A 288,358-nucleotide genomic window follows, 5' to 3' on the forward strand; every position below is an offset into this window, starting at 1 on the left:
CATGTTTGGTGACACGAAGTCCACGAATGGCTCCAAAAATCTGAACATAGCCATTTCCAGTCAATGATCGTATGTTGGACAAGAGGACCTAGTAGTACATTGCGTGTAAACGCAGCCCACGCCATTATGGAGCCACCACCAACTTGCACAGTGTCTTGTTGACAACTTGTGTCTGCTCCACATTCGAACCCTACCATCAGCTCTTAACAACTGAACTCGGGACTCATCTGACCAGGCCACAGTTTTCCAGACGGCCAACCGATATACTCACGAGCCCAGGATAGGCGCTGCGGGCGATGTCGTGCTGTTAGTAAGCGCACTGGCGCAACACCGACTCAAAGGAAGACGTCGGCCTTTGTTCGTGACGTCACGTCAGCTAGGCACGGCGAACGCCAGGACTGCTGCAGGCATACTCATAATGGTGGTGTCTCCCTCCCTGACACAGGAAAATGTGAAACTATTGGCGGTAGTTGACCAACACACATTGTTCTGAGAGATTTCTGCAATCAATTAATTGTGCAATTCATTACACTTCTTAACAAATAGTGTACTCCTAAACTTAAATTTCCACAATTAAGGATTGACATACAAAAACAACTTCATGGTCCAGCAGCAACAGAATTCGTGCTTCTTTTCCTTATTTGTAAATATGAGGAAGTTACGTTTGTACTGGGTTGCTTTTACAAGAAACTGTGAACATATTGGTGCTCTTCTTTAGGTATCTTGGTTAACTACGGGGCGAGGAGCACTGAATGTTAATCAAATGTCTTGCGATTTTACACGTTGGGGGAGGGGGTGGGGGACAGAAGAAGAGGCAAAAGAGAGATACTTGTTTTATCAAATAAAATTTTTTTTATCTTATAAAGTTTCTCCTTTCAGTTGCAAGAGGGGAATTTCTAATGTGCATGTTTAAAAAAGTTTAAGCTCAGCAGTATTTCCGATGTATGAAGCTATTTTGTTTCCTGTTTAGAATTAGTTTCGTCGAAAACGACTGTAATCTAATGACTGGCAACAGTTGTACATTTACACATGTAAATTAGTTCACATTTCCATTGACGATGTCAAACGAAAATAAATAAATAAATAAAAGAAACGAGTTCATTGTAAGGGGGTTGGGATAAGTTTCGATAACAAAATGGATCAACTAAATATAGTTTCTTGAATGTAAAATTTCCGAAGCTTGCAATGGGGCAAAGCATCTTCTCATATTGATCTACGTTTGTTTCGACAGGATTCAGTAATACAGAACTATGATCTTCATTTGTAGCTTTACGATAGTAAGAAAATCTTTCATCTAAATGAAACTGCAGAATCCAAAACAATACCAAACAGTTGGTCCAAAAATAAGAGATTTATAGTGATAAGCCGGGCGGGGTGACCGAGCGGTTCTAGACGCTACAGTCTGGAACCGCGCGACCGCTACGGTCGCAGGTTCGAATCCTGCCTCAGGCATGGATGTGTGTGATGTCCTTAGGTTAGTTAGGTCCTAATTTCTAGGGGACTGATGACCTCAGAAGTTAAGTCCCATAGTGCTCAGAGCCATTTGAACCATTTATAGTGATAAGCACGCCCAGGCGTTTCTGCCTGCAACAGACCTGGCGTTCGCCGTGCCTAGCTGACGTGACGTCACCACCAAGCGCCGAGGCCTTCCTTTGAGTCGGTGTTGACTAGCGTCGGTCGTCTGCTGGCGTAGTCCATCAACGACCAATTTGGAGTACTGTCCTAACGGATACGATCATCGCACGTTCTACATTGATTCCTGCAGTGTTGCTTGTCTGTCAGCACTGACAACTCTACGCAAATGCCGCTGCTCTCGGTCGTTAAGCGAAGGCCGTCAGCCACTGTGTCGTCCGTGGTGAGAGCTAAGGCCTGAAATCTGGTGTTATCGGCACACTCTTGGCACTGTAGATCTCGGAATATTGAACTCCCTAACGACTTCCGAAATGGAATGTCCCATGCATCCGGGTCCAACTACCATTCCACATTCGAAGTCCGTTAATTCGCGTCATGCGGCTATAATCAGCTCGGCAGCCTTTCACACATGAATCAGCAGAGTAGCCGGCCGCGTTGGCGGAGCGGTTCTAGGCGCTTCAGTCGGGGACCGCACGACTGCTACTGTCGCAGGTTCGAATCCTGCCTCGGGCATGGCTGTGTGTGATGTCCTTAGGTTAGTTAGTTCTAAGTTCTAGGGGACTGATGACCTCAGATGTTAAGTCCCATAATGCTCAGAGCCATTTGAACCATTTTCACCTGAGTATAAATGACACTTTCGCGAGTGCCCCGCTCTTTTATACCTTAAATACGCGATGCTATTGTCACACGTATATGTGTAGATTGCTATCCCGTGACTTTCGTGACGTCAGTGTATTTTACCACCATAGAGGGTACCAATGTGCCCGGCAGGGCCACTGTTGATACGAACAAGTAGATCTGGAAATTGCTCTTGTGTGGGGCAGGCGCTGTCGCACGGCGCGGTGTGCAGCTGACATGTAGCGGCGGGTCGGTGGCGGCGTCTCGCCGCAGCCGCCGCCAGCAGCACGAAAACAGGCGTACCGCCGGCCCGGGCCGCTATAAACATCTCCACGCGCCTGCGCGACACATGTCAACCTGCTTCATACATTATTTATTGTGTCTCCCCCCCCCCCCTGCCCCCTCCCCCACCCCTCGCCTTCCCTAAGAAGCGCGTCCGCTCATAACTGCGACCTGCCAGTGGCCTTAATTTAAAATATTGCGGCGAGTCATAACGACCAGCTGACCCCCGCCTTTCTTGTCCGCGTCCCACGGCAGACAACAGAGCATTCCGCTCGTTTGTTATGCCAATAAGAGATGAAGTGTGCGTGTTTCACGTTTGTTAGCATTCTTCCGGCCTCATATCCCGCGCGCGGCCCCTCGCCTCCTTCCTCCTTTCTTCGTCTCCTCCTCTTCCTTTTTCTTCCCGCTGCCGCGCCTCCCCCTCCCGGCCGGAGCTTCCTCCTTTTTTGCCGACCGCTCTCCCGATGGCGAGTTTGTTAGGGCGACACAGCGCGGTCCGCTTTAAATTGCATTCGACAGCCATATGTCAGCGGCGGTGGGGCCATTTATCAGGTGGCCGGCAAGTGGCTGCGAGGAGAGGAGTGCGCGGACTGGTAGCCGCGGCCAGCCGGGAGGGCCTTGTCTTGCGCCAGCGGCCTGCCCGCCTTTTTGCATTCTTGTCCCTCCTCCTCCTCCTGCTGCTCCTCCGCCTTCGCCTCCTCTTCCACCACCGGAGACAGCGCGGAGCCTCTCCCGGGGGTCACCGCCACCCGTGGACACACGCGGTCCCGCTCCCTGTGTGACCTTATTATCTACCATTCTCTGTCCACTCCTTCTGACTTTAACATTCGAATTCCCCTCTCCACCCACCCGCATTTAAATTTTCCGCAGCTTCCCTAAATCACTACAGGCGAATCTCAAAGTAGTTTCCCAGCATTCCAGCCAGTAATTACAAACTGCCCGTGGTTTCTAAAATTTAAGACGACCTCAGTACCCTGGTCATAATGTGTAGTAACCATGGCTCAACTCCTTTCCACTTACGTCTCCCAGAGTCACCACCGTCCGTACACCCACGCACTCCCAATCTGTCTGTGACCTCATCATTTACTATTTTCTGTCGATTCTGTAACATTGCGCTCAGATTTCCTTCTCTGCTAGTCCCTAAATCACTTAAGGGGGGTAGGACGTCAAACGGGCCGACTTGGAGCAGGAGAGGCACCACAGGACATTTTAATTTCCACTGTCTATACTTTTACAAATAAAGTCATAAAACTTTAACAGCATGACCAGAAAGGATTCAGGATTCATATTCATAGCAGTGGAAGCTCAAAAACGTAACAAAACACTTTTTTTTTACATGTGAAATTTCATAATTTTTTCACTTACTACTGGCTGCATTTGTTGCTATAGGTACACTTTTCTTCCTAAGTAACAGAGATTCTTCTATGAATTTTTCAAAGCATACAAACAGTAGTTACAGGTGTATGAAACTCTAGAATTTCCAAAATCTATTAAAAAACTGTGGAAAAAATTGAGATAATTAACTATAAAACTTGAGTTTTTTTCTAAACATGAAGTTTAAAATGTAACAGTTCATTCATTTTTTTGTAAATTAAATAACTTCTAGAGTTTAATACACCTGTAACTATGGTTTGTGTGCTGTGCGAAAGTCATCGAAGAACCTCTCTTACTTAGGAAGAAAAGTGTACCTATAGCAACAAATGCAGCCAGTAGTAAGTGAAAAAATGAAATTTCACATGTAAAAAAATGTGTTTCGCTACGTTTTTGAACTTCCACTGCGATGAGTGTGAGTCCGCAATCCTTCCTGGTCATGGTGACTAAGTTTTATGAATTTATTTGTGAAAGTATAGACAGTAGAAATTAAAATGTCCTGTGGTGACTCTCCTGCTCCGAGTCGGCCCGTTTGACGTCCTACCCCTCTTAAGGCGAATCTCAGAATAGTTATTCTGCAGTTCAGTTAACACGCTGCCAGAAAAAAAACAGTACACTTGGTAAGGCCAGCCGCCTTGGCCTAGCTGTTCTAGGCGCTTCAGTCCGGACCCGCGCTGCTGCTACGGTCGCAGGTTCGAATCCTGCCTCGGCCATGGATGTATGCTGTCCTGATGTCCTTAGGTTAGTTAGGTTAAAGTAGTTCTAAGTCTAGGGGACTGATGACCTCAGACGTTAAGATCTATAGTGCTTAGAGCCATTTGAACCATTTGAACACTTGGTACGACTGCGTCGATTTTCACCTGGAGAATAGTGGCTGTAATGGTAATGCTTTCAACGTCGTCCGCTAGCCGATAGAGTAGTGTCATAATTACCAGGCCGCCATCTGTGTCTACCCTTTAATAGGGAATGCTCACAACCGGAAGGATTGGTGAGCCGCAAACGAGACAAGTAGGCAAAATTTTCAAGTGTGTATTGATTCCTAAGAGACCAAAGTGCTGAGGTCATCGGTCCCTATACTTAACACTACTTAAACTAACTTATGCTACGAACAACAGACGCACCCATGCCCGAGTAACGACTCGAACCTCCGGCGAGAGGGGCCGCGCAATCCATGACATGACGCCTCAAACCGCGCGGCCACTTCGCACGGCTATACGTAGGCAGACGTGCTTCCTACAGCCAACTGAGCGACTTTGAAAGGGGTCAACTGTGACTTTCCGAGTGGCGGTATGATCCTTTCGGAGAAATGCTACACAAGTCGGACGTGCTGAGTCAGTTGTGCAACGATGTTTGTATCAGTGGTCACGTGAACATCCTCACACCCTTAGACGAGCTTAGAATTATATTGATACCTTCAGCTGCTAACGGGCGTTGATTTATATCAACGGAGACAGGTGAAAATGTGTGCCCCGACCGGGACTCGAACCAGGTATCTCCTGCTTAAGATGGCAGACGCTCTATCCATCTGAGCCACCGAGGGTACAGAGGATAGGGCGATTGCAGGGACTATCTCGCGCACGCCTCCCGCGAGACCCACATTCTCACTTTGTACGTCCACACACTACATTCGTAGTGTCCCACCCCAACACACTCATTACTCGTGGAAGACATTCTTACCGAGTCCCGTAAGAGTTCGGAGAATATGTGTGCATCCGCACAGAAGAAGAAGGTCACGGCCGGTGTTGCCAGAACTACATACTTATATGGATATGGTGTCTGTTCATTCGGAAGTCTCAGGCAAGTAGGAAGCTGATGACAACAAGGAAGTTGATAACTTGTTGTCCGAAAGAACAGACACCATATCCATATAAGTACTTAGACGAGCTTGTGGCCGTCCATGCAGCACAGACGCCCGCCAGGATCGTCGTATAGTAAGGGCAGCAGAGGCAGACCGTACAGCTAGCACAGCACAGATAAGAGGGCTTGTGAGCCTAACGTGCACGGTTCGACTGGTGCTGTCAGGGGGTCACTTGGGAGACGGAATACGGCGTCGTGGTCTTCAGTGATGAAAGCAGATCCTGCCTGCAAGAAACTGATGGTCGTTTGCGCGTATGACATAGACCTGGTGAGCGCTGTCTCGTAGAGTACGTTCATCCACAGCGCTCGGTACGTGCAGAATGTTGTTACACCTGTTCTTGCGTCGTTCTTGCAACGGGATGACGATGTGTTGTTCCAACAGGATACTGCTCGCCCATACATTGCTGCGACACTCAACCTGCTCTGCAAGACGTGCAGCAACTTTCCTGGCCAACACGATACTGAAATGACATACAATCCCAATCTCTGTGTGACCTTACTGTGTAGTCTCCACTGTCGACTACTTGTGACTTTATCGCTCAGATTCCCTTACCCACCCAATCGTATTTAAATTTCCCGCGGTTTCTGTACATCACGTTAGTCGAATCCCGGGAATGGCTACACTGCAATAGAACCAATAACTAGAAATTCCTTCTGCTTTCGAAAAGCAAGAAGTTGATATCTGACTTGGTGCGACTGCTTACCAACCACACTTCAACTCTATCCCACTTACATCTCCCGAAGATCACTAAGGTTCGTGCACACACTGGGTCCAGATCTCTGTCACCTTATCATGCATCCTCCTCTGTCAACTCCCCCTGACTTAATGGTTAGTCCAGTTGGACCAGTGGGTGAGACGAACCAATGGCGTCTGGGTTGTCCATCTCTTATAGGCAATGGGGAGAGATGCACCAGTGTTATTTAAAAGAGATGGACCACTTGTTTTAATGGGAGAGGCATGGAGCGTAATTAAATTAATCTTGATTGATTGAAGCCGGAAACAGTTAGTTGCAGTTTTGCCCACCAGGTGCAAATCTGGGGCTGTACAGCATCTTGTCGACGTCTCCGGAATGCATATTGAACAAATTTTTGTAGCATGTTGGCAGCTGTAAAAATATATTGTACTTTTTGTTGCCTAATAACTTGATGATTACCGTTCTGAATGATATTTAAGTTTCTTTCTCACTTGTTTCTGATGCAAAGTCTGGATCGAACATACTTTTTCGAATGTCAGGACCAACAAACACGCTTATTTTCAGTTTCGCTGCTTATTGATGACGACACTTTTCTAAGATACTTGAAACATTCTCCATCTCTTTCACGAAGGTTTTCGTTAGGGCCAACTTAATGTCTAGACGTGGTAACAGACATTTTGATTCACAAGGTTCTTCTTTCCGGGCTTCAAAGATTTTCTTGCTAGCTGCTTTCTTGTGTATCAACGTTGATCATTTTTCTTGCTATCCCATTCACATCACAAACCGATGATCGAAACAGTAGATAGAATCTATATCTTCAAAACAGCCAAAAATTCTGTTTCTCAAAATACTGTGTGTTAACTGGGAAAAAAGTCGTGGGTGGTGTTGCTTTGTTAATGTATTAGGATTCAGCTCACTAAAACCCAAAAGATGAGACCTATATAATAAAAAACGTTTTTCCTTGTTGGCCTGTGTTATTACTGCTACTGCAAGGTCCGCCGGCGGATGTGGCCGAGAGGTTCTAGGCGCTTCAGTCCGGAACCACGCTGCTGCTACGGTCGCAGTTTCGACTCCTGCCTCGAGCATGGATGTGTGTGCCGTCCTTGGGTTAGTTAGGTTGAAGTAGTTCTAAGTCTAGGGGACTGATGGCCGCAGATGTTGAGTGCCATAGCGCTGAGAGCCAGTTAGTAGGAGCTACGTTGTTGTTATGTCTTGTACACTGCGCGTGTCAAGAACACAATAAATATGCGTTTTCGACCATTCGTCCCCTAGCTCAGTATGAACATTTGTGGACCCACCATCACCTGTTTCAATTTGACTCAAAAGGTTTGAGACAGCCAGTATAAAAGCAACAAACAGCTTTGACAACGCCACAGTTTATACGATATAAAATCGAAGAGTGCACTCACCATTATGTATATTTTACTTAACACTCAGTTGCGAACACAGGTCTGCGGACTATGGTTGTGCAAGAAATGCGGGGAATGATGTTCATTTCAATCATTTCTCCTTACAGGAGAGTCTAACCCTTTCTCTCTCGCCTTAATACCCCCACACGCAGGTGGGTTGGTTGGACGATTCACTCGTCAGGCTACTCAGCCGCGAACCATTCGCCTGTATGTGGGCGACGGTCTCGCAGTCAGGTCTGTGGTTCGGGTGCGTCGATTCCACTGGAGCGTCTCTACCTGCTTGCTTCTACCGCTATCTGCCAGCCTCCACTCCGCACGTACAGACAAGTAGGGTCCGCCAAGCGCCTGCTAGTATCCACACCCAGTCGTACGAGTCATGGCTGTGGTTAGTGTACAAGTCGATTGACCTGTTGGGGTTGTGGCCACCTTTACTCAACTTGCTGTGGTCTGCTGGTCCTACCAGTGGACTCACGATCCATTGTAATGTGTTGATTATTCCTTGCTACTGTAGTGTTATCTTGAAGCTGTGAGAAAGGAGGGCGGGCAGGCGCTCCAAGGCGCGGAATCAGAGACGATGCTGAGTGCAGACGAAACTAGTAGAGATATTGTTACATGAAGTAAACCGTAAGGGGAGACCTTGTCCCAGGGCGTCTGTTACTCTTCAAGGAATTAAAACGTAATTTCATATGTTGTCTAGATGCTGTGGTACGTTGCCTCCGTAAAACTTTGTAACCAACAGGCACGTATTAGCGATAAATCCAGCTTGATACCAGCCCTGAGAACAGCAACGTCAGTAGGCTCACAAGGGTTTGAAAGAGAGGGAAAACGCCAAAAACTGTTGACCGAGCAGTCCCTACTCCGGGGAGCCCGAGGGGCGGGGCTAAGTGACGTATGACAACAATGTTGCAAGCCTTATTTGGCAGATTATTTACGTTTAGCTTTCAGCTGAACAATGTTGATACCAAATACGGACTTAGTTAGTGCCACTGCCCTAACATCCCTGCCTTATGAGCAGTAAAGGGGACTTAAGTAAACCATGATTGGTAGGCGCCTGCAAGAGACCTGCGGGATTGGCTGGGTGGCTTTAAGTAGGAGAAACAGTGCCCCCATGCGACTCTTTAAAACCCCTAGATTCCGCATGTTTGCGGAGTTCTCAGTCAGATGATAAGGGCGCCGAATCCGCGTCCGTCGACTCCAGCCTCGGTCAAGTTCCGCGTAAGTCTTTCCTCTCACTTGGAGTGACTCAGTGAACAGTGTCACATTCAGTATGTTTTGTCTTGCAACTAAGTTGTTGCCTTAAGATGCTGCTAGTGTTTGCTACTGTCGTTAGCATCCACTCCTGGGACCTCTGCACTGGCTTCTGTTGTAACAGTGTTATTCATGCTTTTTCTAACCCTAGAACTAGCCTCCAGTGTATTAGTTAGTCCTGTCTGGAATAAAAAACTACTTCAAAGCCCTGGTTGTCCAAGAGTCTCGACAACGAGTTCCCTACCGAGTCTCATCGCCTGCATTTCTAGTAAATGCCTGTACCAGTGTTGGCTCAGATAGAAGAGAACAATCAAATGCCTTCACTGTGAATTGTCCTTCTGCCTTCTGCTCTGTACCGCTCGGGAGCGCAGACTGACCAGTAACCCCTTTTCTCCCTCTCCCACCTATGTCAGGACACGTCATCATGTATGATATGTTGTTAACAGCAAGTACAGTCAGTGTAGTATCCTTGTACTACTAATGGAAGATACTTTAAACGAATGACTTTATTAACAAAACTAAAATTCAGTTATAATGTCGTTGGATGAATATCCATACAACCACATACAACACAACTATCTCTCCTTTGACAATGTCTGTGATGTGCCTACACAACAAACCTCAGAGTCCTGAAACGCAGTGGCGAGGAGACCTTGAACGTTACTGGGCTGTTGCTGGCAGTGTTTGATGGCTGACGTGCTGCTGGTGAAAACCACGACGAACTGGGCCTCTTCTACCTGCGTGGAGCTCTGAGACGAAACTTGGTATTTCTATCTTCTAACACTGGAACTGAACTGCTGAAGCGGCCGGACGGAACTGCTGGTACTTGAGGCATAGGGCATATCTCACTTTGCACAGCCCGGTGGCCTAAATACTCGGGAGCGGATGGATATCCACGTGGCGCTGCGACGGCATGTGACCTGGTGTACCAAAATATGTCCTGCCGACAGCGATCTCTACTACGACAGGCACTCTGCCTGTCAGCGAGTTGTGCGTCTCCAGAGACTGTGCAAGTGATGGGTGACTCCGTGGTGAACAGCCCAGGCCACACAAGGAAAACTTTTCTGTTTTGATGAAAGCCGTTTACAGACGTTCAAATGGTTCAAATGGCTCTGAGCACTATGAGATCAACATCTGAGGTCATCGGTCCCCTAGAACTTAGAACTACTTAAACCTAACTTGAGAGGCACCCACATGCCTTGCTCATACTGTGGCATCAAGCAGTCAGGCCTGAAAGATGAGTGGTCTGCCAAGCGAGTGGATTGATTTTTTATTTATCAAGTAACATGAGCTCTAGTACTCACAATTAAGTTACAAATTATTCTCCTGTTTGAATATTAACCAACGGAAACGGATAACGCACATCTGACTATAAAAAATTTACACAACTCTGATTGTTCACTACGCACTGGCAATACCACATTTTCTTTCTTATTCAACTGCTTTGATCAACACGTGGCCATCGCACTGAATATGAACGGCGCACACATTATAAATTCTGGGTATCATGACAACATACTATTCGAAGGAAAAGGCCACCAATCTTTTTATTTTCACTATCTTATTTATTCCGATAAATTCTATAACCTAAACACACAAATTCTATAACCTACAACAATAACACATGAGAAATTCCGCCCAGTGGGCATGGCTTTACATTGGTGATTCTCTATCTTATGATCTCGTAATTATTTAACGCTACAGTGCACTTTCTGGATAGGATGGTGGATCTTTTGCTATATCTCACACTTCGACTCTCACACCCATCATTACAAAACTTTCCTCCAAACCGAGTGGTACAAAAAGGAACATGCATAACCCACTGCCTCTGAAAGTATCTTGTTACTCTCCCATGCCAACCACACATACTTAAATTTCATGAAATACATCACACTGGCAACATACAATACAAAACAAGGAATAGTCACAGCATTATAATCACATCACTTTCAGCTTTCCCACTTCAATTAAAATTCATCCCAGTTTCACACGACACTGCCCCACTTCGTAACTCTTCTTTCCTACTACGAACTCTGGAGGATATATGCACGTCTTCCTGTGCAGTGCAAGCCAAGTGGCGTTGCTGGATACGCGGCTGACTCACCTTGCTTCACTCTCAGAGTATTATAGTTTAAATCAAGCGTCACACGGAAACATAACACGCAAAGTAATATTAAGAACATATTCATCACACACGCGAGCCTCAACTGATACCATGGACGAGTACTTCTCTTTATCCTTTGTCTCATACACAGATTGAGACTCACACAGTACTCACCACTGGAAGTACTCGTCTCTAATTTCAAATCCTGCACACGCCATTTCTTAAATATTTCAACTTATAGTACACACGCTAGTAATTCAGCTTAACTTAAGCACTTGGAAGTATTTCAACTTATTGCTACACGTAGTTTCATTGTGACCGTTGGTCACTTCCCAAGATTACTACGATCCCCCTAATATTACCTGCCTGACATTTAATTCTCCCCACAAAAGTTCCTGAAATAGAGAAATTATTATTCCAAACTACTCTTAAGTATTTCACATGCATACCATGTCTCCACTCTTTTGTTTTCACGGAGCACACCTAAGACAGGTCTTACCAACACAAGATCCAGCGCCAGAGTGCTGAAACATGGCCATTCTTCAGGTCATCTCGCACCTCTGTCGAGGTGGGGGAAGACCATGCTACCCATTGGTCAGCCACATTTCAGGCGCTCAAAGCTCCGGTAAATTTCATCTCTTTGGTTCTACCAAAGGTGACCAAAAGATCGTCTCAAAGATGATCATATATTCACATTCACTATCTGCGGTTAGCAGACGACCATACATTCATTCATTTCACAGATCTCACCAAACTGGATGTAGGGATTTATTTTGTGGGAGTGCACATGTGATCAATTAAATAAATTGTCATTCTTTCCCACACTGGTATCCGGCTTCGCTGTATTAATTGAAATTGAGTTATTATTACAAAAAATATGTTGTACTGACAAGAATAACGAAGAATGTTGTACCTATTTTCAATGTCGGACGGTACTGTACCCTTTCAAACTAACCTAAGGACATCACACACATCCATGCCCGAGGCAGGATTCGAACCTGCGACCGTAGGAGTCGCGCGGTTCCGGACTGAAGCGCCTAGAACCTCTCGGCCACCGCGGCCGGCTTTACAGACGTTCTCCTGGCGGGGCGGCTCCCTGCAGGGCTTGCCCGGTGAGTGGAGGAAACGATTACTGGGCGAATACAACAGTCAGTCTGCGAGTGGGTGCTTTCCATTGCTGGAATGCTCCGTCCAGACTGTCAAGCCATAAGCCCATCCACAAGCGCTAGCCTCAGGTACACAACTGAAAACAGTATCCTATGTTGAATGAGTATTAGAATTTTGTTAAACTTTCTGAGACTCTTATCGTGTTACATCATTCTCTGGCTGTTAGCTGAGAAATCTGTAATCTGATGTATGCAAATATGCTGTATAAAAGATTATATTAAAGTGCTGTTCGAGATGGAAGGAAAAGTCTATGGTCCCCATGACTTCACTCCCCCCCTCCCAACTCCCACCCCTCCTTTGAGACACCCCTGCCTTTCAGGCCTTCTTCTTTCTTTCGTTCCTGCGACCTTGCACCAGGCCTGCGATTTGTGTTCTCGTGTCTGGCGCGCGAAAGCAGTACAGCGGAGACCAGGAAACAATGAAGTGTCCACTGGTGTGCTTCCTTCATCCCTCGACCTGCATGCTTGGGCTGATCTCCCTGTTCTTAAGCTTCTACGTGTAGTAGTCCGAGACACGATCCGCGACAACACATACCGAAGCCTCTCACAGCTCACTCACACTGTCAGTACAGACATTCATCATTTTAATACTACTGATATTAAAATTGTTTTTTCTTAGGTAAGTATGATGTAAAAAAAGGTTCTGTATCGGTGAGACCCTCGTCCAATGCAACAGACGGCCTGATGGTCCTAATCACATCGGGGTAAATAAATAAATTTATTGATGGACAGTGACCGTCGACCGTGGAGGGTGGTTGTAAAAAAAAGTCGAATGAAATCAACAGAAAGAATCACTCTTGAGTTAGAAATGCTGCCAGCGGTCCAGCTGGCACGATGACTGTGAGAATGTAGTTGAAAAGAATGGTCGAACAGCTCCTCATGGGCCACATATTTCTCTAGTCAGTGTCGAGCGACGCTTGAAATGATGTAAGGAACAACACCATTGGACAGTGAATGAATGGAGAGGAGTGTTTTGGAGTGGCGAATTGCGGTTGTAGGGATGCGGTGGAATGGATTGAACCTGGCGAATGAGTGGAGAACGTTACCTGCTATCATGTGTAGCGCCAACAGTGAAGTACGGAGGAGGTGATGTTATGGTATGGAGGTGCTTCTCGCAGTTAGAGGATGGTCCCCTTGTTAAATGCAGAAAAACATGAACACATTTTTCAGCTTTGTGTACTGCGTATAGTAGAGGAACAGTTCGGAGACGTTCACTGCATCAGTATGGTAATACACCCAGAATCTGTGAGGCAATGGATTTTGGACATAACGTTCCTGAAATGGACTGGCCTGTCCAGGAACTAGGCAACCCAATGTAATACCTTTGGAGTGAGTTAGAACGTGGAATTTGCTCCAGACTCCATAGTCAAACGTCGCTACCTGTTCCTGGTTTTGGCTCTTGAGGAATGGCAGGCTGCCATTGCTGCACAGACATTCAGACACCTCACTAAAAGTGTCCCCAGTTGAAGCTGTCATAATAGCGAAGGGCGGACACACACCATGTTTATGTCCACTAATACGTGTACGGTTACATTTGATCAGATTTTGTAAAGTCTGCAGTAATCTCATTATGACTACCTGCTGCTTGGATACAGGGTAACTACCGTTAACACCACACAGAACTTCTTTTCGGACTAAAAGAGTCTCAGCTAAGACGCTAAGAAAGGATATCCGAAACTGTGTTGTCGATAACGTTGCTAGCATAGGATGAACGCCGCATAGCAGTCGGTGGATTACATAGTGAACACTTATTACTGTCAACTACTGCAGATTTTACTGTTCGTGGAGCAAAGTGTATCATCTTGTGAGAAGATGCCACCCTATCTGGGAAGCACAGTCAACATGTAGGAATGCGCATAACATGCGAGAATGGTTTCGTGACCACATGACTCCAGAAGCCTCCCACGTACATCGGTGGTCACAGAAAATGCCACGGGAAACATTATCCAGGCCATTTTCGTAGCTTAACCTATTTGCTGTCTTCCATAAATGGCTGCAAACTACAATGCTATTCATTTTCAGAAATGTATGGACATAACCTCATAGAGCATACGACTGAGTGAAATATCTTAATTATAAGAAGTAACACAGACGACGGGCTGCATGGAGAGAAAATACGTATGATCTGTAATCCATTGACGTACTTTATGTACGTGAAGGTAGGGATGTAGTTACTCAAAATTCTTCGAGGGTGATGATTTAAAATATATCATTATATTTCATACGATTTCTTTTTGAGAGCCTCATACGCTTTTACTAAAAGCAGAGAAGCTTCACATCGAAAGCATCCTGAGCAAACGGTCTGAAATAACTATTATCAAACAAAATAGCGTAAGGCAAAATAAACAGTGAGGACAGAGTACTCATGTACTTTTGTGACGACAACGGGCAATAAAAGCTTAATGATTTTCATCCAATATTATTTCAGATGAGGTACTCAGAATTTCGACAGGTGCCAGTGTTAGTAACGAAATACTACCTGCCCAAATTAATACACTTTCCTTCTGTGCACACCGCCGGCTTACTTTTTGGAACTTCCAAATACTACTGTACTCAAAAGAAGACTCAAAAGTAATCCAGGCAGTCAGTTGTTCCTTCCAGAAGTCTGTGACGGAACGCCTGTCCAAAATTATGAAAAACTACGAGGGCAGTTCAATAAGTAATGCAACACATTTTTTTTCTCGGCCAATTTTGATTGAAAAAACCGGAAATTTCTTGTGGAATATTTTCAAACATTCCCGCTTCGTCTCGTATAGTTTCATTGACTTCCGACAGGTGGCAGCGCTGTACGTAGTTGTTAAAATGGCGTCTGTAACGGATGTGCGTTGCAAACAACGGGCAGTGATCGAGTTTCTTTTGGCGGAAAACCCGGGGCATCTCAGATATTCATAGGCGCTTGCAGAATGTCTACGGTGATCTGGCAGTGGACAAAAGCACGGTGAGTCGTTGGGCAAAGCGTGTGTCATCATCGCCGCAAGGTCAAGCAAGACTGACTGATCTCCCGCGTGCGGGCCGGCCGTGCACAGCTGTGACTCCTGCAATGGCGGAGCGTGCGAACACACTCGTTCGAGATGATTGACAGATCACCATCAAACAACTCAGTGCTCAACTTGACATCTCTGTTGGTAGTGCTGTCACAAATGTTCACCACTTGGGATATTCAAAGGTTTGTTCCCGCTGGGTCCCTCGTTGTCAAACCGAACACCATAAAGAGCAAAGGAGAACCATCTGTGCGGAATTGCTTGCTCGTCATGTGGCTGAGGGTGACAATTTCTTGTCAAAGATTGTTACAGGCGATGAAACATGGGTTCATCACTTCGAACCTGAAACAAAACGGCAATCAATGGAGTGGCGCCACACCCACTCTCCTACCAAGAAAAAGTTTAAAGCCATACCCTCAGCCGGTAAAGTCATGGGACGCTGAAGGGGTTATTCTGTTCGATGTCCTTCCCCATGGTCAAACGATCAACTGTGAAGTGTATTGTGCTACTCTTCAGAAATTGAAGAAACGACTTCAGCGTGTTCGTAGGCACAAAAATCTGAACGAACTTCTCCTTCTTCATGACAACGCAAGACCTCACACAAGTCTTCGCACCCGAGAGGAGCTCACAAAACTTCAGTGGACTGTTCTTGCTCATGCACCCTACAGCCCCGATCTCGCACCGTCGGATTTACATATGTTTGGCCCAATGAAGGACGCAATCCGTGGGAGGCACTACGCGGATGATGAAGTTATTGATGCAGTACGACGTTGGCTCCGACATCGACCAGTGGAATGGTACCGTGCAGGCATACAGGCCCTCATTTCAAGGTGGCGTAAGGCCGTAGCATTGAATGGAGATTACGTTGAAAAATAGTGTTGTGTAGCTAAAAGATTGGGGAATAACCTGGTGTATTTCAATGCTGAATAAAACAACCCCTGTTTCAGAAAAAAAATGTGTTGCATTACTTATTGAACTGCCCTCGTAGACTACTGGCCATTAAAATTGCTACACCACGAAGATGACGTGCTACAGACGCGAAATTTAACCGACAGGAAGAAGATGCTATGATATGCAAATGATTAGCTTTTCAGAGCATTCACACAAGGTTGGCGCCGATGGCGGCACCTACAACGTGTTGACATGAGGAAAGTTTCCAACCGATTTGTCATACACAAACAGCAGTTGACCGGCCTTGCCTGGTGAAACGTTGTTGTGATGCCTCGTGCAAGGAGGAGAAATGCGTAACATTACGTTTCCGACTTTGATAAAGATCGGATTTTAGCCTATAGTGATTGCAGTTTATCGTATCGCAACATTGCTGCTCTCGTTGGTCGAGATCCAATGACTGTTAGCAGAATATGGACTCGGTGGGTTCAGGGGGGTAATACGGAACACCGTGCTTCATCCCAACGGCCTCGTATCACTAGCAGTCGACATGACAAGCATCTTATCCGCATGGCTGTAACGGATCGTGCAGCCACGTCTCGATCCAGATCGGGACGTTTGCAAGACAACAAACATCTGCACGAACGGTTGGACGACGTTTGCAGCAGCATGGACTATCAGCTCGGAGACCATGGCTGTGGTTACCCTTTACTCTGCATCACAGACAGTAGCGCCTGCGATGTCTACATCTACATTGATACTCCGCAAGCCACCCAACGGTGCGTGGCGGAGGGCACTTTACGTGCCACTGTCATTACCTCCCTTTCCTGTTCCAGTCGCGTATGGTTCGCGGGAAGAACGACTGTCTGAAAGCCTCCGTGTGCGCTCTAATCTCTCTAATTTTACATTCGTGATCTCCTCGGGAGGTATAAGTAGGGGGAAGCAATATATTCGATACCTCATCCAGAAACGCACCCTCTCGAAACCTGGCGAGCAAGCTACACCGCGATGCAGAGCGCCTCTCTTGCAGAGTCTGCCACTTGAGTTTATTAAACATCTCCGTAACGCTATCACGGTTACCAAATAACCCTGTGACGAAACGCGCCGCTCTTCTTTGGATCTTCTCTATCTCCTCCGTCAGACCGATCTGGTACAGATCCCACACTGATGAGCAATACTCAAGTATAGGTCGAACGAGTGTTTTGTAAGCCACCTCCTCAACGACGAACCTGGGTGCACGAATGGCAAAACGTCATTTTTTCGGATGAATACAGGTTCTGTTTACAGTATCATGAAGGTCGCACCCGTGTTTGGTGACATCGCGGTGAACGCACATTGGAAGCGTGTATTCGTCATCGCCATACTGGCGTATCACCCGGCGTGATGGTATGGGGTGCCATTGGTTACACGTCTCGGTTACCTCTTGTTCGCATTGACGGCACTTTGAACAGTGGACATTTCAGATGTGTTACGACCCGTGGCTCTACCCTTCATTCTATTCCCTTCAAAACCCTACATTTCAGCAGGATAACGCACGGCCGCATGTTGCTGGTCCTTTACGGGCCTTTCTGGATACAGAAAATGATCGACTGCTGCCCTGGGCAGCACATTCTCCAGATCTGACAGTGGTATCGTGTTGAAGCTGTACCTGTACACGCCATCCAAGCTCTGTTTGACTCAATGCCCAGGCGTATCAAAGCCGTTATCACGGCCAGTGTGGTTGTTCTGGGTACTGATTTCTCAGGATCTATGCACCCAAACTGCGTGAAAATGTAATCACATGTCAGTTCTAGTATAATATATTTGTCCAATGAATACCCGTTTATCATCTGCATTTCTTCTCGGTGTAGCAATTTTAATGGCCATTAGTGTAGGATAAAAGATAGAGTTTGAGAAACTAGAGTATTTTATTCAGGTGGAAATAGAATCAGTAAATCCAAGAAGGCAGCTGTATGGCAGATCGAAACCTGCCGCCGTCTTTGGAGGGCGCAGGAAATTCTCCTCCGTCCAGGCTACCAGCACTTGTTAATTAATGGCACATAAGTCGTCGTTTAACGAACGCTTGCCGAGTTTTATATGATCTGGCTGGCGAGCTCCAGAATTTATGCATCTGCTCGAGGTATCTTCTCGGCACTCCTCGCCTCGCTATTCAATTACGCCAGTGGGAAACGAACCGGTGGCAATTAATTAGCGCAACTGCCAATTTTATTGCCGCTTTAATATGTTCTTGTATTTACTTTGCTAATTTAATTTTAGATCGCTTGCTTTTATTTTGCTCCTTTTAGGCGGATCGTCGCGAGCGATTACAAGTAACGTATAGCACTACGTGCTGTTTAAGCAGACGGCGGGGTTGCGGAACACGGCGCGCGTGATAAAGCCACAGACCATTAATACGACCTCGATCCGTGAGAAAGAAATGGAGCGCCAGATAACGTTGCTCCTTTTTAGCAAATCTTTTGTTTGTCACGATCCACAGCAATTTGGCGCAGAGTCAGCTCCCAGCGTATACGGCGCGGTCGTTTTCCCGAGAACGGTAGCAGGCTTTTTAAACGAGTGTGCTATCGTTAGGCGAAATAAAAAAAAGTCGCTAAAAGGACGAACAAGAAGGGCGGCAATTACTGGAAGGATGCCGATTTAAATGGAACTCGTACTGAAAAGTCGCGAAAGAAACTGTGGCTTGCGAGACTGGAATTTCCGGTACACGTACCGAGTGAGGTGGCGCGGTAGTGAGACACTGGCCTCTTACCTGAGAGGACGGAGGTTCAAATCCCAGTCCAGTGATTCAGATTTAGTTTTTTCGTGATTTCCTCAAGTCACTCAAGACGAGAGCCGGGATGGTTGGTTTGAAGGGGCATGGCAAATATATCGTTCCTAACCCTTCCCCTAATACGAGCTGTTCCGTCTCTGAGTACCGCGTTTTCGGTGGGACGTTAAATTCTAATCTTCCTTCCTTCCTTCCTTCTGGAACTTATCTTTTGAAGAAATTTCTCCGTCGAAATATAACATCTCCAGTGTAACAGTGTACATCAGCCACAAAAGACCTTTTCAAAAGACCCTATCGTCGTTCTAATGGTGAGTGGAAAATAGCTTCTAGATTTTTCCATTTTAACTTGAGGTGCAGTCGTTTTTTAAGAAATTAGTAGAATATCAGATTTTGGCTAAATTACTTACAATTGGTGATATTTCATGTGACATATCACGTGTTTCGAGACACAAGCTCCATCCACAGATTATATATACAATTATTTTCACGATATTAAAAGTTAACAAACGTTGGACAGTAAAACTGAACTGAGCATATACTGTTAAAAAAAACTGGACTTTAACACTGAACTGAACTTACATTGAAACAGTTCGTGCAAGCTTGTGGCTGAGTCGTTTCATGAAAATCAATATCTACTTCTACCTCTTACTTGATTTCCGCGTCCTCTAATAGGTTGGGGGAGAATATGGCATTGCTGTGTAGAAAAAAAACAACTGCTAAACGCCAGTAAGAACGCCCTTACCCCAGCTTCCTACTGTAACGTAGATGCATCTTTTGGTACAGGTAGAGTATGAGCAGTATTTACTACCCAGGATAAAATGTAGCGTTTGTGTTGTTGGTTGGGCGAACAGTTGCAGCTATGGCTTTGGTTCCTATCATCTCTCCACTTGAGAGCCTGAGCTAAGTGTACCAACTGCCACTCTCCCCTAGCATATCTCTCACTTGCAGACCTTCGTGTTTCTTGTGTACACACACAAGAAACACGAACACCCAAAGCCAATCATCCAAAACACATAAATACGAATCACCGTCAGCATTGCAGAGAGGCTACAAGAGAGAAATTTCCTGGAGAAGACAACTGAATCTTCTGCCGGAGAATTACGACGATAATGAACTCATCCCGCCTTTAACACACTCACCGACGTTACAGGATAACTGTATTAATACGATAGAATATATAGATGACATGACAATCGGTAACTCCATCCACTACAAATGGCAAACACAATACACCACTGGATAAACTTCCAAATAACATTAACGCAGAGGATAGATTAGTTGGAAGGCGAGCTTACATATATTGTGCACAAGAAAATGTACAAACAAAACCGACATACTCATTAACAATTTCTCCCAACCGAAGTACATCACATCATACATACACAAGATTAACAGAAATCAGAATCATCATCACATGGAAAACCCTACGACACACGTAAATGTGGACAGCACATCAAATCAGTCAAATTTGTCTCGCGAGGTACTCTTCACCCCGGGCAAAAGAAATAAGGAACAGCCAGATACGTATACCCTGAATCAATACACACCGAAACAATCAGGCCACAAACCAATACAAAACTCAGGGCTACTGGACCCAGACTTATAAAAGTAGACAAATTAGATGAGGACAAATCTGAGGGAGAGACATGTGACATTTGCGACGATGTCAACGTGCGTCTATAAACAACCTGCACTCCAAACATTAACAAAGACAAGATAACACATACAGTCAGCCCCACACAAATCACGACCATCGCCGACACCACACCACAGCAAGCACCATCAACATCAGTGAAAAACGTGTGAGGGCAAAAAGCATGGAAGAAGGGTGTGACAAAACGAAATGTGACTGTGTGACATCCCAAAGAGATCTTAAAATGTCTCCCAATCAGCGACCAACACCAAGCCACAATCCGTCTAGTACCACCTCAGACACCGCAACAGAAACCAGCACCAACAGCAAGCCAGCTGCACCTAATTATGATAATTCAGAATTTAACTTACTATTAACTAGCCCAGAGAAAAAAAAGAGATACTGCAGACAACGCAGCGGATGCTACTTAGATTTGGCCATCCAAAGGGAGATTCTCTCTGTTTTCCAGAAACTGAGCAGACAGACAGAATCACCCTAAGGACAGAAAATATTCCTACATCAGCAGAGCCGCTGCTCGACCTCATGCCCCAGGTCTGCCTACGCAGGTCAGAATCATTCGACTTGGACAAAATATATATATAGATCATGTAAGTGCACACGGACGAACATATTTCGACCACTCACAGACAGGCAGTAAATGTTTTGTACACGTTAAACACCCAGAACACATAGACAAAAAATTAATATCTTACAACATAATACAAAAAACAGTACGACAACGCGGAAATCCCTAAAATAGCACAAGACTTGCTGGCAGACATCTTGTGCTTACAAGACTAATATGTCTACCAAAACATGCTACCATAATAACAGGCAGATAGGACTGTAAGGCTGCAATAGTAATTTTAAATAGAAGTTATAACATAATTAAGGTAACACAATTACGCAATCAACACTTAGTTACTATAGAGATAACTAATGGGAATTTCACATGGGTTATTGCATCCATGTACGCCCAATACAGGCATCAAATACAGCCGTACAGACTACATCAGAGACCTGGTAGTGTATGCCAGAGGCAAAAAATTTGTGATAAGTGCTGACATTAATTTCATATCAACCCTCTGGAACTCAGACAGAACAGATGACAGAGGACGCATAATCACCGACCTAATACAAGAAACACAGTTACATCTAATGAATACGGAAGGACCTATAGCAAAATATGCAGGGTTCGATGGTACGAGCAGTAATATCGACCTTTCGCTAGCAAATAATGCAGCAATGGCATACGCAACAAACTGGACTGTACACGACAACATATCCAGTAGTGATCACAATGTCATAACATACACACTAACTCACACTGAAACACGTATGTAACATAGCAGCGATGGCGAGGCATTGTAGCATCTGTGACCAGAGAGTATGCGCTTGACCGCGCGAGTGTTGCGAGCGGTTCTCAGTTTGTCAGTAGTCGTTGCGAGTCAGTAGTCGTTGCGAGTCTGTAGCTCTGTCTAGTTGAGAGCAGTACTCTGTCAGTAGTCGTCGCGTGCAGTACGCTAATAGTCGTCATGCAGAGCGGTCGGTCAGTAGTAGCAGCCCAGTGCGGTTGTGTGATGTAGGCGGTCGGCAACACTGGTCAAGATAGTGAATAAGGTATACTGTTAATTAATATAATCATTAGATAATGAAAAATTTTATTTATTGTAATTATTCTCCAACAAGTCCCCCAATAATAATTTTTATTTCAAAAGCATTTTTTCAAAAATTTAATTTTTTTATTGAACTAAAGATTTCGTTGCACTTCCCATTTCATTCCATTTCTTTTGAAGAAAAATTTCACTAGAATAAAAAAAAAGAGAATATTATTATTTGCAATGCAGTTCCTCCAAGCGGTGCGCAACAACAAGAGCAGAAATGTGACATCCATTTATTCTGAGGTAAGACTTTAATTCTGATTGTTTTGCACAGGGCCAAAGACCGATATTTCGGTTTAATTGAATTTTCTTGTCACTGAACGGACTTTAAATTTTGTGAAGAATTTATATTTGAGTCAGATTGCGTATTTCACATTTTTGTTGCCATTGTCAGTACATTTCATTGTGGGCAGGTTACGCTTAGAGCAATGTCCATTAGCATTCATAATTAAATATTGTCTTATTTCTTTTCTTTTAAATTACGGTGGGGAGGTTACAACACTCAGAGCACAAGGACCAAATCACACACCCGACACTTATTGTTGCGCAAAGCAGACTGGAAGAAATTAATGGAAATTGTCCAACAACACGAGTTAGAAAATATCAATGGATGTATCGATTATAGAGCACACAAGTTAACACAGGTAATACAACATGCACAAAACACATCAGTACCGACAGCAAAGAACACAAAACTCTCACCAAGACCGCTCCGAAAATCATATCAAAGGGCGATAGCAGATAGGGACAGACAAATAAGACTTGAAGCATATAGGCATGCATAAGACTTATACAGACAGACCCTATACAACACGCGTAGACAACAATGGGAGCTATTTGTAACAAATCAAACAGAGCAAAATATATAAGGGAAAAACCATACAAAATACTGACAGAGAAGATAAAAACTCCACTAGATCTGGGAACGCTAAGACAGGATGGCGGCACGATGACGAGGGGATAGAGGAATACAGTGGAGTTCCTGCTGTATACACTGCTCCCTGACGTCCTTATCGATACAAAAACACAGTATCATGCAACACTAAGAGAAAAGCAACACACACCATACGACACTGCAACTGTCACCTGTCATTTTGTGCAAGAAGAGGTTGCGCCAGCAAACTCAGTGCTCAAAAACAAGAAAGCGCCTGGACCAAATGGTATCCACTCGGAAACACTGAAAAAACTAGCACAGCAGATCACTCCGTTCCTAACAACGTTACTGAACGATGCCTTACGGCTCGGCAGGGTACATACAGTATGGAAAACCTCCAAAGCAGTCATTATTAAGAAATCAGCGGACAGGGATCCTTCAGATTCAAAACTTACAGGCCAATATGTCTAGTAAACACTCTATCAGTCATTCAGGAGAAGCTGCTCTGTAAGCGCCTGCAAACACACAGAACTCTCAGGGGTATGAGCCAACACCAATTCGGCAATAATGATTGATATTGCCGGAGCATTCGATAATCTCTGGTGGCCCGCACTGTTTCAACGGTTAAAACATCTGGAGGTACCGCAGTCACCGCACAACAGTTTTCTAGACTACTGTAAAGACCGAGTAGTCGAATGACAGATGGACAGCCGGAAAGTAATAAAAATACTCACCAAAGGCTGTCCTCAAGGGTCGATCTGCGGCCCCATCTTCTGGGACGTAACAATCGAATCCTGGATGGGGATGACGGGTCAGACGGAATTGTCGCCTACACAGATGACCTATTAGTTGTAGTCACTGCGAACAATAGAGCCCAGTTAGAAGAGAAAGCCAGTGGGATACTACAAACAATTACATAGTGGTGTCACAACAATAAAGTCAGAATAGTCGAAAACAAAACAACATACACATCACTAAAAGGATCACTCCAAAGGAATCCTTCGGTTAAAATCAAACGAGCACACGTTTGGCGCCATCTTGGGGTACACATAGATAACAAATTTAATTTCTACGAACACATAAGAAAAAATACTACACAAACTGGTGAGGCTAAACTCAGGATAGTACAGATTACCTCTACCAGTCATATGGACATACCACTGTGCGCTCTTCGAATCAGTACTCCGCTACGCAGCTATCACGTGGGCACATAGGCTGAACGTGGTCACCAACAAAGCATCGGTGAGACGAGGGTAGCGAGTGTCCTACTTAAGCTATCAGGAGCCTTCGGCACCACCTCAGCGGATACACTGTGTGTGGTGCTCGGAATATGCCCCATATATGCCAAAATCAAATACAGAGCTGCAAGGTACTGGTTAAAGATGGGGAGACTAGATACACACAATAACTGGTGTGCCGATAGGGACGATACGTCACCTTCAAAGTTGGCGTTTGGATACAGGGCAAGGTGAGTGTGATGTAAGTGATAAGGGACGTAGACTGCACGACTTCCTCCCTGACATAAGGGAGTCGTTGAGATTGAAACATATCGATCCCAGCCGCGGTATGGTACATTTATTAACCGCACACGGACCTTATCCCACGCATTTAAACCTCGTTAATATGAGGCAGACACCTACATGCACATGCGGTGAAGAAGGTTCCACAGGACACGTTGTCTTTTTCTGCGGGCAATACGCGAACAACAGACATACACTACACTTAAACTACACAGATACAGACATACGAAGAGTACATGCGGACACGACATTACTGACATGCCTATGTGCAACGAAACAACAATCTCCAGAGGGTGGACAGCGAGATAAGCACAGAGACAGCGAAAACAGTGACAGTGAGGAGGAACAGGAGGAGGAAGCCGAGGTGTGACAGTAAATAAGCGTAAGGTGCTGGCGATCTAGCCAAGATATCACCAAATGCTGTACACGGATGGGCATCTAAAGCTAATACATAGGATTAGTTCAAATGTTCAAATGTGTATGAAATCTTATGGGATTTAACTACTAAGATCCTCAGTCCCTAAGCTTACACACTACTTAACCTAAATTATCCTAAGGACAAGCACACACACCCATGCCCGAGGGAGGACTCGAACCTCCGCCGGGACCAGCCGCACAGTCCATGACTGCAGCGCCTCAGACCGCTCGGCTAATCCCGCCCGGCGTAGGATTGTAATAAATAGGATAAGCAATACTATTTCTCTACTAATAACCTTTTGTGTGTGTGTGTGTGTGTGTGTGTGTGTGTGTGTGTGTGTGTGTGGCAGTCAACGGCTCGAAGAAACTATTGTTCAAATGTTCAAATGCGTGTGAAATCTTATGGGACTTAACTGCTAAGGTCATCAGTCTCTAACCTTACACACTATTTAACCTAAATTACCCTAAGGACAAACACACACACTCATGCCCGAGGGAGGACTCGAAACTCCGCCGGGACCAGCCGCACAGGAAGAAACTATTCCGAGGTATTCACCGCCAGTCACCTTCGGTGAAGGTACCAACAAACCTCTCCTATATCCTATCATCTTTTTATATTCTTCTTAAAAAACAACAAAATTTTATCTATATTTCAACCTTAAATTATTGTTATTGTGAAAAGTATTACTCTTTGTAAATTTTGTAGATAAAACAAAAGAAATGAAAACTGTAAAAAGATGAAGAACAAAAATTGTAAGTTGTACGACCTGTTTTAAAACATCAGATAACAGGACTATAATTTGGCAATAAATAAATAATAAAAAATAAAAATAAATCTTCTGTGCCAGGCGTCGGACTTCGTTTCTTAGAGCAGGTGTTCCGTCGCCTGGTAAAGGACTGAGCCGGGAAGCTCCGGATCAATGAAAGTCAGCATCGTCTGGCTATGCATCTTTTCAGAAATGTCACAAATTTCCTAACAGCCGCTCTACGTGCAATGGACTTGCTGTAGAACAAGTCAAAAGAGCAAACGTCCGCCCGAACCATAATGCCTTCACTATAAAGATCAGTCTCTAAAGAGAGCGCAAAATGAATTAATATGAATCAGGTTAACAAAGAAGCTAGCGATGGGTCAAGAATGCGGTGACGATAACAGGTGTTGGACCACAGAGCTGGTATCGCATGGTACAAATATAACAACATCAGAGACGCAACTATCGTAGTTGCAGCTTGCTTCGTAATTGTTTACACATCAAGAGCAATTGGTGGATGGTGAACAAAAGGCTGCTCCCAAGGTAATGAAAGACAACACTTGCCACAAAATGGTTGTAAATGCTGCACGACGGACCTCGGCATGTCGACACCTTTAGTAACTGCAACTGAATGTGGTGGAGAGTCGCTCTCCGGAGTATTTAAAGACTCCTTCGACGAACTACAGTGTACCTCCGCGGTATGCAAAAAGTCATTGTAGCCAACCTAACAGAAGTTGGGATGTGTAACCGTTCCTGCTCTTCTGAGCGACTGGAGCGCCCGAGCTCTTGTCCTCAAGTTGGGTGGCCCGAAATAGTGCAGATTCCCAGAACGTGGAGGCTTTGTACGTCCCTGCCATCGTGTGGCCTTAACGACGATTCCAAATAACGGCCAAGGAACCAAGTTAGATTTCGCACCCAGAGATACCGGCGCTGCAGATCGCCATGTAGCGTTTCTGTATTAAATAAACGGGGAATGCCGAAATTATCCTGCCCATCCAACCGATGACCCTCTTTGTAGACAATACCTCGGTAGTGTCTGCGGACCTGGGAAAAATCGTTTAGTAATATTAACTGACTAATTTAGACTGACAATTAGTTAATTAATTCATAGTATGAAGGCTTTCACGACCGGATGACATATCTTCTGGTAAACCTTCCGGGATGTAAGGTCGTGGTCCATGAAACTCTTCAGCTCCTAACGTTTCGTCCAGCGCAGCTCTGGACGAAACGTTAGGAGCTGAAGAGTTTCATGGACCACGACCTTACATCCCGGAAGGTGTACCAGAAGATAGTTAATTAATTGATCGATCGGTCTCTGTTTGGTATAAATTTACGCGGAATTTTATTGGGAGTGATCAGAGAATTGAAGGATTTATTTTCTTACTCTCTCTTCCTTTGTCAAGGGGACTGGTCTGGGCAGTCGTGGCCTCACCATGTGTGTTGCGTGCTTGACAAAGACTTTGCGTTACAAGAAACCGAATTCTTAACTAGTAATATAATTTTAGCCAGCCCGGTTGGCCGTGCGGTCTAACCCACCGCTTTCCGGGCGGGAAGGAGCGCCTGGTCGCCGGCACGAAACCGCCCGGCAGATTTGTGTCCAGGTCCGGTGAGCCGGCCAGTCTGTGGATGGTTTTTAGGCGGTTTTCCATCTGCCTCGGCAAATGCGGGCTGGTTCCCCTTATTCCGCCTCAGCAACACTATGTCGGCGATTGCTGTGCAAACAAGTTACCATTACTCTACCACGCAAACATAGGGATTACACTCGTCTGGTGTGAGACGTTCCCTGGGGGGTCCACCGGGGGCCGAACCGCACAATAACCCTGGGTTCAGTGTGGGGCGGCGGAGGGGTGAAGTGGACTGCGGTAGCCGGCCGCGGTGGTCTAGCGGTTCTAGGCGCTCAGTCCGGAGCCGCGCGACTGCTACGGTCGCAGGTTCGAATCCTGCCTTGGGCATGGATGTGTGTGATGTCCTTAGGTTAGTTAGGTTTAAGTAGTTCTAAGTTCTAGGGGACTGATGACCACAGATGTTAAGTCCCATAGTGCTCAGAGCCATTTGAACCATTTTTGGACTGCGGTAGTCGTCGTGAAGTTGCGGACCACTGCGGCTGCGGCGGGGACGGAGCCTCTCCGTCGTTTCTAGGCCCCCGGTTAACATAACATAATATAATATAATTTTAGTTCTTGACCTCAGCAACGACCGGCGAACTCCTGGTCTAAGGAAGGTGCATCCGTGACGGAAGACACGTGTCCCCCACTCAAACACCACTGTGTAAACCGTTCTGACTGCAGCACTTGTGAGATGTCCTATCCGCGAGCTGGAAAGCATCTAGACCTAATATTAGTATTAATTTCACGGTCGCCACCAGCCAAGCGTTTCCTAAAGTTTAAGAAAATTGAATGGAAACTTTTGAATACTAAATATTTTTAAGAAAAAACGCACTACCCCAATTTATCAAGGATAATTCTTTACTAAGGATTTAGTAACTTCAGTGTTCTTAAGGAGAAACTCAGATTCAATTAACTTTTTAATTAATCAGGGAGTCAAATATTAATTTTTTTTTAAATATAAAAAGCAAGGCACTAAATGAGCGCGTGATAAATAATGTAAAGGAGGCACAAGGTTTCATTCGTGAAACAAGTTTTATTCACCGAATAACATCATATTAAATGAGGAAATAATTTAACCACAAGTACCTGATGTCTGGTCAACAAATAAAATTACCGTGTGTTACATCAGTGAGATCTCGTAAGCCGACCTAATACGGAATGAACAAAAACAAGATCCCCCCCACAAACACACACATCATTCAGACTCTATTCATACAACAGAAAAATAAAGATCGGGGAGCAGAAAACACTACCATTCCTGACATTCACTACTGTGCAGAAAGTTTTATGCCGTCTGTGGAATTCTAAGCAGTAAATACCCGCAATGGCCAACCGCGGACCCAACGTGGTCATACACTGAGTGACCACTTGGGGAAATCGATCTCACACGAATCAAATGGTTCAAATGGCTCTGAGCACTATGGGACTTAACATCTGTGGTCATCAGTCCCCTAGAACTTAGAACTACTTAAACCTAACTAACCTAAGGACATCACACACATCCATGCCCGAGGCAGGATTCGAAACTGCGAACGTAGCGGTCGCGCGGTTCCAGACTGAAGCGCCTAGAACTGCTCGGCCACCCCGGCCGGCAAGGAGGGAGGGAATGAAGGTGTGTGTCTAACGTAGAAAACCTCAAGCAGGAAATGACAAGAATGAGAACTGGGAGTGAGGGAGACTTTTGTAGTGGCGACTACAGGGTTATATACACGGGTTCCATAGAGTAGCGACCGGGAAAAGAAGGGGTAGGAGCGGTCCTTTAAAATGGTTCAGATGGCTCTCAGCACAATGGGATTTAACTGCTGTGGTCATCAGTCCCCTAGACCTTAGAACTATTTAAACCTAACTAACCTAAGGATATCACATGCACGAGGCGGTCGCGCTGTTCCAGACTGTAGCGCCTAGAGCCGCTCGGCCACTCCGGCCGGCTGAGCGGTCCTTTACAAGGAGCTTGAACATAGAGTAGGTGTTTACCAACAAATAGGTGGAAGAATACTACTTCCACAATTGGACACAAAACCGAATAAGATAGTATACATACCGACATCAATCTATGATGAAGAAATGGAAAGAATGTAGAGTGAGATAAAAGGTGTTGTAAACATGGTCAAAGGAAAAGACAACCTTAACATTGTGGGAGGTTGGAACGCATTAGTGGTAGAAGGGCACTGTAGTGAGTCCTTTGGGGTTTGGAGAAAGAAATGAATTGGGAGATAATTAGTAGTGTTCCGTATAAAACATCAACTACTGCTGTGTAATACGTGGCTTCAACACCAACACAGAGAGAGATTTGCATAAAGTATAAGGACAGAAGAGTAATGCAGAGACTGTATAGAGAAGAGGTGACTGTGATAATGTGTGGAACGCCAAGAAGAAAGCACTAGTAGACAGCGTGCACGACAGGGCTGCTCACTGTATGCTGTCTTGTTCAGTGGATACATTCAGAGCGCAATAGGAGAAGTCTCGAAGAATTGGGAAACATAGGAGGAATTGGTTCAAAATGGTTCAAATGGCTCTGAGCACTATGGGACTTAACTTCTGAGATCATCAGTCCCCTATAACTTAGAACTACTTAAACCTAACTAACCTAAGGACACCACACACATCCATGCCCGAGGCAAGATTCGAACCTGTGACCGTAGCGGTCGCGCGGTTCCAGACTGTAGCACCTAGAACCGCTCGGTCACAAAGGCCGGCTGCCGTTAACACCGAGACATCAGTGACTCCTCTTCAGTGATGCCAAGCCAGAACGACATCGACTGCCACATACTGGTGTTTAGTTATGATTCTCGATTCGTTTTGTGAACACGTGATAATCAGACATAAGTGTGGTTGAAGCCTGTGAACTGTAGAGTTCCGCCCATGCGATAATGCGCCACTCCGTCAGCACAGCCGGTTTACGGTCAGGGAGGGCGGGGGGGATAATGGGGGCGGAATAGCCTACGATAGCTGATGTCCTATAATTGTGGTACGTGAAACCTTAATGGGCCGGCGTTATGCTGATGACATTCTTCATATTCATGTGAGACATTCTCCACATGGTCTACCAGGGGCACTTTTCCAACAAGATAATGCTCGTCTGAATACACCTCGAGTTACTCAAGACTTGCTACGACATGTTCCGATGCTTCCATAGCCAGCCTGCCCGCAGGACTTATTCCCTACAGAGCATGTTTGGGACCATCTTAATCTTCAGATGCCACCGTGTCAATGTGTACATTATTTGGAAGTGGCTGTTCGAGCTTTGTGGGCCAGTCAACCTCAAAACAACACCAAACTTCTAATCAATTACCTGTCGGACCGTGTGTTGACAGCTATTGCAACAAAAGGTAGACCAATGCGTTACTGATGTTGTCTACTTATACGTAATGTATCTTTTTACGTTCCTTGGTTTTGGGATCAGGTGAATTTCTCATCTGCAGCATTGTTGTTGTTGTTGTTGTTGCGGTCTTCAGTCCTGGGACAGGTTTGATGCAGCTCTCCATGCTGCTCTGTCCTGTGCAAGCTTCTTCATCTCCCAGTACTTACTGCAACCTACATCCTTCTGAATCTGCTTAGTGTAATCATCGCTTGGTCTCCCTCTACGAGTTTTACCCTCCACGCTGCCCTCCAATACTAAATTGGTGATCTCTTGATGCCTCAGAACATGTCCTGCCAACCGGTCCCTTCTTCTTGTCAAGTTGTGCCACAAACTCCTCTTATGTCCAATTCTGTTCAATACCTCCTCATTAGTTATGTGATCTACCCATCTAATCTTCAACATTCTTCTGTAGTACCACATTTCTAAAACTTCTATTCTCTTCTTGTCCAAACTATTTATCGTCCACGTTTCACTTCCATACATGGCTACACTCCACACAAATAGTTTCAGAAACGGCTTCCTGACACTTAAATCTACACCCGATGTTAACAAATTTCTCTTCTTCAGAAACGCTTTCCTTGCCATTGCCATTGCAGGATTATGTCTATTACGTTTCATTTCGATCCGCTGCTCCCATCTCGATGCACTATTTTCAATCTTCCTGAGTGTAGGCCTATATGAGTATGGGCGAAAAACAATTTGTTATGCCTCGCTCTGTTATACCTCGCGTGGTAATATCTTCTACTGATTCGTGATAAGTGTAGGTTTTTGTCGAGGGAAGGCAGATTCTTCAGTGGCTGCAACAAGTGACAATTAAGCGAACTGGTTGGTATGGATGATACATTGATCGTCGACCAGTTTCGATAAGAAGTTGGTAGTTGAGGTAACCATATTACATGAGAAGCCTTACGCCCGCATTGTCTCCGCACGCCGGGTAGAAAGGACGCTAGCGAACTTTGCGGCCGCTGCGTTTCTATCGCAACGGCTGTCGTATAAACGAAGAGGTCGCAGCGGTGTCCCAGCCCTCGGCAGTGAACGGCTTTCATTTTTCAAACCGGCAGGGTCGAGGACGGCTCGTTAATTTCGGGCCTTTTATTTTGTTTCATATCTCCCTATTAGAGGGACGCTCCTCCAACAAGCCATATTATCACTCGAAATTTGTATACACGTCGGACGGGCTGTCAGCGGTGATAAGATTGGAGACGGTTGGCAGGGCGGCCGGAAAACAACCCGGCCAGAGAGGAAGGAGGAGAGAGAGAGAGAGGAAGAGAGAGAGAGAGAGAGAGAGAGAGAGAGAGGGAGAGAGGGAGAGAGTGGCGAAGAGGAATAAAAAGAAGACGGCGGCCGGGCGGGAACTGGTCGGCGAACGGTAGCCGGGCCTCGTAAATTCCGCTATCTCTCGAACCCGTTCGGTTTTAAGGGGCTCGACCAATTGGTACCATGAGACCATTATGCTACCGTAAGGATACTGCCGAACCTTGTTAAAAAGATACGGCATACAAATAAACAATGAGGCCCGGCGACGGTGCAGTTCATTATTGCCACTCCGCTTTTTCGTGCTGCTTCTTATTCCCCTCGTGTACTTCTTCTCCGGTCCACGATCGCCCACCAGCCCCCTCGTTTTTTGCCACCCTCCGGCATTATTCGGCGTGCCGCGGTGGTTTTTGTCCTTCGGCTGAGGCGGAAAAAAGCGAGCGCGAACAGGAGCGGAAGGGCGGGCCCAGTGAGAACAAAACTGTTCCGAAAGAACTGACGTAATAGGGACGTTCGGGACAGTGACGTGACGTCAGTACGCGTGAAGTACGTGGTACGTCTGAAGCGTCTACTCCAGCTGAGGTGAGAAAAGTCATGGGATAGCAACGTACACGTACACACATGGTGGTAGTATCACGTACACCAGATATAGAAGGGCAGGGCATTGATGGAGCTTGTAACATCATAGATTAAGGTTCGACCTGCGACAGCAATCGTACAACTTGGGTACGGGCCGCTGGACGCCGCCACGAGCGCAACGGTATACAGGGTGTTACAAAAAGGTATGGCCAAACTTCCAGGAAACATTCCTCACACACAAATAAAGAAAAGATGTTATGTGGACATGTGTCCGGAAACGCTTAATTTCCATGTTAGAGCTCATTTTAGTTTCGTCATTATGTACTGTACTTCCTCGATTCACCGCCAGTTGGCCCAATTGAAGGAAGGTAATGTTGACTTCGGTGCTTGTGTTGACATGCGACTCATTGCTATACAGTACTAGCATCAAGCACATCAGTACGTAGCATCAACAGGTTAGTGTTCATCACGAATGTGGTTTTGCAGTCAGTGCAATGTTTTCAAATGCGGAGTTGGCAGATGCCCATTTGATGTATGGATTAGCTCGGGGCAACAGCCGTGGCGCGGTATGTTTGTATCGAGACAGATTTCCAGAACGAAGGTGTCCCGACAGGAAGACGTTCGAAGCAATTGATCGGCGTCTTAGGGAGCACGGAACATTCCAGCCTATGACTCGCGACTGGGGAAGACCTAGAACGACGAGGACACCTGCAATGGACGAGGCAATTCTACGTGCAGTTGACGATAACCCTAATGTCAGCGTCAGAGAAGTTGCTGCTGTACAAGGTAACGTTGACCAAGTCACTGTATGGAGAGTGCTACGGGAGAACCAGTTGTTTCCGTACCACGTACTGCGTGTGCAGGCACTATCAGCAGCTGATTGGCCTCCACGGGTACACTTCTGCGAATGTTTCATCCAACAATGTGTCAATCCTCATTTCAGTGCAAATGTTCTCTTTACGGATGAGGCTTCATTCCAACGTGATCAAATTGTAAATTTTCACAGTCAACCTGTGTGGGCTGACGAGAATCCGCACGCAATTGTGCAATCACGTCATCAACACAGATTTTCTGTGAACGTTAGGGCAGGCATTGTTGTTGATGTCTTGATTGGGCCCCATGTTCTTCCACCTACGCTCAATGGAGCACGTTATCATGATTTCATACGGGATACTCTACCTGTGCTGCTAGAACATGTGCTTTTACAAGTACGATACAACATGTGGTTCATGATCGATGGGGCTTCTGCACATTTCAGTCGAAGTGTTTGTACGCTTCTCAACAACAGATTCGGTGACCGATGGATTGGTAGAGGCGGACCAATTCCATGGCCTCCACGCTCTCCTGACCTCAACCCTCTTCACTTTCATTTATGGGGGCATTTGAAAGCTCTTGTCTACGCAACCCCGGTACCAAATGTAGAGACTCTTCGTGCTCGTATTGTGGACGGCTGTGGTACAATACGCCATTCTCCAGGGCTGCATCAGCGCATCAGGGCTTCCATGCGACGGAGGGTGGATGCATGTATCCTCGCTAACGGAGGACATTTTGAACATTTCCTGTAACAAAGTGTTTGAAGTCACGCTGGTACGTTCTGTTGCTGTGTGTTTCCATTCCATGATTAATGTGATTTGAAGAGAAGTAATAAAATGAGCTCTAATATGGAAAGTAAACGTTTCCAGACACATGTCCACATAACATATTTTCTTTCTGTGTGTGTGAGGAATGTTTCCTGAAAGTTTGGCAGTACCTTTTTGTAACACCCTGTATAAGTGTCGACGGACTTCGGCCAGCTCTGATTTTGTTGGCATCTCATTTTTGCCTATTCTCTTATTTGCTTAGTTGCTTAGCTCTTATTCGTTTATGGCTCGTGTTATTGTGCTCTCTTTCAGCCATTCTGATTGTTTTGATTTACTCCCAATTGAGAAGTGCTCATTTTGGCATTTCACTTTTGCATATTTCTCATTTTGCTCATAATATTCTCCTTAGCTTTTTACAGTTGAATTGATTAACATAGTTCATTTCAGTCTGTTCATATTTTGATGTTCTTTAAATACTGTGCGCCGGCCGCGGTGGTCTCGCGGTTCTAGGCGCTCAGTCCGGATCCGCGCGACTGCTACGGTCGCAGGTTCGAATCCTGCCTCGGGCATGGATGTGTATGATGTCCTTAGGTTAGTTAGATTTAAGTAGTTCTAAGTTCTAGGGGACTGATGACCTCAGATGTTAAGTCCCATAGTGCTCAGAGCCATTTGAACCATTTTTTAAATACTGTAATAATTATCGGAAGCGTTTCTTCCCTTAAAATTGTGTAAAGTATTCTCGATCTAGGATTTGTTCTGTGACACAGGTGTAAGGTTTTGAATATAAATTATATACGGAACTGTGCTTTAGAAGGAATTTATTTTTTCAGTTTGTACTACATCAGACGACAATTTGGTGATATGAGGGAGAAATTTGAGGGGCGAACCCATGGAAATAGTCTTAAGTGGTCCCCTTTTAAAAATAAAAATTTGTGTGACACTGTAAGACGTGACACTGTAGGCACCGAAAATTTATATACATATAATTATACGTCACAAGCTGTCATTTATACTCAGGTGATTCATGTGAAAAGGTGCCCCACGAGACTACGGCCGCACGACGGGTATTAACAGAAACTGAACGCGGGACGGTAATCGGAGCAAGACGAATGGGACATTCCATTTCGCAAATCGTTAGAGATTTCAATATTCCGAAATGCACAGCGTCAAGAGGCTGCCGAGAATACCGAATTTCAGGCATTACTTCTCACCGCGGACAATGCAGTGGCCGACGCCTTCACCTAACAACCGAGACCAGCGCCGTTTGCGTAGAGTTGTCAGTGCTAACAGACAAGCAACACTGTGCGAAATAACTGCAGGAATCAATGAGGGTGTATGACGAACGTGTCCGATAGGACTGTGCGGCGGAATTCGACCGTTTGGGCTGCGGCAGCAGAGTGCCTTTGCTAACAGCATAAAATCGGCTGTAACGCCTCTCCTGGGTTCCTAACCATATCTGTTGGACCCTAGAAGACTGGAAAACCGTTGCCTGGTCAGGTAAGTCCCGATTTCAGTTGCTAAGTGCTGATGGTAGGGCTTGAGCGTGGCGCAGATCCCACGTAGCCGTGGAACCAAGTTGTCGACAATGGATGGTGCAAGCTGGTGTTGGCTCCATAATGGCGTGGGCTATGTGTACATTTAATGTACTGTGTCCTCTGGTCCAAATGAACCGATCATTGACTGCAAATGGTTATCTTCGGCTTCTTGGAGACCATTTGCAGCCACTCATAGATATTTTCCCAAACAACGATCCGCCATGTCACTTAGCCAACATGGTTAGCGATCTGTTTGAACACCATTCTGGACCATTCGAACGAATGATTTGGCCACCCAGATCACCCGAAATGAGTCCCAGCGAAAACCTGTGGGACATAATAGACAGGTAAAAAAAAATGGTTGTTGAACCCATGTCACATCAAGTAGCTACACTACGCCTGGAAAGAGGAGGTCCGACACGATATTGGGAGATATCCCATGTCTTTTGTCACGTCAGTGCACACAGAGATGTGTCGCAGTGGTTAATGTACACTACTCGCAGTCTAGCAGAGCGAGTATCGAATCTCCTTTCCGACAGACTCTGGTTTTCCTGTTCCAAGAAATACGAATCTTGGGATAGTTCCTTTGAAAGAGAGACGGCCAATTTCTCTCCTGCCCCAAATTACCTTAGTCTCTTCTACAAAAATGGTTAAAATGGCTCTGAGCACTATGGGACTTAACTTCTGAGGTCATAAGTCCCCTAGAACTTAGAACCGCTTAAACCTAACTAACCTAAGGACATCACATACATCCATGCCCGATGTAGGCTTCGCACCTGCAACCGTAGCGGTCGCGCGGTTCCAGACTGTAGCGCCTAGAACCGCTCGGTCACTCCGGCCGGCTCTCTTCTACATCTCTAATGACCTACTACACAGACGTTAATCTCTAATCTTCTTTCTTTCCTGAAGAAAACAGTGTTTTCCCTTTTGACACCGCGTGAGATGGAGTTACAGCGAACGAAAGTGACGAAATTTGTAAATAATTAAGTGTTTCCACAGCACTGTCTGTTTACCTACTTATCCTTGTCTGTCTGTGGACAGTCGACTGTACGTTGTCATAAATGTCTAGATAGAAACAAATTCGTAGAATGCTGAAAGAGAAAAGGCTGCTGCCCTCTCGGTTCAAAAGAGAACGCGCAAATGACAGGTAATGGGCAGTAGAGCTTCGTCTCTGAAAAGATCTATATGAGCGAAGTATACAACTACCACCGTCATGCTTTAGTAAAAGATCTGGCCAAGACTCCTAGAAAACTCAGGTCCCATGTAAAATCGCTAAGACCGACCGAGGTGACGCAATGGTTAGCACACTGGACGCGCTGACCACGCATTCGGGAGGACGACGGTTCAAACCCACGTCCAACCATCCACATTTAGGTTTTCCGTGATTTCCTTGAATTGCTCCAGGCAAATGACGGGATGCTTGACACAATCCTAGCTTATGCTCCGTCTCTAATGACCTCGATGTCGATAGGACTTTAAACGCAATCTTCCTTCCTTCCTTAAAATCGCTGAGTGGTTCTATAAGGCATTCAGTCAGGAGAGGCAGCTGAAGATAACAAAACAAAAGCCGAAGTTTTAAATTCTGCGTCCGCCGCGGTGGCCGAGCGGTTCTAGGCGCTTTAGTCCGGAACCACGCGGCTGCTACAGTCACAGGTTCGAATCCTGCCCCGGACATAGATTTGTGTGATGTTCTTAGGTTAGTTAGGTTTAAGTAGTTCTAAGTCTAGGGGACTGATGGCCTCTGATGTTAAGTCCCATAGTGCTTAGAGCCATTTGACCCTTTTTTTTAATTCTGCGTTTAAGAAATTGTTCACGCATGAGAATCGTTCAAACATACTGTCACTCGGCCATGGACGACATAATATAAGCATCCCCGAAGTAGATAAACAACTGAAAGATTTGAAAACAAGTAAGTCACCAGGTCCGGATGGAATCCTAATTCTCTTTGACAAAGAGTACTCTGAGCACCCTACAGCACTGGCCCCTGCATTTATCTCGAATTTCTGGCCAAACGCATAGTCCCAGGCGACTTGAAAAACGCGCAGATGTCTCCTGTATGTAAGAAGGAGAAAAGAACGGACCCGCAAAATTACACACCAATATCCTTAACATCGGTTTGATGCAGAATTCTAGAACGTATTCTAAGTTAGAATATAGTATATTTCCTATAGGCCGAAAAAATTACGCCCACATATCAGCACAGTTTTAAAAAGCATCTCTCGTGCGAAACTCAGCTTGCCGTTTTCTCACATGATATACTGCGAACTATGGATGAAGGGCCACAGGCATATTCCATATTTCTAGATTGCCGAAAACATTTGACAGGGTACCCCACTGCAGATTATTGAAGTAGGTACAAGCATACGGAATAGGTTCCTAGATAATGTGAGTGACTCGAAGACTTCTTAAGTAATAGGACCCAGTATGTTGTCTCGATAGCGAGTGTCCATCTAAGACAAGAGTATCGTCAGGCATACCGCAGGTAAATGTGATAGGTCCGCTATCATTTTCTATATACATAAATCATGTGGTGGACAGGGTTGGCAGCAATCTGTCATTGTTCGCTGATGATGCTGTGTTGTACGGGAAGGTGTCGAGGAAGAGTGATCGTAGGAAGATACAAGATGACTTAGACACAATTTCTAGTTGGTGTGATGAATGGCAGCTGGCTCTACATGTAGAAAGATGTAAGTTGATGCGGATGAGTATGAAAAATAAACCCGTAACGTTCGGATGCTATTAGTGTCCTGTTTGACGCAGTCACGTCGTTTAAGTATATGGGCGAAATGTTGTAAAGCGATATGAAATGGAACGAGCGAGTGAATATTGTGGTTGGGAAGGTGAGTGGTCGTCTTAGGTTTATAAAAGTCTGCTTCACATGTAAAGGAGACCGCATTCAGAACGCTAGTGCGACGTATTCTTGAATACCGTTCAAGTGCTTGGGATCCGCACGAGTTAGGAGACATCGAAGCAATTCGGATTGCTAAATTTGCTACCGGTAGTTTCCAACAATACGAAAGTGTCACGGAGATTCCCGGGAAACTGGAATGGGGACTCTTGGAGGAAACACGAGGTTCTTTTCGAGGAACACTACTAAGAAACTTTAGAGAACCGACATTTGAAGCTGACTGGAGAACAATTCACCTGCCTTCAACACACAATGGACGTAAGGAGCACGAAGATAAGATACGAGAAATCAGGACTCATACAGAGGCAGGTAGACATTCGTTTTTCCCTCGCTTTATTTGCGAGTGGAACGGGAAAGGAAACGACAAGTAGTACAAGTAGTAATGAGTATACTCCGCCTCACACCATGTAGTGGCTTGCGGAGTATCTACGTAGAAGTAGATGTAGAACTGTAGATTCGCCACAAATAACTGCTGGTTCTTCCGTTGTTTTTGTAATCAAGTAATATCCCACCCAGCTCTCGCTGCAAATGTATTAAAGTTGTCTTTTTCATTTTATACTTACATATGCATTAAGTATACATGAAATTCGTGTAGACAGTAGCGAGTTAAGCTGCAATAAAGACTTCTGTCAATATTGCCGCCAAGCTGGTCTTCTTTTTGTGACTGCAATTCCGAAAAATCATTGTTCCTTATAAAATAACTGACCTTCTCTGTAAGCGAAGCGTTATTTTAAATCAGTTTTTATTCTCTGAGATGAACCATAATTCATTTGTTTACTATGCAGCATGATACTAACGAAATTATTTTTGTTTCATATTTTCAAAAACTCGCAGGTTGTAGACGTTTAGAATGCGAATAACTGGGGTCGCAAAAGACATCTTCCTATACACTAACAGATTAAATGTATCCAGTCCTATTATCGGACATTAATATGGGATGTGTCCTCCTCTCGCCTTTATGGCGTCTTGTAATCTGCTGCGAACATTTACAATGAGGTGTTTAAACGTCTGTGGAGGAACGGCGGCCCGTTCTCCCTCGGGAGCTGAAACCAGAGAACGTAGTAGTGTTAGACGCTTTGGACTGGAGTGAAACTGACGTTCTGGCTCATCCCAAATGTGTTCCATTGGGTTCAGGTCTCTATTCTAGACAAGCCAGTCCATTTCTGGAATGTTATTTTCCACGATCTATTGCCTCACAGACGCCTCTTTATCACTGGGTACATTGTCATGCTGACAAACACTCATAATCTCCGAACGATTCCTCTACTGTAGGCAGTATACAATGCTGAAAAATGTGATAATATCCTTCTGCGTTCCCGTTTTCTTAAGCGCAATAAGGGACCTCACCCTAACCACGGAAACACGACCATTCCGTAACAAAACTTCGTCAGTACTTCACTGTTGGCACGACATTTGATGACCCCAACACCGTAACGTCATCTCGCCAATACTTCACTGCTGGCACTACAGGTGATGGCAGGTAACGTCCTTCAAGCATTCACCGAAACCAAACCCTTCCATCAGATTGCCATAGTGTGTAGTGTGATTCACCTCTCCATATCACTGTTTCTAATTACCCAGTGTCAAGTAGTGACAGCCCTTTCACCACACCAAGTGTCGGATAACACTGAGTTCATAAATGTATGGCTTATGAGAAGTTACTCGAACACTGTACCCCATTCTTTTTAACACTTTACTCACAGTCAATATACAGGGTGGAGCAAATAAAAGTGGCCTGGACGAGTGAATACGATTGCACGTGAATTTTCGGCAGCATTAAGGCAGGAGGAAAGACCTACAGTTACTTCCAACCGGATGGAGCAATTGCCCATACAGCTATCAGAACCTTGGAGCAGATTTACACAATTTTCACGCCTTACAGAGTTGTTAGGAGGAAGGGAGGAAGATTAAATTGAACTTCCTGTCCATGTCGAAGTCATTAGAGAAGGATCACAAGCTCGGATTATGTCGCGGTTCAAATGGTTCAAATGGCTCTGAGCACTATGCGACTTAACTTCTGAGGTCATCAGTCGCCTAGAACTTAGAACTAATGAAACCTAACTAACCTAAGGACATCACACATATCCATGCCCGAGGCAGGATTCGAACCTGCGACCGTAGCGGTCGCTAGGTTCCAGATTGTAGCGCCTAGAACAGTACGGCCACTCCGGCCGGCTTGTGTCAAGGATGGGGAACCATTCCGTCATATTACTGGAGCGATTTAGGGAAATCACGGAAAACCTAAATTTCGATCGCCGGACGCTGGTTTGAACCGACGTTCTCCCGAATGCGAGTCCATTGTGCTAACCATTGCGCCACCTCGCTCGGTGACATGTTTGTTGCCGCGTGGGCAGCCATGCGGTCTAGGGCGCCTTTCCACGGTTAGATTAAGTAGCGTGTAAGCCTAGGGACCGATGACCTAAGCAGTTTGGTCCCTTAGAATTTACCACAAATTTCCAAATTACAGATTTATTAGCAGAGATCAGTCCCGTCGCGGCCCAAGTTGGCCACCCAGCTCATCTGTCAGTGTGCGATTACATTATGTGGGAAGCCCTCAAGTCTAAGGTGTATCGTAACAACCCTCATAGTCTTCAAGAACTGCAACAGAACATTTCGGAAGAGACTGCAGCAATTCAAGCACTCCAGCACCGATGCGCCTTCAGCAATTTGCTTACCAGGGCCCAAAAGTGCCAAGAGATGAACGGTGATCACTTTCAACATCTGCTATAATCAGGTATTTACTGTATATCCTTTCCTCAGTTGTGTTTCATTCTACACTGGAACTCGTTGTTCGGGCCACTTGTATTTGCCACACAGTGTACTAGGTGCTAGCACCAGTGAACTCACAAGTGATTGTTTCCGTTGATTTAATGATATTTTTAGAACCAGTTCTATAGTGCTCGACGGCCATTGTCTGTCATCAGGGTTGCGAAGTCTATTTTTTAGTACCGTATTTACTCGAATCTAAGCCGCACATTTTTCCGGTTTTTGTAATCCAAAAAACCGCCTGCGGCTTAGAATCGAGTGCAAAGCAAGCGGAAGTTCTTAAAAATGTCGGTGGGTGCCGCCACAACTTAGTTCTGCCGTCGAATATACGTAGCGCTACACAAGCATGCTTTGTGGGCACAAAGATAAATACTGACGCCAAAATAAATTAAAAAAAAAAGGTGGAAGACAAGCTTTTTTTCTCCGCGCCGAGTTTCGACCACTGCGTTTTCATACATTATCCAACGAAGTAAATACTAATTCCGTATTGTTCATCTTCGAATGTAGCAGCATTTCAATGTACTACGAAAACCCGACTGGCAAGAATGTTTAGGATGTTTGTCAATATGGCCAACTCTACGTTCTGAATTTTTTCCTATCTGTGAGAAGAGATGGTAGCTAATACGAACTTTTATAAATTGTGAATCACATGCAGTATTCTCGTCACCATAAGAATAATACGAATATAAACATTTTGCCATGTATTGTTTCGTGTTTGCTACTATCTCATTTAAATCCTGTCTGCGTAATAAACCACAAAACTAGAGTGAGACAACAGCAAACGCGGAAGAATGTACATATCATGTCATGTTTATATTCGTATTATTCTTATGCTAAACAGTGATACAGTCAGAAATGAAGCGAGGCAATTGGCCAGATTTTTAAATCTAAGATGACTCTAATTTCTGTGCAGAATGCAATGTACTAAAGAGGCGCCTGCAAAGATTTTCAAACGGAGAAAAATTTTCGCTAAACTCTCGTTCAGAACATCTTCTATCATACGCAGTCTATTATTTGGTTCTTGTTAATCATTATCAAAGAAAGCAGCAGTGTGAGTAACAACAAGTAGCAGTCTCTTGCCATTGTTTCGCTAATGAGACGATTCCTCTCTCTCTCTCTCTCTTTTTCTTTTTTTTATTTGTAAGCGGCGGTAGCGCGCTCAAAAGCAAGCCATGCCGCGATCGGCGACAGGCCGTTAATACGCAGTATCAGAGTACGACAAACAATGCATGACACAGTACAGTAATGCATTTTCAGCGTAGAGTGACGTAAACACCTATAACAAAGAAAACTGCGCTTATCAGATCAAAGAAAAATAAGCAATCAATTCAAACCAGACGAAGCACGTGAAAAAGGAAGGGTACCCGTATAAATACGGACGGAGCGCCTGACGCATAGCAATGGCTACCTGGTAAAGCTTAACTGCTAATCTTACGACTCGAACCAAACTACTGTAGCTGTATCGTCATTCATTCGACCTAAATTGTCTCATATTACAGTGGACCAACTTTGTTTCGATTTGAAGATGCTGCCTAAAGCTTTTCTCTCTCCTTGAATTTCGAGTCTCAAATTTCAGGTGCGGCTTAGATTCGGGATTTTTTTTTTCCTTGATTTCGAGTCTCATTTTTCAGGTGCGGCTTAGATTCGAGTGCGGCTTAGACTCGAGTAAATACGGTAGTTTATACGCCCAATGCTCACAGGGCTACCTGGTCTTGGGTTAGCTGCGGTCGTTCCTTCGCATTTCCACTTAAGCCACATTACCAAACGATAACTCGGGCAGTCTTAGAAGGATTGAAATGTCCCTGTTGGATTTTACATTCAGGTGGCATCCAATGATTAGCCCAGTTCGAAGTTCCTGAGCTCTCCTAACCAACCCATTCTCCCGTTACTACTTCTCTACTGACAACACAGTACTATCCACCTCCTTTCATTGTGACGGAGTCACCACTTCTCGTAGCACCTACTAGTCGACTGGTGTCCGGATAATTTTGAGCAGATAGTGTAAGTAGGTAGCCAAATGTAGGCAGACAAAGTCTGAAGGCAATGGGACCACATACACAATATATTCCTTCCGATGATATCTGCGTTGCCATCCGTCAGGAGGTGGGTGTCCTTTTGGCATCGCCAATGGTCCTCCCGTCGCGGGAATAAGGTTCGGCTTATTAAGCCTCTCCCAGCGGCTTGGGCAACCTCCTCTCGGGCCTCCCGCCGGGAGGAGATTATTTTAACTCGGCTGCTTATTGGGCACTGCCTTTTTAGCCATCGTCATTGACGCATCGTCGTTTTAACTCCACTCTGTGTTCGTGTTCTCTAGTTTTGACTTGGGCCCGTATGACCCCAGCTGTTTTTTGCGCTCTTAAGCAAAACAAAACAAAATAAACATACACAAAGAAGCATCCCAGTGCTGGAGCACGGCTTAGAGCAGGAAACGTAAGCACAACTCGGGAGGGAATGAAGAAAACACCAGTGTCAGTTGTAAGAATTCGCAGAGGACTTAGAATATGAAATGGGGTAGATCCACGGCCGAATTTATACTTCCAGAGATTCATCACCACTGAAAGTTCTTTCACGTCACAGTGCTGACAAGTTCTTATAAACAATGCTTGAGGTTAAGGATTTTACTAAGAGTTCAGCTGATTCTTTCCCGCATTAGGATGCACGGTCGAGACACCGACTGCCTTCACTTTTTATAGTGGTGTAGTCACGAAACACATACGGTGTGTTTAAAAAAAAGTGTCAACTATTCGTGCTGGAAGTAATATGGGCCAAAACTACAAGAATAGTTCCTATAATGTCATGTTGAGATACGGGCCATTGAAAATCAGTGGTTGCCAGCCTGTATTTTGTTTGCAGACGACGCAAGATTCACAGCTCATGGCATAGCAAATTACCACAATAATCAAATGTGGGCAAAGGCAAATCCTCGAGTCATTACGGAGATGGACATCAGAATCGCTTTGTAATATAGTTTAAACAGAAATTGTCGGCGACAAATACTTTACCAAACAGATTAGCAGAAGCTGCGTATCACCTATTTCTGTTCGACGAATTATTAGTGCTACTGCAGAACGTAACCCCTTCAAAAAGAAAGCGACTGTGGTGTATGCGTCAGTATCGCATCACAACTTTTAACTAGCATGGCTTCCCCGTTCACCAGACTTGAATCTGTTGGATTTCCGGCTACATGGATATTTAGAGGCGTTGGCGTATGACCAACCAATCGACAACGCGCAGACATTTTAGAAGTGTATGAGCAAATGAATGCAATCCGCATGGAGCCAGTTACATTTGAAAGTGTGTGTGATTCACTGCGAAAAAGGCCTGAAGGATGCGTCATGATGCTTGGTAACTACATGCAGCACTGCCTACAGTGTCCTCGCTGCATTTCAATACACCACGCTGTGTCTTCAGTCATGAACGGAACACTGCGTCTTTCCGAACGAGGTCGCGCAGAAGTTAGCTCACTGGACTCGAATTCGGGAGGACAAAGGCTCAAATCCGCGTCCGGTCATATGATGTAGGCTGTCCGTGATTTCCCTAAATCACTCCAAGCAAATGCGGGGATGGTTCCTCTGGAAAGGGCACGACCGATTTCCTTCCCCATTCATTCGTAACGGATTTTGTGCTCCGTCTCTAATGACCGCCCTGTCGACGAGACGTTAAACTCTAATCTTCCTCCCATCCTTTCTGACAGTGCGTCTTGCCTACACTGTTCAGCCGGTCAACCGACCTCGAATGGCTTAGGCAGTGAGCACATTGCCACTACGACAGAAAAGCTGTCAAAATGAGAATTTTTTCCGCCGAGGTGCCGTAAGCCACAGCAAAACACTGTCGTGACTCATGGCCAACCAGCTGACGACTATCGTCTGTAAATTAGAATCGGAGACCTACCGAGCAGGATGTGAGAGAACTGCTCTCTGCCATTTTGGACACAAATGGGAGGCCCACGTCGACCCAGACGGTACGATACTGCCTTCACACCATCAGTTTGCCCGTTGGATATCCATTACGAATAACAGCACGCAATCGCCGGCACTCAAGCGCACGCAGAAGGAGGTAAGAGAACTCCTAGAATGGAATCTGGATCAATAGCTTTAGATTCTCTTCCTTGCGACACTTGGTGAATGTTGTAAAACGGAGTAAAACCTGCCAGGTAGCGATCTGATCCATTGTGTCATTCATGTAGTCCCGTGGGTTTAGTGGGGTTAATTAGGTCAGTTATCTTTTGAACCAGTATCATTTACGGATGTCGAACGCTGCTCACAGGCATTAAAAGTAATTTGACAGCAGTGCAGTATCGGATCGGAATTCTTAAAAATATTCGTAGATATTTTATAATGAATAATTCCCGTAAGCTGCAGTAGTTTAACAACTAATGTTTCTTCTTTACCACAAGCTTGTTTCGGCTATAGCTCCATTTTCAAGTAAACCTTTAGATGCTACACTTGGTGAGTGTACTAACGTTTATACAAGCTGTACGCAGGCCATCTGAGTTTGCATATGTACTCACATCTAGTTGAAATGGATGCTCATACTGCATCAGCGAGAGAAACGTCGACTGTCTATTTGTTGCGAGGTTGTTACAATCGCGTAAGCTTTATTTGCAGACAATATTTTCGTGAAATACTTTTGATAGCTGGATTGAAGTATATTCTCGCTAATGCTTTATATTAACAGAGTAATCTGTGCTAGTCAGTGATATTAGCTACGTTTCAGTGATATTATAGTTTTGTACCTGTGGTTATTTTTGTTTTTTGTTGACTGTTTTTTACCCGTTCTCATTTTCCAAACTGTCTATAAAATTTTCTAGGTGATTTTCATGGTTAAAATCGGTTTCTTCATTAATGATACAATTTGGATAATTTTTGTGTGTGTGTGCATATTTCTAATTGTCCCAAGAAATTCATAATAAGTCCTTTTGGTATCCTGTGTAGAACTTCTAACGCATTTTCGATATGTTCTGCTTTGCGGTTTGTGCATATGTTTGTATGAATTATGGCAAGGAAGCAAACTATCTCAGAACATCGTCTTGAGGAATGCTTGAAACACAGGCTGCATGAGTTCATCAACAGAGTTGGTGGAGACTGGTATGAAAGGATATGCGTTTTCGTAAGAAATCAGAAATCAAGAGAACACCCTCCCGTGGTAGAGCATACACTTTTCCTTCAATAATTATTAATTCAGTTATGGTGACATATTCAGTACCTCACCACACCGTGATTCCATAGGTTGGAGAGGATCTCGAGAACCACTGCCTTCTGTGACCTTTCACCAGGTCGTCTACGGACACGTAGGTGGTGATCGGACCACCACAAACAGAAGTGATAATTTTCGCTGAACGCCACAGAATGCCCCTATATGTGTCAGCTGGCTCCGGCCCTACACCATACAACTCTTTCTTGTTTGCAGCACGGTGTCAGTGGTAAACAACTCATGATAACTCCAGGTCTCAACCCAACTTCCAGTTTTCTGTTCTTGATACTTCTTGGTGACATTTCATATGTTACCCAGTTACAGACTCTTGGGAAGGAGCATCTCGCATACTGCTATAATGAACGCTTATGGAAACTGGTTGACGAGCGGTTACAGAACGTGGAGGTCAAAAGCCAACCCGCTCAGTAAAGCAGAATAGGCGGCGAGTATTGGCAGAATGCGGTGTGTTTTGGAGCATACCGTTCAGCGTAAATTGTGGCAGTTGAGGCTCCACAACAGACGACCCCTAGGTCTTTCTATGTTGACTCAACTATATTGTCAATTATGATTGCTGTGGGCACGACATTGTACCGTGAATCAATGGAAACGTTTCACCTAGTAGGATGAATCACGTATTTAGCTACACCATGTGGGCTGTAGTGCTATGATATCTGAACTGTGCGATGGACGCAAGACGGTAGGGATTATTCTGTGAGGGAATTCACATGGACCCCCATGAGACCAGTGGTAATAATCGAAGCCATCTAGACAGCTATGCACTTTGTGAACATTACTGTACGCCAGAGTTCATAGATTAGACGGCAGACCAAGTGCATCCCTTCAAGTTGACGTCTTCTCCGACGGCGATGACATCTTCCAGCATGATAACTGCTTGTGGCGCAAGTCTGATGGTGCTATGAAGTTTTCAGGTGCATGATAGTCAACATTCGTTGATGTCTTGGTTATCAAATTCACCTGATGTGAACCTATTGATGTACTTCTAGCATGCAATCGAGCGCCATCTCCACGCTCACAAACCACTATCCCACAATTTACGGGAAATCCGCGACTTGTGCATAGACTTCTGGTGCGCATACAAAATGTTCAAATGTGTGTGAAATCTTATGGGACTTAACTGCTAAATTATCCTAAGGACAAACACACACACACACACACACACACACACACACACACACCCACACACCCATGCCCAAGGGAGGACTTGTACCTCCGCCGGGATCAGCCGTACAGTCCATGACTGCAGCGCCCTAGACCGCTCGTCTGGAGCACATACCTCCAGAAGCCTAGCAAAGGGTTATCGAATTCCTGCCATGCGTTCCAAAGCTAGCCCAACACCATCACTGTAAGCTTCCTTAAGGATGGAATTTTCTTCAGTGTATTGTAAGACAGTGATTAGTCACAAGTCACTATGCGACGTCTAGTAATTCGTTTATGTATCGTACTGACCGAAAATTTCTGGGAGGAGGACAGGGCAGATGTAAGGGAAATCTTCTGTTCGCTAAAATTCCACACTTGTGAGAGGAGAGACTCGTCACTACCCAATCCGTGAGGCTTCCTGTACTTGAATAGCGGCGTCTCAAGACATTCCCAGAATATTTCTCATGGGCAGACTAAGCGACGTGAGACAGCCGATCCAAAGGGCTGTTCTCTAGCCGGCAGTACTGGTACATGTTGAGCTGTGCTCTGGCTGGCGGTACTGGTACATGTTGGGTTGTTCTCTGGCCGGTGGTACTGGTACATGTTGGGCTGTTCTCTGGCTGGCGGTACTGGTACATTTTGAACTGCTCTCTGGCCGGTGGTACTGGTACATGTTGGGCTGTTCTCTGGCCTGCGGTAATGGTACATGTTGGGCTATTCTCTGGCCAGCAGTACTGGTACATGTTGGGCTGTTCTCTGGCCGGTGGTACTGGTACATGTTGGGCTGTTCTCTGGCCGGCAGTATGGGTACATGTTGGGCTGTTCTCTGGCCGGCAGTACTGGTACATGTTGGGCTGTTTTCTGGCTGGCGGTATTGGTACATGTTGGGCTGTTCTCAGGCCTGCGGTACTGGTACATGTTGGGCTATTCTCTGGCCGGCAGTACTGGTACATGTTGGGCTGTTCTCTGGCTGGCAGTACTGATACATTTTGGTCTGTTCTCTGGCCATCGGCGCTGGTACATGTTGGGCTGTTCTCTGACTGGCGGCACTGGTACATGTTGGGCTGTTCCCTGGCCGGCGATACTGGTACATGTTGGGCTGTTCTCTGGCCGGCGATACTGGTACATGTTGGGCTGTTCTCTGGCCGGTGGTACTGGTACATGTTGGGCTGTTCTCTGGTCGGCAGTACTGGTACATGTTGGGCTGTTCTCTGGCCGGCAGTACTGGTACATGTTGAACTGTGCTCTGGCTGGCAGTACTAGTACATGTTGGGCTGTTCTCTGGCCGGTGGTACTGGTACACCTTGGGCAGTTCTCTGTCTGGCGGTCGGCACTACTGGTACATATTGGGCTGTTCTCTGACCAACAGTACTGGTACATGTTGGACTATTCTCTGGCCAGCGGTACTGGTACATGTTGGGCTATTCTCTGGCCGGCAGTACTGGTACATGTTGGGCTGTTCTCTGGCCGGCGGTACTGGTACATGTTGGGCTGTTCTCTGGCCGGCGGTATGGGTACATGTTGGGCTGTTCTCTGGCCGGCAGTACTGCTACATGTTGGGCTGTTCTCTGGCTGGCGGTATTGGTACATGTTGGGCTGTTCTCTGGCTGGCAGTACTGATACATGTTGGGCTGTTCTCTGGCCATCGGCGCTGGTACATGTTGGGCTGTTCTCTGGCTGGTGGTACTGGTACATGTTGGGCTGTTCTCTGGCCGGCAATACTGGTACATGTTGGGCTGTTCTCTGGCCGGCAATACTGGTACATGTTGGGCTGTTCTCTGGCCGTTGGTACTGGTACATGTTGGGCTGTTCTCTGGTCGGCAGTACTGGTACATGTTGGGTTGTTCTCTGACCAACAATACTGGTACATGTTGGGCTGTTCTCTGGCCAGCGGTACTGGTACATGTTGGGCTGTCCTCTGGCCGGTGGTACTGGTACATGTTGGGCTGTTCTCTGGCCGGCGGGTCTGGTACATGTTGGGCTGTTCTCTGGCCGGCGGGACTGCTACATGTTGGGCTGTTCTCTGGCTGGTGGTACTGGTACATGTTGGGCTGTTCTCTGGTCGGCGGTACTGGTTCATGTTGGGCTGTTCTCTGGCCAGCAGTACTGGTACATGGTGGCCTGTTCTTCTGGTGGCTCATGAAGACATTGAGACACATGATTAGACGTGTGTTGGAGGAATAGCAGAGGGGAAGCCACCGCCATATCTTCGCACACAGCGTGGAAAATGAGCTACTTTTCACACGATAAATGTGCATCTGATAAGAAAAGAAAGGACCGCCTACTGCCATCTGCTGGTTAGTCAATGGCAATCCAACAGGCACGAAATGGAAAATTTACTCAGGCCTTCCCTACAAAGTGTCGTGGAAAAAGATATTCACGCTTGTCATGTTGGTAAACCCAGGGATTGGCTCTCTCCGTGTGTGAACGCAGAGTAAAATGAGTTGGAGAGGAGTTGGGGAGCAGGTAGGTACCTGGGCCGTCATATCTGGCGCCGAAGAGAGACGTCTTACCCACAGATGTTACGAGTGGTGTCCGGTCCAGCCTGGCGGTTCTAGTTACCGTTACTAACATCACGAAGAACGTTTGTGCTAATTGTAGTCTGTGCAGCTCTCAAACTGCAAGAGCTTCCCGCAACTTGTGTTGTTGCTGTTTCTTTCAGTTTGTATTACGAAAATCGTGCTCCGCGCTTCGCCAGTATTGCTGCATTCGTGAGCTGCCCAGGCTTTGGTAAGTACACACATTAAAAATGTTTTGATTCAGCCCGGTTCCCAGAACTCTTGAAGATAGACGTTGACTGTGGATATTGTATCACAGCCACAGTCCGTTTTACTGTTCAGAGATCTCACTAAACCCGCCCAAAGATGTAAACAACCATGTATGAGCTGCGCCTATTACACGGAGGGGTCCGACAGCCGATCAGTTCCAGTCATTCCACCAGGAAGGAGGTACACACCTCGTGTTGTCTATAGTTCAACCATGCCTAGACGGTCAATACCGCGGTTCGATCGCGTCGGCATTGTTACTGTGTGCGTGGAAGAGCTCTCAACAAGGGAAGTGTCTCGGAGTGAACCAAAGCGATGTTGTTCGGACATGGAGGAGATACAGAGAGACAGGAATTGTCGATGACATGCCTCGCTCAGGCCGCCCAAGGTCTACTACTGCAGTGGATGACCACTACCTACGGATTATGGCTCGGGGGAACCCTCACAGCAACGCCACCAAGTTTATAATGCTTTTCGTGCAGCCACAGAACGTTGTGTTACGACTCAAACTGTGCGCAATAGGCTGCATGATGGGCAACTTCACTCCCGACGTCCATGGCGATGTCCATCTTTGCAACCACGACACCATGCAGAGCGGTACAGATGGGTCCGACAACATGCCGAATGGACCGCTCAGGATTGGCATCACGTTCTCTTCACCAATGAGCGTCGCATATGTCTTCAACCAGACAATCGTCGGAAACGTGTTTGGAGGCAACCCGGTCGGGCTGAACGCCTTAGACACAATCCAGCGAGTACAGCAAGGTGGAGGTTCCCTCCTGTTTTGGAGTGGTATTATGTAGGGCCGACGTACGCCGCTGGTGGTCATGGAAGGTGCCGTAACGGCTGTACGATACCTGAATGCCATCCTCCCACCGATAGTGCAACCTTATCGGCAGCATATTGGCGAGGCATTCGTCTTCGTGACCGAGAATTCGCGGTCCCATCGTGCGCATCTTGTGAATGACTTCCTTCAGGATAGCGATATCGCTCGACTAGAGTGGCCAGCATGTTGTCCAGACATGAACCGTATCGAATATGCCTGGGATGGACTGAAAAGGGCTGTTTATGGACGACGTGACTCACCAACCACTCTGAGTGGTCTACACCGAATCTGCGATGAGGAGTGGGACAATCTGGACCAGAGCCTTGCTGAACTTGTAGATAGTATGCCACGACGAATACAGGCATGCATCAAAGCAAGAGGACATGCTACTGGGTATTAGAGGTACCGGTGTGTAGAGCAGTCTCGACCACCACCTCTGAAGATCGCGCTGTATGTTGGTACAACATTCAATGTGTGGATTTCAAGAGCAATAAAGAGGGCGGAAGAAATGTTTATGTTGGTCTCTATTCCAATTTTTTGTAGATTCCGGAACTCTCAGAACCGAGGTGATGCAAAACTTTTTTTGATGTGTGTAATTTGGCCAAGAAGTGAAATCTTCCAAACAGTTTTCACGTGCCTTCTGCTTTCAAATAATAATCCTGAAGTCAGTTTTTACTAATTTCTCCGAATAACTGGGATTCATTATTGTACTTCCTGCTCAGTTATTTTAATTGGTTGAGAAAAGGTATTACATTTATATGTGAATCAGAGTCAACATATGCACGTTAATTTTAATGAATATTTTCATTCGAGCAGTTCTACAACTACTTTGATGATGTGACCCTCCCTTAATTTAAAACAAATATCAACAGGTGGTTTTATAACTCTGAACTGTGTACTTCCTGTACGGCGTTCTAGGGTTATATACGTGCTGTTACCTGTAACATCACACAATAACCATGGGGAGGTAACTGCTTCATTTCCGGTTTATGTAAACATTTTTATTACTTCTTTTATAGACAAATTGAAATTCCCCTGCTTCTGTGCGTAGCAGAGAAATCGTTCTGATTTTTCAGTATTAGTCTGTGGTGTGATAATTTCATAAGGTACAACCCTTGTTGGTAGAATTAATCGTGTTCCGAGTTCGCAAAGTGTGGCAGGTAGATTACACTAATTGCTGCTGAACCCCGAGCGTCTGACACAATTCACTTCTTAGCTTCTTAGATGTGAATTTGCAGATAAGTTTAATCAAATTTAAATCTTGAGCAGATAACGTCGACTTCCTTCTCAACATCGCACAGCCTCGAATGCAGCTTCCCAATCCAGAACTGAAACCAGATTTGACTGATAGTTGTAATGGCTAACTATCTGTGAACAAGAAAGCTACATAACATGCAATCAGAGAAGAACTGCCATGGGTTGAGAGCAAACCGCCCGCCCAAACACTTAACACTGACACATTGACTGAACAAAGAGGCTTTGAGAAGGCTTGTATCGGTATACAGAAACTGGAGACAGCGGGGTCTCACAGATTATAGCAAAATAAGTATCGTAAAATATATTGTGAGGGAATGAAAGTGCTGAGAAACAGCAACCTTTTACCCACTCTTCGAAATGAATACTACAATAACAGCAATGTATGTAGATTTACATCTAACATTTATCTTTTCTGTTTGCTTGATATGTTCAGTTGGTACTATATTGCCTCCATGAAATTAATGATACTGCTTTTATTTTAGATTATACAATACTAATTGAACACCTCCATAGCCGAATGTTTAACGCCATAGAGGCTACAATGAAGCCTATATTCGATCTTGCATTAACAGAATACACAAACACCTACAAACCAGAGACAGTATTAAATCAGTGATCACCACACTTAAAGGTATAGTTCACAACAAAGGATATAAACCTACAATTATTCACAAAATTCTTTTAAAAAAAAACTAAATAAATAAAAGTAACGTAAAAGTCGAAATTATGTTTAAACAAGGTGAAATAAAAAAAGCCAAGTACATTGCTTTACCATAGTGGGAAAAATTTGAGACAAAATTCATTATTCCCTACAAAAAAACAAATCTAAAAAATAGCTTTAAATCAGAGAAAACAGTAACAATACGAACATACCATTCACTACAAGAACCAACAAAATTTTCCATATCTGGAGTTCACAAATTAAAATGTAACGACTGTGAAAAATATACATTGGTTAAACAGGGCCAAATTTTAAAACGAGATTTCAAGGATGCATGTGCATCAGTGAAAACAATCCATTAACAGTCATTACACATTTGAGAGAACAAAATTACTAAACGCTAAACATAGCACAATCAGTATCAGTTCTACACATGACTGGCAAAGGCAATCATCTAAACATTCTTGAGGAACTGAAATTTTTTACTCACATGAAGGAAGAATCAAGTGGTAGTCTAATGGAATAAACAACCTTAAAAGCAAAAATTTTATTGGAAATTTCACAAGTATCCTTGTCCAACGGGAAATCAACCTTTTAAATCAAAGATAACAGACTTCATGGAATAAAAACGGCTGTAGTGGTTGAAATGGATGAAGTGGCCACTTCGTTTTATTTTCTTGGAAATTTTTGCAACCTAGGTGGCGAACATTTAAAACTATGTAACGAGGCTTCCTTTGTTTTGTCACTGAGTTTCGTGGCGACAGTTGAGAGCACTCCACTGCAGTGAAACATTTTGTTTTCCCTAAGTCTGATGTAAGGGAAGTGACGAAGTCGTCTCCATGTTTTAAAATATATATATTGTGACTATTAATTTCTCTAATTCTGGTAAAACTTTTTTTAAACTTTCTCAACCACGTGTCTTTGAATTGTCTAGGATATGTAATTTCATATGCAGACAACATTTAGCGTAATGGCATCCAGTCGCCTGACAAGGCAAAGTGGCCATTTTGCCTAAATATATATTTTGTAGCGTATTTACGTTGTTTCGAGACAATGTAATAGATAATATACAAGACTATTGCATAAGATAAAAATACTAAGCCATTAGTGCATTAACAACATGGTGAAAAGCTATGTTCTCTTGTTACAAGTGCATGTTGAGATGTCATAAAATTATGTAACAAAATTATAAGTTATACAACAGTAACTGGCCGCTGTAAAGAAAGAAAATATGCCGTTTGCTATAGCAGTGAAACTACTGATGTCTCAAGAAACGCACTTAAAAGACGAAGTCCTTGGAAAAAAAAGTGTGGTGCTTCTGAATACAAGAAGATTCTTGCGAACTTCAGATGTGTTTTCAACTAAGAGCAAGAGGAAAATATTGTTAACCATATTTTGACATGGAAAGAAAATATTATAACATTTCAGCTTGTATCACACTCACACAACAAAGAAAAAATGACAGACGAAGACTGGGTGACACACTTTAAATAAAAGTGCCATTGATTTCTGTTCGTCTCATTGCGTATTTCCTTCAGTTACCTTATGTACCATACTGCAACAGTTATTTCTATGTATTGTTCAACTTCCATCGAGTTATGTTACTTGGTAGTGACGCATCATTCGGATGTCACTTTCGTTCTTAAGTTTTGCACACCAGTCTGCTTTTCTAATACTCTTTTACCTTCTCCTCACGTTGTCTTTTCCTTTTTCGATGTATGTTGTTTCCGGTTTTTTTATTTCTTCTTGCTTGAAAGCCTTCTGAATTAAGTATTTTATTCTTAAAGAGGTTTCTTTCTGTTTTTCCAATTCTTTGAAGTTGTTTCTTTCCAGTTCCTTTCTTATATATCTTTCTCCAGAAATACAGAAAAATTCGTTTCGTGTGCTTGTTCTTACTGATTCCGTAGAGGTGTCCAAGTAAGGTTAATGTTCACTTTGCCGTTACGTCTCATGCTCTTTTTATAAGTGTATACATTTTCATAGATTTCCTCGTTACTTCTAATTTCATGACATTCATGTCTTTACTACATTACAGGCACCCACAATCGACAGATGAACTAGACACACAAAGTCTCAAGGACCATTTGTGCGCAAAGGGAAACAGCCTTTTTTCCGATAAGGCGGCTGAATCTACTGCTCGTGGTCTCTCAGCTACCAGTGTCATACGAATCTTTGTCTCTTTTTATGTGCATTACATGTGTTTGTTGTTGTAGTCTTCAGTCCAGAGACTGGTTTGATGCAGCTCTCCATGCTACTCTATCCTGTGCAAGCTTCTTCACCTCCCAGTAGCTACTGCAACCTACCTCCTTCTGAATCTGTTTAGTTTACTCATCTCTTGGTCTCCCTCTACGATTTTTACTCTCCACGCTGCCCTCCAATACTAAATTGGTGATCTCTTGATGCCTCAGAACATGTCCTGCCAACCGGTCCCTTCTTCTTGTCAAGTTGTGCCACAAACTCCCGTTATGTCCAATTCTGTTCAATACCTCCTCATTAGTTATGTGATCTACCAATCTAATCTTCAACATTCTTCTGTAGTACCACATTTCTAAAGCTTCTATTCTCTTCTTGTCCAAACTATTTATCGTCCACGTTTCACTTCCATACATGGCTACACTCCATACAAATACTTCCAGAAACGACTTCCTGACACTTAAATCTATACTCGATGTTAACAAATTTCTCTTCTTCAGAAACGCTTTCCTTGCCATTGCCAGTCTACATTTTATATTCTCTCTACTTCGACCATCATCAGTTATTTTGCTCCCCAAATAGCAAAACTCATTTACTACTTTAAGTTTCTCATTTCCTACTCTAATTCCCGCAACGTCACCCGATTTAATTCGACTACATTCCGTTATCCTCATTTTGCTTTTGTTGATGTTCATCTTATATCCCCCTTTCAAGACACTGTCCTTTCCGTTCAGTTGCTCATCCAGGTCCTTTGCTGTGTCTGACAGAATTACAACGTCATCGGCGAACCTCAAACTTTTTATTTCTTCTCCATGGATTTTAATTCCTACTCCGAATTTTTCTCTTGTTGTTTTTACTGCTTCCTCAATATACAGATTGAATAACATCGGGGAGAGGCTACAACCCTGTCTCACTCCCTTCCCAACCACTGCTTCCCTTTCATGCCCCTCGATTCTTGTAATTGCCATCTGGTTACTGTACAAATTGTAAATAGCCTTTCGCTCCCTGTATTTTCCCCCTCCCACCTTCAGAATTTGAAAGAGAGTATTCCAATCAACGTTGTGAAAAGCTTTCTGTAGGTCTACAAATGCTAGAAACGTAGATTTGCCTTTCCTTAATCTATTTTCTAAGATAAGTCGTAGGGTCAGTATTGCCTCACGTGTTCCAACATTTCTACGGAATCCAAACTGATCTTCCCTGAGGTCGGCTTCTACCAGTTTTTCCATTCGTCTGTAAAGAATTCGTGTTAGTATTTTGCAGCCGTGGCTTATTATACTGATAGTTCTGTAATTTTCACATCTGTCAACACCTGCTTTCTTTGGGATTGGAATTATTGTATTCTTCTTGAAGTCTGAGGGTATTTCGCCTGTCTCATACATCTTGCTCACTAGATGGTAGAGTTTTGTTAGGCCTGGCTCCCCCAGGGCTGTCTACTCCCGGGGCCTTGTTTCGACTTAGGTCTTTCAGTGCATTACTTAAACATCATAAAACAACTACCTTTGCGTCAGTCACCATCTGCGAGCGGTGTGACTGTATGGCAACATTTATCGTACGGCAGCAGTTATGTACATAATAGTCGCTGACACAAACTGCGGTCTATGGCAGCCAATGCACTTTCGCAACAAAACATTTTTCAATTGATCCTACAAATGGTTCAAATGGCTCTGAGCACTATGGGACTTAACATCTGAGGTCATCAGTCCCCTTGACTTAGAAATACTTAAACCTAACTAACCTAAGGACGTCACACACATCCATGCCCAAGGCAGGATTCGATCTTTCGACCGTAGCAGCAACGCGGTTGCGGACTGAAGCGCCTAGAACGGCTCGGCCACAGCGGCCGGCAATTGATCCTACAGCATTTCTAACAGCGGTGGAAGCGAATACACGTTGCTATCTCCTTTTTTGCTGGATATCTGCACTGCTGGCCATTAAAACTGCAGCACAAGGAAGAACAGGAACTGACGAAAGTTTGCTTGTTGTAATCATACAACACATTAGGAAGAATATATGATTAAATCTGTAGATGATTTGGGAGCATAGAGACCGAAGTTGTCATCTCAGGCAGAAATGACGACTCTCAGTTAGCAGGGCATCGAGCCGAATTGAGTTTTGATGACAGATACATGCTTCAGCAGTACCGTGCATCTGTCAAACGCCTGATTAACCACCTTTTGCAGCGCGGACTGATACGAGACGTGCAAGAAGAGAGTCATTGAGGTACTAGAAGGTACCGACAGGGATGCGGAGCCGTGACAACTCCAGTCCTGTGGCCAGCTTCGCTAGGTTTCTCTATTGATGATCGATGTCGCGAACGGCCTGATGGACGCATTTCCACAGAGTCTCGACTGGGCATAAATCTGGGAAGTTTGGTGGCCAGGGGCGTACAGTAAATTTCTCCTGGTGCTCCTCGAACCTTGCACTTGGACCGCGAGATGTGTGACATGCTGCACTGTCCTGCTGATAGATGGCGATTTGCCGAGGAAAAAACTAGTTGTATGCATCTATCCCCAAGGATACATGCATACTTGAATTGATCGATTGTGCCTTCCATGCTTTCCAGAATGACGAGATCACCCAGGGAATGCCGCGAAAACATTCCTCGGACCACAACGCTCCTTTCTCCAGCCTGGAACTTTCTGACGATCCAACGGCCATCAGTCCGATGGATCATAAAACGTGATTCACCTGAAAAGACAACCTGTCACCAATCAGTGGACCTTCAGTTGCGGTACTGGCGTGCGGATTCCTACCCTCGCCGCCGATGAAGAGGAGTCAGCATGGGTACATGAACGACACACCTGCTGTGGAGACCCACATGGAGCAATGTTCGTTGAACGGTCATTGAGGGTGCACTTGGTTCATTTCGGCTGTCAGTTGCTCAACTGTTGTACGTCTATTCGCAGGTGCAGATCTCTGTAGCAGTCGTTCACGTTTGTCATCTAAGCTCGTAGTGCACCACATTTGCCTCAGCGCCGGTGTCGGATAGCGCCATTTTACCATGCATGCTATACTTTAACCACGGTGGCACACGAACAGTTTACAGACGTAACCATTTCAGCAATGCTTCAACCCTTGCCCCGAAAGCCAATGGTCGCGTCGTTTTGGATGTAAGACAAATCGCTGCTTTTCCGCATAAATACAACGACTGCACTTTTTCCGCGTCCCCCCCCCCTCCCCCGACACGATTTTTATACTGAAGCCCCAAATAAAGTGGTCTAGGCATGCGTATTCAAATACAGTGATATGTAAACAGGCAGAACACGGCGCTGCGTTCGGCAACGCCGAGTGTACCGTGTATATCAGGAATCTGGTAAAACATCAGATCTTCATCGTTGACGTCGGAAAAAGATCCTACAAGAATGGGACCAACCACAACTGAAGAGAATCGTTCAACGTGATAGAAGTGCACCTCCGCAAATTGCTGCAGATTTCAATGCTGGGCCATCAGCAAGTGTCAGCGTGAGAACCATTCAACAAGACATCACCGATATGGGATTTCGGGGACGAATCCCCACTCTTGTACCCTTGATAACTGCAAGGCACAAAGCTTTACGCCTCACCTGGGCCCGTCAACACCGACTCTGGACTGTTGATGAATGGAAACATGTTTCATGGTTGGACGAGTCTCGTTTCAAACTGTATCGAGCAGAAGGACGTGTGCAGGTATGGAGACAACCTCATGGAGCCTGCAGGTCAGCAGGGGATTATTCAAGCTGGTGGAAGCTTTGTAATGGTGAAGGGCGTGTGCAGTCGGAGTGATATGGAACCCCTGATACATCAAGATATGACTCTGACAAGTGACACTACGTAAGTGTGCTGTTTGATCACCTGCATCCATTAATGTCCATTGTGCAATCTGACGGACTTGGGCAATTCCAGCAGGACACACCCCAGACGTCTAGAATTGCTATAGAGTGGCTGCAGGAACATTCATCTGAGTTTAAACTCTTCCACCGGCCACTAAACTCCCCAGACCTGAACATTATTGAGCATATCTGGGATGCCTTGCAAAGTGCTGGTCAGAAGAGATCTCGGCCCCGTCGTACTCTTAAGGATTTATGGTCAGGCCTGCAGCATTAATGGTGTCAGTTCCCTCCAGCACTACTTCAGACATTAGTCGAGTCCATGCCACGTCTTGTAGCGGCTCTTCTGGATGCTCGCTATGGCCCTACACGATATTAGGCAGGTGTACCAGTTTCTTTGGCTCTTCATTGTATTTAAAGGCAAGCTGGCTCAGAACTGCTGTAACTGATCTTTTATGTCCTATCTACTGACACTGGGACGTACTTTACATCCGAGGTGGCCCCGCATATGTTCTATTGGGGGTAGATCTCAGATCCTTGCTGGCCACAGGAATACCTCAAAAACATGAAGACAGTTTCTGGAGGTACTTGTCGTGTATCGACGAGCATCTGAAGGCTGGTATGGCAGGTAACAGATGTGGACGCAGATTATTACCTACAACACACTGTTGTGCAGTCAACCATCAATCATCTGAACTGTTGCTAGATGGCTCCCCATAACGTGAAGCCAGGAGTAACACTGCTGTGCCTGTCCAAAACATTAGAACAAGTGGATCTCTCCAAAATACGCCGCCACACTTGTCATCTGGTGTAGTGCATAATGGCGAATGATCGCTGAACACACTGCTGCTCCGGTCATCAGCAGTCTATGCTTCCAGGTCACGACACCACCCCAGACGCAGTCATTTGCGTTGTGGTGTTAACGGCAACCTAAGTGGCCGTAATTCCCTATAATGGCTGCTGTTAATTTCTGACTAATGGTGCGAAATGATGCAGAACGTTGCAGGAAGTCCATTACTTGCCGGCTGGCAGGAGCAGATGTGAAGCGTTTTCGATGTGCTTTGTGATCACTCTTTTGGTGGTCAGAGGTGGCCGACCCGAACCTTGATGACGAATATGCCTGCCGTCAAGTTCTCAAGCAGTCCAATATCTTCTGAATGCCCCACAGAACTAGATATTGCACGATTCGAACAGACTGTCAAATGGAGACCCACAACAAGGCCCCTTTCTGACTCTGTCAGCTGAAGATAATGCTGTCTCGCTCAACATACGACGCTGTTCACACCCTTTACATACCCTAAAACGTCTGATAAGAACACTAAACACAAACAATAGTAATGCTCTCTGGTGGACGTTCTACTTGTCACAAAGAACTGCAACTCTAATTATCTATTAGTACATACCTGCCGATGGTGTGTACATGTACGAAGTTACATAGGAATCTGATCATATCATCTTTGTGCTTCACTTTTTCGCCAGACAGTGTAGATCGTATATGCTATACGTCTGTGAGACATGTACATTTTATTGTGTGCTTTATTCATGTTTCCACTGTTTATGCCATTTCTGATGCATGAAGGATTCAGAAAAATAATCTTCAGTTGCATGAACCGGTTGAAGAAAAGACCTGTCCTACAGTCATTGAAACAGAATGACGTTTGTTGAGCAAAGCCGCATAGGCACACGCGATCGAGGGATGGGCCACTTCCCTGTTTTAGAAAAAATTGGTCAAATGGCTCTAAGCGCTATGGGACTTAACATCTGAGGTCATCAGCCCCCTAGACATAGATCTACTTAAACCTTGAGAGGTGGCATGAGCCCCCTCTCATATTTCTATCTTACGATTTTCGTCTCTAATTGCATGTGGTGAAAAGTTGCTATTCCTTCCCACGCAGCGTCTCTCGTCATCCAGGTGGTCCGGTGACAGGCGGGCTCCGCTGATCTGGAAAGGGTTAAGCCGCCGGGTGTGAGGAAGTCGAGTGAATGCTTTGCAGACGCCGACATTGTCAAAAGACATGCCCGGAGGGGTCTGAAGTAGCGGCTGGGCTAGAGGTTCCGTTACTTCGCAGAATCTTAGCGAAAACACTTTCTGGCGGGCTACCAGCGAGGCGTGGGAATGACTTGTGTACCCAGGCAGTTGTGGCGGGAAAATTCCCGCCCTTTCTGCAAAATAGTAACTGTGATTTGCTTGCTCAGGGCATAGCTCCGTGACGTAGCAAAATCAGCGCAGAAATTGGCGCCAAGAATCTCCATTGGTGGAATGGTAGTGCTCCGGCAATGGAGTGGAATTTTCCGCCGGTTTTCGAGTTGCTGATTGGAACGTTTAACCACAGCCACTGTGGTGCGGGTGGGAATGTTGTGTGTTCGGCCTGTACGGGTGCTCTAGTAGTGGGCTTTTCGTTTTTTGGTCGAGGACGTCAAAGCAACCAGCCATCGCCTCCGGTACACCAGATCGTGTTCTTGCAGTTAAGAAGACAGTTTGGTAATGTATGTCCGCAGCACCGGCAGATAGGGATTTCCCTAGGTGATAATCAGAGCTCAGCAGAGCGCACCTGTTCGTCTTTTTCTAATTTTGTTCTGTCTTGGGTAGCAGCAATTAATGTGGGGTTAGCTGCGTGTCTCTCTTAAGATTTGAGTGGCAAGGAATTGGCTCCACATACCACTTCGTCATAAACCTCACAATCTAGTTTAGGGACAACTTCACCTTCACAGCGTTTGTTTGAGTATCCAATTTGAGCCAATTTGATGTATTATAAATGTTTCATGTGTTTTTGTTTATTATTTTGTGTTTAGTCTTAATAAATCATATTGTTATTTTGGACAGAACTTTCATTCTGTTAATCGGTAGAGCAACCCATCATTTCTCACTACGTTAATGAAACCTTCCTTTATTTAACTTATTTATCAAATTAAATTATTGCAGGTGCCAAACTCTTTCCTACTCCACTTGCAGGGTTGATTACAGTCAGTTCGCGTATATTTTTTAATCCATGTGCAACAGCAAAAGTCGGAGTTAGAATAGGGGGGTTAGAGCATCATTTACATATGTAGATTCTAGAATTTAGTGTTAAATACACTGCTTTCCCCGGCACCTCGCAAACTAACAAATCTAAGGACATCACACACATCCAGGATTCGAACCTACGACCGTAGCAGCAACGCGGTTCCAGACTGAAGCGCCTAGAACCGCTCGGCCACAGCGGCCGGCCCTATTTTACAGGTCACTATGCTGCATGTTACGCTACACAAGCGTTTGCTCCTCCAAGCTACTGTATTCTCTGTTAATATGTGGTCATTGTGTCGGAGAAAATACTGGTGATATCGTTGAGCGCTGTGAGAAAATATGCTCTGTCACTTAAAAAGGAAGAAATTTTAAAAAAATCAAATGTTGTTGAGCATTTCTTAAAGACTAGACCGAAAACAGATGCCAAAGTGCCGATAGTCTTCGTTATTGCTCTTTATACTGTCGTTCTTTTGTGTAAGAGGCTGTGAAGTACAATTACCTATACCTCGAAACAATTTTGGATCATCAAGTGTACCTCTTGAATGAAGCATCATGCAGACGCAAGACATAGTGGAAGAGAAGCCCGAAGTTGAACGTTAAAGGGAGATATGATTGTGACGTAGGGGACACCAGCCCCAATGTCTTCTGATGTCTGTATTTAACCTAAAAAAGAAAAGGTCACTATAAAACCCTGGCAGACTGTTATGTGCCCAACACACTCTGTGGCCGCCTTTGGTGGTTGTGAAAACAAGTTCTCCAACTCAGTACTCATCAGTGGACCTCCAACTTTCCCAGGTACGCGTCCACGACTTTTACGAGCAATAGAGATTTTTCGCACAGCTGATCTTCTCGTTGTTTGACACAACGCAAAGGTGCACAAATTCACCGCTGCACACACTGGCGCCTTAAATTAAGACGTGATTCTTTCTTAGGTTAGAAATCGACAGAAACTAGTAAAGAGCAAAAGGGGAAAGACGGAACATACAGCCAAAAAGTAAACGTGGAAGGAATAACTCACACGGTCACCTACAGCACTCCGTGCAAGAGAACTATTGCGTAAAAATTCACGTTAACTGTCACTAATGTCCTGGGCACGTAAAATAAATGAGTAAATAAATAATGACGAAGACGATGGCATATCCAGAATGAGATTTTCACTCTGCAGCGGAATGTGCGCTGATACGATACTTCCTGGCAGATTAAAACTGTGTGCCGGACCGAGACTCGAACTCGGGACCTTTGCCTTTCGCGGGAACGAGCTCAACCAACTGAGCTACCCAAGCACGACTCACGGCCCCTCGTCACAGCTTTACTTCCGGCAGTACCTCGTCTCCTATCTTCCAAACTTTACAGAAGCTCTCCTGCAAACCATGCAGGACTACCACTCCTGAAAGAAAGGATATTACGGAGACATGGCTTAGCCACAGCCTAGGGTAGAGCACTTGCCCGCGAAAGGCAAAGGTCCCGAGTTCGAGTCTCGGTCCGGCACACAGTTTTAATCTGCCAGGAAGTTTCATATCAGCGCACACTCCGCTGCAGAGTGAAAATCTCAGTCTGGAAACATCCCCTAGGCTGTGGCTAAGCCATGTCTCCTCAATATCCTTTCTTTCAGGAACGCTAGTCCTGCATGGTTTGCAGGAGAGCTTCTGTAAAGTTTGGAAGGTAGGAGACGAGGTACTGCCGGAAGTAAAGCTGTGAGGACGGGGCGTGAGTTGAGCTTGGGTAGCTCAGTTGGTAGAGCACTTTCCCGCGAAAGGCAAAGGTCCCGAGTTCGAGTCTCGGTCCGGCAGACTGTTTTAATCTGCCAGGAAGTTCCACGATAGCATATGTTGAAATATCTTTTTTAATTGTTACTACCAGACGACACAACTATCTTAACAATTCTGAAGTCTGTGTCATCTTTGTTTTAATTATCACAAGCGTTGTATTTCCCTGAAATTCAATTTCTTGGGAGTTCCTTTAAAGGGAAGTTTAAGCACTGTTGTTAACAAATTGTTTTTATGGTTATAGCAAAAACATTTCCATACCACATTTTATTCGAAGCAAACAACTGATTAATATTATTACATAGAAAATATTTACATTTTACTGATATTATTATTAGAATCACAGGCATTTATAGCACGTTAGAAGATCTATTGGCAGGGAAGGAACGTTTGCCATTCCAGCAATACAGTACCCATGCCTTTAGTCCCCATCGCGATCTCGAATGCTTGCTAGCGCTATGTCGAAACCGGCCCACATCGATCATGGGTGGGACCTGATGGGACGGCACATGGTCCGATCAGTGTTACTCGCAGTACCATCTGACCAGCTGCGACAGCACGAGGAAATTGCTTAGAAGATATTCCAAGGTGACACCTACCAGCCCTATGGTCTTCTCTAGCCCTTTTTATTGCCATAATATTACTCTGCAGAAACCTAGAAATCAGGTATAGTTTCGAGAAATGAACGTACTCTCTCTGTCTTTGTCGTCGACGCATACAAGCGACATTTGCTCTGTGTGATCCGGCAATGTTTAGTACTCATAGTTTTAAAAAATTGTCAGGAACAAGCTTCCAAATTAGTCTTTGAGTGGCTGTCCGTATAAGTGGTACCACGTTATTAGTGACCGTACTTTTTTACTCTGTACGTCTTATGCATTTATTTAGTATGCATTTATATATTTATTGCATTTATTTAATAGCTCTAAAGGTGAGTTGTAACGGTTAATATCCTGCGGTTGTACGGTCTGGAGTAAGCAAGTTCCTTGTAAACGACATCGCCAATCCGTGGTCACTTTTTATTAGTTCTGCTCACAAATGCCAAATGGTTTGATTACATGGGAAGATGACTTTGGGGAAGGGGGGGGGGGGGGGGGAGAAAGGTTCGTGGACCATAACTGAATGCAATGGAAACAACTGAGAAGAAGAAGGAAGCAGCACCTCCTTTACCTGGCAAGAACATTAGACATGACACTGTATATCATTGACCTGAATCCACTCGGATGTTCTACAGTCAGATGTGGAAAATCCAATGTGTTTTTATGTTTTTTTTCTCGTAAGTGAATGGGTTTTAAACCTTTCCTTAAGAAATTGTGAAATACTTGTGTTTTATGATCAGAGGGAAGACTGGAATACTAGTATGTATTCGCACTGCTGTGAGGGTTAGGACATGTATTGGCAGTGTTACTTACAACCAATGTCCTGTATTTTCGAAAGCTATAAATGAACATAACTAGCTAGATACTTTTGGGTTTGCCAAATAAGGGGCTAGACGACTTCAGTAGCTAGAGATCGCTGTTAAAAATGCTGAATGTTGTCTGACACAGACAATCCAAAGGAATTTGACTCTTCATTATTATTATTATATGCACTCCAGACTGAGGTGAGAAATGTCATGGGATAGCGATATGCAGATATACAGATGGCGGTCGCATCACGTATGTAAGGTATAAAGGGCAGTGCATTGTCAGAGCCGCCATTTGTACTCAGGAGATTTATGTGAATAGTTTACCAACGTCATTATGCGCGTCGGTGGGAATTAACGAACACTGAACGCGGAATTGTAGTTAGAGCTAGATGCATGAGACATTCGATTTCGGAAATCTTTACGGAATTTAATAATCCAAGATTAACAGTGTCAGAAGTGCGCCGAGAATATTAAGTAAAACAATAAACTGGTAGCCAAGATCGCAGGAATTCTTTTTATTCCGTGATACCGGTTTCGGCGAAACTAAAGCCGCCATCATCTGATCTAGGGAGGACAGAAAACACTATAGAACTGGGCTTAGATTGCAGTTAGATAACATGTATACGTATAAATTTAGTTACATACCTTAGGACACAGACAGGTTACAACGTCAAGGCAAACAATGGTGATATTAATAGGCCTAACAAAATTGTCGTAAGTAGCACATATGCGTCCAAGAGAGATGACATAAATGTTAAGTGTCTCCATCACATATAGGCGCAAGCTAGATACTACCGAAACTCCGGCTCTGTTCTCACACTACAGGCCGCGTCGCGAGATGGCGCTAGCAGAGGAGGCGCCAATGAATGTCACAGCTCGCGTCGTAACAGGCTCTGCGTGTGTGGTAACACTACGTCATTAGGACTTGTACATAATTCTAGAGATTACTGTATCACGTAAACATATACAAAACTTATTAAAGCTGCAGACCTACACATCTGCCTGGTTACATATACGACATATCGAAAAACAAATGCAAATTTCACGAGAACTGCGGAGTTACAAAAATGTACAGCTGTCTGGTCTATACGTAATAAGATAAGAACATACATAGATATTTTATGGGATCTGTAGGGTTATACACAGCACATCAGTCTGGTGATATATAAAATCTACCGAGAGTATATACAAATTTTAAGAACATTACAGGGCTACATATTGCACACCCGTCTGGTCATATATAAAAATACCAATAAAACACACCTTGCGTATAAGCGCAGATTTTTCTTGTCATATCAAATACACATACACATATTACTAGTTAAAAACAGTCTTGGTTGCAATTTTAGTTTTTTATTTTTCAACGATGCGTTTCGCCTTATTTAGGCATCTTCAGATTATCTTAATTTGGTATTTCTTAGAGGAATCCATTAGTTAGTGTAGCCAAAGGGCATCGTCGAATATATCAGACCAACATTGCCTTCGTTAAACTCAGTAAAAACTTTTCTAGATGGACGTGAGTGACACCAAGATCTGCATAACGCGTTCCCGTTCACAGGAGCGAGTAACAGATTAGGCTTCAGTACCAGCACACGACACTGTGGCGCATTATTCTGTTACTCGCTCCTGCGAACGGGAACGCGTTATGCAGATGTTGGTGTCACTCGCGTCCATCTAGAAAAGGTTTTACTGAGTTTAACGAAGGCGATGTTGGCCTGATATATTTGACGATGTTTGACGATGCCCTTTGGCTACACTGACTAGTGGATTCTTCTAAGAAATACCAAATTAAGATAACCTGAAGATGCCTAAACAAGGCGAAACGCGTCGTTGAAAAATAAAAAACTTTTAACCAATACTGTTAAGCACTGGTTTGCTGTAAGCCACATATGGATTGGAAGAATTTCTAAATACACATATCACTGGTTACATATAAAACCGAAAAGAAATGCAAATTTTCTGGGACTGCCGAGTTACGCAAGTGCACATCTGTCTGGTCATATATAAAACCTACCAAGAATCTAGATCGCTCCCACATGAGCACATGAGCACAGTGTGCTCCCTACAAAAGAGAATATTAGGTTTGAGGCATAACCACTCAACATGAACAACGCAATAGCCGACGACCTTCGCTTAGCGACCGAGAGCAGTGGCGATTGCGTAAAGTTGTTAGTGCTAACAGACAAGCAACACTGAGTGAACTAACCGCAGAAATCAATGTGGAACGTGCGACGAACGTATCCTTTCAGATAGTGAGGCGAAATTTGCTGTTAATGGGCTGTGGCAGCAGACGACCGACGCCGGTGCCTTTGCTAAAAGCACGACATCGCCTGCAGCGCCTCTCCTCGGCTCAAGACGGTATCTTTTGGACCCTAGACTTGACAACCTTGGCCTAATCAGACGAGTTCCTATTTCAGTTGGACCCAAGTTGTTAACATGGCATTGTGTATGTTGCTGGTGGCTCCATAATGGTGTGGACTGTGTTTACTTGGAACAGACAGGGTCCTCTGGTCCAACGGACCCGATCATTGTTATGTCCGCCTACTTGGAGACCATTTGCAGCCGTTCATAGACTTCATGTTCCGAAACAACGATGAAATTTTTATGGCTGGCAATGCACCATATCACCAGGCCACAGTTGTACTCGGATTGTTTGAAGAACATTCTGAACAGTTTGAGCGAATGGGACATAATCGAGAGGTCAGTTCGTGCACGGAATTCTGCAGCGACAACGCTGGCACAGTTATGGGCGACTGTAGAGGCAGAATGGCTCAGTATTCCTGCAGGGGACTTCCAGCAACTAGTTGAGTCGATGTCACCCGAGTTGCTGCAAAAGGAGGCCCGACACAGTATTAGAACGTATTACATGACTTTTGTCACCTCAGTATATACATTTGTATAATATGTGAACAAAGTATGATTCATGTGCAAACATTCCTTCGTGATGTTTATTTCTGACCTTCCACTAGTGAATAACGGTCCCGACGAGATCTCAACTGAGTCGCCAAGGCGCCGTGCCGTCTGGACCGGACAGGCTGATAACCGGAGGAGATCCTCAAGAAGCGCCACCGGTTCAGGGTGGGGGAGGAAAGAGGGAGAGGAGGGTGGGGGTGTGCTGAATTGGAGCAAATTCCGGGGCCATCTGGGACGCAATAAAGCGGCAGGCCGGGCTGTGGCGGCTATTACGGGCTCGGGTGGCCGCGCTGACCGCCACGATGGAGAGAAATTACTTTCCGATAAAAGGGCGGCCGCCCTTAAACCGTTACATTAATTCTCCACATCAGGGAACCCTTTTATTGGCTGAGGGGGCGGCGGGCCTCCTAATAACGCTGTTATCTGGCCATCGGCCTCCTTGAGGCGGCAACTAATGGAGAGGCAACCTGCCGAGAGCCCGTGCTGTGCGGGGGTAGGGGTCGGGGGTGATGGAGAGGGGGTGGAGGCGGGGGTGGCGAAAAGGCGGACAGGGCGCCAGAAAGCCTGCCACCCGCTGGCGGCCTGCCTCCTTCACCCATCTCCCCCCCCCCCTCCCCCCAAAGACCTTTCTTCTGCCTTTCACCTTTCCCTTCTCCTTTCGCAGCCTCTGCTTCTATTGCGCAGTAGGTGACCCCCGCCTGCCCCCCCCCCCCCCCCTCCACCACCACCCACACCACCCTGCAACAGCTTGCTGGTGCTGGGACTTCAGCCACCATCAGGTAAGCACTTGTATATAAATGAAACTTTCTCTCGTATTAGCGGTGACAAAAACATTTCAGTTGTTGTTCAAACCTTTGCTGTAATATGGTGAAAGTGTGTGTATTGCCTATTGTGCTGCCAAAAATTTATACTGCTGAGGCAGAAGAACAAGCTCATCATATAGACCTCCCCCTTCACTTGTCCTATATAGACTGCCCGACAAAAGAAGCGAAACACCCAGAAAGGAAGGAGAAAAGGAAATGAAACTTCAGTGGCAGCGGTTGTGAATGTTAGTTTAGTGATTACAAAATCGAGTGAAATTTACAAAGAACTTGGCATCATGAGCCCATTTACCAGTATGAAGATGCAGTAGCTCTGGCCTTGATGTGTGCAATGTGAAAGTGGGATGTTCATACACTACTGGCCATTAAAATTGCTACACCAAGAAGATATGCAGATGATAAACCGGTATTCATTGGACAATTATACTAGAACTGACATGTGATTACATTTTGACGCAATTTGGGTGCATAGATCCTGAGAAATCAGTACCCAGAACAACCACCTCTGGCCGTAATAACAGCCTTGGTACGCCTGGGCATTGAGTCAAACAGAGCTTGGATGACGTGTACAGGTACAGCTGCCCATGCAGCTTCAAAACGATACCACAGTTCATCAAGAGTAGTGACTGGCGTATTGTGACGAGCCAGTTGCTCGGCCACCATTGACCAGACGTTTTCAATTATTGGTGAGAGATCTGGAGAATGTGCTGGGCAGGGCAGCAGTCGAACATTTTCTGTATCCAGAAAGGCCCGTACAGGACCTGCAACATGCGGTCGTGCATTATCCTGCTGAAATGTAGGATTTCGCAGCGATCGAATCAAGGGTAGAGCCACGGGTCATAACACATCTGAAATCTAACATCCACTGTTCAAAGTGCCGTCAATGCGAACAGGAGGTGACCGAGATGTGTAACCATGGCACCCCATACCATCACGCTGGGTGATACGCCAGTATGGCGATGACCAACACACACTTCCAATGTGCGTTCACCGCGATGTCAGCAAACACGGATGTGACCATCATGATGCTGTAAGCAGAACCAGGATTCACCCGAAAAAATGACGTTTCGCCATTCGTGCACCCAGGTTCGTCGTTGAGTACACCATCGCAGGCGCTCCTGGCTGTGATGCAGTGTCAAGGGTAACCGCAGCCAAGGGCTCCGAGCTGATAGTCCATGCTGCTGCAAACGTCGTCGAACTGTTCCTGCAGATGGTTGTTGTATTGCAAACGTCCCCATCTGTTGACTCAGGGATCTAGACGTGGCTGCGCGATCCGTTACAGCCATGCGGATAAGATGCCTGTCATCTCGACTGCTAGCGATACGAGGCCGTTGGGATCTAGTACGGCGTTCCGTATTACCCTCCTGAACCCACCGATTCCATATTCTGCTAACACTAATTGGATCTCGACCAACGTGAGCAGCAATGTCGCGATACGATAAATCGCAGTCGCGATAGGCTACAATCCGACCTTTAACAAAGTCGGAAACGCGATGTTACGCATCTCTCCTCCTTACACGAGGCGTCACAACAACGTTTCACCAGGCAACGCCGGTGAACTGCTGTTTGTGTATGAGAAATCGGTTGGAAACTTTCCTCATGTCAGCACGTTGTAGGTGTCGCCACCGGCGCCAACCTTGTGTGAATGCTCTGAAAAGCTAACGATTTGCATATCACAGGATCTTCTTCCTGTCAGTTAAATTTCGCGTCTGTGGCACGCCAACTTCGTGGTGTAGCAATTTTAATGGCCAGTAGTGTATCTTTTTTTGGAAAGTCGGCTACTGATTCTACCGTTGCGTGCACACAAACTCTCAAGCCGTGTCCCGCGTGAGCGACAGAAGCGACCGACAGCGAGCGACGCCTGGATATGCGGTACCCCAGCGACGAGCAGTATCATCGGGCGAAAAGTTCGGGTGTCCTGCGTGCGAGAGACCATCTCGCGCTACAAGATGACTGCTTAGAGCCAACCAACTGTTTCTATAAAACGGCGCCCCTAAACTGCAGACTACTGTAGCTGTATAGTAAGACTACAAAATAAGGTTTACTTAAGAAAATAAAGCGAAAAAGAATGTTGTGCATGAAATTTACAAAGGGAGGAATCTACGTGGGAAATTTCATACTTTATTTAAGTGTATACACACATATCCCAGTATCCCACACACATTAAATTCCTAATAAATTACAATTAAACCATGAAATTTTAGAGATATTTGATGTTGCGAACGTAATTCATCAGCTGTCAGTGTTAAGGCCAAGCGTTTCAATTAATCTAAGTAGTCTGCAAAAGTAAAGCATATAAAATATTTGAAAAGGAAGTCAAACATTTTGCGAAATGATTTGTCTCTAAAAGTATGAAATAAATAATTTTAGGAAAACGTTTGGTGCAGCTCATTTTCTGTTCATGATTTTAAGTATCATTCAAAAGCACTTAGAACATTTTTCTGATCTACTTATTTATTTTACACAAATCATTTTATAAAATATTTGACCGATTTCTTTCATTTTTTTATTTTCAAGTTTTATTCAGAAAGCATGACCTCACTGACTCCTCATTTGCCTTCCTAACGTCTTCTGTTCTCGAAAATTCTAACTTTGGTACTTGATTCGAAAGAAGCCTTTTCGACATTTAAATACCGCACCAATATATCTTTTCATGTGCAAAATAACCAAGCCTTAAACAGATGAAATTTTTTACGCTTCATTTACATAGCTTGGCAGCAGCTTTTCGTGAAACATTTCAATTTTTCCTCAACTCATTAATTAAGTTTTCCTTAATTACCCTGATTACTTTCAATCAATTAAATATTTTTATGCAAAATTAGACTTCACGCTGGTCACTTTGATACCCTGTTTGCCTGTTTTTCTCTCTCTCTCTCTTTGTTTGGCTATGAAAATTCGGACAAAACCTCACGGTGTAATTTATAGGGAGTCTTGTTTCTGCTCTGCTCACGCGTTTACAAAAACGTATCGAGTGTTAAACATACGATGAAATAGTCCTTCCTGTGTGCTGCCATTTCCAAAAATCGTCGTTTCGATATCTTGAACCGTTTATCAGATACGACAATTTTTACGACCACTTGATTCCCGAAGGGCAGGAAAGGATTCGGACGCGCCGCGAGCGGCCCGTCCGCGGTTATAACAACCGATATCTCAAGAATGAAAAAGAGACATCACTCCGGTCGCAATTTTAAATACAATTTAGATATATTGGTTACATTTCATACGCAATAATGTATGGCCTTAAATGAGCTATACGGAAAGTCTACGCAATGTGATTTTACCTTGGCAAATTCTTAAAAATTTCGTGCAGCCATGTACTCAATTTCGTGCAGCACAGTAACTATGAAGAATAACGAAAATGAATTCGAGCAAAGATATCAAGCTATAAGATGCGGAAGAATCGAGTATTTTCACCAAACACTTTTCATAAAACTGGATGTTAACTATTTCATAGCCGCCGTCGCGTCCGCTGCACTGCTTTGCCGAGAAGACACCTGGCTGCCGCTCTCTGTCGCGCGTGCCGCAGCGTCAAGATTCAGACTCGTTTGAATTCAAACGTCGTCCGTTGCAGCGTAAGACATGCAGCGACACAGATGTCGCTCACGTAGGACACTTCCTTAACTATACCTGCGGTTGTGTTTTGTCGCCTGCAGCTGCGGCGCGCTGTCGACCGCTTCTGTTTGTTACATAGGACGCTGCCTCAGTCCAAGATATTGTTGCGAATGGTAGCGAGCGATCAGTTGTTGAAGGTAGTCGGACACAGTCTGGTGTGGAGAGAATCCGCTCGACAGATGAGATCGCAGCCTGCCCTGACCGTGCTACTGGCGTGTGAGGACATTTTTGTATTAATCGATGAATTTTGGCAATTTTCACTTTTCGTGCACATAATTATTGCTTTCTTGCGCACTGGAGGGATTTTGTCAGATTTGTGTATGCATACATTAAAAGTAATATTCGTATCTTTGTTGTGACCAGATATGTGATTACTGATTAAGGACATTGTGAAGTAATCAAAGTTTTTGCTAATTAAACTGCCCAAGGAAAAGAAAGGTCTGAGTAAACTTTGTCAGTGTGTGACTCGTCACTGTTAAGAATATAGCAAATTAAACGTTTTTATTGATTCCTTTCGTTTTTTTCACCGCTTAAGGCTTGTTGACTAAACCCCCTCCTGATCATTTAACTTCTATGAAAAATAAAAGGGGGAGTAGTTGTATCAGTAGTTGTGAGCATGCATTGTAATCTGCATGGATCGCAGCATTTCTTTTGAATTATTTTAGCTTGTTGCTGGATGCAGAATAATCATGCAGGTGTAGCGAGAAGTTGTCTGTTGTGTGCAGGAGCATTACATTGTAATTGTTAGGAGATATTAGAGAATATTTTAAAAATCACAGTCAGATACAAGAGAACTGATTTTTCATGATTTATAGGAAGAGTAATTAATTTCTGTTTCTTTGATCTGTACCAGATTACTGACATGACCGGTAGTAGGAAGTTCCAGAAAATGTTTGAATAGTGCCATGTCGGAAAAAGGGATTTCATAATACAAGTTGTACGGCTACCTATCAGATATTATGATAACGTTGATGGATATCACTAGATAGCCCAACAATGTTTATAGAAAAAGTATAGATAATGATTATATTGTAGGAGACAAAGCTTTACACATTTCCATACATCTGTTGCCAAAGAAATAATTTTTCTTATAATAAATCTTTCACCAGGCTAGTTGTAATAACAATTTTTGATAGCAAAACTTTCAACTGTTTCAGCTGATAACGGTGTCAGAAAGCTGTCATATCTTCTCCTGAAGCAAAGGCCACAGCTAGGGGAGAGTCTGATAAAACAGAGTAGTCTGATGAAGCAGGGTGTCGTACTTACATATGCCACTTTGTTTATTAAGTACCCTGTTTTAGCCGACTCTCCCCTACTAAAAAGTGGTTCTTGACATCCTGATACTGATACTGGTACATGGTTGACATCTCAGTTGGCTCCACACACGTTGTATTGTGGACACACCTGGGGATCTTGCCGGTCGTGAGGGTAACCCAGCATCACGCAGGCAGTTCATAGTGGCACACGCCATGTGTGAACTTGGCATTCTACAACTTACTGCACCTAAGTATATTTTACATTTAGTGATACATACAGGGTGGTCCATTGATAGTGACGGGGCCAAATATCTCACGAAATAAGCATCAAACGAAAATAACTATAAAGAACGAAACTTGTCTAGCTTGAAGGGGCTGCCATCCGTGAAAGTTGTTAACTAAAGCCTACATAGCATGTACTATAATAACAGAAAAATGGATACAACATATACAATAAATAATGATGCGGTCAGCTTGTATAGTGTTTGTATAAAAAAATCTGAAATGTGTATTCCATATGCAAAAGTATAAAACAATTAAAGATATACTCAGACTTATGAAAGTCATCACATGCAAACTTCATTAGAATATATTAATACCGTCAACTGCTCATGGGCGTTGATATGTACCAATGGGGTCAGGTGAAAATGCGTGCCCCGACCGAGGTCTCCTGCTTACATGGAAGACCCTCTATCCATCTGAGCCACCGAGGGCGCAGAGGATAGTGCGACTGCAATGTAGTGTGTGGACATGCAAGGTGAGAATGTGGGTCTCGCTGGAGGCGTGCGCGAGATAGTCCCAGCAGTCGCACTATCCTCTGTGCCCTCGGTGGCTCGGTTTGCTAGAGGATTTGCCATGTAAGTAGGAGATTCCGGGTTCGAATCCCGGTCGGGACACACATTTTCACCTGACCCCATTGATATCAACGCCCATGAGCAGTAGACGGTATTAATATAATTCTAATTTCATTCTAGACGGCTGCAGGTCATCAATGGTGTCTGTTCTTTCGGACATGTCCCAAAGAACAGACACCATATCTATATATCTTCCTTTGGTGGTGGTGGTGAGGCGAAGGCATCTCATTTTCATTCCGCCAGTCGCGCAGAGCACGTGCGAGTATTTCCTGTTTACCTTCTCGCCGCAGCATGTGTATCGCGTCATTCTTTCGAGAGCACCATGATACACTCGTACCGCCAGGAGACAATTAAAATTTCTTTTCAAGCGTACCACACAAGATTTCAAGCACATGAAACTGAGAGTTTTATCTGGGACGGTCTTCATATTGCACCTCAAGACATCATTGGGATCCACTTACCAATTACTAGCAGCGTCATCTACATCAAATTAATAAATGAGGTAATGTGCATAGGCGTTGTGTGCGAGACGCCCATGATCTCAAATTTAGCCACTCTGACATGTAGGGATTGTCACGATAGACAACACTGGATCTGGCCTCTGCACTCTGTCTTCGAGCTCTCTTTCAAAGTCCTGCCAGACGTTTTGATGACAGCATTCAAATCATACAGTAACATGATAAGCCATCTGGCTGAAAAGTGGCAAACGTTTGAAACATATCACCACTTAAGTGGTAGGTAGCCTGTCAACACTTTATTTATTTATTATTTTATTTATCGTACGGCAACAACAGCAAACATCGACAAGTACATAAAGCTTAATTTTACATGTATATGTAGTTAAGTATTTACATATACTTTAGTTTTGCTTTTTGGCACAAACGGTATACACATTTTTGAATTGTGAAAATTACTGACTTAATATTACTGACTACTTTGACTGATATAATTGCAAGTCAAAAAAGGAAGATAAATTTAATCATAGATCAATATCTGTTGACTGAAGCCAACTAACAGCAGAGGTAGTAGCATTAATAAAGTCATTATATGGTCCAGGGTACTTCCTCCGCGGACAGTCTCTAACAAAATGTTGAATAGATTGTTCTTGGATCCCACAAACACAGGCTGGAGAATCTCGGAGTTATCACTTGTCCATCATAGCGTTGCACCTGGCGCGCCCAGTTCTTATTCTGTTCAGCCTTGTCCACTCCCTTCTCTGCAAATGAAATATTGGTAGGCTGGCAGTTGGGTCTTGGATACCTCGATGTGCTACTGTTGCAGCATCCCACCTCTTGTGCCACTTTTCTGTAATGTCAAACTTCTGATCGTTCCTCCATTATGCCACAGTGGATTGCAAGATTTTAAGCGGTCTGGGGGAGGGTTCTTTAAGACTGTATGAATTGGGGAGGTCTTGTGGGTAGTCGGGGTGGTATAGTTTCCTCCATTCTCGATCGATTGCTTCTTGGCGTCGTAATTCAGGTGGTGGGATGTTGGTGTGCAGCCAGGGGATCGGGGTGGATTTAAATGTGCCCGTAATAATCCTCATTGACTCGTTCAGGTGTAAGTCCAGCTTCCTCGCATGGGCACTATGTTGCCACACTGGATCACACTATTCGGCAACTGGGTACACCAGCGTAAGTACTGTAGTACGTAGAGTCGATACGTCGGCACTCCATGTCGTACCAGCTAGTTTCTTTACGATGTTGTTTCGGGCGTTTAGTTTTTGGCTTGTTTTTTTCCAAATGTTTTTTATATGTCAGAGACCAATCTAGTGTGGCAGCAAGGTATTTAGGCTGGAAATTATGTCTAACCTTTTGTTGGCAGAAGCTGACATTCAACTGCTAGTTTGCAATTCTGCTGTTCTGCAACACTGAAATGACTAGGCACATGGCGTCCTACTTCGTTATCGGGGGCTGCAGGGCCGCTTCCTTGTATAATGGACAGCCGTGTATCTATGACAGTTGCAGTCAGGTAGGCCATATCCAGTCAACATGTAGCCACCACAGACTTCTTCAGACACTGGTCGGCGACATTGCACCCACAGAGACGCCCATTGCACTCCCCCCAATATTGTAGGGGCTACAAAAGCAACAGATGTTCTTGCCGAGGACCGACTCGCCATGGTATTGTTGGTAGTCACCGATTGCACAGCAGGCCACACATCTCCTTCCACGTTGTCAATGGACTAACTGCGTAAGGAAAACGACCACACACCCGCAGGCTGATCTACTTGAGAAGATGAATTTCGAATCAGGAGTTGCACCGACTTCTGCGATCCTCCCGACCTTGGCAGCTTCGAATGATTGGCGCCCACACTCTGACACTGAACAACATGTCCACAAACAACAGTCCCTGAGAAAATAAAAAAAGCTATGTCTTACGCCATCTGACAATGGCCTTCTTCAGATGCATGAACAGGACGATAACCCACCATTGGATGACATACAGATGTCAGGTAGAATCACACCCCTCCCTACCAACGCATCTCGTCTGGCCCATCACGATGTCCCAGCGGCAGCGGTTCCTATGCTTGCAGCCAACGATCCATCTTCTGATGCTGAGAATGTGTGCAAGCGCTCCAGTGGCAGTACTCATCAGTGGCAGCCAAGTGTCACATCTGACCTTGGGTGGACAACATCGAGGGTGAGCACCCTGTGGGTGTTGAGGGTCCCTTCTTCAGGAGGTGTATGTTGAAAATTTCATATGACCATTCGGTTACAACTTGTATCTCTCATGTGTCTGCCACTGGTAGCGGAGTGGCAGTCCTCCTCTGTGAAGGTATACTTGTTGAAGTTTAGTACATTCATGATGCCAGAGGCATCTACTATCTAAAGAGTCAGGCTCATCAACATCTATGTGGTGCCCGAATTGGGCCAGCACTGTGAACACCTACAATCTTCAGAGAAGCAATCATGCCCTTCTCTATGGGATGGCAACTGGGAGGGGATCTCAACTACACTCAAGCACTCAAGGATCAGTGACCGCGTCCCTCTCTGTGTGTGGAAATTTTCACATTGTCAATAAACTCCAGCTCATGGCAGCATGGGATCAAGTTTGTGATGATTGGTCTGGCCTAGTACTCGTACACTGTACTAAGCATTCATCTAGTTGCATCGATAAGGGTACATCTCATGCTCCATTGTCAGGAGGATGAGTGCAGCCAAAGTGTGACACATAACGGTTTTCGACTGTGTGGCCTCTATCTGTGTCATCATCGTTGGCTGTCAGAGAATATGGAAGAGTCATGATCCATGGGAGTTGAATGTGGCCCACCTTGCCTCTCTGGAATGTCGGCGGCTCACGGAGGGCAGGTGGGACTCCTGCACTCGCCAGTACATCGCTTACCAGTCTGCGCTTTTGCGGTAGTTACTCTGCACCAAGCCTGCCCTGAAGACCTTGATTGGCTGTGGTAGAGACGGGGTGGTATGGAGACTATATTCCACAACTTCCGTTACAAAATTCTATGGGAATGTTCCACACTGCCGCACTCACCTAAATGGTAGACGATGGTGAATAGCGCCAATGCCCAGATAACCACCCTCACCCATACATTGTCACTTTGAAGAGGCAATAATCAGGGCACACACTCAAGACAGAGTGAGTCAGGAGCGAATGTCCATGTATCATATCCTTGCTGAAAGATGGGGCCTTTATACATGTTCTCACAGCAGATGATGGACGATGCTCCAATATTCAGCACAATGTAGCAAACTCCCTTCATGTCTACTACAATAAACTGTGCTCAAAGCATCGCCATCTCCTAGAGGTGATTGCAGAGGTCTCTCAGCTCATTTTTTACATGATCCCCCTGGCTGTGGTAACGGATTTAATTGAAGACGAGGAAGAGATCCTTGAAGTGATGGAGGCAGGAGCCACTCACAAGTTATTGGGACCTCATGGCCTCCCTCTGGAGTTATACTTGGCTTTTCGGCATTTGCTAACGCCAGTCTGGGTGGACATTTGCCACTATCTACTGTTTCCCACAGTGCAGCTCCTTGGGACGTTCCTTGATGGACTGATGATGCCCATACATAAATCATGAGAAAAACCCTTACTCAGTAGTGATACAAAGATCTTCATTTGACTGCTGGTGGCACATCTCAGTCGAATAGTCCATTATGTTGTTACACCTCGTAGGATGCGATCATAACATCCGCACTGCACTCTGTCTTTTGTTACTGTGGGCTTGTACGACGGGAAGCAAGAAGAGGATGTTGTTTGGTGGCCAGTATCCTCTTTCTATATCACAAACTGCACACATATATTAACTTAAACAAAGAGTTACTTAACTTAGGCTAGTCCAGGTGTTGTATTACAAGCTCTTCCATAATTGTCTGTGTTAGCCTCACTACTGCTGAAGTCCTGCTGTGTACACTACTCTGGCCGCTGGCTACCGATTGACTCTGAGTTAGAGGCTGAGCTAGCTACGACTGTGACTCCCACTGGGCTGCGACTGATGACTCGTCCCGTTGACTTGCTGGGTTCTTTGATCCGTGGCGGCGATCTAAATACTGGTGATCGAGAGGGCATTCGCGGTGCGTTTCTTGCGAGTTTGTCTTTGGTCTCTCTCCTGATATGCGCGTTGCTTGCGCCTACTATCGATCTTCTCGCAGCCCCTTTGCCACCTGGAGTGCTGGTGACAGCTTACTCCAGCACCAATTATCAGCCCGCATCTCGTGGTCGTGCGGTAGCGTTCTCGCTTCCCACGCCCGGGTTCCCGGGTTCGATTCCCGGCGGGGTCAGGGATTTTCTCTGCCTCTTGATGGCTGGGTGTTGTGTGATGTCCTTAGGTTAGTTAGGTTTAAGTAGTTCTAAGTTCTAGGGGACTGATGACCATAGATGTTAAGTCCCATGGTGCTCAGAGCCAACCAATTATCAGCCAGTATTTGGTGAGACACGGCAGGCAATACTGAATGCCTTCGCTTTGGAACCGCTGTTCTGTTGCCTTCGACAGTGCCTAGTGAGGATGACATTCGGTGGACACACTTCTTGCTGGACTGCATATACTGACAATCAGGTAGTCCTCCTTCATGGCAATGATGACGTCTGGGCAGCATTGGAGTGGGTGGCTACCTATGGCATGGCATTGAGCAGTTGTCTCAAAGTCCAAAAATCACATGCTCTATCTATAGGTAAGGGTATGCTCGAAGGGTGCATCGCCACCCTACAAATAAGTGACATGATACGTTGCTTGGGCTTTGACGTCGCAAGTGACCTACGGTGCTTGATAGCCCTCAACTGTCGGCCTCTGTTAAATCAGATCAGAGCAGGGCTAATTGGTCTCTGTCTTTGGACTCCAGGCATCCAGCAATGGACGCGATATGCCGTCTATTTGGCACTGCAGTGCTCGATAGGCCTCAACTGTGGGTGTCTAATTAACCAGATGAGTGCAGGGCTAATTGGTCTCTGTCTTTGGACTCCAAGCATCCTGCAATGGACGCGATATGCCAACGTCTATTTAGCGCCGCACTTTCCCCATGTTGCACACATGCTTCCAATCCCACCATCTCTGGCCCACCGCATGTTGGCAACTTTGGGATCCTCTGTTAGTATGAGCATGCTATTTAAGATTCACGATGTGTCCCTCACGCTTCCACGGCACTGAGGGTGCTTAGACCTTTTTTATGTTCAGGACAGAGCGAAGGCCCTATTTGTACGCTTTTATTGAAAATGTGGCGATGTTGTCCGATATATCTCACAGGCCTGCTGCTGGAGACCTTAATGCTGATCTCTCTCTCTCTCTCTCTCTCTCTCTTTTTCTCTCTTTCTTCCAATGCTGTTATCGCACATTCCAGAGCCTTTTTTCCAGATTGATCAATTTTCCTTGACCTAATTTACATCCACACTGCACTACTGCCCACGTGCTTGACATCATCGAGGGTAATATACATCAAACAGCAGCTGTGTACATACTGAGCTTGACTGAAAGGAAATACCTCGATAAAGTCTCTGTAGGTCCATCTTTTCAGAGATGGTTGCGGGACCCGGCTGTTCGCTACAGGATGTCACATCAAACACCTTTCAGCCTTATAATTTCCAAACATATTTTATTTGGCTACCAGTTTCGGCGATTTACTACGCCATCTTCAGGCCCCTGACAGACGTGCATCAAGAGTTCTCTTCGGTTCTGGTCAAAATATGGGCCAGCATTCAAATGCTGGTATTCATCTACCGATGGCCTCTGTTTGGACCAGAACCGAAGTGGAATCTTGCTACATGTCTGTCAGGGGCCTGAAGATGGCGTAGTAAATCACCAAAACTGTTACCCTAATAAAATAGGTTTGGAAATTAGACTGCTGAATGGTGCTTTATTTGACAGCTTCCTCCATAAAGAGTGGTGTGTTGTGTGGCAGGCAGTGAGCAGCACTACTCTTGATACTGACGTTCAGTACATAGCATTTAATGGGAAGCAACGTCGAATTCACCTCGCGGACTCTCCATTGTGTTTCATCTGTCGAGTGATGGTTATGGATGACGATCGCCTTGTTTGTGGGTCAGCGGAGGATGTTTGGCATTTGGTGCGCCAGGTGTTGACTTTTTTCACAAGCCTTCCCAGATGAGGAGTATATTCCGAGAGCAAAACCGAATTCTCTGACACGGATACGTGGGCACGACGTCCATTGTATGTTCGGTGGTGGTGAGAAGACAGTTCTAGATTTTTAGCACTACTTAAACGAACGACACTATGTGATCGTACGGAACCCCAAGTACCATAAATATTTCTCAAACGTTCCATAATCAGCCTCGCAGCTGGACTATCTATGACAGGGGAAGTCGAACCACGAACCCTTTTTGTTAGGATTGAACAACCAACGGCGACGACATTGCTACGAGAAAACATGCATCGCTGATTCGCAGCGAGTAGCATCATGGAGCATCTATTCTGTTTTTCTTCCCGTTTGGTAGCCGACTTTCGTTTACCTTCCCCTCGGTATTATGAGGCATGCCACAGCACGAAATCTTGCAACACATTGGTGAGTGCACAAAAAGATTCCTTAACCCATTTTAAACCCTCCTGGATGCTATGCCCTCAATCCCTCTTAGGACTCGGAGAGAGGACGAGGCGTCGTGGCCAGGCCGCAGATACCGACCCGTGCCCACTTTGCCGCTGACCCCCTATTTTCCGGACAGTTAAATAAAAAGATAAACAACACAGCAACGATTGTTCGCGCTGTTCAAGATTCTAAAAAAAATAAATAATAAAAGAATAGGTGAAAAGGAAACTGGTTAAGGCGACCGTTGGCTTAAAGTGGGAAAACCGGGGTGAAGCCCCAGTCCGGCACCAGTTTTCGATGTCTTCGTTCTCTCATACAGCTGACGGTTGTCCGTATTCGCAACTGTGAATATGTTTCGTGTATTTCATAAAGCCTGTAGTCGCCGCAGTGCCTGTTCCTTCGGACATTCAAGCATGTCGGAAAGAACATTGCATCGCACTTCTTAACAACACAGGCACCGCTGTATCGTTCCATGATTAATGCTTTCATCTGTGAGGAAGTGGAATAGCGGTGTATTCCAAATCTCTGCATTAAGGCCTTAGTGTACTGATCATAAGAAAGTGGTATAGGCGATGTACGATACAACTCGTTTTTCTTCCCCTCTCTAGACAGCAAAAGCTAAGTTAACCCATTCCTGAATTACCTTAATGAATCGTCGCATAGCATTCCCTCGTAACTGTTCAACGTAGATCTCTCACTGATGTAGTCCCACGTCCCACAAAACAGTTCTTGTAAGATATTGGATTCGTTTGGAGATGAAATCAGGTAGCCTGTGTGACTATCATTTGGGGGTGTTGGTAGCTAATGCCTTTTAAATAAGTCCCAGGACACCTTTATGGTCCATTTATTAACGAACACCATAAAACAATTTACAATTTAACAACTGAAACACCGGTGCATCTGTGATCTAGAGATGCCAGAAAGCCAGCTGAGCGTCTTCGGTCAAAGGGCTGGCTGCCACTGTAATAAAGAAGCCAAGTGAAGTATTGAGCGATGAACTTGAAGGGGTGTCATGTAATGTCTGCCAGGGCCAAATTATTAGAACAGTGATGGAACAAAGGAAAAGAGGATAGCGTCTTTGGCTAGAAATCAATACGTCCTTTATCCTGGGTTTGATCCTCGCCACTGCTTGGATTTTTAAGGAAAATCGTCAGGAATGGCAGCCGAAGACTTCCCACATAAGAAGTTTCAATCATTCTGCCAACGGTGTTATCAAAGAGAGCGTAGGAGCGGACAAAGAATCAGGGTACTATGTTGCCCTAGGGGTGGGAACCTGCGACAAAAGGCGGAAGAATCGGTAGTGATCAGCGTTATGAGGCTGCAGAAAGCAATGGAAACCACTGCATGAAAGAAACATAATGTACAGCCATATGGAATGTGGCCGGTGATTGAAAAAAGTGTCATGATGGCCTCTATATTGGCAAAAGATTCCGGAATAATCCCCCATTCGGATCTCCAGGAGGGGACTGCCAAGGGGTAGGTGACAACTATAAAAAGAATGAGTAACCAACAAAATAATGTCCTTCTACGAGTCGTGGTGTGGAATGTCAGAAGTTTGAACGTGGTGGGGAAGGGATCGCAAAGGCTGTAGGGCGTCAGTGAAGTGATGTGAAGAGATGGGTATAAGCTAATATCAACAGAAGCAGAAAATTGTATAACGGTAGTAGGGTTAGTTACGAATAGGAAGGTAGAGAAGAGAGTGTGACACTGCGAGCAATGCAGTGTTAGGGTTGTATTTGTCAGAACAGAAAGCAAATCAACACCGACAACGATAGTTCAGGTATACATACCGACGTCGCAAGGTGAAGATGAAGAGATAGAGAAACGATATGAGTATACTGAACGGGTAATTCAGTATGTAAAGGGAGACGAAAGTCTAATAGTCATGGGAGACTGGAATGCGGCTGTAGGGCAAGGAGTAGAAGAAAGGGTTACAGCAGAATCTGGGTTTGGTGCTAGGAATGAGAGAGGAGAAAGACTAATTGAGTTCTGCAAAAAATTCTGTTATTAATAGTGTTCAAGAATCACAAGAGGAGGAGATATACTTGGAAAAGGCCGGGAGATACGAGAATATTTCAGCTAGATTACATCATGGTCAAGCAGAGATTCCGCAGTCAGATACTGCATTGTAAGGCGTACCTAGGAGCAGACAAACTCAGATCACAATTTAGTAACGATGAAGAATAGGCTGAAGTCTAATAGATTACTCAGGAAGAATCAATGCGCAAGGAAGTTGGATAAGGAAGCACTAAGCAATGAAGAGACATGCTTGAAGTTCTCTAAGGCTATAGATACTGCGATAATGAATAGCCCAGTAGGTAATTCATTTGAAGAGGACTGGACATCTCTAAAATCGACAATCACAGAATCTGGAAGGAAAAACGTAGGTACAACGAAGGTAACTGCGAAGAAATCATGGGTAACGGAAGAAATACTTCAGTTAATCGACGATGGAAGGAAGTACAAAAATGTTCAGGGAAATTCAGAACTACAGAATTAAAAGTCACTTAGGAATGAAATAAATAGGAAGCTAAAGCGAAATGGTTGCATGAATAGTGGGAAGATATTGATAAAGAAATTACTGTCGGAAGGACTGACTCAGAATATAGAAAAGTCAAAACAGCGTTTGCTGAAATTAAAAACAAATATGGTATCTTTAAGAATTCAATGGGAATTTCACTCTTAAATGCAGAGGAGAGAGAGCGGACAGCTGGAAAGAGTACATTGAAGCCCTTTATGAGGGGAAGGACTTGTCTAATAACGTAAGAGAGGAAGGAGTCAATGGGAAAGAGACAGGTTATCCGGTATTAAACTCAGAATCTGAAAGACCTTTGCAGATGACATTCCATTGGGATTTACAAGATCAATAAGGGGAGTGGCAACAAAACGGCTATTCTCGTTGGTGTACAGAATGCATCGGACTATCGACGTACCATCACACTCTCGGAACAATATCATCACACTCTTCCGAAGACAGCAAGGGCAATTAAGTGCGAGAACTATGGCACAATAAGCTTAACAGCTCATGCATCCGAGTTCCTGAAAACATTAATATACAGAAGAGTGCAAAAGAAAATTGAGGATCTGTTAGATGACGATCAGTTGGCTTTAGGCAACTAAAGCCACCAGGCAGGCGGTTCTAAAGTTGCGGTTGATAATGGAAAGAAGACTAAAGAAAAATCGAGACACTTTCATATGATTTGTCGACCTAGAAAACGCATTCACCAATGTCATATGGTGCGAGGTGTCCGAAGTTCTGAGAAAAATAGGGTTCAGCTATGGGGTAAGATGGGTAATATGTACAAGAACCAAGTGGGAAGAATAAGGCTGGAAGACAAGAACGAAGGAACCGTATTAAAAAGGTTGTAAGACAGGGATGAAGTCTTTCACCACTGCTGTTTAATCTACAAATCGAAGAACCAATGACGGAAGAAAAAGAAAGTTTCAAGAGTACGATTAAAATTCTAAATGGACAGATATCAATGATAAGATCTGCTAATAATATTCTTGTCCTCAGGAAAAGTGAAGAAGGATTAGATGATCTGTTGAATGGAATGAAAAGTCTAATGAGTACAGAATATGGACCGAGAGTAAATCGAAGAAAGACACTTGTAATGAAAAGTAGCGAGAAACTTAACATCAGAACTAGTGCTACGAAACAGACGAAGTTACGGAATTCTGCTACCTGCTACCAGTCAACAAAATAACCCATGGCGTACGTGGCAAGGAATACATACAAAGCAGACTAGCACGGACAGAAAGGTTATTACTGTCGAAGAGGAGTCTACTAGTATCAAGCATGGCATTTATAGAAGAAATTTTTGAGAATTTCCATTTGGAGCAGAGCATTGTATGGCAGTTTTTTATTTTTATTTGTTTATTTAAAACATGATTAATTATAATATTTATAATACAACATGAACCGTGGACTTTGCCGTTGGTGGGGAGGCTTGCGTACCTCAGCGATACAGATAGCGTACCTTAGGTGCAACCACAACGGAGGGGTATCTGTTGAGAGGCCAGACAAACGTGTGCTTCCTGAAGAGGGGCAGCAGCCTATTCACTAGTTGCAGGGGCAACAGTCTGGATGATTGACTGATCTCGCCTTGTAACACTAACCAAAACGGCCTTGCTGTGCTGGTACTGCGAATGGCTGAAAGCAAGGGGAAACTACAGACGTAATTTTTCCGGAGGGCATGCAGCTTTACTGTATGGTTAAATGATGATGGCGTCCTCTTGGGTAAAATATTCCGGAAGTAAAATAGTCCCCCATTCGGACCTCCGGGCAGGGACTACTCAAGAGGACGTCGTTATCAGGAGAAAGAAAACTTGCGTTCTACGGATCTGAGTGTGGAATGTCAGATCCCTTAATCGGGCAGGTAGGTTAGAAATTTTAAAAAGGGAAATGGATAGGTTAAAGTTAGATATAGTGGGAATTAGTGAAGTTCGGTGGCAGGAGGAACAAGACTTCTGGTCAGGTGAATACAGGGTTGTAAATACAAAATCAAATAGGGGTAATGCAGGTGTAGGTATAATAATGAATAAAAAATAGGAGTGCGGGTAAGCTACTACAAACAGCATAGTGAACGCATTATTGTGGCCAAGATAGACACGAAACCCACGCCTACCACAGTAGTACAACTTTATATGCAAACTAGCTCCGCAGATAAAGAAGAGATTGATGAAATGTATGATGAGATAAAAGAAATTATTCGGATAGTGAAGGGAGACGTAAATTTCATAATCATGGGTGACTGGAATTCGATATTAGGAAAAGGAAGAGAAGGATAAATAGTAAGTGAATATGGATTGGGGGTACGAAATAAAAGAGGAAGCCACCTGGTACAATTTTGCACAGATCATAACTTAATCATAGCTAACACTTGGTTCAAGAGTCATGAAAGAAGGTTGTATAGATGCAAGAGGCCTGGAGATACTAGCGGGTATCAGATATATCATATAATGATAAGACAGAGATTTAGGAACCAGGTTTTAAATTGCAAGGCATTTCCAGGGGCAGGTGTGGACTCTGACCCCAATCTATTGGTTATGAACTGTAGATTAAAACTGAAGAAACTGCAAAAAGGTGGGAATTTAAGGAGATGCGACCTGGATAATCTGACTAACCCAGAGGTTGTACAGAGTTTCAGGAAGAGCATAAGGGAACAATTGACAGGGATTGGGTAAAGAAATACAGTAGAAGAAGAATGGGTAGCTTTGAGAGCTGAAGTAGTGAAGGGAGCAGAGGGTCAAGTAGGTAGAAAGACGAGGGCTAGTAGAAATCCTTGGGTTCAAATGGCTCTGAGCACTATGGGACTCAACTGCTGTGGTCATAAGTCCCCTAGAACTTAGAACTACTTAAACCTAACTAACCTAAGGACATCACACACATCCATGCCCGAGGCAGGATTCGAACCTGCGACCGAAGCGGTCTTGCGGTTCCAGACTGTAGCGCCTTTAACCGCTCGGCCACTCCGGCCGGCAAATCCTTGGGTAACACAAGTAATATTGAATTTAATTGCTGAAAGGAGAAAATATAAAAATGCAGCAAATGAAGCAGGCAAAAAGGAATACAAACGTCTCAAAAATGAGATCGACAGGAAGTGCAAAATGGCTAAGCACGAATGATTAGAGAACAAATGTAAGAATGTAGAGGCTTATCTCACTAGGGGTAAGATAGATACTGCCTACAGGAAAATTAAAGAGACATTTGGAGAAAAGAGAACCACTTGTACGAATATCAAGAGCTCAGATGGAAACCCAGTTCTAAGCAAAGAAGGGAAAGCAGAAAGATGGAAGGAGTATATAGAGGGTCTATACAAGGGCGATGTACTTGAGGACAATATTATGGAAATGGAAGAGGATGTAGATGAAGATGAAATGGGAGGTATGATACTGTGTGAAGAGTCTGCTGAAAGACGTGAGTGGAAACAAGGCCTCGGGAGTACACAACATTCCATTAGAACTACTGATAGCCTTGGAAGAGCCAGTCCTGACAAAACTCTACCATCTGGTGAGCAAGATATATGAGACAGGCCACATACCCTCAGACTTCAAGAAGAATATAATAATTCCAATCCCAAAGAAAGCAGGTGTTCACAGGTGTGAAAATTACCAAACTATCAGTTTAATAAGTCACAGCTGGAAAATACTAACCTGAATTCTTTACAGACGAATGGAAAAACTAGTAGAAGCCGACCTCGGGGAAGATCAGTTTGGATTCCGTAGAAATATTGGAACACGTGAGGCAATACTGACCCTACGACTTATCTTAGAAAATAGATTAAGGAAAGGCAAACCTACGTTTCTAGCATTTGTAGACTTAGAGAAAGCTTTTGACAATGTTGACTGGGATACTCTCTTTCAAATTCTGAAGGTGGCAGGGGTAAAATATAGGGAGCGAAAGGCTATTTACAATTTGTACAGAAAGCAGATGGCAGTTATAAGAGTCGATGGACATGAAAGGGAAGCAGTGGTTGGGAATGGAGTAAGGCAAGGTTGTAGCCTCTCCCCGATGTTATTCAATCTGTATATTGAGCAAGCAGTAAAGGAAACAAGAAGAAAAATTGGGAGTAGGTATTAAAATCCATGGAAAAGAAATAAAAACTTTGAGGTTCGCCGATGACATTGTAATTCCGTCAGAGACAGCAAAGGACTTGGAAGAGCAGTTGAACGGAATGGATAGTGTCTTGAAAGAAGGATATAAGATGATCATCAACAAAAGCAAAACTAGGATAATGGAATGTAGTCGAATTAAGTCGGGTGATGCTGAGGGAATTAGATTAGGAAATGAGACACTTAAAGTAGTAAAGGAGTTTTGCTATTTGGGGCGCAAAATAACTGATGATGGTCGAAGTAGAGATGATATAAAATGTAGACTGGCAATGGCAAGGAAAGCGTTTCTGAAGAAGAGAAATTTGTTATCATCGAGTATAGATTTAAGTGTCAGGAAGTCGTTTCTGAAAGTATTTGTATGGAGTGTAGCCATGTATGGAAGTGAAACATGGACGATAAATAATTTGGACAAGAAGAGAATAGAAGCTTTAGAAATTTGGTACTACAGAAGAATGCTGAAGATTAGATGGGTAGATCACATAACTAATGAGGAGGTATTGAATAGAATTGGGGAGAAGAGGTGTTTGCGGCACAACTTGACTAGAAGAAGGGATCGGTTGGTAGGATATGTTCTGAGGCATCAAGGGATAACCAATTTAATATTGGAGGGCAGCGTGGAGGGTAAAAATCGTAGAGGGAGACGAAGAGATGAATACACTAAGCAGATTCAGAAGGATGTAGGTTGCAGTAGGTACTGGGAGATGAAGAAGTTTGCACAGGACAGAGTAGCATAGAGAGCTGCATCAAACCTATCTCAGGACTAAAGACTACAACAACAATAACAACAATACAAAATGTGTGTGTGCGTGTGTTGCGTGTGTTGCGTGTGTTGCGTGTGGTGCGTGTGGTGCGTGTGGTGCGTGTGGTGCGTGTGGTGCGTGTGGTGCGTGTGGTGCGTGTGGTGCGTGTGGTGCGTGTGGTGCGTGTGGTGCGTGTGGTGCGTGTGGTGCGTGTGGTGCGTGTGGTGCGTGTGGTGCGTGTGGTGCGTGTGGTGCGTGTGGTGCGTGTGGTGCGTGTGGTGCGTGTGGTGCGTGTGGTGCGTGTGGTGCGTGTGGTGCGTGTGGTGCGTGTGGTGCGTGTGGTGCGTGTGGTGCGTGTGGTGCGTGTGGTGCGTGTGGTGCGTGTGGTGCGTGTGGTGCGTGTGGTGCGTGTGGTGCGTGTGGTGCGTGTGGTGCGTGTGGTGCGTGTGGTGCGTGTGGTGCGTGTGGTGCGTGTGGTGCGTGTGGTGCGTGTGGTGCGTGTGGTGCGTGTGGTGCGTGTGGTGCGTGTGGTGCGTGTGGTGCGTGTGGTGCGTGTGGTGCGTGTGGTGCGTGTGGTGCGTGTGGTGCGTGTGGTGCGTGTGGTGCGTGTGGTGCGTGTGGTGCGTGTGGTGCGTGTGGTGCGTGTGGTGCGTGTGTACAATTCATGCCTTCTGTAGTACGATGATGACGATGATGATGATGATGACGGTGATGAGATGAGAGAAGACAGAGTGTGAAACCCAGTGCCATCACATAGCCAACTCCTCGCAAATACAACCAACGGGGCCAGAAAGCTGAACGTCTGCATCCGACAGATGGATCTTTGGAGAAAAGTCTGGTGATCAGGAATTTGATACCAACAACTCCTTTTGCTCGTCAAATACTGACAGTAAACATTTTTTCCACCACCAGGTTCGAACCAGCTTACCCACGGGTGGAGCACCACTGCACAAGTGTGCAGTAGCGAATTTGTTTTTTTTTTTTTTTTTTTTTTTTTTTTTTTTTTTTTTTTTTTTTTTTTTTTTTTTTTTTTTTGTGGAATGGACCAGTGGAGGCTCAGGTTGGGCAGAGTGGGCAGGGGTCGGAACCTGAGGCCTGGCCACGGTGACACCCTCATTCCCACCTAAGAAATTTGGCGTAGGAAGGTGGGAGACATGGGAATCAATTAAAGTAGAAGGGTTTATTATTTATTTTTATTTGGTTTTTGTTTATTTATAATTATTTTTTAGTTTTTACAGCTGGGTGGCACCTCCCATGAAGTTATTAACATCGAACCACAGAACTGTCCAGGCTCTTCAAATGCCTTGAGTGGCTTCACATTACACCTGACTCGTTGCCCACAAGGGGCTCACTCAGCTCAGGCGGTCTCGTGTATGTAAACATATATCAGAACAAACATTTTTTATAATTATTTAACATTAGCTGTATCCTGTTAATCATATCTCATTGTTCTCCTACATAAATTGAATTCTATGTAATATCCTGCCGTTTTAATACTTCATCATTCTTGCACAAAATAGCTCCCTTTTCCAGGATCTGGAATTCATGCTTGTCGTATCCAAACAGCTTACCCTCAATTCATGCGGCGCTTTCTCACATCTGTTGTGGCATATACATCTTTTACTGACTGGGATGCATGATGTGACTCCTCTACTCCGTTTGAATGGGGTACCCTGCTAACCACATATGAACATTCAAAAGTTTGGTAAAATTTCTTTATCTCAGCATTAATTTTGTCCTTTTTCTACCATCTTTTAATACTTTCACTGTTCGCTCCAAACCCTCAGTATGAATTTTCTACAAAAATTACTTGGACGTAGTGCTTTCTATTTATTGAATGTGGAAGTTCCTTTATAGAGTCCAAATTCTTTGTCTTGGACTGACACATCTTCACCTCTTACTGAGATAATATACTCTAACAATTGTATTTCACGATTTCGAATTCGAATCTGGGCGGGCTGACAGTACCATTACCCTACTGAAAATCTTTTGTCATCTCTTCCAAAAATCTTGTTATTCTTTTTCCAATCACTGACAGCAGTTAAGATGTAGTCAGCATTAACTGTTATCTTAGAAAACAGCTCTTCCTTAATATGGGCTCCAACAGTCATACGAATGCAGACTTCTGTACGGAAGTTCCTTGAACTGTTAACTGCTCAGAAGTGATGTAGTGCTTACAATTTTACGTAGAGAGAACTTACCAATAGCCTACTGTTTATATCAAGACGGAACAATATATCAACCACCTCAAATTTTTTTTGTAACTTTTGGAGAGTTTCTGCGCTATCTTTATGAGGCTGTATTATCTTATTTATAACCCTAGGGTCTCATGTCAGCCTTACTCAACCAACAATTTTCGTTACCCACTCCAATGGATTCCGCCACTAATTATTCGATATTTTAGTGATTTGCACATGCAACATTCTCTGAATTTCCTTTCCCATAAAATCTGTCTTCGTTAACGGTACTAAATAAGACTTCAATTTAAACATCTGGCGAGGTTTGACTTTGAACTGGAAATGCTCGCCTCTCGTTAAGACTGGTTAGTTAGAAAAAATCAAACATCCATTTATACGTCATAAGCAAAATATCTAACTCTCCACTCCCAGTTTGGTTAACTACTTTAATATCTTACTCTTGCCCTTATTTCATTAGCTGACACTTCGTTTTCAATTTTATTTTGATTATTACTCCCATTTTCTAAAGTAATGTCGTTTTTATTTGATTTCCATTTAAAACACTCACACAGCATCTTTAGATAGGTCTTACAGGATGGTTGGTTAATTTGGTGGAAGGCACCAAACAGCAAGTTCATCGATTCCGTTGGATTAGGGAATGGCTGAGAAGGAAGTCGGCCCTGCACTTTCAAAGGAACCATTCCGATATTTGCCTGAAGCAATTTACGGAAATAACGGGAAACCTAAATCAGAATGCCGGACGCTGGTTTGAACCGTCGTCCTCCCGAATGCGAGTCGATTGTGCTAAGCACTGCGCCATCTCACTCGGTTCTTACCCTGTGCTTTTTCAAGAGGACCACTACAAAACGTTAACTCATTCTTTGTACAGATTATCGTCATGGTCATATCGCCTTTTCGAAATGTAGACAGTGGCATCCTCTACCAACAGATCTGTTCCTATTATAAGAACAATACAAAGATCTGGTACCATCATGGAACTAATCTCCAACACCGTTTCCCAGATTCTCACTTACAGTAGCTCTTGATTCCTTATTGTGTTATTCCTTCAACCAATAGCACCTATGGCCTCAACTTTCTCTTTCATTTATTATTTGCTCGTAACGTCCTTCTGCAATGGCACAAAATTTGCCACCCATGTCAATATGAACTAATTCCTCAATACCATTAATCTCAACATTTGGTATAGATTGGCATTCCTCTTTAATGTTAGCTTTATGTCTTTAAAATGGGTTTGCCTTGCATTTCCAAAACCTTTCTTAATCACCCTCCTAGTTTCTATCAATCCGCCAGACACTTGAATTCATGTTTGGACCTCGCACGTACTCCCTCTTACTTTTCCTGTTCAGCGGTGGCTCTCTCTAAATCCCTTTCTGCCATACTATCATTGCTTCCTTCATTCTTCAGCATCAACTACAATGATCATTCGAACTCCCACAGTTCCACCCTCCTCTTCAGAGGCAATTAAATCCATTACTGCATCTTTCATTTTCTCTTGCCGAATTGTTACTCACAAAATGACTTTCCTATTTCCACCCCTTCAATCATTGCAATGATTGCTTCTCCTGATAAGACATTCAACTGATCCAGTGCGTGCAAAATATCCTCAGTTTTCTTTTTTGGGATCCCTATCGACTTTTCTGGTAACTGTATCGGTAGTCTGATCAGCGCTACTGAAATATGCCCCCCCCCCCCCCCCCAGCTAGACGGACGCTCAATATTGAATCTTTGTCCACAAAAGCTCTGGAAAAAATCTTTCTGCATAAGATGCCTGCTACTTGAGAAAATCCCCCCCCCCCCTTGAAAAACGCTGTTTTGTACATATCTTCATAAACTCTTAATATGATTGCCAAGACAAGCTTGTCCAGCCATTCTACTGGTTGGCACAGCATATTTTCCTTCTGTCATCCCAGTGACGTGGTACCACTCCATTAAACTGCTTTATAAAAGCTTTAGTGTATAATTTTCGCTTTGAAGCAAATTTATGGATAGTACTGTACTCAGACATTTATTTTTTTACCCATATTTATCCCTGGTGTGCTATGTACAGAAATGCTAACACTGTCTTTTGTTTTAACACACTTGTAATTTTGCCTGCACCAACAATCATTAAATTTCCTAATTTAACACAATTATTATAAATGGACACTTATTGTGATTCCAATAGTCTGTGCAAGTAAGTGTGTGTTGCCCTTAGCGTAAGTTAAAGTTATATTAAGTAGTGTGTAAGCTTAGGGATCGATGACGTCAGCAATTTCGTGCCTTAGGAACTTACCACAAATTTCCAATTTCAAACACGCATTTAGTTGCCAGACTACAGAAGGCAAAACTTAATAAGGCTTACACACCTGGAAGGTTCCTAAAAGCAAAATAAATAAGACAAAATTTTAATATAGACAACCGAACATTCACAATTGACAACCAAATGAGTGAAAAGTGAACTGCTCAAAAAAGGGATTATGCTGCTGCCTGAACAGAACTTTCGTTCTTCAAATACAGACAGAATATGGGAAGCAAATCCTGTGCCGGCCGGTGTGGCCGAGTGGTTCTAGGTGCTTCAGTCTGGAACCGTGCGACCACTACGGTCGCAGGTTCGAATCCTGCCTCGGGCATGGATGTGTGTGATGTCAGGTTAGTTAGGTTTAAGTAGTTCTAAGTTCTAGGGGACTGATGACCTCAGACGTTGTAAGTAGGCTGTTTATGTTTTCTTATTGGCAATGTTACGTAGCGCTCTGTATGAAAATCACTGGCTGTGCTGTGTGCAGTCTGTGGCTAGTTTGCATTGTTGTCTGCCATTGTAGTGTTGGGCAGCGGCAGCTGGATGTGAACAGCGCGTAGCGTTGCGCAGTTGGAGTGAGCCGCCAGCAGTGGTGGATGTGGGGAGAGAGATGGCGGAGTTTTGAAATTTAATACTGGATATCATGAAGTGCTTTATACATTATGACTTTTGAACACTATTGAGGTAAATACATTGTTTGTTCTCTATTAAAATCTTTCATTTGCTAACTATGCCTATCAGTAGTTAGTGCCTTCCGTAGTTTGAATCTTTTATTTAGCTGGCAGTAGTGGCGCTCGCTGTATTGCAGTAGTTCCAGTAACGAAGATTTTTGTGAGGTAAGTGATTTGTGAAAGGTATAGGTTAATGTTAGTCAGGGCAATTCTTTCGTAGGGATTTTTTTTTGAAAGTCAGATTGCGTTGCGCTAAAAATACTGTGTGTCACTTTAGTGAATGTTTGAGTACGTTCAGTTTTGCTCAGCTGTTTGAAAAGCAAATAATGTAAGAGGTTTATCAGCACAGTAATACAGAAATTTTTCTAAGGGGACGTTTCATAACGTTAAGTCCCATAGTGCTCAGAGCCATTTGAACCAATTTTACAAATCCTGTCCAATACAAATTCTCACCTGACCTTTCGAAACAAGCCGCGCTTGGGAGGAAAACTGAATGCGGCTGCCCATCTGAAGAGTGAATATATTCCGTTTCCGACGTAAAAACAGATGAAAGCAATACAAACTTCCCACTAAAACCTAGCAAAAAAGTAACGATTCATGAGGCTGGTACAGGTTTCGAACAGTCTGTCGCCATTGCTCAGCACCATCCACACCGTGTCTTGTGTTGGGGGGCGTTACTGCGGATTGTACAGTCCATAATTCTAAAGGGAAGCAGCTAACTTTCTCACTCCAGGGAAGTGCTGGTAGGAGACACCTCTTTCATGTGGAAGCAGAAAGGCAAAACACACCTTTAAGCATATTCAGGAGAGAGCTGGGGCGACAGGCGTTATCCGTGCATCTAGCAAGCGGTCTAGCACCAGGAACTGTTCACAATAAGTATTTAGGAAAGCAGGATAATTTCCAAAAACTCTGGCTGCCATCTTGGAGGCGCTTATTCCCTGCTTTTGAGACACCGTGAAAAGCCTCCTGAATACCCTACAGGACTGCCTGGCCCTCTAGACCCACACCCTTCCGGCGATAAACAATACCTTCCTCTCCCTGCAAAATGTACCGAGCTCACGCAATTAATTATCTAATAATCATAGAATTGAAACAAAATCGTGAAGTGATACGAAACAGTCGTATTACAAGACTTGTACTGCCCAGTCACATTAATATGACCACGTGTCAAACGCCTGAGTATGGTTCCCAACAAGATCACCAAGGGAATGCCATGAAAACATTTCCGACATCATAACGCTCTCTGCTTTGTCCTGGACTTTTCGGCGATAGTTGCAAGTTGTTTGCTTTCAGATGTTTCACGTCATACACGCCAACAGCCATCTGTCTGATGGAGTGTAGAACGTGGTTCACCTGAAAAGGTCACCTGTCGCCACTCATTGGTCGTCCAGCTGCGATACTGGCGCGCAGATCCCAACCTTTTTCGCCCCTCCGTTCACCTAGGTAGTCATTTGCTCAATAGCTGCATGTCTATTACCCTATATATATCTCTGTAGCCGTCGTTCACCCCTGTGGTGCAGCACAGTTGTCACGACGCCGGGTTTGGATAGCGCCCTCTTGCCCTGGACGGTACACTTGAACCATAGCGGCTCTTGAACAGCTGACAAATTTAGCCGTTTCGAAAATGGTTCCACTCTTGGCCTGAAAACCAATTATCACGTCCTTTCGGACGTCAGGTAAATCGCTCCGTTTCTGCATTACGCCGGCCGGGGTGGCCGAGCTGTTCTTGGCGCTTCAGTCTGGAACCGCGCGACCGCTACGGTCGCAGGTTCGAATCCTGCCTCGGGCATAAATGTGTGTGATGTCCTTAGTTTAGTTAGGTTTAAGTAGTTCTAAGTTGTAGGGGACTGATGACCTCAGATGTTAAGTCCCATAGTGCTCATAACCTTTTTTTTCTGCATTACAACGACAGCACTGTTCAGCTCGTCCTCCCGGCAAGCTGTACATTCTATCCGCTGCTAGCGCTGCTACCTGCCCTCTGTGATTGCTTTTTGCACGTTGACGTCGAACATTGGCGGTGGTCACGTTAATGCTATTGGACCATGTATGTTTTGCAGAGAATAGAAGCTAGAATGTTGACGGCAGCGTGTAAGAACGGTCTCTTTCCACAGTTCGATAAGGGCTCTACGGGACAGGAAATAGACTGGGAAGTACACTTTGCTTTGGCAATGTTCTGTAAATCTTTCTATCCGCCCTTACCTTAGAACAGCGCAGAAGCCACGGTATTGCGAAAGGAAAGGTATAATTTATCGTAAACAACCTGCCAACCAAATAAACCTAAACTGTGTACTGATTGTTAAAACCACAACACACCCGTCGCACCTGACTGTGCTAGATCTTCTGATTAGCACGTCACAGATAATTTTATCTAGAATTGAGAGAATTTTGCAATAAATAAAAGAGTCGCTGTCCCAAATTCTAGGAGGGGAGGGCGGACGGGGGGGGGGAGAAGTAGGACTCGTGCGTGCGCCCGCGCGCTCTTATGTGGTGTGTGTGTGTGTGTGTGTGTGTGTGTGTGTGTGTGTGTGTGTCATTTCCCTCCCCCTTGTGGGCGCTGATTGCCATGATAGAAGTACAGGAGTGTGCTATGTAATGGAGGTTGTGAATTGCCTTGAATATTGGCATTTGTCATAACAGTGACGCAGTGGTTGCGAATAAGGCGCGTGTAAGTACGAGCTGGGGCATCCACCATTTTGTTTCCCAGAGCTCTGAAGTGTAAACATTCTGTGGTGCTATAGAATTTGCGTCATGACACTTTAGCACGAAACCATGGGTGGCTATGCTGTCAGAGATGGTGGTCCAGATTGCTGTACACACCGGTACCTCTAATACCCAGTAGCATGTCCTCTTGCATTGATGCATGTCTGTATGCGTCGTGGCACACTATACACAAGTGCATCAAAGCACTGTTGGTCCATATTGTCCCACTCCTCAACGGCGATTCGGCGTACATGCCTCAGAGTGGTTGGTGGGCCACGTCGTCCATAAACAGCCCTTTTCAATTTATCCCAGGCATTTTCGATAGCATTCATGTCAGGAGAACATGCTGGCCACTCTAGTCGAGCGATGTCGTCATCCTGAAGGAAGTCATTCACAAGATGTGCACGATGGGGGAGCGAATTATCGTCCATGAAGACGAATACCTCGCCAATACGCTGCCGATATGTTTGCAATGTCGGTCGGAGGATAGCATTCACGTATCGTACGGCCGTTACGGTGCCTTCCATGACCACCAGCGGCGTACGTCATCCCCACATAATGCCACCCCAATACAGCAGGGAACCTCAGCCTTGCTTCACTCGCTAGACTGTGTATCTAAGGCGGTCGATCTGACCGGCCTGCCTCCAAACACGAGACGATTGTCTGATTGAAGGCACATGCGACACTCATCGCTGAAGAGAACGTGATGCCAATCCTGAGCGCTTCATTCGGCATGTTGTTGGGCCCATCTGTACCGCACTGCATGCAAAGATGGACCTCGCCGTGGACGTTAGGACTGAAGTTGCGCATCAGGCATCCTATTGCGCACAGTTTGAGTCGTAACACTACGTCCTGTGGCTGCACGAAAGGCATTATTCAAACGGTGTCGTTGCTGTCAGGGTTCCCCCGAGCCATAATCCGTAGGTAGCGGTCATCCAGTGCAGTAGTAGCCCTTGGGCAGCCTGAGTGAGGCATGTCATCGACAGTTCCTGTCTCTCTGTATCTCCTCCATATCCGAACAACATAGCTTTGGTTCACTCCGAAACGCCTGGACACTTCCCTTGTTACCGAGCGCGGTGGCGCAGTGGTTAGACACTGGACTCGCGTTCGGGAGGACGACGGTTCAATCCCGCGTCCGGCCATCCTGATTTAGGTTTTCCGTGATTTCCCTAAATCGCTCCAGGCAAATGCCGGGATGGTTCCTTTCAAAGGGCACGGCCGACTTCCTTCCCCGTCCTTCCCTAATCCGATGAGACCGATGACCTCGCTGTCTGGTCTCCCTCCCCAAAACAACCAACCAACCCAACTTCCCTTGTTGAGAGCCCTTCCTGATACAAAGTAACAATGCAGACGCGATCGAACTGCGGTATTGACCGTCTAGGCATGGCTGAACTACAGACAACGCGATCCGTGTACCTTCTTCCTGGTGGAATGACGAACTGATCGGCTGTCGGACCCCCTCCGTCTAATAGGCGCTGCTCATGCATGGTTGTTTAGGTCTTTGGGCGGTTTAGCGACATCTCTGAACAGTGAAAGAGACTCTGTCTGTGATACAGTATCAACAGTCAACGTGTATCTTCAGGAGTTCTGGGAACCGGGGTGATGCAAAACTTTTTTTGATGTGTGCAGTAAAAATCGTATGTGATATTCGAACGTAGGTTTTGTTTCTAGCTGTTTTGAAAGTACTACCTCTTAACGAAGATTCTGCCTGTAGGGAGTTAGCAGCCCCAAATTATCATAACAAATGGTTCAAATGGCTCTGAGCACTATGAGACTTGACATCTGAGGTCATCAGTTCCCTAGAACTTAGAACTACTTAAACCTAACTAACCAAAGGACAGCACACACATCCATGCCCGAGGCAGGATTCGAACCTGCGACCGTAGCGGTCGCGCGGTTCCAGAATGAAGCGCCTAGAACCGCTCGGCCACACCGGCCGGCCCATAACAAAAAGTCAGTGACAGAAAATATTTTTTGTAATCATTTTTAACTGTTGTAGAGAAAATAGTATCCAGCTGTTCATTACAAAATGCAAGACTGTATTTGGAGAAGGTAGTACCTATGCAGTTTGATAAAACTGAAATTCAACCAACCTCTCCTACCGAAATTAGGAAAATAATACATTCACTCAGAAGTAAAAGCTCACGTGCAATTTATGGAATTTCCAACAGAGTACTAAAAGCTTGTTCCCAAGAGATAAGTAGGATTCTCAGCCACATATGTAGTAGCTAACTGAAACAGGGCAGTTTTTCAGATAGACTGGTATATGCTATCGTTAAATCATTGCATAAAAAACGGGAATATGTTTGATGCTAACAACTGCTGCTTAGTCTCACTTCTGACAACTTTGTCCAAAGTTCTTGAAAAAGTAATGTATTCAAGAGTAGCTTCATATACTTGTAAAAATGAAATACTAACAATATGTCAGTTTGGTTTTCAAAAAGGCTTCTCAACAGAAAATGCTATGTAAGCTTTCACAGATCAAATATTAAATGTTCTGAATAACCGAACATCACCAACTTGGATTTTTTGTGATCTCTCAAAGGCTTTTAACTGTATGAATCATGAAATTCTTCTAGATAAGCGTAAGTATTGTGGTACGAGTGGGACAGTGCACAAACGGTTTACTTCGCATTTAACTGGAAGAATGCAGAATGTTAAAATTAACTGCAGATAGTCGGCCCTTTCTCAGCTTTAGTCATTTTTCCCTTATTTACACATATCTTGTGCTTTACCCTAGAGAAGGAATTGTGTAGTGTGTAAGTGTTAAGTGTGTTCTTGTGTGTCCTGGAAATTAACGAAGCAAGTCTTCATTTAATTAGAAGTGCCGTGTTTGGTGAGTTTCGTATTTATACTGGTTATTGCACAAATGTGCACTTTAGATGCAGCCGCGGTAACTCGTACTTATAGGAGTCTCGTACATGATTTAATGAACACCATTATCGGGTACTTAATTTTAATTCCGCCAGGAAAATAAAACGTAAACATAGTACGCGATTCTATCACAGAAATATACACGTTTCTTGCACCTTTATTCTTCATTCAGACATGAAAAGAAAAGCAACAATAAACAAATAAAACCTGAGGTTTTTGTGTCTAATCCACATATCAATGTAAACATGAGCTTTATTTGAGCGAAAGCTTTTCCACTACTTCTTTCTCTCACACGAATCTGACGGAAGGTACATCAATAGCTCAGAAATGACAATGATTAATCTCTCCATGCCAACGGTCTCGCCGCATCCGTAACACCGCTTCCCGTCATATCACCTAAGTTAAGCGCTGTTAGGCTTGGCTAATACTTGGCTGAGTCACCGCCCGGGTCCGCTGAGCGCTGACAACACTCAGCCCTTATGAGGACAACTTGATTGAGAAGCAGCGGCTCCGGTCACGAAAACGGACAACTGCCGGGTGAGCGGTGTGTTGGTCGCATGCCCCCCGTATCCATATCCAATGATGCCTGTCGGCAGGGAATATCTTGGCTGTCGGTCTGTACCGTTGGGTCTTGAGAGGCGGACGTAGTAGAGTAATTTCTACATAGTGAGTGATATCTTTTACCCAAACATCCACCGCTCCGTTTCCGTTAATACCGTAATTTACCTTTATCCAGCAGACGCTCATCTCCTGCTGGAGGTTGTAGAATTATTTTAGCACTTCCTACAAGTACGTCGTACACAATGGAGTGGTTACTTCTTTCGACGTAGAAACACTCCAAGAAAGTCGAAAATACGGCACTCTGTAACTTGAAGATCGGTTCTTCAACTTACTAGTATGAATATCGGAGATCCTATTGAATCGTTGCGGTATCTACTGTTACAGTAGTGATGATCCTTGCCATTTACTTTTGGCAAAAGGATCCCAGTGATCACCTCCACAGCCTTCTCTGTTCAGCGAGATATCGGTATAAATGGCCAAGTGTTTCTATTGGAGAGATGGGGTACTGCAAAACTCCCTCTGTAAAAATTATGTCTAGAGAGATTTTGGCTCAAAAACTGTGTACTGACAGGGGGCATCAAAAGTGTGCAGTCTTTTGGAACACGTGCCTCTGCTGATGTAATGAACTGAAATAGCAAACTCCGCATCGAGTTGTCCAGTAAAACAAACGCCGGTTTGATTTTAAGTAGGGTCGTTTAAGGAGAAATCGACATTTGGCAGAGTTCTACACTTTTAAGAACTCGTGCCACTGACAACAGACCATCTGTCGAAAATAATTGACCCTATACACTACACCAAAGTTCACCGTTCGTATTTCATGGAAAATGGAGTACATAAAATTATAAGAGCAAAAATGTTTATGGCTTAATGTTTTCCCGCTGTTCATGTAGTAAAAGAACCGCATGAGGCTTGATGTTTCGCGACATATTTTACAGACAGTATGTAAATGTACCACTGAATGTAAGTTGAAAATTATATCATCGTCCCACACATAGTTCAGGACATATGACGTCATAAATAATGAGGTGTGTGAAAAAGTGTCGCGACGTCCATGAAGATTAAATTTATTACTTCGCTGGTGCTAACTCCATTCGTAACACATTTTTCAGACAGTTTCTACATATGCCGCTGCAAGTTCCTACAATATTATGTCACTGTACGACACACAGTTTAGGAGCTATGACGTGATAAACCGTGAGATTCGTGAAAAAACAGCCGCATCGTGCACGACATTTAAATTTATTACTTCGTTGGTACTAACTCCAGACAGTATATGCCGCTGAATGTACCTATAAAATTATGACGTCAAAAACATTGAGCACGAGGCCAAACGCTGTGTGGTAGAGGCGTGGATGCCCAGTTATAAATTAATACCTGGGCAATGCTGGTTTTCTCTGCTAGTATTTAATACTTCTTTGACCAACGACTGAAATAACTTAAACATCTCTAAAATTAGTTTTCACATTAAAAACAAACAAAACATTAGAAATTACAATGAAATCTTCTTTTAGCCCTTGTCGTTCTTTCTCTTTACATCTCTCCCACAGTAAACACAGGGCCCCAATGGTGCTTGTGTGGAAGAACGTTCTCGAACCGGCCCTGTATCTACATGTAATTCAGCTGCTGAGAAATGCTGCCGCCTGACTACAGAATAGCACTAGGCGCTTGTAAAACTCTGAAAGAAACGCCAGTTCTAGAATGGACTAGTTAATTTCGGGACGAAGGAGCAGACACAGGAAATGAACTACAAGGATGTTGGCATTGGTGGGTATTCAGATATAGCCGTAGAGATAGCATCTCTCTTGTCCTTTTGGGTTCCTACAGTTATCGCCACATCCCACATACCTGTCGCCATCGGTTTCTGTCTTCTCATGCTTCCTCGTCCTCTTCTATTTCTCTTTCTTCCCCCTTTTCCCCATCTGACCGAGCAACCTCCTGTCTTCCTCTTCTCCTTCTTCCCCGAGGATGGTGCATCAAGATTTTCTTTGGCCACCTGTCACTTGTCATTCACATTATATGTCCATAAAAGCAATCTGCCGTTCTTCTCTTCTATCTGTGATGCTTGCTTGAGTCTCGGTCATTTCCCTAATCGTTGTACACTCAGGTGACAAAAATTATTGGATACCTGCTAGTGTCGTGTCGGACCTCCTTTTGCGGGGCATAGTGCAACAACTCGGCGTAGCATGGAGTCAACAAATCATTATAAATCCGCTGCAGAAATACTGAAACGTGTTACCTCTACAGTCGTCCATAATTGCTAAAGTCTTGCCGGTGCAGGATATCGCGCACGAACTGACCTCTCGATGATGTCTTATTAACGTTCGATAGGATTCACGTCCGGCGATCTGGTGACCAAATCATTTACTCGAACTGCCCAGAATATTCTTCAAACCAATCTTGAACGACTGTGGCTGAGTAACATTGGGCATTGTCATCCATAAATCGTTGTTTAGGAACATGAAGTTCATGATTGGCAGCAAAAGGTCCCCAGGTAGCCGAACATAACCATTTACATTCAATGATCGGTTCAATTGGACCAGAGGACCCAGTCTATTCCACGTAAACATAGCCCACCCACACAGTTATGGTACCACCACCATCCTGCGTAGTGCCTCATTGACAACTTCGCCCCACGACTTCGTGGGATCTGCGCCACATTAGAACCCTAACATCAGCTCTTACGAACTGAAATCGGGACTTGTCTGACCAGGCCACGGTTCTCCAGTCTTCTAAGGTCCAACCGATATGGTCACAGGAGAAGCGCTGCAAACGATATCGTGCTTTCCAGAATGAGATTTTCACTCTGCAGCGGAGCGTGCGCTGATATGAAACTTCCTGGCAGATTAAAACTGTGCGCCCGACCGAGACTCGAACTCGGGACCTTTGCCTTTCGCGGGCAAGTGGTCTACCATCTGAGATACCGAAGCACGACTCCCGCCCGGTACTCACAGCTTTACTTCTGCCAGTATCCGTCTCCCACCTTCCAAACTTTACAGAAGCTCTCCTGCGAAACTTGCAGAACTAGCACTCCTGAAAGAAAGGATACTGCGGAGACATGGCTTAGCCACAGCCTGGGGGATGTTTCCAGAATGAGATTTTCAGTCTGCAGCGGAGCGTGCGCTGATATGAAACTTCCTGGCAGATTAAAACTGTGTGCCCGACCGAGACTCGAACTCGGGACCTTTGCCTTTCGCGGGCAAGTGCTCTACCATCTGAGCTTCTGTAAAGTTTGGAAGGTAGGAGACGGATACTGGCAGAAGTAAAGCTGTGAGTACCGGGCGTGAGTCGTCCTTCGGTAGCTCAGATGGTAGAGCACTTGCCCGCGAAAGGCAAAGGTCCCGAGTTCGAGTCTCGGTCGGGCACACAGTTTTAATCTGCCAGGAAGTTTGGTATCGTGCTGTTAGCAAAGGCACTCGCATCGGTCGTCTGCTGTCGTACCCTATCAACGCCAAATTTCGCCGCACCGTCCCAACGGATACTTTCGTCGTACGTCCCACATTGTTTTCTGCAGTTACTTCACGCAGTGTTGCTTGTCTTTTAGTAAAGCTCTACGCAAACGCCTCTGCTCTCGGTCGTAATGTGAAGGTCGTCGGCCACTGCGTTGTCTCTGGTGAGAGGCACACTCTTGTCTGTGTGCACCTCGGAATATTGAATTCCCAACGATTTCCGAAATGAAATGTCCCATGCGTCTAGCTCCCAACAACCATTCCTCGAACAAAGTCTGTTAATTCCCGTCGAGTGGCCATAATCACGTCGGCTACCTTTTCACATGAATCACGCCGGCCGGGTGGCCGAGCGGTTCTAGGCGCTACAGTCTGGAACCGCGCGACCGCTACGGTCGCAGGTTCGAATCCTGCCTCGGGCATGGATGTGTGTGATGTCCTTAGGTTAGTTAGGTTTAAGTAGTTCTAAGTTCTAGGGGACTGATAACCTCAGAAGCTAAGTTTCATAGTGCTCAGAGCCATTTGAACCACATGAATCGCGTGAATACAAAGCCAGCTCCACCAATGCTCTGTCCTTTTACAGATTGTGTACGCGGTACTCCCGCCGTCTGTATATTGTGCATATCGCTATTCCATGACTTTGGTCACCTCACTGTATATCTTTCGTGGTGTCGCCGATAAGGTGTACACGATCTTCTGAGATAGTCCGTTTCTACAACTTTCGATTTGCTTCTATTTTTTTCCAGTAAGCTCGTAGCACTCGCATCCATAATTTGTTACACACCTACAATACTTCGATAGAATTCCTCCTTTACCTTTCGGCTTATATCAGAGGACCGTAAGAGAGGGTTAGCTTCTTGATAGCTGTTTTCCAGTGGGCTACTCGTTGCTGTATTTTCCAATTACTTCTTCCGTTTCCGATTGCATGGTATGCAAATGTTTCAATTTCTACTTTCCGTGATGTGCTGGCTGTCTGTTATTATGCTTCGTACATTTTGTCCACGGCATAGATATTAAGTCATTTGAAAACTTACCTTCGCTTCCCACTTATCACATTCTTCTAGCAATTTTCTTAGCATGCACTTCACCAGCCGCCACCACTCGATCGTCTCCGAAGAACAATGTGTATTCGTACATTGACGTTTGCCATGTGAATGACTATTGCTGTACATTTCTTATGCCGCAAATTCAGGGCTTTATTGATGTATATTTTCAACAGTATAGGAGACAAGCAACATCTCTGCTATAATACTTTCATGATTTTATAATTTTCTTCCCCACGTTCGTTACACACTCTGCGAACCTGTACAGGTTGCATAAACTTCTGACAATACGTCGTTTCATGTCCACTCCCCTGACCTGTTTCTTCGTCGACACTATGCCATTATCCTTCTTGATATCTATGAACACTAAATAGCTCATCTTATTTGTTTCCAGCTTCTTTGGCATTAGCTATTGATCCGGCCTAATGAAAAGCGCCGGCACGAAGATGAAGAACGTAAGAGCAGAGTAGGCTGAGAGACGATGTCAGCTAATAGCCCGCTGACTAGGACCTCACCACGGCCTCTATAGTACTAGACGGCACTACGACAGCAGTTATTAGTGATCCATAGCCATTGCTTACATGAACATTATATATAGTGAAGGACTGACTGTTTGTACGTCGCCCGTCGCTTGCGACACTTTTTAATAAATACAAAGTTAAGTATTGTCAATCTGTTTTACTGAAATAAAACTATTAATGTGATTTGCTTGAATTCTTGTATAGGTATCCGAGAAAGCAGCATCCTTTACGCAGCCTATAAGCGACGAGTGGGCAGGACCCCGCAGTTATCTTAAAGTAAAAATGTCATTATAGGATCTGCTCTTCCGGAATCCAGAATCTTCAATGTCCATCAACATCGCTCCACACTACCTTTTAGAACCCGACCATACAACCTACCAATAAAGTTTGGAACACTGATTGCATGATAATTTCCACATAAATAACTTGATGATAACATCTGTAAACAAATGAACACATCACGTCGTACTTTTGTCTTTTGGCACCGAAGACTCTAATTGATACTTCGATTCAAATGAACAAATGGTCCCTGAAAGTGTCGTGTAATGTCTATTTTGCGGTAAAGTGAATTATTAAAACCTCTTAATCAGCTAATTGTGTCCTACACCATATTTATATTGCGCTTTGAAGGAGTCTCTATATCTGTGTGTCATTTTATAAATTTTCATGAAACTCAATTTGTTCGATGAATAAAATATAGCTACAAGGTGTCGGAAATTATTAAACGCTGCCTTCTTTTCTTATATAGTGGCATGTGAGTAAATACTGGGGCAAGCGCTAAAACTGATTTAGAGATGATAAACAAAATGTGTATAGTGTTTATACAAAAGCAGTACAAAAGCTGAGGATCGCGACAAAAAAACAAAAGCTATACAGTTATCATGTCACATGTGTGTTTTTATGCTACGTCAGTAGGTTTAAGAACAAAATGATACAAAATTTGAAGAAAATTGAACGTTCTGTACGGAATAGCTTTTACATAAATAGCTATACAAGTGTCATCATGACCATTTTCACTCCTTTCACAACGTTGTCGTAAAACCACTTACTCTCTCTTTCACAAATGGAATAATTTTAGCTATGTCCCTTACCTTTTCTTTAGACAACCTAGGTTCACAGTTTAGTGTTTCGGAACTTCACACATCGTTGGTCCCTTTTGTTTCTCAAAGTGAGCTAATGACGACCGCATGACATAAAAGAATGTCCTTTCACCAAAAACTTGTGTTCTGTTTCCCTCTTCTGTCAGGTATGTAAATGATTCTAGCAAGTAGTTAAGTATAGCCTCATAGTAACAACAATGATTGTAGTCGACACGAAACTCGTTTCAATAATAAATTAAACAGATTAAAGTACTTTAACATTGCTTAAGTTCATTCCAAACCTTATAAAAAACGTTAAAATGACTGCCAAGAGCCACCTGGTGTTTGGGAGCTTGTTTAGACGGAACGACAATATTGTCTTTCGAGTATTTCCTTTACTTCACAGGCTAGCTTCTTCCTTTCGCTTTCAACACTACCTTCATCAGTCTTCGTTCTTGTTGGTGCAGTTTTCCTTTCCATTTTACAATACTCTGTAATACTTGCATATAATAATTACTTCAGTGCTCCAAACAAACCACAGAGGTACTTCAATTTGCACGCCAAGACACTAACATAAAGTTGCCATATGACTCATCATTTGAACATCTTCTTGATGTTAGACACGAGTGCCATCTTATAGACAGCTGTAAACACTTTTCTGTTGTTCTCGCGCTTGTGTTAGAGTACACGTTATTGGCCTTGGCAATACAGGGGAATTTCACCAACAACTCAAATTTTTCTTTTTTGGCACTAGACCCGTTATTTACTGACATACCACAATTCTTGTTAACAGCAATCTTATTACGTAAAAATGCACTGAGCAGGAAAGGAGCTGGGTTAGATGTTGCACTTCATTGGTCGCTACATTCCTTATATTTGTATTTTTTCGTTTCAGATGTTGAGTAGCTCTTCTACTTACACGGACGGCTGTCTTCACTGAAGCGTCATCTGCACAACGTGTGACGTATGGCGAAGCTGTAGCGCGTCCAAGTGAACATGTAGTTAGGGCTTCTGCCGCAAGATAACAGCACCAGGCAGAAAGGTTGCTACTCGTCCGCGCGATGAGAATCTCTTCCATTCCCGCCTCCGCATGCCTCTATGCTTGCCAAAGAGAAGTAAGGAAATCACGTTCCCGGTACTGCCAAAGAGAAGTAAGAAAATCATGTCCCCGGTACGATAATCTCTGATTGCTACATCATTGAAGAAATTTACTTTTTCTTTTTTGAAATATGCTTTCGTTCGAAACAAGATGAGGAACTAGTGCAATATTTCAGCTTATTACCCCCGATGTTATGCAGTCTGTATATTTAGCAAGCAGTAAAGGAAACAAAAGATACATTTGTGATAAGAAATAATGTCCAGGGAGAAGATATAAAAAGTCTGGGATTTGCTGATGACATTGAAATTCTGTCAGAGAGAGTAAAGGACTAGGAGGAGCAGTTGAATAGAATGGATAGTCTCTTGAAAGGAGGATATGAGATGAACATCAACAAAAGCAATAGGAGGATAACGAAATGTAGTCGAATTAGATTAGGTAACGCTGAGGGAACTAGATTACGAAATAAGACATTCAAAGTAGTAAATGTGTTTTGCCATTTGGACAGCAAAATAACTGATAATGGGCGAAATAGAGAAGATATAAAATGTAGACTGGCAATGGCAAGAAACGCATTTCTGAAGAAGAGAAATTTGGTAACATCGATTATAGGTTTTAGTGTTAGGAACTCTTTTCTGAAAGTATTTGTATGGAGTGTAGCCCTGTATGGAACTGAAACATGGACGATAAACAGTTTAGACAAAAAGAGAATAGAAGCTTTTGAAATGTGACGCTACAGAAGAGTGCTGAAGCTTAGTTTCGTAGATCAGTAACTAATGAGGAGGTACTGAATAGAATTGGGAAAAAATAAATTTGTGGCACAACTTGACTAGAAGAAGGGATCGGTTGGTAGGACACATTCTGAGACATCAAGATATCACCAGTTTAGTACTGAAGGGAAGCGTGGGGAAGGGAGGGGGTGGGTAAAAACCGTAGAGGGGACCAAGAGATAAAAACAGTAAGCAGATTCAGATAGATGCCAATTTCCTCGGCTTCCGGAAGGCGTTCGATACAGTTCCGCACTGTCGCCTGATAAAGTAAGAGCCTACGGAATATCAGACCAGCTGTGTGGCTGGATTGAAGAGTTTTTAGCAAACAGAACACAGCATGTTGTTCTCAATGGCGAGAGGTCTACAGACGCTAAAGTAATCTCTGACGTGCCACAGGGGAGTGTTATGGGACCATTGCTTTTCACAATATATATATAAATGACCAGGTAGATAAAGTCGGACGTTCCATGCGGCTTTTCGATGATGATGCTGTAGTACACAGAGACGTTACAGCGTTAGAAAATTGCAGCGAAATGCAGGAAGATCTGCAGCGGATAGGCACTTGGTGCAGGGAGTGGCAACTGACCCTTAACATAGGCAAATGTAATATATTGCCAATATATAGAAAGAAGGATCTTTTATTGTATGATTATATGAAAGCGGAACAAACACTGGTAGCAGTTACTTCTGTAAAATATCTGGGAGTATGCGTACAGAACGATTTGAAGTGGAATGATCATATAAAATTAATTGTTGGTAAGGCGCGTGCCAGGTTGAGATTCATTGGGAGAGTCCTTAGAAAATGCAGTCCATCAACAAAGGAGGTGGCTTACAAAACACTCGTTCGACCTATACTTGAGTATTGCAAATCAGTGTGGGATCCGTACCAGGTCGGGTTGACAGAGGAGATAGAGAAGATCCAAAGAAGAGCGGCGCGTTTCGTCACAGGGTTATTTGGTAAGCGTGATAGCGTTACGGAGATGTTTAGCAAACTCAAGTAGCAGACTCTGCAAGAGAGGCGCTCTGCATCGCGGTGTAGCTTGCTGTCCAGGTTTCGAGAGGATGCGTTTCTGGATGAGGTATCAAATATATTGCTTCCCCCTACTTATACCTCCCGAGGAGATCACGAATGTAAAATTAGAGAGATTCGAGCGCACACGGAGCTTTTCCGGCAGTCGTTTTTCCCGCGAACCATACTCGACTGGAACAGGCAAGGGAGGTAATGACAGTGGCACGTAAAGTGCCCTCCGCCACACACCGTTGGGTGGCTTGCGGAGTACAAATGTAGATGTAGATGTAAGTGTAGGAGGATGTAGGTTTCAGTAGTTACTCGGAGATGATGAGGCTTGCAGAGGATAGAGTTGCATGCAGAGCTGCATCAAACCAGTCATTGGACTGTAGACCACAACTACAACAACAATAGTAAAAATTACTTACATTCTAAAATTGCAATATAATGAAGAAATCAAATACAAAAATATTTTATAAAATATGGTAGTGGATAGCTATAGAACTCCACTTCAATTGAAGACGGCTGAAACAAACTATACTACACCTACACAGGACCGATTTCTGCACACAGACATGGCGTTTCAAATTGTTTTCTAAACATACAAACGCAGACTACAGACACATTTCTGCAAAGCGCTGTGCAAGAAGACATTTTTGCCACCAGGTGGCATTACAAATGTACAGTTATTACACCGTATATCTGATGGCTGTGAACCAACTTATTATAAAAGCAGTATTTTCTTCACACAAATGGTAATGAATTTACAATCATAAAAGGTTACACAAAATATTTTTTAAAATTCGGATGTATTGCTTGGCGCCAAACATGGACAAAGGCTATTACCACAACAACTGTGTGGTACGACAAGCAACATAAAATTAAAATATCAAATAGCAATACAAAAATATGCCACAAGCTTAAATACAAACAGTAAGACAAAGAAAGGAGAATACAATATTTTCGTTAAAACTAGGACAGTCCTGTCAGCCTCAGATGCGGTATCAGAAAGTACCTAACTTGCGCTGCTGCGTTTATATCAAATAGAAGAACAATTTTCTGTTAATGAGCACAAACAGTTTTTTTGTGAAACATAGAAACTGTTTTAGCGCAGACAAATATCAGTTGTGGGGAATTGCATGCCATGCACATACAAAACCAGGAAATATTATTTGGTTCCATGTATCATCAAACATTAAAATCGCATCCTCTAGAGACGGTTTACAAAAGTTATAAACTCAAAGTACAAAATACATACTGTAATGAGACATCGCCAATCATATAATATAAGACACCGACGGTAGAAATTACTGGATGGGAGAAGGAGCGAGTGGGGAGGAAACATTTTATAAAACGCAGGAAATGTTACTGTAGTGTAAACAAAAATCTGCTTTGGAAATTACGCATCAAATCCATATAAAACTAAGAGACTGTATTAGAACATTATGAAGTACCTCGAAGAAAACGATTTATTGACATGTAGTCAGCACGGATTCAGAAAATATCCTTCTTGCGAAAGGCAACTAGCCCTTTATACTGTGCCCAAGATAGACACGAACCTCACGCCTACTACAGTAGTACAAGTTTATATGCCAACTAGCTCCGCAGATGACGAAGAAATTGATGAAATGTATGATGAAATAAAAGAAATTATTCAGGTAGTGAAAATTTAATAGTCATGGGGGACTGGAATTCAAGAGTAGGAAAAGAAATGAAAGAGGAAGCCGCCTGGTAGAATTTTGCGCAGAGCATAACATAATCATAGCTAGCACTTTGTTTAAGAATCATGAAAGAAGGTTGTATACATGGAAGAACCCTGGAGATACTAAAAGGTATCAGATAGATTATATAATGTTAAGACAGAGATTTAGGAACCAGGTTTTAAATTGTAAGACATTTCCAGGGGCAGATATGGACTCTGACCACAATCTATTGGTTACGAACTGCAGGTTAAAACTGAAGAAACTGCAAAAAGGTGGGAATTTAAGGAGATGGGACCTGGATAAACTGACTAAACCAGAGGTTGTACAGAGTTTCAGGGAGAGCACAAGGGACCAATTGACTGGACTGGGGAAAAGAAATACAGTAGGAGAAGAATGGGTAGCTTTGAGGGATGAAATACTGAAGGCAGCAGAAGATCAAATAGGTAAAAAGACGAGGGCTAGTAGAAACCCTTGGGTAACAGAAGAAATATTGAATTTAATTGATGAAAGGAGAAAATATAAAAATGCAGGAAATGAAGCAGGCAAAAAGGAATACAAACGTCTCAAAAATGATATCAACAGGCAGTGCAAAACGGCTAAGCAGGCATGCTTAGAGGACAAATGTAAGGATGTAGAGGCTTATCTCACTAGGGGTAAGATAGATACTGCCTACAGGAAAATAAAGAGACCTTTGGAGAAAGGAGTACCACTTGCATTAGTATCAAGAGCTTTGATGGAAACCCAGTTCTAAGCAAAGAAGGGAAAGCAGAAAGGTGGAAGGAGTACAAAGAGGGTCTATACAAGGGCGATGCACTTGAGCACAATATTATGGGAATGGGAGAGGATGTAGATGAAGATGAAATGGGAGATATGATACTGCGTGAAGAGTTTGACAGAGTACAGAAAGACCTGTCGAAACAAGGCCCCGGGAGTAGACAACATTCCATTAGAACTACTGACAGCCTTGGGAGAGCCAGTCCTGACACAACTCTACCATCTGGTGAGCAAGATGTATAAGACAGGCAAAATGGAGAGCTGCATCAAACCAGTCTCAGGACTGAAGACCACAACAACAACAACAATTTCTAGGGGACTGATGACCTCGGATGTTAAGTCCCATAGTGCTCAGAGCCATTTGAACCATTTGAAGTTCTATAATTTCGTTCTTGGCAAGACTCCTTTCGCACTCAGTGTTTAGTGACGAGACAACACTCCATTTAAATGGAAAGGTGAATCGTCATAATGTGAGAATATGGGGTACGGAACAACCACATGAAGTTGTACAACATGAGAGGGACTCTCAAAAATTTAGTGTGTTTTGTACAGTTTCGCGGGAAAAGGTGTATGGTCCATTTTTCTTTGACGAAGGAGGAAGCACTTATGTCGATACGCTTGAAAACTTTATTTCGAACAACTTCATTTACCAATAGGATGAGGCACCACCACACTGGCATCTGATAGTGCGGGAGTTTTTAAATCAAAGTATTACTGAACGATGGATCGGTCGCACTGGACCAAATGATTCAGTCTTACATTACTTGCCTCCGAGTTCACCAGACCTGACTGTATATGATTATTTCTTGTCGGGTTTTATAAAAGACTCTGTTTATGTGCCTCCGTTACCATCAACAATGAATGAACAGAGACATCACATAAATAAGCTCTGGAAGCTGTAACTCAAGACACGCTCGCTGTAGTATGGAGAATAATTTGAATAACGCATTGACATAAGCCGTGCGTCTCAAGAGGGAAATATTGAACACTTACGAAAAAGTATAAAAAAGTTTTTTGAGTTTTCTGTTCATAAAAAATTTTTTTGTATGTTTTTATTAGTTTGAAAAGTATAGATGTGCCAAATAGGATGATTCTTTCCAATAAACTCTGTATTATTGAGCCTTTGTAGTCTACTTTGGAAAGAGGAGTGCGTGATAGCTAATCACTCCCATCTGCATTTTGGTAATTAAAAAGTAACCATGAAATTTATCATAATATAGAAGATATGTTAGCAGCAATAAGAAAAATCAGTATTACTATTTTTGGACATATTTACAGAATACATGGACGATAAGAGACACACCAAGCAGCGAAGTTCAAACAGTTATAGGTACGGAAAGCTGACTAAAGCCGGAAATAAGTTCAGCCGAAATCTTTTCAAACGATCTAACAGTGTTCAGGAAGGATAGATTAAATACAGTTGGTGGAGGAGTATTCATTGTTGTCAGAAGTAGTTTGCCTTGTAGTGAAATTGTTGATAGTTCTTGCGAAATGGTATGGGTACTGAATGCTTTCTCAAAAAATTAATTTGAATAATTAGTTCATGAGTCCACTCGAAGCGAAGCGTAAATGGTTGTGAAAGCATACCTGACCTCTTAGAAACAAATAATCCTGGACAAATAGTGAGTGTCGTGACGAATACAGGGATTAGCGACCACAAGTCAGTTGCTGCTAGGCTGAATACCGTAACAACTACAACCATCAAACAGAAACGTAAAGTATATGTATTTAAAAAACCTGATAAAAATGCTCTTAATGCATTTTTAAGAGACAGTCTCCACTCCTTCCGATCTGACTGTGTAAGCGTAGAAAAGTTGTGGCATGATTTCAAAGAGACAGTATCGACAGCAATTAAGACATATATACCACATAAATTAATATGTATTCGTACTGATCCCCCATGGTACACAAAACGAGCCAGGTCACTGTTGCAGAAGCAGCTAAAAATGCGTGCAAAATTTAAAAGAACGCAAAATCCCCAAGACTGGCAAAATTTTGCAGAAGTTTGAAATATAGGGCGTACTTCATGCGAGATGCTTTTTATAATTTCTCAACGGAATTCTGTCTCGAAATCTGGGCGAAAATCCAAAGAGATTCTGGTCATACATAAAGCACATCAGTAACAATACGCAGTCAATACCTTCACTGCCCGATAACAAGGTTGAAGTCACTGGTGACAGCGCCGCTAAAGCAGAGTAATTGAACACGGTTTTCCGAAACGTAGTAAAGTTGTGACGAAGTAAATATTCCTGAACTCCAAGCAAGAACAACTGCCAAGATGAGAATCATAGAAGTATATACCCTCGGTGTAACAAAGCAGCTTAAATCACTTAAGAAAGCCAAGACCTCCGGTCCAGATTGTATACCACTCATATTCCTCTCAGAGTATGCTGACACAATAGCTCCATATTTAGCAATTATATACAACCACTCGTTCACTGAAAGATCCGCACCTAAAGATGGAAGATTGCTCAAGTCACACCACTACCTAAAAAGCGAAGTGGGAGTAATCCGCTGTATTACAGGCCCATATCACTAACGTCGATTCGCAGTAGGGTTTTGGAACATATACTGTATTCGAACATTAAGAAGTACCTCGAAGAAAACGACTTGATGACAATAGTCAGCACGACTTTAGAAAATATCGTTCTTGTGAAACACAACTAGCTCTTTATACTCATGAGGTAATTAGTGCTATCGACAGGGGATTTCAAATTGATTCCATATCTTTAGATTGGAGAAGGCTTTAGACAGCGTTTCTCATAAGCGTTTTCTAACCAAACTGCGTGCCTATGGAATATCGCATCAGTTGTACGACTGGATTCGTGATTTCCTGTCAGAAAGCGCACAGTTTGTAGTAATAGACGGAAAGTCGTCGAGTAAAACAGGAGTAACATCCGGCGTTCCCCAAGAAAGTGTTACAGGCCCTCTATTGTTCCTGATCTATATTAACGACATAGGAGACAATCTGAGTAGCCATCTTAAATTGTTTGCAGATGATACTATCACTTACCGTCTTGTAAAGTCATCAGACGATCAAAACGACTTGCAAAATGATTTAGATACGGTATCTGTATGGTGCCAAAAGTGGCAGTTGACCCTGAATAAAGAAAAGTGTGAAGTTATTCACATGAGTGCTAAAAGATATCCGCTAAATTTCGATTACGTGATGTTGTTGTTGTTGTTGTGGTCTTCAGTCCTGAGACTGGTTTGATGCAGCTCTCCATGCTACTCTATCCTGTGCAAGCATCTTCATTTCCCAGTACCTACTGCAACCTACATCCATCTGAATCTGCTTAGTGTATTCATCTCTTGGTCTCCCTCTACGATTTTTACCCTCCAAGCTGCCCTCCAACGCTAAATTTGTGAGCCCTTGATGCCTCAGAACATGTCCTGCCAACCGGTCCCTTCTTCTTGTCAAGTTGTGCCACAAACTCCTCCCCAATTCTATTCAATACCTCCTCATTAGTTATGTGATCTACCCATCTAATGTTCAGCATTCTTCTGCAGCACCACATTTCGAAAGCTTCTATTCTCTTCTTGTCCAAATTATTTATCGTCGTTGTTTCACTTCCATACATGGCTACACTCCATACATATACTTTCAGAAACGGCTTCCTGACACTTAAATCTATACTCGATGTTAACAAATTTCTCTTCTTCAGAAACGCTTTCCTTGCCATTGCCAGTCTACATTTTATATCCTCTCTACTTCGACCATCATCAGTTATTTTGCTCCCAAAATAGCAAAACTCCTTTACTACTTTAAGTGTCTCATTTCCTAATCTAATTCCCTCAGCATCACCCGACTTAATTCGACTACATTCCATTATCCTCGTTTTGCTTTTGTTGATGTTCATCTTATATTCTCCTTTCAAGACACTGTCCATTCCGTTCAACTGCTCTTCCAAGTCCTTTGCTGTCTATGACAGAATTACAATGTCATCGGCGAACCTCAAAGTTTTTATTTCTTCTCCATGAATTACGCGATAAGTCACACAAATCTGAAGGCTGTAAATTCAACTAAATACTTAGGGACTACAATTACAAATAACCTAAATTGGAACGATCACATAGATAATGTTGTGGGTAGAGCACTCAGAAGGTGCAACGGGTCTACTAAAGAGACTGCTTACACCACGCTTGTCCGCCCTATTCTGGAGTATTGCTGTGCGGTGTGGGATCCGAATCAGGTGGGACTGACGGATGACATCGAAAATGTACAAAGAAGGGCAGCTCGTTTTTTATCATCGCGGAACAGAGGAGATAGTGTCACAGACATGATACGTGAATTGGAGTGGCAATCATTAAAACAAAGGCGTTTTTAGTTGCGACGTGATCTTCTCATGAAATTTCAATCACCAGTTTTCTCCTCCGGTGGCGAAAACATTCTGGTGGCACCCACCTCCATAGGGAGAAATGATCATCACGATAAAATAAGAAAAATCTGGGCTCGCACAGAAAAATTTAAGTGCTCGTTTTTCCCGCGCGCCGTTCGAGAGTGGAACGATAGAGAGACAGCTTTAATGTGGTTGACTGAACCCTCTGCCAGGCACTTTATTGAGTATAGCAGAGTAATCACGTAAATGTAGACGTAGATGTCGATGTAGACTCTCCAACCATAAAATTCTCTGAGCTCTTGATTCTCCACCACGAGATTAGCAGACATCTTCTCACAAACCTGAGAACATATAGGTTCGATGACGGCATTTTTCGAGTTCATCTGTTCAGAATTGGTGTTACGAAAAATACCCGATGTGACTAAGGCAATTACTTTGATGGAAACATAAACCGCATATTCATTGTATGTTGTAAATATGAAGGTCAAGGGAAGGCGCTAACTCGCCAGTATTCCCCTGTGTAACGTATAGCTTATTATTCTAAAACTGTGTGTACATACTCAAGACATGGTACAGATTTACAACACAACATGTCACCTTACAAAAGTAAAGATATCGATACCGCTACTTTGTATCGAATCTTACGCTTAGCAATCGCTGCTGGAGCCAAGTTCACAGGTGACGCGGTTCAAATGGTTCAAATGGCTCTGAGCACTGTGCGACTTAACTTCTGCGGTCATCAGTCGCCTAGAACCTAGAACTAATTAAACCTAACCTAAGGACATCACACACATCAATGCCCGAGGCAGGATTCGAACCTGCAACCGTAGTGGTCGCTCGGTTCCAGACTGTAGCGCCTAGAACCGCACGGCCACTCCGGCCGGCTGGTGACGCGGGGATGCTCCATCAGTTGGGTTTGCGATATACTTCCAGCACCTGCAAAAAAGGCGTGTAGATTGTCTGAAGGACCGGCTCTTGGAGTGAACAAGCATGTGTCTGGGCGTGATCCGCATTGGCGCGAATGGAAGGGCGAAGCATTTATTTAATGCTTGTTACGGTGGAAAATGCAACAGTACATTGTTCTTTACGGAGAGCGCACCGAATCTCTAAATGCAGTGACTAACTAGAGTAAAAGTGTGCATAATATGCGTGTGTATGAACTCTGACTGAACTTCAGATCGCTGTAAGGACATTACTTCGCTCTCAAGACATAATAAACCCTGCATTAATTATAAACTACTTAATGTCATAATCGATTTTCGTCATAATATTCACTGAATCAGTCATATTTAATAGTGCCAGTGGCAGATTGAGAAGACGTGTATCACATGGGCACAAGGCTGTTGGTTGCTTGATTGGTTGGTTTGGAGATTAAACGGACTAAACTGCTATGTTATCAGTCCCTCCCATGGCTGTAGTACAGCTATGATGATACGTATAGCCCAGTCGAATGTCGAATCAAAACAGCAGTAAACACCACTTCAAGCAAACGAACTGTTTATAGAACCGTCAAAGGACCGAGAAACTTACAACCTAAACCTGTAGCTGCTTTTGTACTCCCAATATGCAGCTCATCTCTGTATATAAACGGCATTGTCCTGACTGACTGGATAACTGACTGATTCACCGTCGCCCAGTCCAAACCACTAAGGTTAGAAACTTGAAATTTGGAAAAGCTGTGGATGTTATATTGAAAGCGTAGTTTAAGAAGGTATTTTTCGGAATTACAGTCCTAAGGGGGTGAATTAGAGGACTAAGATATTTTTTGAAAAAGTTGCTATTAAGGTGATTTTGAAGCTAGACCTATGATAATTGGTATTTGGTTTCTAGGTCAGAAACAAAGAAATACGTGAAACTTCCTGGCAGATTAAAACTGTGTGCCGGACCGAGACTCGAACTCCGGACCTTTGCCTTTCGCGAGCAAGTGCTCTACCGACTTTTTTTTTTTTAAGTAGGTCAGGGGCAGAGTGGGCAGGGGTCGTACTTGGAGGCCTGGTCACGGTGTCCCCGTCTCCTGACAGGATGAGGGAGAGGCAGCGGGAAGGAAACATTGTACATCGTAATTTTTTGTTAGTAACAATAATATTTTATTTATTCATTTAATTTTAATGTTCCAAAAGAAAAATCATATATAAAAAAGAAGGGAAAGAAATATAGAGCCGAAGTGACATTCTCGTCGCTTCACTGGGAGTAATGTCCTATCCCTCGAAACAACGTAAACCTGGGACTCCCCACCGCTTCGAGGGGTTATGAAACATGCTGCCTAGAAAGTTCGCAAAATGCGTTTTATATTTAGAGTGGCGTCGGATGATTTCGTGTTGTTCTAGTAGATAATGCCAATAGTCCATGCCCGATATCAAGGTCCGCGAGAGCACGTAGTGCGATGCGTGTCCTCCAACCCATCGGATTGCCGATGTTTTTTGTGAGGGGAAAAAGACAGTGTCTGGGAAAAACAAAGCGTCCGTCGTGATCGTGGATTCGTCGGTGCGTAGGAGGAGGGCCATGATGCGTTGCGTCAGCCGCCAAACATCCTTTGCCTCACCGCACTGCAGAGAATGTTCGTCGGTGTCCTGCATGCCACATATAAGGCAGAGCGGGGAATCTACCATGCGAATGTCGTGCAATCGTTGGCGGTTGACTGTCTTACGGTTGATTAACGTGTACCATGACGATCGTGCTGCTGTGGTGAGAGGTGTATGGCAGCTCACCAAATCTTTCGCCAGTTTCGTGTTGGGTATTTAAGTTCTACAACATTGCTGCCATGATGACGCCGCAAGTATCGATATATCTCACGTGTAGTGGGGATTCTTGTAGAAGGTATCTGTAACTGAACATCGCGCGACGTGAGAAAACGAGGGCGAGATTGTACCTACCGCCACCGGTGGTTAAAAGGACGTGGGAAGAAGCACATCCAGGATGACCGACGTGATGGCGTGTTGCCGTTGGTTCCAAGTTCGTAGCGTCGCTCGCAGGTATAGAGCTAGAGCCTTGTTCCGCACATCCGTGAGGTTAAGTCCTCCAGAATGGTGTCGGAGAGTTAAAGTCTTGTATTTGATCTTAAACAACATTCCTTGGCTGACATAGTATCCAAAGGCCGCCATTAATCTGTCAGCAATACCATGTGGCATTGGCAGTACCTGTGCCAGGTGCGGCAGACGCAAGGCCAGGTGAACAGTAGTGTATTCCACCCTTTGGAGCAGGTCGTGCTTTCGGAGTGAATTGTTGCGTATGTGCTGTCGGACGTGCGGGAGGAGACGTCGATAGCTCGCCGCCGCTGATTGCCGTAGCGATCGGGTGAACAATACACCTAAGCATCGCAAGATGCCCACCGTCGTAAACGGACTGTGCAGAGCGTCCAGCCCTCGACCGATGTGCATGATCTTGGTTTTATTCATGTTGACCCCGCTTCCCGCAGCTACTCCGTATATAGTAAGAAGAGTAACCACCTTACTTACATCGTCTTCCGACCGGACGAGTATCATCAAGTAGTCGGCATATGCACGACACGTGAAGGAGCTCGCACGTAGTCGGACGCCTGTTAGAGTCCGTCTAAGAGTCTGCATCAATGGTTCGAGCGCTATTGTAAACAGTATCATCGACAAGGGACATCCTTGCCTAACTGAGCTGCAAACAGGAATCGTTCCTACCTCCCTGCCATTGACTCTCATCGTCGAAGAAGCGACGTGAAGGAGGCGCATGAGGACAGTAATATAATCCTGTGGTATCGCCATGCGTCGCATGGTCGAGTCAAGGAAATCATGGTTGATCCTGTCAAAAGCACGACCAAAATCCACCGATACGAACGCCGCTCTCATGCGACAAGCTTCCTTCAGGGACATTACGTCACGGTATTCGCCGAGGATAGAATGTATGTTGCCCCGAACCCCTAGACAAGCCTGGTCTGGTGGTATTGTCTTGGATATTACAATCTTGAGCCTTTCCACCAACATTCGCTCAAAGATCTTATAGTCAGTATTGAGCATCGTGAGCGGTCTAAATTGATGGGCGCTGAGTGTCAACCCATCCGGCCCAGGGGATTTATGCACCGCACCCTTCGTGAGTGCGCCCCGGACGTCATCTTCCGTTAGGGGTTCCAATAGCGCCTCTGCATCCGGACCATCCACCTCCATTTGCATCTGTCGCAAAATTTCTTCTCCTGTCCGATTGTCCGTCGGCGTCCCAGTGAAAAGGAGTTGGTAATGCTCCAGAAACTCAGCAGCAATGTCCTGTTGTGACGTCAAGGGACGACCATCGTCATCAGGGAGCACTGTGATTAGGGATAGGCGATGACGCGCATGTCCCTTGGACACATGATGCATGCTAATACGTTCTCCATCGACGTTGTCCAAGCACCGAGCACGGATCGAAAGTCCCTCCAGTCGACGTCTCGTGATCGATAAAATGCACGCCTGAACGCGATGGATTTCCGCTTGACGCTCGGGCGATGGGGCCCTGGAGAACAGGCCGCGGAGCACCATGTAGTAATAATCAAGTGTATCTCGGAACCACTTCGCTTTTTCCTTGCCATACGTTATGAGAGCTCTTTGTACCGCCGGTTTTGCACACTGCAGCCACCATGAAAGAACCGTACGGTGCAGCGGCAGACGGCGAGTGCAAGTCTGCCATGTTTCTTCGATCCGCTGGCGACATTCGATATCCACCAATAAGGATGAATTAAGTTTCCAGGAACTACGACTCCGCCAGACCCGCTGCCGTGGGAGGGTTAACGTGCATAAATATGCAAGGTGATCCGTAAAAGCTGTGGGCCAACGTTCAGCAGCCAACACGTGATCTCTTAATCCGTCAGAAACATAAATACGATCCAGCCTGCTCGCCGAGTGGCTAGTAAAAAACGTGTAGCCCTCTCACTGCCCATGGATCTTTTCCCACGTGTCCATCAGGGCCATGTCCCGGCAGATCGTGTTCAATGCGTGGCAGGAGCTGAAATTAGGAGTTTGATCCTTCGGTGTGAGTACACAGTTAAAATCCCCCCCTACCAAGATGTGGTCATACCTCCCATGGAATAGGGGGAGGGGGGGGGGGGCAATCTCCTCCGAGTAGAATCGTGCACGCGCCTGTCGATTGTCAGATCCGGAGGGCGATACGAATGCCGTTCACGGTCATAACCAAACCCCGAGCCGAAGGAAGATAATCGAGGTCACACATCGGAATCCCTTCCCGGACTAGTATCGCTGTGCCACGTCCTCCATCTGGAGTCGGTGCTAGATAAGTGTTGTATCCTTGCACGTCGGGAAAAGCAGCATTGCAGGTTTCCTGCATCAGCAGAATATAAGCGTCTGTGGCGTAAATCATGTCCCGGAGAAGTTGCATCTTTGCAAGCGAACGTGCGGTGTTAATGTTCACTGTGCCCACCTTATATGCTTGGTTCGTTGTCGTTGTCATGCTCGTGTCATGTCATTGAGAACTCCAAGGGCGTTAGTCCACTATTCGTGCTCAGAGGGGTGCCCGCCAACGGGCTGCCCTCCGTTGTTTTCGTTCCGTGGTGTGCATCCTGTATGTGAGTTATCATTTGGGGGTGGCATTTCCTGTATGTCTTCGACTGGTTCCGCCCAGTCGCAGTGGTCATCCATCCGAGAAACGTCCTCTGATGTATTTCGACGTGGCTGCCGGGACATTGGTGTCCCTGACTCCTTCGTTGGCAGCGCTGGGTCAGTCGGTGTCAATGAAGAGTGACCATCTGAAAGGCAGGACATCCGGTCACCATCTGACGAAATCCTGTCAGCGTCCTCTAAAGGCACGTGTTCTGTGTCAGACAATTCTTCGGCTAGGATACCTTCCGTGTCCCCTAGGCTAGGGGGGGACGTGTCACCCGAACTATGGCGACACTTTTTGCGACGCTTCAGCGATCGCTGTTTGTGTGCCCTGCCCTCTGCTGCCTCACTGTGTTCGTCGATCGTTCGTTGGTCCGTTGCCGGCGCCACTGTCTCGACCTCTACTTCCACGCCGCGTGCTGCATGTGAGTTTTCGGAAGGTTCCTCCCTCAACTGACGTGACGTGGGTGTAGGGACATTCTCCAAGTCACCTCCATGCTCCCGTAACTCGGTCTGCTCTTGCATAAATACGTCCTTGTCACGCTCCGAACTTGGCAACACCTCCCGGCGGGCCACCGACACGTACGTCATCGGCAGTTGCGTGGGAACTTCTCGCTGTGACGCTTTTCCATGTGGCAGTTGCACGACGCGGCGTTGGATGCACTCCGAGCGGATATGTCCTTCTCCACCACAGCCAGAACAGGTGCGTGGCTGGCCATCGTAAATCACAATAGCTCGACATCCTCCAATGTATAAATAAGAAGGGATATGTTTAGTAAGGACGATCTGCACCTGTCGGACGCCGTTTAGCACAGGATAGGTGCTAAAACTTGCCCAGCGTTCAGGCGTATGACTGTACCGTTCCATATGGTCGCAGCGATTCAGTAACCATCGATTCTGGCACCTCAAACGGCAATTCAAAGATCCGAATGACCCTCACACCTAATCCTGAAGGAGTTACTGTTACATCGCTGATATGGCCATCAGAGTGTCGAAATTTAAATCCTCTCTGTGCAGCGGAGAGAGTTCTTTCACATGCAGCTTCATCGGTCATCTTTACGTACATTGTACTGCTTACAATGGACAGGTGTATTCCAATTATGTCTGCAGCAGGTAAACGAACTTCTTCCCTCAAAAAACGCTCTATTTCGAAAGCTTTTGGTCTGCCAAATTCGTTGTCGAACGTAAATTGGAGCGTAGTCTTTCGAAAATTGTGTGCCATGGCGATCGAGTCAGACAACAACACGCGCGAGTACCGGCGGTGTAAACACTTCCTCGTCCACGCGCGCCCGCGGCCGGGACAGCAGGTCCGTGCCGCGCCACCGCCTAAAGCAGACGACTGAGCTACCCAAGCACGACTGACGCCTCGTCCTCACAGCTTTAATTCCGCCAGTACTTTGTCTCCTACCTTCCAAACTTCACAGAAGCTCTCCTGCGAACCTGGAGAACCGGCACTCCTGGAAGAAAGGATATTGCGGAGACATGGCTTAGCCACAGCCTGGGGGATGTTTCTAGAATGAAGTTTGGAAGGTAGGAGACGAGGTACTGACGGAATTAAAGCTGTGAGGACGCGTCGTGAGTCGTGCTTGCGTAGCTCAGTTCCCTGGTTCGCTTCCCGGCGGGGTCAGGGATTTTCGCTGCCTCGTGATGGCTGTGTGTTGTGTGATGTCCTTAGGTTAGTTAGGTTTAAGTAGTTCTACGTTCTAGGGGACTGATGACCATAGATGTTAAGCCCCATAGTGCTCAGAGCCATTTGAACCATTTAGACAGTCCGCCTTTCGCCGCGGAGCAGCTCGGACTTGTTTACGTCTCGGCTGCGAACGGTCGCGGAAGAAGTGGTGTTTACACCGTCGTCACTCGCGTGTGTTACTGTTTGAATCGAACGCAATGGCACACAATTTCCGAAAAACCACGATACAGTTCACGTTCTGTAACGAGTATGCAAGACCGAAGGCTTTCGAAATCGAACGTTTCTTGAGGGACGAAGTGCATCTTAATTACACGGAGATTATTGGAATTCATTTATCAATCGTGAGCAGCACTCTTTACGTAAAGATGATTGACGACGCGGCATGTGATAGGATCATTGAAGCCGCCAAACGAGGATTCCAGTTCCGACACTCCGATGGTCATATTGGCGAAGTTTTAGTCGCTCATTCGGGCCTGGGCGTGCGTACGATTCGAATCTTCGAGCTGCCTTTCGAGGTACCCGAATCATTGGTCACTGAATCACTCCAGCCATATGGCAGAATTATTAGTCATACGGCCGAACGCTGGGCAAGTTTTAGCACGTATCCAGTGCTCAATGGTGTCCGACAGGTGCGAATTGCCCTTACGAAACATGTGCCATCGTACATAAACATCGGCGGCTGTAGAGCTATTGTCATCTATGATGGACAGCCCCGGACATGCTCCGGGTGTGGTGGTGAAGGACATCTTCGATCAGCGTGTATGCAGAGGAGACTCGTGCAACTCCCCAGCGGAGACTTCCAGAATCCGACTACACCAACGTCACTGCCGATGACTTACGTGACGGCACTTCGCGGGGAGGTGACGCCGAGGTCGGAGCGCACCATCGAACCGACGCCGCAGTTGATTGAGGCGCCTTCGGACGCCACTGAAGAAGGAATGGCTCCGACCAACCTCCAATCTCAGACACTACAGGTGGCACAGAAACAGGATGAGAGCATCACAATAGGCATGGAAGCTGAAGTGGAACGGCCCCAGGGCATTGTGGCGGCGGCGGGAACGCAGGAGATGCAAGATGCGCCAACACCAGAGGCCGAGGTTAGGGCCCGCAAACAACGCTCGCCAAAGCGCCGCAAGAGCGCCGACTAAACTCTGCGGAGACGCTCCCTTCTCTTCTAGGGAGCCCAGACGAGTCTAACACTATGGACCTGTCTGACATGGAACCACAAGCTTCGGATGTCGCAGATCATATGAATTCGGACAGTGAAATGTCATATCGTTCAGACGACGCATCCGCTCAGGGGCCTGCTACCCCTTCGGCGGTGGAGTCTACAGCTGCGAAAGAACAACAGATGTCACACATCAATGCCGCACAGGAAAATTTGGAGCACACCAATAAGATCAGCTGGTATGAGCAGGACGACGACATCACCGATGCGGACCATTTTATTGGTGGGGCCTTGCATCCGTCCGCATCTCAAGAAACCTAATGCCGCAGGGACACGTTCCTCGGGCGACCCTCGGCGGATGCACAAAGGGACAGTGATCATAAGGCCGTTGCAGCATCCCTGAATATGGAAGTTAGTAGGAATATAAAAAAGGGAGGAAGGTTTATCTGTTTAGCAAGAGTAATAGAAGGCAGATTTCAGACTACCTAACAGATCAAAACGAAAATTTCTGTTCCGACACTGACAATGTTGAGTGTTTATGGAAAAAGTTCAAGGCAATCGTAAAATACGTTTTAGACAGGTACGTGCCGAGTAAAACTGTGAGGGACGGAAAAAACCCACCGTGGTACAACAACAAAGTTAGGAAACTATTGCGAAATCAAAGAGAGCTTCACTCTAAGTTTAAACGCAGCCAAACCCTCTCAGACAAACAGAAACTAAACGATGTCAAAGTTAGCGTAAGGAGGGCTATGCGTGAAGCGTTCAGTGAATTCGAAAGTAAAATTCTATGTACCGACTTGACAGAAAATCCTAGGAAGTTCTGGTCTTACGTTAAATCAGTAAGTGGCTCGAAACAGCATATCCAGACACTCCGGGATGATGATGGCATTGAAACAGAGGATGACACGCGTAAAGCTGAAATACTAAACACCTTTTTCCAAAGCTGTTTCACAGAGGAAGACCGCACTGCAGTTCCTTCTCTAAATCCTCGCACAAACGAAAAAATGGCTGACATCGAAATAAGTGTCCAAGGAATAGAAAATCACTCAACAGAGGAAAGTCCACTGGACCTGACGGGATTCCAATTCGATTCTACACAGAGTACGCGAAAGAACTTGCCCCCCTTCTAACAGCCGTTTACCGCAAGTCTCTAGAGGAACGGAAGGTTCCAAATGATTGGAAAAGAGCACTGGTAGTCCCAGTCTTCAAGAAGGTCGTCGCGCAGATGCGCAAAACTATAGACCTATATATCTGACGTCGATCTGTTGTAGAATTTTAGAACATGTTTTTTGCTCGAGTATCATGTCGTTTTTGGAAACCCAGAATCTACTATGTAGGAATCAACATGGATTCCGGAAACAGCGATCGTGTGAGACCCAATTCGCTTTATTTGTTCATGAGACCCAGAAAATATTAGATACAGGCTCCCAGGTAGATGCTATTTTTCTCGACTTCCGGAAGGCGTTCGATACAGTTCCGCACTGTCGCCTGATGAACAAAGTAAGAGCCTACGGAATATCAGACCAGCTGTGTGGCTGGATTGAAGAGTTTTTAGCAAACAGAACACAGCATGTTGTTATCAATGGAGAGACGTCTACAGACGTTAAAGTAACCTCTGGCGTGCCACAGGGGAGTGTTAAGGGAACATTGCTTTTCACAATATATATAAATGACCTAGTAGATAGTGTCGGAAGTCCCATGTGGCTTTTCGCGGATGATGCTGTAGTATACAGAGAAGTTGCAGCATTAGAAAATTGTAGCGCAATGCAGGAAGATCTGCAGCGGATAGGCACTTGGTGCAGGGAGTGGCAACTGACCCTTAACATAGACAAATGTAATGTATTGCGAATACATAGAAAGAAGGATCCTTTATTGTATGATTATATGATAGCGGAACAAACACTGGTAGCAGTTACTTCTGTAAAACGTCTGGGAGTATGCGTGCGGATCGATTTGAAGTGGAATGATCATATAAAATTAATTGTTGGTAAGGCGGGTACCAGGTTGAGATTCATTGGGAGAGTCCTTAGAAAATGTAGTCCATCAACAAAGGAGGTGGCTTACAAAACACTCGTTCGACCTATACTTGAGTATTGCTCATCAGTGTGGGATCCGTACCAGATCGGGTTGACGGAGGAGATAGAGAAGATCCAAAGAAGAGCGGCGCGTTTCGTCACAGGGTTATTTGGTAACCGTGATAGCGTTACGGAGATGTTTAACAAACTCAAGTGGCAGACTCTGCAAGAGAGGCGCTCTGCATCGCGGTGTAGCTTGCTCGCCAAGTTTCGAGAGGGTGCGGTCCTGGATGAGGTATTGAATATATTGCTTCCCCCTACTTATACCTCCCGAGGAGATCACGAATGTAAAATTAGAGAGATTAGAGCGCGCACGGAGGCTTTCAGACAGTCGTTCTTCCCGCGAACCATACGCGACTGGAACAGGAAAGGGAGGTAATGACAGTGGCACGTAAAGTGCCCTCCGCCACACACCGTTGGGTGGCTTGCGGAGTATAAATGTAGATGTAGATGTAGATGTAGACTATCTACACGGTGAAACTTTGTCATTTTAACATCATGTGGAGATGACAGCTACTCGACCCCAGGCATACAGAATAGGGACAGTGAATGTAAATACCATTAGATCGCCCGTGAAACAGCAGTTGTTTAGGGACATGATATACGCGTCGGATGTGGATATACTGATGGTGCAGGAAATTTACATTCCTGAGTTCCAGGAAGTACATGGATACATCTCCTACACCTCGCCGCACTCGAACAACGACAGTGGAACGGCGATATTGGTCCGGGACGGGATTCCGGTCCGAGACCTGGCTTATCTACCTTCGGCACGAGGACTGGCGATAACTGTTAATGGAATTCGCATTCTCAATGTTTATGCCCCTTCCGGCACAGACAACAGACGGGCGCGTGCGAGATATTATTCGGAAGAGATTGTGCCCTTATTTACCGGCAGATTCGATCATTTCATTATAGGTGGTGACTTCAATTGTGTTTTAGCCCAAAAAGACCAGACATCACATTACAATACCTGTCGTGAATTGCATGTGCTATGCCGGGATCTGGAGTTAAGCGACACCTGGGACATGATTCATAGGAACCGTGAGGGATATACTTTTTTTACCAGTCACTCGGCGAGCAGACTCGATCGAATATATGTTTCGGTTGGCCTACAGGATAAGGTGGTCGACGCGGAACGATGGCCTGCGGCATTTACTGATCATCTGGCTTACATTTGTACCATGTCACTCCCTAGGCAAAGTGTGTGGAGAAGCCGCGGGACATGGAAGCTCAATTCGTCCCTTTTGGCGGACCCCGAATGTCGTCAGAGAGTCGAGGAGGTATGGGCCACATGTCAACGCCGTCTACCAACGTATACCTCCGTGCTTCAATGGTGGCTCGAGTGCACTAAGCCGGCAATAAGAAGAGCTCTAATACAGTATGGTCGGGATAAGGCGAGATGGCAGAGCGACACTCTTGATTATTATTACACCATGCTTCGTGAACTGTCCTTCCAGGTGCCGTCTGCAGAACATCATGCGGAAGTTCATCGTGTCAAGGCACAAATCCTATCGATCACGCGGCGACGACTGGGTGGCATCCCAATACGGGCAAGATGTCTTGACACCATCACTGGGGAACGTACCTCGATGCACCATGTGTCGCGGGAACATAAGCGTTACCGCCGGGCATTGGTAACAGTGCTCCACGGTTTAGATGGCCGTCAACTGACAACACAACAGGACATTGCAAATGAATTTTTAGAGCATTTCCGCCATCTCTATGCCGGTACACCGACGGACCGTCAGGTAGGGGAAGAGATACTGCAACATCTGCAAACGACACTGACAGAGACGGATAAGGCAGTGCTTATGGAGCCACTCACAGAAGACGATATAAAGGTGGCACTCACAAAAGGAGCGGCCCATAAATCACCGGGGTCAGATGGGATTACGCTAGAGTTTTATCGAGAATTCGTGGACATGATGATGCCACAGTTGGTGTCGATGTACAATGAGGCGATGAGTCCGAACATGCGCCTACCGTCGGATTTTGTGACGGGCTTTCTTCTTCCCATCCCGAAGATGGCGGGGAGTCGCAGTGTTAATCAATATCGGCCTCTCACTATGCTAAACACCGATTATAAAATTTTTGCACGGCTACTAGCGTCTCGTCTCAAGCTGGCGATATACAGGATAATATCCCCTGATCAGGCTTGCCTAGGGGTGCGAAGCGACATCTCCTCGGCGTTAAGTGAATACCGTGACGTTATCGCCCTTGCGGAAACTTGTAAAATGCGAGCAGCGATGATATCTGTGGACTTCGATCGTGCGTTCGACAGGATAAACCATGACTTCTTGGCGTCAGTCATGAGCCGAATGGAGATTTCACCTGTTTCCATCTCCATCATTATGAGGCTGATACGAGGGGCTACATCGAAGGTGATTGTAAACGGTCGGGAAGCGGGCTCGGTTCCTATTAACACCTCCGTCCGACAAGGGTGCCCACTCTCCATGATGCTGTTTGCGATAGCTCTTGAGCCGCTGATGTGTGTTATGAGGCGCTCACTTACTGGGATAGCGCTTAATGAGAACTCTTTCGTTTGTCGCGCATATGCGGACGACCTGATCCTTCTTGTCAGATCAGGTCATGAAGTGCATCAGGCTGTTGAATATCTAGACTCTTACGGGACGGCAGCAGGCAGTGTCATTAACATGACGAAATCCAAAATTATGCACATTGGACGGGGTCTGGAAGACATACCGGGACCGTTTCAGACGGTGGAATCGCTGAGATGTCTGGGGATCACATTTACCCGTTCACTACGGCGGTCAGCGGCGGCGAGTTCTCGGCGGCTTCTGCAAAATGTTCGTCTGGCGATACGGAACAACTCACTGAGAGCCTTTGACATGATCCAGCGTGTGGCATACACTAACGTTCCCATAGCGTCACGACTGCCCCATTTAGCGCAGATCCTACGAATACCGAAGGGTATTGCAGACCGCCTCATGGCTGCCTTTGGTTACTATGTTTGTACTGGGATGTTGTTTAAGATCACATATGACACGTTAACGCTACAATTCCGGAACGGTGGCCTCAACCTCACAAACGTGCGAAACAAAGCTCTGGCGCTTTACATGCGAGCGATGATACGAAATTGGCAACAACGAAAGCACACCATAACGTCAGCTCTGATAGAAGTACTTGTTCCGCCTTCGTACGAACCCCCTAATGCGGTGGGCAATGTTTCACCTTCTCTTGCACACATTGCCTCATTTCTTGTTGATTACAGTTATGTTCGTCTGAAAGTACCTTCGACGAGAATACCCACAACTCGGGAGATCTATAGGTGCTTGATGGATCACCATGCCCGCAACGTAATGGAATTCAAATACCCGTCGAGAACGTGGAACCACATTTGGTGTGCAGTGCATACTCCATTACTGTCAACAGCAGCGAGATCGATGTGGTACATTCTTATAAACCGTAAACTTGTGACCAGGAGTCGAGTACATACAATTCATATGGTCGATTCTCCTCTTTGCACAAACTGTGGCCTGTTAGCAACGGAAGAACATGGTTTAGTGTGTGGCGCAGCGAGGGACGTCTGGATGCTGACGCGTCGAATATTGGCCTTCCTTCGGCGCACTAACTACACAGAAATCACATCGGATGTACTTTTTCTACCGGACAAGACCTTTTTTCCCAAACAAAAGACGTATGCGGTCAATTGGATCGCTGGACATGCGACGAAATATTTGTATTCGTACGATATTAAGTCCGTGATGGATTATTGGATGTATTTACAAGAACAACACGAGCTCATACGGAGTCATACGAAATACAGGACTTACTTTTCCAATTTTTTAGGAAGTGTTTTTCACAATCCGCCCGACAGCTGGGGTGTCCCAAAACTGAGAAGACTCCTGCAGCAGAACGACTAGAGACAATACTGCGCGGTTCAGTTATATTGGCATACAGCACACTGAGAAGAAAACTGGCCCCTACATGGTCGACGCAGGAGAAATACATAAATGTATGCCGCCCACAAAGGCAGAAATGGTCAAGATTATATGGCTGTCTGCCAGATTTATGATGCGACACCGTGTGCTGCAGGGATTGTGATGCAGATGCTAATTTCATTTTCACTCCCGCCCGTGACTAGGATTGTCATTTACTTTATTCATATTACACAAAAAAAGGGCGGCCTTTACGTTGATTTTCTGGTTTCCAAATTGTTTTTGCTTTGTTTTTGCTGTCTCGATCCTTTTCTTATCCCTAAGATAGTACAATTGTACGAATAAAGATTGTTTGTTTACCCTGCCTTCCTGCTCCCAAAAAAAAGATAAAAAAATCCGCTTGGAATACGAATTTTTATTTTTTATTTTCACTTTCATTTAACTTGTATGTAAATCTTATTCATGTATTTGTATAGATGTATGACATTCAAGTAAAAAAAAAGATTTCAGACAGAGAAAAAAAAACACTTGTGTCGAAACTGGAGCGCACTTGGTAACGTCGTGGCTTGTGAGTGGTGAAAAGACAATAGTAGGTTCAAGTCCACCACATTCTATGTTTTTTTTTCCTTTTTTCTAAAAGATTCTGGGTCTTTCTTATTCATTTAATAAAAAATAAATAAAAAAAGTCGGTAGAGCGCTTGCCCGCGAAAGGCAAAGGTCCCGAGTCTCGGTCCGGCACACAGTTTTAATCTGCCAGGAAGTTTCATATCAGCGCACACCACACGCCGCTGTAGAGTGAAAATTTCATTCTATAAAGAAATACGTGTTTCGGCATTTTGGAAATTTAACCCTGTGGAGGTGAAATAGTTTGTGAAAGCTTTTCTTTGAAAATATATCATTATTAAAGAATTGCTAAAGAATTTTTAAAGCTACATCTGTGAATACTGGTATTTGACTTATCCGTTGCAAATTTTTTTAAAAAGTACGTGTTTCAGTGCTTTTGGAAATTGAACAGGGTGAAACAGGTGATGAGATTTTGATTTTGTATGAAAATATTTTATTACGAAAGCATTTTAAAGCTTAATCTTTGGAAATTTAAATTTGTCTTCTCAGCTAGATATTAAAAAAAATACTTTTGTCACTGTTTTTGGAAATACAACCCCTAAGGGAGTGCAATACGGGATGAAAATTTTTAAGAAAATACTTTTTCACATTAAAAAAATTTAAGGGTTCATTTATGAAAATGCTATTTCACTTCTCGGTTAGATAAAATGAAACATTTGTTAGGGGATGAAAGTTGGTATAGAAATATCTCCACAAGAACGCAAAAGGCATGATTAACAAAAAACTTTGGACTCCAGCTACCAGAATCGCTGTGTGATCAGAAGTACATTTGGAAAAGATCGTGCTTACAAGGCGCTAATTATCGTGAAAAGTTTATAAGATGTTGCAATTTGTGAACAACATAGAAATTCGATTAAATAAAAAGAAAAAAAATCTCTGCACGCCATACAGTCTACGCGGACGTAGCATCGGGCGCTAAGCTAGTTTCTTTATAAACATAATTAGGAGTAAGAAATGTTTTGAATTGAAATGTGAACTATGAACAGAATTTTTCTAATTTTTTCATATGTATTTCATATATTCTATACTTTTATTGTAAACTAGTTTTATTTAATTGAGTGTTGTATAGTAAGGATTGCTAAAAGGTGAAGTACATGGAATCAGAAAATGACAAAGTAGAAATGCCTTGAAGATCAAAGTCCTATATTGTGCAAGTTCAGAAAGTTTTCACTGTATGTCCTCACAGGAGTAAGTGTGGAAGTTCGCTATTAATGAAATTGTCTTAATTGAGAAGTACAAGAAGTGGAGAGAACTGTTAAGCAATGTTGGTGATTGAATCGGAGGAAGGCATTTCGATGAGCACATATGCTGAGGATCATGCTATCGTCAGAGAAAATAATCTTTCCAATACTGAAAGAGAACATGCTGCTCAGAATAGATTTTCAACCTGAAACCCGTTATTTGTCAAAGATCAATAAATTCCAAAGACATATTTGTAACGTTCATTGATTTTGGAAAAGCTTTTGACTGTGTTAATACGAAAACGTTCGATAAAGTAATCAGTTAATTTGCAGTTAAAAGTAAGTTGGCATACCTAATCATAAACACTCTGACACAATATCTAAAATAAAATTTATGGTTAAAATACCTCGAATTTTCAAAACAAATACAGGTGTCAGGCAAGGTGATGGTTTGCTTCTACTACTTTTAAACTGTGTCACGGAGAAAATTATAAGAATTCAGAACAAAAAAACTGAAAGAATTCAAGTTTCGCAACTCGCACTAGGGAGAAAGAGCAGAGAAGTTGAAATATATTGCCTAGAATTTGAGGATGGTTTTTCTATATTTTCTGAAGCATTACAGTGCAACTCAATCTTCTGAAAGAGATATCCAACGTAACAAGTTTAATAACCTCTGCAGAGAAAAGAAAACTTGTGACAAATATAATTAGTGTTGCAAAATATTTAATACCATATACCGAACAAATAGAAAAGGTACAACAATGCAGCTATTTGAGGAGACTATTCATCAAGTCTGTTATGTAAACAGAGAACAAGAGCAGTTCTATCATCCTTACCTGGAGCCCTCCTGGCTATGCCTTTGTCTGCGATGAACACTCGAAGTCCATGATAATGTACTGGGTCCTATTACTTTAAAAGTCTCCGAGCCGCCTACATATCTAACAACCTATTCCGTATGCTCGGACTTCACTTAACAGTCTGCGTTGTAGTACTGTCTGAAGCTTTCCAGGAATCTAGGAATATCTGCCTATTGCCTTTCATCTATTGTACGCAGGATACCATACGAAAAAAGAGCGATGCTTTCCAAATCCATCTTGTTTTGTGAGTAGAAGCTTTTCTCTGTCAAAGTAAATTGATTTTATTCTAACTTAGAATGTGCTCAAGAATTCTGCAGCAAAGCGACCTTAAGAATATAGGTCCGCAATACTGAGGGTCCCTTCTCTTAACCGTCTTAAATGCTTGAGTCACCTTCGCTTTGTTCCAGTCGCGTAGGACTCAGTCTGGAATCCACAAAATAGTCGATGTTATTACTTTACAGTTTTACTGCAGTGTCTCATGCACAATGTCCGCTGTGTAATAATTCATTCACTGTTCCATTTCGGGTATTCTACTGAATGTTTTGCGTTCTTCGAATGAGTTATGAATCTTAGACTCAGGTTCACTGCATGTCTCCCGAAAATCACTTTTTTAGGTTACCAAGTTTAAATCCTGCAACTATCAGCACTATATATAGTTTTGTCATCCATTACTAAAAGTATTCGATTTCCCTACACGTGCTTCCTGATTTAAATACATTCTGCGGAGATATTTCTTTAAAATTTAGCGTTTTCACCTCGAATTAGACTCAAGTGATCCTTAACGAGGTTACGTATTGGCTTGGAGTGCTGTAAGGTGATCGTGGCGGGTAGCCTAGAGTGCAGGCGGATTTCCCAGAAAGTAATGCACCGCATTTTTTTTTTTTTTTCAGACGAAAACAATGCTACGAATGCAAAACGTTACGTATGTATTATATGAAGTCTCCTGAGCGACCGCGCCAAGTTTCCGTCACTTCCGACAGATAGCGTAGCTGCAGGACAGTTTCAAAATGGCGTCTGTAGGTAAAGTACATTACAAGCAACGTGCCGTCATTGAATTTCTCACTGCACAGAAAGAAGCTGTGGGGAATATTCGCAAACGCTTGTGCACAGTCTATGGAAGATCTGCTGTCTGCAGAACTACATTTAGTCGCTGGGCAACGAGGGTGAGTCATCAGAAGGCGGTTCGACGGAGCTGCACGATTTGCAGCAGTCGGGGAGGCCATCCACGGCTGCCACATCTGACATGTTGCAGTCCCCTCAGACTTCCACTTGTTTGAGTCATTAAAGGATGCCATTCGAGGAAGACATTTTGAGGACGATGAGGAGGTGATTCACACAGTGAAGCACTGGCTCCGCCAGCAGGGCAAGGGTTGGTACCAACAGGGCATACACGCCCTTGTTTTGCGTTGGAGGAAGACCATAGAACGAGATGGAGATTACGTGGAAAAACAGGGTGTGAAGATAAAAGCCGGCCGTTGTGGCCGAGCGGTTCTAGGTGCTTCAGTCTGGAACCGCGCGACCGCTTCGGTCGCAGGTTCGAATCCTGCCTCGGGCATAGATGTGTGTGATGTCGTTAGGTTACTTAGTTTTAATTAGTTCTAAGTTCTAGGGGACTGATGACCTCAGATGTTAAGTCCCATAGTACTCAGAGCCATTTGAACCATTTTTTTGTAGATAAAACACCGTTCTTTCGTGTGTGTAATTCTTATTATGTTCAGTGAAGAATTGTTGAAAAAAAAATGCAGGGGTTCGCTTTTGGGCAGTCCTTCTATCTCAGAAATTAGGGGTTTCCACGTCGAGCTTCGTTAAACAATCGCTTCATGGTTGATAACATCCTCTGGGGGTAGAACTGTCGCCAATTGCATAGATTCACAATTGAGGTACGGGAATTTCACGAAACCTGAAGCATCAGTTATATTCTTGCTATTAAGTTCCGCAACTAACATGTCTTTTTACTTTCTTTTCCCCCGCACGCAGTTCGTATCCGACTTGTGTTTGGTTAGCAGTGACTCGAATTACTGAGGAGGTTTCGTTACCTTCAAGTACTCAGTAGTGACTCGAATTACCGAGGAGGTTTCGTTACCTTCAAGTATTCTCTACCATACTTCGTGCCGACTCGTGCCGGGTATGTACACTGGCGAAGACGGAACACCTCAACCAAACGCTACAAAGCTGATACTCGAATATTTCTACGTGCGTGGGATATGTTGTTTAAAATTTTATCTTTACACGAGCTTATTTTCGAAATTTTCAGTACAGAAAAAAACATTCTTAGGGATAAGAAATGATGTGAGCATGTGGCTCTAGTCATAATGTAAATGAATCGTTTTAGGTGTGGATTGCGAGACGAATAGACAGATGAGAAAAGCTGAAATCCGGTCAAACGTTAGAATACATTGACACCATGAACCGTCGTGTCCGTCCCCGGTAGCTGAGTGGTTAGCCGGCACGGTAGCTCAGCGTGTTCGGTCAGAGAGCCGGTTGGCCTCTGTAATAAAAAACTGAGTGTTGTTTAAATCACCGAACTTGAACAAGATGTCTTGAGACGTCCGCAGCGACCAAACACAAAGATCAATAACGAACAAAATGCAAAAAAAAAAAAAAAGTGGTAGTCGGCCGTGATACCGTGCGGAAGGGCTCGGCGCGCCGGGCAGCGCCAAGTGCGCATAGAACTAAAGAAGCACGTTCCATCATATGTCTTCGTTGGTGGCTGCCGCGAAATTGTTATATATGATGGCCAACCGAGGACCTGCTCGGGCTGCGGCCAGGAGGGCCATGTTAGAAGTGAGTGTCTGCAGCGCCGTCTCGTTCGAGTGCCCCGCATTGAACTTCCCCAACGATCCACGATGACCTCTCTCCCACTAACGTATGTGGAGGCGGCACGACGTGATGTGATTGATGATCAAAACCTGCTACCAGTTCAAACCGCTGCGAGCTCCGTTGGAGAGTCAGCGCCGACGTCGACGATGCCGCAGCCAAACGATGCAGAGGTTTCTGCACGGCGGAGTGGGCACCCAGCCGTCGTCACTGTCAGGATCGGATACAGGGATTTCCGATGACCGAGACTGTGTCGAGCCCCGCCCTCCAGTGGATGTCGAACCCCGGACCCACAAATAAAAATCACCCAAGCGACAGAAGAAGATGCGATTGTCAGTTGAAGAACGGGACAGGGATTTGAAGCCGGCGGAAAACGTCGACTTCGTCGACGAGTCTACAGTTGCAACGGATTCCAGTGGCCTCATTCACCAGAAGGCGCCTGAAGATACGGAGCACTCCCCTACACCTGGTGGCCCTGAAAACGAGGCGCATCGAGTCGACTCCCAAAATGTGGGCTCCTGTGAAAGCGAGCAGCCACCACTAACCTCACAATCCTCTTTTGGTGATTGGGCAGATGATATGGAGGCCGATGATGCACAGCAAACATCGATATTGCCATTGCCACCAGAGCCCATGGCTGACATTGAGCCCAGAGGGCTCTGCCAGTCAGGGGATCATACGGCACAGTAATGCACGGCATGCAACTGGATGGCTGTGTGGTGTGCGACATTACCGTGGGCTTGCACCAGCACACTCCCTCCACCACTTGATATGTCCCAGTCATACCGTGTGGAAACAGTCAATGTCAATGGTTTCCACACCACTGTCAAGACCTGCATGTTACACGACATGATTAGAGCGGCAGACTTGGACATTGCCCTTCTCCATGAGGTCCGTCCTGAGCTGCGTTTAGACCTATATGACTATACCATCCACAGTCTACCCTCTGGTGATGGCGCAGGAGGAACGGCCATCCTCCTCCGAGTTGGCATAGACGGGACGGATGTGACATACTTGCCGAACGGGCGAGGCATCGTTAACAGGCATGTCTTCTATTCGGAGGAGCTAGCTCCACTTTTGCAAGGAAATATGGACCATTATATAGTGGGCGGCGGTTTTTAACAGTGTTCTGCGGCCCGACGACCAGATACCGCATTACGTCCCATGCCCGGGTCTACAAGCACTGAAACGTGACCTCACGCTCCACGACACATGGCTCTTACATCATGGGAAACAGCGTGGATATACGCACTTTACCAGCCACTCTGCCACTCGTCTCGACCGGATATACGTCTCGCGTGCCCTCGGCACGGCAACCCGTAATGCAGAACTCTGGCAGACGGCCTTCACGGATCATCTCGCGTATACATGCACTATCACCTTACCCCGACAACGCAAAAGACGCAGCAGAGGCCCGTGGACGCTGAACGTCTCCCTCCTTCGCGAGGAAGATGTCGGCAAGCAGTTACTGACACGTTGCGTCGTTGTTTCAGGCGCCTGCCTATGTATGCTTCCAAGTTGCTGTGTTGGCTGGGATGTGTCAAACCTGCACTCCGAAACACCCTGATGGCCTACGGGCGTGACAGATCGAACTGGCAAAGGACAACCTTTGAACTTTACTATACAGTGTTACGTGAGCTGGCGACGCAACCGCCATCTCCCGAACGTCAGATGTTCGTACAACGCATCAAAGCTCGTCTACTTCGCATCAGGGCAGAGCAACTAGAAGGTGTTCGCATCCGTGCTCGAGTGCAAGACTGCATCCCCAACGAAACATCAGTGTATCACATTGTGCGCGAGAGGCGCCACCGTAAACCTCAGCTCATTATGCCGGTAAACACGGAGGAGGGCGGCCGCGCAGTGACGCAAACGGACATAGCGCACACGTTCGCCCGACACTACGGGATCTTGTGCATGGAAAATTCCCGAAACGTAGGTGATTATGACGAGCTGTTGCACGATTTTCCCGCCCGTAGGGGCGTGGCACCCGACGATAGTCTGCTGTTGCCCATCACATCCGACGAGCTGACATCGGCCATGGCACGTGGAGCACCAAACAAATTGCCTGGGCCGGACGGTTTACCTCTGGAATTCTACCGCACTTTTTATGACCTTATGGGCGACAAGTGGCTCCAAATATTTAAAGAACTGATCCGCCCTGATTTCACTGTCCCCACATAATTCACGGACGGCATCTTGACCCCAGTACCGAAACCGAATGGTGGTTGTAGGTGGCAGGACTTTCGCCCACTCACACTCCTCAACAACGACTACAAGATCTTTGCCCGCATCCTCCGCACGCGTCTCCACACCGCTATCGGGAAAGTCATCCACACCGATCAGACATGTTTAGGTGGTGTCAGCAACATTCATACAGCGTTAGGAGCATACCGCGACGTAATTGCTTTGACGGCGGCCTGCAAAATACGAGCCGCCCTTGTCGCCGTCGAGTTTGATCACGCATTCGACCGCGTCGACCACAGCTTGCTACGCGCAGTTTTGCAACACATGGACCTCTCTCCAGACTCTGCAGAGGTGGTCCTTCGACTGGTCCACGGAGCGCGCTCCCGCATGATGTTCAACGGTTACCAGTCTGGTCACATTGTTGTTGGACGGTCGGTGCGACAAGGGTGCCACTTGTCGGGTATATTATTTGCAGCAGCGCTTGAACCAGCTTTACATGGTCTAAGGCAGCGATTAACAGGGATTTCCATGCGGGATGTGGCCTGTCGTTGTGGTGCATTCGCCGATGACGTGGTGTTCCTGGCCAGATCAGAGGATAAAATGCATATGGCGCTTTAGTGGCTACGCCAGTACGGGGCGGTCGCTGGGAGCGTCATCAACGTGAAGAAGACAAAGTACATGGATGTCGGAGGGGGATCTCCAACGCAACGGCGGTGCCCTTTGACAAGGTACCCGTACTCACGTGTTTAGGAGTGCAGTTCTATTGCAATCTTCGCTGCACGGCGGCGGCTACGTACCGCCGGCTCCTACACCACACACGCGCTCTGCTGCAGGACATCAAATTGCGTCGCATGGATATGCTCCTCAGAACACGTTGTGTCAACACGTATGTTGTCTCCAAACTGAACTATTTTGCGTATGTCCTTCCCTTGACAGCTACGATGGCCGACAGATTTCAGGCAGCATAAGGACATTTCGTAAGCGCCGGCCTTGTTTTTTAAGTCCGATACGCCACCCTGACACTGCCGCAGTGGGGGGCGGTATCGCTTTAATTCATGTATGTAAGCGTGCGCGATCGCTTTATCTCAACACTATACGTCGCACGTGGACCTCTGCCCACGCCACTCTGACGGGCACCCTGATAGCGGAAGTGGCACCACACTCTCTGCATCCCCCGGTTTCTGTAGGACACATTTCACCGGCACCCGCCCACATCAGAGAGTTCTTAATTGACTTCAGCTACTTACGGTCAGACCTTTCGACGACACAGATGCCCAGAGAGAAAGACTATTATAGCCTCTATCAACAGCAGCAACCTTTCAGTAAGGTTGCACACAGACATCCTGAAGTTGCCTGGAACATGGTGTGGCGAGCGGTACCCACGCCTTTTCTACCTACGGCGGTGCGTTCATTGTGGTACGTGGATGTGAATGGGAAGTTTGTTACTCGTCAGAGGCTACATTCCATTCATCTGACGGACGACCCCTTGTGTCCAACACGCTCAGTCGTTGACCCGGATGCACACCGCCTGACTTTTGCTGCGACCAGCGAGTGTTGGCTACTGACGCGGCGCATGCTGGCATTACTCTTGCCGGAGTCTATCTTCCCTGATGATATATTGCATCCCGACAGCGTATACTTTCCATCGATCAGGACGAACGCCATTAACCGGCTAAAAGTCATGACCCTTTAATACATATTTTGCGATTCTCACAAAGGCACACTCGACTTTTGGTCCCTACTGATGACGACACATGTAGCTTTCAGCCGCCACCCGAAGTACAGAACCCGTTTCGCAAATTATTTAGGTTCATTATTTGCGGATCCTCCTGCACACTGGGGCGTTCTGGGTATGAGACGCTAAAAATTAAGAAGGATCCTCGAGTATATTGATCCTCTACGGGCAGAATAGGGGGGACTGGGTGTTGTGATGTCCTAATCATCATCATTTCATTCCCATCGACGCGCAAGTCGCCGCAGTGGCGTCAAATCGAAAGACTTGCACCCGGCGAACGGTCTACCCGACAGGAGGCCCCATTTATTTATTTTATGAACCGTCGTGAGCAGGTTGTTGGACACTGGCTGAGATTTCGAGTGGTCTTCCGTCGTTTATTGCTGACACCGTACTATAGACAACACAAACTTACTGGCTGTAGAGGAAGACTCAAATGGGACACAGTGTGGCATTCTGTGATCCTCAGCGATGAGTCTCGCGAGTCCGTAGACGACTTCGTAAAAGTTCACAGGAAGCAGAAATTCTTGTAAAGCAAACCTTTAAAACTCCTGAAATCATTGTCTGGGAAGCAACCGGAAAGAACAACGGGACTGATTGGGTAATTGTTGAAGGAAGGCTAAATAGTCGCCAGTGACAAGATTAGTAAAACCTGTTGTCATACCCTTCATGATGAATATTCCAGATGGTGTATTCCTGCAGGATAATGCACTATCTCACACGGCAGTTCGTACCACAAAAACAGCTTAAGGAATGTATGCATTGTTGACAGGCCTGGCTGGTCCCCTGACTTGTCAGTCACAGATTCTGCCTGGTGTACGGGGAGAAGACGCGTACTTTCATGGCAGCATACTGTCAGTGAACGTCAAGAACTGACAGCATGACTTCCAGACCTGTCAAGAAAATCCTTAAGATGGCTTTCGAAAGCTGTTTGCTTCAAAGCCACAGCGAGTGTGAGAGCGTATTCGTAGGTCTGGGGATCACATCTTATATTGATATTAATTATGGATATCAGTTCCGAATAGAATTCTAGATTATCTATAATACGCGTTGTATAATTAACATCTCTTAAAAGTTTGGTACGTGTCTGAATGGTGATCCATGATGTAACAAGTTCAATTTCTGAACGCCTGCAGAGGTACTTCCTTTTACTTAAATTTTTCCTCTTTTTCAGAGACAATCGATACGCCATAAACGGAAATCAAAAGATCATTGAAAGATATTTGTTTTTATTGTGCAGCCTCAGAAGATCACAGAACTCGTATATTTTTCAATCCCTCTCTCTTTCTACTCGAATCGTTTTCACAAGATACCAGCTGAAATGAAAAGAGAGAAAAGGATAACCCCAGGGCGAGCACGTAATCTTGTTCCAGAAGTCCATAGCGTTTCCATGTATTTTACTTTTTTCCCTAACGTATCTTAACTGTAGAAATGGCTATACTTCGTAATCTCTGTGTACACTGAAGAGCAGATATCGGGCTGCCAGCAGAAGACGCGCCTTTAGATGATCCCTGTTATATACTAATAGAGGGAAAAACTATGGTACTTAGTTGTTCGTTGTCGATTTACATATTGACATAACGCAAATTAAATTATAAAATCCAGCCCGCACACTCCAGCTGCAGCAGCCTCAGCACAGCTGTATAGAAAAGTCGTTGTTTAAATTTCGCGTCCTTATCCCCTGCTATTAGATTTCAACCAACCTATCTTGAGAAGGGGAGGCTACGGCGTTCAGATCATGGATTTACTTCAAATTTTGTACACTTCTAGTAGTCCATTAGGAGGCGTACTACTTAGGCGACAGAAAAGAGCAAGAGAAAATTCACGAGTCGGTAATGTACTGGTACGTTGCGACCCTGAGCACTAGATGACGACGGTGCTGTGGTTAGCTTTCAAGTTTCGTAACTGATGTATCACTGGATCGAGTCCGCTCATCTTTTTTAAAAATTTGTATTGTTTTCAGCACTAGCCATATTATTTCATACATATTACATTTGAAAGGTAATATGATGAAAAGACACACGTATTTTGCATGAACTTTTTTTGAATTTTCAATGTTATTTGGTTGCTTGCTACTTTTTTGTATCACAAAAAATATTAAAACTGAAAACAAGGAAACGACCAAACGCATGAACTACTACTTTGATTTTCAAATCCTTTACACCTGCAATCAGATAAGGTACCCAGAACCCGGACGCTTAGATCTGTAATCACAGGTTCCGAAGATGAGGGGCAGGATTGGATAGACCAAGTCAAACTTTACTCAATAACACAATGAGTTACAGACCACAGAATACGAGGGTAATGGACGGTTAATCGTCAGATGTGATTTCGACGTTACAGTGTCAGGATGATACTTTTCATACAGAGACGGGAAACATAAATTATAACGCCATCTACTACGTGGAATGAATGTCATTTATCCGAATGCAAGAGGAGTCTTTAGAGTTTCTAAGGAAACTCAAAGCTCGATGACTTCTGAAACGATGTCTCTTCCTTCCGACAATCTGGATACAAACCACGCGTAACGCAACGTTTTCATAAATATCGGTGCCGAAAATTGGCGACTGTATTTTAATGGCATCTTCACGAGAAGCAACTTCTCGTGCGGTGTCAGTCAAATATGAACAAGTCTGAAGGCGCTTGATAAACTTTTTGACTTGCCTATAGCAATAACAGTCTCATAATACAGGGTGTCTCAAAAAGAATGACCCGATTTTAACACGTAATAATATTGAGACAAATGCCACTAGGTAACTGAAAGAGCGCTAGATGTAATCGGCATGGTCTAGAGTTTCAGAAAACAAATCCGCTAGATGTCGCTACGATCGCTGACTTGGAGCATGCAGCCAGTCTCGCCCAATATCGCGTCCGCGCAACAGAAGGCGTATTGTGTTACTGAATTTAGTCGTATTCAATCAGCGATTGCAGTTCAGCGGGCGTTTCATATTAGATTTCGTGCTAAACCACCATCAACAAAGAACATTCGACGGTGGTATAAACACTTTGAAGAAACAATGTGCCTCTGTAAAGGCAAAAGTCCTGGCCGGCCTCGCGTTCCTGAACAAACAGTGGAACAAATCCGACGAGCATTTGAGCAGAGCCCCCGCAAGTCTATGAGTCGTGCTAGCCGAGAAGTTGCGTTACTGCCCATGACAGTGTGGCGTGTGTTACGGCGTCGTTTAGCCCTCAAACCGCACCGATTACAACTGGTACAAGCTCTTCGACATACTGACAAAGTGAAGCGAGTTGACTTTAGCAGTGCTATTCTAGAGGACATGGAAGATGACACTTTTATATCACAGCTGATATTCAGCGATGAGGTAACTTTCCATATTAGCGGTAAGGTTCACCATCATAATGTACGTATATGGGGGCTCGGAAATCCTCATGGAACAATTGCGCACCAACGTGATTCACCAAAAGTGAATGTTTTTCGTGCTGTTTCGCAAAGCAAGGTTTATGGACCCAACTTTTTTGAGGAAGAAACCGTAACTGGACAACCATATCTTGCAATTCTACGGAGCTGGTTATTCCCACAACTCTGACAGCCGGCCGGAGTGGCCGAGCGGTTCTGGGCGCTTCAGTCTGGAACTGCGCGACCGCTACGGTCGCAGGTTCGAATCCTGCCTCGGGCATGGATGTGTGTGATGTCCTTAGGTTAGTTAGGTTTAAGTAGTTCTAAGTCCCATAGTGCTCAGAGCCATTTGAACCATTTTTGAACTCTGACAATTTCATCTATCAGCAAGATGGAGCACCACCGCACTGGCGCAACAGTGTGCGCAGTTTCCTCAATGCCAACTTGCCTCAACATTGGATAGGACGTACAGGACTGCGAGACCAGGCTTTACACTCTTGGCCTCCTAGGTCCCCTGACTTAACACCATGTGATTTCTTCCTGTGGGGACATGTTAAACAATGTGTTTATGCTCTTCTCTTACCTTGTGACAGTGATGAACTAAAAATCAGAATATCAGCTGCTGTAGCTTCAGTGACAGAAGACACCTTACACTCAGTTTGGGAGGAATTGGCTATCGCCTAGACGTCGTCTGTGCAGCCAATGGAGGACATATTGAACATTTATGATGGATTTTATAAACTTCTGTCTTTTCTGAGTAATTTAGTATGCAATTTGTTGGTGTTAAGCCCTTCTTCCTAATAAATCGTTCTATTTAAAATCGGGGCATTCTTTTTGGCACACCCTGTATTTGTTGCAACAAAAAAACTAGCAAACAGTGAAATAAAATTAGAAATTTAGTAAAAATTCCTGGAAATACATGTATCTTTTCATCATATTGCCTTTCAGATATAATGTATACGAAATAATATCACCGCTGTTAAAAAACAAATAAATAAAAACTATTAGAGGGACCAAACCAGCGAGCCACCGATTATGGAGGTTGAACGCTAACCACATGACCGCCGCCAACTCACACTGTATCTCGTAACGCGACGGTACGCGTAAAACTTCTCTTGCGAGTATCTTGAAATCATCCAAGTAGTACGCCTCGGTACTTGCTCATTACATTGTCCCAATGGTCAAAGTGTGAAGTAAATCCGTGATCCGAACGTCGTGTCCTCCTTTTGTATGCATAATATACACTACCGGAAAAAAATTATTACGCCTAGAAATATGACGTCGATTTAGATCCGATGACGGCATATACCACATGACCCGCCAGGATAGCTGAGGGCGCTAACGCACTGCTTCCTGGACTCGGGTAGGCGCGCCAGCCCCGGATCGAATCCGCCCGGCTTATTAACGACGAGGGCTGGTGTGCCGGCCAGCCTGGATGTGGTTTTTCAGCGGTTTCCCACATCCCGCTAGGTGAATACCGGGCTGGTCCCCAAGTTCCGCCTCAGTTACACGACTCGCCGACATCTGAACACGTTCGCACTATTCCATGAATTACACTGGATGCAGACAGCTGGGGTACACTAATTCCATCCCGGGGGGGGGGGGGGAGGGGGGGTACGGGGTGGCAGCAGGCTTTGCCAAATCCGTTCCTAACAATGCCGACCCTGCGTCAGTGCAGTACATGGTACCAGTGAAAGAAAGACGGCATATACCACCTGGGGAATAATAGATGTACTAATAATGGTTTCAAGTCGTCCGCCAATAGATAACGTAGTGGTATAGCTGCCAGGGCGCCTTCTGTGTCTACCCTTTAATAGGGAACACTCACAGCCAAAAGAATCCATGCGGTGTAAAAGTGTGAAGCAAGCAGGCTACCATGCCACAGTGGTGCACTCGTGCTTCCTACAGTTCGAAAGGAGTCAAATTGTGGCCTTGCGAGTGGCGAAAGTTGGACATGCTGTGTCGCCTCTGTGGCCGAGCGGTTCTAGGCGCTTCGGTCTGGAACCGCATGACCGCTACGGTCGTAGGTTCGAATCCTGCCTCGGGCATGGATGTGTGTGATGTCCTTAGGTAAGTTAGGTTTAAGTAGTTCTAAGTTCTACGGGACTGATGACCTCAGATGTTAAGTCCCATAGTGCTCAGAGCCATTTGAACGTGCTGTGTCAGTTGTGCAATGATGCCCGTATTCGTGGTTACATGAACGTTCTCACACCCGTAGACGAGGTTCCGGACGCTCACGGACATAGACGCCCATCACGACCGTCGTATTGTAAGGGCAGCAGTGGCTGATCGTACAGCTGAGGCAGCACAAGTAAGAGGACTTGTGACTTGTCAACACCAGCGATGCGAATCGTTTATTAGCAGTGGGTCTACGAGTGCGCACACTTTTAGCCCGTGTTCCACTGACGTCACAGCATCGAAGCGCACATATCGACTGGTGCCATCATATGATCACTTGGAAAATGCAATGGCGCGCCGTAGTCTTCACCGATAAAAGCAGATTCTTCCTGCACGCAAGCGATGGTCGTTTGCGCATACGAAGTAGACCTGGTGAGCGCTGTGCTGTAGAGTGTAGCGTCCAAGACACACCAGCCCCACACTAGGTCTGGGGCGCGATAACCTACATCTCTCGATCACCTTTGGTGTTTCTGGAGGGGACGCAAACCGGCATGAAAGCGAATAAGAAACCATGTCGATGGTATCGATACGTGGATAAATAAAATGTAAATGTCGTGTGACTGGCGTCCCCATCGGGCAGACCGTTCGCCAGGTGCTCGTCTTTCGATTAGACGCCACTTCAGCGACTTGCGCGTCGATGGGGATGAAATGATGATGATTAGGACAACACAACACCCAGTCCCTGAGCGGAGGAAATCTCCGACCCAGCCGGGAATCGAGCTCGGGCCCTTAGGATTGACATTCTGTCGCGCTGACCACTCAGCTACCGCGAGCGGACCATACATGGATGATACATTTGTGGTTTGGTCACATGGCAAAAAAGCTTTAGAGGAATTCTTTTGTTATTTTAAATAGTATAAATCCTAAAATCCAGTTAACCATGGAAATGTGGAGAGACAATGAAATATCCTTCTTGGATGTCTTCGTTGAGAGGCAGACTGATGGCATCTTGAAACAAAGTCTTTCGGAACGTTACACATACCGACAGATACTTGCATAAGGATTCCAATCATCATCCACAACAGAAAAGAGGTCTAATTAAAAGTCTAGTGGACAGAGATAAAAGGATTTGTACGCCGGAATACCTGGACGCCGAGTTAATACATCTAAAGCAGGCTTTTGAGAAGAATGGGTACTCTAGTAAGAAAAGAAATAGGATTTTGCGACCAAATAACAGGAGGCCTAAGGACGACGATAGGACAAAAAAGGAACGGATCAAATCGGCAAGATTTTAAGGAAACACAACGTTCGACCGATTTTCAGACCAAGTAAGAAAATAGGCCAAGCACTTCGTTCCGTTAAGGATAAACGTCCCCCTCTGTCTGCAAGTGGTGTATACAAGATTCCGTGCACGTGTGGCAAGGTCTACATTGGAAGTATAAAGAGAAGTGTGAGTACACTATTGAAGGAACATAAAAGTATATGCCGATTAAGGAAAACATAAGTCAGCCATGGCGGAACATGCTCTTCAGTCAGGTGACCAAGTAGTAAAATTTTCGGAAACGTAAGTTTTATATAGTATGACGAACTATTATCGACGACTATACAGGGTGGTCCATTGATAGTGACCGGGCCAAATATCTCACGAAATGCAGATCAAACGAAAAAACTACAAAGAACGAAACTCGTCTAGCTTGAAGGGTGAAACCAGTTGGCGCCATGGTTGGCCCGCTAAATAGCGCTGCCATAGGTCAAACATATATCAACTGCGTTTTCTTTAAATAGGAACCCCCATTTTTTATCACACATTCGTGTAGTACGTAAAGAAATATGAACGTTTTAGTTGGACCACTTTTTTCGCTTTGTAATAGATGGCGCTGTAATAGTCACAAACGTGTAAGTACGTGGTATCACGCAACAATCCGCCAGTGCGAACGGTATTTGCTTCGTGATACATTACCCGTGTTAAAATAGACCGTTTACGAATCGCGGGAAAGGTCGATATCGTGTTGATGTATGGTTATTGTGATCAAAATGCCCAACGGGCGTGTGCTGTGTATGTTGCTCGGTATCCTGGACGACATCATTCAAGTGTCCGGACCGTTCGCCGGATAGTTACGTTATTTAAGGAAACAGGAAGTGTTCAGCCACATGTGAAACGTCAACCATGACCTACAACAAATGATGATGCCCAAGTAGGTGTTTTAGCTTCTGTCGCGGCTAATCCGCACATCAGTAGCAGACAAATTGCGCGAGAATCGGGAATCTCAAAAACGTCGGTGCTGAGAATGCTACATCAACATCGATTGCACCCGTACCATATTTCTATGCACCAGGAATTGCATGGCGACGACTCTGAACGTTGTATACAGTTCTGACACTGGGCACAAGAGAAATTACGGGACGATGGCAAATTTTTCACATGCGTACTATTTAGCGACGAAGCATCATTCACCAACAACGCTAACTTAAACCGGCATAATATGCACTATTGGGCAACGGAAAATCCACGATGGCTGCGACAAGTGGAATATCAGCGACCTTGGCGGGTTAATGTATGGTGCGGCATTATGGGAGGAAGGAGAATCGGCTCCATTTTATCGATGGCAATCTAAATGGTGCAATGTATGCTGATTTCCTACGTAATGTTCTACCGATGTTACTACAAGATGTTTCACTGCATGAGAGAATGGCGATGTACTTCCAACAATATGGATGTCCGGCACATAGCTCGCGTGCGGTTGAAGCGGTATCGAACAGCATATTTCATGACAGGTCCGCATGACCATGGTCAGCACGTTCACCGGATCTGACGTCCCCGGATTTCTTTCTGTGGGGAAAGTTGAAGGATATTTGCTATCGTGATCCACCGACAACGCCTGACACCATGCGTCAGCGCATTGTCAATGCATGTGCGAACATTACGGAAGGCGAACTACTCGCTGTTGAGAGGAATGTCGTTACACGTATTGCCAAATGCACTGAGGTTGACGGACATCATTTTGAGCATTTATTGCATTAATGTGGCATTTACAGTAATCACGCTGTAACAGCATGCTTTCTCAGAAATGATAAGTTCACAAAGGTACGGGCATCGCATTGGAACAACCGAAATAAAATGTTCAAACGTACCTACGTTCTGTATTTTGATTTGAAAACCTACCCACGAAGCAAATACTGTCCGCACTGGAGGAATGTTACTTGATACAACGTACTTATACGTTTGTGACTAATACAGTGCCAACTATCACAAAGCGAAAAAAGTGGTCCAACTAAAACGTTCACATTTGTTTACGTCTACACGAATACGTAATAAAAATGGGGGTTCCTGTTTTTAAGAAAGCAGTTGATATCCGTTTGACCTATGACACCGCCATCTAGCGGGCCAACCATAGCGCCATCTGGTTTCCCCCTTCAAGCTACACAAGTTTCGTTCTTTGTAGTTTTTTCGTTTGAGGCTTATTTCGTGAGACATTTGGCCCGATCAAGATCAATGGACCACCCTGTATAGAGAAGCCATCGAAATATATAAACATGGGCCATGAAACTCAGCTATATATGGACAATGGCGCTAAAGAGTCGATGAGAAGTTTTTATCTTTGACGTACTCTGATCGATAGTTATATTTTATCTTTGACAAGGTTTATCTCTGCTATTACGCGAAATCCAGACCAAACCGACTTTCCACGGTATTTAGGTCTCTCTTCGACGTCCGACTCGTTAGTCGGCAAGACTGAGCGCAACGAGGAGCACCTCCGAAGATGTCCAACGTAGCCTTGGACGAAAAGTCAGGGATAGAAGAGTTCCATGGACCACGGCCATACAACCCGGAAGAATTCTCAGCAGCAGGATAATGCTTGCCCACACACCGCCCGTGAAACTCAGTGTGCTCTTGCAGGACGCGCTGCAACTTCCCTGACCAGTACAGCGTCCGGGCTTGTCTGCAATCGAGCACGTGTTGGATATGATGGGACGAGAGGTGACTCGTGCGACTCGTCAGGCAACAGTTCTTACATAATTACGTGAACAAGTCGAGCAGGTTTGGCATAAAGCATCCGAGGATAGTAATCGTCATCTGTCCGATCGACTGGTTGCCGGAGTCAGCGCCTGCATTGCCGCCCGTGGAGGCTACACCACGTACTAATACGGGTGTTTCAGCATAGGTCGATACCTGGTACCTCGGAACCGCTTGTGCTATTGACATGTACATGTAATCATTTCACGTCCTCCATACGCACTGTTGCAATAATAAATCTCGAGTGAGTCGGTAACCTCTAAAAAGGTATACTAATTTCTTTCCGGCAGTGTATTATGCCACGTAGTGAGTAAAATTTTCTCGCTTGACAGCTATGTGAAACAGAGAATACAGCCTACCAAGGAGTCACTGCATGACAAACCTTTTTCCAAAGATACTCAATATTGGTAGTTTTTTACTGTGGACCAAAAAAATGGTTCAAATGGCTCTGAGCACTATGGGACTTAACATCTTAGATCATCAGTCCCCTAGAACTTAGAACTACTTAAACGTAACTAACCTAAGGACATCACACACATCCATTCCCGAGGCAGGATTCGAACCTGCGACCGTAGCAGTCCCGCGGTTCCGGACTGCAGCGCCTAGGACCGCACGGCCACGGCGGCCGGCACTGTGGCCCAAAACTCAGACCTAAACCACCACCACTCGCGTGCAACAATTTTACCAATTGTGTCATCTGAAATCGCTTCAAATAGTTTCAAATATGGCAGGCTGAGATTCATAGAAAGAATCTCAAGGAAATATACACTCACGCTCATAAATTAAGGATAATGCTGATACACTGTGAAACAACGCTCTGGTGTGCGGTTTGCGGGTTAAAACACCTCGGGGTATGACCATGCGGTGCATTTGACCTGCGGTCGTCGCATGGTGGCGCTGGCAGCAGTCCACATACGCAGTGGTATGTTGGTGCATGTCAAAGTACGGTGCAGCGAGTTTAGTGTGCAGACGTTTTCAGACGTGCTAATGGTGACAGTGTGTTGAAAATGGCTCAAAGAACACATATTGATGACGTTATGAGGGGTAGAATACTAGGGCGATGGAGGCTGGTCAAACACAGCAGGTCGTAGCACGAGCCCTCCGTATGCCACAATTGTGATCTCAAGATTATGGAAACGATTCCAGCAGACAGGAAACGTGTCCAGCCGCTACAGTACCGGACGTCCACAGTGTACAACACCACAAGAAGACCGATATCTCACCATCAGTGCCCGCCGACGGCCACGGACCTTGCTCGGGACCTTACCGCAGCCACTGGAATAGTTGTCTCCAGACACACAGTCTACAAACGACTGAACAGATATGATATATTCGCCTGGAGACCTGCAAGGTGCATTCCACTGACTCCTGGTCACAGGAGAGTTCGTAAATCCTGGTGTCAAGAACACAGTACATGGTCATTGGAACAGTGGTTCCAGGTTATGTTCACGGACGAGTCCAGGTATAGTCTGAACAGTGATTCTCGCCGGGTTTTCATCTGGCGTGGACCAGGAACCAGATATCAACCCGTTAATGTCCTTGAAAGGGACCTTTATGAAGGTCGTGGTTTGATGCTGTGGGGTGGGATTATGATTGGTGCACGTATATCCCTGCATGTCTTTGACAGAGGACTGTAACAGGTCAGGTGTATAGGGACATCATTTTGCACTAGTATGTCCGCCTTTTCAGGGGTGCAGTGGGTCCCATCTTCCTCTTGATTGATCATAACGCACGGCCCCACCGAGCCGTCGTGGAGGAGTATCTTGAAACAGAATATATCAGGTGATGGAGTGGCCTGCTTGTTCTCCAGACCTAAACCCCACCGAGCACGTCTAGGATGCTCTCGGTCGACGTATCGCTGCACGTCTTCAGTCCCCTACGACACTTCAGGAGCTCCGACAGGCACTGGTGCAAGAATGGGAGGCTATACCCCAGCAGCTGCTCGACCACCTGATCCAGAGTATGCCAACCCGTTGTGCGGCCTGTGTACGTGTGCATGGTGATCATATCCCATATTGACGTCGGGGTACATGCGCAGGAAACAGTGGCGTTTTGTAGCACATGTGTTTCGAGACGGTTTTCTCAACTTATCACCAATACCGTGGACTTACAGATCTGTGTCGTGTGTGTTCCCTATGTTCCTATGCTATTCGCGTCAGTTTTGTGTAGTGCCACGTTGTGCGACACCACATTCTGCAAATATCCTTAATTTATGAGCATGAGTGTAGTTCATGCACGAAAGAAATGTCCTACAAAACACTTGTTCGACCCATTCTTGAATATTGCTCATCAGTCTGGAACCTATATTAGACTGGGTTAGTGAAAGAGATAGACAAGATACAACGAAGAGCGCCGAGATTGGTCAGGGATCGTTTACGTTGGCGCGAGAACGTTAAGGATAGCCGCACAAAATTCCAGTAGCTGACGCTATGAGAGATACGCAGTGCACCACGGGGAGGTTTACTACTGGAATTCTGCAACTGATCGAGTCAGGCAACACATTACTTCCTCTTACATTCGTCTCACGAAATGGCTACAACCAGAAAATCCGAGAAACTAGAGCTAATATGGAGGTTTACCGACAATCGTTCTTCCCAAGCGCCATTCGCGAATTGAATGTTGGAGGGGCGATCAGCTAATGTTAAACGAAGTACCTTCCGCCACACACCGTAATATGTCTTGCGGAGCAAAGATGCAGATGTTTCTCGAAAGTTAAATTTTTCGTTTATGTGTCCGTGGCGTCTGTAGTTGCGGCATAACAACTTGACGTATTTCAAATCAGTCTTTGTAGTTACTAAAAATACGCGTTTTGTCTTCTTGTTGTGGCGGTCTTCAGTCCGAAGACTGGTTTGACGCAGCTTTCCATGCTAGTCTACCTGTGTAAGTGTTTTTGTCTCTGCACAACTATGTAAGTAGGCTGTTTAGGTTTTTTGTTGGTAACGCCACCTCTGTATGAAAATCACTGGCTGTGCTGTGTGCAGTCTGTGGCTGCTTTGCATTGTTGTAATACTCGCCACTGTAGTGTTAGGCAGCTGGCTGTGAACAGCGCGTAGCGTTGCGCAGTTGGAGGTGAGCCGCCAGCAGTGGTGGATGTGGGGAGAGAGATGGCGGAGGTTTGTAATTTGTCATGAACTGCTATATATATTATGACTATTAAGGTAAATACATTGTTTGTTCTCTATTAATATCTTTCATTTGCTAACTATCCCTATCAGTAGTTAGTGCCTTCCGTAGTTTGAATCTTTTATTTAGCTGGCAGTAGTGGCGCTCGCTGTACTGCAGTAGTTCGAGTAACCAAGATTTTTGTGAGGTAAGTGATTTGTGAAACGTATAGGTTAATGTTAGTCAGGGCCATTCTTTTGTAGGGATTTTTGAAAGTCAGATTGCGTTGCGCTAAAAAATATTGTATGTCAGTTTAAGGACAGTCATGTATAATTTTTCCAAGGGGTCGTTTCAACTATTGTTACCAACACACTGTAGTCATGCCCTAGTCTCCCTACAGAATTATTACCACCACATTTACCTCCAATACGCAACTGCCTATTTGTTGGTGCCCCAGAATGTGTCGCACGCCTTCTTTTCGTCAATTTGTGTCATAATTTTCTTTTTTTTCCCTGTTTGACTTATTACGTCATTTGATATCCGGCCTATTCAGGTAATATTTAAAATTCTCCTGCAGCAGCACATTTCGAAAGCTTCTACATGCCTTTAGTGTAACTGCCTATTGTCCGTGTTTCACTTCTGTAGAAAGCTACACTTAAAAAAATACCTACAGAGAAAACTTCGTAAAACTTAAATTTATATCCCATCTTATGGAGGGATATATGTAACACTGGTTAAAATGTTGAAATTTTTTGCCATCAGATACTTCTGTAGCATGTTAAAAATATTGTCCCCAATTTTTAGAGTAATTCGTGCTACAAATGATGTGAACGACATTTTGCTTCAACCAATGCGCAGTGTCACATCTGTTTTCTACATCACTTTGTCCTTGTTTGTGATATTTTATTGTTTCCTGCCATCAGAGAAGACATCAGTAGAGTATACAAGCCTCTGAGTTCATTTACGGTGCTACTAAGTACGGATGAAATGCACGCATAATGAAACACAAAACCCAACCTTGTTAGGCGAGACTCTCATAACACATTTTGCTCATCTACTGTTGCTAAAATTTCCTCAAATGATGCTTGTCTAGTGTTCAGTAAACACTGGAAGAATCAAAATCCCTATGAGACTGGGATTAGATGCAGGTTACTTCACTGAAAACCTATTGAAGAAGATTCATGACGTGCGTACCGCTAATTCTAAAATGTCGCTGAAGGATGCTGCCAAAGGGGATGCCAGAAGGATCAGACTAAAAGAAAAAAACTACATGAATACCAAAAAGACTAAATGTATGCTAATGGCTAGCATTGAAGACTTGTTCCTGTCCTAATTGCTAAGAAAATGTTTTTTCTGCATTTCTCGCAGCTTTCATTTTTGAGTGTATAAAGAACGTTTTCTACTGAACCACCACAGGTAAAAAAGTGAAATTTTCTACATACTCTGTAGATACTATAACAAAACCTCCTGTGGTGCACAATTTTTCAATGTGTATTCCTGTTAAATTCATTTCAATTTTTGTGAAATAAAAGTTGCTATGTGTCATACACATAAATTTTGAAAAATTGTTACTATAATTCTGTGACGGATACTAGAAATCGGGTTGACAGATTTGTTTGTATAACTGCTCAGCATAACCTACAACGTTCTGAAAGTGATAAGCGAAGTAACCTTTCGGAAAATATTCCTCATGTGACAGTACGTGATCTAAAAGTAGCCAGCAATGTGACGATTAAATTATTTGACAAAAAATTGAAAAAATCCATATTGTACAGTAATGACAACATAAGCAAAATTTGGTTAAATTATGTCTCAAAAATTAGAAAGAGGTTATATGTACCCGTGTATTTTTTCTTACACCCCCCCCCCCCCCCCTTGAGAAAGTTCCTATTTTCAGAGCGCTGCTTTTCTTGCTGTTGCCAGTCTGTATATTATATACTTACTATCTACTTCGGCTCTCGTTGATGCCCAAAAAACAAACATCATCTACTACATTAATGTTTCATTTCCTAATCTAATTCCCACAGCATCGCCTCGTTTACTTCCATTGTCCTTGTTTTGTTAGTATTCTTCTTATAATCTCTTTTCAAGACACTGTCCATTCCATTCAGCTGCCCTTCCGAATCCCCTGTGGACATTGTTAGAACTACAATGTCACCGGTAAATAAAGTTTGCGCGGGATTAGTCGAGCGGTCTCAGGCGCTGCAGTCATGAACTGTGCAGCTGGTCCTGGCGGAGGTTCGAGTCCTCCCTCGGGCATGGATGTGTGTTTGTCCTTAGGATAATTTAGATTAAGTAGTGTGTAAGCTTAGGGACTGATGACCTTAGCAGTTAAGTCCCATAAGATTTCACACACATTTGAACAAATAAAGTTTTAATGTCTGCTGTCACCGTGCAACATTTGCGTTATATTTACCGAACCGCATTTTAACTCGCAATCTTGAGAGAGTTGTTACGCACGATTTTTTGGTATAAAGAAACTGAACTTTATAAATAAGAAAAGAGTCTCTTATTTCCCTTCTCAGAACCCAGCCCACACACGTTGGACTGTAAATTGCTGTTACGGTTTGATAATTGCAGATGACCTTTTCAGTAGGTTCGCATCTCTCGCCACGACTTCGGTCGTGAAAGCAATAGCCGGCTTCGAGGAAAGCTCTCTCTCTCTGTAAAAACAAAACTGGAGCAGTGCGGATCCTGCAGTTTAATTTCCCGGTGCTGCACGCGCGACTTAAGGGGAGATGGGGGCATACGATTACCAGAACCAGCGCGATCGGCTGCGGAAGTGCAGTTTCTCAGAATGTGAACGGGACCCTTCCCACTGCATTCCGAGAAAAGTGCCCGTGTGTGAGACTTGCAGAGCACTATTGTTCTAAGACTAGGGAACGCAGATGTCTCGTGAAAATACACTGCTGGTCATTCCAGTCGCAGCACCATAAGCGCGGCGTGCCAAAAGCGTCAAATTAGCAATGCACGTACAACATGCTTGGATATACAAATTATCAACATTTCATCGCATCCACACAAACGCTATATTCATTCTACCGAGTGGTTATTATTCAGCTATTCACAGAGCTGTAATTAATCGTATGGCAGTGAAACTTGGTAAATATACTAATGCCTTAATGTGGAACTGATAAATATTCGATAAAAATTAGTTCCAGTTTTCGTCTCCAGTTGCAAAGTAGCGTTGTGAATGCAAGACAGATATATAGAAATGCATCTTCATATTTTCGCGGTGCAATGACCGTGCCATAAACTTCGGGCAGGCAGCCGCATACATTTCACTTCTTCTTCTGATATTTCGGCTGTATATCGTCCAGCCATCTTCGGAGTGGACCGAGCGAGGTGGCGCAGTGGTTAGACACTGGACTCGCATTCGGGAGGACGACGGTTCAATCCCGCGTCCGGCCATCCTGATTTAGGTTTTCCGTGATTTCCCTAAATCGCTCCAGGCAAATGCCGGGATGGTTCCTTTCAAAGGGCACGGCCGACTTCCTTCCCCGTCCTTCCCTAATCCGATGAGACCGATGACCTCTCTGTCTGGTCTCCTTCCCCAAACCAACCAACCATCTCCGGAGTGAGCCGGCTGACTGACGCTCCAGTACTTGCTCCGGCCTCTCAAACCCGCGGACCGCGCCACTGTGCATGCTGCCACAGATACACATGGCACCAGAGACGTTAATCGGCGGCAAAGAGGTACAATATATGCATGTAATTATATCTATGGCTGCACGGTCAATGGCACACGATGAGAAAGATGTATCACTGTGAGTTGCACTGTTCCGACGTCTTTGTGAGTTTATTAGAGGAAGTGCTGGATTATACGATTTGTCTAAGCTGAAGCCGCTATCTCTCTTAATTAAATTCGTCGCCAAACGAATTTCTATAGCTTCTTTTACTACTGAATCCCGGAAATACGAAGCCGAGGCTAACATTTCGACGTTATCGTGTACCATAGAGTGGCCAGTGTGTCGCGAATGGGTCTTGGATGTGAGTAGAAATGCATAAGATTGCATAAGATGAACATGTGGGAAAGCAACCTAACGTCAAGCAGGGCGCTGGGAAGCAGGAGAGGCTGCGTTTTTGTGGCGAGGGACATGACCAGCTACGACAGAATGTTCTGGAAGGAGGACAGAACACGGGAGACGCGCGTGATCGCGGGGGGATTGCATCAGACGAGCCTGTATAAGCAGGGCCGCTGGTGTTGCAGGGGGATTCCTTCGACAGTTGCCTCAGATGCTGGACCTGAGTTACTCTGCCCTCGGGACGGGACTTAGTTTCTCGTAGCTGCACAGGATACGTGCAGGATTGCCCAACTTACATTCAATGTGTTGGTGCCTCTTAGGGTTCGACAGTGGTCTTATCCTACCTCGTGTTTCATCTAAGTTATTTCATCAGAACTATACGTCCTTTATCCCACAGAGCTCCCTTATCTGCAAAGAATTTCCAGCTTGCTTTCCAGCACCAGGACTTCGAGTTGGACTAACCACCTCATTACTGGATTTAGCGTCTAGCTCCCATCCTGATCCACTCGCAGGAAACTACAGAGGCGACAAGTTCCACTATCGATTTATTAGGTCGTAAGAGCCGGGTGTACGTCGGTGACCTGTGCATCTCTCATGGACTGTACGTATCGTCCGTCGCTGTATGAACGACCACACCCACAGGGGATCTTGTCACCTTTAATAGCCAAGTTCTTTATGGAAGACTTCGACAAAAAGGCGTCTGGAAAGCGTCTCAAGATAACCCCTTCGTGGAACGTTTCATTAAGCAGATCTTTCACTCGGCGAGCGACGTGATGTGTTGCCCCATCTTGCATGACATCAGTCGTTTTCCAGAATTTTGCGAGAGCAGGTATCACATGCTGTAAAAGGAGGTCTCAGTAAAATGCAGACATCGTAATACACCCGACAGGCCTTCTGGGCGTATTTTCTTCGAAGAACAACGGACTGAGAACAAAGTTCATTGTGAACCCACACCACACAGTCAAGGACGGGAAGTGAAAAGGCTCTCCGCTCACAACACACGGTTTAATAGTAGCCCAAATTCGGCATTTCTGTGTATTCACTATACATTGTAGTGTAAAATGCGCTCAGTCACTCCATAGAATATTGGTCGGCCACATGTAATCAACTTAAAAAAAAGGGTCAAATGCCTCTAAGCACTATGAGACTTAACATCTGATGTCATCAGTCACCTATACTTATAACTACTTAAACCTAACTAACCTAAGGACATTACACACATGCATGCCCGAGGCAGGATTCGAACCTGCAACCGTAGCAGCAGCCCGGTTCCGGACTGAAGCACCTAGAACCGCTCGTCCACAGCGGCCGCCTCATCAACTTCGATATGTGGCAGTAACCGAAGAGCAATTCCAGAACATTGTTGCGGATCATGAAGTCTCAGTTGCTGCAGCGTCTGGACCTTGTACTGATGGCATTGTAAAATAGACCGCGAAACTTTCCATACTATCGACCAATGGTTGGACAATTTCGTGAAACTGCACGAGCAATGGCAGTAGCCCTACTGGAGCATTTGCATTATGGTCAATTACAGCAACAGCAATCACGTCAATAATTTCCACAGGCATAGGACGCCTTCCTGTTCCAGATGCCACACCAAGCTTACCGTATTTTCGAATTTCGTTATCGTCTTCTTTGAGCCATTTAGTGACAACGGACATCTCCTCGGACCTTTCAGTCGGCCATACTCCCTCAGTGCAGCACTGTAATTGCTGCCGTTCACATAAAACAGCTTCAGTAACAGCGCGCTGCCTCTCTTCTCGATAGCCATACCGCTCGTTTTGCACTGGTGGTCAAAAACTGGAACTAAATTTTTTCTAGAGTAAATCGGTTCCTCAGTAACGCGTCAGCATATCTACCAAGTTTCGCTGCCATGCAATAATTACAGCCGACACTGGACCACCGTGAGTAGCTGCACTTTAAATATAGCCACGTGTTTGTATAATGAAAGATTATGCAGCGGGGCTCTCATTCAGAAACTGAATTTTAATGTTGGTTTGAATTTCCTTTAATTTACGTCTATGGTCACAAAAATTTTGTTCGCAGATTACCGGTTTCGGTCTATAATGACCATCTTCAGATCTGTGTTTTATAAAAACAATGTCCTAATGTACTGCAGCCATAGTGGCATCGTCAAATGCAAAAACAGCAACAGCATCGTCAAATATATATAAATAGCAGCATATGTACGAGTCATGTTGTCAGTAGCACTATTCTTCAAAACAAGCTGCTGTACAGTAGCAGGCTTACACTAGTTTTCAATTATTAATTGAACAGCGTAAAATAAAGTGGGATATGCAATCCTTGAAGTCTTTAATGAGCTTATAAGGTTTAAAAGGCATTACAGTAATAAAAAAAATGAAATAGAACACGACAAAAGTCAGATTGTTGAAAAGAGGAGCCGGCTAGTGTGGCCGAGCGGTTCTAGGCGCTTTAGTCTGGAACCGCGCGACCGCTACGGTCGCAGGTTCGAATCCTGCCTCGGGCATGGATGTGTGTGATGTCCTTAGGTTAGTTAGGTTTAAGTAGTTGTAGGGGACTGATGACCTCAGATGTTAACTCCCATAGTGCTCAGAGCCATTTGAACCATTTTTTTAAAAAGAGGAAGAGTTACGAGACAGTAATTGACATATGCTCAAGTGCCAATATCCTAGGTAATGAGATAAATAATAAACATCGTTCATAGTGCAGAAAATAATATTTTGTAGAATATTGGCACTTGAGCATATGTCAATTACTGTCTGCTAAATCTTCCTCTTTTTAACAATCTGACTTTTGTCGTGTTCTATTTCATTGTTTTTTATTACTGTAATGCCTTTTATACCTTATAAGCTCATTACAGACTTCAACGACTGTATCCCCTCCTTTATTTTATGCTGTTCAATTAATCATTGAAAACTAGTGTAAGCCCACAGTAGCGACATCTGGTGAAGCCCACAGTAGCATAAACATCTTGTGGCCACTGTACGGCAGCTTGTTTTGAACAGTAGTGCTACTGACAACATGAGTCGTGCATATGCCGCTATTTATATATATTTGACGATGCTGGTGCTGATTTTGCATTTAACATTTGACGATGCCACTATGGCTGTAGTACATTAAGGACATTATTTTTATAAAATATCCTTCACCAGTTAGGATTTCTAGTATCTTGTCCCTTCGCACTCCCTCCTACGATTGTACAAAAATTTCCGAGTACATAAACTACTCCAAATATTCTACCATTTTTGGTCTCTATCGACTGGGCCTTTAGACCACAAGTATAGTCGGCTATTTCGTCTTCATCAGGGTAATGATGAAAAACAACTTTCGTAAAAGTTACGCTAAAACAAATTACGTTGACAATTCCATCCCAACTTAATCCTTATATGCACAATAGTCTCGTAGCAAAAGGCCTGACGAAAACAGTAACGTAATTATTTATTTTATGCTGTTAAAATTCACAAAACTACTAGATAAAATTCGCACAAGCGTAAATTTTACAATTTCTAGGTGCTTGACTAAGCTGGTAACGTAATAAGGTCACTCAATAACGACCAAAAACGGTCTAATGCGGGAAATAATTCGTGTATTCGCAAATATGTGCCATGAACAACACACTAGAAATCCTGACCTCTGGGAGCTGAGAGCGGGAGAGGGGTTGTGTTTTAAGGTCACTTCTGTACTTTTTCTTGAATAACCCAAAAAGTACGGTCTCTAGTGAAAACGTATTCTAGAACAAAATTTAACCGCATTAAATTTCCTGCAGAAAGGTACTGTTCAGTTTTGCTGTAGGACCAATAGTTCGCGCGTAGCTAGCGAAAGAATATGAAAATCTCTCGAGTTGCTTATGAAGGCCAGATATAAAATTCCGGGTTGTATAAAAGGACAGTAACAGGAGTACTGCATTTATATAAATAAGAATTAGTTGCCACATATATGAATGTATGAAAGACCATTACTTGAGATCGGCTCGACTGATTTGGCTATTTCTTTTTTTAACGTGTGTGTGTGTGTGTGTGTGTGTGTGTGTGTGTGTGTGTGTGTGTGTGTGTGTGTTTGTGTGTTCGTAATTGTCTGGAAAAGCTTTGTATGAAAGAAAATTTTTGAAAAATCGACCGAAAAAGTCGGTTCAAAAATGGCTCTGAGCACTATGGGACTTAACATCTGAGGTCATCAGTCCCCTAGAACTACTTAAACCTAACTAAACTAAGGACATCATACACATCCACGCCCGAGGCAGGATTCGAACCTGCGACCGCAGCGGTCGCGCGGTTCCAGACTGAAGCGCCTAGAACCGCTCGGCCACAGCGGACTGCAGAAACGTCGGAAATTCAGATGGTATTTTTGAACGAAAATCTCAGTTAAAGAAATGTGTCCTTCAGTTTGACAGTTCTGCTGTCACATATTTTAATAATAACAACAAATTCCGCATTGAACATTGATACTTTGAAAAACAGAATGCAATTGAAAGCAATATTCCAGTGTGTTATAGGTGGTGGTCATATCTTTGGTGTGCTGCAAAGACTGAATTGATGTCGGGTCTTAATAATTTTGTGTGCTACAAACATTCAGTTGAATTTAGTTCGCGGTTTATTTCTTTGGGAAAAATTCCACTCATGAGGCGTCTAAATAGCGGTCGGCGATCGCGCAACACAAGCCAATTACATCATCGTACAGTCACTGAGACTAACGAAGATCGTCTTGAGGCAAATCGAATAATAATTATACAATAAACACTTCCTGTTAAGCCGGTTGCGAGAAAGAACATGCTAAGTTATGATGTGAAAATGTGTGGTTTAGTTCTTCTGGTCGCATTTATTTTTAACAGAAAAGTTATGTTTACGGCTAACTTTATAACCGTACCTGTTCGAAGATTAAAACCATGCGAAATACTGTCATTAAAGCTTCTATTTTCACAGATTCTGCAGGTGGAAAAGTCTCTCTCATACCCAGTATACTGTTTATTGCTGCCGACCGGAGTGGCCGTGCGGTTCTAGGTGCTTCAGTCTGGAACCGCGCGACCGCTACGGTCGCAGGTTCGAATGCTACCTAGGGCATGGATGTGTGTGATGTCCTTAGGTTAGATAGGTTTAAGTAGTTCTAAGTTCTAGGGGACTGATGACCTCAGATGTTAAGTCCCATAGTGCTCAGAGCCATTTGAACCATTCGTTTATTCCAATAGACGTTGGCATTTATTCTGACTTCTATTTCCAATCATGGTTCCGTTTGCAACAACAATAAATAAGGTGAGAGTGGTGGAAGGAGGAGTTGGACAGAGAATGGGGGAGGAAATGGTTCTAAAGAAGGGAAAGGAAGATATGCAACGATAGATGACGGAAGAGGTGATGAATAGACAGAGTGTGGGAAAGGTGGTGGGGGAAAGGGAGTGGGGGAAAGGTGGTGGACAGAAGAAGGGGGAGGAGTAGGAGATGGAAAAGGGAGGGGGAGGAGGAAAGGGATAGAGAGAGAGAGAAGGATGAGATTAGGACGTATATCTATTTCTCATACATATTTAGCAACTGTGAAGCATTGCTGGGTTCAATAGTAATACATAAAGAAATGCTGTTAGGAAAAATCTCGAAAAGTTATTAACTGATTTACTTCGAATTCTTATATGGTACTCTAAAAAAGATTCAGATGGACTTTTTTTTAAATAAAAATGTACAGGTTTTTTGTTAAAACCGATTGCGAAAAAGAAAATGCTATGCTGTACTATGAAAACTTGCGGTTTTGTTTCCTTTGCCACAGTCACTTTTAACTACGATGGAAGGACATTGAAACTATCAGAGAAATCGCTTTTTCCATATATATCCTCTCTTCCTATACAATTTTACACAAAAATAATATACACAACAAAGTGCTGTTTGCTTTTCTTCTTCGCAGTTGGCTATAACAGACAACAGGAAAGCTATATTTACTGCTAACTTCGTAATACTAGCCGCTCGCACATGAAAACTATGCGAAATACTATCATTGAAGCTGCCATTCTCACAGATCCATCAGTTGCAGAGGTCTCTCAAATACCCCACAAACCAATGAAACCAACCGATTTAGTCATTCATTTTAAGTGGTTTTAATTTCCAATCGAGGTTTAGTTTCCAGTCACAATAAACAAGACTCACGGTCAGAGAGAAGAGGGACGTGAAGTGGACAGATAACGGGGGGTGTGAGTTACCGAGCATTGCGCTCACATTTAAATATATGGTCGAAAGAGTCAGCGTACAGGAATTGTGAAACGAAGCCTGTGGTCCGGGACCGTGTGCCACAAAGGACGCAGATTCACCACGAGACGGGGAAACTCACAGTCGTTTGTTGTTTATTGAGTCCTGAGCACTGTAGTGTGCGAGTGAGACAGACGAGAACCTACGTCATAGGCAAACCCAGTAGAAGCCGTTTGTGGCCGAGGAGACGTAGCAGTGTTAAATATGGCGGACCTAAGATCGCCCATAAATGGAAACATTTATGAAAACTATTTAATTCTGTAGTCACGCAGGAAATCAAACCACAGTAATTTTAACCTACCATCCTTCATAAATTTTCATGGTGATCTCAATAAAACTTGAATATTGATCATATCTATAATAGCATAGGTTTTGCTGTTAAAGTGAAATTAACAAGTTTTGTAACAAAGACCGGAATGCTTGTAACCTCCCCACAGAAATAATAATTATAATGAACCAAGTGTAACCTCCCCACAAAAATATTAATTAAATATGAACCAAGTGTAACTTCCCCACAAAAATATTATAATTAAATGAACCAAGTGTAAGCTCCCGGGAAATATTAAAATGAACCAAGTGTAACCTCCCACGGAAATAATAATTAAATGAATTTTAAATATTGTAACCTCTGAACAAAATTGGTTCCCATTTATAATCTCCGTGCAGAAATGCATTCACATTTAATGTACCCACAAAATTCTTTTCTCATTTAATGTTAAGTTCGAGACAGAAAAATTCCTAAACCCAAAAATAATAAAAAAATTCAGTAACCTGGTAAATTTTATGACGACAGCAGCGCTGCGCCTCGGCCCTGTATTCTGAATAAAAAATGCAAAAAATTCTTACCTCAATAAAAACTGCGAATATATCTGCTCTTACATAAAAAATTTTCGGCACAGCTCCGTGCAATGCTGGCCTATGCTTTGTGATTCGTGAAAGGAATAATTATCCATTGGATATATTCTTTAAATTGAAATGAATGCTTTTTTCTTAAAAAAATTACTTTATATTATAAAAATTATTATTGGGGCATGTTTTGAAAGAAATTGGATGACAGTTAACATACATTACTAGATATGCGCAAGGCTGCTTCTTTACCTTAAACAATAATACTCATCCTCCAGAGTCGCGACCAGAGCAGACTGCAGACAAGCGCAGCCACGCGCCGACTACTACCGACTCACGCAGACTACTGACGACTACTGCATACTAGCACAGACTAATGCCGACTAGCGACTACAGAAGACTACTGCCGACTAGCGACAAGCAACAACTAACTACATACTGCTCTCTGGTCAGAGACTCTCCTCTGCCTTGCCTATTGCAGGCAGCGCATACATCGCATACCTCTTACATAACCCTCCACTGGGGGGCAAAAATTTGGCAGCGATGGCGAGTCAATTTTTCTTACTTAACAACAAATTTTTCTTACTTCACTAAGTTTACAATCATAGAATATATACATATATATAAGTGCAGAAGATGAAATGAAATATAGTGCACATGCACTGAGCACAGAACATATCAAGCAATGACAAAATGTGTACACAATGAGTACAAAACATATTAACAAATGGCAAAAGTGCACACGCACTGTAGTACAGAACATATCAGGAAATCACAAAATGTATACGCAATGAATACAAATCATACTAACAAATGACAAAAGTGCACACGCACTGTAGTTTTTTTTACTATTTTACAAGAACTAGGATAGGAAAGGGAAGGATTGCATCATGCTTGTAGCACATTAGGTTGCACGCAGCTGCACTGAAAGTCCATATCTTTCTACAGAAGCACAACACCAAGTGAGACAATCCGAAGTTCTTTTCCCTGAAGTATTAATCAGTGTAGCCAAGACACTGAAATGTCGTATTAATATTCCATGTTATCATTTTGGTAGTACATTCGGTACACCAAACAGTGGGACCATAATAACATCTCCATCACTCAAGATGGTGGACAGCATGTCATGTCAACACCACGTTCTTGTAAGGTACACCAACGTAGAATTAGTGCAAAAACCAAATATAGTGCTCCATGATCATGAGGATAGACAGGACAAACGGATATTGCAGTAATGTCTGGTACATAGGTCAGAAGGTGAAGGACATTAAGTCTTATGCCAGTCATCATTGATAATTACAATAGTCTACCAACTAATTTGAGTAATTCGTGGCACTCATCGCCCAGTTATTGAACATTTCTGTACCATGTATGAAGTATTACAGAATAATGTTCATAAGTCATTTTTTTTACAGAGAACATTGGCACTCATTGACCAGTTACAAACCATCAGAAGTCATCAATCAAAACAGGACCTAATGAGTGTAGCATCAAGCTACTGGTAATCATATATATAGCATGAAAGTGACATAATACAAATTTAAAATATAAGAAACAGTGGCATTCGTTGGCTAGCAAGTATTGACTATTACAAAACATTTTTCATCATTCAAGTGACATACAACACATTTAAAATAATTATTGGCACTCACTGGCCAGTTGCAAAACATCAGAAATCATCAGTCAAAACAGGAGTTGAAGAGTGTAGAGCATGCATGCATTATTACAAAATATCATTCACTATAAAAATAATTATTGGCACTCATTGGCCGGTTACAAAACATCAGAAGTCATCAGTCAAAACAGGAGCTAATGAGTGTAGAGCATGCATGCATTATTACAAAATATCATTCACTATTACTCAGAACTCATCATTCAAGTGATATATGACATATTTAAAAATATAACATACTGTAGCTATTACTCAAAGTCTGTGATTAGAAAACATCATTCAGTATTACGCATAGCTCTTTTAAATTGTTAGCATTATTGGGACTGGTAATACATTTTTTTTCTGCTAGCAATGCATTGCGTTGGGATCAATAATTAATTGCTGGGGGCATAACAATATTTGCATTTGACTTATTGCTGCAAATGAAGATGTGTAATGTCATTCGTCATGAGTCAGTTGTAGCAAGGTTATGAAACAAGTAGAGTATATGTGATCACATTCATGAATGACACAGGTTTAGTGACCTACTGCTTATAGCATATTAATTTCGTGAATAATTTCTCCTGCAAAAAATACAAAATGGATTATTAAGCTGAAAGAAGAAACGCATATAATGCTGAAAAGTAGTGGACTTCGAATTAACAGGTAATGAAATGTGTATTAAATATATATGTTCTCTAGCTGTCCTTTCCAAAACCTTCAGTCATCATACCATGCGACATAAGACATACTGTCAAGACGAACTGCAACAAATACTTAAATAACTACATAGCATAAATACATAAACTTCAACATTATCCTCATCTGCAAAGAAAAACTTCATTATCATTACTATCATCACCTGCAAAGAAAAACTTCATTATCCATATCATCATAACTCCATTATTATCACCACCTGCAAAGAAAAACTTCATTATCCATATTAGCATATTCTGCATCACTATTCATCATCATTCATTATCATCTGCAAAAAAGTCACTTCATTATACAACTATTCATAGTATCAAGTTCCTTATTTCTAGCATATTTCATCACTAAAACTAAGATGTGTAGTTCTGTCTGACAGCCTCCATCAATCGCCTCGTATTCTGAAAGAAAAAATTAGTTAAGACTGCTATCATACGATGTGTACAGTATATTCTTGTTAATGCTTGTTAATTCTGATCCATTTACTCTTCGTGGCGAGGTATTGTATCTTCTTTCGTTCATTGCGAAGGTGAAATTCTCATAATTTATTTCTTTTACACGTTATTTCTTTCTGAAAATAATGAACAATGATTAATGTCTTGCATTTAAATCATATACCCATTAAATAAAAACTGGTTTCTAGTGATATAATTAAACATACAGCATAGCATGACAGAAAACGCAATATGTCAAAAACATAGACAGTGTACAGGTGCAAAAATGTACACAGAGTATCACAATGTAGCAGCAAAAAAAAAAAAATCTAAAATAGTTACGATGTTGTGATATCATAAGGCAAAATGTCGAAGTCAACTGGTGTTTGTGACATCTTAAATATTTCATAGTGCATACAAACAAAACAGGAAAACAATCATACATACATGAAAAATGGAAAATGTGCACGGTCTGATATGTAACGACAGGAAAAGCGACCTGCTAACCTTACCTTGCCGGGCACTTGCCAAGAAAAATACGATAATCATCAGTAAGTGTTCATGTGAATATAATTGCATAAGTGGTCATAAAAAAAATCAGGTAATGGCATTACAGTGTGATAAATCATAAATTATGTTCATTCAATGAAGGGTTTGATGTTGGAGATGGTCCTTCCCTTTGGTTTTTCTGGTTCTCAGAGTTTCGACGTGTACCACATTGGGGTGAGGAATGCTGCGAATTCGATATGGACCTACATATAGAAGCTCAAATTTACTACATCTACTTTTTCCTCTATTAGATAAATAATGTGTGCATACTAATATCTTCTGTCCAATGTGATAGTCACGGCGTGTACCAACCTGTTATTGCTGTCTTCTCCGGCGCTCTGCGGCACGTTTGATGTTGTTCAGCGCACTGTCAATTATTTCATGGTGTCGTAGTCGACGAGATGTAGGAAAGGTTACTAATTCTTTAATTTTGTTAGGTGGTTCAACATTTTTCAGTATAACAGTCGGAGATGGCATAGTAGATTCATTTGGTATGGAATTAATTACATCCTGGAATGAGAGTATGTGTGTGTCCCAATCAATATGTTTTTTATGGCAGTATATTCTACACAGTTTACCAATTTCTTTCATTAATCGTTCACAAGGGTTCGAAGAAGCATGGTACCTGGATATATAGATCGGAGAAATGTTTCTAGCTCGTAACATACGTGCCCATATAGCAGATCGAAACTGTGATCCATTATCGGAAATAACTTTCAATACGTGCCCTACATGAATAGAAAATGTTTTACAAATGCTTTCGAAACAGTTTTAGCAGTAGCTTTGCGTAACGGAGTGAAGGTAACAAATTTTGAAGTGAGTTTAACAGCGACAAAGGTGTAGCAAAAACCTCTATTAGTTCTGGGAATCGGATCAAAAATGTCTACAGCGGCCATGTGTCGCAATTTAACAGGTACAATGGGATGTAATGGAGGAATATGTGAAGTCGTATCTGACTTAGCTTTCTGGCAGATTTTGCATGACGCTAAAACTCGTCGAATACGTTTCTCCATGTTGGTAAAATAACAATTCTGTCTCAGTATAAGAAAACATTTTCTGGCTCCGTAATGTGCGTAACTTAAATGAGTATACCAGATTAATTTGTTAACAAGTTCGTCAGGAATGCATAATAACCAATTGTTGCTGTCAGGGTGAGAGCGGCGAAACAGAATATTATTGCGTACAATGTAATGGTTTCTAATGGTAACATTATTCCTATCATGCCAAAGGTGTTTAATTTCTTTCCACACGTTGTCTTTACTCTGCTCTTGTGCTATTTCTTGTAATGACGACGAAACGAAATTTTCAAATGCAACTTGCTGAATGTACATGACGCTGAAATTTGCTTTGCAGAAGTTGGTTGCGATGTCTTGCTGATTGTTGCTGAGAGAACGGGATAGTGTGTCTGCTACAATATTTTGTGTACCGGGAATATGGACAATTGTAAAATTAAATTCCTGTAAATAAAGTTTCCATCTACTTAATCTGTCGTGTGTAAATTTAGCTGAAAGTAAAAACTGTATCGCTCTATGATCTGTGTAAACGGTCGTATGTCTTCCATAAAGAAAATGCCGAAATCTCGTAAATGCCCAAACAACACATAATGTTTCACGTTCTGTAACAGAATAATTGCGTTCAGCAGGTGACAGAATGCGACTCGCAAAGGCTATGTTTTTAATTACTGTAGTGCCATCTTCTTCAATTTCCTGGAAAATGTGTACGCCTAAAGCGGTGGTAGAACTGTCGGTGGCAATGGAAAAATTTCTACTAACATCTGCGTATGATAAAAGAGGTGCATTCAACAAGGCATGTTTCAAATAACATTTTCGTGAACAAGATTCTGTGTATCTGAAGTATTGCTTACGTTGCTGGAAGATGCAACCTGTACTGTATCTAGTCAAATTCTATCTGACGTGCTATTATTTTCAGGAGGATGCTATGGCATTTCAACTATTTGTACTGTTCTGTTATTTCTTCCTGACGAATTACGTTCGGGATGATATCTACTGTCTGGTTCATTCATAATAATTTGTTGTTGCGGATGATTCTGCTGTTGGTAAGACCGACTGTTATTAAACGTACGCTGAAAATTGTGCTCATTACTTTTACGTTTGTCATGATAGTCATTTCTATACGGTGCATTGCGATAGGAATTGAAATGGTGTGTTTTCTGCACATAGTTATTTCCTTGTTGCTGTGCGTTACTACACTCCTGGAAATTGAAATAAGAACACCGTGAATTCATTGTCCCAGGAAGGGGAAACTTTATTGACACATTCCTGGGGTCAGATACATCACATGATCACACTGACAGAACCACAGGCACATAGACACAGGCAACAGAGCATGCACAATGTCGGCACTAGTACAGTGTATATCCACCTTTCGCAGCAATGCAGGCTGCTATTCTCCCATGGAGACGATCGTAGAGATGCTGGATGTAGTCCTGTGGAACGGCTTGCCATGCCATTTCCACCTGGCGCCTCAGTTGGACCAGCGTTCGTGCTGGACGTGCAGACCGCGTGAGACGACGCTTCATCCAGTCCCAAACATGCTCAATGGGGGACAGATCCGGAGATCTTGCTGGCCAGGGTAGTTGACTTACACCTTCAAGAGCACGTTGGGTGGCACGGGATACATGCGGACGTGCATTGTCCTGTTGGAACAGCAAGTTCCCTTGCCGGTCTAGGAATGGTAGAACGATGGGTTCGATGACGGTTTGGATGTACCGTGCACTATTCAGTGTCCCCTCAACGATCACCAGTGGTGTACGGCCAGTGTAGGAGATCTCTCCCCACACCATGATGCCGGGTGTTGGTCCTGTGTGCCTCGGTCGTATGCAGTCCTGATTGTGGCGCTCACCTGCACGGCGCCAAACACGCATACGACCATCATTGGCACCAAGGCAGAAGCGACTCTCATCGCTGAAGACGACACGTCTCCATTCGTCCCTCCATTCACGCCTGTCGCGACACCACTGGAGGCGGACTGCACGATGTTGGGGCGTGAGCGGAAGACGGCCTAACGGTGTGCGGGACCGTAGCCCAGCTTCATGGAGACGGTTGCGAATGGTCCTCGCCGATACCTCAGGAGCAACAGTGTCCCTAATTTGCTGGGAAGTGGCGGTGCGGTCCCCTACAGCACTGCGTAGGATCCTACGGTCTTGGCGTGCATCCGTGCGTCGCTGCGGTCCGGTGCCAGGTTGACGGGCACGTGCACCTTCCGCCGACCACTGGCGACAACATCGATGTACTGTGGAGACCTCACGCCCCAAGTGTTGAACAATTCGGCGGTACGTCCACCCGGCCTCCCGCATGCCCACTATACGCCCTCGCTCAAACTCCGTCAACTGCACATACGGTTCACGTCCACGCTGTCGCGGCATGCTACCAGTGTTAAAGACTGCGATGGAGCTCCGTATGCCACGGCAAACTGGCTGACACTGATGGCGGCGGTGCACAAATGCTGCGCAGCTAGCGCCATTCGACGGCCAACACCGCGGTTCCTGGTGTGTCCGCTGTGCCGTGCGTGTGATCATTGCTTGTACAGCCCTCTCGCAGTGTCCGGAGCAAGTATGGTGGGTCTGACACACCGGTGTCAATGTGTTCTTTTTTCCATTTCCAGGAGTGTATTTGCTGGAGCTGACGCTATACGTGCAGGCGGCGAAACATTAAAGCTTGGTTGACCTTGTACATTACATTGTTGGTTAGGTATGCTAACCGGTTGGCTTTGTTGCTGTTGTTGGGAAAAACCTCTATTGTTACCAAAATGTGGTTCCTGTTGCTGATAATTTTGACGATACTGATGATTAAAATTTTGTCTGATATTAAAGTTCTCATGGTTGTTATTTCTGGAGCGTCTAATGAAAAATGTCACTTTCGGTAAAACTTGTCTTATCAGGTTTTCTTTACTCTTTCATAATTATAGATAGATCGATGGTTGAAGAGCTGTTTTGATAGATATAAAGGATAGTAGAAGAGAAGGCAGCAGTGCAGAAAACTAAAAATGAAACAGCACTACTACGGCTCGGGGCCCTGTGCACGCTACGCCACATGTTCATTGAAGCGTAATGAATCCCCTGAGGTTCGTTACGCGTTGCAAATAAATTTTAGCTTTTGCGTTACAGGCAATGACGATGAAAATTCAAAAACAAATTGTTGTATCCAAGCCAATGCTAGTTTCTGCATTACAGGCCAAGCTGGTGAAAGCACAAAAATAAATCGACGTATCCAGTTCAAAGCGTGTACCTGTGCTGTGTCATTTTTAAATACCTTAGATCTTTTTACGGATAAAAATTGCTTGTAATCAACGTTATCGTCTCTGAATGTGTGAACAGGTTCAGGATTACATGATAATCTGCTTGTGTCTTTTCGGATTTTAAGTCGCGTAGTCTCTGTAAATTATTTAAGTTATGCTGGCTGTGTGAGTCTGACAAATAATCGCAAAGTGGCGTCTGCTGTGATGTGTTAAAGGCTGAAACATTTTTCATCTCTGTTACCTCTTGCTGTAAAGTTGATAATTTTCTACGTAATGTATTATTGGACGAACCTATCTCACTGATTGTCTGCTGTAAATTTTGGAATTCCGGTGTTTGATTAAATGAAATCGGTGAAGTATCGTCTGATTTGCTGTCATTATTACTTTCAATAACATCAATACGACTGGCCAATTCATCATATTTTTCAGTCAGTATTTTTACCTGATCATCGTTTTTAGTGTCGCAAGCATTAATTTGTTTTTGTATTTTACGTGTGGTTTCGTTCAATTTTTTAACGTCTGCTTTGATGACATCGGAATCCTGTATTAGTTCTAATTGTTCAAGTCTGTCGGTCACTGTCTGAAAGTCTACTGTCTGTGTCTCTGTTTTTGATTTAAGATCGGAAATTTCATTACGCAATTCGGTTTTCAACTGTTTGATAGTATTAATTTCGTCTGATACTATAGCAATATTGTTGTCTACGTATGTTTTTGCTTTCGTAAACAATTTACGCTTATCTTCCTGTCTCTGTGCGGTAATTGTTTCCATGACTTGTCGCTTTACTTTATTCTGCTCCTGTATAAATTTACGGTAACGCATTTCACTGTTTTGTAGGTGGTGGTTAAAACGTTCGTCAATTTGACTGTTCTGTTGGTCAAATTTCGCGTCTACTTTTGCATCCAGTGTGCGCGAAAGTTCTACTGACATTAATTTAAACTCGTCGCATAACTGAGTTGCGTTTTCAGAGCATTGTTTACCGACTGCACTAATTTCGTCTCTAAGTGATTCTGTTGTAGCTGCTTGCGTATTCCTTAATTCTTGAGCAACAGATCGAATTTCTTCACTACTTTTCCTAGCACAAGCCTTAATTTCCTCACGTAATTGTTATTTAGTATCATGACATTGCGCGGCAACGGCTGTAATCTGTTCACTAAGCTGTCTGGAATTGTTGTCTAATTTTTCATTAAGTTGTTTGTTCTGTTCACTAAGTTGTTTGAAATTTTCTTTAAGGTTGTCACGTTTTTCATTAAGTTGTTTGAAATTTTCACTAAGTTGTTTGTGATTGTTGTCTTGCTTATCATTCGACTGTTTGGAATTGCTGTCTATTTTTTTCATTCATTTGTCGTAATAATGCCATAACTTGATCCCAGCCAAAATTATCGGCTCTATTCTCTGTGCTATTTGATGGCGTACCTGCAATTGTCACGTTTTGTGTAACCATTTGGTCATTCTGTGATTCTCGAAAAGGTTTGCCAATCGGATGTGCACTGTTAGTCACTACCTCGGAAGCAAATAAATCTGACGTATTCTGATTACACTGTTCATTTTCGTTAGAAAAATTTATCTGTTCACAATTCAAATTTTGCAAATCGGGTGTGTTAAACTGGGCAGCGTTCGGTGTAACAGAACGTCCCGCGTCATTTTGTGTAACCATTTGGTCATTCTGTGATTCTCGAAAAGGTTTGCCAATCGGATGTGCACTGTTAGTCACTACCTCGGAAGCAAATAAATCTGACGTATTCTGATTACACTGTTCATTTTCGTTAGAAAAATTTATCTGTTCACAATTCAAATTTTGCAAATCGGGTGTGTTAAACTGGGCAGCGTTCATTGTAACAGAACGTCCCGCGTCATCAATTGTCGTTAAATTGACAGACGATACAAATTTGTTCATCATTAGGATCAAAATCAATGTTAGTGATCGGTACGCACTGATTGTCTGTAAATGGAGGACTATCATTAAGACACTGAGTGTCGCAAGTATTATCGGTCAAACTATTCGAGTCGGCTATTTCATTCATTGCACATCGCGATGTATTGTTAACAGTTTTTCGCGACATTTTTCACAAATCAAAATTAATCACAAAATGAAACAAGGACAATGCAAAAATGCAACAAACACAATTACAACAAAGAGCAACAAATTGCCAATGATCTGTGTAAGAAATAGTGACAAATTAGTAAATGCGTTGCGCCAGATGCAAACTAATTTTAAATAAATAATAGCAGATATATGACTAATTCTCAGAGATTCACAAAGAAATACGATCCTGGCCGGATGTCACCAAGTGTAACCTCCCTACAGAAATAATAATTATAATGAACCAAGTGTAACCTCCCCACAAAAATATTAATTAAATATGAACCAAGTGTAACTTCCCCACAAAAATATTATAATTAAATGAACCAAGTGTAAGCTCCCGGGAAATATTAAAATGAACCAAGTGTAGCCTCCCGCGGAAATAATAATTAAATGAATTTTAAATATTGTAACCTCTGAACAAAATTGGTTCCCATTTATAATCGCCGGCCGCGGTGGCCGTGCGGTTCTGGCGCTGCAGTCATGAACCGCGAAGCTGCTACGGTCGCAGGTTAGAATCCTGCCTCGGGCCTGGGTGTGTGTGATGTCCTTAGGTTAGTTGGGTTTAAGTAGTTCTAAGTTCTAGGGGACTTATGACCTAAGATGTTGAGTCCCATAGTGCTCAGAGCCATTTTTGGACCCATTTATAATCTCCCTGCAGAAATGCATTCACATTTAATGTACCCACAAAATTCTTTTCTCATTTAATGTTAAGTTCGAGACAGAAAAATTCCTAAACCCAAAAATAATAAAAAAATTCAGTAACCTGGTAAATTTTATGACGACAGCAGCGCTGCGCCTCGGCCCTGTATTCTGAATAAAAAATGCAAAAAATTCTTACCTCAATAAAAACTGCGAATATATCTGCTCTTACATAAAAAATTTTCGGCACAGCTCCGTGCAATGCTGGCCTATGCTTTGTGATTCGTGAAAGGAATAATTATCCATTGGATATATTCTTTAAATTGAAATGAACGCTTTTTTCTTAAAAAAAATTACTTTATATTATAAAAATTATTATTGGGGCATGTTTTGAAAGAAATTGGATGACAGTTAACATACATTACTAGATATGCGCAAGGCTGCTTCTTTACCTTAAACAATAATACTCATCCCCCAGAGTCGCGACCAGAGCAGACTGCAGACAAGCGCAGACACGCGCCGACTACTACCGACTCACGCAGACTACTGACGACTACTGCATACTAGCACAGACTAATGCCGACTAGCGACTACAGAAGACTACTGCCGACTAGCGACAAGCAACAACTAACTACATACTGCTCTCTGGTCAGAGACTCTCCTCTGCCTTGCCTATTGCAGGCAGCGCATACATCGCATACCTCTTACATGCTAAAATCTGAACGCTTTTGTCGATCTTAACGATCGACATTTCATGTAGAAGAGCATCATTAAAATGACAAACGTTGTAAATATCAACTCTGTAACTTTATTTTTTAAAAGATACAGTAAATTTAAATTATCATTATTTTCAGTTAAGCATTAGATCATCATTTCCTCCACAAAAAACACTTTGAACGATGACAGTATGACACCTTATTAAATCATTAGGTAATAGAATATTTGTTATAAAGTTTAGTGCACAGTAGTTACTTTGGTTCTTTATTTGTTTATCAGAAAGCTCATTGGTGCAAGGCTACTGGCCGTGACATTGAAAGTTAAGAAGTAAATTGTATTGGTTTTATGTAAAAGAATTTAAAATTTATTATGTAATGCATATTATTGTTACGCGAAAGTGGCCAAGCTTTGATTATTTAAATATCTTAAAATGTAAAGTAATGTAGAATAATCTGTAGCCAATCAGATGGACGGCTTCAGGAAAGGGAACTGCGCTAGTCAGTTGGGCGAAGATGTTCGGCGCGCGGGAAACGCGGCCGGAGACGGGTAGAGGACAGTTCTGATCTAGACACTAAAGAGTATAGTTCGTCTGGAGACACCGAAGGGTGCAGTTCGGATTGAGACGCGAAAGCGGACAGTCGGTCTTTAGGCTGTTAGGAAATGAAACACCTTAGAAAATTTTGCGCTGTGTGGTATCGCAGGACTTTGACGATGGATATTAATTCCGACGCAATGAATTAAAAATAGATAAACATGCAGCGTGTACCACAGAAGGGAGGTCAAATTTGTTTTATCCATTGCGCATTCTTAGCTTCTTCCCTGGACACGCAAAAATTTAGTCTCTTGAGAATATTCATGAACTTGTATTTTTGGATTCGATGAAGATCACTTAGAATATTATTAATATTATCACCATTATGTCGAAACTGGTTACCAAAAGAGTTGCTATAGCATTTACAGCATTTGGATTCCGAATCGTATTCACAAACTTTTCCAGCTCTCAACAGACTTTCAGAAAATATGAACGGAATGTATATGACGTGCGAGGTGTCGAGATCAGGATGATAAAAGAAATTTAACATTTTATTCACAGATCTTGGGCAAAGAATTTTCAGGTAACACGCATTATACACCGAATGTATGTTGTTGAAGGACCGACCGTATTTTTTAATGTGCACCAACTCCACCATTTTTTTCCAATTCCTTCTTTGTGTTTTTTTAGATAATCACTCACCGTGTGTTATGTATTCTTTGATAGATATGCTTTAATTGGCTTTTTAAAGAAGTTGGTTTTAGTATGTATAATATTTCAAAGTTAACTTATTGTACTCTTTCATTTCCTGCTAGAAAATAAAGTTATGGTGTTTTGTTTGGTTATCCTCGGTACATTTAGGTTAAGTGTGTGACCCCAAGACCATGAGTACAGCTATTAGTACAAGAATCATAAGTGTTTCTCGTAATGTCGTAATGGTTACGTAGGTGCTCTCAGACAGTACAGTTGTAAAACCCAAAACTTAAACGGATTTTTGCAATGAGTCCGATTATTGTTTTTAGTTAAGATAGTCCTAATAAATAAGCAAATAAGTTAAGATAGTCCTTATATTAAAATTATATTTTATGCATTTGACATCCGAAAACAGATTCCATAGTTAGGCGATGACTGTAGTAAACTACTGGCCATTAAAATTGCCACACCACCAAGATGACGTGATACAGACGCGAAATTTAACCGACAGGAAGAAGATGCTGTGATATGCAAATGATTAGCTTTTCAGAGCATTCACACAAGGTTGGCGCCGGTGGCGACACCTACAACGTGCTGGCATGAGGAAAGTTTCCAACCGATTTCTCATACACAAAAAGCAGTTGACCGGCGTTGCCTGGTGAAGCGTTGTTGTGATGCTTCGTGTAAGGAGGAGAAATGCGTAACATTACGTTTCCGACTTTGATAAAGGTCGGATTGTAGCCTATCGCGATTGCGGTTTATCGTATCGCGACATTGCTGCTCGCGTTGGTCGAGATCCAATGACTGTTAGCAGAATATGGAATCGGTGGGTTCAGGAGGGTAATACGGAACTTCGTGCTAGATCCCAACGGCCTCGTATCACTAGCAGTCGAGATGACAGGCATCTTATCCGCATGACTGTAACGAATCGTGCAGCCACGTCTCGATCCCTGAGTCAACAGATGGGGGCGTTTGTAAGACAACAATCATCTGCACGAACAGTTGGACGACGTTTGCAGCAGCATGGACTATCAGCTCGGAGACCATGGCTGCGGTCACCCTTGACGCTGCATCACAGACAAGAGCACATGCGATGGTGTACTCAACGACTAACCTGGGTGCACGAATGGCAAAACGTCATTTTTTCGGATGAATCCAGGTTCTGTTTACAGCATCATGATGGTCACATGCGTGTTTGGCGACATCGCGGTGAACGCACATTGGAAGCGCGTATTCGTCATGGCCATACTGGAGTATCACCCGGCGTGATGATATGGGGTGCCACTGGTTACACGTATCGGTCACCTCTTGTTCGCATTTACGGCACTTTGAACAGTGGACGTTACATTTCAGATGTGTTACGACCCGTGGCTCTATCCTTCATTCGATCCCTGCGAAACCCTACATTTCAGGAGGATAATGCACGACCGCATGTTGCAGGTCCTGCACGGGCCTTTCTGGATACAGAAAATGTTCGACTGCTGCGCTGCCCAGCACATTCTCCAGATCTCTCACCAATTGAAAACGTCTGGTCAATGGTGGCCGAGCACCTGGCTCGTCACAATACGCCAGTCACTACTCTTGATGAACTGTGGTATCGTGTCGAAGCTGCATGGGCAGCTGTACCTGTACACGCCATCCAAGGTCTGTTTGACTCAATGCCCATGCGTATCAAGGCCGTTATTACAGCCAGAGGTAGTTGTTCTGGGTACTGATTTCTCAGGACCTATGCACCCAAATTGCGTGAAAATGTGATGGTTCAAATGGCTCTGAGCACTATGGCACTTAACTACTGAGGTCATCAGTAGAACTATTTAAACCTAACTAACCTAAGGACATCACACACATCCATGCCCGAGGCAGGATTCGAACCTGCGACCATAGCGGTCGCGCGGCTCCAGACTGTAGCGCCTAGAACCACTCGGCCAGCCTCGCCGGCGAATATGTAATCACATGTCAGTTCTAGTATAATATATTTGTCCAATGAATGCCCGTTTATCATCTGCATTTCTTCTTTGTGTAGCAATTTTAATGGCCAGTAGTGTAACAGTATGTAACTAAAAAGCATATACTCTGTCATACATATATTGTGAGCTCGACATAGGCGTATACAACGAGGTATGTGGACAGATGCCCCTGCCCCCTGCCCCCTGCCCTCCTGCCACCCCCTCCCCCTCCCAAGCATAACATTACCTTCATAAACTGAATTTGCGTACATTCCAACTACAGAAACAGACTGATTAGTTGCGTAACAATGCGAAGACAGTCGGAACATATACTGACTAGTACATTTATGTACTCAGCACCATTTGTCATGAAACTTAGAAATAACTGCGCCATTCACAGAGAAACTATTATGATTCATGCTCTCCTTCATCTCGTACGCTTTTGATGCTCGTTAAACTTCCATTGAGTCAACATCCATCTCTAAATTTTTCTTTTTTTTACAGAACATGTGGAATTATCATGTACATTTCATGTGACAGTATAGCAATGGAAATCAGTATAAAGACATGGATATTTGTAGGAAAATCAACATTGTCGGCTGGAATAATTGTGGACAGTGTGCATGCAGTCAAATTATATCGTATATGATGTCAGTAGTACACTATATAACAAGACATCAACGATTCAGATGGTAGATGGTGGAACTCAATATAAACGCAGTCGGCTCTTTGTGGTGTTTGTGTGTGTGTGTGTGTATATGTGTGTATGTGCCTTTACTGCAGATAGGAAACAGACACCATTAGTGACAGTGCGTGTTGTGTACATAAACCACGATTGTGACAATTCCATGCCAAAAATAATTATCATGAGATGAAAAGGCAAAAATAGGTGCGCAAGTGGAAGTGAGACTCTCTAATCATCAAATCGACAAGACGTTGAACTGTTGAAGTACAGTGACCGACAATTTTGTTTCATTGGGCGCTCTATTTGGAAACAACGTAACAGAAAATAATTTGAGGCATCCAAACGGTCCATTCTACAGAAAGAAAGGGCTCAAACCTTTCTTCTCAACTTGTTGCTGATTTATAACTACTATTAACTGTAAGACGTGTACAACCAATTCTGACAGATGACAGACTTCTTGCATTCAAGAGTCGACTGCAGAAATCTGCTCTAACAACTAAAGTAAACAGCGTAGATTGCAGTTTGCTGAAAACATGCCATGGAGTACAGAATGGAAAAATGTGACCTTCAGCGACAAGAAAAAGTTTATTTTAGATGGGCCGGATAGGTTTCAGTGTTATTGGGATGATCTGAGAACAGAGCAGCAGGTAAGAGCGAGCAGAATATGTGGTGGAGGAAGTGCTAAGATTTGGGCAGCCTTCTGCACTGAAGGTAAATCACGCACTGCTTGACTGAACACTAAAATGAACTCAAACATCTACACTGAGATTCTAGAGGCGGAATTGATTAGAATGTATGAGGATCTACAGAATGAAAGTCTAATGTTTCAAAGAGAAAATTCATCCGTGCATGTTTCACCTATAAATAAGAGTTGGTTTGAAGATAAAGATATAGGTTTATATTAAAAATGAAGAAATTCCTACAGCTGTATTTAAGTGCCAGCTGGTGTGGCCGAGCGGTTCTAGGCGCTTCAGTATGGAACCGCGCGACCGCTACGGTAGCAGGTTCGAATCCTGCCTCGGGCATGGATGTGTGTAATGTCCTTAGGTTAGTTAGGTTTAAGTAGTTCTAAGTTCTAGGGGACTGATGACCTCAGATGTTAAGTCCCATAGTGCTCAGAGCCATTTGAACCATTTGTATTTAAGGTGTCGATTTTATTTTTGCAACTAGTTTCAACGTTGTAACAACGTCATCTTCAGGCCCATACACTTGTTGACGTCAACAGCGTGCGACTGATACTAGAAGTCAGTGGTGAGATACCGACGTGCACCGTGTGGAAGGTGGTTAGTAACTCACCCCACCTTCCGCACGGAGCACGTCGGTATCTCACCACTGACTTCTAGTATCAGTCGCACGCTGTTGACGTCAACAAGTGTACGGGCCTGAAGATGACGTTGTTACAACGTTGAAACTAGTTGCCAAAATAAAATCGACACCTTAAATACAGCTGGGGGAGTTTCTTCAATTTTAATATAAATTTATACCAGCCGACGTCCCACTGTCCTCCATTTCAACTATGGATGTACAAAGATATAGATGTCTTGACCCGGCCAGCAAGATGCGCGGATGACAGCCCTGTGCAAAACCTTTAGTGATTACTTGCAAGACGTCCTCATTGCAATGGAAGGCAATTTGAGGCAGTACGTGGGCTGAAAAGTACGATACAAGAAGAGAGGGAGATAAGTCCACTACAAGAATTACAAATCCTATCAAAACCAATGCCGAAGAGTTTTTTGAGGTAATTAGGAAGAATGGAGGTTGGACAAAGTACTAACAGTACAGTAACGGGAAAGTGAGTACCTTTATACCAGTTTCCACCCAGGAAATATATATATCTTTCGCAAATTTAGTTTGTTACTCGCGTTATCAAAGAAATATGTAATTCCATCATGACAGTTTACGTCTTATACGTATCTACTACTTTCATAATAAATTCGGTACAATATGCAATAGACATTGTAACCCGCCAGGATAGCCGAGAGCGCTAACGCGCTGCTTCCTGGACTCGGGTAGGCGCGCCGGCCCCGGATCGAATCCGCCCGACGGATTAACGACGACGGCCGGTGTGCCGGCCAGCCTGGATGTGGTTGTTAGGCGGTTTTCCACATCCTACTAGGTGAATACCGGGCTGGTCCCCTCGTCCCGCCTCAGTTACACGACTCATAGACATTTGCGACACATTCACACTATTTCACGATCTATACACGACGCAGACAGCTGGGGTACACTAATTCCGTCCTGTGGGGTACGGGATGGCGGCAGGAAGGGCATCCAGCCACCCTTTAAAATTAACATACCAAATCCGGTTAACCATGGCCCACCCTGCGTAACCGCAGGACAAGGCGCAAGCGATACAATGCAATAGACATTGTACTATAACTGATTTTCACTACTGTATTGTTTTCCGTCCTCCTACTGAATTCCATAATATTTGTTTACTTTATGTTATAACATGTGAGCGCTGTTTCGGCTACGCTGCAGAAGTTTCGATGGGAAAACCTTACACATTCTCCATACGGTCCCTATCGCGCCCAGTGCGATTTCCATATTTTTGGTGTCCTGAAGAAAGATATTCGTGGCCGTCGATTTGCTTAGGATGAAGAGGGGCACACCTGGGTACAATCATGGTTCCGAAGGTTACCACAAATGTTTTTCCTCGAGGCATCTACTGCGTTGCCTCACAGTATTAACAATTACGGAAATTACTTTGAAACACTCTAAGAAACGGTTTACTTACTCTTTTCCACCTGCATTGTTTTCATTTGACTGCCCATAATACTATTGTGGCTGGAAATCAGGAAACTTACAGCCCTTACTCTTTATCTGGACAGTACTCACCGACCTCGAGTTAAAGTGCAGGAGGTCTTTTACTGTGGCAATACTAGTGTTCAGTGCTTATAGTATCGGAATAAAATCAGCGATACAAGCGTTCAGTGCTTATAGTAGTGGAATAAAATCGGTATATGCCAACATAGTCCTTATATGAACTAGCCCCAGATTGCCACACTACCTTCTTATCGCCCGCAGATTCCTCCATTAGTACAGTGGTGATCCCTTGATGTCTCAGAACGTGTCCTATCAACCGATCCCTTCTCTTAGCCAAGTTGTGCTACAAATTTCTTTTTTCCCCAGTTGTACTCAGTACCTCTTCGGTAGTTACATGATCTGCCTATCTAATCTTCAGCATTCATCTGTAGCACCATATTTCAAAATCTTCTATTCTCTTCTTATCTGAACTCTTTCTCGTCCCCGTCTCACTTTCACAGAAGGCTACAATCTAGAGTCTAGACAAATACCTATAGAGAGGACTGTATAACATAGAAATCTTTATTCTATGTCAACAAATTTTACTACTTCGAGAAATCTTTTCATGCCAATCTGCACTTTATACGCTCAGCCATGATCAGTTATTTTACTACCAAAATAGCAAAACTCCTTTTAGTGTATCATTTCCTAATCTAATTATCTTAGGATCGCCTGGTTTAATTCAACTACATTCCATTACCCTTGTTTTTCTCTAGTTGTTCATCTTATATCTCCCTTTCAAGACCCTGTCCGTTTCATTCAACTATTCTTCCAAGTCCTTTGCTGTATCTGACAGAATTACAGTGTCGTCGACAAACTTGAAAGTTCTTGCTTCTTATCGTTGAACTGTAATTCCTTCTCCAAATTTTTCTTTGGTTTCCTTTACTGCTTGCTCACAGTACAGACTGAATAACAATAGGGATACACTACAACCCTGTCTCACTCCCTTCCCTTCTCAACCACTGTTCCTCTTTCACGCCTCTCGACTCTTATAAATGCCGTCTGGATCCTATTCAAGTTGCAAATAGCCTTTCGCCCTGTGTGTTTTACGTCTGCTACCTTCAGATTTTCAACGAGTGTATTCTAGTCAACATCATCAAACGCTTTCCCTTGGTCTACAAATGCTATAACTATAGGTTTGCTTTTGTTTCAGGAAAGGCAAACCTATAGTTATAGCATTTGTAGACTAAAATAAGTCAGCCTTTCTTCGCATGTTCCTACATTTCCCTGGATTCTAAATTGATAATCCCTAAGGTCACCTTCTATAAGTTTTTTCATTCTTCTGTAAGGAATTAGTGTTAGTATTTTGCAGCCATGACTTACTAAGCTTATAGTTCGGTTACATTCAAACCTATCACTATCTGGTTGCTGTGGAATTGGACTAATTTCTTCTGTCTCATACGTCTTGCACGCCACACGGAAGAGTTTTGTCATGGCTGGTTATTCCAAGGATGTCAGCAGTCCGTACGGAATGTCGTCTGCCTCAGGGGTCTTCTTTCGACTTAGGTCTTTCAGTGCTATGTGAAATCTTCTTGCAATATAATATATCCATCTCACCTTAATGTATGTCCTCTAAGTTTTCTATAATATTTTCCTCAACTTCGTTTCTCTTGTATTGCCCTCTATGTGCTTCTTCCACCTCTCAGTTTGCCCTTCTTTGCTTAGTAGTGGTTTTCCATTAGAGCTCTTGATATTCATACTTCTGCTTCTCTTTCCTTCAAAGACCTCCTTGATTTTGCAGTTGGTGGTATTTATCTTTCCCCTAATTATACATGTTTCCAAATGCTTTCATTTGTCTTCCAGCCATTCCTACTTAGAGGTTTTGCGCTTCCTGTCGGTGTCATTTTTAGACTTTTCTATTCTCTTTCGCCTGCTTCATTTACCGTATTTTTATATTTCATCCTTTCATAAATTAAATTCAATATCTCCTGTGATTTCAGAGGATTTCCACTAAACCTTGCCACTTTACCTATTTGGTCCCTCCCGTCTCTCGAAGCTACTCTTTCGCCACCTTCGTAGCCAATCGTTACCTAAATCTCCCTCTAAAACACTCAACAACCTCTGCGTCTTTCAGATTCTCCCTTAATTTTCTACATTTCCAGTTTCTTCAGTTTTAATCTACAGTTTATAACCAAAGTGTATAGAAACGATAAATTTCAAAATCAACTTTATAAATTCCCATCAAAAACGTATCATCATCTGTGAAGGAGTTTCTGTTTACAACATAGAATGTTTTGAATAAAAAAAGTCTTACTCGTCCAATTACTACGCCACGAACTCATAGTTCTCACTGTTTGATCACTGTTTTGAGACTTCAAGCAAATCAATAATTTTGTCGATTTATCATGTTTATTGCTCGAAGCCTCGTGGCATAATATTTTGAATTAAACCCTTCCACAGAAGCCTCACTGTTAAAGATGGAGTAGTTGGGAATCAAACTTGATTTTCAGCAATCAATATTTGATGTGTAGTAAAGCAGTGTGGATTTTAGAAGGCGGGGACACAACGCCTTTTTGTGCCTTGCCATTATGGTCTACTACGTCACACCAGGACACTGACTCTACTTCTGAACATCTTTCCGAATGTTTATGTAGCTGGCATATCATAATTATATCTTATTTTTGTACTACTAGTAATTTTTGCTTTGTATAGTCCGTGACTGCACACTACAATCGTTAATTATCCTTACCACAACTACAGTACCATGAAAGTCAACGTTAAGTGTTATAAATGCGCACCAGAACATACGTTACTTGCATTAGCGGAAAATGACGTTATTAGCTGGTTCATCTCATGGAACTCTGCCCTATGTTACTAGGCATCCACCGAGCGAGGTGGCGCAGTGGTTAGCACACTGGACTCGCATTCGGGAGGACGACGATTCAATCCCGTCTCCAGCCATCCTGATTTAGGTTTTCCGTGATTTCCCTAAATCGTTTCAGGCAAATGCCGGGATGGTTCCTTTGAAAGGGCACGGTCGATTTCCTTCCCCATCCTTCCCTAACCCCGAGCTTGCGTTCCATCTCTAATGACCTCGTTGTCGACGGGACGTTAAAAAACCCTAACCCAACCTAACCTAACTAGGCATCCACCTGCCTTTTGATGTACACACCACTCTACTGATCAAAATGTAATTGCAGTCAAGCAATGAACGCATATTTACTAAACAACGTGTACGAAGGATTACAGGATGAGGGGTTTAGATGTTTAGTATGTAATAGTGCCCTAAAGGTAATTAGAAAACTTTTCAAATCAAATGTACACATATCCAAAAAAATGGAATAAAAGATTAAAATCTCTACACAGCAACAAAGAGTTGACAGTGAATATGGTACCTCTAGCTTTCACATGAGTTTGGCTTCGAGACTGCATGTACAGCTCGTGATGGTTCAATAAGTCTATCCAAAGTCGTTTCCGAGGTCTCTCACTCCTGAAAGGAGGAACATTTTCAGGAAGTGCGGATGAGACCTTAGTAGCGACTACAAATGGCTCTAAGCACTATGGGACTTAACATCTGAGGTCAGCAGTCCCCTAGACTTAGAACTACTTAAACCTAACTAACCTAAGGACATCACGCACATCCATGCCCGAGGCAGGATTCGAACCTTCGACCGTAGCAACAGCGCGGTTCCGGACTGAAGCGCCTAGAATCGCTCGGCCACACCGGCCGGCGTGGCGACTACGGTTTACATTTCTTATCATTGTTGCATATAAGACGTGCTCTATAAAATTCAGATCGGGAGACCTCGCTGACCAGTGCCTTCCGTGGATGTGTGCATCTGTGACAAATTAACCCACATTAATAGGTCGTTCCAGACAGGCATCACTGTCTATGGTTGCAGGATTCACCTGTTCAACACAAATGTCGAATCAAAACATCTTCAGCCGTCTAAATTTCCAGTTATATTTTATTTTTTCTAGCAGTTTCAGCGTTACATTTGATAATCTTCAAACCTTGAGTCTCCAAGTGATGATCGAAAGGATCGCTGTATAATGAAGAAGTCTGCGAATACCTGTGAATGTATGTTGGCCCCCGGTTCGATTGTACAGGAGGTGGTATTATTCCTACACGTCGATCAGGGACCTGAAGATGGCGTAATTTAACGGTGAAACAGGTAGCACAAATTAAATATAACTGGAACTTTAGGCACCTGAAAATGTTTTGATTTGATATTTTAAACGAAATGCAACCGAACAACAGAAGACATAAAGCTCCATAAACCAATACGACATATCCCTCTTCAACACCCAGACCCCAACACAAGCATAGTAATCTCTTTCCACGACGCTCCTATGGCTGTACTCCCTTCCACCTTCCTTCTGGACAAGTGTGCACCGACAAAAAATTTTCGGAGTGAATGAGAATTCATCTGCCACAGTTACATGTTTCCATTAATTACTGATTCAATCTCTATGTGGTTGACTTCACGACAAAAGTACTCATTTGTGTTCTACTGTGACATGTAAACCGTTGGGCAAGAGGCATACAGGACCAACTGTTCTGATCCTCTGGATACGTAGTTATTGGGAGCGGGGGTAAGAGCTAATTACAAATCAAAAACTCTGTGCTTGAAAGAACATATGAAGATGCCTGTGTAATTAGTGAGAAATTACATGTGCAATTTATTATTGGAAGGTAGGAGACGAGGTACTGGCAGAAGTAAAGCTGTGAGTACCGGGCCTGAGTCGTGCTTCGGTAGCTCAGTTGGTAGAGCACTTGCCCGCGAAAGGCAAAGGTCCCGAGTTCGAGTCTCGGTCGGGCACACAGTTTTAATCTGCCAGGAAGTTTCATATCAGCGCACACTCCGCTGCAGAGTGAAAATCTCATTCTGGAAACATCCCCCAGGCTGTGGCTAAGCCATGTCTCCGCAATATCCTTTTTTTCAGGAGTGCTAGTTCTGCAAGGTTCGCAGGAGAGCTTCTGTAAAGTCTGGAAGGTAGGAGACGAGGTACTGGCAGAAGTAAAGCTGTGAGTACCGGGCGTGAGTCGTGCTTCGCAGGAGAGCTTCTGTAAAGTCTGGAAGGTAGGAGACGAGGTACTGGCAGAAGTAAAGCTGTGAGTACGGGGCGTGAGTCGTGCTTCGGTAGCTCAGTTGGTATAGCACTTGCCCGCCAAAGGCAAAGGTCCCGAGTTCGAGTCTCGGTCGGGCACACAGTTTTAATCTGCCAGGAAGTTTCATATCAGCGCACACTTCGCTGCAGAGTGAAAATCTCATTCTGGAAACATCCCCCAGGCTGTGGCTAAGCCATGTCTCCGCAATATCCTTTTTTTCAGGAGTGCTAGTTCTGCAAGGTTCGCAGGAGAGCTTCTGTAAAGTTTGGAAGGTAGGAGACGAGGTACTGGCAGAAGTAAAGCTGTGGGTACCGGGCGTGAGTCGTGCTGATTAAAAACAGTTTCTTTCGAACATACAAAATGTCAGTGTTAGTGAAATTTGTATTATTGTTCTAACAGCTAAGAGGGCGGTTACATTATTTCCGTGTGTTTAATAGCCTTGTGCAAATATTTTAATTGGACTCCCGTCGGCGAGTTTCGTCGAAAGAAGAAGGATTATTGATGAACGCCTCGTTAACAACGGGGTGATTATAGACAGAGGACAAGCATGGATTGGGAAAAATGGCGATAGAAATTTGCAGAGTCCTTACAGTCAACGCAAATCTTAAGCAGAATGGCCGGATAAGGATTGGAATTAACGTCCTTCCGAATGCTAGTCCAGTGACGGAACAACTTCACCATTCCGTTCGCTCGTGTCTGGGTGAGTGTAAACTATAGTGTTGAGTTTGTGTGGTGATGATGAGATAATAAGTGAACCCCGGTTTTGGCACATGCGTTGGTTCGTTTCGAATAGTAATAGTGAGGGGAGAGGCAACAGATTTAATGTCTCTCCTGATGTTCAAATCACTACCAACATTATCATATATTCTCTCTTTTGAAGACACAGGTGACAACCTTAGATTTCATGTAGGATAATGTGCACAATTTGAGGGTTATGTGCTGGATATCACCACCCCGTATCCAGCGAGATTCTATGGAGATTAAAACACAAGAACCAGCATAAGCACTCTTCAGGATTAGGCTGTAGATCACTGTCAGTCACATAGGTTTACATTTTGCATTGATTCCCTCAATCGTTTCATTCCCATCATTGACCAACTGGATTTATGTTCCGCCTTTTGTAACTTCGTTATCGACGTCGCTGTCTGCTTTAATCTAACATTTTTTTCACCTGTTTTTTTTTTCGTTCACCTGTTGTCAATATTTTAGAGCTGAAATTTCAATATCGAGACTACAGTCTTCATAATGCGCCTTAAATTCATCTTTTATGAAGCCTGGGCTAAGTATAAACGTCACTGCATTGCAGTTTGATGGAAATCTGCTAGCAGTCATCCAACTCGCATTCTACAAGCAAATATCATCATATCGAGTGTGTTTACGTTTGGGAAAAGCGCGTCGGACGTCAACAGCTCTTTATCGTTGGCGCACTGCACAAGGTTGCGTGAACGCGAGGAAATCGTGAAGGTCACGTTAGATATCTCAGTCTCCGTACTAATATGAGAAACATGTGTTCACAGCATCGTGAAGGGAATGTGTCCATTATTAATGCGTTAAACGAATGTGTTTAACGCGTTATTTGTTAACAGTGAGTTTCGCCACGTAATTGTGAAACTGCACGGCTCGACTGCTGGAAATGCGGAACAGCGAATCGACGGCTTCAATCACTGCGTATCGAAGAAAAGACACTTCGTGTGTGAATACTGTGTGGATGTTATAACTCATGCGATATTGGAAACGCGACGTTAATTTTTACAGGAAGTATCGGTCATTCCCCAAATACCGAGCAAAGCAGACTAGCATCTGGGAGAATTTACAGCAGTTTCATTGTTCTTATGTCTTGATGCATCAGAACAGACAATTCATAGAGACAGAGCTTCTGCCGAGATCTATCTTCATCATTATAGCTTTTTATACATCTCCATGGCTAAATGCCAGTTAAAGTATGTAGAGCTAATAATCCATGTTGTAAGAGCAGCTGCGGTTTCATTGAATCACATCTCTGCAGTTGCTAGATGCCCTTGTGTCTTGCAACAATCATGGACGTAACTATTCTCGGTAAAGAGTTGTTCACCTGCTACAGAGTCGGTGCTGATACCAATGAAGTACTGTTTTGTTGTCTTTGTACATGTTTTTCGGTGACATTTATCAGTGTCAACTGTTTAATCACGTTTATATGGGTTCTATATCAGTCAACGTGTGTGTTTAACGTTCAAATAGGGAAATACCGCTCTCACAAGAAATTCTTCGTTTCTGACGATGTGTCACCAACAGCAATGTGCGTCCCCGGTAATTGAGTGGTGTCGGCACGGTATCTCAACGTGTTCGGTCAGAGGGTTAGATGCCCTCTGTAATTAAAAAACTGAGTTAATCGATCAACAACGAACTTCAATGGATGTCTTACGACGTCCGCCCCGAGCAGATGCAACGAACAAAAGCGAAAAAAATGAGATCACAAAAAAAAGTGGTCAGCGTGACAGAATGTCAATCCTAAGGGCCCGGGTTCGATTCCCGGCTGGGTCGAAGATTTTCTCTGCTGAGGGACTGGGTATTGTGTTGTCCTAATCATCATTTCGTCCCCATAGACGAGCAAGTCGCCGAAGTGGCGTCAAATCGAAAGACTTGCACCCGGCGAACGGTCTACCCGACGGGAGGCCCTAGTCACATGACAGTCACATTTTTACCAACAGCAAAACCAATGAAGGTTTACAAAGAATCCGTCGCTTCATTAACAACGCTTAAGCAATGGACAACTGATGTAATATGTGACCACAATTTCCTTGAAAGCAAGCACTGTGAAAGAGAGACTCAGGAGCTCTAACTACTGGTTAAAACATTGAAACAGCACAGAAAACGGTATTATACTATAAGTACGCTATATGAATGAGACAGCTGACACCATAGGCGTTATATTTTCAGTGAAGAATTAATCCATGACATCGTCTTGTGCAATATGGGGGCTGCATTTATTGAGTGCTGAACAAATCAAATATAGAAATGAATTGACAGCAGTGTTAGTAGCGTTTCAAGATGAATCTAACCTAGCTTCTGCTACGATTGAACATGGTGAGTGAGATGTGGGTTCACTAGTTCACATTAGAAACTAAACAGGAATGAAACAAACGGGTGGAAACTAGTGCTTCTGCAACAGAAATCGATTTTAGTTGTAGCGGAAGCTATGGCCAGCGTTTTCCGATGTGCAAAATGGATTTTTCTAATTTAGTGCCTTACAAAACGAATAAAGCAATAATTGGCAAATACGCTTTATGGACCAACTACATGAAAGAAAAATACACTGTCTGACAAAAAAAGGGAGTCAGGAAGGCAGCCAGAAAGAATTGTCGGATGTCAGTGTAACTTCGTATACGTACACACCATCGGCGCGTATCTGCACTATATGATCAGAAGTATCCCGATACCTGGCTGAAAATGACTTACATGTTCGTGGCACCCTCCATCGGTAATGCTGGAATTCAATATGGTGTTGTACCACCCTTAGCCTTGAGGACAGCTTCCACTCTCGATGGCATACGTTCAATCAGGTGCTGGAAGGTATCTTGGAGAATGGCAGTCCATTCTTCACTGAGTGCTGCACTGAGGAGAGGTATCGATGTCGGTCGGTGAGGGCTGACACGAAGCGTTTCAAAACATCCCAAAGGTATTCCATAGGATTCAGGTCAGGACTCTGTGCAGGCTAGTCCATTACAGGGATGTTATTGTGAAACCACTCCGTCAAAGGCCATGCATTATGAATAGGTGCTCGATCGCGTTGAAAGACGCAATCGCCATTCCCGAATTGCTCTTCAACAGTGGGAAGCAAGAAGTTGCTTAAAACATCAATGTAGGCCCGCGCTGTGGTAGTGCCACGCAAAACAACAAGGGGTGCAAGCCCACTCCATGAAAAACACGATCACACTATAACACCACCGCCTCCGAATTTTACTGTTGGCACTACACACGATGGCAGACGACGTTAGCCGGGCAATTGCCATACCCACACCCTGCCATCGGATCGCCACATTGTGTACCGTGATTCCTCACTCCACTCAACGTTTACCCACTGTTCAATCGTCCAATGTTTACGCTCCTTACACCAAGAGAGGCGTCGTCTGGCGTTTGCCGCCGTGATGTGTGGATTATGAGCAGCCGCTCGACCATGAAATCCAAGTTTTCTCATCTCCTGCCTAACTGTCATAGCACTTGCACTGGATCCCGATGCAATTTGGAATTCCTGTGTGATGGTCTGGATAGAAGTCTGCCTATTACACATTACGACCCTCTTCAACTGTGGGAGGTCTCTATAAGTCAACAGACGAGGTCGGCCTGTACGCTTTTCAGCTGTACGTGTCCCTTCACGTTTCCACTTCACTATCACATCGGAAACAGTGGACCTAGGGATGTTTAGGAATGTGGAAATCTCGCGTGCAGACGTATAACACAAGTGACACCCAATCATCTGACCACGTTCGAAGTCCGTGAGTTCCGCCGAGCGCCCCATTCTGCTCTCTCACTAAGTCTAATGACTACTGAGGTCGCTGATATGGAGTACCTGACAGCAGGTGGCAGCACAATGCACCTAATATGAAGAACGTATGTGTGTGAGGGTGTCCGGAAACTTTTGATCACATAGCGTAAATGATAAGTGTTGCAATTCTCTGTTACAGGTAGAACGGCCACCAGAATGCATTAGTGTTAAATGTTGTTTCCAGTCCTGATAGGATATATAAAAGGTGTGAACAGCGCCAGATGTTGAGTGATCACAGTAAAGGACATGCAGATACCCCGCACTCGTGTGAGACACTGTTATCAGCATCTGACAGAGTTTGAAAGGGGCCTCATAGTGGATCTGCATTTGGCCAGCTGGTCAAATCACGCAAATATCCAGGTTTGTGGGGGCATGTTGGACTGCATGAGAACGTCAGGGTAGGTGTCTATTGGTTCAACTGGCTATGAGCACTATGGGACTTAACATCTTAGGTCATCAGTCCCCTAGAACTTAGAACTACTTAAACCTAACTAACCTAAGGACATCACACACATCCATGCCCGAGGCAGGATTCGAACCTGCGACCGTAGCAGTCCCGCGGTTCCGGACTGCAGCGCCTAGAACCGCACGGCCACCGCGGCCGGCTAGGTGTCTATTGTTGAGCTTCAGGTCGACCATGTCTGACCACCAGGTCCTATCACGGGATTAGCAGAGCGGCCTAGGGCGCTGCAGTCATGGGCTGTGCGGCTGGTCCCGGAGAAGGTTCGAGTCCTCCCTCGGGCATTGGTGTGTGTATTTGTCCTTAGGATAATTTACGTTAAGTAGTGTGTAAGCTTAGGGACTGATGACCTTAGCAGTTAAGTCCCATAAGATTTCACACACACACATTTGACCACCACATGAGAAGATCGCCACATTGTGCACCAGGCACCTCGTAACACGTTCACATCTGCGTTTGCCGCCTGGGGCAAGTAGCGGGCTCCCTGCAACATTCTGTGTTGTCCCACACCATCAGTCGGAGACTGGAGGGACACAGCGTTGTTACTCCTGGGTGTCATGGTGTGGGGAGCCATCAGGTATGACTTCGGTTACGCTGGTAGTGATTGAGCGCACTCCGACAGCACAGATGTTTCGTCACGCAAATCTTTCGTCTTCACATGTTACCTCTCACGTGACAGTATCACGGTGCTATATTTCAACAGGACAGTGCTCATGCACGCACGGAATGGGTCTCTATGAACTGCCTGGGTAATACTGAGATACTTCCGTGGGCAATAAGATCCGTCCCTGATAAGACATTAGCTGGATCAGCTGGAAGGTCAACTTCGTCCCAGTACCAGTATTCAGGACATTAGGGACCATTTACAACAGTTGTAGGCCATCTTTCTTCAGGGGACACTATCATTTTACGACACCCTTTCTAATCAAATCAGAGCGTGCATCAAGGCCAGAGGAGGAGCAACGTCTTACTGGTAAGTAGGCTCATACTGTCAAGTTCTTTGTAAATTTGACTAGATTTGGCTAACACTGAAATAATATCACGTTACCTTCTCATACCATGAAGTTCCGTTTCGTTTCCGCCTCCCCCTCTAGGTACTTCACTTTTTTTGTCAGATAGTGTATATGAGAAGAGGATTCAATCACAAAATAAAAAAAATAATTTTTCATTAATAGAAATTGCAGCATACGCACAAAGGGGCTTTGATAATGATGAAACTGGAGGACGTGGCCTATGAATTGTCTGCACTTCCACCTTGCCACCAGATTTAACATCCTTCTGATCTCCATCGATTTCCACATTTAAAATGAATATCAGTACATACTATAAAACTGATGTACGTATGTATACACACAACACACACCACTGGACGGATCTCAACCAAACATACTGTCTGGAAAGAATCGCTGTGGGGGTAATAACCATCCACCTTTCGTAGGGGTGGGAGTGAAAAAGTAGCGCAACTCATGTTACTCAAATAGCCATATTAATTTCAGAACGTAGCGAAACTTTTTTATGACAACCCTCACAAAATGATGAAAGGAAAAAAATTCATCCCTTACTAATGGTCATGCAATAAACTGTCGTATTAGGCATGACGCTTTAATTTATAACTTCTGTACTCTTCAGTGTCCTTTGTCTCCGAACGCCCATATCGATGGTGTTTCGTTGAATGGTTCGCACGCTGACACTTGTTGATGGCCCAGTACAGAAAGCTGCAGTACTTTGCAGAAGGGTTAGTCCCGTTCTTGCAGGATATTTTTCCGGCAGCAGCAGTGATGTCGGACGTTTGATGTTTTATCGGGTTCCCGATATTCACCGTTCACTCGTGAAATGGTCGTACGGGAAAATCCCCACTTCGTCGCTACTTCGGAGATCGCTGCCTGTTTACGTATCTCTGTGTTTCAATATGCATGCTCTTACCAGTTCCTTTGGCGCTGCAGTGTACGTCACAACATGTAATCGGTATAGGTCTCCCAAGGTGACGAAGAGGTATAATCCGCCGTGGAGTGCTGGTTTGTAGTACCTGCTTCTGAAAACGGTTCTCTTTGCGAGAAAACAGCTTTACTGCTGCTCACGCATTGCTGTCGTAATTGGCAAGTGGCATGTTGTCGTTCTCACCAGCAGAAGAATCTTCGTCTTATCCAGAGGCATAATCAATTGCCTTTTTACATGCCCAGCGCATACTGGCATTATGGCGTGGTATGGTATGGTGCCATCTTCATGACTTGCTGCGGGTGACACATGGTCACAATAAATTGTCCTTCCCATGTTACCACCTTTAGACTTCCGTTCCTCTTGTAAGTAGGCTGTTTAGGTTTTTTTATTGGTAACGCCACCTCTGTATGAAAATCACTGGCTATGCTGCGTGCAGTCTGTGGCTGCTTTGCATTGTTGTAATACTCGCCATTGTAGTGTTAGGCAGCTGGCTGTGAACAGCGCGTAGCGTTGCGCAGTTGGAGGTGAGCCGCCAGCAGTGGTGGATGTGGGGAGAGAGATGGCGGAGTTTTGAAATTTGTCATGAACTGCTATATTTATATATGATGATATCAAGGTAAATACATTGTTTGTTCTCTATTAATATCTTTCATTTGCTAACTATCCCTATCAGTAGTTAGTGCCTTCCATAGTTTGAATCTTTTATTTAGCTGGCAGTAGTGGCGCTCGCTGTATTGCAGTAGCTTGAGCAGCGAAGATTTTTGTGAGGTAAGTGATTTGTGAAAGGTATAGTTTAATGTTAGTCAGGGCCATTCCTTTGTAGGGAATTTTGAAAGTCAGATTGCGTTGCGCTAACAAAATATTGTGTGTCAGTTTAAGCACAGTCCTGGATAATTGTTCAAAGGGGACGTTTCATATGTCGACCCTTAGCCAAGGATACCTCACTGGAATCTTCTGATTTTTTTTCTTGTAGTTTGTGTAATTAGTGTAGATTTTGTTTATTGATAGTGCGTAATCATAGAGAGAATTTCCTTTGTAGTTGTAGTTTTTCATTGTTGTACAGTAAAACAGTTGTGGCATGCATGTAGATTTGCAGCAAGTTTTTCGCAGCTGCGCTTGCAATTAACTAAATATTATTTTCAATGCTATGTTAATGTGTTCTCTTATTTTTGCTCTTCAAATTGTGTTTTTCTGTGTTGTCGTGTGAAATACTGTGACAATAATGGCGTGTGAAAAACGTAATACTAGGCTCCAAAGTAAACTGAGAAATGACAGTGAAGACGAAAGCAGTGTGTTAGCGCCGCAGAGTAATGAATTAACTAATGTTCAAAGTAGTAATTTGGTAATTGCGCATAGGGAAATGGAGCGGGCGGCAAACAATGGTGTAAACAGTGAAACAGGTAGTGAACAGGGAAGCGTTATCGATCGATTGGTCGGCAACAGCTCGCCTCAGGAATCGGGAATGACAGAACACAATATTGCAAATACTGCAGACTCAGGTTTTGGGTTCTCACCGTTTTCTCAAATGAGTCAAGACACATTTTCCGCTTGTCAAAATGTGAATGTTGGCGGTGCAACTTCACTGCCGAAAAGCACTGAGGAACATGTTTCAGACACCAGTGCATTGTTATTACAATTAATGCAACAAATGGGACAAATGCTTGAAAAGTTAGACACAATGGAACAACACCAGAGACAAACACAGCAACAGTTAGACACAGTGGAACAAAATCTCAAAAAGCTAGACACAGTGGAACAAAATCTTAAAAAGTTAGACACAGTGGAACAAAATCTTAAAAAGTTAGACACAATGGAACAACACCAGAGACAAACACAGCAACAGTTAGACGCAATGGAACAAAATCTTCAAAAGTTAGACACCACACTTGAACAAACACGCGAAGATTTAACTACTGAGTTACATAACATTGAATCGAAATGTCAAAAAGTCTGTAATGACGTAAAAACACAAATTTGTGAGCATTTTCAACCTATTTTTTCGCGGCATGAAAATGCATTACAGAATCACGAAGCAGCCATAAAAGAACTGCAAACCATTGTTCATGAAAATCATGAGACCTTGTGGGCTAAAATTGACTCAGTTGCATCTACCGATTCGGTTACGCAACTTGCAAAAACTCAGGAAAACTTTAAGGACACAGTAGATACTCTGAAACTTGGTTCAGAAAAACACACTGAGGAAATAAGTACACTATCGGAGAAAGTAGCCGAACTTTTGGATCAGTTCACTAATTTATCTACGAAGGTAGATGATAATCTGATTGACGCAAGACCGGTAGTCTTTAATGACACAGAAGAGTACGAACAAATTAGGAAATTCAAACAAAATCAGAATCAAATTAATACACAACACCAAAGAGAAATCCGGGAAGTACAAGATCAGCTGACACAGGAATACAAGAATTATGTATTTCAGAGGACACTGGCGCTCCAACACGGGAAGAGGGACTTAGAAATACGGAAAAGCCGCAAAATAATAACACAGGGCATTTCGGAAGTTATGAAAGAAATTGGCAATGTGCACCGAATTTTGAGATGGAACGGCCGACACGACCTAACAATGACCGACATGCGACTTGCCGACATGATGATTTTGACTATAAGCTGTTCATTACTACACGTAAATTCAAAACATTTAAGAATTCTGGCAACGACATTCATCCACAAGCATGGCTCCATCAGTTCTCTCATTGTTTTCCTCCCAACTGGTCGTTGGAACACAAATTAGAATTTATGTGTGGCTACTTAGAGAATGAACCAGCTGTAAGAATGCGATCGGTCATTCACGACTGCCACAGTGAAGGAGAATTTTACCATGCCTTCCTCTCAGCATATTGGTCTCAGGCCACACAAGACCGAGTAAAACAAAGCATCATAATGATGAAACGTTTCAAACAATCTGAATTTTCCAGTCTCATGAAATATTTTGAAGACATGTTGCACAAGAATCAGTACCTGTCAAACCCATACAGCCCCTCAGAACTTATCCGCATTTGCTTAATCAAATTGCCTGAACATTTATGACACATTATTTTGGCAGGACGTTGCAAAGACGACATTGAAGCTTTTCAGGGACTGTCACAAGAACTGGAAATTGACACTGACAATCGCGGAATGCGGAAACAGGAACACAACAATTACAGGTCACATCCGTCACAATTCCTCGATAATAACTGGACGCGACAAGGCTATTCTCACAACACAAATCGTGACCAAAACAGACACCACCCGTATGACAACCGTTGGCAGAGTAGTAATAATTACAGGGAAAGATCACCTCTCCGCGGTAATGACTATCACAGAGACAATCAGAGAAACAGACAATATGGGAACCAAAAGAATTATTATTACGGGAGACAGAATAACTTGAGACGCAACGGTCCAGCGCGCAGTTACGATTCAGGGAGAAATTCTCCACCACTTAACCGACAAGAAAGAAACTACAGGAACTACCGACATGACGACAGACGATGTGATCGTAACGACAGACCCGAATTGCATCAGAACTGGCGGGATTCAAACAGAGCAGGGCCTTCTCGTCAGAGTGAATTTCTAGAAGTTAGGTCTCCTAATCCCAATAACGGCGCGTGCCAACAAAGAGACAGACAATGACTCGCACAGCAGGCAGCTGCGTGCGGCCGCTGGCTCAGGGAAAAATAACAAAGACGCTAGCCTTGAGAAAAGATTTAGCATTCTTTACCGATGTAAACAACATGATAATTGCTTTGAAGTTGAAACTCTGTGCACTAGGAAGAGTAATGGTTTACACCACATTTCACATGTAAAACCGTTTATTGAAAGATAATCTGCTTTTTAACTTTGTCTTTGCCATAAAACTTTTCACTTCACATTTCTAATATGCATTGTCAGACTTAGACTCTGTTAACATACAACAATGTTTGAAGTTAAATATCCAATCAAGAACCAAGAGAACTTACTTAAACAGAAATGACGAATGCATTGCTATAGTGAACAGACGTCACAGTGTTATTGTGTGTGTACATTCTTGCTTGTTAGGTGCACGATTATGGAACGACTATAAGGCTTACATACTTAGAACATTTACCAGTACTGCTAATGAGATTTTAATGCAACATTTTGGTTTACTTGAAAATATATTCTGGATTTAAAGTACTTTCTGTGAGATACCAGATGACACAGTGGTTAGTTTATGTGACAGCTACACGATTTTATCACGACGCTACTAATGAGTGACAATATACAATGTTGCTTTTGCGGTGTTTCTGTTTTATATCTGCACAGTTTTTCTGTTTTATTCTGGAAAGTAAAACATGTTTTAGTAGTAACTTTTGTAGTATAGCTACAATGAGACAGGGTTTTCCGTAGCACAACAATACGTTACAGCACAGTACGTTCTTCACCACAACAATAAGCGTAATAACTAAGATATCTATACGCAAAGCATTTCACTTTCGTTTATCATGAGGTAAGTACATTGTCTTCAGCAGAACTTAGCTCTCGGAGGACGATAACTACGACACTTCCACAGAGATTATCTTACAGCAAGGCGCATATTTAGCGCTACAGGACACGTATTTGAGTGATTAATTTTGTACTTAAAACATTTATTTTTAAAGATTTTTGAATTACAAAGAAAGTTTTCCGTGATACATTTCATTCCATTGCTGTAATCTGTAACACCTGAGGGTATAATTATAATAATTCTCAGGGGGGTATAAGCCTACTTTGTGTACCATGTGTGTGGCAACCACAAGGAACCCTAGCTAATATGGTATTTGCTTATACAACTTTACACATCGGTACCATATTTCTCTAACACACAAATTACACAGCTGTCTGATTATTTACCTGAGAGAGACAAGCATTTATTTTACTACATCAGTGGCAGACGTTTACGTAATTACACCGTTGGATAACTTCACACTTACGAAATTGTATTTTGTCTGTACTGTGTGAACTCTTCATATTTTTTCGGAACCATTGTGATACTATGAGAGCTTTGAATGATGTATTTGGTATGGATTCATGATTTTTAAAGTACGTTTGAGGCAGATGACACTTTTGACATGAGCAGAGAATTTTTTTTAATTATTGGAGGAAGCTACGACGATTTTGAGATTTGACTGAGGTGTTATGATGTTATTTTTACGACGACGATGTGTATTATGCTGCTGAGGTATGTTTATGATTAATAGGCTGAGGCTATATGAGTTATTTGATTATGCTTCATATTTATAATGACGAAATATTGACGAGTGTCGATGGATACGTATATGTGTAATAAGGTAAGGAGTAATGAATAGTGGGTAGGGACTCTTGACTTGTGAAACAGGATGTTGTAAACCAAGAATCGTACTTTAAGAGTTATGAAATGTGTGTAAATGCGTGAATGTATCACAATGCCGGCGAAAATTTTTTTTGGACACTTATATTTATAGGATTTTGTTTCTACAGATTTGCAACACTAGTTCTTGACCTGTGAAATATTTTTATATGAGACTGTCACTGTAGCGGAAACTGCTGTCGTAAATATTTCCGTACGAAAGTTAAGTGACCACCTGCACATAATGCGTCGTGGGCACCCAGGTGTGTCAGACGCCTGGAGAACAAGCCATTAGTGTGAGTGCCTCGTCAGAAGCACAAGTAGAAAAAAAAAAGAAAGGGAAGGCCATTGTCCGCGCTACTGACATCTCCTTGTTGAAAGCATACTGTGGAGCTCGTAATTTATGATATTTACTGAAATGCCTAATGAAACGAGAAACATTTCACAGCTATTGCCTTGCTAGTTAAGAAAAATGCCATATGGCTTGCTTTATGTATTTATTTACACATTTTGTTTAATATCAAGTTTCTAGCTGCACTGCAGCATTGGTTAAAATAAAATTTAATATATGTACTAATATAAATATTTTATGCCTACAGATCTGGTAAATAATTTTATGATCTATCCAAAACAAATGAGGGAGCACAAAAAGACATTTCCCTTCACAGGAATTACATAAATAATTTTTTTACGATTTGGTAACTTATCTACTAGCGTAAGTTTTTGTGATGCATCACTCTAATGTTAAGATGTGACATAGGTATTAGACATGGCCATTTTAGTGTAATATTTTTTCTGCTTGCGCTATGTCATGTTTAGGTATAAGTTGCTGCTGTTTGCCAGGCATAGTGTTATTGAATTTGACTTTTGCTAATTTATGCTGCTAGCTTTGCCAATTTGCATTTTTTGCATTGCTGTTTGTGTTGATTTGTTATGTGATGCTGCATTGCCTCGTCCCTTAGTTTAGCATCTGAGCTCAGTAGATTTAAGTTAGCTTAAGAGGGGGTAGACTATATAAGAAACTAACTATGATGAATTTATAAGAAATGCATTGAGAAGCTATCAGAAAAAAAAAAAAAAAAAGGATACTGTACAATGGAGAAAAATTATTTTTGACAGAGGATGTGAACAGAATACAGAAAGCAGGCTTAGATAGGACTTTTTGGGAATAATGATGAACAAAGGGAGATCTCCATGCAAAATACTGCAGTAAAACCAACCCTGTCCTTTCCCTTTTGTGTTATCCCACTATATGCTTGTGTACCCTTGTGTATTTATGTTCTTCCTGTATTTATATGTGTATCTGACAAGATTTATGTTGTAGAATTTTTTCTTCTTCTAATACTAAGCTACATTCTCTATGATGAGGAATACAGTTATCCTCATATATAATTGGCATTAATAACATGTTATTTACCTTGTAAATATGCTTAGACATTATTTATTCTGTTTGGTTTTAATGCTCATGTGTAAAGTTGATGTTTCAAAAGTTATTCTGATCTTTTATGTATGTACTCATGTTATAATTCCTGTAACACTGATGTATATGTTTATTTCTATTCTTTTGTAAAGCCTGTACTACACATGTTATCTGTATTATAATGTTCTTTAATGATGGATTTTGCACCTTTGTTATTGTATTTTTATGTTACCAAATTGTAATTGTTACCAGTTCTTCAAATTAAGTAACATTTCACTGCACACGTTTCTGTTGGTCATAGTATATGGACAATATGTGAGAAGTAGGGACTGTTAGTGTTTGCACGTGTGTTAATAATTCAGCAAGGGACTGGATAACAGCATTGCTAGTTCTAAAGACAATTCCAAAAACTTTGTGAGTGCACAAGTGGTGGTTATGGACTTGCTATATTATCCGCAAGACTCTTCAATGGCGATTGTGCACCTGCACAGTCACAACAGATGGCTGCTGGCTATCTCTCCAAGGACTACAGTGGGTCTGCATCTTTGATGACTCACCAGTACCATTATCTCTACAAGGACTACAGTGGGTCTACATCTTTGATGATCCATCAATACCATTATTTCTACAAGGACTGCAGTGGGTCTGCACCTCTGATGGCCCACCAGTACCGTAATCTCTACCAGGACTACAGTGGGTCTGCTCTGTGATGACCTAACCACCAATATTCTTCAAAACGTCGACTGACTCTGCTGTGGGTTTACTCTGTTGTGGCCCATTACCTGTCTGCATGTCGAGTCAGCACTGTCTTTCCGTTGGAAGGACAACACTACTTCTTCAAGACTGCATGGAAATCCACTATGTCTGTGTGCATTGTCTTTTACTGCTCAGACTTTGAGAAAAACACGACAATTTTAGTGTGATCAATGATCAGGACTATCTTTATGGACTGTGAGAAAATTTTAGCTTTTGACCAACATTTATCAATAAGTGTGTGCATCTGATTTCTTTGTTATTGTAATTGTGAAAAAAAAATTTTAACAAATATGTATTGGCCAGTGCCCAAAAAAATTTGTAAAATTTTTTGTGGGGAGCATGGGGGCTATGTAAGTAGGCTGTTTAGGTTTTTTTATTGGTAACGCCACCTCTGTATGAAAATCACTGGCTATGCTGTGTGCAGTCTGTGGCTGCTTTGCATTGTTGTAATACTCGCCATTGTAGTGTTAGGCAGCTGGCTGTGAACAGCGCGTAGCGTTGCGCAGTTGGAGGTGAGCCGCCAGCAGTGGTGGATGTGGGGAGAGAGATGGCGGAGTTTTGAAATTTGTCATGAACTGCTATATTTATATATGATGATATCAAGGTAAATACATTGTTTGTTCTCTATTAATATCTTTCATTTGCTAACTATCCCTATCAGTAGTTAGTGCCTTCCATAGTTTGAATCTTTTATTTAGCTGGCAGTAGTGGCGCTCGCTGTATTGCAGTAGCTTGAGCAGCGAAGATTTTTGTGAGGTAAGTGATTTGTGAAAGGTATAGTTTAATGCTAGTCAGGGCCATTCCTTTGTAGGGAATTTTGAAAGTCAGATTGCGTTGCGCTAACAAAATATTGTGTGTCAGTTTAAGCACAGTCCTGGATAATTGTTCAAAGGGGACGTTTCACTCTTAATTCAGCCCCTTAAAAATCTCCAGCTGATTCGCCACTCCACTCCAGTTTTTTATGTGGAGGTTTGCTCAAAACTGGGTAAGCGGTCCCCTCTTCGGCTGCTTCCACTGAAGGCCAGGGAACAACCCTATCTTCCACCACTTTGACATCTCCGCCAAACACCTCGGAGCCACACACTGCCCCTCAAGAGAGTCAGCATTCTTTTATTTTCACTGAGAATGCCAACTGACGTTTTGCTGTCGTCGCACTCAACACCTTGCGATTACAGCTCTCGTGTCTTTTCCTCCAGTTGCCTTACCTGCCTTATGTTATGCCCCTCTGATTTGCCAAAGTGGCGCCTTCAAGTATCAGTGCCCCCATGTGACTATCTGCTCCAAATTCCTGGACATACTTTCACAAACAGAGTTACAAACTATGTGTCTTAAAACTATACTTCCGGCTATTAAAATTGCTACACCACGAAGATGACGTGCTACAGACGCGAAACTTAACCGACAGGAAGAAGATGCTGTGGTATGCCAATGATTAGCTTTTCAGAGCATTCACACAAGGTTGGCGCCCGTGGCGACACCTACAGCGTGATGACATGAGGAAAGTTTCCAACCGATTTCTCATACACAAAAAGCAATGGACCGGCGTTGCCTGGTGAAATGTTGTTGTGATGCCTCGTATAAGGAGTGAAATGCGTACCATCACGTTTCCCACTTTGATAAAGGTCGGATTGTAGCCTATCGCGATTGCGGTTTATCGTATCGCGACATTGCTGCTCGCGTTGGTCGAGATCCAATGACTGTTAGCAGAATATGGAATCGGTGGGTTCAGGAGGGTAATACGGAACGCCGTGCTGGATCCCAACGGCCCGTTGCACTAGCAGTCGAGATGACAGGCATCTTATCCGCATGGCTGTAACGGATCGTGCAACCACCTCTCGATCCCTGAGTCAACAGATGGGGACGTTTGCTAGACAACAACCATCTGCACGAACAGTTCGACGATTTTTGCATGGACTATCAGCTCGGAGACCATGGCTGCGGTTACCCTTGACGCTGCACCACAGATAGGAGCACCTGCGATGGTGTACTCAACAATGAACCTGGGTGTACGAATGACAAAACATCATTTTATCGGATGATTACAGGTTCTGTTTACAGCATCATCATGGTCGCATCCGTATGTGGCGACATCGCGGTGAACGCACATTCGAAGCGTGTATTCGTCATGGCCACACTGGCGTACCACTCGGCGTGATGGTATGGCGTGCCATTGGTTACACGTCTCGGTCACCTCTTGTTCGCATTGACGGCACTTTGAACAGTGGACGCAACATTTCAGATGTGTTACGACCCGTGGCTCTACTCTTCATTCGATCCCTTCGAAACCCTACATTTCAGCAGGATAATGCGCGACCGCATGTTGCAGGTCCTGTACGGGCCTTTCTCGATACAGAAAATGTTCGACTGCTGCCCTGGCCTATACATTCTCCAGATCTCTCTGATCAATGGTGGCCGAGCAACTGGCTCGTCACAATAGGCCAGTCACAACTCTTGATTAACTGTGGTATCGTGTTGAAGCTGCATGGGCAGCTGTACCTGTACACGCCATCCAAGCTCTGTTTGACTCAATGCCCAGGCGTATCAAGGCCGTTATTACGGCCAGAGGTGGTTTTTCTGGGTACTGATTTCTCAGGATCTATGCACCCAAATTGCGTGAAAATGTAATCACATGTCGGTTCTAGTACATTTGTCCAATGAATATCCGTTTATCATGTAGCAGTTTTAATGACCAGTAGTGTACATTCATTTATATACGTCACTAACCAAACTATTCAATGACAATTATCTCTTTCTTCTTTCTAAGGTAACTTTATATACATACAATTATCATCATTATTAATGTCTTATTGATACTGGTCTCATAATTCAAAATGACTTTACAAAATACTCTGATCTACGTAATAGTTACCACTAGTCGTTAATTTCACAAAATTAACCACAATGTTTGTCAGAATCATTAACTTCACAAAAAATCAAATACTCTAACTACTGACACTCTGTTCATTTTATAATTGTTATCTTCCCACTATTCTAAATTTACAGCTCACATCAGTCTATTGCTTCTATATTCACTCACTCATTCGCTTTCATAGATTAGTGGTTAAACATTACTATTTAACAACTACCATTAGTATCCCATCACTTGCATAGCCTCATCCCACATTTTCTCCATGGTCCCATTTCATACAACTACTACAATTAAATCACCTCATGTTCAGACTCTCTTATCTTTATGTTAATGCATGTCTCATAAATCAAATCTCATGCACCCAAATTCTCTTATCTTTGTTAATAATTATGTACATGCATAGTTACTTTAACGTCATGTTACATAGTAGCCCCGTTTATGCATCATGTGTCGCTATATAATCTAATCATTCAGTGTACTACCTTTCGTATTCATCATCTCCACTTACTTTCTGCATTTCAAGTTTCCCAAAGATTTTCATATGGTTCTTCAGCATGCATCTATTATTGAGATTTCATGGTTCTGCATCATGCTATAAAAGGGACTCCATACATACTTCTGATACACCCTGTTCCATGTCATCTGTCATTCCCAGTCTTCCTTCATTTATACACCGTTGACTTTCATCCTTTCCGTCTCACATCTCATTATTTCCTCCTCCAATGATCCTCTTTTCACTTCGTTCATCGTCACATTACCCATCTGATTGTGCATCATCATGCAGCTGCACTTGAAATATACAATTTATCACATCGTACACAGGGCAATACCTCCTCAGTTTCACTATTCATAAATATTCGTCACGTATAAAAAATGTGGCTTGCTTGGCATATTATGCACAATAGAATAATAAAATTTAAATCATAAGGAAACTGTCGCATTTAACGTTGACTTACCCGTCATCCCATCCCACCTTTTCCCTATTATTCAGTTCACTACCTTCATTTTCGTTGTCTCCACTTATTTTCTGCGTTTCAAGTTTCCTCAGCATTTGTCATTTGTTGGTTTTCGTAGTTCTGCATCAAATTTCGTCCTTGGTTATCCACATATAATTCTAGTTCGATTCCACTTCCTTTGTGATGACTGGACTGAAACAGACTCTGTTGACACACAAAAAATTTCTTCATAGATTACAGTCAGCTCCACAAGAAAGCGTACGCCGTTATCTCTACGAAATAAAAGACGCTATCTCAGTGAATGGGGTCACACTCAACGATTTTCGCTATGTAGATGACACTGTGGTGTTTGCGGATACAACGGAAGGGCTGCAGAAGATGATAAACAAAATTTCCGAGACAAGCAAGAAATATGGCTAAGACTTCAAATACAAACAAAACAAAATTAATGATATTTACTATTAAAAACAGTCTTGATCACGATTTATTTATCAAGGTGACCAGTTTCGACCACTATTGTGGTCATCTTCAGACCTACAAGTTGTATACAAAGCTTTAATTAGAGGGCTACATACATTAAAGAAAATACTATAAAACGATGAATTACCATCGAGTAGGAACCTCTTTCTGCTGGAGAATCACTACTGGAGAAACCAGTGCACGGCTTACAATATATAATTTAGGCTCTGCCAATTTCTGACAGCATGATGTCATTACTAACCAATGAGTTATAAGTCGAATAACAATTTAAAATTTCTTAGTTAAAAGAACATTGTCAAGAATTAAAAATAAATACACACTAAACTTAGCTTATTAAACAGCTATTGTCAATTAAGAAGCGTTAAAAATATTTAAATATGTAGGATAAATGAACTTCGATTTGGCAGTACATGGGTTGCCCTATCAAGGCCTGTTAGTGAACAATTTGGAACCACTGGTTACCACTGAAGTTGTTGTAAAGTCGATAGGCGAACTAGTGGTTGCCATGGTGAGGACAAACGCCAGTGCAAAGATGTGGGAGCAGGCTTCTTTCTGACGAAGTTGTTGCGAAAGTGTCACTGTCACGTCAGACGATGTATTATTGAGCAGCAATTTGTCTTTATTGAAACGAATTTCAATGAGTAGGCTGCAATCCCCCCCCCCCTCCCCTCCCCCCATGAACCATGGACCTTTCCGTCGGTTGAGAGGGTTGCGTGCCACAGCGATACAGATAGCCGTACCGTAAGTGCAAACATAACGGAGGGGTATCTGTTGAGAGGCCAGACAAAGGTGTGGTTCCTGAAGAGGGGCAGCAGCCTTTTCAGTAGTTGCAGAGGCAACAGTCTGGATTATTGACTGATCTGGCCTTGTAATACTAGCCAAAACGGCCTTGCTGTGCTGGTACTGCGAACGGCTGAAAGCAAGGGGAAACTACAGCCGTAATTTTTCCCGAGTCCATGCAGTTTTACTGTATGGTTAAATGATGATGACGTCCTCTTGGGTAAAATATTCCGGAGGTAAAATAGTCCCCCATTCGGATCTCCGGGCGGGGACTACTCAAGTGGACGTCATTATCAGGAAAAAGAAAACTGACGTTCTACGGATCGGAGCGTGGAATGTCAGATCCCTTAATCGGGCGGGCAGGTTAGAAAATTTAAAAATGGAAATGGATAGGTTTAAGTTAGATATAGTGGGAATTAGTGAAGTTCGGTTGCAGGAGGAACAAGACTTTTGGTCACTTGAATACAGGGTTATAAATACAAAATCAAATAGGGGTAATGCAGGAGTAGGTTTAATAATGAATAAAAAATAGGAGTGATGGTAAGATACTACAAACAGCATAGTGAACGCATTATTATTGTTGCCAAGATACACACGAAGCCCACGCCTACTACCAGTAGTACAAGTTTATATGCCAACTAGCTCTGCAGATGATGAAGAAATTGATGAAATGTTATGATGAGAAAAAAGAAATTATTCAGGTAGTGAAGGGAGACGAAAATTTAATAGTCATGGGTGACTGGAATTCGAGAGTAGGAAATGAGAGAGAAGGAAACATAGTAGGCGAGTATGGATTGGGGGAAAGAAATGAAAGAGGAAGCCGCCTGGTAGAATTTTGCACACAGCACAACTTAATCATAGCTAACACTGGGTTCAAGAATCATGAAAGAAGGTTGTATACATGGAAGAATCCTGGAGATACTAGTCGGGATCAGATAGATTATATAATGGTAAGACAGAGATTTAGAAACCAGGTTTTAAATTGTTTCAGGGGCAGATGTGGACTCTGACCACAATGTATTGGTTATGAACTGTAGATTGAAACTGAAGAAACTGCAAAAAGGTGGAAATTTAAGGAGATGGGACCTGGATAAACTGACTAAACCAGAGGTTATAGAGAGCTTCAGGGAGAGCATAAGGGAACAATTGACAGGAATGAGGGAAAGAAGTACAGTAGAAGAAGAATGGGTAGCCCTGAGGGATAAAGTAGTGAAGGCAGCAGAGGATCAAGTAGGTAAAAAGACGAGGGCTAGTAGAAATCCTTGGGTAACAGAAGAAATATTGAATTTAATTCATGAAAGGAGAAAATATAAAAATGCATTAAATGAAGCAGGCAAAAAGGAATACAAACGTCTCAAAAATGAGATCGACAGGAAGTGCAAAATGGCTAATCAGGGATGGCTAGATGACAAATGTAAGGATGTAGAGGCTTGTCTCACTAGGGGTAAGATACACTCCTGGAAATTGAAATAAGAACACCGTGAATTCATTGTCCCAGGAAGGGGAAACTTTATTGACACATTCCTGGGGTCAGATACATCACATGATCACACTGACAGAACCACAGGCACATAGACACAGGCAACAGAGCATGCACAATGTCGGCACTAGTACAGTGTATATCCACCTTTCGCAGCAATGCAGGCTGCTATTCTCCCATGGAGACGATCGTAGAGATGCTGGATGTAGTCCTGTGGAACGGCTTGCCATGCCATTTCCACCTGGCGCCTCAGTTGGACCAGCGTTCGTGCTGGACGTGCAGACCGCGTGAGACGCGGCTTCATCCAGTCCCAAACGTGCTCAATGGGGGACAGATCCGGAGATCTTGCTGGCCAGGGCAGTTGACTTACACCTTCTAGAGCACGTTGGGTGGCACGGGATACATGCGGACGTGCATTGTCCTGTTGGAACAGCAAGTTCCCTTGCCGGTCTAGGAATGGTAGAACGATGGGTTCGATGACGGTTTGGATGTACCGTGCACTATTCAGTGTCCCCTCGACGATCACCAGTGGTGTACGGCCAGTGTAGGAGATTGCTCCCCACACCATGATGCCGGGTGTTGGCCCTGTGTGCCTCGGTCGTATGCAGTCCTGATTGTGGCGCTCACCTGCACGGCGCCAAACACGCATACGACCATCATTGGCACCAAGACAGAAGCGACTCTCATCGCTGAAGACGACACGTCTCCATTCGTCCCTCCATTCACGCCTGTCGCGACACCACTGGAGGCGGGCTGCACGATGTTGGGGCGTGAGCGGAAGACGGCCTAACGGTGTGCGGGACCGTAGCCCAGCTTCATGGAGACGGTTGCGAATGGTCCTCGCCGATACCCCAGGAGCAACAGTGTCCCTAATTTGCTGGGAAGTGGCGGTGCGGTCCCCTACGGCACTGCGTAGGATCCTACGGTCTTGGCGTGCATCCGTGCGTCGCTGCGGTCCGGTCCCAGATCGACGGGCACGTGCACCTTCCGCCGACCACTGGAGACAACATCGATGTACTGTGGAGACCTCACGCCCCACGTGTTAAGCAATTCGGCGGTACGTCCACCCGGCCTCCCGCATGCCCACTATACGCCCTCGCTCAAAGTCCGTCAACTGCACATACGGTTCACGTCCACGCTGTCGCGGCATGCTACCAGTGTTAAAGACTGCGATGGAGCTCCGTATGTCACGGCAAACTGGCTGACACTGACGGCGGCGGTGCACAAATGCTGCGCAGCTAGCGCCATTCAACGGCCAACACCGCGGTTCCTGGTGTGTCCGCTGTGCCGTGCGTGTGATCATTGCTTGTACAGCCCTCTCGCAGTGTCCGGAGCAAGTATGGTGGGTCTGACACACCGGTGTCAATGTGTTCTTTTTTCCATTTCCAGGAGTGTAGATACTGCCTACAGGAAAATTAAAGAGGCTTTTGCAGAAAAGAGAACCACTTGTATGACTATCAAGAGCTCAGATGGAAATCCAGTTATAAGCAAAGAAGAGAAAGCAGAAAGGTGGAAGGAGTATATAGAGGGTGTATACAACAGCGATGTACTTGAGGACAATATTATGGAAATGAAAGAGGATGTAAATGAAGATGAAATGGGAGAAACGATACTGCGTGAAGAGTTTGACAGAGCACTGAACGACCTGAGTCGAAACAAGGCCCCGGGAGTAGACAACATTCCATTAGAACTACTGACAGCCTTAGGAGAGCCAGTCCTGACTAAACTCTACCATCTGGTGAGCAAGATGTATGAGACAGGCGAAATACCCTTAGACTTCAAGAAAAATATAATAATTCCAATCCCAAAGAAAGCAGGTGATGACAGATGTGAAAATTACCGAACTATCAGTTTAATAAGTCACAGCTGCAAAATACTAACACGAATTCTTTACAGACGAATGGAAAAACTGGTAGAAGCCGACCTCGGGGAAGAAGAGTTTGGATTCCGTAGATATATTGGAACACGTGAGGCAATACTGACCTTACGACCTATCTTAGAAGAAAGATTAAGGAATGGCAAACCTACGTTTCTAGCATTTGTAGACTTAGAGAAAGCTTTTGACAATGTTGACTGGAATACTCTCTTTCAAATTCTAAAGGTGGCACGGGTAAAATACAGGTAGCGAAAGACTATTTACAATTTGTCCAGAATCCGGATGGCAGTTATGAGAGTCGAGGGGCATGAAAGGGAAGCACTGGTTGGGAAGGGAGTGAAACAGGGTTTTAGCCTCTCCCCGATGTTATTCAATCTGTATATTGAGCAAGCAGTAAAGGAAACAAAAGAAATATTCGGAGTAGGTATTAAAATCCATGTAGAAGAAATAAAAACTTTGAGGTTTGCCGATGACATTGTAATTCTCTCAGAGACAACAAAGGACTTGGAAGAGCAGTTGAACGGAATGGACAGTGTCTTGAAAGGAGGATATAAGATGAACATCAACAAAAGCAAAACGAGGATAATGGAACGTCGTCGAATTAAGTCGGGAGATGCTGAGGGAATTAGATTAGGAAATGAGACACTTAAAGTAGTAAAGGAGTTTTACTATTTGGGGAGCAAAAAAACTGATGATGGTCGAAATAGAGAGGATATAAAATGTAGACTGGCAATGTCAAGGATAGCGTTTCTGAAGAAGAGAAATTTGTTAACATCGAGTATAGATTTAAGTGTCAGGAAGTCTTTTCTAAAAGTATTTGTATGGAGTGTAGCCATGTATGGAAGTGAAACATGGACCATAAATAGTTTGGTCAAGAGGATAGTAGAAGCTTTCGAAATGTGGTGCAACAGAAGAATACTGAAGATTAGATGGGTAGATCACATAACTAATGATGAAGTATTAAATAGAATTGGGGAGATGAGGAGTTTGTGGCACAATTTGACAAAAAGAAGGGACCGGTTAGTAGGACATGCTCTGAGGTATCAATAGATCACAAATTTAGCATTGGAGGGCAGAGTGGAGGGTAAAAATCGTAGAGGGAGACCTAGAGATGAATACACTAAACATATTCAGAAGGATGTAGGTTGCAGTAAGTACTGGGAGATGAATAAGCTTGCACAGGATAGGGTAGCATGGAGAGCTGCATCAAACCAGTCTCAGGACTGAAGACCACAACAACAACAACAGGCTGCAATAATCTTTAGCTGACATGTATACTACATGCTGCACAAATACGATACGAAGTAGTTGTCCATATATATGAAATATTGTCTATGAAATTCGTATGTAAATTACTTGTGACAATTTTGAAAAGGAATTGCTACTCCTTAAGTTATATGCCAGTCATATAAACAAATAAAAATAAAAATAATGAAAATGGAAGGAATTTAAAATTATAATACTATGAGCCATAGAGTTAAAAATTTATGATCATCAGCAGGAAGAACATTCGATGTGTGAATCTGTTACATCAGTGGCACAAACATAGAACGAGTTTCACAGTACCCCAATCTGGGCGCCATCATTAACGAAGCGTGGGACAACTCGCAGGAGAAAAATTGTCGCATCGGAAAGGCGCGGGGTGTTTTCAACTCGATGCGCTCAGCCTTCAAGAGTCACGATCTTACGATGAACACAAAAATGCGGCTCCTCAGGTTCGATGTGTTCTCAGTTCGCTTGTACGGTGTGGAAACATGAACCCTTACAAAGTCAACCGTTGCTAGACTCTAAACCTTTGAACTCTGGCTGTACAGAAGAATGTTGAGAATATCATGGACTCAAAAAGTGACAAAATCGGCGATCTACGTCGAATTAACAAAAGCCCAGAGCTGATCAACATCATCAAGTGTCGCAAACTACAATACCTTGGCCACTTCATGAGGAATCAAAAAAGATAGGAGCTGCTTCAACGTATCCTACAAGGAAAAATATATAGAAAGATACCTCTGGGACAAAGAAGAATTTCCTGGCTCGACAACCTTAGATCTTGGTTTAATATTAGCTCTGAAGAACTGTTTCGCATTGCAACTGATAAAGACAGAATAGCCGTGATGATCGCTAACGTCCGAAGCGGACAGACACGCTAAGAAGAAGAAGAATTATAAATATATGTTTGCGTGAAAATACATGTTATTACTAACTGCACAATTACCTATTAGTTAATCCAATCGCTGCCATTATCGATTATAGATTGGCACCTTAGCTCTGTCTCCAGTAAATCATCCACGTTTCCAACCTCTAAATATCGTTTGACCCACTTCGCAACGAATGTCCTTGACTCTCTAAGAATTTTAGCAGCAGTTCCATCCCCTTTGGATGATTTACAAGAAACACTGTCTCGTGATACTGCAGATATTTGGCACTCATTTAAAACTGCAACCGACGAAACAAAACGTTCAACTCTCACAATGTAGCCCCGTCGGCAGCCGAGCGGTCTACGGGCGTCTTGTCACGGTTCGCGCTGTTCCGGCCGTCGGATGTTCGAGTTCTCTCTCGCGCATGGGTGTATGTGTTGTCCTTAGCGTTAGTTAGTTTACGTTAGATTAAGTAGTGTGTAAGCTTAGGGACCGATGACCTCAGCAGTTTGTTCCCATAAGAGCTTACCACAAATTTCCAAATTTTCTCAAACTATTTATCTATACACAGTGCACAAGCGTACTGATTACAGATTCGAGACCACTGAGATGTCGCTGTGGATGTTACATTTAAAATTATGACGCACACTTTCTTGTGCAACAGACTGTGTATTAACGGTTTCTCTCAACACGATCTAACATCTCACATCCCAATTAGACTCTTTGTTATATATAATCTAGTCTCCTCTACATGCCAGGATCGGAAAATTGCCTGTAAATTCTACATTTATCCCTATTGAGAGACGCACATAAAACAACTGTACTTGACGTTCCTGACGCTCTCTGACGCAGACGGCTAAACTCTTCAAAACCTCTCTATATTCATGGTCCCCGTGGATAATCTGTCATCTCCCTAACCTCCACATACTCTTTTAGATTCTGCTAACAAGCCCTTCAAGATACCCTGCATTCAATCGAATTAAGTTCACTGTATCTTGAAAGGTGGCTACACTGAGCCACAGCGCCAGAGAGTTTTGTTTCGCCGCCTCCACTGGCAGTGATTATTGAGAAGTAGCGGAGGGCAGTGCTTGTGGAGAACTCGTAGTAGTGTGTGTTTGCTGAGATGTCGTAGTGAAGAGTGTTTGTCGAGATGTGGCAGTAGTCAGTTCTTGTTGAGATGTGGTAGTAGCGAGTCGGTGTGGAGATATTGTAATGATCAGAGTGCTTTTCGTCAATATATGAAGGTAAAAGAAAAAAAATTTTTCCTTTTCTTTTTATTATCTCAATGTCTTAAATAATGCGTCATTACAGGTTCAGTCAACAAAGCATCTGGCTTGTGTTCTTGTATTAGAGTGTAATTCTGGTTTTCTTGCGCAATTATAGTTTTTTTTTAAATTACTTCAGTGTAAAGGTATTTAAAATTTCTTGTCTTATTGAAGAAGAACCGTGCCAGACGTGTACGTTGAATCATACTTCCACACACAGAACAGTTATACTTGTGCTTTGGTTTGGTAGGTTTTATAGTTGCTGGGGACTTAATTAATTAATTGTGTTAACGAAAATTTTCATTTCATTCTTTGTTGTTGTTCTATGCAGTCAGATTGCGTAATACTACTAGTCAGGGCCAACAGCGTAATCGGACATACAGCAACTAAAAAATAAAAATTATAAAAAAGTATTTGCATTCTTTTTAAATAATTAAGCCCCCATGGACGTGGCGACCGCTGCTTCGGATCGTCCCTTGGAATTCTTCTGATTGTAAAAATAGTAGACAGTAGTATTGTTGTAGTAATTTGTAGTTTAGTAATTGTAGTCTATTTTGCATGTGTAGATTTGGTAATTGTCATTCTTCTAATGGTATTTCTTCTCAGAATTTGATTTGCTGTCTTGTATACGCGTTTGACAATTTAGTGCAATTATTTCAATTGTTCGTTAATCGTGTTTGAGGGAAACATTTCGTGTGAATGGTATTGTTGGAGATAAAGTGTCATTGTGTGCAATTTTCATATAGTGACGAGTTTTGTATATTTTGTAAATGATTACGCGATCAATGAAAAAGGCAAAAATGATGAATAGTGAGAATGACGAAATTGTTAACATGGCGAACTCGCCAACACAGGAGAACAGTGTGATGAATAATGAAGTGGAAAACAATTTAATAAGTCGGGAAAATAGTCCGGAATCATTTCAAAATTTTTCTCAATCACAAAATTCACAGAATACGAGATTAACGACAGAAGATTCTGTAATAGTATCGTACACAGATGGCCTTACAGCTATGACGAAGGAAGCTGGTTTTGTGGGAAATGTTAGGGGCGAAAAGAATTTCGAACAAGTTACTATGGAGCAGTTGATGAGTGCAATATTAAATTTGGGATCACGGTTAGAAACCAAGATGAAAGCAATGACAATACGGTTAGGCTCACGAATAGGGACGTGTTTCAAAAACATGAAAGAGGAATCAAAGAAAGAAAGTAGAGAAGAAGTACAACCGATTTTGAATGCTCACAATAATAGTTTAATTTCAATAGAAATTAGACAAGAGGAACAGGACAGAGAACAGGAAGAAAGAGATCGCGTGATAGTACAAAAATTTTCAGAATTGAATTTACGTGCACACGATAAGGAAGAAATAATTGAAAGAATCGAGGAATCCGTACCAAATGACAGAATAAATAACTTAACGCAACAGTGTGAACAGTTAACTGCTAAATGTGAGAATACCGAAACCCGAGTCGCGACACTTACGGAAGACGTAAATAAACAGAAAGAACAATTAGGTGACTCATCGGAAAGAGTTGAGGAGATTTCAGATAAACTGACAAGTCTTAGTTTAAATGGGGACAGAGATTCGGATGATACAGCTCCATTACCATTTGCAGAAACCGAAGAGTACCAGAGCATAAATAAGCATGTTGAAAATCAGGGAAAATTTAATGAACGCGTGAAAAGGGAATTTGAGGCATTAAAAAAGCAAGTCAAACAAATTGAAGGCGAAATCGTAGGAAAAGACGGCAAAAGAAATTTAGAATCACAGATACCAGAGGGCTTTGAAGAAAATAATTTGTTTCATTTACGGGATGCAACAAGAGAGCGCCAGGCGCACGAACTTGACAATAATCGTCATTGTGACTGGGACAGACGCGGTAGGTCTTTGTCGCCACGAGGCGAAAACTTTGACTATAAACACTTTTTGACTGTTCGGAAATTTAAGATCTTCCGCAATTCTAAGAATGACATACATCCATGTGCATGGTTAGATCAATTTATGTACGCACTTCCGCCAAATTTGCCACTAAGTCACAAACTGGAAATTATGTGCGGATATTAATGTCCTCAGGGGATTCACTACACTAAGTGAATATGTGCCGTAACGTGCATAGGGCCCCGAGCTGTAGTGGTGCTATTTCCCTTTTAGTTTTCTGCACCGCTGCCTACTCTTTACAATAACCGGATATGACTATTTTACCCAAAAGTGATTTCGGAAATTACCATTTGGACTTACTGTATCTTCTGCAGCATTCATTCGTAGCTTAAACGAAATTTTACCTGTTTATCTTTGTGACAATACTACTTCATATGTTGACGATATTCTTATTGCTAAACATTCTTGGAGTGAGCACAACAAAATTTTGGATTCATTATTACGTATTTTTGCAAGAGTTGGCATTACAGTGAACTTAGAAAAATCTGAATTTGGTCGTTCTAAGGTGAAATTTCTCGGTCACATTATTTCTACAGAAGGTATTCTCCCTGATCCAGAGAAACTAGACGCTATTCGTAATTATGCTGTTCCTACTACAAAACGTGATGTTCGTAGTTTCCTTGGTGTCTGTAATTTTCTTAGACGCTTTGTTAAATTGGAAGATTTGGCCACACCTCGTTTATGTGAACTATCCGGAAAGAATTCTAATTGGTGTTGGGATGATGAAGCTCAATCAGAATTTGAACAACTTCGTGATGCTTTAGTTGCTGCTCCACTTCTTTCACATCCGGATTTATCTAAAGATTTTTGTTTGGCGACGGACTCATCATACAAAGGCCTAGGTGCACATTTATTTCAAGAGATAGAAGAAAACGGCGTTGTAGTACAGAAAACTATTGCATTTGGAAGTCGTGTTCTCTCTAAATCAGAAAAGAATTATTCGATTACGGAACTTGAAGCTTTGGCTGTTGTTTGGGCTTTCACAAAATTTCGCACATTTTTGTTTGGCAGACATACAAAGTTTTACACCGATCATCGAGCTCTGGAATTTCTTATGTCGACAAAATTAACTCATGGCAGATTGTCACGATGGGCGTTGTACCTACAGGAATTTGATTTTAGTATTGTTTACATACAGGGTTCTTCAAATATTGTTGCTGATGCTTTATCACGTGCACCTATGGGTTTGAAACAAAGTGCTGAAGAGGACTGCAAGGAAAACAATTATTGTTTGATGTATATTCAAGGTGTTTCGTTTGAGAACTTTATTTCGTCTTCGCTCCAGGACATCGCTAAGGAGCAAAATAAGGATCCAATCTGGAAGGACATTAAGGAGAAGTGGAGGAGAAAGGAAAGCGTAGCGATTATACAGCATTATTTAGTTCGCAATGACATTCTTTTTAAACGAAAATCGGTCGACAACTCTGTTTGGCTAGTTTGTATTCCTGATGAGTGGGTTAATAAGCTGATTTGGTATACGCATTTCAGTTATGCACACTTTGGTCCCAGAAAATGCTTTCATAAATTACGGGAAAATTGCTACTTCAGTAATATGGAAAAACGTATTCGATCTGTTCTGGCCAAATGCAAATTATGTCAAAAGGCTAAGCCGCCAACAATTTCTCACAGAGCACCGTTGTTTCCTATCATTCCAGCGAAATTAAAGGACATGGCTGCAGTCGATTTGTTCGGTCCAGTGGTTCGTTCTACTAATGGTTTTGCGTACATTTTCGTAGCAGTGGAGTTGACATCAAAATATGTGTGTTTTACACCTTTACGCAAGGCAACAGCTCGTTCAGTATCTAACGCTTTCATCAAACATTTTCTTAAGGAAGTGGGTCATGTTGATAAGGTTATATCAGATAATGGATCACAGTTTCGCTCTAAAATTTGGCTTCGTACTCTATGGCGTCGTAAAATTAAACCAATTTTCATTTCACTTTTTCACCCTCAATCTAACGCTTCAGAGAGATGGATGAAGGAAATCAATAAATTGTGTCGTCTTTATTGTCATCAGAATCACAGAACGTGGGATCAGTATCTTCATATTTTTCAAAACATTCTGAATGAACTTCCTAATGACTCAACTTCTTTACTGCCTACACTGATATTAAAAAACAAAGCACTGACAAATCGCATATCTGAAATCGTTCCTTTTCCGCCTTCACAGAAACTGCGGCATTCTGAAGTTGTCAACCTGGCTCTACAAAATATTGCATCTGCGGCTGCTAGAAGAGAGAAATCAGCTAAGCGTCCTGGTCGTTTAAAAATCTTGTCAGTTGGTCAAAAGGTGTTAATTAAGTCTCATCGTTTGTCTCACAAAGGAAAAGGCTTGTGTAGCAAATTTTTTCTGCTTTATAACGGTCCATATAGAATTCGCAAAATTATTCATGATAACGCTGTTGAAGTAGAAACACTTAAATCACGATGCTCTAAGGGAATACATCATATATCAAACGTTAAAATTTTTGTGGAATGACATACTTCCGAGAAACCAACAGATATACGTAAACATGCAGAGAATACAAGGATACCGCGCTGTGTTTTGGCGGCGGCATATACTCAAAGCAACAGTCAAGTCTGCGCGCCGCACATGGCAGTCGTTGACCGCAAACAATTGCTTCCTACGTCACGCGCCTACAGCTGATCGAGCGCTCAGTGCGAATGCACTGACAGCCGTAAACAAATACACAGTCTAATTTCTCCGACTAAATTCAGTATAAAGCTATAGTGACTTGATGAATTATGTTATTAACGTTCAGTATTTTTCAGGATACGGTTCTATAAAATATTTAAAAACTTCAGGTAAATTCTGTGTGTCTCCGACGTTAAGAGGACTTGCTGTCGAGAAAATTTCAGAAAGAATGTAATTTCCAAGAAGAAACTAATAAACTAAAAAGGTAACTATTAATTGAGTTTATTTTTTCAGGTAACATATTTCCACTTAGGTACGTACTTTAGACGTAATTTGCTGCTCGCAATTACGTGATTCATATTTTGTGCTAATTTCATGTTCTATGAATTTACTTGTGAAGCGACGTGCTTGCGTACATTTGCTGATTTTTGTCAATGTTTTATTAATGAACAGGGTTGTTATTTGTATATATTATGCATCGCTTGGCTGCAATGCTTTTTCACTGATGTCATATTTTTTTTACTATGTGCATGCTGTGCTTATTTATTTAAATTATAATTGTCACCTGATTAATTGTGCTGACTGTGGTTATGTATGTAAGTTATACTTTGTGATTTATCTGCTTGCGCCTTCATGTTTACTTATTAAGATGACATATGAACATTTATTTGCTTATGCTGATATGATGCTAATGACCTGTTTATTACGTAAGATATATGTTTGCTGCTATGCATATGGATTGCATATTTATACATTTCTGTTTGTTGTCATAACTACTCTTTAATTTGGTATATAGAAATGCTGATATACTGTGTACAAACATAGAGTTTAGGTCACACTATTGTATTAATTATAGATTGTTCGCTTGGCAGAGCCTCGTTGTAGGAATTGTGCTGCATCCACTTGTTGACATTCTGTTCTCTACTGGTATATTTACTCGCTATTGCATGTTTTTCTTACGCTCAGTGCCTTATATTTTTAAGATAAGAAAATGAACTGCTATGATTCAACATAAACGACATTAGTACAAGAAACTTCATAGAAGTCACATGAGCTGGAGGTTTTGTGGAAGCTGTATAAATTTATGCTAATAGGAAGGAAGCTAACGACATGACATACCAATACTAGGTTTAGACCATTAACAATTATTACACTGCATTCTTCGTGGGCAATTGATATAGGAAGTGACACTTGACACAAGAAATACTCCACATGTTTGCTTCTGTTTGCCATAATTCTTGAAGTGGTGTACACACTGTGAAATATTATGATCATTCACACTCCGTAATCGTACTTAATTACTGAGAGTTATTCGAACTAAGTCTGTTAGAGGTCATGTATGCATTTCTTTTATTTAATGATGGACAAGGTAACCAAAATCCATCTTATAATTTATAATGAGTAGAATATTTGGGTCAGATGGATTACACAGAGGTTGTGTGATGACAGTGTGTCTTCGGATTGTATGGGATGATGAGGTTTGCATTAGGATTTTATCTGTACTTGTTCGAGGAGACTGACTAGAGGAAAGAGTTGTTATGGAAGTGAAATGATATTGGCGATAAGGTTTATATGTGTCGACGTATTGAAGAGGTATTATTGAGGTATTGAGATTATATGAAGTTGATGATTATTGGAGTTTTTGTGGACAAGAGGTAAGGTAAATGATATTGATGATAAGATTTATATGTATCGACGTAAGAGGTATTATTGAAGTATTGAGATTATGTGATGCTGATGATTATTGGAGTTTTGGTGGATAAGAGGTAAAGTAAGTGAGGTGCATATTTTTTTTTTTTTTTTTGTTGGTCTATATGGAACAAGGAGGATGAAGATAGCAGACTAGAACACTCAAGTAGAAGGAAGATTGTCTACACACACTTTGTTAAATCAATAAGCAGTACATATTTTATTTTATTTTATTTTATTTTATTTTTTTTTTTTTTTTTGGAGAGAGAAAGTAATTGCATATCTTGGCTCACTGACAGTTGTTCAGCAACTGTACATTTTGATCTGGATTGGCAAACATTGGTCTTGACATGATGACTATGACGTTGACTTAACTATTATTGACTGTTATACATTGCTGCCACTAGTACTTGATATACATGATGAACATCAAATTTTGACAGAATTGCATTTACACAGTTAACACTATTCAATTACACAGTAGTACTTAATGTGGATGAAAGATGAGTGAGTGTGTTTTGTGTGTTTTCCTTTCCTAATCCTATCCACCTATCTCGTAAATATTATTTTATTTGTTTGTAGTGGCTTGCACTGACACCCATAAATATTATAGGTTTACTGATATTTGAGTATTTGTAATAGTTAATATGACAATTATCTGATATCATTTGTGTGTTTATTAGAATTTGTATGTTTAGTGTAAGAGCATTGAGAATAATTTTGTAAAAGCATTTGTATATGCATTCAAACTATTGTTCATGCCTGAACTGTCTGATTAGTGATGGTGAATATTATGAACTGTTACCTGCATTTGTTCAACATTGATGTGTGACACTTAGAAATGTTTAATTTCTGCTGATGAACTGTGTGATTAGTGATAGTGAATATTATGGACTGTTACCTGCACTTTTTCAGCATAATGGGTGCCACTTAGAAATGATTAATTTCTGCTGATGAACTGTGTGATTAGGATAGTGAATATTATGGACTGTTACTTGTACTTTTTCTACATGATTGGTGCCACTAGGACATGTTTAATTTCTGCTTATAAACTCTGATGAACAGTGTGATCAGTGATAGTGAATATTATGGACTGCCGTCTGTACCTGCTCAACATTACTGGGCGCCACTGATGGACTGCTTGTACTGAAATAATGTCACTTGTTGGGGTCTGCACCTGTTCAACATTGCTGGGTGCCACTAATGGAACTGCTTCTACTGAAATTATGTCACTTGTTGGTGTCTGCACCTGTTCAACAATGCTGGGTGTCACTAATGGAACTGCTTCTGCTGAGAAATGTGACTTGTTGCTGTGTGTACCTGTTCAACATTGCTGGGTGCCACTAATGGAACTGCTTCTGCTGAGAAATGTGACTTGTTGCTGTCTGGACCTGCTCAACATTGCTAGGTGCCACTGATGGACTGCTTCTAATGAAATTATGTCACTTGTTGGTGTCTGCACCTGTTCAACAATGCTGGGTGCCACTAATGGAACTGTTTCTGCTGAGTGATGTCACTTGTTGCTGTCTGCTCCTGCTCAACATTACTGGATGCCACTGATGGACTGCTTGTACTGAAATAATGTCACTTGTTGGTTTCTGCACCTGTTCAACATTGCTGGGTGCCACTGATGGACTGCTTCTACTGAAATGATGTCACTTGTTGGTGTCTGCACCTATTCAACAATGTTGGGTGCCACTAATGGAACTGTTTCTGCTGAGTGATGTCACTTGTTGCTGTCTGCACCTGTTCAACATTGGTAGGTGCCACTGATGAACTGCTTCTACTGAAATAATGTCACTTGTTGCTGTCTGCACCTGCTCAACATTGCTGGGTGCCACTGATGGACTGCTTCTACTGAAATGATGTTGCTTCTTGCTGTCTGCACCTGTTCAATATTACTAGGTGCCACAGATGGAACTGCTTTTACTAAAATGGTGTCACTTGTTGGTGTTTGCACCTGTTGACCATTGCTGGATGCTGCTGCTGGAACTATCAACTATTTGTTTTTTTTTAATAATTAAAAGTATTTTATGTGAACATTTGTATAAACTGATTTTTTGTGTATTGTGTAATCTATTATGTGAAGCCACATGTATGAACGAATTTGTATTGCCTACTGTATTTTATATATTAGGTTATTGAAAGGTCAGTGCAAAGCCAAAATTTTATCTAATTATGTGATATTTACGTATTAATATTATCTTTTATTTTTGTCTGTATTTTGTTTGACGAATTTGGTGGTATTTTCACCACCAATGCTGGCAAAAATACCATCAAATTCTAGCCCTTGGAGGAAGGGCATATGAAAGGTGGCTACACTGAGCCACAGCGCCAGAGAGTTTTGTTTCGCCGCCTCCACTGGCAGTGATTATTGAGAAGTAGCGGAGGGCAGTGCTTGTGGAGAACTCGTAGTAGTGTGTGTTTGCTGAGATGTCGTAGTGATGAGTGCTTGTCGAGATGTGGCAGTAGTCAGTTCTTGTTGAGATGTGGTAGTAGCGAGTCGGTGTGGAGATATTGTAATGATCAGAGTGCTTTTCGTCAATATATGAAGGTAAAAGAAAAAAAAATTTTCCTTTTCTTTTTATTATCTCAATGTCTTAAATAATGCGTCATTACAGGTTCAGTCAACAAAGCATCTGGCTTGTGTTCTTGTATTAGAGTGTAATTCTGGTTTTCTTGCGCAATTATAGTTTTTTTTTTAATTACTTCAGTGTAAAGGTATTTAAAATTTCTTGTCTTATTGAAGAAGAACCGTGCCAGACGTGTACGTTGAATCATACTTCCACACACAGAACAGTTATACTTGTGCTTTGGTTTGGTAGGTTTTATAGTTGCTGGGGACTTAATTAATTAATTGTGTTAACGAAAATTTTCATTTCATTCTTTGTTGTTGTTCTATGCAGTCAGATTGCGTAATAATACTAGTCAGGGCCAACCGTTTACGAAACAGCGTAATCGGACATACAGCGACTAAAAAATAAAAATTATAAAAAAGTATTTGCATTCTTTTTAAATAATTAAGCCCCCATGCAATCTATGTTCATCTTCAGGGGCAGAGTACCTACAAATTCTTCCTCCAAGTGATTCCTCATCTCTGCATTTGCATATTAACGCATCTTTCCTGATTACTGGGCTATGTCCTCACATAGCCTCTTCTCTTGTCTCTACTGTACCTACACACTTCATAAAGCACGATTCCTCTGGTGTCTCACCCTCTACTATTTTCCTCAACATAATATTTCCTTCAGTCATCATCATCACAGCTTCACCTCATTGGCGCTGTCCCAATCACCTTTTAACAAATTCTCACCCAACCAAACTATTGAACTGGAAAATGACAAATCATCCCAAACAAGAGCCACCAGTAATCCTGAAACTGAAAATATCCATTGCATCGAAATCAAATAACTTATCAATCCTAATCCTTCCCTGATAACATACACGATCACTGCTTCAAACAATTACTGTATCTCTATAAATCATCTCAAGTTGTCCAGTCAGTTTATTCTGCTAAATTTCCAAAATTTGCCTTGAACCCGTGAATACTCCTCAGAGGTGTCTATCTCTTGATTCCACAACATTTCTATGCACAATCCTTTTTATACATAGCAGCCTGATTTATGAACAAGAAAAATTCTACCTCTGCCTCTTTCACTTTTTTGAGTCTATGGACTCGCACTAAAGTCATTTGACCAGTTCAGTATTTTCGTGTGGTGGCTTTCTGCTCTGTTCTTTCCTTCAATTACCTCACTGCTCGTGTAATCTGACTAATTGCTAGCCGTCTGACAGGTCTGCATTTTAGGTTCTAATGTGGTGGAAAATCGACCATCTCCCATATTATGTTAAGAGGTGCTTAATTATTCAGTACAGTTATCAGTGGTAAAGAAGAAGTACTATGCAGAAGTTTGCTCATTGCCTGCTGAAAATTGCCTATAAAGATGTCCCATGGTGTGTGCTACTTTGCATGATTCAGTCAGCACAAATTCCCTAACCCCACGTAATTCTCTCCACTGGATTCAACTATGGGTGGTATGCTGAAATAAATATTTGTCTAATTCGATTCTTCTTGAGCATTGTCACTCAAGGATCTGATCAAAACTGTGGTGCGCTATCACATAACACTCTTTCAAATGCCTTTGTCACTGTCCAATCTTTCGCTCTCCTCCGTAGTATAAGCACCATATATTTTCAGGGTGTACTCTCTGCTTTTTCATGGGAGAGAGCTGAGAAGGTCTGTTGTTGCTATATCTCATAATTTTAAAGGCACAACAAGGAAACGTGGTGGTCGATGTGAACTACTGGTGGGTTTCCTTTCGAAAATCCTTGCACACTGATAGCACTTAATGTGTTCATTGTCCCCTGCTGTTGAAGTGGCATGTCGTCCTCAACTTCTTCAGTCCAAAGTGAACATAGCTCAAGTGAGTATACCACACAAACTTTTTAAGTAAATCTTGCCAGATGCATAGCAACCACTGACACTCATCCAAATACCTCCTCCTGAATATAACACCTTTATTCGTCAAATAATACGAGTATTATCTCATCTGAGCACAGTACCTGTCCTTATACTCACTCTTTATTTCCCACAGTGCAGGGTACTTATCCAGCCCACCTTCCCTCAGACTAAGAGATAGCAATGTACTTCTGAAACACCACATTCTTAAGATAGTAAAGTTGAAATGGTTTCCTCTAAGTCTTCCTTCGTCCCATTAGTTAGCCCTAATGATGGTTGAGACAACGTATCCGACAGGTTTTTGTTGCTCCTAGCACATGTGTGAAAAAAAAAACCGATGCTCTGGAAGCAGGAGCACCCAACATGCAAGTTGCCTATGAGTAAGCTTTGCTGTGGTCCACAGAGATCCTAGTTTTACGACCAAAGAAGAAAAACCTAATATTCTGAAATACTGAAACTATCATTAATGCTTCCAGATATGTCATGGAATACTTCTTCTCATTTTTAGTCAGCACCCTGCTACCAAATGCACTTGTCTTTCTCACTACATTTCATTCTCCTCAGTCTCTTGGAATAAAACTAAACCCAAACCTGCCTTTTCGCTATATGTGGCCATGAGGAAATCTGCCGATAAGTGAGGATGAGCCCATATGGCTTCCAATACCAAGGCTGTTTTTAACGCCTGAAACTCCTTTGCTGCCTCTGCATCCCATATTCACTCCATGATTCTTCCATTTACTTCACACAACCTAGGAGTTAACAAACTCTCAACTTTCTTAAATCGTTTTTAAGCATTCATAAAACCCAAATGTATATGTCATTGTTTTTTTTGCATCTTACATTGTTTTACCGCCTGTCTTTTGGATGGATCTTAATGCCATGTTGTGTTGTGACGTGCCCTAAAAATTTGATTTGTTGAATTCCAAAATTCGATTTCTCCAAATTTATGGTCAGATCATGACTTAACAATGCATGAAATAGTCTGTTCAGTACATCGTTGTGGCGTCCCCATGTACTCTACAATTAGGATACTGTCTATGTGTCACACCACCCGATCCTCCAACGATTCCTCAAGAGCAGTGTCTAAACCTCAAATTAACGATCCTGACAACATACCAATTTCAAAAAGTAACCATCTGAACTGATAACTTCTCCCACATACTAAAAATGTTGACTATTTCTGACAGAATGGTTCCAGCTCACTCTGCCAATGGCATTACTGTAAGTCGACTGATGAGAAGAGCTGCACCCTGGAAAATTTTTATAGCAGCCCCCCCCCCCCCCCAGACTGCCAGGTCTGCCTGTCTCCATATCAGTTATGGTGTTAATCTGGTGTGAGGCCATAGCTAGCCTAATTTTACCGCATCTCTTTGGAACAACCAATAATTGACTGTTACAAGACAACATTGCTGGCTCAGTCACCCCTTGGTCGAACATTGCCATATCTCCTCAAATACCTTTCATTTGTACGCTAGAGGTGTAGCATAAGGACAAGTGCAAAATTTCACATGATCCTTCACTTTAAACTTACACTGAAATCCCTTTACTGACATCAATGAAAGTTGAAAATACTCCTGAATTCTTCCTTGAAATCTTTACTGATCCAACCTTATGCCTCACTTCAACATCTCATATTCCCTCAACTTTTTGTTTAATTTTGGTTTCTATTCCACCGTCACCTGGAAAATCATCCGTCTTTTCTCCTGCTTGTACCACTAATATTCTATGTTCTTCCACCGCTTTATCGTTGATTTATATGCAAAGTTTCAAACAGTTTGGCGAGATCTCTGCCTGACTGCTTGCTCTTCAAAGCACACGCTCGCTAGTATTTCTTTCATCAATATAAATTCTCCATGTCCTAGGTTTAAAAATGCTGCTTGCTCCCACATGAAATCCATTCAAGAAAACACGTTTACTGATAATTTCGGTACTACGAGAGAATTCCATTGTTGTGCATGCCCTTTTCATTCAAACTCTAGCCTCCTATCGAATCACATATGTACCCCTCTCCGCTATCGCTCCTGTAACCTTAACCCTTCGTAATTCCAGCATCAGCCAGTCACGTTTCACGAAAAACATCCCTAATACTTCATCTGAGCTTGCTGAAACTTGACTGCCACTACATAGAATTGCCTCCAAACTGAATCCCTTCGCCAAAATTATGATAGCCAGATTATAATTTTTGCTCCATGACTCTCTTGCTCTTCTAACAACTCATCTGGAATGTAGTCATAGCCAAGCCAATGCACATCAAATGGTTCAAAAGGCTCTAAGCACTATGGGACTTAACATCTGAGGTTATCAGTCCCATAGACTTAGAACTACTTAAACCTAACTAACCTAAGGACATCACATACATCCATGCCTGAGGCAGGATTCGAACCTGTGACCATAGCAGCAGCGTGGTTCCGGACTGAAGCGCCAGCCCAATGCACATCGCCTGCATCACAAATATCCATGGGTTTGTCGTGATCTCTCATTCCCCTGGTATGCTCCCGCCACCACTCAGGTAAATTTTTCCGAAATTTGATCATGGTGAATATCAGGAGGTCGAATTATCTGCTTATCTGCACCACATCTGTTATCTCTCGCCGGCCGTTGTGGCCGTGCGGTTGTAGGCGCTTCAGTCCGGAACCCCGCGACTGCTACGGTCGCAGGTTCAAATCCTGCCTCGGGCATGGATGTGTGTGATGTCCTTAGGTTAGTTAGGGGACTGATGACCTCAGATGTTAAGTCCCATAGTACTCAGAGCCATTTGAACCATTTTTGTTATCTCTCGCTTCCACTCTAAAGCTTCTGTTGTCTCTTAAATGGCCCCACTATCTTACGTTTGGTTGATTCATCAGGTATGGTCCTCATCCATGAGATCAGTATCGTTCATTCCTCCTACCTCTGTATGTTCTCTGTGGTGTCGAGACATTCCATTCGGTTTCTCTCGACATAGTGCCTATATTATCTTCCCTGCTAATATATTCTAATCCCTTTAGTAATTACTTAAATGCTTCTTTGTTCTCGGTAAACCATTCTTTTGTGTTTTGCTGGCGCTCTAATTCTCTCTTGTCTTTACTTTGCAGGGGTGTGTACTTGCTTTAACGGTTTCTTATCACGTTTTTGCTAACCAGTGTTTTCAGGTTGGCGATGCAGAAATTTTCTTTGCCTTCACACTTATTGTTCTGGCTTACCTTGTCTGTTCTTGCATTTGTCTCTTCCAACATGCCCTCTCCACCTACCCCCCTCCCTGCTCAGGAGCCACAGCTGCCAGTGTTAGATGCTATGCAGCTAATGCAGATGTTTCAGTTTCAGAGCCAGCATATATCCTCGCTGCTGAACACTGTACAGCAGCTCCTGACGAACCAAACTACTAATCCAGCACAAGCAACACCTAAAGCAGCTCAAAGTGCTACATCGCATTTTCCCCAGCGCCACGATCAAGAAGAGGAATGGCTCGGGTGGTTGCAACAGTTTGAAGCCCATGTAGTTGGTCACAAGGTACCCAGTACTGTGAAACTCCCCCATTTATTGTCCACAGCAGACAGTGCACTGTTCAGACTCCTTCAGAAGTTACTTCCTAACGCCAATCCGAGCGAACTTTCGTATGATCAGGTTGTAGATTCACTAAATAACTATTATGACCAACAAGTGAATGTGGTAGCAGCTAGGTTTCAATTCTTTATTTGTAAAAAACAGTCAGAACAAACTTATCGCGAGTGGGTAACAAATTTGCAGGATATGGCGAGGAAATGCAAATTCAAATGTGCTTGTGGTGCTTTATATTCATATGTTACGGTGCGTGATGCGATCGTGTACAATTAACTGATTTCAGACTCAGAGAACAGCTTTTGAAACAGTCTGATCCATCAATTCAGCAAATAGTGCAAATTCTAGATCAGTACGGTTCAGGTACCCTGTCAGCTGATAAATCTGAGCAGCCAGCAGTTTATCGGGTTGAGTCCCTTGTTTGCGGCCGGACCTTTTTGCAATGACAGCTTTCGCTAGTTAAGATGGAACACATTCTACTAACGTTTGCTGATAGTGTTGCGGCTGTTTCTTGTAGAATGACCATATCAACTCTGATAGACTGAATTAAGTGTTCAAAAACTGATTAGTTCTCAATATTTGCTCAAAATATGTTAATGGGCTGCAGATTCCGTAATTCACTAGCTTCCACCCCGTCATTATCTCTTCTTTCACTTTTACCTGCGCCTCTGCTGACCAGTTGTTCAACAGTAATGCACCTCTAAACTCTCGGTATGATTTACAAATCGAAGCTATCGACCGCATCTACGCCACTGGTCTCCTTTCCAGGTAGCTGTAAACATACTCCAATTCAAGAATCTCCAAATTACTAGACGATGAGAGACACATATCAATTTTAGAACCATGGTTGGGAATTAGATAACATCTTTTCTCAAAACGAAATGTAGAAAATTATAAAGAAATTTATGTTTGAAGCTTCCTGGCAGATTAAAACTGTGTGCCGGGCCGAGACTCGAACTCGGGACCTTTGCCTTTGGCGGGTAAGTGCTCTACCAACTGAGCTACCCAAGCACGACTCACGCCCCGTCCTCACAGCTTTACTTCTGCCAGTACCTCGTCTCCTACCTTCCAAACTTTACAGAAGCTTGGTAGAGCACTTGCCCGAGAAAGGCAAAGGTCCCGAGTTAGAGTCTCGGTCCGGCACACAGTTTTAATCTGCCAGGAAGTTTCATATCAGCGCACTCTCCACTGCAGAGTGAAAATCTCATTCTGGAAATTTATTTTTGTTTAACACAAACACAATATTCGTAGAAAACCTTAGGAAAACTTTATTACTCTTTAGTACACTTAGTGAGAGGTATGAAATCTGGCCGGCCGAAGTGGCCGCGCGGTTCTGGCGCTGCAGTCTGGAACCGCGAGACCGCTACGGTCGCAGGTTCGAATCCTGCCTCGGGCATGGATGTGTGTGATGTCCTTAGGTTAGTTAGGTTTAACTAGTTCTAAGTTCTAGGGGACTAATGACCTCAGCAGTTGAGTCCCATAGTGCTCAGAGCCATTTATGAAATCTGTCTTTTTAATTCAAATTGTGACTTAGTTTGTTTAATGAGTAAAATAGCTCATAAATGTTTGTCACTATGGTAAGGTCTTCTTTCAATCTTGTAAATTTGAGAAAAGGAAATGTTTAGTGCCAATACAGGTAACAAACCACATACAAGCTATTCGATCTTGCGTTAGTTTTCTTCTGCAACAATTATATAAAACTGAACGTGGCTTTCTTTTATAAATTTGTCCATTATAGCATCATAAGCTTGCAGGGCAATCATTTCCATCTCCAGTGCTGCCTCAATATCTTCCACTTCACAAGAAAAGGACTTCTCAAAAGTTGGATCTTCCCGAAATAAGCATTTAAATCTGAGAAAGTGGAAGAAGATTATTTCTTCGGATCACCAAAAAATTCCATTGCAAACAAGAGTGGAGACGTAAACCATATTTACCCTGCAGTGACTGGCAATTACGAAGTGTGAGAAAATTTCCTGTCTGACTTTGTTTTCAAGAAGTATCAAAATGGTTCAAATGGCTCTGAGCACTATGGGACTTAACAGCTGAGGTCATCAGTCGCCTAGATCTTAGAACTACTTAAACCTAGAATGCGGAGTGTCCGCTGATATGAAACTTCCTGGCAGATTAAAACTGTGTGCCCGACCGAGACTCGAACTCGGGACCTTTGCCTTTCGCGGGCAAGTGCTCTACCATCTGAGCTACCCAAGTACGACTCACTGGAACCGGGCGTGAGTCGTGCTTCGGTAGCTCAGATGGTAGAGCACTTGCCCGCGAAAGGCAAAGGTTCCGAGTTCGAGTCTCGGTGGGGCACACAGTTTTAATCTGCCAGGAAGTTACTTAAACCTAACTAACCTAAGAACATCACACACATCCATGCCCGAGGCAGGATTCGAACCTGCGACCGTAGCGGTCGCGCGGTTCCAGACTGAAGCGCCTAGAACCGCTCGGCCACAACGGCCGACCAAAAAGTATCAGTTTGTGTTTGAAGGCCTTAACACGTACAGTGGTTGGACGAAACTATGGAACCACCGCGAGAAGAGCATGTTCCAACATAAATGCAAATGCTAGCCAAGCTTGCAAGAAGCGGTATTCACTGCTGTATTTGATCACGAACAGCACCTGTCCAAAGTCCTCAGTACGCGACAAGTGTCAGATGTGCCAGAACTGTGTTCTGTGTAGTTGTGAGTGTATTGCACCAGAGCTAAGTGAGTTGGACCATGGACAGATTATCGGTGCTGTTACGGTAGGTGCTTCTATAACCAATGGAGCCAACGTGTTTGATGTTTCGACAGGCACAGTATCTGAGATTTATATCGCATACAGGAAAAGCAGAAAAACATCTTTCGATAAGTAACAACACAGACGAGAATGTGTGCTCAGTGGCCTTGACAGTCGGTCACTGAAGAGGTTCAAAAATGGTTCAAATGGCTCTGAGCACTATGAGACTTAACTTCTGAGGTCATCAGTCCCCTTTAACTTAGAACTATTTAAACCTAACTAACCTAAGGACATCACACACATCCATGCCCGAGGCAGGATTCGAACCTGCGACGGTAGCGGTCGCGCGGTTCCAGACTGTAGCGCCTAGAACCACTCGCCCACCCCGGCCGGCCCACTGAAGAGGATTGTGACGAAAAACAAGAGGATGACTGCTCCAAAAGTCACCGCAGGACTAAATGTCGCACTCGTGAAATCTGCCAGGGCCCAAAACAACGCAGATGGAGTTCTATAAGCTGGAAATTGCATGGCGAGCTGACATCACAATGCAATTTCCCGTAACATGAAAGCGTAGTATAAAACCTGCATTATGGAGCAATGGAAGAAATACATTTAGTGAGATGAATTTTGTATTACACAGTTTCCAACTTCTGGCCAACGTTTGGTGCACGCCGTCCCAAGCCTACAAAGGAGGCTGCTTGCTGCCAAGAGAGAAACATGGAAAGGGATCGATGACTATTTGGGCAGCTATATCCTAGTATCAGCCAACGGCCTCGCCGCAGTAGTAACACCAGTTCCCGTCAGGTAACCGATGATAAGAGCTGTCGGGTTTGGCTGGGTCACCGACCAGGTTTGCCAAGTGCTGTTGGCAAGCGGGCTGCACTCAGCCCCTGTGACGCCAATTGAGGAGCCTCTAGATTGAAAAGTGGCGGCATTGGTCACGGAAAATGACAACGGCCGGCAGAGAGTGCGCTAACCACAGGACCGTCCTATCCGCATCTGATGATGCCTAAGGGCTGAGGATGACACAGTGGCCGGTCGGTACCGTTGATCCTTCAAGGCCTGTTCGATCGGTGTTTGTTTTTAGATCCTGGTATTCAAAGGGACCCCTCGTTATTCTGCAAGGTCATATTACTCCAAAGGATTTTTATTTTGGGTGATCAGGTCCATCCCGTGGTACGTTTGTTCCCCAGTAGTGACGCTGATTTCCAAGACGATAGGGCCCCTGCTTGCACAACTTGCATCGTCCAGGGCTGGTTTTGTAAGCTCAGGGATGAATTATCACATCTCCTGTCCTCACCGCCGGCCGGAGTGGCCGAGCGGTTCCAGGCACTTCAGTCTGGAACCGCGCGACCGCTACGGTCGCAGGTTCGAATCCTGACTCGGGCATGGATGTGTGTGCTGTCCTTAGGTTAGTTAGGCTTAAATAGTTCTAAGTTAGAGGGGACTGATGACCTCAGCTGTTAAGTCCCATAGTGCTCAGAGCCATTTGAACCATTTTTTTGTCCTCACCATAGTCAGCGTATCTCAACATTTTTGAACCTCTGTGATCTACTTTGGAGAGAAAGGTTCGTGATGGCTGTCCTCCTCCATCAACATTATCTCCACTTGCCACTATTTTGGAGGAAAGTTGGCATAAAATTCCCTTTGAAATTATACGTGACCTGTATTAATCCATTCTAACCTGACAGGAAGCTGTTTCGAATGCCAATGTCTTTCATACAAAGTATTAGTCATGGTAATGTACTGTGTTTTTGGTGTTTTAATTGTTTTATCCCCACACCCCTCCCCCGAATGTAAAAGTCCCTAATAATATTGTCCTTCCCTCGAAGTTTTTATTCCGTTCATTCAAATGGAAAGTAACATCAACCAAGGAAGCTACTTTTCATACCCATTTTTCGTCCAACAAGAGTTTCGAATCATTCTTTATCTGGTTCAGAAACCTTTCAATCTCTGTTCTCAAGAATTGTGCACTACTTTAAAAAACTTTCACCCAAGCGTGGGCCATACTTACCTCCTTCACAGTCCGGATGTGGCCGTGGCCATATTTTGGAGACCTTTGTTCTATTTGATGGCATACTGGCCATGTTGGAGATAAAGAAAAATCGAAATGTCCAGCCCAAACCTTTGGGCGCCGATTACTGCTATTCTCTGTAAATACTTTAAACTTCTGAACTGCCACGAAGTGCATGTAGTTGAACAATTCATCCTCAGATGCCTTCTTTACATAGCTTATCATGGGTTTCCAGTGATACATGATCTGCCGGGTGCACGCGTGTGTTCTGTTCTCTGAGTGGCCAGCGAACGAGCCAGCTCTGCTCTTACCATACAGTCAACAAGCGAGTGCACACTGCATTACAGCTGAGCGGTCATTTCCTAACAGTTGCTTGACATTGCCCTTGGAATTCAGTAGCTCCTCTGTTATTATTTCCTCTGGTTGTTTTTGCCTTTGATTGATACTCTAGTGCTGTTGATTAAAACTTAATACGCCATTTCCAAGACTGGCACTAGACATGTACAATCTGGTCCTTCATTTAAATTTCTTATAGCTTCTGTATCAGCCTCATGGTTGCTGGTTTTCAGCTGTTCCATAGCTTCACGCAGTTTCCGTTCAATTTCACCTTATATCTTTGTACAACTTCTTCTACCTATTCGTCTTTTCAGCTTGTACCACGTGGCTGCTTTGCTCGTCTTGCAATCGCTCTACTTTCCAGGACTATCGCTGCATGACCGAAAACTGCTCCAATTGAAGCCCAGTTTCCAGCAATCTTGTCTCCCGTCTGTCTAACATCACCCTGGTCTCTTTATCACACGCTTCCTGGATCTCTTAGTACACCCTCTTCTCTTTATTAAGCGCATCCTGGCTCTCTAATACTACCCCCGTCTCTTATCCACTTCCTGCTCGTTCCTTTGCCTCCTTCCCCGCTTCTCAGGACTTTCTTTAGATTCCTCATCGTCTGTAGCAAGAGTCTTAGTTCATCATCGTTCGTATTCTCTTCCCTAACGATAGGTGTAGCTCACATACTTGACTGTCTAACTTGAACTTTATCACCTGACACATTATCTATCATCTTGTCTTCCGAATTGCACATAGATTCCCTCACTATATTCTCTGCTTCACTCATGTAGCTTCAGCACCCTCATTATTTTCTTTCCTCATCGTTGCTGTCTGAATTTGATTGTTCCTTTCCTCGGCATTTTCCCCCATTTCGTTGCTGACACATTATCTATCATCTTGTCTTCCGAATTGCACATAGATTCCCACACTATATTCTCTGCTTCACTCATGTAGCTTCAGCACCCTCATTATTTTCTTTCCTCATCGTTGCTGTCTGAATTTGATTGTTCCTTTCCTCGGCATTTTCCCCCATTTCGTTTCTTCCCCAGATGAACAGTTCTATTTCTCCGACAAATACCAGATTCTCTGCTCTGTCCCCTGCTTGTGCGTGCGCTGCCACAGTGACATCTTCCAGCTTTGCTCTAATATCACACTGACTTGTCGTCTTCATATTCTGTAAATTTCACTTATTAATTTTGTCCCTAATTACTCATCGAACCTGCCTACTGCCCATTGATGTGCAGTGAATGAATCACTAATGCCCTTACATACCCAATCAATGCAAGGAGAAAACAAAGAGTGTACCAAGCCCACAAGGCTGAAATAAAAATAGAAATTAGTAGATGTGCCACGACTTACCGTTTATTATCAAACAAACTTTTCCCCTTCGGAATTCCTTTAAAACCCATTGTATTTGCTGTTATGCTGCTCATCCAAACCTTCTGTCATATTCATCAACATTTTCCTCAGCTATCGAACATAAAAAATTCTGACTACTAACCAGAAGAAACTACAATCCTAACTAAAATAATCGTTACAGGGACAAGCCTATTTCTGTGCAAGCACCCCTAGGCTGACAAAGAAAATTTTGTACTATTCGCTGACACTCTGCACGTAGTGTTGCAGGAAGTCCCAAAAACCGTAGTAGTAACAAAAGTGCTGCACATGAGGAAACTCTACATACAATGAATAATTAAGGAGATCACTGCAACAACTAAATTATAATGGTGGGTTCACTAGCATAGTTAAAGTAGCCACACTATCTACTATATAAAAATCAATCAGTATTAATTTATTTAGAAAAACGCCAGAGAAATTGGGTCGCAACAAGCAACAAACGCTTGGAAATCACAAATTGTGTTGAACCCTATAATGCAAGAAATGACACAGCGTTAATAACAAATAACATTTGCTTTGATAAATAATACAGACAGTTCTAAGTGTTCCTTTATTTTGGCGCAAGGATCGAATTATATTTCATGATCAGAGGTCTGTGAGGAAAATTGTCCGATATTGTCTTTGACATACACAAACAGAGCAGTGTTTACAAAGCTAACGTATTTGATGTGTCTCGAAGTTATACCGAGTTGTTATAATTAAACTTTCCCTGTTTAACACTTTATAACACGGAAAATAGTTACTGCACGAGTACCAAACTTGGTAGCATTAATGTCAAGGAAATGGGGAACAGAAATAACGCAGAATCAATTCAACTGAAATACTTTTAATGTGCTGCTATGGTACATCATACCATTACATACCGGTACCACTACTGCTACAAAAGGGGCTCAACATGGCGCCCATCAGTATCCAGAAGAGTCTGAAAGCGCAGGACTGCATTTTGCACAGCAGAAAGAAGCATGTCCATAGACATGCTGGCTACCTATCTTGATATGCTGCGCTTCAGATCAGCACCTTTGTGAATCTTCCCCTGGTAAACCCTGTCCTTCAGCTAGCTCCACAACCAGAAATCTCAAGGTGTGAGATCAGGTGATCGTGCCTTTTAAGCATTTCGATAATGCTATCGTTTCCAAATGTGTTTCGGAGACGCAGTGAACTTCACGAGGGATGTGCAGTGGGGCCCCATCTTGCATGAAAATTGTTGAGTTCTATGCGTCTCTCTCCTGTAGGGCGAGTATGACATCCTGGCGAAGCATATCGCAGTAATGCTGGCCAATCACACTGCACGTCTTTGAGGTGAAGATCCTCACGCTCAGCAGCTCTGTGTGTTCACCTCCCCCGTCAGAGAAAAATGAGCTTCGTCTGTCCATAGGATCGTCCAGGGCCAGCCCTCGTTAACTTCAATCATTGTGAGAAAGTGGAGAGAGAAGTCAACATGTTGTGCGTCCTGTGGTGCAAGCTGCTATACAACATGAATCTCGTAAGGATACCATTTGAGAATGGTTCGTAGCACCTTCTGTACAGTGGACCACGGGATGTTCAACTGTCGTGACACAACACGCGCACTGCCTGACGATCGGAAATGTCTTCCATAGCAACAGCGACTTCATCAACCATCTGTGGTGCAACCGGACGTCGGCATCTTACCGGAGCGACGCCCAGTTCTCTAGTCGATTCGAACTTCTTCGTCTTGCTCCGCACAGCAAGTGGAGAAAGAGAACCCCCTTCCGTAATCCTTTCAGCTGGCGATATTCTCTAAGCGCAGGTGCAGCATTACGGTTGTTTTGGTAATAGAGCTTCACCAGCAAATAATTCCTTTTGCCGAAGCTGATGCTGACATGCCACCAAGTGCACTGTGATGGTCAGGTGTGTGAGACTGAATCACAGTGACTCATTACGGCACCTCGTGACCATGGTTGGAACTGAACGGTGGCGCTGTGACGCATGGAAATCAAGCACCCCATATTTTGGTTATTACAGCTACCACGTTTGGTACTCGTTCGGTAATTTGTTTCCGTGTTATAAAGTGTAAAGTAGGGAAGGTTTAATTATAGCCACTCGGTACTTATGTTTTACGAAAAGATGCAGTTCAAATGATACAATGTATTAAAGATCTCACCAAGTGCCTGAAAATGCGTCATCGGTGGATAAAAATGATATAGAAATTGCTATTATTTAGTAGTTTACTATGGAGATACGGTCTGTACAGTTTTGGAGATCCTTGACAGCATAGTTCCAATCAGTAAATATCACAGCCTTACTCGAAAGTTCGTTTTTGTACACCAGTGGAACATAACCACAGTTAGGTCCAAGATCAAAGGTAATAAAAGAAACTACGTTAGTCAGTAACGTTAATTATACAGGGTGATTCAAAAAGAATACCACAACTTTAAAAATGTGTATTTAATGAAAGAAACATAATATAACCTTCTGTTATACATCATTACAAAGAGTATTTAAAAAGGTTTTTTTTCACTCAAAAACAAGTTCAGAGATGTTCAATATGGCCCCCTCCAGACACACGAGCAATGTCAACCCGATACTCCAACTCGTTCCACACTCTCTGTAGCATATCAGGCGTAACAGTTTGGATAGCTGCTGTTATTTCTCGTTTCAAATCATCAATGGTGGCTGGGAGAGGTGGCCGAAACACCATATCCTTAACATACCCCCATAAGAAAAAATCGCAGGGGGTCAGATCAGGGCTTCTTGGAGGACAGTGATGAAGTCCAGAACTTTTCCCTTTGCACAAACACCCATTCTCTGTAAACTGTTTATACCAACGTTTAATACACCACCTATCAGGAGGTTTAACACCATACTTCGTTCGAAATGCACGCTGAACAACTGTCGTCGATTCACTTCTGCCGTACTCAATAACACAAAAAGCTTTCTGTTGAGCGGTCGCCATCTTAGCATCAACTGACGCTGACGCCTAGTCAACAGCGCCTCAAGCGAACAAATGTACAACTAAATGAAACTTTATGGCTCCCTTAATTCGCCGACAGATAGTGCTTAGCCCTGCCTTTTGTCGTTGCAGAGTTTTAAATTCCTAAAGTAGTGGTATTCTTTTTGAATCACCCTGTATTTTTCTAGTGTAGAACATGATACACCATATCCACCTCTTCTCCCACCTCCCCTTAAGTGGTGCTTGGACAGATGATGAAGCTTCGTTTTTCTATCACCGGTAATAACCTTATTAAGGCCTAAGGGAAACTGTCAGCTATTACTGCATTGCCTGTCTTGCATGTTATTTTAGCCCATGTGTTTTGTACTATTGTAGAGCAATAATATAGACAGTTTAGACACAAAAGTAGCACTGGACCACTTAATTTTAGAATCCATAGTCGTGTTTTAGGAATTAGCTGTATGTTAAGATGCAAGTTGACACTCACTGTCTGTCATATGGCATTCACATATACAGTCAGCTTCCAGTGATGGAATATTATCTCTTTTCTGGACACCTATTTCTTTGTTTGGAATTATCAACTACTACTTCTTTGCCTGCTTGCATTATTATTTTAACCAACATGTGTTTTGTACAGTTACAGAGCAATAATACTGGCTGCCTACTTGTTTTTAGCTGTCAATTATCATTGTCCTGCATGCTTAGAATATCATTTTACCTAACACGTGTTTTGTATAGTTAAAGAACAATAATAGAGACAGCCTGTTTGTTTGGAACTGTCAACTATCACTTACTTTCCAGCTTAGCATAATATTTTAGCCAACATTTATGTAAAAGAATAGAAACAATTTACATATTAAAACATTTAATTTGGGCTTCTATTGTGCCTTATACCAAGTGCAGCATAACTTTAGATGTGAAAATAACATTATGACATATGAGGTATACATTGTGTGTGTGCATTCTTGATAGAGATTATGTATTTATGGTAAATTATACAGACATATTAGACGTGGAAATGCTGTAAGTTGTACAATTACTTTCAATATCTTTACGTATCATTGTTAAATAATACAGACAATTTAGACATGGAAATAACATGGTGATTCTGACATAAACATTGTGTGAGTGTGTGTACGTGTGTGTGTGTCTTGCTGATGAAGCTTAGCTTATGTACTTTTGGTAAATAATTAAGACATCTGAGATGTGCAAACACTGTAAGTTACATCTACGTTGTCAATATTTTTTAAGTATTTATAATTAGTTCAAACGGTTCAAATGGCTCTGACCACTATGGGAATTAACATCTGAGGTCATCAGTCCCCTAGAACTTAGAACTACTTAAACCTAACTAACCTAAGGACATCACACACTTCCATGCCCGAGGCAGGATTCGAAACTGCGTCCCTAGCGGTCGCGCGGTTCCAGACTGTAGCGCCTAGAACCGCTCGGCCACCACGGCCGGCTTATGATTAGTAATTCTGGTTATTTGAATAGCTTTGAACATGGTCAAGATGGCGTTTCTGGGGCTGTATGGATCTAAGTACTGCGGCTATTCATGTATTGACTGGTATGTCGTTTGTCTGGTAAAATACTGGACTGTGATCGGTGATTTAGATGTTTTGCGTGTGCCTGCGCGCGCGCGCGCGCGCGCACGCGCGCGTGTGTGCGTGTGCGTGTATGTGTGTGTGTGTGTGTGTGTGTGTGTGTGTGTCTAGCGTGTGATACAGATATATATATATATATATATATATATATATATATATATATATATATAAAAATGAAATTTACCTACAATGCAAAATTTTTGCTGATCAAATCTTGTCAAGTTGCTTCTGACAAAGCATCTCGCTGCTCCTGCCCCTAGATGTAGGCAACCCGCTCGTGTGGCATAATGGGTACGGTACTGAGTACAGTACGTACCAAATGTGGTCCAGAAGCCTTACGACCATGCTACCGTAATCTGCATCGCCATGTAACATCTGTTGTTTCCATTAATATTTTTCTTCCATTAATAACTGAATAACTGAAACCTATGCCTTTCAGCACTGCACGTGACCACAATTTATTCCCTTACAAAGATCGTACTTCTGAATCAAAAGAAACAATTATTCTCTTACAACTGTAACAGATGACGACAATGGCATCCTTCTGACAGTTTTGGAATGTCGGTTGCTTCTTCCTCGGCCGCTTTTTTCTTGGAGTTTGCAATCGCATCACAACTTACACTGATGAACTAAAAACATTATGACCACTGGCCACCACGAGACTGAATGCCGCCTAATGGGGCTGCGAGCATGGGATGTGGTAAGGAAAGTGTGGGGAATTTTTCTATCGACAATACGTCCGCAAATAGGAAAATTCACTGACATAAGAAACTTCGACAAAGGGAAAATTGTTACGGCCCTGCACCTGGGAAGAGAAACTCGGAAATTGGGAAGCTGGTCGGCTTTTCGCAAGCTACTGTCCGGAGCAACTATGGAAAGTGGCCGAAGGAGGGTGAAACTGCGATCAAACGACAAGGTGCTGGACGGCTACGTCTCATCACAGAATTTTGAGGTCGAAGACTCGTCCGCTCTGTACAGCAGGATAGGCAACGATCCACAGCAGATCTGGCAAAAGAGTGCGGTACTGGTGTTTCAAAGTGTTTCAAAGCACGCCATTTAGAGCACGTTGTTGAACGTTGGACTCCGGAAAAGATGACCACTACGTGACCCAACGACATCGTCAATTACGATTGCAGTGAGTAGTGGTCATCGAGATTGGATCGCGTATCAACGGAAACATATCGTGTGGTTTAATGAAACACGTTTCTTGTCACACCAGGGCGACAATCGTGTCCACGTATGACGTCATCTAGCCAACAACTGCACAAAACATGCACCGTACCATGGATACACGACGGTGAAGACAGTACATGCTGTGAGGGATATTCGCCTACGCTCTCGTGAGACCTGCGGTAGTAATCGAAGACACCATGGTAGCGATGGACTACGCGAAAATTACTGACCCACCAGCAGCTCATGCTTGATGTCTTCCCCGATGACGATGACATCTTCCGGCAGGATGTGCCCTGTCACAGGACCAGAATCCTTCTACACTGTTTCAGTGTTTTGAGGAGCGTGCTAGTGAACTCACATTGATTCCTTTGCCACCAAAGCTGCTTGATCAGCACCTGATGGAAAGAAATGTGAGAAGCTATCAGCTACCAGCTCTGCGCCCACAAATCGCCATCGCGTAATATACGGGAAATGTTTGCCTGGGCCTAGGTATCTAATGCCACATACTTCCAGAAAACTATTAAGGAACTGTCCAATCTATGCTATACACAATCGCTGCTTTATTGCGTTCCAAAGGAGGATCAACACGCTGTTCAGCAGGTGGCCATAAAATTTTGTCTGATGAGTGTTGTACTTTCCTTTCCCTATCACTGCAACAGCGTTTCGACTTACTTTCCAAACTGTTGCAGTCCTCTCCACAGCCTAAGCAACAAGGAATAATAGCTCACCTTTCTTGTTTTCTTTTTTGAAGACTCCGTCGCCGAACACTCCACAACCATAGCTCTGTAGCACATTTTTCTTCCTTCGTTTCATTTACGTGTAGGGCATGCACCACTCGTCCCACAGCATGAAGTTTGAAATGAAACCGAACTGAATAAACACCAAAAACTAAATAAATTATGAACTAGATCTGTGAAACGACAGCACTAATTATCCACAAAAGATTCATTATTACGCTTCAAACACTGTCGTACTTACTTGGCATAGCGTGCTACCTGATCAATCGCCGTCCGTTATTGGCTGGTTTCTCTTCGGTTGCTAGACAACGAACCGACGCTATTGAGCTGTCAGTATCACAGAGACGTCTTCTGAACTTATATGGTTCAAATGGCTCTGAGCACTATGGGACTTAACATCTGAGGTCATCAGTCCCCTAGAATTTAGAACTACTTAAACCTAACTAACCAAGGACATCACACACATTCATGCCCGAGGCAGAATTCGAACCTGCGACCGTAGCAGTCACGGGGTTCCAGACTGAAGCGCCTAGAACCGCTCGGCCACACCGGCCGGCCGGAACTTATACACACACTTATTATTTATATGACAGCTAAAGACAAAACGTGAGTGTACACTGAACAACCAGAACATTATCTACATCTACATATATACTCCGCTAGCCACCACGGGGTGTGTGGCGGAGGGCATAATTCGCGCCAAAGTCATATTCCCCCCCCCCCCCCCCCTCTGTTCTACACGTGGATCGCGCGACGGAAAAACGACTGTCTGAACACCTTAGTACGAGCTCTTATTTCCCTTATCTTTCAATGGTGATCATGAGCGATTTGAAAGTTGATGGTAATAATATAAGCTCTACATCCTCGGTGAAGATCGGATTTCGGAATTTAGTGAGCAGCCCCTTCTGTTTAGCGCGCCGTCTATCTGCAAGTGTGTCCCACTTCAAACTTTCTACGAGATTTGTAACGCTCTCGCGATGGCTAAATGTACCAGTCACGAATCTTGCCGCTCTTCTTTGGACCTTCTCAATCTCTTGAATCAGACCCAATTGGTAAGGGTCCCATACAGATGAACAATACTCTAAGACTGGATGAACTAACGTATTGTAAGCTATTTCCTTTGTTGAAGGACTGCATCGCTTCAGGATTCTACCAATAAACTGCAATATAGAGTTCGCCTTACCCGTTACTTGTGTAATCTGATCATTCCATTTGAGATCATTTCGAATGGTCACACCCAGATACTTGACTGATGTTACCGCTTCCAAAGACTGATCATTTATTTTGTACTCATACATTAATGGGGATTTTCGCCTTGTTATACGCAGTAGGTTACACTTACTAATATTGAGAGATAGCTGCCAGTCATTACACCACGCGTTTATTTTCTGCAAATCCTCATTGATTTGTTCACAACTTTCGTGTGATACTACTTTCCTGTAGACTACAGCGTCATCGGCAAACAGTCTAAGGCCGCTGTCAATACCATCAACCAGATCGTTTATGTAAATCGTAAAAAGCAGAGGACTTATTACGCTGCCCTGGGGCACACCTGAAGTTACTCTTGTTTCTGCTGAAGTTACCCCGTTCAGGGCGACATACTGCTTCCTGTCTGTTAGAAAACTTTCTATCCAACCGCATATGTCATTGGACAGACCTTAAGCGCGCACTTTTCGTAGCAAGCGACAGTGCGGAAGTGACTCGAAAGACTTTCGAAAGTCGAGTAACCTGGGAATCGGTATCTAGAGCCTGTTGTATATCATGCACAAAGAGGGCCAGCTGTGTCTCGCATGACCGCTGTTTCCTAAAACAGCCGGTACCTTTGGCATGGATAACAGCGATGGCGCTTCGTATCATCGAAGCAATGAGGCCTTGGTAGGTCGCTCGAGGGCGTTGGCACCACATCTGTACACACAAGTCACCTAATTCCCGTAAATTCCGGGGAGGGAGCACTGAGCTCTGACGTCATGTTCAAGCACATACCAGATGTGTTCGACCGGGTTCAGATCTGATAAGTTGTGGGTTCAGTACATCAATTAGAACTCGCCGTTGTGTTCCTCGAACCATCCTATCACACTTGGCCTTATGACAAGGCACATTATCTTGCTGAAAAACGACACTGCCGTCGGGAAACACGATCGTCACGAAGGGGCTGTACGTGGTCTGCAACCAGTGCAAGACACTCCTTGGCCGTCATGGTGTCTTGCACTAGTTCCACTGAACCCGTAGATGCCCACTTGAATGTTCCCCACAGCGTAATGGAACCTCCACCAGCTTGTCTCCGTCCTGCAGCGCAGGTGTCAAGGAGCTGTTCCTCTGGAAGACTGCGGATTCCCACCCTCCGATCGGAATAATGTAGCAGGTATCGGGATTCATCAGACCATACAACACCCTGCCACTGCGCCAACGTCCAGTGCCGATGGTCACTTGCCAATTTCAGTCGTCGTTGCCGATGTCGCGGTGTTAACATTGGCACATTCATTGGTCGTCGGCAGCGGAGGCCCATCTTTGGGAGTATTCAGTGTACTGTGTGTTCAGACACATCTGTACTCTGCCCAGCATTAAAGTCAGATGTTAATTCCGCCAGGTTTCACCTTGGTTTCGCCACCTGTTGAAGACACTCAGCACAGCAGTCCTCGAACACCAGACAAGTCGTCCGGTTTCCGAAACGCTTGTGTTGCGCCTCCGAGCTACCACAATCTGCGCCTTCCCCATTCTGCACACGGACAGCGCGCTCTCTGATTCTACATGCACCGTGCGTGTGATTAGCAGTCATTCTTCGTCAGGTGAAGCTGCTAGATGGGTTCATATCGAAAGTAGGTCGTTGGTCATAGTGTTCTCGTTGATCAGTGTATATCAAGGATTTACTTGCGACAATTATCTTCTTTATTTAGTAATGACGGTGATAAATTAAAAATTAAAAGGAGAGGAAGAAAAATGAGGGTTGGAGATAAGAAGTAAGAAAAAGGAAGAAATGATTTAAAACGTGTCTTGAGACAGCGAGTAACTATATTTAGACTATAGCTTTTGATATACATAGCTTTAGTGAGAAGAAATGGAGAACTACACTAACTCAAGAGATACGTTGTTTCTTTTTTGAAATATTGTAAATGTGTAACCTCTCTTGTGGTGTTAGGCAGGTTGTTCCATACTCATGTGCTTATAACAGAGGTTTAGAGATTAAGGATCTCATGCCTCGCAAATATTTTTGATGCAGCGATGTTATCACTTAAGAAAATTGATTCTTGTCGTTATGATTAAGAAAAAGTGACTTACAGAAACGAAGCAAACAGTAATTACGCCTTCTGAATGCAGATAAAAGAGATACTCTCCAGCAGAAGGAATAATGTGATCATACAATGATGTGTTGGTTATCTATCCTATACAAAAATCGGAGATGAAGTCGAGGCACGAGGAGTTTCATTGTACAGAACTTGTTATAAGACGATACATTGGCTCTGAGCACTATAGGACTTAACTTCTCAGGTCATCAGTCCCCTAGAACTTAGAACTACTTAAACATAACCAACCTAAGGACATCACACACATCCATGCCCGAGGCAGGATTCGAACCTGCGATCGTAACGGTCGCTCGACTCCAGACTGTAGCGCCTAGAACCGCTCGGCCACTCCGGCCGGCGACGATACATTAATCAAATTTACTTTCGGTTGGCCTGTAAAAAGACTATGCGTGTCTTTTTACAGTATGACGTGGCGCACATAAGGTTCGGCACAGAGTACAATATTTTTCTTCCAGTGTAAGTGATCGTCCAGATTTGCATTAAGATGTTTAACTGAGGAACCGTTAAGCATTCCCACATTATTTAGAATGATTTGCGGATTAGATTTGGGCAGATGACCCCGATAAGTTGTGCTAAAACATATTTACGGCTTACTATGTTTTCGTTGTACATGCAGTGAAAATGTAGCATTAGGCAAGACATTTTGATTTATTATTTATTTACTACTAACTTTACACTGATGACCCAAAACATTAGGGCCACCTGCTTAATGGCTTATTTGTCCGTCTGTGGAGTGAAATATACCACTGATTCTGCGCATCAGAGATCCAACAGTTTGTTGGTAGGTTGTGGAGGTATGCGACATTAGATGTCTACGCACATGTCATGTAGTTCACGTAAATAACAGGCCGCTGGTTTGCGTACGCGGTGATGGCGCCCGATAGCTACAGGATTTACATCGGGCGAATTTGAACGGAGAGACGTTAAAGTGAGTTCATTATAACGCTCGTCAAACCGGCTCCGAGACACGGACAGTTATACTGCTAAAAATGACATCGTCGTCGGGGAAGATATCAAGCATGGGGGGATGTTGGTGGTTCGCTGCTGTCAGCATGTCTTCGATTATTACCACAGGTCCCATGCAAGCTCTGGAGAATGTCTGCCATAGCATAATACTGCTCTCAACAGCCTGCGTCCGTGTTGCGCTGTACGTTTCGAGTCGTCGGAGTTTGTGGAGACGAGCAGCTACTAAGTCCGCCACCGGTAGCTGAGTGGTCAGCGTGACAGAATGTCAATCCTAAGGGCCCTGGTTCGATTCCCGGCTGGGTCGGTGATTTTCTCCGCTCACGGACTGGGTGTTGTGTTATTCTAATCATCATCATTTCATCCCAATCGATGTGGCGTCAAATCGAAAGACTTGCACCCGGCAAACGGTCTATCCGACGGGAGGCCCTAGTCACACGACCTTTATCTTATCTGCCGGCCGGTGTGGCCGTGCGGTTCTAGGCGCTTCAGTCTGGAACCGCGTGACCGCTACGGTCGCAGGTTCGAATCCTGCCTCGGGCATGGATGTGTGTGATGTCCTTAGGTTAGTTAGGTTTAAATAGTTCTAAGTTCTAGGGGACTGATGACCACAGATGTTAAGTCCCGTAGTGCTCAGAGCCATTTTTATTTTATTTATTTACCAGCTACCTAGTGTAGCATGTGGTTCACCAGTTTCCATTGATCGACGGTCGAATTCCGATGGTTCCGTGCCTACTGTAATCGTAACAACCGATGTCGCTGGGTCAACATGTGAACACGTAGCGGGGAACAGCTGCGAAGCTCCGTATTCAACAATATACTACGAACGATGTGCTCCGAAACACTTGTGCGTGCACCAACATTGTGCTTTTTTGGCAGAGATGCGATAGATCACCATCTGTCCTACTTTACAGAGCAGACAAGCCTCCGAACCCCACGTTCTGTGAAGAGTCGTGGATGTCCAACTATTTAGTGCCTAACGGTAGTTTCACTGTCCTGCTTCTTTCAGTAGATGCTCACGACAGTAGTTCGTGAACATTCGAACAGCTTCACGGTTTTCAAGATACTCGCTTCCCAAGCGCTGCGTAATAATAATTTGTCCTTTGTCAAAATCGCTTATCTCTACGGAATTCCCCATTTGCAGTCCATACGTCCGCTAGGGCGATTCCCCGTCAGTGTCTGCTACGCTCACACGCTTTTGGTTGTGCGTCACGTGACCACAACGTCACAAAGAGGCATCCAAAGTCGCGGTGGGCAGTGGTCATAAAGTTTTGTCTTATCAGTACATTTGCAGCACATTTGCACACCTTATCCACATATACCACTGAATGTACCTGCAAAATTATATCATTGTACTACATGTGGTTCAGGATTCAGAAGATATGATGTCATAAACATTGGGATGCGTGAAAAACTAGTTTACTTATTATAGACCTGAATGATATTTTTACTCTGCAGCGGAGTGTGAGCTGATATGAAACTTCCTGGGAGATTAAAACTGTGTGCCAGACCGAGACTCGAACTCGGGACCTTTGCGTTTCGCGGGCAAGTGCTCCACCAAGTGAGCTGCCCAAGCACTACTCACGCCCCGCCCTCACAGCTGTACTTCTGCCAGTATTATGGACCAACTGAAGCTGTTTTACACATGGAAATACGATTCTTTAAAGAAGCGGGATGTGGGGAAGTTAACTGGTTCGATTCTAACTGGCGATGTTTAGACTGAGCGATATTTGACACACCCATAAAAAAAAACCTTCTTGGTAGTGTTCCACCTGACGTACCGAGCGAGGTGGTGCAATGGTTAGCCCACTGGACTCGCATTCGGGAGGACGACGGTTCAAACACGCGTCCGGCCATCCTGATTTGGTTTTCCGGAGATTTCTCTAAATCGCTTCAAGCAAATGCTGGGATGGTTCCTTTGAAAGGGCACGGTCGATTTCCCTCCCCATCCTTACCTGATGCGAGATTCTGCTCCATCTCTAATGACCTTGTTATCGACGGGACGCTAAACATTAATCTCATCCTGCTCCTCCTCCACTTGAAGTACTGGCGGAAGTCGTATCGTTCATACACTTGAGTACATTACATGATACTGTGGGGAAATGGGAGAGGACTGGTTCGAGAGGCAAGAGGCAATAAGGATGGTGGGGGATAAAGGAGAATGTGAACTGCAACAGCAAACGAATGAAAATAGAACCAGTACCGCTAATCTGCCAACACCTGCGTTTTAACTCTCGCTTTAGCTTCTTGTAATAGCCCGCGTTACGCAGATATACACCACTGGGAAATTAATCCCTCCTGCCAGACGTCGTATTCTTTCTTTTGCCCTCGTCTAACTCCGATGGCTCTCTCCCAGCCCCCCTGTACATTCGCGCATAGCTCAGGAAATGTTGGCGATCTCGTCTCAGAGCGTGCGTGCGTGTTCGCCAGTTTCCTTTGGCTAGGATGCCAAGAAGCACCCGCCGAACGATGTAGGCGTGCATGGCCCGCCATTTAACATAGCGGTCTGAGCGGCCGACGTTTTTACTGCGACGGCGAGTTTGTTTTCAGTTTTAACGACGTCGCCGCTTCTCAGCTGTCTGTGACGTCCCCCTCCTCTCGCCGAGCGCTCCCCCTCCTCTTTTTTTTCACTTTCTGAAGAACGCTAAATGTTATGTTTAGCTTTAACAGATGCTTCCGTCGTTTTACACATATGCCACGGCTAAATATTACATGTTAAATGACTTTAAGCGCCGAGGTGTCGGGGAAGCGGGCGCCTGCGCTCTCTGTTTTTCCTCTCTTTTTTTTCTGCTCTTTGGACGCCTGCAGGGCATTTCTCGCTGCCTCTAGGTAATTCACGGCGAGGACACTACCTTACTTTTTTTTTTGTTCCCTTTCTCATTTTATCAGCTTCCTAGCGGCGCGAGACAACGCCAATTTAATGGCGGACCAGAGCGTTAATGGGCACCGTATTTTATCGGCAGCTCCTTAACGGCTGGGTTGCCTGCGGGCCAATTTAAATCTTGTTAACCTTTCGGCCGTTCGACGTTTTCGGCCCGGTTTCGTTTGATGCGCGCTGTGTTCGCTCGCTACCTCCGGCGCTTTTGAACTGCTGCGATGTCGGGGAAACACGGCAGTATTGTTTTCGCCGGCCAGAGAGGCCTGGAATGTTTCGCTAAACAACGAGTCGTATGGCTCCTCTCGACAGCTTCTTTACACTTCGAGGTGGGGTTTGAGCCAAGTGAGAATAAAATGGCTACTGCACGAGTCCGCCGGTAAGAGAAGTGTAAAGATATTCTTAGAACCAGACATCTCACGAGAAAACTAAGCTGCTACCACACCTCTTTTCTCTGGTTGGTTTTTTCTTTCTCCTTTCATTATTGTGATCAGTGGTTCTTAACCTTTCTGACACCATTACCCCTGAGTGTAGTCTGATATTAGCTATTTAGCCCCCGGCCGCGGTGGCCAAGCGGTTCTAGGCGCTTCAGTCCGGAACCGCGCGACTGCTACGGTCGCATGTTCGAATCCTGCCTCGGGCATGGATGTGTGTGATGTCCTTAGGTTAGTTAGGTTTAAGTAGTTCTAAGTTCTAGGGGACTGATGACCTCAGATGTTAAGTCCCATAGTGCTCAGAGCCATTTGAACCATATTTAGCCCCGCCCACACCTCATTAGCATTAGCGCCTAAGTAAACTTTTAGGGTGAAAAAGAACACTCTTGATCACTCATTTTTAACATCACGAAAGATAAACGACCTTTATATTTTGTGAAATACCTACAGTTTCATTAGGGCTACGGCCTTGCTGCAGTGGATACACCGGTTCCCGAAAGATTACCGAAGTTATGCGTTGTCGGGCGTGGCCAGCAGTTGGATAGGTGACCATCCGGGCTTCCATGCGCTGTTGCCATTTTTCGGGGTGCACTCAGCCTCGTGATGCCAATTGAGCAGACACTCGACAGAATAGCAGCGGCTCCGGTCACAGAAAACCACCGTAACGACCGGCAGTGCGGTGTGCTGACCACACGCCCCTCCTATCCGCATCTTCAGTGAGGATGACAGGACGATCGGATGGTCCAGATGGGCCACTTGTGGCCTGAAGACGGAGTGCCTATGGTTTCATTAGACCACGAACAGACGAGTCAGTGAGACTACTGTTACGGCTTATTTCTAACATTTTTTTTTTAATAGAATGATGAAGCATTTCTCAGTGCATCGCGACTACTACCTGCAACTCCTCCTCAGAAAAGAAAGCTAACTATCCGGTATGGACACTCACTACAAAACACGCTGCACCACTACTCTCGCTAGCGACACTTGCAGTCCCATTTGAAATCAGCCAAATTAAAATATGTACAATACATTTAGGTCCACTGTTTGTTTATCACTTCATTGCTGGACTCCTTACTTCCTAACTGACAGAAATCTAAAGACTCCAGGCTGCCACTACTTTGTGTCTGACCACTGCTACTAAATAATAAGAATAATAATAATAATACACTACTGGCCATTAAAATTGCTACACCAAGAAGAAATGCAGATGATAAACGGGTATTCATTGGACAAACATATTATACTAGAACTGACATCTCATTACATTTTCACGCAGTTTGGGTGCATAGATCCTGAGAAATCAGTACCCAGAACAACCACCTCTGGCCTTGATACGCCTGGGCATTGAGTCAAACAGAGCTTGAATGGCGTGCACAGGTACAGCTGCCCATGCTGCTTCAACACAATACCACAGTTCATCAAGAGTAGTGACTGGCGTATTGTGACGAGCCAGTTGCTCGGTTACCATTGACCAGACGTTTTCAATTGGTAAGAGATCTGGAGAATGGCTGGCCAGGGCAGCAGTCCAACATTTACTGTACCCAGAAAGGTCCGTACAGGACCTGCAACATGCGGTCGTTCATTATCCTGCTGAAATGTAGGGTTTCGCAGGGATCGGATGAAGGGTAGAGCCACGAGTCGTAACACATCTGAAATGTAACGTCCACTGTTCAAAGTGCCATCAATGCGAACAAGAGGTGACCGAGACGTGTAACCAATGGCATCCCATACCATCACGCCGGGTGATACGCTACTATGGCGATGACGAATACACACTTCCAATGTGCGTTCACCGCGATGTTGCCAAACACGGATGCGACCATGACGATGATGTAAACAAAAGCCGGATTCATCCGAAAAAATGACGTTTTGCCATTCGTGCACCCAGGTACGTCGTTCAGTACACCATCGCAGGCGCTCCGGTCTGTGATGCAGCGTCAAGGGTAACCGCAGCCATGGTCTCCGAGCTGATAGTCCATGCTGCTGTGAACGTCGTCGAACTGTTCGTGCAGATGGTTGTTGTCTTGCAAACGTCCTCATCTGTTGACTCAGGGATCGAGACGTGGCTGCACCATCAGTTACGGCCATACGGATAAGATGTCGGTCATCTCGACTGCTAGTGATACGATGCCGTTGGGGTCTAGCACGGCGTTCCGTATTACCCTCCTGAAACCACGGATTCCATATTCTGGTAACATTCATTGGATCTCGACCAACGCGAGCAGCAATGTCGCGATACGATAAACCGCAACAGCGATAGTTTACAAACCGACCTTGATCAAAGTCGGAAACCTGATGGTACGCATTTCTCCTCCTTACACGAGGCATCCCAACAACGTTTCACCAGGCAACGCCGGTCAATTGCTGTTTGTGTGTGAGAAATCGGTTTGAAACTTTTCTCATGTCAGCACGTTGTAGGTGTTGCCACCGGCGCCAACCTTGTGTGAATGCTCTGAAAAGCTAATAATTTGCATATCACAGCATCTTCTTCCTGTCGGTTAAACTTCGCGTCTCTAGCACGTCATCTTCGTGGTGTAGCAATTTTAATAGCCAGTAGTGTAATAATAATAATAATGCAGTGTACGCCCTACCGCAATGTACTAGTTATTATGCGTGAATAATGAAGCATTTCTCGTTTATTGAGACAGTAACCTGCTTCCCTGCAGAAGGCATCTTCATGAGATATTTAAGCGTATGTGAAGTACATGTCGTAGGTGTATGGTACTACGTGCAGAATATGTGTGTAGTGGTAGAATAATGTGAGAAAGATGTTGTTGATATATTCGTGTGACAAGTAATAACCTCCATCACATTGTGTCACGTGTTAACAGCCGTAATTTTTCCCGAGAACATGCAGCTTTACTGTATGGTTAAATGATGATGGCGTCCTCTTGGGTAAAATATTCCGGAGGTAAAATAGTCCCCCATTCGGATCTCCGGGCAGGGAATACTCAAGAGGACGTCGTTATCAGGAAAAAGAAAACTGCCGTTCTACGGATCGGAGCGTGGAATGTCAGATTCCTTAATCGGGCAGGTTGGTTAGAAAATTTAAAAATGGAAATGGATAGGTTAAAATTAGATATAGTGGGAATTAGTGAAGTTCGGTGGCAGGAGGAACAACACTTCTGGTCAGGTGAAGACAGGCTTATAAATACAAAATCAAATAAGGGTAATGCAGGAGTAGGTTTAATAATGAATAAAAAAAATAGGAGTGCGGGTAAGCTACTACAAACAGCATAGTGAACGCCTTATTGTGGCCAAGATAGACACGAAGCCCACGCCTACTACAGTAGTACAAGTTTATATACCAACTAGCTTTGCAGATGACGAAGAAATTGAAGAAATGTATGATGAGATGAAAGAAATTATTCAGATAGTGAAGGGTGACGAAAATTTAATAGTCATAGGTGACTGGAATTCGGTAGTAGGAAAAGGGAGAGAAGGAAACGTAGTAGGTGAATATGGATCGGGGGGAAGAAATGAAAGAGGAAGCCGCCTGGTAGAATTTTGCACAGAGCATAACTTAATCATAGCTAACACTTGGTTCAAGAATCATAAAAGAAGGTTGTATACATGGAAGAAGCCTACAGATACTAACAGGTTTCAGATAGATTATATAATGGTAACTCAGAGATTTAGGAACCAGGTTTTAAATTGTAAGACATTTCCAGGGGCAGATTTGGACTCTGACCACAATATATTGGCTATGACCTGTAGATTAAAACTGAAGAACCTGCAAAAAGGTGGGAATTTAAGGAGATGGGACGTGGATATACTGACTAAACCAGAGGTTGCACAGAGTTTCAGGGAGAGAATGAGGGAACAATTGACAGGAATGGGGGAATCAAATACAGTAGAACAGGAATGGGTACCTACGAGGGCTGAAATAGTGAAGGCAGCAGAGGATCAAATAGGTAAAAAGACGAGGGCTAGTAGAAATCCTTGGATAACAGAAGAAATATTGAATTTAATTGATGAAAGGAGAAAATATAAAAATGCAGTAAATGAAGCAGGCAAAAAGGAATACAAATGTCTCAAAAATGAGAACGACAGGAAGTACAAAATGGCTAGGCAGAGATGACTAGAGGACAAATGTAAGGATGTAGAGGCTTATCTCACTAGGGGTAAGATAGATATTGCCTACAGAAAAATTAAAGAGACCTTTGGAGGAAAGAGAACCACTTGTATGAATATCAAGAGTTCAGATGGAAAACCAGTTTTAAGCAAAGAAGGGAAAGCAGAAAGGTGGAAGGAGTATATAGAGAGCCTATACAAGGGCGATGTACTTGAGGACAATATTATGGAAATGGGAGAGGATGTAGATGAAGATGAAATGGGAGATATGACACTGCGTGAAGAGTTTGACAGAGCACTGAAATATCTGAGTCGAAACAAGGTCCCTGAGTAGACAACATTCCATTAGAACTACTGACAGCCTTGGGAGAGCCATTCCTGACAAAACTGTACTATCTGGTGAGCAAGATGTATGAGACAGGCGAAATACCCTCAGACTTCAAGAAGAATATAATAATTCCAATCCCAAAGAAAGCAGGTGTTGACAGATGTGAAAATTACCGAACTAACAGTTTAATAATCCACAGCTGCAAAATACTAACGCGAATTCTTTACAGACGAATGGAAAAACTGGTAGAAGCGGACCTCGGGGAGGATCAGTTTGGATTCCGTAGAAATACTGGAACACGTGAGGCAATACTGACCCTACGACTTATCTTAGAAGCCAGATCAAGGAAAGGCAAACCTACGTTTCTAATATTTGTCGACTTAGAGAAAGCTTTTGACAACATTGACTGTAATACTCTCATTCAAATTCTGAAGGTGGCAGGGGTAAAATACAGGGAGCGAAAGGCTATTTACAATTTCTACAGAAACCAGATGGCAGTTATAAGAGTCGAGGGGCATGAAAGAGAAGCAGTGGCTGGGAAGGGAGTGAGACAGGGTTGTAGTCTCTCCCCGATGTTATTCAATCTGTATAGTGAGCAAGCAGTGAAGGTAACAAAAGAAAAATTCGTAGTAGGTATTAAAATCCATGGAGAAGAAATAAAAACTTTGAGGTTCGCCGATGACATTGTAATTCTGTCAGAGACAGCAAAGGACTTGGAAGAGCAGTTGAACGGAATGGATAGTGTCTTGAAAGGAGGATATAAGATGAACATCAACAAAAGCAAAACGAGGATAATGGAATGTAGTCGAATTAAGTCGGGTGATGCTGAGGGAATTAGATTAGGAAATGAGACACTTAAAGTAGTAAAGGAGTTTTGCTATTTGGGGAGCACAATAACTGATGATGGTCGAAGTAGAGAGGATATAATATGTAGACTGGCAATGGCAAGGAAAGCGTTTCTGAAGAAAAATTTGTTAACATCGAGTATAGATTTTTAAGTGTCAGGAAGTCGTTTCTGAAAGTATTTGTTTGGAGTGTAGCCATGTATGGAAGTGAAACATTGACGATAAATAGTTTGGACAAGAAGAGAATAGAAGCTTTCGAAATGTGGTGCTACAGAAGAATGCTGAAGATTAGATGGGTAGATCACATACTAATGAGGAGGTATTGAATAGGATTGGGGAGAAGAGGAATTTGTGGCACAACGTGACTAGAAGAAGGGATCGGTTGGTAGGACACATTCTGAGGCATCAAGGGATCACCAATTTAGTATTGAGGGGTAGCGTGGAGGGTAAAATTCGTAGAGGGAGACGAAGAGATGAATACACTAAACAGATTCAGAAGGATGTAGGTTGCAGTAAGTTCTGGGAGATGGCGAAACTTGCACAGGATAGAGTAGCATGGAGAGCTGCATCAAACCAGTCTCAGGACTGAAGACCACAACAACAACATGTAGTCAGTATTACAGTGTTTCATGAAAACTGATTAAATTTGTTCCAGCGTAACGACAAGCGCCGGCACGAAGATCAAGAACGAAAAGGCTCTGAGTTGAAGTCAGCCAATAGAACGTTAACTAGGATCGCAGCACGACAGGAGCGGCCTCTATCCGAAGAGAATATGCGCGCCGCTCCTGCCAGCCTCGGCCGGACAGTAGAAGACGCGCACTAAGTAGACCCGGACTAGAACAAAGCACTAGAAGAGCCATCATCCTAACAGTTATACCGAGACTTGTGCCTTGTGTTAATTGCTTGTATGGATTTTGTATATAGCGAAGGACATTGATTATTTGCATGTCGCCATTTGCTTGCGACCCAAAGTTAACTATTGCCAGTCTATTTTACTGTAATAAAAACCATTAAAGTGATTTGCTTGAATTGTTGTTTAGATGTCCGAGAAAGCAACATCCTTTAGGCACCCAATAAGAGACGAGTGGGCAGGACACAACAAAATTATTTTTGGAAGACCATCGCCATTGTTTGGTAACCGGAACAAGATTGAATTCTTTTGTTTTTACCGCTCAAAAAATTGCATTTTACCCCTGAGGGGGTAATTACCCACGGGTTTTGAACCACTGCTTTAGATTCTTCTCTCTGCAATGTCACAATCTGGAAGTATGTTTACACATACAAACATACTTGTTTTCTGTAAACAATGTTTCTTTGTTTCTATTTGAAACTACCAAAAACTGCTGTAATGCATCATCTTCAAGTCACCCTCCCAGGTGACGTCATTCTACTAATAGTAAGCCAGACAGGCACTATATGAGGCACACAGTCAATCTCACCCTGTCGATAGAGCAAATCTTGGAAAGATTATGTTTCTGTTCGAAAATAAAATGATTTTAAAGCTGCGAGAATTTTGCACAATAATCAGTTGGTTTTGAAGCTATTTCCGAAGCGTCAGTGGGTTTCCTAATGGCTGCATTAAAACAGAGTCTCTATGATAAAATATTGTTAAAAAGGTACTGAACTCGATTAAGCACTGTTCCCACAAGCCTTATTAAACGTGTGATGCTTGGAGCCTCGACTGTGAAAGAAATTTGCTACTGAACCGAGGAATTACTTCATACGCTCTGAAACTAGCTTAAGGCGCGAGACTCACGTTGACGTGAAGATTTATTGCCACGATGGTTTATGAAAGCACGTTTTCTTTCACACGGCGTACGCTGTTGTAAGTCTGTGATTTACTCGAAGGCTTTAACGTCCTGTCGCTACCTGGGTCTCGGCAGACGGGGCATTATCGCGGATTTGACTAGGAACGAGGGGGAAATCGGCCGTAGCCTTCTTTAAGAAACCACGCAAAAGCCATAACAGGATTTGAAACACGATTCTTGTGAATTCGAGCTCGTAAACCTTAGCGTCCACCGTGCTATTTATTTAGGATCGTACAATTCGTATTTGAGGTTGTCACTGTCCTTCTTGCAAACTGAAAAGCAATTATGTTTCTAAAGAATGGAAACATTAAAAATTTTATTGATACGAGACGTGAATCGAAACTAGAATTAGTTGTGTAGAGTAGACGCAAGGAAGATTTTTTATGAGAAATACAAATATTTGTTATCTTTTAATTTATATACATAGACACTATTATTATCTACGCGTGTTTGGTTCCAGGCTTTAAAAAACCTCTTCTTCTGCAAACGGAGACTTCCGCATATCCAAAACTGAACTTGTCTGTGCTCCACTAGCTTTAAAATATTGAAGAGCATGTAATTTACTGAAAAATCTAAGAGGCGTGACATTAAGATTACAGTAATATTTGACCATCTTCCAGTTAAAGTTTAGAACCGTGTCGACAGTACTTAGTTTCATAAGACCCACCTGCTTAGCCGAGCGATCTAACGCACGGCTTTCCGAAGTGGGAAGGAGCGCCTGGTCACCGGCACGAATCCGCCCAGCAGACTTGTGTCGAGGTTCGGTGAGCCGGTCAGTCTGTGGATGGTTTTTAGGCTGTTTTCCATCTACCACGGCGAATGCGGGCTGGTTCCCCTTATTCCGCCTCAGCTACACTATGTCGGCTATTGCTGCGCAAACAAGTTCTCCACGTACGCGTACACCACCATTACTCTACCACGCAAACGTAGGGGTTACACTCGTCTGGTGTGAGACGTTCCCTGGGGGAGTCCACCGGGGCCCGAACCGCACAATAACCCTGGGTTCGGTGTGGGGCGGCGGAGGGGTGAAGTGGACTGCGGTAGCCGTCGTGGGGTTGTGGACCACTGCGGCTGCGGCGGGGACGGGGTCTCTCTGTCGTTTCTAGGTCCCCGGTTAACACACATACATACTTAGTTTCATAAAGTTCAATTTTTTGGTGTATTGCCAGTCTACATTTTATATCCTCTCTACTTCGACATCATTAGTTATTTTGCTCCCCAAATAGCAAAACTCATTTACTTCTTTAAGTGTCTCATTTCCTAATGTAAGTCCCTCAGCATACCCGAATTAATTCGACTACATTCTGTTATCCTCGTTTTGCTTTTGTTGATGTTCATCTTATATCCTCCTTTCAAGACACTGTCCATTCCATCCAACTGCTCTTCCAGGTCCTTTGCTGTCTCGACAGAATTACAATGTCATCGGCGAACCTCAAAGTTTTTATTTCTTCTCCATGAATTTTAATACCTACTCCGAATTTTTCTTTTGTTTCCTTTACTGCTTGCTCAATATACAGATTGAATAACATCGGGGAGAGGCTACAACCCTGTCGCACTCCCTTCCCAACCACAGCTTCCCTTTCATGCCCGTCGACTCTTAGAACTGCCATGTGGTTTCTGTACAAACTGTAAATAGCCTTTCGCTTTCTGTATTTTATCCCTGCCACCTTCCGAATTTGAAATAGAGTACTCCAGTCAACATTGTCAAAAGCTTTCTCTATGTCTACAAATGCTAGAAACGTAGATTTGCCTTTCCTTAATCTATCTTCTAAGATAAGTCGTAGGGTCAGTATTGCCTCACGTGTTCCAACATTTCTACGGAATCCAAACTGTTCTTCCTCGAGGTCGGCTTGCACCAGTTTTTCCATTTGTCTGTAAATAATTCATGTTGGTATTTTGGAGCCGTGACTTATCATATCAGTTTCTATTTGGAAAAACAATAGGAATTGACATGTTTAGAACTCTTTCGTGTTCCGATGTGTATGGGAGGGTCGTGACGTGGGAAAATTGACGATGTTATTGTTACATCCCAATACTTTTGGTCGTTCACTATTCGGCGACAGTTCCGATGATATTTCATACCTACAAGATAACCATATTTTTATGTAAACCCCCGCGGTGTTTGTAACATATGGTGTGCGTGTGAGTGGTTGCCTAATGCCGTCTCTACAACGTAATTCTCATGCACAGACGATTAAAACGACCCTGCCACTGACACTCAGCACCTAGGAATTTCCATAAGATGAAATATCGTGTTGTGATTTTGCTTCACTTCGACGTATCAAATCAAAGTATTTATATCAATCACAACTAGGATAGCGTAAATGATTTATTCTCAAAAAATTTCCGAGTGCAAAAAATTGTATAGCTTAAATATGAAGTACATAATGTCAGATTGTACCCTAAATGTAATTTTCACATCCGCAGAACATATATTTTACTTTCTTTAGACCGCACCCCGCCCTATTACATGGACACAAAGTTGGTTGCTACCGATTAACGGTGAGTAAGGGAAGACCTACATTCTAACTGGAACTTCCAGAAAAAGCTCAGTGGACAAGCATATGTAAATCAACAGATTTACGGTGAGTCTTTCCCTATCCCGCAAGCCGAAGTGTGTGCATCACCTACTGAAGTATGGACAGTAGTTATACTACACCAGTGATCTGCTGGTTGTGGCGTTGGCCGCCGAGCAGTCAATGAACATGGTGTACCTGTAATTCTCTGCTTACACAGTGGACGCAATGTACCCTCCACAAACTCGTAGGGCTGAAATTACCTCGGTACAAGATAGAACATAAGTCATGGTTTCTGTTTTCTCACGAGCCAGAAACAGAAATTCGACTCGAGTATTCTTCCGTAAAGAAGCTCTTCAGTGTTTGACAGACTCTACAGAGAGGTAAAAAATCGTCACTGGAGTAAACAGAACAACAACTCTTTTCACAGAGAAACGAGTTCAAGCAGTCCTTGTGGCGAAAGCAACACTTCTCAAAATCTAATCGCCAGTTTTTCTGCTGCGGTTATCTCCAGCGAAGTCTCTAGGACGATCCTCACAGGGGTGTGTCTACGATCTGTTACCACAGGGAAGTGTCTCCATGCCATACGTCGGCTACCTACCGGACACGTGGGGTCTATATATCTGCTCAGGCGACGAGTCCCAGTGACCGTTACAAAAACATTACCTTGCACTACATAGACCATGAATCTTCCAGTCAGTCGACTGAGCCGGCCGCGGTGGTCTAGCGATTCTAGGCGCTCAGTCCGGAACCGCGCGACTGCTACGGTCGCAGGTTTGAATCCTGCCTTGGGCATGGATGTGTGTGATGTCCTTAGGTTAGTTAGGTTTAAGTAGTTCTAAGTTCTATGGGACTGATGACCACAGATGGTAAGTCCCATAGTGCTCAGAGTCATTTGAACCAGTCGCCTGAACCTGATACTTCTTTTAGATTTTCTGGAAGTTTTCATTTCTCTTCCTACATCGTTAGCACTCTGACAATAAAATACTCATCTGTGATTTTCAGCTGGAAGCATGTCCCTGCGTTTCCCATGAGAAGGTACCTCAGAGACCAGCTCGCGACAATCATTTATGACCCTCCGCATTCCTTCACACTAGAAAAGGATGTTATTTCGTCCTGTTCAGTCTCGGATGCTCTTCCGCCAGATACGCTATTCTGAATTTTTTTTTTTTTTTTGGTTCACCAGAGTGCAACCTCCTGCCCGCACTAGCCACACCACGGGCCTTTGCGGCCTCCAGCATTGTAAACCACCGTCTACTCCCCCTGTTCACTGACAGGGATGTTCGCCCCCGTAGCACACAACTCTCCCCCCAGCCCTCCTTCAGCTGATAGTGACTTTGAGGAATGCATTACTCACGTCGTTCTTTCTGTCAGCTCTCAGCTAACACCTGGAATGCAGTACTACAGGAACTGTTAGTACGTGACGCTAGTCAGTATCAACCAATGAAATGATAAATAATCTGACTGTGCATCGTAAACAGTTATCTAATACAGATATAAACCGAAAAGGATTTACAGGATATGAAATGTATGTTGGCAAAGTGTTGCTGCCTTACAATATTTCATCCCTTTTTCTATATACAGCGTAATTGTAAATTCCATGAAACATTGCAAAAATCGTAACAGTTGACGGCCAAGAAAAATGAAACAAATGATACAGTATGTAAAAGACAAACTTTCAATTTATTTTAAAACGTTTATAAATCATCTATGAGTCCACGCTTCATCACATAGCACACATCTAATCGTTAGTCCAGTTCTGTGCATATCCGACCCCGGCGTAACGGTAAGAACAGCTATTGCGATGCACTGTCACATTTCTTCGATGTTGTATTGTAGAGATGGAAGTAAATGCTATCTTTCATGTAATCCCACAATAAAAAAGTCACATGACCTCAAGACCAACGACTGTAGTGGCAGTCAACAGCTGCAACACAGCCTATTCAGCGATGTGGAACTTCTCATCCAGGTAATTTTGTATACAGATAATTTGTACACGGGTAATTTTGTACATACGTGTATGTGTGTGGATTTTTGTTGAAAGATGAAAGCCCTGCTATCAGTTTCACGTTGCGCCATGTAACACAACTGCAGCATTTTGAAATAACCCTCCCGAAGTCCTGAAGGCCCAAAGGTACCGACCGGCCACCGTGTCATCGTCAGCCCACAGGCGTCACTGGATGCTGATATGGAGGGGCATATGGTCAGCACACCTCTCTCCTGGCCGTATGTCAGTTTCCGAGACCGGAGCCGCTACTTCTCAGTCAAGTAGTTCCTCAGTTTGCTCCACAAGGGATGAGTGCACCTCGTTTGCCAACAGCGCTCGGCAGACCGGATGGTCACCCATCCAAGTGCTAGCCCCGCCCGACAGCGCTTAACTTCGGTGATCTGACGGGAACCGGTGCGGCAAGGCCGTTGGCATGTTGAAATAGGTGGCAGATATCTTTGACAGTTCTCTCAGCAAGAAAAGGAGGGTCCATAGACTTTGGCCGTGCGGTTCTAGGCGCTTCAGTCTGGAACCGCGTGACCGCTACGGTTGCAGGTTCGAATCCTGCCTCGGGCATGGATGTCTGTGATGTCCTTAGGTTAGTTAGGTTTAAGTAGTTCTAAGTTCTAGGGGACTGATGACCACATATGTTAAGTCCCATAGTGCTCAGAGCCATTTGAACCATCCATAGACTTTGTTGGACATGACACAGAACAAGTTAATTTTTTTGGAATCCTGAACGTGTTGGCTAGCTAGGTTCCCCATATGCGTGTGCTGTGTCTGTTGACGTTACCGAAAGGATGAAAAGCGCCTTCTTAATTTATAATTTGCTTGCGAAATCACTTTCAAGACATTTCCGCATATCAATGCAGAACTGCAGGCGGCACTTTTTGTGGCTTGCAGGAGGTCCAATTTGTGTCACTTCACTGTTAATCGGTTATGTAGAGTTCTCCTTACTGTTGGCTCAATAGGCAGAATTTGCGGGACTTTGCAACACCACGTTTCTCACACCGAACACTGTACTCGAAAGTCCGGTCGCCCATGACGTTTCGCATTACACATAGAATCATCCTCCTCCAATTTGTTGTACCATTTCAACATGCTGTTGTAAACTGGTGGTGTCTTGTGAAACTTGTCACGGAAAGCCCTGGGCACGCTCACTACCGATTGGTTAAAGCAAAAGTCCAGCACACAAAACGATTTCTGTGCCTTATTCGCAGCCTTACTTCAGCAGCTACGGACGGTGGTGCCCCCGTCGGCGCTTTTACAAACTAACTTGCCGGTACCACGTTCAAGAAAAGCTTTGAGATTTTGACTTTCACGTACTACATCGTTTGTTATGTTATATATCGATTCTTTAAAATCTTTCATTGCATTTATAATTACTCTGTAGTAATATGGGCGTTCAATAAGTAGTACAACACACTTTTTTTCTGAAAGCGAATTGGTTTTATTCAGGACTCCAATGACCATATTATTTCCCGCTATTTTGGCTACAAAACCCTGTTTTTCAGCATAATCTCTGTTCAATGAGATGGCCACCTTAGTGAGAGGTTCTGTACGCCCGCATGGTACCACTCTACTGGTCGACGTCAGGGCCGACGTCTTGCGGCATCAAGAATCTTCCCGACATCCACATACTGCTTCTCCTTCATTAGGCCAAACAGAAGGAAGTCGCAAAGTAAGAGACCGGGGCTGTAGTGTGGATGAGGAAGAACAGCCCAATGAAGTTTTGTGACCACCTCCCGGGTGCGCACACTTGTTTGAGGCCTTGCGTTGTCATGGAGAAGGATAAATTCGTTTGCATTTTGAGAGTGTCCGCACGTTTTAACATTGCAGGAGTCAGAGCTGTGTGCGGCCGGCCGACACGCGGGAGACCGGTAGGTCTGTACGGTCTTGATGTGATGAGACGAGAGAGTCTCGCCCAACGTGTCAACGTGCTTTTGTTTACTGCCAGGTCTCCGTAGACATTCATCAAACGCCTATAAATATCTGGGATTCTCTGCTTTTCGACAAAAGAAAAACAGTGACAGCTCTCTGCTTGGAACGCGCCTCCGTTACAGACGCCGTTTTGAAGTCTGCGTTTAGCGCCGCCACCTATCAGGACTTCATAATACACTAGGCCTACTGGCCATTAAAATTGCTACACCAAGAAGAAATGCAGATGATAGACGGGTATTCATTGGACAAATATATTATACTAGAACTGACATGTGATTACATTTTCACGTAATTTGGGTGCATAGATCCTGTGAAATCAGTACCCAGAACAACCATCTCTAGCCGTAATAACGGCCTTGATACGCCTGGGCATTGAGTCAAACAGAGCTTGGATGGCGTGTACAGGTACACCTGCCCATACAGTTTCATCACGATACCACAGTTCATCAAGAGACTGGTGTATTGTGACGAGCCAGTTGCTCGGCCACCATTGACCAGACGTTTTCAATTGGTGAGAGATCTGGAGAATGTGCTGGGCACGGCAGCAGTCTAACATTTTCTGTATCCAGAAAGGCCCGCACAGGACCTGCAACATGCGGTCGTGCATTATCCTGCTGAAATGTAGGGTTTCGCAGGGATCGAATGAAAGGTAGAGCCACGGGTCGTAACACATCTGAAATGTAACATCCACTGTTCAAAGTGTCGTCAATGCGAACAAGAGGTGACCGAGACGTGTAACCAATGGCACCCCACACCATCACGCCGGGTGATACGCCAGTATGGCGATGACGAATACACGCTTCCAATGTGCGTTCACCGCGGTGTCGCCAAACACGGATGCGACCATCATGATGCTGTAAACAGAACCTGGATTCATCAGAAAAAATCACGTTTTGCCATTCGTGCACCCAGGCTCGTCGTTGAGTAAACCATCGCAGGCGCTCCTGTCTGTGATGCAGCGTCAAGGGTAGCCGCAGCCGTGGTCTCCGAGCTGATAGACCATGCTGCTCCATACTTTGTCGAACTGTACGTGCAGATGGTTGTTGACTTGTAAACGTCCCCATGTGTTGACTCAGGGATCGAGACGTGGCTGCACGATCCGTTACAGCCATGCGGATAAGATGGCTGTCATCTCAACTGCTAGTGAAACGGAGCCGTTGGGATCCAGCAAGGCGTTCCGTATTACCCTCCTGAACCCGCCGATTCCATATTCTGCTAACAGTCATTTTATCTCGACCAACGCGAACAGCAATGTCGCGATACGATAAACTGGAATCGCGATGCTCTTCAATCCGACCTTTATCAAAGTCGGAAACGTGATGGTACGCATTTCTCCTCCTTACACGAGGCATCACAACAACGATTCACCAGGCAACGCCGGTCAACTGCAATTTGTGTATGAGAAATCAGTTGGAAACTTTCCTCATGTCAGCACGTTGTAGGTGTCGCCACCGGCGCCAACCTTGTGTGAATGCTCTGAAAAGCTAATCATTTCCATATTACATCATCTTCTTCCTGTCGGTTAAATTTCGCGTCTGTAGCACGTCACCTTCGTGGTGTAGTAATTTTAATGACCAGTTGTACTATAGGGGCTGAAGCGGGAATATTTCACGATGTCTCACAACAAATTTCGCATTTTTTCAACCGAAACTGGACGAGTAAAGAAGTGTTGCATTACTTATTGAATGCCCCTCGTGTAAGGTTGAGATAAATGCTTAACCGTGCAACGCTGAGTAATCGGTTAACGATAACTGTAACAACACTAACATAGTAGTGCATGCGAATGTAACTGCAACCCCTCTGCGGCGCGGCGAAAATGGTACGTCGTACGTGAAGCGCGAGCATCTGTCCGTGTGTGTGTGCGGAGGGGTTGGCGTCGTTTAGTGTTTATTATCACATGAATGGAGATCGGGCGTCATTAAAATACGAGTGAGCCGCTTTAACGACGCCGTAAAGGGACACGCCGGCGGGGTGGAAGCCCTGCAGGGCGCTGTGTTTGTCTTGGTGAGACACCCCCCCCCTACCAACCCCCATCGCACATCGCTCGCGATCCTCTTTTGTGGCCCAGATCTATGCTCGCGCAACAGCGCTTCCCCCTGAGGACGGTAATAACTCGCCCATCACGTTTTCTACGTTCATTAATTCCTTATTGAAATTTAATTAAGTTTAAGGTTATACGGAACTTTATAGGTTGTTCGGGGCACAGGATATTAAAAGAGGCGCCTGCGCGGCGGCCCTGATTTGCATTGTAGGGGGGCTTGGCGGCCGGCGGTTGCCTGCGAGAAATGGCGTGACTAATCTGCCCCGGCGCCCGTAGGTAGACGTGTTCTCCCGGGGCGGTGCGGTGGTGCATTTTTAATGACCGCCGCCGTCGCCCGAAGCACCTACTTAACTGCTAGTCGACTAGGTGAACTTTCGCACCGTGACGTTTTCAACCCTACTGTAGGTGCCACAGGCACGGTGGTACTTCCGACCAACCGGTTTTGCGGCGTAGTATTTTTGACCTCCCCCCATTTACACGTACGCCGGTCGTTCAGATTCAGCGGACATGCTGTCACTGCCAATCAGTGTCCTCGCCGACAGCCTTCGTTTCCATGCAATTTCGACCGCTAACCGGCAATTTCGACCGCTAACCGGCAAACCGGCCCGCGTTAGCTGGCTGGACATCCCCGATATCCGGCCCGCCAAATATTTGAGGAGGTACCTATACTGCCAACAATTGAGTTTCGAGACCTATCGCGACCAATACACCACGACATTGTCGGAGCTCTAACTTTACAAAGCGGAAGGTCATGGTTAAAATTGAGGCCACCCACAATAGACAGACAGACCATTCTACATGCGATAGTGAAAAAAAAGAACGGTTAACAGACTAGTTTGGCGAAAACATTTTAAGTAAAAAAATTCTTTGCATTTTATTCTACTCACGAGTCTGGTGCAAGTCTTTCAAATGGACGCCACTTCGGCGACTAGCCTTAGTAATCTGTCATTATGGAAGATGCTTCTTAAGCGAGGTTTCACTTTCTTTTGATTACGTTGTAAAATACACATAGCAAGTAAATCGTATAAAATATTTTTATTTAAAGGCAATTACTCGCTGCAAGACTACATAAGTAAACTTATTGTTGCGCCACTTGAAATAACAATGTGTTGACATACTTTATCTCTGTTACGTCTTGCAGTAATAGTGTTCCTAACAATGATTTTGAGATTTTGTTAACTTTGCAGGACGCTTTCGTGAAGAATGTCCAGTGACATACTTTTTTGTCAGTCAAATTCGCCATAATAAAATATGCCAGAATTTCGGTCAGGTACGTCCACCAATCAAAATTATGTAATTAAATAAAAATCGTAGTTCGTTTCAGTGCTAGCTATTCCCACAACCTTAGATTTTTGCGATTTCATCTTTCCTTTAGCCTTACATTACGATCAGGGAGTGCTAGGGTGCCTTAATCCCACTAGGTAGATCTTGGCCCTTATGACTTCGTGGACGAGTCAATGTGGCCCGTGGACTAAAAAGTTTGGAGACCCTGGTTTAGATAAATGCACGTAACCACGTTATGGTTAACACATGCATTTCCTCCATTTTAGCTAGTCTAATTCTGTTCTCACAAGTTTCGTAAACAGGCTATGGGTCAGACCAGGAACTTGTTCCATTTCTCACGCCATGTCCGTCACTGTTCATATTACCTCTGTATTTTTCAGTGTCATCCGTAAGTTCTTCCACGATCTGTGCATTTTCATAACCTTTCCCTACTAGTTGAGCTATCACATTCCGCTGCTATAACGTGTTGCGTGGTGTCACTTCCTACATTTGTTACTCTTTCAACACGTTCGAATTTGAAAGTATGTCAGTGTTCAAGTGTTGAAACATCCTCTTAGAAAAATTGAGAATGACTGTGCTGGTAAACCTCTACGTTATTTGATTTTCAAACAGCTGAGCAAAACTGAACATACTCAGACATTTCGCTCTTTACTTATTCCGATCAACATTAAACTGACACACAATATTTTTAGCGCAACGCAATCTGACTTTCAATAATCCCTACACAAGAATGGCCCTGACTAACAATAACCTATACCTTTCATGAATCACATACCTCACAAAAATCTTTGTTACTCGAACTACTGCAATACAGCAAGCGCCAATACTGCCAGCTAAATAAAAGGTTCTAACTACTGAAGACACTAACTACTGATAGGCATAGTTAGTAAATGAAAGATTTTTGATAGAGAACAAACATTTTATTTACCTTAATAATGTTCAAAAGTCATCATATATATATCAGTTCATGACATTCAGTATTACAAATTTACTCTTTCTGATGGACGCACGTCCAGATCGACTGCTCTCAAAATTCTGCCATCTCTCCCCCCACATCCACCAGTGCTGGCGGCTCACCTCCAACTGCACAATTCTACGCGCTGCTCACACCCAACTGTCCAACACTACAATAGCGAATATTCCAACAATGCCAACCAGCCACAGATTGCACACGGCACAGTTAGTGGTTTTTATACAGAGCGCTACGTGGCGTTACCAACATAAAAACCTAAACAGCCTACTTACAGTGTTACTTCTCTAGATGTAAGCGTGCTGTCCATTTCTCATTTCACTTTCTTCTCAACCATTTCCAGAAACTCCATCCCTTCTCTCTATTATCCTTATTATTGTCCTTTTTACTTCAATCTCATTATCGCCCTAGTTTATATGATTAGTTACATTTTCGGTTTTTGCAACTATGTCTCTTCTCGTTCAACTGTTCACATTTTTCCAAAACCTTTTGGCTCTTTCTGCATCCTGTTTTCTTTTAGGTGGACGTCTTCACTTCTAAGGAAGATGTCAGGTAATTTTATAATCAGTTTGATCAAAAAAATCGACTTCAATAGTTTTCTTCGTCGGCAGTCTTTCATCATCTTCAATTCTCAATCTGACATTTATCACGTATGAAGTTAATCTATGGTTTTCTACGACGCAAGTTAGCAGGATCCTCAATAGTTTAGAATCTATATTCTGTTTTCACTTCTTATTAATAAACGCTATGTGGTACTACCTCAAACGTTTTTCGGAAGTCAAGAAATACTGTACAGCGTCCACTTGACTGCATTGGTCGATGGCTTTCACAAAGCCATGTAGGAAAAAAAAAGCTCAAGTTAGCTTTCGTGCAGTCGATGTTTTCGAAATCGATGCTGACTGGTATGGAGGAAGACACACTGTTCGAGATGGCTCATTGTGTTTGAGCTAGGAATATACTCTCACAGATAGGTTTTAAGGAGACAGAACAGACGTTCAGTGCTTCACTTCTGCTACCTGTCTTATAGACGGATGTGACCCGTGCTTCTTTCTAATCATTGGGCACACTTTTTTGTTCAAGAGTTTGTACAGGGTGTTTATAAATGAATATCGGGGTTTTAACGCTTTATAATCTTTATCATATTAAACTTACAGTTATAAATGATATGTCAAATGAGAGAGCAACTCAAACAGTTTTACCAAGAACCTTATAAATGTTCAATGTGAGCCTCATTTGTCACACGGCACACATCAAGTCTATAGCTGAGTTGATAAGTGTGTCTTCAGTGATTGTAGCAACAGCTGCTTCAACCCGGTTTCTTAATTCAGGAAGGTCTGCTGGTAGCGGAGGCACGTACACACGATCCTTGATGTAGCCCCAAAGGAAAAAATCGCATGGCGTTAGGTCGGGTGAACGTGGAGGCCATGCAAAGCAAGCTCTGTCATTGGGCCCCTTGCGGCCTATCCTGCGCTTGGCTGTAGACTTGATGTGTGCCGTGTGACAAATGGAGCTCACATTAAACATTTATAAGGTTCTTGGTAAAATTGTTTGAATTGCTCTTTCATTTGACTTATTATTTGTAATTATAAGTTTAAAGTAATAAATATTATAAAGCGTTAAAACCCCGATATTCGTTTATAGACACCATGTATTCAGTTAATATGACAGATAACTCAGTAGCAAATCTGTGTAGCATCTGCCAGGGATTCATCGATATCCGGAGCATTGTTTGATTTTAACAATTTTTCTCAACGCCACTGACGCCCAAGTCTATATCACTCTCGTCTTTGCAGTGGTGCGAGAAGTAAATTGGGGCAGTATACCTATTATCTTCCTTAGTAAAGGAACTTTAGAGCACAGAGTTCAGCATTTCTGTTTTCGCTTTGTTACCCTCAATTTCAGTTCTTATGTCATCTGGATATTACAGCCTTTACATATTACCAGAATTTCTTTGGGGTTTGTGACAGGTCTTTTGATAACATCCAGCCTCGGTTGCTGTTGACGGCTTTTGCCTTCTTAACGGGTAAATGCATTTAATTTAGCATCTTTATATGCTTTGTTTTACACCTATTATGCAGCAGTCGCTGTATCTATAGAAGTTTTTTTTACAGTGACTCTATAATGTAGAGGGTCCTCCCCAACATGAACCGTTCGACTGGGTACAAATCTAGCCAGTGTTTGGTCACCTATTCTCCGAGTCTTGAACCACAGTGTTGCATGCTCCTGTCCATAGGTGAATGTTTTGAGATTCCCTTTAAGATATGACAGTACTGCCTCGTTATCTAACTTGTTACTTGTTTTAGCTGCCCTTTGTCCTCCATTAATGTTTGTTGCTAGAAGGACCTTACGGTCACTGAGTCCATCCCCTAGGTTTGGTGAATGGGGAAGCTCATACTTTTTTGCTCGCAGTAGAGCAATTGGTTGACGTCTTATTACTCACAGTCCAGCCGACGGCTGGAATTCCAGCGGCGTTAGCTGTGCGCTTGGCGCAGTGCTCGACCGGCCGACCTTGGCACAGAGAGCGACTGCCTGCCTGAACGACCTTACTCTCAGCGTAAACACGCTTGTACCTCTCTCCATAATATCTAGTAGTCCGATATTTTCGAACAAGTGGTCCTGCAGTCTTCCTCCACAGTACAGTTTTCCCTTTCAGAGGGTACTGTCACTCTTACTCTCATGTGAAGCAGCAGTAATTGTACCGAGCAGGTATCTTCCTCTGAATCAAACAAATTGGTGGATATACAGGGTGATTTCGCTAAATGAGGACAAACTGTAAGAAACGATCATTGAGAGGATAAGGAGCAAAACAGGTCATAAAGGGTGACACTTATTGAACTATATGAAAAAAAGTAAATTTATTACAAACTACGGCGCGACCACTTCATTCAGCACGTAAACACAGCTACAGATATTCGGATTTAGGTTATGACATGTTCGATGTGCCTGCCGTCTTTGGCGATGATGTGGCACAAACGAATAGCGAAATTCTGCATTAACTGCTGAAGTGTCTGAACATCGATGCTCTCGATGACGTCCTGAATGGCTGTTTTCAGCTCGGCAATGGTTTTGGGGTCATTGCTGTACATCCTGTCTTTAATATAGCCCCACAATCAGGAGTCGCATGTGTTCAGATCCGGAGAATATGGCGGCCAATCGAGGTCCATTCCAGTGGCTCTGGGAACCCCAGAGCCAGAATGCGTCCCCCAAAGTGCTCCTCCGGGATGTCAAACACTCTCCTTCTTCGATGCAGTCGAGCTCCATCTTGCATGAACCACATCTTGTCGAAATCGGGGTCACTTTGGATAATGGGGATGTAATCATCTTCCAAACTCTTCACGTACCGTTCGGTAGTCACCGTGCCATCGAGGCATATCGCACCGATTATTCAGTCACTAGACGTTCCACACCACAGTCACCCATTGAGGATGAACAGACGTCTCGATCGTAAAACACGGATTCTCAGTCCCCTAAGTGTGCCAATTTTGCTTGCTGACGAACTCATCCAAATGAGAGTTGGGTTCGTCGCTAAACCACACCATACTAATTCCCATCATACCCCGCGGCCAACCGTGCATTCTGAACGCCCTAACGCAAACCGTTCATATGTTATGACGATTTTCTTTCTTTTTTTTTTTTTTTTTTTTGGTCATCAGTCTACTGACTGGGTTGATGCGGCCCGCCACGAATTCCTTTCCTGTGCTAACCTCTTCATCTCAGAGCAGCAATTTCAACCTACGTCCTCAATTATTTGTTTGACGTATTCCAATCCCTGTCTTCTCTACAGTTTTTGCCCTCTACAGCTCCCTCTAGTACCATGGAAGTCATTCCCTCATGTCTTAGCAGATGCCCTATCATCCTGTCCCTTCTCCTTATCAGTGTTTTCCACATATTCCTTTCCTCTCCGATTCTGCATAGAACCTCCTCATTCCTTGCCTTATCAGTCCACCTAATTTCCAACATTCGTCTATAGCACCACATCTCAAATGCTTCGATTCTCTTCTGTTCCGGTTTTCCCACAGTCCATGTTTCACTACCATACAATGCTGTACTCCAGACGTACATCCTCGGAAATTTCTTCCTCAAATTAAGGCCGGTATTTGATATTAGTAGACTTCTCTTGGCCAGAAATGCCTTCTTTGCCATAGCGAGTCTGCTTTTGATGTCCTTCTTGCTCCGTCCGTCATTGGTTATTTTACTGCCTAGGTAGCAGAATTCCTTAACTTCACTGACTTCGTGACCATCAATCCTGATGTTAAGTTTCTCGCTGTTCTCATTTCTACTACTTCTCATTACCTTCGTCTTTCTCCGATTTACTCTCAAACCATACTGTGTACTCATTAGACTGTTCATTCCGTCAGCAGATTATTTAATTCTTCTTCACTTTCACTCAGGATCAGCGAATCGAATCATTGATATCCTTTCACCTTGTATTTTAATTCCACTCCTGAACCTTTCTTTTATTTCCATCATTGCTTCCTCGATGTACAGATTGAAGAGTAGGGGCGAAAGGCTACAGCCTTGTCTTACAGCCTTCTTAATATGAGCACTTCGTTCTTGATCGTCCACTCTTATTATTCCCTCTTGGTTGTTGTACATATTGTATATGACCCGTCTCTCCCTATAGCTTACCCCTACTTTTTTCAGAATCTCGAACAGCTTGCACCATTTTATATTGTCGAACGCTTTTTCCACGTCGACAAGTCCTATGAAAGTGTCTTGATTTTTCTTTAGCCTTGCTTCCATTATTAGCCGTAACGTCAGAATTGCCTCTCTCGTCCCTTTACTATGAAACGTCCCCTTAGAAAAATTCTACAGACTGTGCTTATCCTGATATGAAACGTCCCCTTTGAACAATTATACAAGAATGTGCTTAAACTGATATACAATATTTTTAGCGCAACGCAATCTGACTTTCAAAAATCCCTACAACAGAATGGCCCTGACTAACATTAAACTATACCTTTCAGAAATCACTTACCTCACAAAAATCTTCATTACTCGAACTACTGCAATACAGCGAGCGCCACTACTGCCAGCTAAATAAAAGATGCAAACTACGGAAGGCACTAACTACTGATGGGGATAGTTAGCAAATGAAAGATATTAATAGAGAACAAACAATGTATTTACCTTAATATCATCATATATCTAGCAGTTCATGACAAATTACAAAACTCCGCCATCTCTCTCCCCACATCCACCACTGCCGGCGGCTCACCTCCAACTGCGCAACGCTAGGCGCTGTTCACATCCAGCTGCCTAACACTACAATGGCGAGTATTACAACAATGCAAAGCAGCCACAGACTGCTACGTAACGTTGCCAATAAGAAAACATAAACAGCCAACTTACAACTATTCCTAAAGCCAAACTGATCGTCACCTAGCGCATTCTCAATTTTCTTTTCCATTCTTCTGTATATTATTCTTGTAAGCGGCTTCGATGCATGAGCTGTTAAGCTGATTGTGCGATAATTCTCGCACTTGTCAGCTCTTGCCGTCTTCGGAATTGTGTGGATGATGCTTTTCCGAAAGAGAGATGGTATGTCGCCAGACTCATATATTCTACACACCAACGTGAATAGTCGTTTTGTTGCCACTTCCCCCAATGATTTTAGAAATTCTGATGGAATGTTATCTATCCCTTCTGCCTTATTTGACCGTAAGTCCTCCAAAGCTCTTTTAAATTCCGATACTAATACTAGATCCCCTATCTCTTCTAAATCGACTCCTGTTTCTTCTTCTATCACATCAGACAAATCTTCACCCTCATAGATGCTTTCAATGTATTCTTTCCACCTATCTGCTCTCTCCTCTTCATTTAACAGTGGAATTCCCGTTGCACTCTTACTGTTACCACCGTTGCTTTTAATGTCACCAAAAGTTGTTTTGACTTTCCTGTTTGCTGAGTCTGTCCTTCCGACAATCATATCTTTTTCGATGTCTTCACATTTTTCCTGCAGCCATTTCGTCTTAGCTTCCCTGCACTTCCTATTTAATTCATTCCTCAGCGACTTGTATTTCTGTATTCCTAATTTTCCCGGAACATGTTTGTACTTCCTCCTTTCATCAATCAACTGAAGTATTTCTTCTGTTACCCATGGTTTCTTCGCAGCTACCTTCTTTGTACCTATGTTTTCCTTCTCAGCTTCTGTGATGGCCCTTTTTAGAGATGTCCATTCCTCTTCAACTGTACTGCCTACTGCGCTATTCCTTATTGCTGTATCTATAGCAACGTATCTCGTCATTCCTTAGTACTTCCGTATCCCACTTCTTTGCGTATTGATTCTTCCTGACTAATGTCTTGAACTTCAGCCTACTCTTCATCACTACTATATTGTGATCTAAGTCTATATCTGCTCCTGGGTACGCCTTACAGTCCAGTATCTGATTTCGGAATCTCTGTCTGACCATGATGTAATCTAATTGAAATCTTCCCGTATCTCCCGGCCTTTTCCTAGTATACCTCCTCCTCTTGTGATTCTTGAACAGGGTATTCGCTATTACTAGCTGAAACTTGTTACAGAACTCAATTAGTCTTTCTCCTCTTTCATTCCTTGTCCCAAACCCATATTCTCCTGTAACCTTTTCTTCTACTCCTTCCCCTACAACTGCATTCCAGTCGCCCATGACTATTAGATTTTCGTCCCCCTTTACATAGTGCGTTACCCTTTCAATATCCTCGTACACTTTCTCTATCTGCTCATCTTCAGCTTGCGACGTCGGCATGTATACCTGAACTATCGTTGTCGGTGTTGGTCTGCTGCGATTCTGATTAAAACAACCCGGTCACTGGACTGTTCACAGTAACACACCCTGTGCCCTACCTTCCTATTCATAACGAATCCTACACCTGTTATACCATTTTCTGCTGGTCAATGGTGGCCGAGCAACTGGTTCGTCACAATACGCCAGTCACTACTCTTGACGAACTATGGTATCGTGGTGAAGCTGCATGGGCAGCTGCACCTGTACACGCCATCCAAGCTCTGTTTGACTCAATGTCAGGCGTATCAAGGCTGTTATTACGGCCAGAGGTTGTTGTTCTGGGTACTGATTTCTCAGGATCTATGCACCCAAATTGCTTGAAAATGTAATCACATGTCAGTTCTAGTATAATATATTTGCCCAATGAATACCTGTTTATCATCCTCATTTCTTCTTGGTGTAGCAATTTTAATGGCCAGTAGTGTAGGTACGTCCGGAAATGGGATCCAAGGGAGGTTCACACACTTGAAGGTGGAGATAAAAGACCTTTGACAATGACCTCGGTATCAGCACCAGACAGGTGGCCCGCCAGCATAGGGTAAGCAGGACAACCGTGTAGAACGTTCTTCACAACTGCCACCACCCATACCATTTATAACAACTGCAGGCCCAATTATCTACGGACTTGCCTCCGCGGCGTCTCTTATACCGCTGATCCGTTCTACATGCCACCGCTGTGCTGGAATTTATGTCACCCGATTCACGGATGAAGCTACGATTACGTACGGCATTTCGTCAGCCTTCACAACACGAAGAATCCCCATGGTATGATGGCAGCGAAACATCAGCACTGCTTCAGCCTTTATTGTTGGCGACCGCCTCGTGATACCAGTCACCGTTCCACAGCGCCTTACAGGTGAGGCACGACCGCACTTCCTGCAGGTGACCCTGCCTCTTCTGCTGGAAGACTTACCATTGGTGGAACGTCGAGGAATGTGGATGCTACAGGATGGTGATCCAGTTCACTGCACTCTTGACTGTGGACCTAAAGCCGTAGAAAAAGAGATTATTCTCACGTACCTGGTGTGTTCTCATGTGTGTTATCATCAGCTAAAACCTGTACTTCACCGATCTTTCATCTCTAGTTTCAATTAGGTATACCTCCATTGAAATGCATTTCCCGCAGTATGTCTATATGACCCTTTTTTTCTCCTTATTCTCTCAGTTGCCGTGTCCTGCAGTTTGTTTCCATTTAGCAAAATCAGCGTGTACTGCAGATGATCCATCCCTCTAATATTATATCCATACCTCACATTTCCGACACGGATTTCATTGACACTTTTATGATCAAAACAACGCTTTTGTTGTTCTTTCGCTTGAGCCGACTTTGGCGGTACGTTAAATCAGTCAACTTTTAATTTTCTGTGCCTTGCTATTAGCCCAGTCTTTCTTCTTTCTTCCTCAGAAATTTGGATCGTTCTTTCCGTTTTCATTCTGACTTGTGTCCTCTCTTTCTTGTCCCTTTTATCAACGACCATGTTTTCCGTGATTTGGAGGTCTCTTAACCCCTTCTCTGTTCCCTTAAACTAGGGGTGGGCAAATGGCGGCCAGTGGGCCACATGCGGCCCTCTAAGGATTTCTGTGTGGCTCGCCAACACAGTCGGAAAAATCCGCCTTGAGTCGAGATCCCCTCCCCTTGTTCGACCGAGTATCTTCACTTGGTCAGCCACGTCAATACGCATGCGCAGTGTAGATACCATTCACGTGAACCAAGTTGACCCAGCGCGGCGGCTGATGGGGGCGACCTAAATGAATTGCCAGTTTACGTTCACTCCCATCAGCCACCGCGAAGAATGTGAAGAGTATCCACATGAATTGCACGTACAGTACGACGTGCAGTGCTTTTCGGGTTGATCTGGCTTACTCCCATGTTACCTGTGCAACAGTAAGAATGTAAATGTCAAACTTTAGTGAAACCACGAACCTTCGAAAAAATGTAAAATCAATGGTGAATGCCGTATGTACAATGAAGAGTCAAAATTTCTAAAATACAAAGTTAAGTGATGAATGCAAACATTTTAAAAGTTGCGGCCCTCCTACAAACTCCACTTCCACAAAGCGACCCCCGAGCTAAACAATTGCCCATACCTGACTTAAACTAATTTGGCTGGTCTTTTTGTTCCGGATGCAGTCAAAACAGTTTTTTTTGTTTTTTAATCTGTTTGGGTTCATTCTGAGGATGTTTCCATAAAAATCAGTTCTTCTTTTCGTAATTGAGTCTGAGAGTTTTTCGGTAATTTGGTAAAAGGTTTCATTTCTGATGTGGTTTGTTGTTGTTTAGTTTGGGTCCAAGGATTTTTCTTAATATCTGCCTTTACTTGATCTACAGCCTTTCGGCTGGGCCATGGTGGGTGATGGACAGTATTTCGGCTGCACACAGGGCTTCCAGTTTGACTACTGTGTTTTAATGCCTCATTTTTGCCTTCCCTGAGAAGGACTTTTTGTTATACGTGTTTCTGGTGAGGTGGAAGGCCAGATCAACTTTACTTCTTCTAGTCATTGTCTTGGTCTTTTAGAAGGAGATTTTGGGATCTATTTTTTCGGCTTGTTTTTGTAGTTCGAGAGTCTGTTCCTTAATTTCTTTCTTGTTCTCGGCTAGTAGAGCTTTTACCTCGGAAGGGTCGAAGTGATCTCCGATGAATTTGACTTTGGCGTATGTGCTGGTAAGGGTCTGTTTGATTAAGGTTTTGGTCTTGTCGTCTAGGTCTAATTCTTTTAGTATGGAGATGAGGGATTCCCGGCCTACTAAGTCGTATCGCTGTATTACAATCATATTTATTTTTACCATCTGTCGATAGTTGTTTCGAGATATGCACTGTGTTTGAAAATATGCAGGGTTAACCCGAACTTCACCCTCAAAATCTCGGAGGTTGCTCAAAGATATTTCTGAAAATTTTTCTTAAAGTGGCTCGTGTTCTCCGGTGCTGGTTACGGAGTTATTAGGCAACAATATATGTTCGCATTGGTCCTGTTCCGTGGCCATCTCGGCATGAAAAGACACTTGCAGATGAACTTCCGGCCAAAGCCTTTTACAGAAAAGGAAACACATATTCCAGTTCAAGCTGCCGCAGATGGTGGTCATATGTGCGTGAGTTGTGCTTGCTTGTGTGAATGAATGTGTGTGAAGGTGTTGGTCGAAAGCTAATGTGTGTCTTTTCGTTGTGCCTGTCTGCAACTTAACATGTCATCTTTATGGTGAGCAGCAGTCTGTCATTTCTTTATATTGTTAGCTACTTTACTGTATCATAACTCTTAATAAATGTCACTCGTTATTTATTGTATTTCCACATTTCTGTTCTAGTGCCATCCTGTCAGGCAAGTGTTCAAGGTGACAGTCCTGAGGTGCAGTTCTGAAACATTTAATTGAACTATAGCAGGACTTAAGTTTTCTGTTCGTGGGAGTGTTTGGGCTGAATTAATAGTAACATTCCAATAAATACAACGTATACCCTTTGCTGAATACTAAATTTGATAGGAAACTGTTATCTTTCATCTCCATGCGCATTATGAATTCACAAAGTACCGCATATTCTTTCTTTCTTATTTGCGGTAGCTGAACCCTGCCGGCCGGTGTGGCCGAGCGGTTCTAGGCGCTTCAGTCTGGAACCGGGCTACCGCTACGGTCGCAGGTTCGAATCCTGCCTCGGGCATGGATGTGTGTGATGTCCTTAGGTTAGTTAGGTTTAAGTAGTTCTAAGTTCTAGGAGACTGATGACCTCAGATGTTAAGTCCCATAGTGCTCAGAGCCATTTGAACAATTTTTGAGCTGAATCCTGTATAGTTTAAAATAGAAATGTCACCGCAGGTATTCCTCACAGACAAACGAGGAATGGTTAACTCTGCCGGCACAACGAGTAGTCTTTTGGAGACGCCTGCCGCATGTGCTCTACGTCTTGGAGTAGCAGATGGTGCTGCAACCTGTCGCTTTCCCCTTACGTGAACACCCAGTGTCCTGAAGCTGCTAGCGCCATCTTCGAATGCTCTGTGTTGTAGAAAGTAAAGCGCCGTACTCTCGACGAAAATCACGCCGCACACTTGCTGAAACGGAGAACGCGTTGCTGAGTCATCGCCGTTTCGATTCGACGCACATCGGTAATGAACGAACAAGCGACAAAGCTAGCTGTACGAGACAGAACCTTACCGGTAGCCACATGAACTGACAACAGCTCTCGGCAAGATTAACTTTTACTTTCGATACTTAAATTAAAATTTTCCCAAAGGTTCTAACTTCCATCAAGTAGATGTCGGCGTTTTTGGAGGACGAAAACCTCCTGCATAAAACTGACAAACAGATATCTGGTGAAACTCAGCTCGCCCTATTCCTCCACGAGATCCGCAACGCATTAGACAATGGCTCTCAGGTTGATGCCGTGTTCCTAGACTTCAGGAAGGCACTTGATACCGTCCCGCTCTGTCGTTCAGTGAAACAAATACGGAGCAGATTTGCGATTGGATTCAAGACGTCCTTGCAGAAAGAAAGCAACCCATCGCTCTTAACGGAACAAAATCGACAGATGTAATGGTAATTTCAGGAGTACCCCAAAAAAGTATGATAGGACCGGCACTGTTTACAATGTATGGTTCAAATGGCTCTGAGCACTATGGTACTTAACTGCTGAGGTCATCAGTCCTCTAGAAGTTATAACTACTTAAACCTAACTAATCTAAGGACATCACACGCATCCATGCCCGAGGCATGATTCGAACCTGCGACCTACAATGTATGTAAATGATCTAATAGAAAGCGTTGGAATCTCTTTAAGACAATTCGCAGAGGGTGCAATTGTCTTTAAGAAAGTAGTCACACCACGAAAGGGTAAGGATTTGCAGAATGACGTGCAGAGCAATTACGACTGGAGCAGGCTCTGACAGTTGACCCTGAACGTAAGTAAATGTAACGTATTCCGCAAACATAGGAAAATAAATCCACTAGTGTACAACTGCACTATTGATGACAAGTTGCTGGAAAAAGTATCTACCGTAAAGTATTTAGGAGTAACTGTCTAGAGCGACCTGAAGTGGAATGACCACATAAAACATATAGTACTAAAAGCAGGTACCAGACTGAGATTCATAGGAAGGATCTTAAGGAAATGCAACTCATCCACGAAGGAAGTGGCTTACAAGGCGCTTGTTCGACAGATTGTTCATCAGTCTCCGATATTTACCAGGTAGGACTGATATAAGAGATAGAGAAGATCCAACGAAGAGTGGTTCGTTTTATCACGGGTTCGTTTAGTCAGCACGAGAACGTCACAGAGATACTCAACAAACTCCAGTACAGACTTCACAAGGGAGGCGTTGTTAGTGAAGAGATTTACTATTGAAATTTCGAGAGAGAACTTTCCTGGAAGAGTTGGTTGATTCGGGGGAGGGAAGCAAACACCGAGGTCACCGGTCCCATCGGATGAGTGAAGCATGGGGAAGGAAAATAAACGGTTCTCTTCCAGGGAACCATCCCGGCATTTGTCTGAAGCGGCAAGAGTAGGATAATATATTACTTCCTTCCACATACATCTCGCGAAGTAACTACCACCTGAAAATTCGAAAAATTAGATCTAAAACGGGTGGTTATCGGCTGTCATTCTTCCCACGCGCCATTCGCGAATGGAACAGAGAATGTGAGCTGTGGTGACTGGCGTTAGTTATGCTCCACTTGCATCGCTGATATCGACACTCGTCTGGTCTTGTATCTCTGTTCCGCCGTTGGTTTTCCGGCTTGGGGTGTGGCCAGGGTCTCTCTCCGGTCGGCGTTAAACGAGGCAACATGTTTTGAAGGCAAGCCCTCGTCTCGATCCGCTGTGCCTGAGCCTCGCCAACCTCGCCGTTTTGCCGCGCGCCGGGTGTACGGTGCTGATTAGTCGACGCGTTTCCGTGCGAAACGGTGGCGGGTCCGTCATCTCATGCTGGGCATCTTCTCTTCGAGTAACTCGAAGCATGAAGTTACGTATGATTCATATTCTGCTGTTAACCTGTGAAGATTTGTGAAACTTATGGTGGCATGTTGTATCTACCGGAGATCAGTTAAGGATGATTTTGAATAAGACAGTTTTATACGGAGCCTACGAAGTCTAAGGCTTCGAAATGTTGTTTCCGCGGAGCGGAGTCTATTTATTTCGGCAAATGCAAAAGGGAATAGAGTTTTACTGCTTGTTTTAAAGGTTCTTTGCAGTGGTAATTTGATGTAGTGTTTTAATTAGTGTGCTCTTCGCCCAATTTTGGTTTTAGACTTTCTTTTATTATGAAGGGCAGAGCTTTCGTTAGGTCAGTGTAATTTTAATTGTTCTTTTATTCGGTATATGTCTCAGTTTGGTTTTCAGTTATGCTACAGATAGTCACGTAGTTAGTAACCCTTGCATGGTCTTGGAAAAGGTGAATCACGAATTTGTCTGCCGCGTGAATTATTTGCTGTTGCAGAAATGGTCTGGTATGTGGGGCAGATGGGGTTTGTCGCCTTAGCGGACATGCTGAGATCGTGCGTGTGTTCGGCGTGTTTTCTGCCCTCTCTTGCTGCAGCCTGATCATCTTCGAAATTGCTTGGCGGTTGCTTTCTACTCGTTTGTTCCGCGAACCACCGTGTACAAGCCACGCTTCCATCCTTTTGTTAAATATCCGGCCTGTCCGCCGGGACGGGCGAGATCGTTTCATAAGTAACTCAAGCTGAATCATTACTGTTATGTAAATTTTGGTTACGTAAGCAATGAACTTGATAGTGTGCTTATGGTGGTGACTGTCTGTGATCCTTTTGCAATCAGATCTAGTTATTATCTTTAAAATACTGTTTGTTATATTAACTCATGATCTAATCACTTAGTTTTTCTAAGTTTGGTGAAGTACAAGCTTCCAAAATTTAAAGACTTGATCTTTGGTAATACCATTTTTGTACCTTTTTTTTTTTTAAAAAAAAAAAAAAAAGGTGGGCAGACGGTTAAAGTCAGTTGTATATATTCTTAAGAGGGCAAAGGTCCGAATTAAATTTTTATATTGTTATTCTGATTCTGTAATTCTGTAATAACGAAATTTGTTCTTTAGTTGAAATTAATATTATGTAGCAACCACAAGTTTGTCCATCAGCAAAGATCCCTAGCTTCCGATCTCCTCTGAGTAGCTGTGGTTAAATTACAATCTTGGTTTCTCTAGCACGTGACTTGAGCAGTAACACAGCTCAGGATGGAGCATCAATTGGTGGTACAAGAAGTACTCTCCGCCACTTACCATTAGCTGGCTTGCAATGCATGATGTAGATGCCTTGTGTAATCTGACGAATCTGTTTGTCTGTATAATTAGCAACAATGATCCCACCAACAAAGGAACTGCAGAAAATCGTATCTAATTTGAATTTTTGTTACACCTAACATACAGTGGCTCACAAAGAAAGTGAAGTGTCAACAAGTCATGGTCCTATGACAATGCAACTTCATATACGTATGCACCATCGGTGGTTATGTAAATGATCAGAGTTGCAATTCTCTGTTCAAAATGGCTCAAATGGCTCTGAGCACTATGGGACTTAACAGCTGTGGTCATCAGTCCCCTAGAACTTAGAACTACTTAAACCTAACTAACCTAAGGACATCACACACATCCATGCCCGAGGCAGGATTCGAACCTGCGACCGTAGCAGTCGCGCGGTTCCGGACTGCGCGCCTAGAACCGCGAGACCACCGCGGCCGGCACAATTCTCTGTGACTGGCCGAACGACCACCAGAGTGAATTAGTGCTGTTCATGTTTGGTGCTGTCTCCAGGCCTGGGGACTATATAAGGAGGATAAACAACGTCAGATGTTGAGTGATCACTGTGATTGGCCCAGAGATGAGACATTCCCATTTGAGACAGTGTTTCCAGCAGCTGAGAGAGTTTGTAAGGGGCCTTATTATGGGTCTTCGTTTGGCCAACTGGTCTATTCGTGCAATATCCAGATTTGCGGTACTTTAGATGAGACACTGTCCCGACGTTCACGTCTTGGAAATATGAAGCCAGGCATACCAGTCATCAAGATCCCAGTCGACCACTTCTGACAGAGACAAGGGAGAATGGTCGCACTGTGCATCAAGAAATCCATAATCCATCACATCTGCACCCGCTATCCGAGTATAAGTAATGGACTTCCTGCAACACTGTGTGTTATCCCGCACCATTGGTTGGAGATCAGCAGCAGCCACACTGGCCTGCGTTTGGAGTGGTTCCATTTCCGGGAAGCATGGCCTGCTTGAATGACGTCACATTGTGTTCAGTTCGTTTTCTGTCCAGTACGCCTTAGATAAGTTCGTACCGACTAAGGTCCAAAGCGAGGGGAAAGATCCACCGTGGTATAACAATCATGTACGAAAGGTACTACGGAAACAAAGAAAGCTTCATCATAGGTTTAAGAGTAGTCGAATCATAGCTGATAAGGAAAAGCTGAACGAAGCGAAAAAGAGCGTAAAGAGAGCAATGAGAGAAGCATTCAACGAATTCGAACATAAAACATTGGCAAACAATCTAAACAAGAACCCTAAAAAGTTTTGGTCATATGTAAAATCGGTAAGCGGATCTAAATCCCCTATTCAGTCACTCGTTGACCACGATGGCACCGAAACAGAGGACGACCGAAGAAAGGCAGAAATACTGAATTCAGTGTTCCGAAACTGTTTCACTGCGGAAAATCGTAACACGGTCCCTGACTTCAGCCGTCGCACGGACGCCAAAATGGAAAATATTGAAATAAACGATATCGGAATTGAAAAACAACTGCTATCACTTAGTAGCGGAAAAGCATCCGGACCAGACGAGATACCCTTAAGATTCTACAGTGATTATGCTAAAGAACTTGCCCCCTTTCTATCAGCAATTTATCGTAGATCGCTGGAAGAACGTAAAGTATCTAGCGACTGGAAGAAAGCGCAGGTCGTTCCCATTTTCAAGAAGGGTCATAAATCAGATGCGAATAATTATAGGCCTATTTCGCTTACGTCAATCTGTTGTAGAATAATGGAACATGTTTTGTGTTCTCGTATTATGACGTTCTTAGATAATACAAATCTCCTTCATCATAACCAACATGGATTCCGCAAACAGAGATCATGTGAAACTCAGCTCGCCCTATTTGCCCAAGAAATTCACAGTGCCGTAGACACTGGCGAGCAGATTGATGCCGTATTCCTGGACTTCAGGAAGGCATTTGATACGGTTCCGCACTTACGTTTAGTGAAAAAAATACGAGCATACGGAATATCGGACCAGGTTTGTGATTGGATTCAGGATTTCCTAGAAGAAAGAACACAACATGTCATTCTTAACGGTTCAAAATCTGCAGATGTAGAGGTAATTTCGGGAGTACCGCAAGGAAGCGTGATAGGACCTTTATTGTTTACAATATACATAAATGACTTAGTTGACAACATCGGTAGCTCCGTGAGGCTATTTGCAGATGACACGGTTGTCTACAAGAAAGTAGCAACATCAGAAGACTCGTACGTACTCCAGGAAGACCTGCAGAGGATTAATGCATGGTGCGACAGCTGGCAGCTTTCCCTAAACGTAGATAAATGTAATATAATGCGCATACATAGGGGCAGAAATCCATTCCAGTACGATTATGCCATAGGTGGTAAATCATTGGAAGCGGTAACGACCGTAAAATACTTAGGAGTTACTATCCGGAGCGATCTGAAGTGGAATGATCACATAAAACAAATAGTGGGAAAAGCAGGCGCCAGGTTGAGATTCATAGGAAGAATTCTAAGAAAATGTGACTCATCGACGATAGAAGTAGCTTACAAAACGCTTGTTCGTCCGATTCTTGAGTATTGCTCATCAGTATGGGACCCTTACCAGGTTGGATTAATAGAAGAGATAGACATGATCCAGCGAAAAGCAGCGCGATTCGTCATGGGGACATTTAGTCAGCGCGAGAGCGTTACGGAGATGCTGAACAAGCTCCAGTGGCGGACACTTCAAGAAAGGCGTTACGCAATACGGAGAGGTTTATTATCGAAATTACGAGAGAGCACATTCCGGGAAGAGATGGGCAACATATTACTACCGCCCACATATATCTCGCGTAATGATCACAACGAAAAGATCCGAGAAATTAGAGCAAATACGGAGACTTACAAGCAGTCGTTCTTCCCACGCACAATTCGTGAATGGAACAGGGAAGGGGGGATCAGATAGTGGTACAATAAGTACCCTCCGCCATACACCGTAAGGTGGCTCGCGGAGTATAGATGTAGATGTAGATGTACTATGGATGACCATAGTCAACGAATGCGGCGACGAAATGGTCAGAGGTACGGTTTTTCCATTGTTTTGGAAAGACATCGAGTGCGACTTCAGTCACGGCTGGTTGTGATTGAGGGAACTCTGATGGCACAATGGTATGTCACAGACATCCTGCGTCCTCAGGGTGTTACTTCTGATGCTACAGTTCGTGGTGTCATTTTTCAACAGCGCCATGGACGTGTCTCTACGAACTTTCTGCGTGGGACTGAGATACTCCCATGGCCAGTAAGATTCCCAAATCTGTCCCCAGTAGAACATGTGTGAAACCATCTTGGATATCATCTCCGTTCCATTGCTAATGTCAAAGCCATCAAGAACCAGTTATAACAGATATGAGCCACCTTGCCTCAGGAGAGGATGCACCAGCTTTATGACTCCTTTCCGAATCGCATCAATACGCGTATCCAGACGAAATGTGGTCAACGTCAGAATGATAAATGAGTTCACAGTGCCAAGATCTTTGATTTGTTTTTGTAACCGCTGAAATAACATCACATACCATCTCAGGCTGTAAAGTTTCATTTCGTTTCCTCGTCTATTTTAGGGGCTTCACAATATACATATACTCATAAGCGATCCAATATAGACATTTACTTATTGGCGAGTAGCATCCCCTTACGCTCGTTTGAAAGCGGCTATGCACCGTGTCTTGGAATTCGCGATACACCTAGGGCGTTAGGGAGGCACACTGATGCGTGACCGTTCAACAACAGTCGCAGGTAAAGCACGCTGGTCACGATTTGGTCCAAACGCGAACATCCAGCCCTTAAGCGGTGTTTGATTTACAGGTCTCCTGCAGTATACTGCAGGCGAACAGACAGATCACTTATTTCATTTCATGCAAACCCTTTCACCCCTCTCCCCCATACATACTAAATTAGATCCAGCAGTAGCCTGAACGATTCTCTGTTGACAAGTTGGATACTACGCCTCGTGTCGGATACGACGTAGCTGTACCCTGCAATCGGAGTGTAGGAACTTGTACCACGACTCATGTGTTCAGGGGACCTCCTTTCAGAATTCCAGTGTTCAGTACTGCGGTCTGTTCCCATGCTAATCACTGTTCCCCCTGAAATATGATGAGCAAAGATACACCTGTGCTGCCATGACTTCCGTATTTTGTAACGAAGAGTTCTGGGTGGTGCAGCTGTCTAACGTTTATTGTCATCCAACACTGAATCGGGGAATGATATGCTCAACTGCAGACCGTCTACTAGCCTTCACAATTCGCGGTTTTTGACGCCGATCCCTGTCGCCATTACGTTGTTGTCCGTGGAGCGCCAGGCGGTTTTCCTCCAATAGAGTCACTCACGAGATGTCCTTGACAAGGTGGCAGGTGAAAATCCCAGAGCTTGTATAACTCGTCTATAAAGAGCAGGCACTGCTCTTGGTGGGTTGAAGTGGCCTTCCCCTGAAGGGCGCTACAACTGCTATAAAAGCACAATAAGAATCAGCTTCCTCTACACGAGAAGCACATTTCCGCTCGAGGATGACAGCATCTCTGCCCCAATCTGCCACTCTGCTCTAAAGGTACTTAAAAATTTTAGCACTTAAATCACTGAAAACCGCATTACACAGTATTATGGAAGTGTTGGAATCGATGAAACGAAGATGGTCAACTCGTTAATTTTGCTTGTGCGAAATCACACTGTGGGAAAACTGGTAACGAAACTGTCGATCCCCTAGCCAAAGGATCTGCTGTGACAGAGTATACCACCTGGATAGCTATGGATCACCGATATGTACTACACACATAGATGACGGAAGACTGGCAACTGAAATGGGAGGAAACAATAACACAAAAAGGCGAGAAATACGCATTTATTTACGCGGTGGTCCCATTTTTCACGAAATCCCATTTACATTCAATGTCTAAGCACTTCGCCTCTCTAGTAGCCAGACTCAAATTTAATAAAGGACGTTTTCGTGGACATCTCCACAAACTCCAGATAGAGAAGTCTTTGCGCTCTTGTAGAGAAGAAGAGGACGTAGATCACCTTTTCTTAGCCATACTACATGGCAGTATTACAGTCCTGGTTCAGGAACTTGTGACGTTTGATCAATCATTGTCAGCGAGCGTGATTGCTTTGTTAGCAATGCAGTATCGCATAGTTTCTAACGCAATATGCAGATTCATTGTCGCTGCAGATATCCACATCTAGAACCAACCTATCACGGACGATGGAATACACAAACGTGTTCTATAACATTTGTAAGAATGAACTGCCTGTATTTTTATCAGTTCGCTGTGCAACACTGCAGAGCAGTGTGTGCTGTTTTACGTACAAACTGCTCATGCGCGTTACTTGCGGTTGTCAGATTAATTACTAATTTCTATGCAGAGCAGAGAATTGGCACATTCAGTGAAAAATAAACATTTACCGATTTTCCACGTGTGTCTGTGCACCGTGTTGACACTAATTTCAAATGCGAGCACTGGAAGGGTAGATACAAGCTTTTGGAACAGTGTGTAGATGTCACTGTGACGTGAAGGGAACATAAAGTCAGTGCTCGTCCGCTCGCTGTTAAACACTGTAGACTCTCTCTCATCCAACTGTTCATTTGAAAAAATATAAAAACAACTTACACGGAACTAATCGGAAGTAGAAATACGGTCTCATTTTAAATGACTAGAATTAAAAAGCGGTAGCACCAGCTCCAACTGAACAGCGCAAATTGAGAGGACATATTTGGCTTAAGTGTACAATAAAACTTTCATTAATGGACACTTGCCAATAGCGAATGCCTGTCAATAGCGGATATTTTAAAATTCCCCTGCCAATAGCCCTTCTGGTAAAGCTCTTCCGAATAGCGGACATCCTCAATAACGGACGCGGACTCTGAAATGTATCTCCCAACAACATTAAAAATTTCCGAATTACAGTGAGGGTGAAAACTACGAGGGTTGTAAGTAGGTCGGCAACGATCATAATCACAGAGATGGCGAGGCAAGCCGCCACTGAGAACAGTTGCTGCTGTCGCTGTTCGCAGCTTTCATCCTGCCGCGATCGGCTTTGATGATGCCGCTACTGCCACGCTGACTTCACGCGACGGCCCTTGATACGCGCCGACGCACTGCTCGGCCGGTCAGTGCGCGCCATCCGTGACCAGTCTGCCACCAAGCGCCACGGAAGGCATGTGTGAAAGTGCCCGTTTAAACCAAGTTTCGCCAGCGGAAGCGGCACAGAGGAGCGCTTCTCACAAGGGAAACTTCCCATCGCACTAGCCTCAGATTTAGTGGTAAGAGGGCCCAGTCGTCAGCCCGGCAAAAACTGCTCACAGACCAAGTATGAAAACAGGAAGAAGGTGTACTGAAAAAAAAAGCATAATAGAAACAGCCAACGGTCCAAGCACAAGAAGTGCAATATAGAGCAGCCTGAAAGCGGTCACGATGTGGGACTGCTAAGCGGGCGATCAGTGTTTAAACCTCACTTGTGCAATTTTTTTCCTTGTTCTTTTTCGCTGTTCGCTCTATTCAGAATTGTGTCTGTGGCGTGGAGTAACATCCGCTTGCAACAGCGAGGTGTAAGGTAGGGACAAACACAACTGGCTATTAAAGTTGCTACACCAAGAATAAATGCAGATGATAAACGGGTATTCATTGGACAAATATATTATACTAGAACTGACATCTGATTACATTTTCACGCAATTTGGGTGCATAGATCCTGAGAAATCAGTACCCAGAACAACCACCTCTGGCCGTAATAACGGCCTCGATACGCCTGGGTATTGAGTGAAACAGAGCTTAGATGGAGTGTACAGGTACAGCTGCCCATGCAGCTTCAACACGATACCACAGTTCATCAAGAGTAGTCACTGGCGTATTGCGACGAGCCAGTTGCTCGGTCACCATTGGCCAGACGTTTCCAAATGGTGAGAGATCTGGTGAATGTGCTGGCCAGGGCAGCAGTCGAACATTTTCTGTATCCAGAAAGGCCCGTACAGGACCTGCAACATGCGGTCGTGCATTATCCAGCTGAAATGTAGGGTTTCGCAAGGATCAAATGAAGGGTAGAGCCACCGGTCGTAACACATCTGAAACGTAACGTCCACTGTTCAAAGTGTCGTCATTGCGAACAATAGGTGACCGAGACGTGAAACCAATGGCGCCCCATACCATCACGCCGGGTGACACGCCAGTATGGCGATGACGAATACATGCTTACAGTGTGCTTTCACCGCGATGTCGCCAAACACGGATGCGACCATCATGATGCTGTATACAGAACCTGTATTCATCCGAAAAAGTGACGTTTTGCCATTCGTGCACCCAGGTTCGTCGTCGAGTACACCATCGCAGGCGCTCCTGTCTGTGATGCAGCGTCAAGGGTAACCACAGCCATGGTCTCTGAGCTGATAGTCCATGCTGCTGCTAACGTCATCGAACTGTTCGTGCAGATGGTTGTTGTCTTGCGAACGTCCCCATCTGCTGACTCAGGAATCGAGACGTGGCTGCACAATCCGTTCCAGCCATGCGGATAAGATGCTGTAAGTAGGCTGTTTAAGTTTTTATATTGGTAATGCCACGTAGCGCTCTGTATGTGCTGTGTGCAGTCTGTGGCTAGTTTGCATTATTGTCCGCCATTGTAATGTTGGGCAGAAATCAATACACAGTACAAAAGAGAAATCCGGGAAGTACAAGATCAGTTGGCACAAGTAATACAAGAATTACATATTTCAGAGGACACTCGCGCTCCAGTACGGGAAGAGGGACATAGAAATACGGAACAACCACAAAATAATAACACAGGACATTTCGGAAATTATGAAAGAAATTGGCAAGGTGCACCGAATTTTGAAATGGAACCGCCGAAACGACGTAACAATGACCGCCATGCGACTCGCCGACATGATGAATTTCACTATAAGCTGTTTATTACTACACGTAAATTCAAAACATATAAGAATTCCGGCAACGACATTCATCCCCAAGCATGGCTTCATCAATTCTCTCATTGTTTTCCTCTCAACTGGTCATTGCAGCACAGATTAGAATTTGTGTGTGGCTACTTAGAGAATGAACCAGCTGTAAGAATGCGGTCGGTCATTCACGATTGTCACAGTGAAGGAGAATTTTATCATGCCTTCCTCTCAGCGTATCGGTCTCAAGCTACACAAGACCGAATAAAACATAGCATCATAATGATGAAACATTTCGAACAATCTGAATTTTCCAGTCTTGTGAAATATTTTGAAGACATGTTGCACAAGAATCAGTATCTTTCAAACCCATACAGCCCCTCAGAACTAATCCGCATTTGCTTAATCAAATTGCCTGAACATTTACGACATATTATTTTAGCAGGACGTTGCAAAGACGACATTGAAGCTTTTCAGGGACTGTTACAAGAACTGGAAATTGACACTGACAATCGCGAAACGCGAAAACAGGAACACAACAATTACAGGTCACATCCGTCGCAATTCCGCGATGACAGAAATAATACGAGACAAGGCTATTCTTATAACGTAAATCGTGACCAAAACAGACACCACCCGTATGACAACCGCTGGCAGAGTAGTAATAATTACAGGGAAAGATCGCATTTCCGTAGTAATGAATATGACAGAGACAATCATAGAAACAGACAATATGGTAACCAGAACTACTATTATCAAGGGAGACAGAATAATTTCAGACGCAACAGTACAGCGCGCAGTTACGATTCAGGGAGAAGTTCTCCACCACGTGATGGACAAGGAAGAAACTACGGAATCTACCGACATGACGACAGACGATATAATCGTAACGACAGACTTGAATTGCATCAGAACTGGCGAGATTCAAACAGAGTAGGGCACTCTCGACAAGGTGAATTTGTAGAAGTTAGGTCTCCTAATCCCAATAACGACGCGCGCCAACAAAGAGACAGACAATGACTCGCACTGCAGGCAGCCACGTGCGCCGGCTGGCTCGGAGAAAAATAACATAGACGCTAACCTTGAGAAAAATTCCAGTTTCTTTACCGACGTATACCACATGATAATTGCGTTAA

Source organism: Schistocerca piceifrons, chromosome 3, assembly GCF_021461385.2.
Source record: "Schistocerca piceifrons isolate TAMUIC-IGC-003096 chromosome 3, iqSchPice1.1, whole genome shotgun sequence".
Taxonomy (NCBI): Eukaryota; Metazoa; Arthropoda; class Insecta; order Orthoptera; family Acrididae; genus Schistocerca; species Schistocerca piceifrons.